Consider the following 286,440-nt stretch of genomic DNA (forward strand, 5'->3'; position numbering starts at 1 on the left):
CGGACCGAAAGATTCGGACGAAAGCCAGCCGAAGGAAGGAAGGTCTGCTGAGATTGACAGCAGACCTGCCCTGAAGAATCTGGCTCCAAGGCAATGGAGTCAGACGAACAAACTGAATTAATCCAATTGACCGAGGGGGATAATGAAAAATATGTCAACATCGGACGAGGGTTGGATCCGAACCTCCGTGTTGAACTGGTCCAGCTCCTTCGGGACAACAAAGATGTGTTCGCATTCTCAGCAGCCGACATGCTGGAAATTGACCCGAACCTCATTTCGCACAAGCTTAATGTCGACCCCACATGTCGGCCAATTAAGCAAAAGAAGCGGAACTACTCCGCTCAGAAGAACCAGGACATCGCAGCCGAAGTCAAGAAGCTTCTAGACGCAGGGTTCATTGAGCCCTGCCAATACCCTGAATGGCTGGCGAATGTAGTAATGGTTCAGAAAGCTAATGGCTCCTGGAGAATGTGCGTTGACTTCACGGATCTGAATAGGGCTTGTCCGAAGGACTTCTATCCCTTGCCGAGAATTGACCAGTTGGTTGACTCGACAAGTGGCCATGCTCTGCTCAGCTTCATGGACGCATTTTCTGGGTACCATCAGATTTTCATGCACCCCGATGACAGAGCAAAAACGACATTTGTTACAAGCGCCGGGGTGTATAATTACAAAATGATGCCCTTCGGCCTGAAGAACGCCGGGGCTACATATCAGAGGTTGGTGGACCAGGTGTTTGCCGAACAAAAAGGCCGCAACATGGAAGTCTATGTTGACGATTCCATCGAAAGATCATGTTGCGGACCTAGCTGAAACGTTCGCCACCCTGAGAAAGCACCAGATGAAGCTGAATCCGAAGAAATGTGTCTTCGGCGTGAGGTCTGGGAAATTCCTAGGTTTCATGGTCAGCAAGAGGGGGATTGATGCCAATCCCACCAAAGTGCAAGCAGCTCTTGACCTTCCCGAGCCGAAGACAAAAAGGGATATTCAGCGCCTTACGGGGAGAATGGCCGCCTTGTCCAGGTTCATCTCAAAAGCCTCGGACAAAGGCTTGCCCTTCTTCAAGGCGCTTAAATTTCCGAAATCGAAGGAGCTCATATGGGAAGATGAGCAGAAAGAAGCCTTCCAGCAGCTCCGGGAGCACCTGGAAAATCTTCCGACGCTGGCAAGACCAGCCGAAGGGGAGATCTTGTACTTATACGTGGCGGTTAGCCCTGCTACGGTGAGTGCGGTGCTGCTGAAGGAAGAGGAAAAAGTCCAGCAACTGATCTACTTTGTCAGTCATACTTTGACTGATGCCGAAACACGCTACCCTTTGCTCGAAAAAGTCGCATATGCAGTGGTGGTAGCAGCTCGGAAGTTAAGGCCTTATTTTGATTCACATCAAATCGTGGTCCTAACGGATCAACCGCTGGAGAAAGTCCTCGGCAAGGTGGAAAAAAGTGGGCCTTCGAACTCACCGAGTTCAGCATAAGCTACCAGCCGAGGGCAGCAATAAAAGCCCAGGCCTTAGCAGACTTCCTAGCCGAATGTTCCTATCAGGAAATACTCGACGAAGGGAAGGGGACTTGGACAGTATTCACGGATGGCTCAACCACCGTAAATGGCTCGGGAGCTGGGGTGGTGATCACCTCTCCCGAGGGCAAAAACTTCGAGTATGCACTCAAGTTCTCATTTAAGGCTTCTAACAACGAAGCAAAATATGAAGCAGCAGTTGCTGGCTTGGAATTGTGCATAGCTCTCGAAGCCGAACATGTCTGTCTGAAGACAGACTCTCAGCTAGTCGCTAACTTGATTCGGGGCGAGTATGAGGCCAAAGAACCCTCCATGATCTCCTACCTTGCCAAGATCAAATCAGTTATAGCGAAGCTGAGAACTTTTGAGACCGAGCTGATCCCAAGGGGTCAGAATGCTCAAGCCGATGCACTCTCTAAACTCGCAAGTTCAACTCTTACAGAGCTGAATCGGTCCGTATATGTGGAGGTGCGCCGAACCAAAAGCATCGACCCAGAAATTGAGGTTCAGTGTGCTGAGGTGGAGCCTAGCTGGATGGACCCCATCTTGGCTTATAAGCTGCAAAGGACGTTGCCCGAGGATAAGAACTTAGCAGCAAAAATAAAAAGGGTAGCCTCAAGGTTCATCGTCTACAAGGGGGAGCTACTGAAAAAATCCTTCTCAGCCCCGCTACTGAAATGCGTGGGTCCAACGGATGCGGATTACGTCCTTCGGGAGATCCACTTTAGCATCTGTGGAAACCACATTGGGGGAAGAGCCCTAGCCCACAAGGCACTACGGGCAGGGTACTATTGGCCAACTATGATTCAAGACGCTAAGGAATTGGTGCGGAAATGTGAAAGATGTCAAAAATTTGCACTTGTCATTCACAGGCCTTCAAGAAACCTTTAGCCGATACTGAATTCACTACCCTTCGCTCAATGGGGGTTGGATATTTTAGGACCATTCCCCGAGGCTCCCTACCAGAAAAATGGCTGATAGTTGGAATAGACTACTTCAGCAAATGGATAGAGGCTGAAGCAGCTTCAAATATAACTGAGCAAACTGTCAGGAAGTTCATCTGGCAGAATATCATCACGCGCTTCGGCATCCCAAAAGTGCTCGTCTTCGATCACGGAAGACAATTTGACAATCTGCCGCTGAGGCGGTACACAAATCAGTTCGGCATAAAACTGGCGTACTCAGCAGTCTGTCATCCTCAGAGTAATGGCCAGGCCGAAGCTGCAAATAAACAGATACTCAACGCTCTCAAAAAGAGAGTTGAAGATCAAAAGTCCAAGTGGATAGAGGAACTTCCTGGAACTCTATGGTCACTTCGGACAATTGAAAAAGAGGCCACGGGGCATTCACCTTTTGAATTGGTGTATGGGTCTGAAGCCGTTTTGCCGGTGGAAATTGGCTCAGAAAGCCTCCGAGTCAACCAGTTCTCGGCTGAAGAAAATGAGCACCTCATGAAAGAGTCCCTCGATTTCTTAGATGAGATCCGAGACTCAGCGAGGGATAGAATGGCGGCATACAAGCAAAGAATTAGTAAATTTTACAATCGAAGGGTCCAATCAAGACCCCTTAAAGTGGGGGACTTGGTCCTTCGGAATGCCGCCGCTGTTCAGAAAAGCCGCATTCATGGGAAGCTCTCAGCTAACTGGGAAGGGCCTTATGAAATATACGATGAACTCCAACCAGGAACTTATCGCCTTCGACAGTTAGATGGAACTGAGTTGAAAAACCACTGGAACGCAGATGTACTTAGAAAATTTCATGTTTGAAAAATCTGTGTAAGTATATTTCCTTCAGATTAATGAAAGGCCTTTGAGCCACGATTATTCACAATTTTATTCTGTTTCCATTATTCCTGTCCCTGCCACAATTATTTCAAGGTTTACGCCCGGTGCTGTCTGAAGCATTGCATCGTGATGTACTGTGCTTCAGCAAGCCGGAGAACCTGCCAGTACGAGTGGTAAATAGAACCTCGAGGTATTGCATTATGATGCACTGTACCTCGGATGGATTTACTGCCCTCGGCAAAGAGGCCATAGACTCATCTAGGACATAGCCGAAAATAGGAATTGGCAGAAGGCCCGAAGCATTGCATAATAATGCCTTGTGCGTCGGCCAGTCAATTTCGGGTGGTGATTGCACCTCTGAAGTATTGCGTAAATTACGCCTTGTGCTTCAGATGATCACTGCCCTACCATTATGTTTTAAGTCGTCGTTCCCTCGGATGAGTTAGAATTAACGGGAGCGCAAGGAATAAACGTATATGTGCAAGCGGTAACAAAGCTTCAGTAGCACTCAGAACCCAGCAAACATCATCTTCAAGGTTCTGGGGGAGCAGAGGGCGCCTACGCGTGGGGTTCCTATCTGAGGCTCTATGAAAGCTCTTGTCTGAAGCCCTTGGCACTTGAGAAAATCTCATGAAAAATCAAGTGTTTTTAGCTGAAAAACTCTTAGCCGAAGCTTTGTACTTAGCCAAATTTAGAAAAAGTTCAGAAAGAGGACAGCCAAAGGCAAAGATAGAAAAGCAGGCGGAAGAAGAGAAAACAGCTAAAAATTCTATTTCATTCACCAGAAACTGAAAAATCACAAATATTGAGTATGAGTTACAGAAACCAAATTCAGAAATTTGAAAATTACAGAAATTCAAAGTCGGCAGCCGCCTACATAGCGGAAAACACAGCTGCCGAAAGTACACAAAAACAGATAAAAAGTTTGTACAAAGGCAAGCTGAAACAAAAAAACAGGCAAAAGCTGATGCGGCGTTTACAAATTAAGCACATGTTGATCCGCAGGACTCAGAAGACGGCTGCCCGAGTTCCTATGGTTCAGCATTCCCTGGAACTCCAGATGGACCAGCCCCATCTGAAGAGTAGGGGTGAAAGTAATTTGGATAAAAACCGAAAACCGATCCAAACCGAACCGAAATAGCAATTCGGATCGGTTTTTTTTCGGTTTTCGGTTTGGATCGGTTTCAAAAAATCAAAACCGAAATATTTCGGTTTGGATTCGGTTTTGGGCTTCCAAAAACCGAAAACCGAAAATCCAAACCGAAATTTATGAAGCCCAAATATCCCAGCCCATTTCTCCTACCCTACATATATATACTAAAGCCCTAAAATACTCCTCTCTTATCCCAGTCTTTTTTTCCCCTCTTCTGCGGCACATTCCTCACCAAACCCTAATCCTCCAAAATTTCCCCATTTTCTCCCTCACCACCTCAGTAGCTCCGACCACCACCTTCCTCAGTCCGCTCACCACATATCCGGTCAACGTCTATCACCATCAGTTCGCTTGTGTTCGTGGCTTCGTGCTCCCGCAGATCTCGTTTCTCACCGCCGCTTGTGTTCGTGGTTTTGTGCTCCCTAAAATTACCACCAGTTCACCGCCGCGGCGCCGCTCGTGTTCGCGTTCCCTCACTATCTCCTCTCACTCAGTCACTCAAGGGTAAGAATTCTCCTTTTTTGCTTCTCTTCTTCTTATTAATTTCACTTTCGTTCTGTTAATTTCACTTATCTTTTCCTGCTTTTCTTCTTCTTAGATGTGTACTCATTTCCCACTTCTCTTTTCAAGTTTTCATTCAATAGTTCTGTTCTGTTTGAATTCGTTAATTTGTTGTTCGATCTGTTCGAAATTGGCTAATATGATGACATTGATATGCTATAATGTTTAAATTGGCGACATTGATGTTTTGTTTGTTTGATTATATTGATTTCCTTTGATTTATTTATATATATTATGTAACATGTTTATTTTTTTTTATTGTTAGATATATGAAGGGGTCGTGGATGGGGGACTGTAAGACGGCGATGGTGAATATGTAGGGGTTAATGGTGGTGTGTTTGATGGCGATGGTGAATACGATGGACTATTGTATCCTACTGGAGGGGGTGTTGAGTATGCAGGGGAAGGAGTGTACCCTGAGGCGGGTGGTGGTGGTGGGGGTAATGATGAAGGTGGATAATTGGGAGTGTTGTAAGACGGTGTTGACGGTGGTGGAGGTGAGGAGTAGTAGTAATCTGGTGAAGGAGTGTAGGTTGGTGGTGTTGGTGGTTGGTATGATGGGGAAGGAGTATTATAGCTTGGAGTTGACGGTGTGTTGTACCCTGGTGATGGTGTGTACGACGGAGACGGTGAGTATGACCCTGACGATGCTCCACCGAAAGAAGTTGGAGGTGGTGTGTATGACGGCGATGGTGAGTAAGTTGGAGTGTAAGACGGCGATGGTGAGTAAGTTGGAGTGTAAGGTGGTGGTGAATAGGTAGGAGTATATGATGGCGAAGGCGTATACACAGGCTTCTTAATACAACCAAATGAGTAACAATCAACGGGTGTAGCCAATGGTGAGGCACACTCCTCAGCGGACCTTTGATTCGCCTCACCAATGATACAATTTTGAGATCCATCGATAACCTTACCGGCCCCGGCCGAGACGGAACACGAGGGTGCATCGCCAGTGAAGTAATTGTGGGAGTATGTGAAGTTTTGGAGGTTTGGAAGCAAGCAAATAGCTTCTGGGATAACACCAGTAAATTGATTGTAACCCACATCTAATTGTTCCACACTAGCCATTCCATTAATGGTTAGTGGCAGTGACCCAGATAAATTGTTGTAGCTCACATCGAATACCGTTACGTGTTTGAGGTTACCGATTTCTTCGGGTAAACATCCTGAGAGATTATCGTTGGACATTATAATCTCATTTAAGGTGTACCCCATGTCACCAATGCTAGAGGGAATGCACCCTCCTAGCTCATTGTTAGCCATGACCAAAACCGAAACCGGGGAATTACCCATGTTGAAGAAATGAAGAAGTTGCTGCCTGCCATGTTGATTCTAGCTGCTGTCAATCTACCATATTGATTTTAGTTGATGTTATTATGGTTTTAGCTGCATGTAGACTCATTGTAGACTGTTATTCCATTTTAAGACTTTTATCGTGTTTGTAATTTTATTCTAGTGGCTGGACAAATTTTTTTATTATGATTTTCCCTTAATTTGGCAAATTTTTGGCTTAAAGACCAACCATTGTAATTCACCAATTTAGGCCTACAAAAGGGCCAAAACAAACTTCCGATTAAAAGCCCAATTTTAAGGCCCAAATCAACAGCCCAAAAAAAATTCGGTTTGGATTGGATCCATTTTTCAAAACCGAATTATTTCGGTTTGGATTGTATTGGATTGAATCCAAATTCGGTTTGGATTCGGTTCCAAGAATCAGAAACCGAAATAATTCGGTTTGGATTCGGTTTGGGGTATAATCCAAACCGAATACCGAACTTTCACCCCTACTGAAGAGGAGGCAGGACCAGTAGCTTCAGCCTCTTTGGCAGCCTCCTCAGCCTCCCTAGCTTCAGCTTCAGCCTGGCGGACTAGGAAGTCAATCTCAGCTTGGCTAGCCTCGTGGATCCGAGGGTTGTCAGCATCCATTGACCAAGCCTCGACCTGGTCCCAGTTCATGTCAGGAGCAGCGTGCAGAGCCAAGCGCCGAGCAGTCTTCCAACCGTTCTCAAAACCTTCACCATATTCAGCTTCGGTGTAGATCCTGGTTTTGAGTAGCTCCTTGGCATCCAGCAGCTCGGTCTTTTGAGCTTCCAAGTCATCCTTCAGCTTCTGGTTCGCGGCTAGCAGATCATCTCTTTCTTTCTTAGCCTCTTCCCGAACCTGGGCCAGCTGCTGCTCATGGGCAGAGATGAGAAGTTGTTGAGCATTAGCGTCTTCCTTGGTTTTGGCCTCAAGCCGAGCCCGGAACTCAGCGAGGGTGTTAGCTCCGAACTCTTTCATGAGGGACTGGCCCTCCTCGAGCCAAGGAAAGACTATCTGCTCCAGGCCTCGGCTGAAGGTGCGGAAGTTCTCTTCCATCTTCTGCATCTCTTGCTTAGCAGCTGAGACATCGTCCTCAGCCTTTGCCTGCTTCAGCTCAGCTAGCCGAACCAGAGTCTCAGCTTCTTCAACCTTGGCTGCTTTGCTTTGAAGCTCGTCAAACATTTCCACAGCAAGGAAATGATTGTGAACAGCCTATAAAACCCAACAGTAGCAGACTATGCAGTCAGCCAAAGCCCAACACTTGCAAAAAAAAAAAAAAAAAAGAAAAAAGAAGAAGAAGAAAAATGCAAGTGTAAGTAGGGTACCTGCATCAGAACCCTTTGGTTCTCCAGAAGAGGATGGGGCACGCTTTCCAAAGACTCAGCAGCTCTCGCAGCAGCGCCCTGCATCCAGGCCTTGGCCCTTTCAACGACCGAAAGATTGCCCAGATTGCCGAAATAGGAAAGGGCATAATCACGCCTATCCTCAATGATTGCGCGGGCATGGCTAGGAACAGGGACCAAAGGCGCTGAGCCGAACCCCATCTCAGCTGACTGAAAAGTGCGGAAGGAGGTCGCAGCTGAACTGGAAGGGATGTTCGTATGTGCGGACATTGCAGCGTCGTTCAGCCGCGGCTCGCCCTCTCCCTCCGCAAGCTTCGGATCCTCATCCTGGATCCACAACACTTCAACCTCGTGCTGAACCTCTGTAGAAAACGGTTCAGGCATGTGACGAGGAGACGAGGGGTCAGGCACATCGACCACCTCCATGATAACTTCCCGAGAGGGGGAAGTAACCTCAACCACCTCTTCCTGGACCTCTGCTAGCTGAGGCCTTTTCACAGGAAGCTCTGGTGCTCTGAATTGGCCAGGCCGAACCAGGGGCCTTCTCCTTCCGCCAGCCATATCCTCGGCAACAGGTTCAGAGGGGGCAGGCTCTTCTTTCTCTACCTCTTCTTCCTCCTCGGACTGCAGAAGCAAAGAAAGAGGGGGCAAGAGTATGAGTAGAAGATAAAAAAAAGAGGCAAAGCAAGTAGAAGCACACAGATGTTTTGGCCGAAGCCACATAATGAGCAGTTTTAGCAAAATAAAACTATCAGACAGAGATGCATCCGAAGAACTACACTTAGCAGAATCTATGTGCAAATTCAAAGAAAGCTACGTGTAACATGCATGCTCAGAAGCTGAAGCTACGCATCGACATATTCAGATTAATGCTTTGCAAGTCAAACAATCAAGATGCCGAATATATAAAACTGAGCAAGTCAATAAGTAAAGGACTAACCGAGGGACCAAACAACTCCTTGGTATCTTCGGACTCCGAATCTTCCTCTCTGATAGGCTTGGATGGAGGAGGCGGTGTCTGTATGTCACCTCTTTCAGCAGCAGCAGCAGCAGCAGCTTCCTCTTCAGCTGAGAGTAAGAAGAAAGGGTCGATCTTCTTGTACCAAGGCTTCTGCGCCGGATACTCAAAGGCGCTAACCACCTTGAGCTTCCTCGGCTGCAACGTCAGTGGCCGATCCTTCACAGCTGTGATGGGAGGAGTGTTGGTGATTGGCTCTCTGGTCTGGCTGATCCCCAGCAAATCGTAGTTGATGCCAGAAGTCTCTTCGCATATAGGTGAAAAAATATCAGAGCAAAGCGTTAGGTTCAAGCAAAAAGCTTCGGATCGAGAAAACATAAAAAGCAGGAAATTAATGCCTCGGCCCCAGCCGAATCACTTACCACCTTGGTATCTTCGGCTGAGGCCTGCAACGGCTAACATCTTCTCTTGGAAGATGTAATGGTAGCAGGGCAACCAGACGGTAGGCACAATTGTCATTCGGCCTGTTGCACCAGGGTTAGTGGATCTGCCGAATAGCTCCATCTGCATACGATCAGCCTCAGTGAAATCGTCGTCGCCGATGCTCGACATGGATGGGTCTGGCTTCCTGACATAGCGAGGCCCCCCGAAATAATTAGGGTGGCCCTCATCTGAAGGAGCTCGGACCCAGATCCACTGCTCCCGCCAGTGTTTATCCGAGGTATCGTTCGGATAGCAGGTCAGGTAGCCCCTCTTATCTTCTATGTGCCACCAACCACGACCATGTACTCTGCTGGACTGGGTGTTCGGCGATAGCTTATGAATGCATCTAAAGCAATGAACGCTTGGCTGCAGCCCGTAGAAGATGCACACCCAAAGGTAGGTCATGATCCTCCTGATGCTGACAGGGGTCAATTGGGCCAATGAAATATTGTACCCATTCAGAACTTCGGTGACGAAGGGGTGCACTGGGAATCGCAACCCGAACTGCAGCTGCCGAACATAAACCCTAATGTAACCAGGAGGGGGCCGATAGATTCTCTCCAGTACCGTGGGCATTCGGCACCAATACCCATCGGCTTCCATTATGCCATAATAAACCTCCAGCTGCTCGGCAAAATGGTACCGAGCATCATTTGCTAGCCACCATTCGGCTGGCTCGGTCTTCAGCAGACCATCGTTCTCATATTCATCGGTCCATTCCCTCTCTTCAGGGGTTAGGGGCCGAGATCTAGTAGGACCCTTTCGGTCAGAAGTACTTGCTTCAGCTGGATCTCTAGGAGGGGCACTGTTTAGCGGAATAACCCTTAATCCCTCCCCACTCGAGGATGAACCAACCTCGATTCGGGCGTTAGGGTTTCGGCCGCTCAAAAACGGCATAACGGGCAGAGGATGATTCCTCTTCCGAATTAGTTGCGGCACCTCCTCCTCAATGTCCTCGTCTTCAGGCTCCATTGGTCTTTTACCAGGGTTGCCGACCATTGCTAGGTCGACGGCAACGCGAAAAAAGTAGGAAAAAGGGGAAAAGCTTAAAAGAAGGGAAAATCCGAATGAAATTCGGAGAAAATTACCTTTATCTGACTCGGAATTCGCCGATTTAGCAGTTCGGAGCAACGAATTCTGCTGAAAAGCTTCTGAAAAGTCGAAAATTGATAAAAGAGAGGAAGAGCTTGCGCGAGTTCGCTGGAAAAATGAGAGTGAAATGCAAAGTGTGTCTGATTTGGGAATGCCGGAAATAATTATGCTAAATGCGAATTATATACTCGGCGCAAAAACCCACTCACTTAATGTCAGTTGCAAACTCTTCAAATTCTCCTCAAACCAATTACAAAACTGCCTGGATTTAATTTCCCACTAAATCCACTCCACTTCCCCACTATCCTTAATTAACCGTCATTAAGGTTAATTAATCATTATTAACGGTTACATTAACCGTATAGAATTGTCAAAAATATTTAAACTATTTTCATTTATTTTCCCTCCAAATCCTTCAGCTGCTGAAACCCGACCCGTTATCCTCATGAATCGGGTCTGGGGGGCAAGTTGTTTGGGGTCCAAAATGCTAACAATCTGGCCCAGTCCACAAATGAAAATAGTTAAAGCCCAAGCAATAAGGTCCAACCCTCCAATGTATTTGCCAAGTCAATAGTAACAAGGCCCAATCATGTGGCAGCCCATTTGATTGATCAAGCCCAATTTAGCTTATGGAACAAAGGTATAAAAGCTTTCATTTTAACACAATTACATTCATTCACATTAAATGCCTCAAGCAACAAATACTCTTGCATAGCTTTTCTCTAATACTTGTGCATCTGTACTGACTTCGGCATCGGAGGGGCCTTCCTCGGCACACCCCCGAGGCTAGTTTACATTTGCATTGCTGTGCAGGAAATCCCCAATTCGGTTATCACTCGAATTGGGCTTCATCCCCACTCATCCGAAGGGCCAGTTGAAGGCCCATTGTTTTCTGACTGAAACAGTAAGTATACTAGTCAAACCCCAGTAGATCATATTAAGTCAAGCATCTGAGAATCAGTTACAGATAAGAAGTATCTGCTTGTCTTAGATGACATATGGGATGAGAGTCGGGATCATTGGTTAGATCTTCTAAGGTTGCTCGATTGTGGTTCAAGTGAGAGTGGAGTTATTGTAACAACACGCTCTGCTAACGTTGCAAAAGCTGTCGGGACAACATAACCCCACAATCTAGGACTTCTTACAGAAGTGGAGTCTTGGAATCTTTTTAAAAAAATTGCATTTGTATCAGAGAAAGAGGAGAGTAATCCTAATTTGGTTCAGATTGGGAAGGAGATCGTAATTAGTTGTGGAAATGTTCCTCTTGCTATTAGGGTTGTTGGAAGTCTTCTCTACTCTGAAAGAAGTGAGAAACACTGGCAACGAATCAGAGAGGCTCAACTCTCAAAGGCAAAGGGGAAGGGAGGTGATAACATCATGGAAGTGTTGAAGTTAAGCTATGATTACTTGCCACCAGAATTAAAGCAATGCTTTGCTTATTGTTAATTGTTCCCAAAGGACCATGAATATAGTATTGAATCATTTGGTTAAATTGTGGATGGCGCAAGGATATATTGATCCATCAAGCATAGACACCGGAGAAGAATACTTTACGGAATTGATTGGGAGGAATTTATTTCAAGATCACTGAGAAGATGAGGGTGACGAATACTGCAAAATGCACGATTTAGTGCATGACTTGGCTCAATATATTGCTGATGAAGAGATGAAACAATTGGTTGAGCCTGTAGACCAAATATCTTCTGCTGATGGACTTGTGCTTGTGAGTATTAAAATGACAAAGACAGAAGATGGTGGATTATGGGAATACCCCGCCATTGCTTGCTGCTACAAAGTTGCGGTCACTGGTAGTATCTACAGATTTTGTCAGTGCTAATCTTTCATCTCTTGAAATGGTACTGATTTTGAAATTTCACTCTTTGCGTGTCTTAGACTTAGAGTACATAGAATTTTCCATTGTTCCAAATTCTATAGGCCGGGAAGTTGAAACATCTAAGATACCTTAATCTTGCAAAATATGGAAAAATTAAATGTCTTCCTAATGACATGACAAGATTACAGAACCTGCAAACACTTAACCTTGTGTTGTGCGAGAATCTTAGAGAGTTGCCAGGAGATTATTGTAAATTGGAGAGCTTGAGGCACTTGGGAATTACTGGGAGCGGTTTGAGTGATTTGTCGACAGGATTAGGAAAAATGACATCTCTGAAAGAATAGATTTATTTATAGTTGGGAAAAACTATGGTATAATATATTGCCACCCATAAATTTTACTAGATATCTGGATATTATATTTAGCAAGTGGCGAAGTGATGCTGTTGTGGAAGCACAAAGGGCAAATATGAAGGAAAATCAACAATTAACAAGTCTTGAGTTAAAACTTGAACCCTTTATTCACCAAAGACTCAAAACGTTCATTAGTCGAGTTTGTCATTTTGTCCATCAAAACCAAAAGGGTCAACAAATTCCCCCTTTTTGATGATGACAAACATTGACAAACTTAGGTAAATAAAATAATCCAGGCATGCAACATAAATTTAAAGCAAAACATGAAAACAAAAAAACAAACAGAGTAATTAAAGAACTTAGAAAAATACTAAAATATATTTATTTTAAAAAGACTGAGCAAAAGAAAAATTAACAAAGACTTTAAAAACTAAGATTACTAGGACTTTATTGAGTTAACTGAACTTAGAAAAAGTTTGTACCTTTGATGTGTGAGTTCCTTGGTAAACACCTTAGCCGCCATGAAGTTTGTCTTTTCCCCCTTTTGGCATTATCAAAAGATTGAAAAAAAAAAACATTTTGCTATACTCCCACTAGACTACGTAGGGAATAGTGAGCTCAAATAATGCAAGGCAAAAATAAGTTAGGTACTAAATTATCAGCAAACGCACACAATCATATGAAAAATACGAGCCAAGTTCCCATAGACGAAAATCAAAAGCAGGAAAGAGTAGCAAGAGTTAAGAATTACAAACTGAAATCCAAATGAAACAAGCAAAAGCAAAAGAAATTAAAAGTGACAAGTTCGAAATTGCAATTATGGGGAATAGGTAGGTTCATCAGCTGGGTTTATTGGGTCATTAGAAGCTTCCTCCACTTCTTCAAAAGCCACCCTGTTAATCATCTCCAATATCTCCTGAATGTTGTGCAGTATGTTCTTCTCAGAAGCATCAACCTTGTTCTCCATCCCAGTAAAACTAGTTGCCTGAGTGTCTGCCACAGCCTGCACTTGGCGTTGAAGAGAAGTCAGTTGCTTTGCCATTTCCTCCAGCTTTGTGCTCACTATCTTTGTCAGCTGCTCCATTTCTGCTTTCACCTGTTGAATATCAAAAATAGAAGCATTTGTTGCAGAGAAAGTAGCAAAGCCTGTAGGCTATGATGTAGGAAAAGCTGGGGAGGGAGAGGGAGAAGTCTGTTTTGGAGGTGAAACAGGAGTGAAAGAGGGTTTAGCTTGTTTTGGGGGGGGAGTCATGAACAGAAGATGGCTCAGAAGCAAAAGGAACTTGTGTAGGGGTAAAATCAGGGTCAGAGTGATCTGAAGAACTAATGTCTTCAATAATCACAGGCTTTAGAGTAGAAGCAGTAGGTTTGACAATTTTCCTCTTGCTCCTCCTGAGTTCCCCTTTAAACACAGGAACAAAAGGGAGGTCAAGACTCTCACTTTCTGAACTTGGTTCCCCCTCACTCTGAGTCTCCTCTTCTTTCTCAGGTTCTGCCTCCTGTGTTTCCCCCTCAGAAATTTCTTCCTCCTCTTTGTCTTCCTCTCCTTTTTCTTTACTTTCTTCTTTTTCAGATTCACTTTCCTCCTCTTCTGACTCACTTGTATCTCCCTCTACAACCTGTGTTTTCCCTTTTCCACTATTTTTCTCCTCTCCTCCTCTAGTCAAGAAAGTAATTATCCCACTCTCAAGTTTAAGGCTCAGGCGAAGCAAAGATTGTTTCGAAAGAATGTTCTCAGGTTTAATATAAGTGGGTGACTCACTTTCAACATCAATCCCAAAAGACTTAAACAACACAGTAAGGAGAGATCCATATGGAATAGTAGTTTTAGCAGCATAGAAAACCAAATGTTCAATCATCAGTTTTGGAAAGTTCATTTTTATTTTCCGAGAAAGACAAAAGATGATGGTTGCATCTAGTAAGGATACTGTGCTTCATTTTTGTAAACGGGGAACAATGCCTCTCCATGTGAAGTTGAACAGTAATTTGTGAAGAGGAGTGAGTATGTTATGATGTGAAGTCTTGCTTTTCGGGTTTCCACCTATAAATTTGATTATTCTATTCTCATCATAATGCCCAATTTGCACAATTTGTTTGTGTTTTAGGTACGAACTATAGCCAGAGGTGGGGACTTGAAACAAGTTCCCTAAATATGCAACATCAAAATGAATGTGAGTATCTTTGACTGTAGCCGTGCATACACCATTGTTGTGTTTGAAAGTATTTTTAAATTCAAACAGAAGCTTAGGGTAAATTGGATAGTGAGAACAATTTTGGAACAAATGCACCCATTCTTGATAATCAATTAAGGAGGTGAATTCGGAGAACTTACTTGCCGTACACCAGTCATAAATGATGTGATAGCCGTGAGTGTAGTTCCAAGATGGAAACTTTTGAGAGCTTCGCCTCTTCCTGTCGCCTCCTTTCACGGTTGTAGCCTTTCTTTTTGGTGGAGCTTGTGGGTGAACGACGGCAATTGGGACTGGTTCAGGGGAGCCGTCAGCAGAGGAAGGTTTGGGAGGAGGTATTCGGGTTTTTGGTGGTTTCGGTGTTGAGTTTAGGTTGGTTTTCATGGTTATGAAGGTGAGTTGAAAGGAAGGAGAAGATGAATAGTGTGAATAGGAAGGAGAGAGAGTGAGGCCGGTTTTTTTTTTTTATTTTTTTTTTATGAGGGTGTATGGAGAAGTTAATTTGATGTGATTGGTGAGGGTGGAGTGTTAAAGAAAAAGAGTTTAATTGGGAAGGGTGAGAAAAAGTGACGGTTTATATGGTGAGGTAGTAGAGTAGTTTTAGAGGTAGTAGGATTTTAATAGGGTGGATTAATTGCAATTTTCAAACTTAACACAATAAAAGATAAAATTTTAAAAGATAAGAAATATACGGAAAGTAAGGAGTAGTGAATATTCTAGCTCCTTATCTTACGAAAAAAATCTTTTTGTATTTTTGAATTATATGAGGAATAGAAAAAGAATTGAACATAGAAAAAAATAAGGAAGGAAAAAGATAAGAATAAAAAGATAAAAAAAATAAGGAAGGAAAAAAAATAATAACAAGAAGGAAAACAGAAAAAAAAATTAAAAAAGATAGATAAGTGCAAATTGATTGTAAATTATGATGATAATTTACGTGATCATAATACAGAGAATAAAGAATGATGAAAAGGGAACTTGAAACAACATGGCTCAATATTTTTAACATATTAAAAGTATGTATAAGTGACTTTTCAATACTTCACAAATCTTTCCCCTGGGTAATTTCAGCTGTGTTATGCACACAAGATTGAGCATAGCATTGTTAGTTACATCCGATTTTACCTTAGGGGTTCCAAACAAAAATCACTTGAGCAGTAGCATCCCCAATTCCACACGCATCTTTTCAAACTTGTCTCTGCTTAAAGGCTTAGTTAATATATCAGCAATTTGACATTCAGTTTAAATAAAATCTAGCTTAATTAAGCCCTTTTCAACATTATCTTTCAAAAAGTGATGCCTTACATGTATATGCTTAACTTTAGAGTGTTGTACTGGATCTTTAGAGATGCAAATGGCACTTGTGTTATCACAATGAATAAGAACGCACTCTAAAATAATGCCATAGTCATGCAACTGTTGTTTTATCCATAGCAATTGAGAGCAACATGCAGCAGCAGCCACATATTCTGCTTCGGCAGTGGATAGAGCAACAGTGTTTTGTTTCTTGGAACTCCAAGAAACCATGCAAGAGCCTAAGAATTGGACCATACCTGACGTGCTTTTACGATTTACTAAATCTCCTGCATAGTCAGCATCAGCATATCCTCTTAGGTCAAACGAGTCACTTTTTGGATAGAACAGACACAAGTCTTCCGTCCCTTTTAAGTATCGTAGAATCCTTTTGACGGCTGTTAGATGCGATTCCTTTGGATCCGATTGAAATCTTGCACAAAGACCTACACTAAAGGAAATGTCAGGTCTGCTAGCAGTTAAATATAACAAGGAACCAATCATACCTCTGTATTTTGTTTGGTCCACACGAGTTCCCTTGGGGTCTTGGTCCAACCTTGTGGTTGTTCCCATGGGAGTGTGGTTTATCTTTGTGCTTTCCATACTGTATTTTTTCAATAACTCCTTCACATATTTCTGCTGATGGATCATTATTCCTTCGTTAGTTTGCTTAATTTGGAGCCTAAGGAAGAAGTTGAGTTCCCCCATCATGCTCATCTCAAACTTTTCATTAAGGATCCGTTTGGTAGGAAAATACAAGTTTATCTTAGTGAAATAAACAAAAATTGTTTATTACATGATATTTTAAATCGATAACTTTTCATTAAGGATCCGTTTGGTAGGGTGTAAAACATTTTCAATGTAAAATGGTTTTCCATGAAAATCATTTTAAAATGGAAAACTCATTTTCAAAAAAGTTTTCCGTTGTTTGGTTGAATGAAAAATGATTTTTCATTTTAAGCATTTTCCATTGTTTGATTGAATTGAAAATTCAATTGTGAGTCCCTCCACTTGTGATGGAAAATGTTTTCCTTCTAAATTGGGGGGGGGGGGGTGAAAGTCTAACCGGCTAATACAAGAGGGGGGGTGAATTGTATTTGAGGTGAAATCTAAAAACTTTTGCGGAATTTAACTAAATGAAATAATGACGAGAGAAGATATAAGCTTTTCTAAATTTCCACTATGTAATCAAACTCTTTACAAGTGAAGATTCAAACCCGTTAACAAGTTCCACAAATTAGGAACTTGTTCCCAACTCTCACAGAAGCCTTCAGCAGCGAAGCTTCCTTGACCTCACCTTACACAAACTCACAATCCCAAACCCCAAAGTGCTTGAATACAATCTGTAATTACAAATACCTGTTACACTCAAGAATATATGAAGGAAAATAACTCTCTTTATGTTATTAGGTTGCTACTTGAATTTTTATGCTCAAGAGTTGTGTTTTTCTGAGATAGTTTGCATGAGTATTTATAGAGAAGGCTTAGTCATTAACCTCCACTATAATCACGTCCACATGCCAACACCCCACTAACAACTTGTGGAGTTAACTTGACAGATGGCGATCATGAAGGAGGTTTCCTAGCCTTATCTCACTAATCCACTATCTCAACAACTTGATAAACATTAGCTTTGATAAAACCTTATAATCAGAGATTTTCACAACAAAGAAACTGCTTGTTAACTTTATCAAAAGTTTGTTTAAAAAGATTTTATTTTAAAAAGGATTTTATTTGAAAAGATAAATTAATTATTTATATTAAAACAACTAAATAATTATCTTAGATAATTATCTTTATTCGAAAATAGATGACTAGATAAAACTTTTATAAATTATCTTTTTCCTTAAGAAATTATCTTTTAAAACTAACTTTTATTCCAGTAGTCTTTTTAATAACATAAGTCATTGAGTTCCTTTCCGACTTTATATTATTGTGTGCTCACAATTAAAACTAGAACGTGAGATTTGCATGAGACTTTTTAGAGAATGCTACTCCGCATCCAAGTTCCTACTCCAGAACGAACTTTGCTTGAACCCTTTATTCACCAAAGACTCAAAACGTTCATTAGTCGAGTTTGTCATTTTGTCCATCAAAACCAAAAGGGTCAACAAATTCCCCCTTTTTGATGATGACAAACATTGACAAACTTAGGTAAATAAAATAATCCAGGCATGCAACATAAATTTAAAGCAAAACATGAAAACAAAAAAACAAACAGAGTAATTAAAGAACTTAGAAAAATACTAAAATATATTTATTTTAAAAAGACTGAGCAAAAGAAAAATTAACAAAGACTTTAAAAACTAAGATTACTAGGACTTTATTGAGTTAACTGAACTTAGAAAAAGTTTGTACCTTTGATGTGTGAGTTCCTTGGTAAACACCTTAGCCGCCATGAAGTTTGTCTTTTCCCCCTTTTGGCATTATCAAAAGATTGAAAAAAAAAACATTTTGCTATACTCCCACTAGACTACGTAGGGAATAGTGAGCTCAAATAATGCAAGGCAAAAATAAGTTAGGTACTAAATTATCAGCAAACGCACACAATCATATGAAAAATACGAGCCAAGTTCCCATAGACGAAAATCAAAAGCAGGAAAGAGTAGCAAGAGTTAAGAATTACAAACTGAAATCCAAATGAAACAAGCAAAAGCAAAAGAAATTAAAAGTGACAAGTTCGAAATTGCAATTATGGGGAATAGGTAGGTTCATCAGCTGGGTTTATTGGGTCATTAGAAGCTTCCTCCACTTCTTCAAAAGCCACCCTGTTAATCATCTCCAATATCTCCTGAATGTTGTGCAGTATGTTCTTCTCAGAAGCATCAACCTTGTTCTCCATCCCAGTAAAACTAGTTGCCTGAGTGTCTGCCACAGCCTGCACTTGGCGTTGAAGAGAAGTCAGTTGCTTTGCCATTTCCTCCAGCTTTGTGCTCACTATCTTTGTCAGCTGCTCCATTTCTGCTTTCACCTGTTGAATATCAAAAATAGAAGCATTTGTTGCAGAGAAAGTAGCAAAGCCTGTAGGCTATGATGTAGGAAAAGCTGGGGAGGGAGAGGGAGAAGTCTGTTTTGGAGGTGAAACAGGAGTGAAAGAGGGTTTAGCTTGTTTTGGGGGGGGAGTCATGAACAGAAGATGGCTCAGAAGCAAAAGGAACTTGTGTAGGGGTAAAATCAGGGTCAGAGTGATCTGAAGAACTAATGTCTTCAATAATCACAGGCTTTAGAGTAGAAGCAGTAGGTTTGACAATTTTCCTCTTGCTCCTCCTGAGTTCCCCTTTAAACACAGGAACAAAAGGGAGGTCAAGACTCTCACTTTCTGAACTTGGTTCCCCCTCACTCTGAGTCTCCTCTTCTTTCTCAGGTTCTGCCTCCTGTGTTTCCCCCTCAGAAATTTCTTCCTCCTCTTTGTCTTCCTCTCCTTTTTCTTTACTTTCTTCTTTTTCAGATTCACTTTCCTCCTCTTCTGACTCACTTGTATCTCCCTCTACAACCTGTGTTTTCCCTTTTCCACTATTTTTCTCCTCTCCTCCTCTAGTCAAGAAAGTAATTATCCCACTCTCAAGTTTAAGGCTCAGGCGAAGCAAAGATTGTTCCGAAAGAATGTTCTCAGGTTTAATATAAGTGGGTGACTCACTTTCAACATCAATCCCAAAAGACTTAAACAACACAGTAAGGAGAGATCCATATGGAATAGTAGTTTTAGCAGCATAGAAAACCAAATGTTCAATCATCAGTTTTGGAAAGTTCATTTTTATTTTCCGAGAAAGACAAAAGATGATGGTTGCATCTAGTAAGGATACTGTGCTTCATTTTTGTAAACGGGGAACAATGCCTCTCCATGTGAAGTTGAACAGTAATTTGTGAAGAGGAGTGAGTATGTTATGATGTGAAGTCTTGCTTTTCGGGTTTCCACCTATAAATTTGATTATTCTATTCTCATCATAATGCCCAATTTGCACAATTTGTTTGTGTTTTAGGTACGAACTATAGCCAGAGGTGGGGACTTGAAACAAGTTCCCTAAATATGCAACATCAAAATGAATGTGAGTATCTTTGACTGTAGCCGTGCATACACCATTGTTGTGTTTGAAAGTATTTTTAAATTCAAACAGAAGCTTAGGGTAAATTGGATAGTGAGAACAATTTTGGAACAAATGCACCCATTCTTGATAATCAATTAAGGAGGTGAATTCGGAGAACTTACTTGCCGTACACCAGTCATAAATGATGTGATAGCCGTGAGTGTAGTTCCAAGATGGAAACTTTTGAGAGCTTCGCCTCTTCCTGTCGCCTCCTTTCACGGTTGTAGCCTTTCTTTTTGGTGGAGCTTGTGGGTGAACGACGGCAATTGGGACTGGTTCAGGGGAGCCGTCAGCAGAGGAAGGTTTGGGAGGAGGTATTCGGGTTTTTGGTGGTTTCGGTGTTGAGTTTAGGTTGGTTTTCATGGTTATGAAGGTGAGTTGAAAGGAAGGAGAAGATGAATAGTGTGAATAGGAAGGAGAGAGAGTGAGGCCGGTTTTTTTTTTTTATTTTTTTTTATGAGGGTGTATGGAGAAGTTAATTTGATGTGATTGGTGAGGGTGGAGTGTTAAAGAAAAAGAGTTTAATTGGGAAGGGTGAGAAAAAGTGACGGTTTATATGGTGAGGTAGTAGAGTAGTTTTAGAGGTAGTAGGATTTTAATAGGGTGGATTAATTGCAATTTTCAAACTTAACACAATAAAAGATAAAATTTTAAAAGATAAGAAATATACGGAAAGTAAGGAGTAGTGAATATTCTAGCTCCTTATCTTACGAAAAAAATCTTTTTGTATTTTTGAATTATATGAGGAATAGAAAAAGAATTGAACATAGAAAAAAATAAGGAAGGAAAAAGATAAGAATAAAAAGATAAAAAAAATAAGGAAGGAAAAAAAATAATAACAAGAAGGAAAACAGAAAAAAAAAATTAAAAAAGATAGATAAGTGCAAATTGATCGTAAATTATGATGATAATTTACGTGATCATAATACAGAGAATAAAGAATGATGAAAAGGGAACTTGAAACAACATGGCTCAATATTTTTAACATATTAAAAGTATGTATAAGTGACTTTTCAATACTTCACAAATCTTTCCCCTGGGTAATTTCAGCTGTGTTATGCACACAAGATTGAGCATAGCATTGTTAGTTACATCCGATTTTACCTTAGGGGTTCCAAACAAAAATCACTTGAGCAGTAGCATCCCCAATTCCACACGCATCTTTTCAAACTTGTCTCTGCTTAAAGGCTTAGTTAATATATCAGCAATTTGACATTCAGTTTAAATAAAATCTAGCTTAATTAAGCCCTTTTCAACATTATCTTTCAAAAAGTGATGCCTTACATGTATATGCTTAACTTTAGAGTGTTGTACTGGATCTTTAGAGATGCAAATGGCACTTGTGTTATCACAATGAATAAGAACGCACTCTAAAATAATGCCATAGTCATGCAACTGTTGTTTTATCCATAGCAATTGAGAGCAACATGCAGCAGCAGCCACATATTCTGCTTCGGCAGTGGATAGAGCAACAGTGTTTTGTTTCTTGGAACTCCAAGAAACCATGCAAGAGCCTAAGAATTGGACCATACCTGACGTGCTTTTACGATTTACTAAATCTCCTGCATAGTCAGCATCAGCATATCCTCTTAGGTCAAACGAGTCACTTTTTGGATAGAACAGACACAAGTCTTCCGTCCCTTTTAAGTATCGTAGAATCCTTTTGACGGCTGTTAGATGCGATTCCTTTGGATCCGATTGAAATCTTGCACAAAGACCTACACTAAAGGAAATGTCAGGTCTGCTAGCAGTTAAATATAACAAGGAACCAATCATACCTCTGTATTTTGTTTGGTCCACACGAGTTCCCTTGGGGTCTTGGTCCAACCTTGTGGTTGTTCCCATGGGAGTGTGGTTTATCTTTGTGCTTTCCATACTGTATTTTTTCAATAACTCCTTCACATATTTCTGCTGATGGATCATTATTCCTTCGTTAGTTTGCTTAATTTGGAGCCTAAGGAAGAAGTTGAGTTCCCCCATCATGCTCATCTCAAACTCACTGCTCATTAAATCAGCAAAGTACTTGCACAAAGATTCATTAGTTGCACCGAAAATAATATCATCAACATAAATTTGTACAACTAATAAATGAGTTCCTTTTGATTTTAAAAACAAAGTTTTATCAACTTTTCCTCTTTTGAAATCATTTTGTAAAAGGAACTTAGAAAGTCTTTCATACCATGCTCTTGGAGCTTGTTTTAATCCATACAGTGCTTTATCAAGCTTAAAAACATGGTTAGGAAAGTTTGGATCCTCAAATCCAGGTGGTTGTTCAACATAGACGTCTTCTTTTAAAAAGCCATTTAAAAAAGCACATTTGACGTCCATTTGATAAAGTTTGAAACCCATAAATGCAGCAAATGCAATAAAAATACGAATTGCTTCTAATCTAGCTACAGGAGCAAAGGTCTCCTCAAAATCGATACCTTCCTGTTGATTGTATCCTTTAACAACCAATCTTGCCTTGTTCCTTACAATTGTGCCATGTTCATCTAGCTTATTCCTGTATACCCATTTGAGACCAATAACCTTTTGATTTTTTGGTTTAGGTTCAAGGTGCCACACTTTGTTTCTTTCGAATTCATTTAATTCCTCTTGCATGGCAACAATCCAATCAGCATCTTCCAAGGCTTCTTTGTGATTTCGAGGTTCCAGTGTTGATAAGAAGGCGTTGAATGCACAAAGGTTTCTCAGTTGGGATCTCGTCTGAGTTCCCTTGCTTAGGTCACTTATAATTTTATCCAGGGGGTGTGACCTTTGATGTTTCCATGGCTTTGGTTGAAATGATTGAGCTGGTATAAAAGTGTTATTTTGGATTGCTCTTTCTTCCATTTCTTCATGGTGTTCTGCTTCTGCATTTGCTTCGCCTTCTGTGTTTTCTGTTTCTTCTGTATTTTGAACAGAAGCTTCAGCATTATTTGGAACTTTAGTAGGTTCCTTTTCAGCATTTTCAGTAATTCGAACAGGCTGCTTTTTGGGAATTAATTCTTCATCTTGGTCTGTTGAACGAGTGAGACCAATTTCAAAGTCTCCATCTTCATATTCCTGTACACAATCATAATTATTAGTTTCATCAAAAATCACATGTATACTTTCTTCTACACACATAGTCCTCTTATTGTAAACTCTATAAGCTTTACTATTAGATGAATATCCTAAAAAGACTGCTTCATCACTCCTTTCATCAAATTTTCCAAGATTTCTTTTATCATTATTGTGAACAAAGCATTTGCATCCAAAGGCTCTTAAATGAGCAATGTTAGGTTTTCTCCCTTTTAACAGTTCATAAGGTGTCTTGTCCAACATTGGTCTAAGCATGGCTCGGTTGATGATATAGCATGCTGTGTTGACGGCTTCTGCCCAAAAGTTCCATGGTAGTCCACTTGCTATTAGCATCGTTCTTGCCATGTCTTCCAATGTTCGGTTCTTCCTCTCAACCACGCCATTTTGTTGTGGTGTTCTTGGTGCTGAGAAATTGTGACTTATTCCCTGTTCCCTGCAAAATTCATCAAACTTGGAATTTTCGAATTCCGTACTATGGTCAGTTCTCATATGAATAAGTTGATTACCTACTGAGTTTTGTGTCTTTTTCAAGAAAGTCATAAACATATCAAAAGTTTCATCTTTACTATGTAAGAATATGACCCATGTAAATCTGGAATAATCATCCACAAGAACTAAGACATATCTTTTTCCACTTCTACTTTGAATTCTAACGGGGCCACACAAATCCATATGAATGAGTTCCAATGGTTTTGTGGTGCTTACCATTTTCTTTGATTTAAACGATGATCGAACATGCTTTCCTTTGATGCATGCTTCACAAATTTTGTCATTTAGGAACTTGATAGAAGGTAGTCCGATTACCAAGTCCTTTGACCTTAATTTGTCAAGTAATGAAAGACTAGCATGTCCAAAACGTTTATGCCATAAAAGTGGATCATCCTCAATAACACTTAAACAAGATAGATTGTATTTTGGAACTTTGTTAAGGTCCACGGTATACGTGTTCCCTTTACGAGTTCCTTCCAAAACGATTTTTCCAATGTTATTGTTGATGATTTTGCATTTTTCAGAAGAAAAGCTTACAGAGTTTCCTTTATCACAAAACTGAGAAATACTGAGTAGATTATGCTTCAAACCCTCGACTAAAAATACATTGTCAATTGCATGGGAACTTGACCTTCCTACTTTGCCAACAACAACAATGTTGCCTTTCTTATTGTCTCCAAAGGTCACTGTTCCCCCTGTACAGGCCGTCAGTGAGAGAAATCTGGATTCATCTCCTGTCATATGCTTGGAACAACCACTATCAAGGTACCATTGGTTGTTCCCCCTCACTGCGACCTGCAAAAGAAATTAAGGGTTAGTAGCAGGAACCCTTTCATTCATGGGTTCCTGTGTTGACACATTTGAATCTGATTTCTTCTGCCAAACATAGTTCACATTCTTATTGTACTGTTTTGCTTTCTTAGTACATTCTTCACTGCGATGTTCCTTTTTACCACAAAATGAACAAACAGTCTCACTAGGCAAATCCACATACTTCTTTTTCTTTCCCGTGGACTTCTTCTTATGAACATAGCCTAGACCTTCTGTTATTTTTGTCTGAGCTTCCTGTACCCACTTAGGAACACCTGTGCTTGCTGTACTTTTACTTTTTCTTGCAATTTCTAGGTCCTTTTCTAGTTTCTCATTTTTATCATTAGTATCCTTTAACTCTTTCTTAACATGCTCTAGCTCATTATTAAACATGATTAAAGGAACTTCAGTAGACCTGCAAGAATCAATGTTAGTACACAACATTTTATATTGAGTCAATTCAACATTCAGCATGATATTCTCACTCTTGACTCTTTCAAGGGATTCTTTTAGCATGATACTTTTATCTAACAATTCAAAGAATCTGCCTTGAACATCATTTCTTGAGCTATTCAGATACTTAACGTGATCTCTACAAATTCCAGTTGCCTTTTCGGCTTGCCTTAGTTTAGCACATAATTCTTTATATTCATCTAAGGTTTCTAACAATAAAGAGATTAATTTATCCTTTGAGAGAGATTTCAAATAACTAGGTTGAATGACTACCTCATCATCATGCTTTGCCATTAGACAGAGATTGGCTACTTCATCGTCTGTGTGTTCCTGTTCCTCTTCTTCGGAACTTGATTCTCCCCACGTGGAAATCATTGCTTTCCTAAAATTTGTTTTAGAAAAATTAGGCTTGGAGTTTCTGTTTTGATCAGCTTCTTTTCCCTTACCTTTCTCAGATTCCCATAATGGACACTCTTTGATGAAGTGGTTGGTGCTTCCACATTTGTGACAAGAAGACTTGGCTTTGGATTCCTGGTTTCTTTTACTGTATCCTTTCTTCTTGTCTAAAAACTTGTTGTTACGGTAGAATTTTTTCAGCCTTCTCACTAACATTGCAGCTTCTTCTTCATCAATGTCAGACTTCTCTTCGGATTCTTCATTAGCTCTTATTGCTAGCTCTTGACTTTTGACAGTCTCCTGAGTCCGGTTGTTCAACTGGATCTCGTGGGTAATGAGGGAACCCGCAAGCTGTTCCAGATTGAACTTGGTGAAGTCTTTTGATTCCTGCACAGCTGCAACCTTTGCTCTCCATCTGTCATTGTCTGGAAGACTTCTTAAGACCTTTCTGACCTGCTCATCTATAGGAATTATCTTACCAAGACACGTTAGTTCGTTAGTAATACTTTTAAATCGAGTAAACATGTCTTTAATGGATTCTTTGTTTCCCATTTCAAAGCGCTCATACTGAGACAAAAGAATGTCTATTTTGGAACGTTTAACATCTGACGTTCCTTCATGTGTAACTTCCAGAAGATCCCAAATTTCCTTTGCGGATTTGCACCCTTTGACACGAGTATGTTCATCGGGTCCAAGTCCCCAAATTAAAAACTTTTTAGCAGTAGCATTCATTTCTAGTTTTTCGAAATCAGTTTTTTCATATTCATCCATAGGTTTAGGGATTACCTCATTGTTAGCATTCGTTTTCGTAATTTCGTAATCTCCTACTTGTATAATCTGCCATACCTGATAGTTCTCTGCTTGGATAAAGATTTCCATCTTATCCTTCCAATAAGGATAATATTTGTCGTTGAAGTATGGAGGCCTTCGAATGGATGTACTCCCGAATTCCTTTTCCTCTGTGTAAGCCATTTTCCCAGGAACTTACTCAACAGGGTTGCCTGCGTGCTCTGAGTTCTCGCTCTGATACCAACTGAAAGTCTAACCGGCTAATACAAGAGGGGGGGTGAATTTTATTTGAGGTGAAATCTAAAAACTTTTGCGGAATTTAACTAAATGAAATAATGACGAGAGAAAAGATATAGGCTTTTCTAAATTTCCACTATGTAATCAAACTCTTTACAAGTGAAGATTCAAACCCGTTAACAAGTTCCACAAATTAGGAACTTGTTCCCAACTCTCACAGAAGCCTTCAGCAGCGAAGCTTACTTGACCTCACCTTACACAAACTCACAATCCCAAACCCCAAAGTGCTTGAATACAATCTGTAATTACAAATACCTATTACACTCAAGAATATATGAAGGAAAATAACTCTCTTTATGTTATTAGGTTGCTACTGGAATTTTTATGCTCAAGAGTTGTGTTTTTCTGAGATAGTTTGCATGAGTATTTATAGAGAAGGCTTAGTCATTAACCTCCACTATAATCACGTCCACATGCCAACACCCCACTAACAACTTGTGGAGTTAACTTGACAGATGGCGATCATGAAGGAGGTTTCCTAGCCTTATCTCACTAATCCACTATCTCAACAACTTGATAAACATTAGCTTTGATAAAACCGTATAATCAGAGATTTTCACAACAAAGAAACTGCTTGTTAACTTTATCAAAAGTTTGTTTAAAAAGATTTTATTTTAAAAAGGATTTTATTTGAAAAGATAAATTAATTATTTATATTAAAACAACTAAATAATTATCTTAGATAATTATCTTTATTCGAAAATAGATGACTAGATAAAACTTTTATAAATTATCTTTTTCCTTAAGAAATTATCTTTTAAAACTAACTTTTATTTCAGTAGTCTTTTTAATAACATAAGTCATTGAGTTCCCTTCCGACTTTATATTATTGAGTGCTCACAATTAAAACTAGAACGTGAGATTTGCATGAGGCTTTTTAGAGAATGCTACTCCGCATCCAAGTTCCTACTCCGGAACGAACTTTGCTTGAACCCTTTATTCACCAAAGACTCAAAACGTTCATTAGTCGAGTTTGTCATTTTGTCCATCAAAACCAAAAGGGTCAACAGGGGGAAATGTTTTCAATACGGTGGAAAATGATTTTTCATCCCAAGTTTTACATTTTAATGTTTTACACCAAACCAAACAATGTAAAATGGGAAAACACTTTTCAGTGAAAATGTTTTACGTCCTACCAAACGGAGCCCAAATGTGAGCTCCAGAGTTGAAAGTGATTAGATAAACTTGTTGATTTATTTATGAAAATATCATGTGATAAACAAATTTAGTTTATCTTAGACACACATTGAGCCTAAGGCCTAACTCCTAATCTAATACTTTCCCCATGTTCCCTTTGACTTATGTACTATTTACATACTCTATTTTGGCTAGCTTTCATGATTTATGATTAATGAACACTAGATACAGTCACGTGATATCTTATTAGATTTGCCTCATTTTACAATTTACACTTTCATTATATCGATATTTTAGAATTTTACTTTCGATTAATTAAATATATTAGTGATTAAAAAATACCAATAATTATAAATCCAAAATCCATGCATCACACAAACGTGATCTGGGAAGTGTTGATGTTATTTCAGTCACTAATATCATGATATAAGCACATTACAGGACAATCACTTTTGTGCTTACCAGATAATAAGGAGCAAAATTGTTGACCCTTTTGGTTTTGATGGATAAACTGACAAATATGACTAATGTACGTTTTAACTCTTTGGTGAATGAAAAGTTCAAGCAACAAAGTTCGTTCCGGGGTAGGAACAGAAATTAAAGAATGCAGAGTAGCATTCATGAAAGCACCTCGTACAATTTCACACTCTAGACTAATTGTAAGCTCTTGAAAAATAAGTTGGTCTGAATTATGATAAACCTGTTTTTAATAAGATGGTTTAATTGTGAAAAATATATTTTATAAATAATTTACTCAATCTATTTTATTATCTTTAGTCTACCGTTTTTAATAAGTAAAATTGTCTAATTTAATTATTATCTTTTTAGTATAATTATCTTCTTTATCTTAGTTATTAAATAAAGTATTTTATAAAATATCTTTTTTGTTATGAAGTTAAAGAGAAAGAGGAAAAGTAGGGGAGAGAATAGATCGATATTCTTATTACTCAATGATGTAGGAGTACATATATATATATACATGTAATACAATTAGGGTTTCCTTATAAAATAATAAACATAGTATATCTAGAATATCCTAGAATTATCATAAGGGAATGGGCATCCACTAAATACATATATTATATAACACTTCCCCTTGGATGACCATTATCGAATAGTGTGTCTCGTTAAAACCTTACTAGGGAAAACCCAAAGTGATAAAAACCTAGCGAAGGAAAAAGAGTACAACACTATCGTAATATGCCTTGACATGTTGCCTCGTTAAAAACCTTACCAGGAAAACCCAATGTGGGACAAAACCATGGTTAAGGGAAAAAGAGTGCATCGCGTATTTTCCCCCCTGATGAATGCATAACTTGAGATCTTCCAATGTAATGAATTCAATGCCTTAGTAACTTCACACTTGTAGCTGAATAACATTCCTTGATAGTTGATCCTCCCTGATTAAACTTGAATTTTCACTGTAAAGCATCTTCATTTATCCATACTTGTGAGTACAATACCTATGTTGCGTTTACCACTATCTTATATGACTTTTTTGTTTCAAGTTGCCTTACCATTAAAATTATGCCTACTTCTGGAGGTCATAAAAGTAGCTAGCTATTGATATTCAAATATTGGTAATAATTTATGGCAACCCGTGATATCTTGATATCATTATCTAAGCTTATATGAATTAGTAATAATATAACATAAGTATTATTATATACTTTGCTTATGATTCTTCTGGACAATAAGAAGATTATCCTTATTGCAATATAGCTCATTACTATTATTCTTTAGACATTTTGCATTTTATACTGGAGTTTTCCAACGAATATAAAAATCGATTAACTCTCACTTGGTTAAAATTCAGGTTGATATTTCAATATTTTAGTCACCAATACTCTTCATGAGCTTGATAACAATATCAACATTGTCATTTTTCAGAATGTAGAATTTGAAGGGCTAGATATTTGAATACGTTGTATATAAGTTCCGCGGGAACTTTTCATGCATGATTCATAACATGCTATTGGATCGTCATCATATAAACTTTCATCACATTTATAAGCCTATCGAAGTATAAATTACTTCTTGTAAGCCTTCATCATAATTATAAACTTGTTAAACCATAAACACTCACATATAACACAATTGTTGTATAGAATTAATGCATGCAATATGAGATGTAGAATTCATGATAAAACATTAAACAAAATATATATGTAATGAGTAATGCATCTCTACATCCTATACATACAATGAGTAATTCATATAAAAGACTAAAAAATGCAAACACTGTACAGTGTGGGTTTCATAAATCCATTTTCTAATTGGACTACTAGTCCATGGTAAAATTTTGATTTATTATTTTAGTTTCATGTCGACATAACAAATAGACATATATTTCCGATTCCTTATTCACTAGTCCATTCTATCATGCATATGCATTATTTATCGGTTCCATCATATACCGGTATCACATATAATTCCTCAAGGTACAATTTTAATTTGCATGCTACTTTGACAATGATATTTGAATAGATTTTTCATTGGTACCATCATAACTTTTCTTGTCATAGGCCATCTATTGTAATAATTCAGATATCTATACCACTTTTGGGGTATTTCATACACTATGGTATTTATATACTATTACAATATTAAAAGTGTTAAGTGCACTATCTTGCCACATATCATATCTTTATTTTGGAACCGATCATATAACCCACGCTTCACGTGTAGTGATTCAAGTATAATTTGCAAGATTTTATCTCAATGTATACACATAATATGACCAAAATGTATCTTCAACGCTATGCAACATGAGTCATAACCGAATACAAATCAAATCATAAATGTGCAACATATCTTATTAATAGACAAAAGTTGGCATGTAACTTTTCAAACTACCATTATAGGGATCATCAATTTATTTATTTATTTTTATCTTTTCAACTTTTGTTAATTCATCTCTCCCTAAGTTGGTAAAATATGTCTTTTTTATAGGGGCGTCTAATTCTATACCAACTTAGTATATAAATTTTCATTAAAATTCATTTTATTTGGAGGATCATGACAAGCGCACTTTAGGGCGCGCTTTAGAGAATATTTTAGGATGATTTTGGATGTATTTGGGGCCGCTTTGGCCGATTATTACCTTGTTATGCTTACGTTCCCCATATTACGTGCTTCACGGGTTTTCGGTTTGTTTTTGATGTGTTTTCAGGTAATATCAACCGAGTTTAATCGGATCCCGAGCCCTTGATGCGTAACTGAGCTAGCCTTGACCGGAGTCCGAGGAGTTAAGGAAGTTCAAGTGCCGTGCATTGATTACATAGCACAGGCAGCACGGCCGTGTTACCATAGGCACACCTGTGCTGGCCTATAAGCAAGCAACCCCAGTCAAGGCAGCACGGCCGTGCAAGTCAATAGCACGGTCGTGTCAGTATCCACGCACCCGCACGGCCGTGCAGGCCATTAGCACGGCCGTGCCGAATGTTGCCCGTGCCCGTGTCAGCTTCAGTATGAGCCCCGTGCTAGAGCATATTCAGCACGGCCGTGCCAAGAAGCTGCACGGCCGTGCCATATATAGCACGGCCGTGCCAATTTGAAGAAGAAATCCGGTTTACTTACTGACAAGCTAGCACGGCCGTGCCAAATACAGCACGGCCGTGCTGATCCAGGGTTAACTGCGCGCTTGACTTCTCCGCATTAGAAGACGTATATAAGGCCCAACTTTAAGAGGATTCCTCAAAGAGTTTTTTAGAGATAGTTTTGAGAGCCTTTGTAGAGAGTTATTGGAGAACGTTCTTAGTATTAGAGATTCATTAGTTTTCTTAGAGATTATTCTAGCGATTTTAGTTTTCTTGGATTGATTTGAAGCAAGATTTGTGAAGATTCTTTGTATTATCCATTGACGACGGATATCTAAGTTCTAAACTTTTCCATTGATTCGCATCAATACAATTGGTATTATTCATTCTTGTTTATTAATCAAGCTTTATTATTCCTTAATTAGAATCCATGTTTATATCTATTATGCTTTTGGAATTCATTATTGCTTTGATTATGAATATGTTTGAGTAGTCTCCTAGCTAGGGTTTCGGGATGAAACCCGGCCTAGGTAATCTATGTAATTGAGGACTGATTTTGATAAACGGATTGTGATTAAATTGATTATATGTGATTGCATGTTAATTCATTATAATAGGAGTAGCTAACCTAGAATCTTGAATTTGATTGCATGATATTCTTGATTTGAACAAGAGATTGTGAATTGAGTATTTCATTGTTGAATGTGGTTTGATTATGTATCGAGTAATGTTAAGTGCATGAGAAATCCAAGCTTAATATTGCCCGTTGTCTTCCTACCTCATGATATTGATCAGACATATAGTCTTTTCATATCCCGTTTGTCTCTGTGATTCCTTGTTGCGTAGTTACCAATGGTTTGGTGAATTCCCGTTCTCCCTAGTGTCTTAGTTTATTGATTTATTCCATCTTATTAGTAGTATTTTAGAACACCATTTTCCATTGATTTCGAACTAGCTTAGGTTTAAGATTGATTTGCAATTACTCTCGTTCCTCGTGGACCGAACCTTTATTTGCCATTGTACTTGGTTATAGGGTGTTCGTATAAGTATTGTTTGATTGAGAGTTAGATTGTAGCGACCGATTTAACCCTCGTCAAAATGGCGCCGTTGCCGGGGACCGGTGTTTGTTAATTGCTTTTTGATTTCTTGAGTCTAGTTCATCATAAAAAAAAAGCACAAAAAGATTTTTCCCTTTTGGCTACACTTGTAGAATTGCTATTTAATTGGTTTGGTTAGTGTGTATGCGCAGGTCTAAACAGAGAGAATTAATACCCTTCGATCCAGAAATCGAAAGAACTTTGAAGAGCAATCGTAAATCTCGATTGACGTCATCAAACTCTCAAGGAAAGGAACACAACACACAACAGGTTCCAATGGAAGACATACCGCGCCAACCTAATCGACCAGCACCACGACCCCTTAAGGAGTTGGGAACTCCTGGGGCGTATAGAGCTTCAAGTGGGATTGCTCCACCCACTAATGAGGCCAATGATTTCGAGATCCGGCCAGCTATGATCACCCTCATCGAGAGAAGGCAGTTTAGTGGTGCCAAGCATGAGAGCCCTTTGGCTCATTTGAACGAATTTGAGAAGTACTGCAATACCATCAAGGTTAATGGGGTGAATCAAGAGTTCGTGAGATTGAAGCTTTTCCCCTTTTCACTTATTGGGAGAGCTCTCGAATGGTTAGAGAAGGAGGTGAAGCCGAACTCTCTACACACTTGGGATGATGTCACGACAGCATTTTTGGGAAGATTCTATTCTCAAAAGAAGACGGCCGATGCTAGAGCCTTGATTCAAGGGTTTCGGCAAAGGAGTGGGGAGTCGATCTATGAAGCATGGGAAAGGTACAAGGAGTACCAAAGAGAGTGCCCACACCACGGAATCCCAACATATCAAGTTTTACAGATTTTCTATGGAGGATTGAGTCCTCAAGGGAAGACCAGTTTGGATGCGGGAGCAGGTGGCCCAATAATGAACAAAACTGAAGAGCAAGTCATAGATATTATCGAAGATGTGGTACGACACCACATGTATTGGCAAGACGGCGAGCGAGATGCTGTGAACAAGAGTGGAGGAGCGGTCTATTCAGTGGACCACCTCAATGCCATTAGCAACCTGACATCACAAATTACGAACCTCGGGAAGGAGATGTCAGTGATTAAAGCCAAGCTCGATTCCGTGCCATTGCAAGATCTTCCCTCCCAATCTAAGGGGAGAGGTATGAATCCTAATCCTTCCGTTTCTAATATGCCTGTAGGATGTATTTTCTGTGAAAACTGTGGGTCTTATGATCATTATACTAATGCTTGTAATTTTGATCCCTCATATGATCCTAATAATAATGATGGTAATAGATATAATAATGAACAGGTCAATGCTATGTCTTATGATAACGGACCTAGGAATGACAATAATAGATATCTGCCACCTAATCAAAGAGGGAACAATTATAATCAGGGAGGTAATGATTTTGATTATCAAAACCAGTGGGGAAATAGGGGCCAAAGGGACCAAAATTCCCAAGGACCCTATAATCAACATGGTGGTTTTGGAAATCAAAACCAATACCAAAAGAATAATCAAATGAATCATAATTCCCAAGGGCAATTCAATCAAGGGGGAAACGACATTAATAATAGGGGAAACTGGAATAATAATAAGGGGTACTCTAATCAAAATCCCCAACAATCTAATGTGCGTGGTTCCCGAGCTACAAATGATAATTATTATGCTCATGGACCACCACAGAGATCTAGCTTGGAGGAAATGATGGAGTCCCAGGCCAAAATGTTCAACACTTTTATGTCCACCACTGATAAAAAGTTTAGTGAAGTGATGACACATAATAAGATGCTTGAAACCCAGATTTCTCAGTTGGCTAGTGCTATAAAAGATGGGGTTGGAGTTTCAAAACTACCGCCTCAAGGTATTGACCCTAAAAACTCTGTAAATGCTATCACCACTAGGAGTGGAAAGACATTGAGGGGGAGCGATGAAGTAGTACCCCCTAGGAGTCAACCTGTGACTCCACCTATCACTGATAATGTTGTAGGAAGTGAGGATGAGAGGACCAGAGAAAAAGATAAAATTAATGAGGTCCCAAAGGAACAGGTGGGAGCACAAACCAATGAACCCGACCTATTACATAGACTCCCCTACCCCCAAAAATATGTGAGACATAAGCTAGATGCCCAATTCGGGAAGTTTTTAGAGACCTTGAGAGAAGTCCACCTTTCTATACCATTCACTGATGCTATCAAGCAAATGCCTAACTATGCTAGGTTTTTAAAAGATATATTGAGTGGTAGAAGAAACTGTGAAGGGGTAGAAACTGTTAACCTCACTGAACACTGTAGTGCTATAATAATGAACAAAATGCCTCCTAAGTTAGGAGATCCGGGTAGCTTTTCAATCCCTTGTGCTATAAACAAAATGAATATTGATAATGCTTTGTGTGATCTTGGAGCTAGTGTTAGTCTCATGCCATATTCTGTTTATCAACGATTAAATATAGGAGAACTTCTTCCCACTAACATATCCCTTCAATTAGCCGATCGATCGATCAAATTTCCAAAGGGTAAAGTGGAAGATGTTCCCCTAAGGGTGGGGAAGTTTGTCATACCTGCTGACTTTGTGGTCCTAGATATGGATGAGGATGTTCATATACCTATAATTCTAGGACGTCCTTTCCTAGCTACTTCGGGGGCCCTTATTGATGTAAAGGGTGCCAAGATTTCATTGAAAGTAGGAAAGGAGGTTTTAGATTTTGATTTAAATAAAACTATGAAATATCCTTGTTCTAATTCTGATAATTGCATGATGGTTGACACTGTTGATTCCATTGTCTCTGATATGCGTAACGAATTATTCTATACTAATCATGATTTTGAGTTGAATGAGAACAAGGAAAACAGGGACATGGAGGAGCAATTTCTAGATGCATTAGATGTGGCCACTGCAAAGGAGGCTAATGAAGCACCAAAGGTAATAAACCCCTTCCAACACATCAAGGAAGGGTTTCCCCTGTGTTTGTAGTACCTAAGAAAGGGGCGGTGACTATTGTCAAGAATAAGAATGGTGAGCTTATCTCCACTGCAATGGCAAGTATTGATTATGGGTAACCTGTAATCCATGTGTTGCATCAAGCACGGCCGTGCCAAAATCTGCACGGCCGTGCCAAAATCTGCACGGCCGTGCCAAACCTCAAAAGCCCACTGACATTCTAGCACGGCCGTGCCATTTTCAGCACGGCCGTGTCAAGTACTAGCACGGTCGTGCTAATTTTAGCACGACCGTGCCATCTGAAATTCAATTTCGCAAAAAGCCTGCCAAGCCAACACGGCCGTGCCAAACCTCAGCACGGCCGTGCCAGTTATAGCACGGCCGTGCAGCGCGGGTTCCGAATAGTTTTTCGTGTTTTTTTAAACACGATTTCACTCAAAATCTCTCATTATTCCCCAACTCTCTAACACTCTTTCCTACCCTTTTTCTCTCTAAACTAACCCAAACCCCCAACCTCCTCCCTCAATTCCTCAAATCAAACCCTAATTCCCCATATTCTTCTTTCAAGATCTCGGCACCCTCCTTGCATTGGAGCATTTTTCAAGTGATTGGACGCAAAATTCGGCCCTCTTTGACCTCGCCACAACTCCACTTCGTGGAGTCCTCGGTGAATTCGTTCTTAAACTCATTGATTTTCGCAATTTTTGTCCAATTTCATTAGTTTTATTGAATATTTGTTGTTGAATTGTGCTTTATTGTTGCAAGTTTGGGTGAACTAGTAGTGTTAGGGTAGTACATTGCATGCTAGGATAGTTTCTTGCTTGTTAATTGGTATATTGTGCTTAATTTCTTGAATCAAACATGCCTAGAACAAAGACATCGACTAGGAGACCGGGTCGGGACGATGCATCCTCATCCATGGTTCCACCCACGGTGGACACCATGGGTATTGTTTTTAATAACCCGTCCTTTTTGGACAAATTTGTAGGATTATCCCACCGACCGATCCGGCCTACCAAGTTCTACGACCCTTTAGCCGCTAGGGCTCTAGGGATCAAAAGCGACATGGTTCAACTATTTTCATTTACCAACTTTGATTCTTTCCTTACCATGCATGCTCTCACTTACAAGAGGCTTACCCTCGAATTTTTGTCTTCTTTGTACGTGCATCGGGATGAGAATAACTCACCCCGGTACTTGTCCTTTCAACTAATGAACTCGGGCACCATTCAAATGTCGGTGGCCCAAGTTAATGCCGCCTTTGGGTGGACATCCGACCTGAAATATGGTCCTAAGGATGGCCACTCAAAACACTACAACTCCAGGTTGTTTTGGCGGCAAATCACGGGGAAAATGGATAGAGATCCCCGTAGGGATAAGGCGACTTCCATCGTCAATCCCGCCTTTCGGTTGTCCCACAGGACCTTCTCCTCTACTATCTTTTCTAGAGGAGATAGTTCGGGTGTAGTCTCCATTAGGGAGTTACAGTTTATTTGGCACCTCACCCGTGGGGACGGGCGTCTAGACATGGGAGCGTGGTTACTAGACCACCTCGACGGTGTAGCCCGGGGTAGGGGTGATATTACTATCGGTGGCATGATCACCATTCTTGCGCAATATAATGGGATTGATTTTTCTGAATTGCAGGCTATCCCAGGCACTACGAGGCTTGATATGCGCACCTTGAGAGCCATGCAGTGGCTTGAAGGGACATCCCAGCCGGATTTCTATTTGTGGCTCGTAGCAGGCAAGCCATACGCCTACTTGCCCGATCCGGAGAGGACGGTGGTTTACAACAAAGACAACTGGATCTTCGACCCCGACTTCGCCTGGCACGAGGACGGAGGCACGGAGTATGTAGACCGTAGTCCCCAGCCTCACCAGGGGGATGAGCAGGCCCACGGGGGCCAAGGAGGTGACGATGCTGCTGATGATGATGATGACGAGGAGGGTGGCCCGGATGCGGCCCAGCAGATCCCGGCGCAAGACTTCGCCTGGCTCCGCCAAGGAATGGAATATTTGAAGCTCGAGGTAGCGGATTTGCGCCGGTCGAACGGGGATATGACCTCCGCCTTCAGAGACCTGAAGAGGAGTGTTGATGATATGGCCTCCCGTTTCCCTTATGGCCCGGGCGGGCCTAGCTCGTGATCCCTTTCCCTTTCCCTTTAGTTACCTCCCTCTCCTTACTATTGTAAGTCCTTGATGTATAAACATTGAGGACAATGTTTGATTCTAGCTTGGGGGGGGGGGGTCTTACTTGTATTCATTCTAAAAAAAAAAAAAAGATTTACTGCTTTCCTAGACTAACCTTAACTTGTTTGCTAGTATGTCTTTCCTTTTTGCAGATTGGGAACATTCGAGACGCGGCATGAGTTTGAAGAACGATGCTATGGCCGTTAATTGGAGCTCCCGGGAAGCAAATTTGGTGAGATCTTTTCCTTTTTTTTGTGTGCTTAGGATAGTTTAGTTTAGGAAGAAGTTGAATGGTTCGAGGATGTTTGATCGGTTCTAAGGAACCTGGGATCGTTGATGTTGATATCATTCGATCACTTGTTTGTCGATTGGGATTTTATGTGATTTTTATGCCTCGTTATGTGCCTTTCAACTTATTTAGTTGGCTTAGTTGTACATATGTTTGTGTTAGATAGGAAAAGCTTCTGCTATGAGGATGTGTGGTTTAGCTTATATGATATGCCTCGTAGTCTTTTCCTATGTTTTTGGATCATAATAAACTTGTCTAATTGCAAAATTTTGGAATATTGTTCATGTTGGATTCGAAATGTGAATGAATGTGTATGGAATGTCTATTTCCACTTAAGCCAGTGATGAATACACAGTTCGAGTCTATTGTTGATCAATGTGGACGAGTCTAGGCGAAGGGTAGAAATAGAACACCTTTGTCATGTGAAACTCTATGCCTTTGGGCTGTGGTAAGATGGAGTCGCTTCCCGGTTGTGGATTTGACCCCCTTGATTGGTAGTTGCTTTATTTGTTAGATCCCGTGAGGTTTATTTGTTCTAGCCTTCATCATTCTTGTTGAGTGGCATATTTGGATCCTTGATTACGCATTTTTCGATCTTTATGTTGACTAGTAGCTCCCGAGACCGACTTGACACTTTTAAGGGAGGAAGAGGGCACCTTTTTCATTTTTCTTATTTTGTTCCTTTTGTTTTGTTACAAATTGATTTTCTTTTTACATCATCTTACTTTCTAACCATGTTGAGCTTTAATTCCATTCTTGGTTAACCGTGTTACAAACCCGATGGCCAATGTTTTACCAACCCTTAGTTGTGAAGCGTTTACCTAGATAGGTTTGTTGAGCTTATTGTTTACTAATCAAGAAATAAAGTTTGATAGTTGGTTTGAGCAGGTGTGAAAGTGAGCCTAATTGTAAATATGTAATGTGAAAGTCATTTTGCCATCAATAAAAAAAAAGAAAAAAAAGGGGAAGAAAAAAAAAAGAATTTAAAAAGAAAAAAAAGAAGAAGAGAAAAGCCGTCCGAATTGTGAAAAAGGCAAGGACACATAAATAAAGTTTTGAAGTTTGAAAGAGGTCATTTGAGTGTGTATTATATGGATACTTTGGGATGTGTAAGAATGTGAATCAATGAGATTGTGGAAAGTGAATTACATCTTTTGAACTATTGTTTTTGAGAATTGTGATTCTTGCGCTTCATTTAGGAATTAACCCCACTTTTTTTAAATTGTTTTCACCTACCTTACCCATTTCCAATACATTACAACCCTTTAAGATCCTTAGACTTTAGAGGTGTTCGGTTCTCAAACGGTGGAGGGAGATACCTTTCAACCCTATGGAAAGATTATGCGTAATCGAGATGTCGGGATACCTTTGTTATTTCCTCAAAACATCACTTCTTCCGGTTCCTTCGAGGAATCACGAGGGGCCAATTAGGGTGGTGATTTGAAGCAAAAGGGGAGGATGTGGCCGGTTTGGTCGGGTTTAGAGGGAAGCATGATTTCTTTGTTCTCTATGCTTGGTTTAGGTCTTGTTCGCATTTGATCAACGATATCTTGGATTGTGTGTCTCGTTGCTTGTTTGATTGAGTTTTCCTTCCGTGCATGGTTGTTCTAAGTAGGATCCATTGATTTCATTCCGTGCTTAATTTGTTCGCAATGGCATAGTTTATTTGATCGTGTGTGTGTTTCCCTTGGTTTTTGCTCGAGGACTAGCAAAAGTGTAGCTTGGAGGATCATGACAAGCGCACTTTAGGGCGCGCTTTAGAGAATATTTTAGGATGATTTTGGATGTATTTAGGGCCGCTTTGGCCGATTATTACCTTGTTATGCTTACGTTCCCCATATTACGTGCTTCACGGGTTTTCGGTTTGTTTTTGATGTGTTTTCAGGTAATATCAACCGAGTTTAATCGGATCCCGAGCCCTTGATGCGTAACTGAGCTAGCCTTGACCGGAGTCCGAGGAGTTAAGGAAGTTCAAGTGACGTGCATTGATTACATAGCACAGGCAGCACGGCCGTGTTACCATAGGCACACCCGTGCTGGCCTATAAGCAAGCAACCCCAGTCAAGGCAGCACGGTCGTGCAAGCCAATAGCACGGCCGTGTCAGTATCCACGCACCCGCACGGCCGTGCAGGCCATTAGCACGGCCGTGCCAGATGTTGCCCGTGCCCGTGTCAGCTTCAGTATGAGCCCCGTGCTAGAGCATATTCAGCACGGTCGTGCCAAGAAGCTGCACGGCCGTGCCATATATAGCACGGCCGTGCCAATTTGAAGAAGAAATCCGGTTTACTTACTGACAAGCTAGCACGGCCGTGCTGATCCAGGGTTAACTGCGCGCTTGACTTCTCCGCATTAGAAGACGTATATAAGGCCCAACTTTAAGAGGATTCCTCAAAGAGTTTTTTAGAGATAGTTTTGAGAGCCTTTGTAGAGAGTTATTGGAGAACGTTCTTAGTATTAGAGATTCATTAGTTTTCTTAGAGATTATTCTAGCGATTTTAGTTTTCTTGGATTGATTTGAAGCAAGATTTGTGAAGATTCTTTGTATTATCCATTGACGACGGATATCAAAGTTCTAAACTTTTCCATTGATTCGCATCAATACAATTGGTATTATTCATTCTTGTTTATTAATCAAGCTTTATTATTCCTTAATCAGAATTCATGTTTATATCTATTATGCTTTTGGAATTCATTATTGCTTTGATTATGAATATGTTTGAGTAGTCTCCTAGCTAGGGTTTCGGGATGAAACCCGGCCTAGGTAATCTATGTAATTGAGGATTGATTTTGATAAACGGATTGTGATTAAATTGATTATATGCGATTGCATGTTAATTCATTATAATAGGAGTAGCTAACCTAGAATCTTGAATTTGATTGCATGATATTCTTGATTTGAACAAGAGATTGTGAATTGAGTATTTCATTGTTGAATGTGGTTTGATTATGTATCGAGTAATGTTAAGTGCATGAGAAATCCAAGCTTAATATTGCCCGTTGTCTTCCTACCTCATGATATTGATCAGACATATAGTCTTTTCATATCCCGTTTGTCTCTGTGATTCCTTGTTGCGTAGTTACCAATGGTTTGGTGAATTCCCGTTCTCCCTAGTGTCTTAGTTTATTGATTTATTCCATCTTATTAGTAGTATTTTAGAACACCATTTTCCATTGATTTCGAACTAGCTTAGGTTTAAGATTGATTTGCAATTACTCTTGTTCCTCGTGGACCGAACCTTTATTTGCCATTGTACTTGGTTATAGGGTGTTCGTATAAGTATTGTTTGATTGAGAGTTAGATTGTAGCGACCGATTTAACCCTCGTCAGATCACAATCAAAATTTATCTCTCAAAAAATTTGTATTAAACAACATTTATCTCTTTTGGAGAAAAATTTCAATGAAGATTCATTTATTCATTAACTTTACATATCATGTGTATTTATTATTACATTTTCCATATTATATTCTCTTCTGGAGATCAATGTCAATGAATGTCAATGGGGAGACATGTGTTGTGCAGTTGTACGTTTTTCTTTCTTCTCCTATTTCTTATGTGCTGACATATAATAGCCCCAATCAAAAGAATTGGTATACAAGCGTAAATCACTTGCTTGTAATTCTACTAGGTGGTGATCTTCTGGATCTTTGAAGACTTAAATAGTGTATTTGGTGCGCTTCTGGTCACCTAATACTTGACAATAATATATAAGTTATTCTGGTGAACTTCTAATCACCTATTGCTCGTTCGTATATATGAAAATCAAAACCTATTAACTCTTGAAATTTTCATCAACACAAATTATTATAGCTCAATTTCAATGTTATGTCTTGTCATTCAATTCATTTCATATATCTAACATTGAGAGAGTGTCTGCACATTATCAAATGAAACTTCAGGTTTCCATAACACGTATTTATTGAACACGGGTGACCTAATTTAATTATCACATCTAATCACATCTCTGAAATTGAACTCTAGTCAGTTTTCAACACTAGTGATCACTTTATTAAACTTACTTTATGCATGTCCATGAGTATGATGTGATATTAGAACATCAACATGTGTTTCTTTATACAATTGACAAGACAATAACTAATATTTTATCCAATAATTACTCATACTCTACTAGAGTTTTGACTATAACTTGATACATGTTAATTTTGTTGGACATTTCATACTCTTCTGGAGTCTTTCATATAATCATGGAACATATGAATTTTACTAAAAGTGATTTCTTCAAGAAATGTAATGGACTTTATCACTTCCTCAAATTTGTCATTGTCAATAATGGCTCCTTTCCTTTTCAAAGATACTTAATTATCTTTGGAACATGTTGATCTATCACGCTTTAGGCATGCTATAGGTTCATCAGCAATTGATGTTGTTCTTCTAGACATCAATTTTAATTGGAGCATTTACAACTAGTATATAATCAATGACATTTATTTATATCCATCTTCAGGATGGTATCATTTCAAAATAAATAATTAACCTGTGGCCACTTCTATTAGATAAATCGTTGATATTTAAGTTAATGTATGTATCAAACTGACCATCAATATATTTAATTATTTATGTGCAAGGATTACTTACAATCTCCCCCTAATCCTTGCATATGGGGGGTATGGAATCAATCCAACAACCTTTAAATCCCTAACCCTTTTAAGCCATAAATTCTATTGGCAATATCATGTATCAAGTAACGTGTTCCTTTTAGCAAAAACATGCTTAGATAAAATTATACTTATAGAACACTTAATCATGTTCCTCTTGCCCAATTACATTCATATTAAAAAAAAAACCGAAACCTCTTATATTTATGGGCATAATAAAACGTTGATCATGTAAAGTTTCTCTCAATGTTATGTTGCATTTTATAAACTCATAAACATTATTTCTTGGTCCAATAGTTGATATGTAATCATGTTTGTAATCACGAATACATCATGCAAACATGCTTTCTTTCAATCACATGAACTCTCATTCACTTATGGAGTGAGTAAATCTAGTAATTTATGTATCTTCAATACTCACTTAGAGTTATGACATCATGCAAATATTAACAATCTCACTTATAAGGGTAATTAGAAACAATATAATGCTCCATATCATCAAAAAAACCAAATCATACTCATAATTATTAGTTCTTGATTATGACGTAAATATTTTTAAACCTATTATTCATGAGGTCAATGAAATTATAGCGTCATTCAAGTGTAAGTAATATCACTCATAAAAGTACAAATAATATTACAATCATCGTTAAAGAGTTCAATGCATTACCATAAAAATATTCCACGATGTTTTCCATACTCATCATAATCACATAATTTGATCAAACAAGACTTCTTGAGCAGTTAGCTTAGGCATATAATTAAATATGTATACTTGTTAAGAAATTTTCCTCAATTTTTTTTTCTACCTTTTAATTTTATTCCACTTCTTTGTCTATATATTATCAAGTGATAACAAAATAAAGCGTAACCGTGTCCTTGATTCAAGCCAAGGATCACGTGTGCATGATCAATCTACTCCTAGTTTACATACATTCCACCTAATTATCTCCCAGAATTGCGTAAACAAATTTTATCAACATCTCCTAAATGGTGAAGTATATCCTCTAATTTTGAGATATAATTTAGGAAATTATATCATAACAATACTCCATAATAAATCAAAACTAAATTGACTTTCCTTAGCATTAAACCAATATAAAACACATGCTACCTACAATACGTAGTATAAGATATAAACATACCATGAGAAAAATATTATAAACAAAGACTTAGGGTCTAGTTTAGATAAATATATTTATAATAAATTATCATGATAATGAGTAATAGATAATATTATATTATTAATAGTAAACATATCACATAAACATAACAAAATCATGTGATAAAGCTAATTAAGTTTGATAACCCCAAAATCAGCAAATAAAATCATAAATTAGAAAAATTATAATGGCAAAATTCATTTACTATACTTTACATAAAACCAAGAAGTAACCAAATTGATTTATCCAAGAAAACTAGGTTATTCTTAAAGTCCACCACAACCAAGGAGATGACTGATCTAACTAGATGCAGTTCTAGTACTTCGTAACGTACTTCTCTGTATGCATGACACACTAAAATCGTACAAAATTCAAGATACCTTAACTGATTAATTGGAATAGTGCCGACATGCCACAATATTTAACATAACAATTACAAATTGTTAAATAATTCACTGATACTCTATAGAATATAAATATCGGCACAATATTGAAAATTAAAAATAATAACAATCATTAGCCAATTAATTCTTACTGCTAACTATATTTAATTACCATAACAATCACAAATCAATAATACGAGTATGATGGCAAATGCGTACCTTACTTTTGAAGTATACTTTAACAACACAAATAACAATTTCGAGTGGACTTTCTCTAATTTGGGGCCCGTAATTTCGATTAAGGTCATGGCAATTAGATACGTTCATATTGCTGACTTCAATTTTCAAATACACGTGGCAAGCACTATAAAAAATGCTTTTTAGGATAATTTGCATCAATTGTAGCAAATTAGATAATCATCAGAATAGAAGATGTTTTCATCAATGAGTTGAACAATCTACACGCATCATCTCTTCTCTTATTGGACAAATTGTGTTTTTCACAATTCTTTCAAATTTAATCTATGGTACTAGAAGAAGTAAAGAAACTGTAAATTAACAAGTCAATTATATACTAGCCACACACATATAGGCTACATAAAAGTATTCTACCGAACATACTCACCATGGTGAGTTACACTAACTTTTAATTATAATTAACATTAATTCAACCCCAACATAACAAAACAGTACATCATAATAATATAACATGTATAAAAGAGACACATAACAAATATAATTTGTAAAATCAAAGCTTAATAAATTAAAATTAATGAAATTGTGAGGAAACTTCCCTGATAATCGGCTCACGATGGTTTCATGGATCATCATCGCACGATGTCGCCTATCAAATTCTAAATATCACGTTAGGAATATTGTGTTGTATTATAGTTTTTAACTGCAAGGTTGATTCATAATCCATCAATTTGTAGGATGTTCCTTGCTAATAGTATACCAAGATCTCAATAGCAACCGTTTTCGATTATGATATAACTTTAATCTTAATCGATCACTTAGAGCTATGGTGCTGATAACGTATTATGAAATTAAAAAGAAAGAGGAAAAGTAGGGGAGAGAATAGATCGATATTCTTATTACTCAATAATATATATATATATATATATATATATATATATATATATATATATATATATATATATATACACATGTAATACAATTAGGGTTTCCTTATAAAATAATAAACATAGTATATCTAAAATATCCTAGAATTATCATGCGTATCCACTAAATACATATATTATATACCATTTTTAAACAAATTATCTTTTTAATAAATATCTTTTTGAAGAAGTCAACTAACCGGTCTTTATCATTCACTTCATACGGTTTTTCAATGGCAAAATTATAGGAGATTGTTGAGATGTTAGTGGATTGGTGAGCAAGTTTAGGAAACCTCCCTTAATCACCACTTGTCAATTAGACTCCATAATATGGAAACATGTATTAGTGGGTGTCATGGCATGTGTACATATTGATAGTGGGAAGTTAATGACTAAGCTTGCTCTCTATAAAAACCCACGCAATTGATCTCAACAGATAAATTTCTTGAGCTTGATATTCCGATGAGTATTTGAATAATAGTGTGAAGAGAGTTCCATAAAAGGAAGTTTCCGACACGTAGTATGTACTTTTATGCACAGAAGTGTTTTTACACCAGGAATTTAAAGGATTAAATAAATAAATAAATTATGAGTGTACTATATCACCTTGTTGTGGCTCCTACTTATAATTTGCCCTTAAGCTGCTTTCGGCGCATGGATTAATATATTCAAAAGCAGCTCATGGATTAATTCTTTTAAAAATGGTTAATCTCTATCAATTTTCTTTCTTCTTTGTAGTGCTATAAATGGTGAAGTATTGAAGAGAACAGAAATAAGTACTCCGTATAAAAGGTCGTGGAATTAATTACTTTTAATTAACGTAAGAAAAGCTCATCATTCACACAGTTAGGAAAGAGAGTACTTTTTGTTATCAATTAACATTGACTAATCCTTACCTGCCCACTAGAGGTCTAGAGTCATAAAGAAAATCATAGAACCAGCTCACAAAAGTCGCAATTGATAGTTTAAAAATAAAAATACAAAGAAATGGAGAGAGAATAAATCATTTCATTGGTTGGTTTTACACTGCTTTCACTAGTGAGTATAGTCTGATTGATTGACCTCGTACTATAAAGCTAAGTCTAGAATTCATCCTATCTTTTACAACCCACAAATCATAAGAGGAAGAGAGAAAAGAGAGTGAAACACAAGGTGTAAAAATAAAAAAAAAAAAAAGAGAAAATGGCAGACGTAGTTATTTCTGTCTTAGCTAAAAAAGTCCTGGGAAGTTTGGGCGATGCAGCCGTAAAAAAGGCTGCATCCTGTTGGGGTGCACGAGATGATCTGGCGAAGCTTGAGGATAGGATGGGTTATATCAAAGCTCGAGTTCAGGACGCTGAGAAGCGCCAAGAAGGGGAGAACAGTGACCTGATCAAACTCTGGCTGCAGAAACTGAAGAAGGTGCTGTACCGAGCTGATGACTTTTTTGATCTTGTCCTTACCGTCGACCGCAAGAATCGGAAGGTTGAGAGTAGCTTGATGGAAAAGGTAGGCGTCTTATTCTCAAAGCCTTTCATTTCTGTTAAAGATAGTATAAAATTTGCTCATAAGATCAAGTCTATTAAGAAAGAACTTGAAGAAATCAAGTCCAATATGGATGGCTTGAACTTGACCACTAATTTTGTATGAGAATTACCATCGCCAATGCAGCTTTTAAGCAACAGGGAAACAGACCCTATTATTGCGAATGTAGAAAATGTCGTTGGTAGGGTAACTGATAAAAACACTATTATTAGGATGCTTTTTGATCCCAAATATATTGAGGAACAGATTGCTGTGTTTTCAATTGTGGGGTTTGGGGGTCTTGGAAAAACTACTTTAGCTCAACTGGTTTATAATGATGAGGATGTTAAGAATCATTTTGATGTTGCTGCATGGGCCTGTGTACCTGAGACAGGTGATGAAAACATTGTAATGAGGCGAGTTTACGAATCATTAACTGACAGTGATAAATCTGATGATGATAGGAATTCCAGTAAACTTACAATGGGTCATGAAAACACTGTAATGAGGCTACAAAACGGATCATTAACCGGTGATAAATCTAATAATAAGAATTCCAGTCAACTCAAAATGGGTGAGATTAAATCAGGCATCATAAAATTGATTAGGAATAAGAAGTATCTTCTTATCTTAGATGACATATGGGATGAAAAACATAAAACTTGGACAGAACTCTTAGATTTGCTAAAATATTGTGCAAGAGGGAGTAAAGTAATTGTAACAACACGTAGTAAAAAGGTTGCAAATGCTCTTGGGACAAAAGAATCCCACACACTAGGACTTCTAACTAAAGATGAGTCTAGGATTCTTTTTAAAAAGATTGCATTTAAAACGAAGGAAGACGAGAGTAATTCTACATTAACTGAGTTGGGGGAAGAGATAGTTGAGAGCTGTGGAAATGTTCCCCTTGCTATCAAGGTTATTGGATGTCTTCTCTACGATGATAATAGTGAAGAACACTGGAAAGGAATTAGAGATGCTCGACTCTCCGCAAATGTGAAGGAAGACAAGGACATAACGCAAGTGTTGAAGCTGAGTTATGATTACTTGTCACCGGCATTAAAGCAATGCTTTGCTTACTGTGCATTGTTCCCAAAGGACCATCGATATAGTAAGGAGCGTTTGGTTAAAATGTGGATGGCACAAGGTTATATTAATCCATCACGCATAGATATTGGAGAGAAATACTTTATGGGATTGTTAGGGAGGAGTTTATTTCAAGACCCGGAAGAAGACGATGAAGGGAAGGTCGCATACTGCAAGATGCACGATTTAGTGCATGACTTGGCTCAAGATATAGCTGGTGAGGAGATCGTGCATGATATCCCTCAAGATATAGCTGGTGAAGAGATGGAACAATTGGGTGAGTCTAACCAAGTAGTTGGTGATAGACTTCTACATGCGGGTTTAAAAATGAAAAGTAAAGAACAAGATGATAGAGAGGTTGAATGGGAAGCTCCAGAGTCGTTGCTTGATGCTGGGTTGATGCGGTCATTGATACTACATTCAAACATTCCTGCTGCTTGGAAAATAAAAGCATCATCTCTTAAAATGATATTGAAATTTAAGTCTTTGCGCGTCTTGGAATTTAGTTGTATACGTAATTCAACAATCCCAAATTCTATAGGGAAGCTGAGGCATCTAAGATACCTTGATCTTACAAATAATGATATCGGGTGTCTTCCTGATGGCATAACAAGACTGCCAAAGGAGATGCCACCAAAATGGTTAGATGGGCTCTCTAAGCTTGTTGTCATTCGTCTTACAAATTGCAGAGAGTGCACAGATCTTCCGCACTTGAGTCAGCTGCCTCATCTCAAACATCTTTATCTTATATCTCTTTCGGCATTGGAGTATGTAGTAGAAGGTGGAAAGTGCTCTTCTGGATCCCACAATTTGTACTTTCCATCTTTAGAGGTCTTGGAGCTGCATCATTTAGACAATTTAAAGGGGTGGGCAAGACCAACAACGGATGAGCCAAGGCAGCTGTTGTTTCCTTGTCTTTTGCTGTTTCAATTTGATGTCAATGCCTCTAGCACCAAAGCTGGAGTCATTAGAGGCGATAGAATTCAATTGGAAGGCATTTGAATCGAATCTGACGGCAATGGAAGCATCATCATCATCATCATCATCGTTATCTCTTTTCACCTCATTAAAAACGCTGGATATTTGTAAAATCAGGTCTGGACCAGCTTCTTTGTCAATCAGTAGTAGATTCTCTAACCTACAGAAAATAAAAATAGTCAGTTGCAAGGAGCTGACAAGTTTGATGATGGAGGAATCTTCAAGTTCCATTACGCATCTCGAAATTAAACACTGCAAAAACTTGGAAGACATTTTACTGGGAAAGCTCTCCTTGCTTCGTACGCTGAAGATTGATGGTTGCCCGAAAATGGCGTCACTACCAGACCTTACCTCTTTACATACACTTTACATTAGTGATTGTCCAGATTTGATAACAAGATATGACACGTTTGATGGCCAAGACGGGCACCTACTCCAACATATTCCCGACGTCTACATGTAAGTTTCTCAACCCTGGCTACGTTCTGTCTCTTTATTATTTATTTGAGTGCTTACAGTGATATTTAAAATCGAGTATGGGATATTCAACTCATGCAGTCATGCCATTCTTTTCTTTTTTTTGTTGGTATAAGGATTGGGTTTTTGGTTAAGGATCAGCAATTTCTAATTATATCTTTGCAATTGAGCAGCGAATACCTCATTCAATTATAACCAAATCAAGTCCGCCTCCTTTATATGATGAATAACCACGATTGCTGAATACCGCGACAACAGTTCCATGACAGAAAATTCCGTGCTGCTGTAAGCTTCTCAGGTTCTTCCTAGCAGAAATTATCATATCATTACCCTAATTAATGATATTGCATCATAGGCCTACTCATTTCATTCTGTCTTTTCAGGTAGATTTGTTTCCTGATATTAACCATTAACAGCTACTTTTATTGCAGCTCTTCCCATTTATTTGTTGATTACAACTGGTTTCTAATTTTAAATTATAGTCTCAATTAAAAATTATAAAATAAAAATAAAAAAACTGGTTTCTACTTTTAAATTATAGTACTCAGGTGATTCTGCAAGCTTTAGGTATCTGAAATTTCAGGCTTGAATTCTGCAATAAAAATTCCCTTATCAGTAAAGCCAGTAATTTGAATCTGTTATTATCTTCGCTTCTTTTCTTTACATTTACACTTATGCCCCAATAAGTCAGATTCCGTGCATATAGGATTAGAAATCCTGTGCTTAGTCTCACGAAAATTTCACTATTTTACCTAAGATTTTTGAAACTGTTGACTATTTATGGAGACATGTATACAGCTTTGGAGCTCCTTAATATGTGCTATATATACACATTTGCCGCTCTTCCTTTGTGATATGTCATATTTTGTTATTGCTCAATGTTTCAGGGGATATAAACATTGTGATGCTTCAAGCACTGAAGGGAGCAAGCTTTTACCAGACTTTGCTAGGAACTAAGGAAGGAGGCTTGTTTTAGAAGTGTGGTATGGGAATAATGTACTCAAGTGAAGATGATCAAGATGGTGACTATTTCGATGCTCTTTAGAAATGCCAAGCTTTGTGCATCATTGATGCAACCGGAGATACATCTAGCACGAAAAGGTGAAATGAAATTGCAAAGGGGGTGTGTTTCCTCTTTTTTCACTTTGGTGGGGTAAGTCAAGGCCCTTGTTTGTACATCAATGATTTCAGGTGTTTAATGAATTAAAATTGGCCTGAGCAAATGATAGGTGGAGCTTTTCAACCCTTCCTAGAAGGTGGGGAAAGCTTACACAGTGATGCTAATCACAGGCTGGTGTTGGGAGGGTTGGCGTGATCGTGGATATATCAGCTCCAGCTTGTCAGGAAACAAAGCTGGACAGAACATCTGTTTTCTGGTGATAGTTGTAACCTTTGTCGTCTTCTTATTGTTGATATCTTATGGTTCTTATCTATGTAATTGGTGGTTTGTTAAACTTGTGAAACTTGTTAGATTTTGTTACCCTTAAATATTTATAATAATAAGAGAAGAAAAGGGTGGACTCCTTCAGGTCTCGTGGTTTTATTCTTCTCACAGAAGAAGTTTTCCACGTAAAAAGTTTCTTGTGTAATGTTCTTAAAACTTTCTTCTGGATTACTCTTTTCACTGATTGAAAACTGTGGATCGGTTCTCTTACCAAGAATTAGGTAATATGTGAGGTGGCTGATATACTAGCTACGCACATCATAAATGCAGTTGGAGAACGGAGATGCACCAAGCATGAAATTGGGTGAAACGAAATTGCAAAACTTATCATATTGTGGGAAGAGCGATAAAGGGAGCTTTTCAACCACAATTCTGACCCCAAGTCACTACAAGAAACACAACTCGAAGTCACAATTATGCAGAGTTGTTAAAGCTCCATGAATTACCTGAGTTTTATGCTGTGTTTTGTATCAGCATGCGTTATAATCCACCTCCTGTCCTCGACAGAAAGTAGAGGCAGTAACAAAACCAAGTGTTGTTTCTCTCCCCATATTTGGGAACCTGTTCTGCCTTACATACTGCACTGCCTCTCAATCTTCTCAGTCAAGTGCCAACAATGGTAACTTGTTTAGTGGTCTAGGCAAGGATCATTTCTTGGCCAAGCGCTACATGATAGATGTTTTCTGTGCACTCGACTATCATTAGAATTCAGTAGGCTTGGTTGCCAGCTGCATCATCTGAATAAGATTTGCTACAAGCTCTTTAATTCCCTGCTTTTCTACCTACAGACTCAACAAAAGTCAAAGCATCCAAAGCAATATATTTTAATGATCTTCCCTATGTTTAGTGAAAGGATCACAATGGTAATGGAATGAACAAAATAATACTCTAGAAGGGAGGGTTGAATAGAGTATGGGCGTTTTTCGCAAAACTGAAAATGTCAAGGCCTTGAAATTAGTTACAAGGCGGAACAAACTAATTTCAGACCTAAAGTCAAGGCTTTGAAAACAATTGATACAGCGAAGCTGATTGCTAAACAAAATGTTAGATGCGATTGTATGAATTTAGCAAATGACCAGTTTAAGCAACATAAAAATAAGTGCAAGAACAGAAAGTAAAGAACTCAGAATATTGTTACGAAGTTCAGCACAAAGGCCTACGTCTCCGCCTAGGGTTGTCCAACCCGTAGGATTTTAACCAACTTTTATTTCTTCCCTTAGAGTTCTAAAGCAACCTAGAAGATCTCACTATCTTCTCTCCATAGCACTTCCCGCTACACCTTAGACACTCAATTCCCAGAAATAAAAGCTAACTCACTTTTACTATACTTTGAGTATTATAAATTTACTCTAAGTATATCACTCTTTTGATATATACTTTTTCCACTCTTAGATACACTTTTTCTTTTCTCTCAATCTAATCACACAATAAGGTATTAAAGAACTTAGAGAGAAAACATTTAACACTTTGCTATATTATATGAAGCTTGATAATTCTTGAGTGTTGTTGTAGTTGTTCTTGTCGTTATTTCTTCAACATATCTTGACGCTATTTATAAGGCCTTTAGGCTGATTTCAAAACGTTGTAAAGCTGACTTCAAAGGTTTGAAAGTCTTCAACAGATTTCCTTAAATCTTGCTTCAACAGAATTTTCAGCCCTTTTGAAATTTTGAACGTTTGCTAGCTACTGCATTCTGTTTCAACGTTTATCTTTCAAGAAGATTAATCAGCCAGCTAAAATCTATTACAATAACAAACTAACAGATTCCTTGAAACAAGGTTAGCACAAGATAATTATTCAAAAATACATAAGATAAAATTCCAATATTATAAGATAAAATAATTAACAAGATTATAAGATAAAATTATTAACAAAATTATCTTGACAGAAATATAATCACAGAATAAAAATATAAAATACTTGTTAACAGAAATCTTCTAGAAAAATCTGTCAAACAAATATTCAACTTAAGGAAAAAATTGGTTAGCAACATAAATTCGAAATTCAAAAGCAATGTTAAACAAATATCTGAGTAAAACAGAATTAAACATTATCTCTATAAATAATCTGCAAGATAGAATTTGTTAGAGATAAAAACATACACGAGCAACAAAATATAAGTCCATCATTCATAATTGTATTGGACTCTCTTTTGACTTCCATCACACTATCATATATCAAAACTAAAGCATAGCAAATCAAGGTGGAGTCATCATTTAGATTAGAAGAGTGGCAGCAAAGGTGGTAAAACAGTGGATAAGAGCTAAGCAGCATTCACCACTTCCCTCAATTTGTTATTGAATGCTTTTTATAAATAGATCCATATAATGTATTAATGTCTGCAGTAGAATAGTCTACAGAGTTTGGATAGGCAACTTTTTCACAACTTCTCCATAACTCGTATCTGTTCTACTAACAATGTCTCAAATCCTAGATTGACAATCGATTAGGTATCCTATAATTCGGTTCAAATAAGGAGTTTAGAATTTTATATGAACTCGATTCACAATCTTGACTTAATTTTTCAAAGAAAGCTTTTATATTAATTGAAACTAAACACTATTGATCGTAAATTCGTAATGATATAATTTATTTTTTATGAACATTATTTAATTTATTGGAGAATGACTGTATGAGATAACTATTACCAATTTTAATAACTATTACCAATTTACTCGAGGAAAATTTGATTCTAATAATTCCACCTTTGGCCGGTTCGCTGCTAATAATCCCACCTTTTGATTATTATCTAATAATCCCACCTTTAGGGGGCATTCTCTTCTAATGGTCCATAACCTGTTGGTGACCGGTGTAATGGGTTAATATGCCACGTGTCACTTTGTGATTTGTCGAAATATTTTTTTATATTTCTTGTAAAAAAAAATTTAAAAAGTAATTTTTTTCCCTTTCCTTCTTCCTTATCGTTTTGAAAACAAAAATAAAAAAATTAATTTTGTTTTTCTTACCTCCTGGTGGCCAAGGATTTTTTTTTTTTTAAAAAAAATATTTTTTATATTTCTTTTAAAAAAAATATATTTTTTTTATTTTTCTTTTCAAAAAATAAAAATTTAAAAAGTATTTTTTTTTCCCTTACAAAAATAAAAAAATTAATTTTTTTCCTTACCACCTGGTGGCCAAGGATTTTTTTTTTTTAAAAAATATTTTTTATATTTCTTTTAAAAAAAAATTTTAAAAGCAAATTTTTTTCCCTTTCCTTCTTCCTTATCGTTTTGAAAACAAAAATAATAAAATAATATTTTTTCTTACCTCCTGGTGGCCAAGGATTTTTTTTTAAAAAAAAAAAGAAAAAAAAAAACTTACCCAAACAACAAGTTACCGGTCATAAGGGACCATTAGAAGAAAATACCCCCCAAAAGATGGGATTATTAGCAGCGAACCGGTTAAAGGTGGGATTATTAGAATCAAATTTTCCTTTACTCAATGCCATTCTTTTTAAATAAAATATTTTAAACAGGACAAATAAGAAGGAAAGGAGGGAGTATTTTGTATAAAAGGCTTATACCAACATCAGTAACATGCTTATTGCAATGCAAAAAAAAAAAAAAATAAATAAAAAATAAAAAATTGATTTGGCCATACATTCAAATCCACACTTAAGTGACTAAACTCACACATTTTAACCCAACTTGATAACCTGAGTTGAATTTATTGTACTAAAAAAATTCATAACCTAATTTGAACGGAACACAAATTCAACCCAATTGGATTATATATACGGCGTATATTAAGCTTTTGCACAACTATTAAGTTTTACAAAACTTCAAATAATTTTATTTAATTATTTTAAATAAGATTTTGACAACTAAATCATCTCAAATTTAAATTCAAACTCAAACTCAAACCTAAACTCGATCTGTTGGCCCGAATTGGCTTCAAAGGATCAACATTGGAATACAAATCTATAAACATAAACGCTGCGGGGTAATCACAACTCCTAAGTAAAACGCCGCGATCCAATTGGCTTCTTGCATAGCTGACTGAGGCGAAAGGAAAAAGGAGAGAGAAGAGTCCCACTAAACCCAACAACAGAAGCCGCAACATTTCACACACCTTCGAACCTCCAAATACAGAGAGATGCAGAGGTTTAAAGGGGTTTTACAATCCACAAATTCACTTCATAAATTTGGCTTTCTCTCTCCTTTTAGAACCTATTTGGCTCAACCTAGTTACTTACCTCAATATGATCGTGAGGAAGATCAGGTTTTTGATTATATTTTTCTTTCATTTTAGTGGGTTTGATTTGTTTTTGCTATTCTTTGATTATTTGGCTTGCTTTAGCATTTTCCAATTGCACATTTTGTTTCAAATTGCAATTTTTATTTGTTGTTCATTGAATTTTTATTTGAAATGTTAGGTTTTGTTTTTTTTATTTATTGGCAAGCTTTGTTCTTGTTGTTCTTTGATTATTTGGCAAGTTTAGGCATTTCCCAATTGTACATTTTGTTTGAAATTTTAATTATTTTGGTTTTTCTTTGAATTTTTGCGAGTTTAAGCGATACTCAATTCCCCATTTTGTTTGAAATTGTAATTTTATTTTATTTTATTTTTTTATTGGCAAGGTTAAGTATTCCCCAACTGCACATTTTGTTTGTAATCTCAATTTTTTTTTTGTTGTTCTTTGAATTTTTGCAAGTTTAGCAATACCCAATTCCGCTGTTTGTTTGCAATTTCAGTTTTTTTGTTCTTTGATTATTAGACGAAATTTAGCAACACCCAATTTCCCATTTTGTTGAAATTCTAGGTTTTGGTTGAAGGAAGAGCAAATTCAAGGGCAGCAATTCTCAACAGACCTTCTTCACTCAATGCCATTTCAACTTCTATGGTCTGCTACTTAAATTCTCGTTCTATTAAATTAATTGAACCTTTTAAATGTTTATGTTAATTGGTATAATTTTATTTTGATTATAGGCTAGTAGGCTTAAGAGATTGTATGAATCATGGGAAGAAAACTCTGATCTTGGGTTTATCATAATGAAGGTAACTAATTAAAATTTTTGTTAGAAGTTTTTGCCCTTTTATAAAAACTTTTGGCTTTGACATTTTAATTAAAAGGTGTATAGAATGCTGAATTTGTTTTTGATTTTTGAAAGGGAAATGGGAAGGCTTTTTGTTCTGGTGCCGATGTTGTTAGTCTCTATCAGCTGATTAATGAAGGTGGGTTAGATTTAATTGCCTTGGCTTAGCAACTGTAGCTTCGAGGATGCAGCCTAGACTGTTTTCTTAGATACTGTTGTTAATGTTTGTTACTTTTTCCTCTGTTTTATTTGATTGTGTGCAGGGAAAGTTGAAGAGTGTAAGAGCTTTTTCGTTACATTGTACAGATTTGTATACCTCATGGGTACTTATGTTAAGCCTCATGTAAGTGATATGCTGTATTAATTTGCATTGGACTTATGTGGTCTTGAAAGTTGAATGTTATGATCATTTGCTGATTACATTCTGATTATGAATATAAAACGGAAGTGAATACTTTCTAACGTTGTTACCTATTGTCATCCATATCAGTCTAACTGGGTTTCCTTGAATCTGTAGGTGGCTATCTTGGATGGGACCACTATGGGAGCTGGTGCTGGTATATCTTTATTAGGAATGTTCAGAGTGGCGACTGATAGAACAGTGTGTCCCGTACTCTAGGAAATATTGCTTTCTGATGTCCTATTACTTCTCTTTGTGTAATATATTTATCATCTTCTTGGGGTGTGATTGTGTGAATTCATGACCCCTCTTTGATCATGCGTGCATTTAATGATATGTAGTGCATGGAACCAAACCTACAACAAAACAATTTAAATTTGGTTCTCATTTCTTTCAAGAGGTGCATTTTATGTGACTATATATATGTACAAGTATAACTTAATTATTGTTTCAAAAAAAATAAAAAAAGTATAACTTAATTACCTTATGAATTTTTTCTACATATGGATGTTTCTTCTTCTTCTTTCTTTTTTTTTCTTTTTTTTTTTTTTTTAATTATTATTTTAACCTATTTTCTGCTCAACATTGTCCTATCACAAAAATTAAACCACTCTTTCTTTTCCTGAAAGGTGTCCAGAACTTTATTTAATCTGCCTCTATATCCCTTCAGAGTATTGAAATTCTGAAGTTTCTCTGAAGCATGATTCAAACTTTTCATATAAAAAATAAATGTCATTCCTAATTAAACTTCCCTTTAGTGAAATAGAATAGATACAAAGAAGTGTTGTTTCTCCACTACTGCCTAAGAACAACATTCCATGTTCAGTTATAAGTTATTGTAATCAGCAATTGTAGCATTACTTTGAAACATTTTGCAAGTGGCGTTTGGTTAAAAACTTGAGTGGCTCTGTGAGTTTTTAAACTCTGCTCAATTTATGTGATGCTCATTTTAATTCAGACAAAGTGATATTGAACGTGAAATCAACAATTTCAGGTATTTTCTCATCCAGAGACACAACTGGGTTTCCATCCTGATGCTGGGGCTTCTTTTTTCCTTTCTCGTCTACCTGGTTATCTAGGTAGGTTTTTGTGTCTAGTGTATCTAATTTACAATAATATATTACTGTAGGAGTTAATAACTTAAAATCTTTAGCACATTTGTATTAATTCTATGGATTACTTTCTTTGATGCAGGGGAATACCTGGCTCTGACTGGAGATAAACTGAATGGTGTTGATATGATTGCTTGTGGTCTTGCTACTCATTACTGCCTAAATGCGGTTGGTTATTTCTGATATGCTAATTAATACGAATGCGGATAGTAAGTTTTGCACTTGCTTACTCCAATTTATTCTTCTGTTATAAATGAATCTGGCAGAGACTTCCGTTGATAGAAGAGCGCCTTGCTAAATTGTTCACAGACGATCCATCTGTGGTAGAAAGTTCGCTTGCTCAATATGGTGACCTTGTCTACCCTGATAAGAGTAGCATTATCTACAAGTAATGTCAATCTTCTATTTTGCTTTCTCAATATGACCCCTCTTAATTAGCCATTTGCAGCTCCATATTACTTTAGAACCAAGCTTGTGAACTTTGGTGCCAACGTTATTTCTATTCTGCTCTTCAATTCACAGCTTACTTAACCTTTGCTGGTTGATTTAAATAATGACATACTTCTGATACAAAGATTATGAAATTAAGCAGATTCTTTGACTAATACTTAGCTAGTGCTGGAAAATGTAAGCAAAGATTCTATAAATTGTTAACTATCTAACCTTATGAGCCAAAGAACTACGGGAAACTGAAGGGAAGGGCACAGGGACATTTTGCTGAGTTGCTTTTACTGATGAATGAATTTGATACCTTGATTCTGAAGAGGGATAAGCTATTGTAAGGCAGCAGTTATAAATGTCCCAGATTAAATTGTGTTAGATAGGAAATGAGATGCCCTTAACATGCTAGACAGTGCTTGTTTTTGGTCGCATTGGAATTAAATTCCCATGGCCATTTACAGTTTATAGGAAGTAACATCCTTCATGTATTTCCTAGGAATTTGCCAAACTTGTTTGGTTGACATGAGGGAATTTGCATTTTATTTGAATTGTGAATGACCAAGGGGAGGTTAGGTAATTAACATCCGATATGTAGGAACTCAGAATTCCTAGGAAGTTCCAATTCCCCCATTTTGCAAATTTCATGTTAACCAAACAACAAGGAATCTAAGAATTTCCTAGGAATTCTATTGCCTATGTCAAACAAGTGCAACCAAACAAGCTCTCGTCTTTCCCTACCATGTCCATCTCCATTAGGAAACTATACAAACAGTACATCATATGCTAATTTGTTATTTGGTTGTAGTTAATTCTGTGTTTTGGCGCATAATTATGCTTGGTGGGATATACATCTAAACATCATAATTTTAAAAAAAATTCTATGCAAAGAGGATTTTATTTCTGCTGTTTGGATAATGATTACGAGAATATTTTGCTATCTCTTGTGATTTCTTTCATTTACTAATGACAATTGAATCATGCAGAATCGAAACAATTGATAGATGTTTCAGCCATGATACAGTTGAGGAGATTGTTGATGCTCTGGTAAGAATAATTTCTACTTTCTTTTCTTGATATCATTTGGCTTCTCTGCAGAGCTCTTTTCTTTTCCAAGGGTGGGGTGGTAGTCACTCTTTTCTTTTTTTTTTCTTTTTTTTTTTTCTCTTTTTTCTTTTTCCTTTTTTTCCTGATGAAGGAGAATTTTGGCAGACTTCCTGACTGTTGTAACTAAAGTGCTCTCATTTGCTGACTACTGTAAAGCAGTGAACTTAGTGTATATAAACTGCACCTTGCGAACCACTCATACTTGTCAGGCAATGCGTCAATGTGTTAGTATAATCAGGCAACGAGTCAATATTTTGTCGTAGATTGCATGCTTTTCAAACCTGGTAGAAAATAGAATGTAGGGTTAGTCATAATAAACAAATCCTTAGCAAATTTGTCAAGATGATAGACTATTTTGTGGTGAAATCTGGAATTTTTGTGGGTGGCTCTGTACTTGGTGGTCGTTTAGTTATTTGTAGGAAGTATGACTTCCTAGGAAAGTTCCAATGGCCATGAAAGTTTAAATTGTAAGAAATGTCAGGGTTCGTTTGGTTGGATATCGGAATTTCCAATTCTCATGAGAATCTCCACCTACCTAGGGGACTAGGCAAGTTAACACTTCCATTTTGTGGGAAATAGGAATTCCCAAGAAGTCTCAGTGTCTTACTCAGTCACTCCTATGTAATTGCCTACCAAACAAGTTCACATACACCTAATTTATTGAAAAATCAAATCCCCATGTATATAAATTTAACCAAGCAACCACATATTATGGTTTACCTCACTACAATGACCTTCCTTGCATAAACTTGAGAGAAGCTATGATTTTTGGTCATTAGGATCTTCTATATATGTGTATCTAGGAACAACCACTGTTTTGTGCCTTTGTGATTGTACAGGCTTTGAACCATTGTTGATATTATGGGGTTTTGATATGTGATTAATAAGATTTTTTAAAAAAAAACTTTTGACATTAAGGTTTCTTATTAATTTCTTAGTGATCACCTACCTCATCAAACAAATTCACACCGACCAGGTTAACTTGAGCTTCTGCTTTTGCGATTTCCCTGTTTTTTCTTGTGCAGTTTCTTTGTCCTTGGTATTGAGTTCATAAAACCTTTAAAGTGTTTTTATATGGACAAAAGTAACTGAGAATTTAGATATATTAGTATGTCTCTTTAGAGAATTATTTCTTTTCCATTATGCAACCAGAACTTGAGTATATCAAATACCTACTGTTCTACTGATATACTTGCCCCCAAAAGAAACACCGATTTCATAAGGTTATTTTTCAGTAGCCGCCCATGGCTGTTAATTTTTTAGCAAATTTCATGCTATTCTCTGTAGGCCTGTAGGGTAGAAGGATTATGTGCCTAATCTGGCAGATCTAGCTGTAGTTTCTGAAATTCTGAATGGCAAAGTGTGACTAAGGTTGACTTCACTTGCTTCAGTATATAGACTCCGGGCTTTATGTTAGATTCATCCTGCTGCTTGTCTGACCTCGTTGACTATACTTTCAGATTTTCTTTGTGTAATTAGCAAATATTAGCTGCTCAGAATGAATGCAAAAAATATAGTCCGTTAATTCTTCTTGAATTATGGTTCAATTTCCATAGGAAAAGGAGGCAGCTAATTCTTCTGATGAATGGTGCAAGGCTACCCTGAAGAAACTAAAAGAAGCCTCTCCATTGACCTTGAAAGTCACTCTACGATCTGTAAGCTCTTTGTAACATCTCTAGCTGGTCTCCCCTCAATAATCCTTACTTCTTTTGGTTCTTATTTTGCCTTTTTTTTTTTTAATTTTTTTATTATTATAATCAAATTCAGATCCGTGATGGGAGATTTCAACCTATCGACAAATGTCTAGCTCGGGAATACAGAACAACTGTTAATTGCATATCCAAAAGAGTTTCGAATGACTTCTGTGAGGTATATGCTGTTAAATTACCTCTAATGTCATAAGCAGGATTTGAAATACCAAAATTTCTGAAAGTTCTCTGATTTTGTTTCTTTCAAACAGGGTGTTAGGGCACGCTTGGTTGACAAAGACTTTGCTCCTAAAGTAAGCCTTCCTAAATCATTGCTTCTGAATGTTTCTTCTTTTAGTAGTGTTTGTACTTAATGTGAACATTATGTCCCCTTTTCTTATAACCGATACATTAAATTCTGCAGTGGGATCCTCCTACTCTTGAAGATGTAAGCAAGGATATGGTGGATTGCTTTTTCTCACCACTCGGAGAATACGAGCCTGAGCTTGACCTGCCTACATCACTGCGAGAACCAGATATGTGATAGCCGATGTCTTCTGTAGCCCAGTCCAGAGTTTTGTAGCATTGATGTTTACTTGTAGAATATCGAGTCCCTAGATTTTTTATTTTTTTTTTCTTATACAAGAAATTACTTTAGCTGCTCAAAGAAGAGATGATTGACTGTTTTGAAACAGTTGGATTTGTCTAGGGTGAGGCTGAGAATATCACAAGTTGTTCAAATTGATGTCTTGTTTACCAAAATCCTTATCAAGATCAATAATTACTACTTTCTGGTTATTTATTTCCCAACTCCTTTCTTTTTCGCCTGATTTTCGTGTGTGCGTGTATGATTCAGGAAATTAAAAAGATAAGATTATAAAATACAAGTTTCCATCTTAATACGAATAATAAATTTCCAAATATGTTCAAAGAAGACAAATAGAAATTAGTAATTTGCGAGAAAAGACAGCTAAACTGAAGTTGTACAGTTTATACTACAAGATTAACAGAAGAAATCAAGTTCTCGAGCACACTTGCAGTTGAAGCAATGTCGCAACTTACGGGATAATAGGTATCAATCTGAAATTTTTCCGTAAGTTTTTAATATAACTAGCATCGGATTTCTACTTTACAACATATTGTTGTAAAAAAGAGGATTTAACTTAGCTTTTTTGCTTTTAGGAACAAATTTTATACTATAATAATAATAAATATAAATTCTATTTTCATTACAATAACACCTACGTAACTTTAGTAGATTAATTACAATATTCTTGAGGCCTAACTAAAATTCAATAATCAAACTAAATAAACAACATTCATTAATTTATAAAAGAAATCAACTTCCCGAGCACATTTACAAGTTTCACAAACCACATTATCTTCACCATCCTCATGATAATAATCATCCTTATCCCAATTACTCATGTTCTTCTCGTGTTGATGTCGCATGGCACATGAAAGCTTTGGCTTGTTTTCGACAATAAGCTTATTATTCATCCAACTCGAATACATCATATCGCGTAAATTCTTCCTACACTTGACGAGTCCTTTCCCTCCGATCACTTTACCGGTGTTCATCAACAATTCAACTCCCTTTTTCATGTCTTCGTCTTCTCCACTACATAGATATATAAGCCCTAACACCTAAGCCGCTTCCTTGTATTTTAGTTCGGCTGCTTTTGCCATATTTTTTAGCCCTTCTTCTTGCACCATATGGGTGAAGTATTGTGCCTACAATAACATACCAAAAATTTACAATAATTCAATATTAAAAATAAAAAATAAAAAAAAAATTGCACAAGATAAAGTTATAAATGGTAAAGAATTATTACAAATCCGAGATGTAGAAGGGCTTCAGGGTTGTTGCTCTCTAGGCACCTCGTGAAGAAGGTGCTCGCCTTTTCACTAAGCCATACACGTCTCCAAATTGTTCCTAAGGAAACTTGTTGTAGGACTTCCTTCTCACCCGATATCTTTTGAAGGCTCTTGCAACTTTCATCATTTAAATAACACAATGTTAATTAGTATGCTAATTGACATAATTAGTTAAGACATTGCATGAAGGGAAAATATAATATGATACAAACCTTAGTTTGCAACGAATTAAATCAACCGGAGAGGAGGCGGCGACACGAGCAAGTACTTCGGAGATCATCTCGGGAGGGAGGCAGTCCATGGAAGTTGATGGTTGAGTTTTAGCTCCATGCATGTTTTTCTTTCTTCTATATTTTGATGATTTTCTTGTTGTTTTCTTTGTTATTCTTTCTTTAGCCTTTAGAATATCCATGGTTGATAAATTATTAACCATCATACTTTTTGTTTTTTTTAGATTCTTCTATTTTTCTCTCATTAATTTGTTGTGAGTTGGATTCTTCAATTTTTGGCATGCAATTTGAAGGCATATAGAGTACTACTATATAAAAAGCTTAAATGTATATGACTAATATGAATTTCAGATAAAAATATAAGCTAATAAGAAGTACTTGTTGATTAGGAATTCTAAAGCTTGTTAGATGGTTCTAGTTGTTTTACTTGGAATAGGTTTTATTCACCGATCCTCGTACTTAAGAGTACAAGTACAATAAGGAAACTTTATCAAAATTAAAGATTAAAAAAAATAACGGTATAATAATAAGAAACTTGCCTAAAAATGAAACTTGCCTAAAAAAATCAACAACTGCATATTGCGAGATAGTTAAACGCCCATATTTTAGACATGACAAGTTTTGTTTTGTCTAATAGTTAACCTAATCAGAAAAAAAAAACATAGAATGAATAAACTTTTTTTTTTCTTAATTAAGCTAGATTTTCTATTAATGTTGAACACATAAGATATCCTAATTAATATTTAACCATTTTTTTTTTATTTTTTCTTACGGGAACCATTAATATTGTAAGTACTGATACTTCTATAAATCCGAAAAGCATATCAAAAAAAAATTTTTAATTCTTTTTTTAAATATACGATCAAAATAATGCATGTAAATAGTACAAAATTTAAAAATAAAACTTGTATTTGAATATGGAGGGTGTTCTATTTTTTATTGTAAAAAAATATCCAAGTTTGATAAAAACTCAAAATATGCCCCATAAATAAACTAACACTAGATGGAAGCCCGTGCTTTGCACGGTTTTTTCATCTAACATTATTAATTATTTGATTTATTGTATTTAATAATTTCAGACAAAATTACAAAAGTTTAATATTTTTTTTTACTATAATTTATAATGAATTTATTAAATATTAATAAATTGGAAATATGATATTTTTCCGTTATATAAAATCTTTAATGTGAAATGATAAATTTTTAATAATTAAATCCTAAATTATTATTCATTGTTTTACCATATCTTTTATTTCGATAGAATCACCAACCTCGTCCACAACCAACCTACTATATCAATGGATAATTTATGTTAGCCAAACTGAAATTGATATAAATTAAATCTTTACATTTATATAAAATAAATCAATATATTTACCAATAAATGAAAAATTGTTACGATTAAAATCAAATCTATGCATTGGAATTTTTTCATCATCTCCGAAAATAACCAAAGCCATCAATTACATAAACAAATAATCGTTAAGTATCCTAAATAAATACAATGTAACTAATAATTACAAATATAACTTTAAACATAAGATTTTAAAAATTACCCGGACATTGATGACCTAAACTAACACAAAATTACAAACACAAAATTCTCTTGATGGGGTTTTGTATTGATACGAAATTTTATTTGTGTCGTATGATGTGTTAGATCTGTAAAAAAACATTTAGTAAACAAAACATAAACATATAATCGTTGAGTATCCTAAATTAATGTAATGTAAGTAATAACTAGAAATACTAATTTAAACATAGGATTTTAAAAATTAAGCTAAAAATTACCCGGCCATTGATGACCAAAAATTAACACAAAATTACTAACACAAAATTCGCTTGATGGGGTTTTTTATTGATACGAAATTTTGTTTGTGTCGTATGACGTGTCAATTTATAATGGTAGGTGTCACAAATTTTAATTTAATTATAATTAACGAACAATTTGTATTTCTTATCATAAATACTATCAAAATTTATCTTATAATAATAGGCATCAAACTTCATTATAAGCGTTTATCATTTAAATATTTCTTAGTATATTTTTTTTGGATTTCTTATACGAATTAATAAATATATCTTTTCCTATATTTTTACTTTATTTTATTTCATTAAAATAATTTAATTCGTGAATTATAATCTACGTGACATTAAAATTTTAGATATATCAAATCTAATTCGTTACTTTTATCTAGGTGGCGACATAATTTTTTAATTCAAAAATAAAATACAAATCTTTCTTCTAATAATACCTTTTCTTACGTGACGCTCCGAATGCTTTCCAAAAAGGCCTACTTTATTTATATAAATTAGATTAGATTTAATAAATATATAAACTTAAGACTTTCCAAACCCTAATTCAACAGGTTAATATATAAGTAGAAAAAAGGATCAAAAACTTAGTACCTCTCTATTAAGAAATTAACAAGTAAACAAAAACAGAGTTTCCTTTTCGGAATTCCCCCTATCCTAGTAGGTAGAATGAGTTTAAACATTGTAACAATACTATCGAATTCGTAACTCAATACCAGATGTATAGATAGCCCAATACAGAAGTTACAACTAGTAAATGAACCAAACTACGTACAACGATGTTAACAATGTCAGAATTTTCGCAGCAGCCAATTTTTGCAGTTTGGACTAACAATTCTCAGCATGATTTAAGTTCAATTCCAATGCTCAGCAGCATTCGAGCAGACTCTAATACTTTATCTGCACCAGCTTCCGAACCCTTCTCTTCTCCAAGGTCACTATCCAAATCTTTGGGCCGCTCTTCAACAGCTCCATGGGGTTGAGATTTAATGTCTGTTTTGTCCAACTGCTCTTCAGAGGATCCTTGGGATTGAGATTTAATTTCTGTTTTGTCTAATCGCTCTTCAGAAGATCCACGGGATTGAGGTTTGATTTCTGTTTTGTCTAACAGCATGTTTGCACCAGAAGCCATAGCATTAGGTGAGGCAACATAATATTGCTTCTTGGGAATAGGAACATCATGGTCATGTTTGCCTTCATAAGTAACTATGATTGCTGTTGAATTGTCGGTAGCCCTCTCAACATGCTTGCGGACAGGACAGCCGGCAGACGAGCACCTATAATAGCTCCTGAAATGCGTTCCAATGTGGTTACATCAGAGAGAGAAGTAAACATAAGTAATACTTCGTCAAAATCTTCCTTAATTAATAACTGAGCTTCAAGGCCTACAACCACTTTGGTATAATAATATCAACAGAAAGCTAATAAGTTTCAGACTTTAGTGTTCATATTGATGATACACGAATAACAAAGGGAATAAGCAAAATGTCAAAACAAACTTCTGTGGAAAAGTTCTTCAGATATTACTACTCAGTATAAAGGCCATAAGTCACCTTAAAAAAAACACTTTTTGATTATAAATATTGAGTCAAGGTCTATGAGAACTAGAAGTAAAATCCAGTATCCTATAGGAAAATATTCTATCAAAGTTTTAGGGAGTTTCCAGAAATGTCTAAGAAATTAGGAAATGTAACCATGAAATTAGCCAATAGCAGGCAACAAATGTAACAGATAAATCTAATGTTTAATCTTGAAATCTTACAGCACTGTTCTCTCAAGATTTCATTTCTTTTACAAAATAGAAGAATTGTAAATAAGTTTGTCACTTCTAAATGAACTTAGTCTTGTTGACAAGGAAGAAAATACATCAAAGCTTTGAGGATAATGTTTCAACGCATGGTATATTAGCTTGGATGTAAGATAACGTAACAGAATAGCATACCTGGGATTTGGATTTCCTTTAACCATCTTTTGCCCATACTTGCGCCACCGGTACCCATCATTAAGCATTCCACCACCCTCAGCCTCATGCGTTACAATTTTAGGATCCTTGAAAGTTCTGTATACTGGTTCTGAGCATGCCTTACCCCTTTCTTTGATCCTGCACATTACATACAAGGGAGAATATACTTCTATTAAAAGAATTCTTCAAGAAATTATAAGACAGCTTAAATTACTAGAAATACCTTCGTTTCTTCAATGGGGCAACATCAAGCTCTTTCATGGGATCAATCATAGCACGTTCACTAGGAGTTTCAGATCTCAATCCACTATGCTCTTCTACTGCTGGCACTATTGCAAGCTCACTCTCAGGTCTGATCAGGTCAAGCAAATAAACATAATATAGAACTCATCAGTAACAGGAAAAAACATCAATGTATATAAGTATCACATGAATTTTGATCACATAGACACGTGGCGTGCAGACATACACACATATACGCCAATTTACACAAAAGCACCATACTTAAACTAGATATTCATAATTAAACCACCTACATGTAAGTTTCCTCTCAACATTATACCAACTACGACTACTTTCTCATTTAGAAGATGAAGATAGCCCATATTTGTAAGGCTTAATCATCTATAAGGGCATTTTTTCCCTTTTAAAAGAGGAATTTTTCTTAAGAGGGGAGGGGGGGGGGGGGGGGTTGGTTCAGTGGTTGAAGACAGAAGTCATATAACAAACGGATGGTTATTAAATAAAGATTAAGAAAAAGAAGCAAGTTTGTGAAAGGCATAAGGAAAGGGGGTTCCTAGACAAATTTCTCAAAACAATAGCAATTTCATAATAAAATAAAACTTGCCTTAGGGTAGTATCAACTGTCTCAATATGCTGCTCTTCAGCATCTCTTGATGGTGTTTCAGCTGCACATTTCAGGTTGCTATCCTGACATTCATGACTCGAAGGTACTAATTGTTTAAGTTCTTGCTCACATGCAAGCGAATTAGGAGAATCGAGACTTCGTATACTAGATTTGTTCAAAGCAAGAGGTGCGTAATCCTTCTTACGGCTGGAACCCTTAAAAATTTGAGGAGGTTTATGATTATGTTCACCTTTATAAACAACATCAATTATTTTTCCAGATACGTCCAAACGCTGAACCTTCTTTTTGGCACAGCAAGATAGATCAGTGCATCGGTAATAGCTTCTAGAACTTCCAGAACTTTTCACCTGCTTCTGGCCATACTTCCTCCAGCTGTAACCATCTGATATAGGTGTTTTTGGAGTATCATCCGGAGAATTATCTGCATTGCAGGAGGAGTTCATTATCTTTATCTCAGGCTCTTCAACTTTATCCTTTGAGAAAGATTTGATCAAAGGCTTTGTATCAGCAGCTTGAAGTTGCATCTGAGGATGAGCTTGAGCTGCTTTAGCGGTAACATTTGCCAAGGCTTCTTGATGAGACATCCTATATTGTCCCTATAACCCACAAAAGGAAGAATTCTGCTAATAATTACGAACCAATATATAAAAGTAGGATTATATTCAGGCCATTCCAATATAAGGTAAAAACTAAGTCACTCAGCAATCATCACTATATAATGACTATCGATAAATAACAAGTCTGATGAGTTGCAGGGAGAAAACTAACAACAGAAGTAAAAGCTCATGAAATCAAATTGTAAGCTGAAAATTTTAATATTACTAAATGCACAGCAAGGCATGCTACTGAAAAGTATATATTTTGAGCAAGTCACTATAGCAGACCCTATGCAACCACCAAAAGTACCACTATCATTTGTATTAGAGTATTAACATATCCAAATTCAGGTAGAAATTAGCAAGACACCAAGACCTGGCACTAGGGGTGCTAATCGAGTTGAGCAGCTCGGACTTGACTCGGTCAAAGCTCGGCTCGAGTTAGCTCGACTCGACTCGACTCGAGATGTTAACGAGCACGAGTTGAGCAAGGTCTAACTCGACTCGATAAGCTCGTGAGCAACTCGATAATATATTTTATTAATATAGAATTTACAAACTAAGTTATTACCATGAACAAATTTGACACTTAATAAGAATTCATTTATATTATCAAAAAAGAAAGAGTAAATCTTTAATAATAAATAAAATAATTAAAAGAAAACTATATAAAGTGAAAAAAACAAATAAAGGCCTATAATTTTAGAAGGGCCAAAACTTAAACGAGCAGATCATGAGCTACTCGACTCGAGTCGAAACTTTAACGAGCACGAGTCGAGCAGGTTTTATTGGTTCGAAACTTTAACGAGCACGAGTTGAGCACATGAAAAAAGTTTTCAAGTCGAGTTGAACACCCCTTACCTCGTAATCAACTCGCTCAATTAGCACCCCTACAAGTCTAGATGCAAGTATGTTATCAATCCTTACCAGCCTATATCTATAGTTTAGCTTTATTTAGAAATATTATTGTGACATGAGAACTCTTAGCCCCAAAAAAACACTGATGATTAGAGCATCCTTCTGAGTAACTTTTACTGCTACATATTTTGCATTGACTATATTCAAACTTCAGGTGCATCACTCACCTTTCGAACATCAAATAGAAGTAACCCAGAAAATTTGTTAATTTTTCTTTTCTGTTTCTTCTCTTTTGTTTAGATTTCAAAATTCAATGAGATAAAATTGACATTGACATGCTTCTAAAGGGAACAATCTATACTCCATGGCCAGTATACAAATGCAATTGAATACCTTAAAGCCACAATCCACCAGAAGTCCAAATGCATAAGAATCGGCCATTTACAATACTTTTTTTTTCATATCCGTGGCCAAAATCGAAGATCCTAAGTGTCCATACCAGCATAACAGTACCAAACACAAGTACAATTCGAATCAATGGATGCATATAACATTGTTCATGGCCCAAAACTCTCACACAATCGATAACAGGATCCCAAAACTCTCACATAATTGATAACAGGATAGAATTAAATAAGTCAAAGGTTCATGCTAAAAGATACTAGTCTTACTACTAAAGCATAGTCACTTGTACAAAAACAACAAATTAAGCAATACCAATCTAATTTAGATATCATTATATGTCTATTACTCTAAGTCACAAACTGTGTTAAATACTCAAACACTCCGACATGGGTATGACACTAGGAAACTTCATCTTGTACCAAAACCATGCAACGATTTTCATATTTCGTTGTAAAAACACTTGGACACATACCCGTATCAGACAATTCCAGCCAAGTCCAAGTAGAATAGCCTAAAATAGTAGTAAATATATATCTAACATATACATGTTCAAAAAGCAAATCTAAATAAATCTAGCTAGACCCAATTTCTATAAATATATAATCTTTATATGCAATAGGAAATTGTCATTAATAAAGTGGCAAATATCAACAATAACACAAACAATCAATAAAAACATTGAAATAACAAGTATAAATCAAAAGCATGAACACACAAAATTCATAAAGGTACATATTATAATTATAACAATCAATGACCAATAAAACCAAAATTAAGGATAAAATTACCAAACAAATAAAATTTAAAAAAAAAAAATTAAAGGGGAGTTAGAGAATTTACCTGAAAGTCAGTCGTTTTGACTGGAGGGTCAGAAGAAATGGCAGAATTTGCCGCCATAACAACCCCTTCTAAAAGCTTAGAAAAACTAGGATAATTGGATTTATCTTTTGAAGAAGATGAAGCTAAAGTTACAGAATTTGAATCAGATAATTTATTTTTGGTTTCAGAATTTAATTCTGGGTTAGTTTTTATCTGGGGTTTTGTTTCTGCCTCCATTGAAAAACCAAAAAAAAAAAAAAAAAAAAAAAAAAGAGCAGGGGAGAAATGCAGGGGAAAGTAAGGAAATAAAGGGCAAAAAATACAGAGAAAAATTAAGAAAAAACAGAAAATATGAAATTATGGAGAATAGTTTCGTGTTTGAAAAGAGAAATTAGTTGTGGGATTTTTTCTCTTTAAAAAAAACAAATATTGTTAGGAAATTGAGAGAGAGGGAACTGGAAAAAGAGAGTGGTTTTTGTACTTTTGACTAGAGTTGACCAGGCGGTTGCTTTTGTGGGATGACATTGATTGAGGGAATACGTACACTACACAAATGTTGTGTGTCTACTCACTTGATAATTTTTCTTTTGTACCCTATTTATCAATATTCTTTGACTATATGTTATAATTTACAATTTTACAAATATACTTTGACTATATGTTATAATTTACGATTTTACGAATATACGTTAACAAGATTATAGTCATACTAGATCTTAATAAATTTTTCTGGTAATATAATTTTATAATACAAGAGTTAATTTTTTATAATTTTTAATCTTATATATTTATAGATATTTAACATAATTACATATAAAATGTGTTTTTAGATGTGTAATCTCACCCTCCTTACAATATTATGAAATTTTTGGGATGACGGTTATGCAAATGTTGATATCTTTATGGTAAGGGAAATAATCTCGGTCAAACCTTAATTATTATGAATTTTTTGGTCAATATTTTATTTTAGCAAATGCTTTTAATTGCATTCGGGTGTACTTAGATCTATTAGTGACAAAGGGTATGTTTTGATCATTTTTTAATTTTATTGATCTTATAATCTTTATATTAGCAAATATTATCAATTGAGCATAATTATATCTTTCATTGTGTATAGCTCTACTTGCATCTTTATTGATGAATTTCATCCGGATACACATAATAGACATTCTGATATATCTATTACTACTTACATTGCATGTAAGTTTTTATCTGTAAATTTTGTAGAGAATACTCTTGCTTTTTGAATATTTTGTTTTGGGTTTATTTTCAAAGATTAATACTGTAAAGCCTGATCATACTTCAAGTTAGATATTCCATTAATCCCATTGTTCTAACAATTATCATAAGTACTCTCTCGGTCGTTCCGTAACACAAACACAATACACATATCATATTTAACACAATACACATCATATTTCAAGATTTTCAAGATGTGCAATTTGCCATCAATATCTTTAATTATGTATTATCAAAATTATAAAAATGTTGATATTATAAAACTACAGATTACTACGTAAAATGAATCAAATGATAATCACACATCACAATACCTATACTTTTTTGTATATATTGCTCCCTCATTTCTAATTGATTGTCACATACTCACATTTATAATCTTTGAATATTCCAACGTTCATGGAAGCTAAGGGTCGTGACTCGTGGCGGATCTTATAAAATCCGTCTTATTTTCTTAGACATACTTGTATATAATTTGTGTTTTAAATTTTAGACATAAAAGTAGTAATATGACAAATCAAAGACTTGGAATAATTTATGTCAATTTTTCCAATGATCTAAGACTATCAAATTAGGAACTTTACCTTTTTTTTTTTAATAGTAAGTAGGAACTTTACCTCTTATAGTCTTATTGATACCACAAAATTCAAAAGAGTAAATCACAACTTTGACCGGTCATTCTAACTTAATTTGAGTAATTTCTAACCAATCCCTATCGTTTGGGGTATATTTTCTCAAACAAAATCAAAGTTTACTACTTCGTATTAAATCTTGATCCATATGAAATTAAGTGCAATATTTGACTTTTATGGTCAAATTTTTTGATTTTGACCTTTAATCAATATATGAACAACCAACCATAAATACCTTCAAATGAGATATTCTTAAATTTGTTTAAATATAATTCAACATTATATATAATCAAAGATATTAAATGTTAAAGATAAAGTTTTGATATTGTTTAAATATTGCATATCTAAACAATATATAAAGTCAAATGTTACACTTAATTTGGAACGTAAGAGCTAAGGGTTATGTCTTCCATGTCTTTTGAATTTTTTATTTTGCTCATCACTTTAGCTAGCTGTTGTTGCACCACAAAACTGTTTGAGAAGCCAGATGTTTCCTCAGTATTAAGGAATGTGCTAGAACATTGCCACCTTTACTCATCATTATTAACAAATTGATTCACTTTCCTTTTCATTTGTGATTACTAATAGGAGACTAAGATTATTTTGAATTAATATATTCCTATTTGCCCTTTTTCCTAAACTCCAATTGTTCCTCATTATAATAGTTCAAATTCATAAAAGAAACAGTCATTTTAATCTATTGGTTTATCATGTAATCAGAAACTGGTGCTCCATTTGACTGTCATTTTAAATACTATAAACTGTATAAAGTGAGAATCATATAAAGTTTATAGCATTAACATTATACTAATCACAATTCGAGATTATGTTGAGGGTTAATAATCATAATCTCATGGTTACTAAGAAGATTAACAAGAATCTAGCCGTAAAGTTACTTAGAATACGGCAAACAAATTGTACGATCAACCTGAAAGTGCCTGCTATCCATGCAGGCTATGCTGGTTGGGGCGGGCAGGACTGATGGTCCGAGATCTGTCCAAGCCAGGTAGCCTCAGGCTAACCCAACTTCAACTCATGATGCACTGAAATCACACCTAGGACCATGCATTATATTATAAAATCATATTCAACCCAACTAAGGGTTGAATATGCAGCAGAATGAAGTCTAATCTCATCGGACGCTTTATAAGAAAAGAATATGTTAAACACTGTTTACTGAATTACAAGATCCAAAGTCTGCAAAATTTTATAAATTTTTCTATAATTTCCAGTGAGAACTATCTTCAAGATTGTTCATATTTACAGTCCTCAATATCAATAGCAATAGTCCTATATTTTGCCAGCTAAAGCTACTGTAACTAGAAATCTAGACTAGAGGGATTATCAACCTGGGAAGTTACTGTATCTCTGCTGTAGCTACCTGCCGCTGCCCTCCGATGATGGTTCCGACTATCTCTCCTTGGATTGCTTTTGAAATGTCACCTTCTTTGTTTAGATTGAATACAACAACTGCGTCACATAATAGAAGTCTGTAAGATCTATGAAACTCAAGTTTTCACACTAATGATTTTTTGAAGTTTATAATCAGATGATACCTGGAATATTGTTCTCTTGGCACAATGTAATAGCAGTCAAGTCCATCACAGAGAGTTCCTTTGATATTACATCTTGATAGCTTAAGGTATCAAGCAGCCGGGCATCTGAGTTTTTCCGAGGATCTTTATCATAAACTCCATCCACATTTGTTGCTTTCAGCACAACTTCGGCATTAACTGTAACAATTACAAGCAGAAGCAATAAAGTGAGGAGACAACTTGATTCTCAAGCAACAACATTATTGATAAGATTCTGAATATTATAGAGTTGGAGCACAGGGAGGATAAAGATTTAAGCTTCAACGGATGACATTACAAAGAAAATGGAAGTAATAAATACACCCTAGTAGCTGAAGGAGCATTAGCATTAAGGTCCAATTTTAATAGATATATACTTGTGTATACTATATACCAACATCACAACTATTTCTGGGGCTACAGCTCGGATTAGCTTTTCCATATAGGATGCAATAAGTATGGCCATATGGGTCAAGCTCTACACAGCCCTGTTTCATCCAAAGGATGCAACCATGGGTCAATTTACAAAGCATGATTGCAGCAAATCTTTATTAAAAAAATTGCAAATCACAACAGAAATAAAAGTCACATCGATTATAGGAATGAAAGATGTGAAACAGCAAATTATGCGCTAGATTCTAGAGCTCAGGCACACTAATACTGTATTAATATAAGATTTAAAAAATCTTAACAATATATAGGATGCTTAAGCTTTTGGTAATCAAGAGAATTTGTTCACTGATGAAGAAGTATTAAGCACAGCAAACTCATATTAAGAATGACTTACTTTCAGCACATCGAAGAGCAGCAGCAGTATCTGTGGTGAAAAATGGATTTCCAGTTCCCGCCGCAAATATTACAACCCTCCCTTTCTCCAAATGTCTGACTGCTCTTCTACGTATGTAGGGCTCGGCAACCTCAGACATGCGAAATGCAGTCTGGACACGCGTTGGAATACCAATACTCTCCATTGTTGCTTGTAAAAATATAGCATTCATCACAGTGGCCATCATTCTGTAAAGACAGTCCAAAGAAAGCTGTCAACTGAAAGGCCAACAGCATGGTAAAACAGGAAAAAACCAATTTATTCATACGGAGTAAATTCTATGTTGTATATTTTCCAGCTCTATTGAATTTGTTCTTATTAGATTAATGTCATCAGAAGATATACAATCTATGAGAGGGGGGAGAGGAAAGGGAATACATAATTATATCAAGAAGACATCATGGTCGCACAACTGAATATATTTCATAAGACAGGCAGGAAAACATACTGTGCCGCATTAAGAAAGAACAAACAATAGAAGTGAAAATTTCCAATTTGGAAAAACATTCCAGAAGCTAAAATGTATATTTCTTTTCATCTCTAGCCTTACCACATAAAGCCTTAGGCAGTTTCAAGAGAATAAAATTATGACATAGAAAGAAAAAGGCATACCCAATATAATCAGCGGATGAACGGTCAAGGCCACTACAACCTGCCCAAGTAGATCCTCGAAAAATGTTTCCACCACCAACAACAATCGCTACCTGAGTAAGGCACAACATATATCAGAAGATAATAGTTGAAGGCCTAGAAGAAATTGGTCATTGAGCACAAAGGTTAGCCTATGTGACTAGAGCCTCACAGATCACAACTAAGGAGATGATTTATCTTTCCTCTATCCGATTAATTCTGCGATAAAAGATAGATGAATGCAATAGCTTCTATATGAGCACTAACGACTCTAAGTGAAGCTTCCATTCACTAATTTCCTTCCCTCTAAATATACATTTTCTCCTTTCCCAGCAGCAACAGTTAATAATGAGTGAATAACCTAATCCAGAGATGAACATAAACAGGGTATCCAGCTTGATCTGTTTCTACCATACTGTGTACTCCTTAATGTCATATAATATAGAAATGTATAATATATACTAATTTCACATTCATAAATTTTGTTGTAAATTTTGAAATAATTCCAGAGATTTTCAAGGCTTCAACACCAGGCTACAACATTAAAACCAAAGCTTTATTCCCAAAAGAATGTAATTGGTTGCATGAACCAAAAATCTATCTCCTTCAATACCAAACTGCCATCTAAATAAATTATAGGATTATACTAACGAATGGAAGAATTATATGTTTGGATATTAGTCAAAGAAATTACCTCAATGCCAAGTCTTGTAACTGAAGCAACCTCCCTTGCTATGGCCATTGTTACCTACATTTGAACAACAGTCATCTGATATATAAATATGTCCAAAAAAAAAAATGAATGTCACGACCAAGATATTTGGCAGTTTCTCTACCTTGGGATCTATGTTCTGAGCATTATCTCCTGCAAGAGCTTCTCCACTAACTTTAAGCAGCACTCTTTGCCATTTATATGATTGTTTGCATGCATTTTCATTTGATGACAATCCAAAAGATGGCATATGAACTTGCCTGTCAAAATCCATATGGTAAAGAGGTTTTAAATACTTCAAATCCACAAAAAGGAGACTATCCTTAATATTTGTGATTTTATTAACAATTACAGATTGATTAACCATTAACATCTTGGAACTACCATAGCACATAAACCCACATTTTTAATTAGGCTATTGGGGGAGTACGAAGCACGGTTCTCTAAAGAGATTCATAGACCATGAATATCCCTGAATAAGGTCACATCACTAATACTTGCTCAATCAGACTAGTATCACTTTTCATGGCTAAGGTTCTATGAACATAAGTTATACTTTTATTTCTGAAGGATCAACCTTTAAGGGCATAATGACCCACCACATTATTTCCAAAGGCCTACCCTTCATATATACAAGTTATAGCATAAACCACCCACCAGTCACCTGAAAAGCTCTTTAGTTCCAATTCCAAATTTGGTATATAACAGAACCACTCCGAATAGGCTGCAATTGAATCTTTTTTTTTTTTTTTCAGTCACACCATACATGTTCAAACTGTTTGATTGTAAGACTTGTAACCCAGCCAATCAATTGGATACCCTTCAAAGTTCAAACTTACTTAATAATGCCAGACAGTAAATAGCCAAGACATCAATTGGCTGTTGTCAATATGAACAAAACATTGTTTCAAAAAAAAAAAAAAAAAAAAAAAAAAAAAAAACACGAACAAAACATTAAGGAAACTACATTCACATAAACTAAGTTGGAAAATTTAACAAAAGAAATCAGCTGATCAAATCCACAAACACTATACTGCTCATCATGCTTAAAGAGAGTAAGCCACTAGAAGCCTAGAAGTGTACAACTAGCTAAATTTCAATATAGAATGCCTATAGGATACACCTAATAGTTATATTCTCCATAGAAATTCACCCTTACAATCCAGCTTGGGCCAATTACACTATACTAATATTCTGAATTGGACGACTGCGCAATATCTACATTCTTCATCTTTTAAAGCATTAAGGATAACATATTGTCATTGTAACAACCTATGTTATTCTAACTCTTCATTTCACCTCAAGTGCCCATGTTAGATACTTGACACTCAGACATGGATATGGCAATTCGATGCAAGGACTTAGGATTAATTAGATTGTAATAAGCAGATTTGCAAAAGGATAGAGCAGCAATTGGTTGTAATATTTAATCAGAGTAATCAAATATTACAGATAGGCCTTCTTTCGAGAGAAAGGTGCTCTCCAAATGCTACTCAATTTTCTGGATGCCCTTTACATCATCATAGCATCCAATATATACTGCTTACAGAAAGCTTCTACAAGGATCCACAACATCCCCCCTTGCTAACAGAATATTATTCTCTAAACAAAGAGACTAACAAACCCTTATAACCCCCTAACCAAATTACAAAAGCTCAAACAGATTTATTGAAAGCAAATAAAATATCTTGGGCTGAAAAAACGCATCTTCCTTCACTTGATTTGCTGGCGCTTCTTCCTAGCATAAGTCACCAGAATTGGAGGCTTGGGCTGATTGGGCTGATTCCTTGCATTCGACACTTCATTTTAGACCAAAACCATTCAATGTTTTCATAAAGCTGTGCCTAATACCCGGACACATACCAGCATTTGACACTTCGATCCAAATCATGAGTCTAACATAGGTCACAAGTTCACAACACAAAAACAACTTGCCAAACTCAAAACTTCATCACATTGAACAAGTAAATAATTAGTCAAAATATCTTCAAAATCGACCAACAATCTTGAACTTCACTCACATGAAACTCAAAATAGAAAGAAAAATTGTCATAATTGAAGACCTTATAATATAGTGGCTAAACTAATAAATAATTCCAAAATTCATAAACCCCATTAAAACCCCATCACAGAAACTCAATCATTTAAGTTACAAAAAAATTATCATTTCAATCAATAAATTAGCAACAATATCACGAAGCAACGACAAAAACAAGAGCAAAACCAAATTTGGGGGATAATATACCTGAAATTTGAATAATCGGAAGAAGAGGAGGAACCCGCATCAGAAGAATTACAATTTACCACAAATTTGAGATGGAAATTTCGGGAATTCACCATTAAACTTTTCCAGGGTTTATAGAAGAGATTTGAAGGCAAACATTGTGACGGTGAGGATAGAGAAAGCATAGTGTTAACTGAAGAACAGGGTGAATAACAAGAAATTGCCATTATCTTCTATTGTGTTTACAAAGTTTTAATCTTTTCTGATAGAATAAAAATGGGAAACTATACACTTCTTAGCTGAGGCCTTCAGGGTCATTTACTCACTGCAATTGGGAGTATAATGTAAATTCACCACTTTGCTCAAATTCGGCCTAGGTTTTTTTTTTCTTTTTTTTTCCTTTTTTTCATTTTCTAATGATAAGAAAATACAGAATACGTATAATATTGTTACTGTAGCGGTTTTAATATAAAGTCATTGATGACATTAGCATTTTTAATATAAAGTCGTTGATGACATTAGCGGTTTTAAGCTGAACTAAAATCTATATGACGTGGACGGCATTTTGAAAATTTGTTTTTAAAGCTATGCATAAGGGCATATTTCAACAATATTGAGAGGATTCCTTCAAATTTTATTTTTGTTTCAACTATTGTAGGAAATAGCTTAGAAATCGGATTCCTACATTGGTAAGTTGGAAACAAGAATGATGATAACTTTGCACAACAACGAAGAGGAATTGGGGTCCTTGCCTCCTTGCTATCATCAAAATCAATTGGGGTGAATTTTTAAATGTATAGATATAAATCGTATAAGGAAGAGGTTGTGTGTGAAAATTGTACATGTTAGATTTACAAGAATCACTACTAATCTTGATTTTGCCCATTTCATTCGAACTATTCCACAAGCTCAATTTAGTTTCTTAAGGATTAAAATAACCCTTAAAACCGTAATGGAATATTTATCGACACGCAAATCGATGAAAAAATGATTTGGGTTGCAATTTACAATTTATTAGTACTTTTGGGCTACAATTTGCAAAAAAATTTTAAAAATAACAGCAATTTACAAAATACAAACTTTAATTTGCTGCAATTGACAAATTTTCCTAATAATTACATAAACAAGCTTTTAGAAGAGTTATGGTTTTCACAATCATCACAAATTACCCTTAACACATATCTAACTATCTAATCATATTAAAATTTCCAACAACAAATGATTTATAGGGTACAAGTGTACAATCGATTATACTACATTAACGCTAACAACTTGCATGAGCATAAAGACATAATTTTAGAGTCAATCATTAAAATTTCTACACAGTATACCTCAGTTGTTCCCTTTTTCACGCTGTGTCCCCCCTTTTAAAAATTCTACGCTGTGTCCCCCACGCTGTAACCTCAAGGTCTATTTATTGGCTACGCTATAACCTTAACGTTAACCCTCTGTTACATATTGCCGTTAGTGGGGCCCACTTTACACCTATTTAACTTTTTTTCTCGATTTTCGTACTAAAAAAATGTTCCATTAAAAGGTTTTAGAGTTAATTTTTGCCTTAAGGTGCAAATTAAGCTCGGATTTTGCAAAAAAAGAACATAGAACCCCATTTTGTGAATTCGGATTTCCGTAGTTAAATTTAGAATTCACAAAACGGGGCTTTTACGTTTTTTTTTTTTGGTCAAATCCGAGCTCAATTTGGACTCTATTAGCCAAAATGACCCCTAAAACCTTTTAACGCAATATTTTTTAGCACACAAATCGAGAAAAAAATATATTAAAAAGTACAAAGTGGGTCCCACAAACGGTGACCGTTACGGTAAAATAACGACAAGGTCACTGTTGAGACATAATTGAAAGTTGAAGGTTACAGTGTGTAATTTTCAAAAGTTGAAAAAGTCAATACTTGAGGGTTATGGTGTAGAAATGTAGAATTTCCCTGAAATTACTAAGGAGTACTCATTATACACTGCAAGTGAAGAGAATAGGCAGAAAAGGTTTATAGAAAGTTGGAATTATAAGTAAATAAACAAAGATTAACAGAGATAAACCCTGCATTAGCAGCACCTGATCAATGTCAGAGAAGAGGGAACAAAGCCATGAATGGCATAAGTAACAATAATAGAGAATTAGAATTACACCAAACTAGATGTCAGATTAAAACAATGGCTTCTCTCATTCTCCATGATTAGAAACATGTTTGCTGGGAAATTAGTCTAGACTATCCAACTTTTTTCTGATGGATCCAACAGGAACAAAAGCATATTACCAAATTTTACATAACAAAAAACACAAAAGTATAAGTCAGGACGGCGATGACCAAAAGAAATCAGACCTGTCTTCCATTCATTGAATTGTTAGATGTCTCACTAAATGCACTCGTGTTGTGATGCAGGATTCTGATTTTTGAAGGTTACAATCAATCCATTTTGAGATATATCACTCGATACATGGATGAATTTACCAACAAACTCAATCTCAGTGGGTAGGGAACTCTTTGGAACAGCTAACAATGTTTGATATATCTTGTATTCCCGCCATAGTTGGTCTCTTTTTCGATCTTCATCAACATCACCATCATCATCATCAGAAAATTAAGGACTAAAACATTTGACTTACTAAGAACATATGTTAGCAACTTCTGATCATTGGCATTCCCCGTCATTTTAAATATTTCAAGCCTCTTGAGCTTACTAAACAAACAAAATGGAAAATAATTTCCAATATTATCAATATCATCAACACTATTGACGGGTTACATTACAGAATATTGATCCAACATCAACATCCAAGTAACTAAGGGCCTCGAAGAAACTTAGAGCATACTTTAGGCTAATAGACTCAACACCAGAAATCCTTTGAACAAGCGGTAGTAATTGGCTAAATATATTCGTACTTTGGCCGAATATATGCATAAAATCCCAAATGCAAACTTCTGCCTTAATCAATTTAGTTGGATACTTGACAAAGTTATAGTACCCAAGATAACCATCTAGCGAAAGGTGTTCCAGCATAGGTGTATCAATCACAAACTCGACGCCTCGTGACATCATTCGATCAATAACCAAGGACTTCAACATGGGTAATGATATATGCACCACTCCATCCTTGTACTCGTACATAAGTAATCCTAAAGACAGAACTTCCAAAATGGACAAGAATTGATAAGGAGAGGTGGGTGAGTTGAGTCCAGTGGTGGCGCCACCGATTAGAAAAGGCATGGAAAACGTAAATTCCTTGGAAAATTAGAATTTCGACAAAACTTAGGAATTAATTATTTCATTGTATCTTGGTCATTCAAACTTCCCATCTAGTTTTTGAATGATATTACCAAATTGAATAGATCCATTAGTTTACATCACATACCCCAGCAATGAACATGTTTCGGCCCTAGTCATATTAACTTGCTACTTAATTAACCAAATGTATTTTGACCAAACTTGATTACGGAGTATAATCCAAACCACTGCAAAAAGTTAAGGTTGTACCAATGACAACTTGCAAAAGCATAAAGTTAAGTTATCATTATCACACACATTCTAGAGAAATTCAAATTACTTGTACATTTTAGAGTAGTTCGTACTCAGTATTAAATTACTACCAGCATACTCTACGAGTGGAGAGAAAATGGCAGAGCAAGCTTAGTTTAGTTACTAGGCTAAGATTATTAGAGACAAACTAGAGAACAGGCTTATTTACAGAAGGAACAGGACATGAATGCATAATCAAGTTAATAACAGATAAATGAACTAAGATTAAAAGTGATAAACCATACATTATTCTTGTCGGAGAAGATTGAACAAGGACATGAGTGGCATAATTAAGTTAATAACAGATCGAGAATTGGAATTACACCAAACTAGATGTCAGATTAAAACAATGGCTTCTCTCATTCTTCATGATTCCAAGCATGTTCGATCTGCTGGAAAATTAGGCTAAACTATCCACCTTTTTCTGCCGGGTCAAACAGGAACAAAAGCATAATGCCATATCTTACATAAATATTAACAGAACTGTTAGTCAAGATAGCTACTGATTTACTGAATGAAAGATTGGTTAATATCAACAGAGCTGGGTCTCAAAACGAAGCGAAATACCCATGCTGAACAGCTCTTGACACAACAGCTTGGCCCCATATGGCACATTCACCTTCACGATTTCATCAACAGATTCGCAGAACCTGCAGTAAGGCCCTCGAATCTTTTTGCCACCTGGGACTGTCCTTTGGATCACATTTGCAATGTTCTTGCACTTCCTGCAAACATGCATCTGGGACGAGTCACTTAGAGTGAAGAGTCGCTCATGCAGGTTGGCTGAAGCACCATGGGCGATCAGACAATCCCGTTCCATTTCCCCAAACTTGATACCCCCGAATCGTTTCCTGTCTGCCACCGGCTGCCGGGTCAGTGGATGGACGGGACCTGTATTTCGAAACTTGACTTTGTCTTCAGACATATGGATCAGACGCTGATAGAAAGTGGGCCCCATGAATATGAGGGTACGGATCATCTCTCCTGTTCTTCCATTATAGACCCTTTCATTCCCCCACCTTGAGAATCCAGCCCTGCAATATATAACATCACAATAACACTAACTAAATTATCATCTTCACATAATTTAAGTCTTAACTGTTGAGGGAGGGGAGTTGATTTTCTAGCAAAAATACAGTAATAACTGGAGGAAATCAAATATGAAAGTATATTCTCCGCATGAAAAACTGACCTGTGAAGCTGCTCTGTTATGGATTCGACAGAGAGAGTAGAGAATGGGGTGGCATATTTCAATGAGCCACCACATGCAATGCCCTTCCCAAGGGCAGCCTCCAGTAGTTGGCCAGGAGTTTGTCTAGAGGGAAATGCATGAGGATTGATTACTATATCGGGCACTATCCCCTGTTTTGTGAAAGGAAAATTCTCCTGTGACTCAAGATATCCAAGAACACCCTTTTGACCGTGCATGGACGAAAACTTATCACCAAGACAAGGTGAACGGACCTGCATGAATTGACAACATGAAAGTGACTTATTAGTCACTAACAGAAGTGGATTTGAAGATGAAATTTAACCCAGAGCATACATGATACATTAGAACCCATCACATAATAGGTTTTACACACTATTTATAATGGAATGTCAACCAGAGCATACATTTTGTCACATCACAAAATGCTTTTTTATGATTAATTATCAGCCAGATCATACATATCACACATCACAAAATATGTTCACACATTTTTTATTTAACCCACATAATTGATCCAAAGCACATTATTTCATACCCAAAAAGAAAAAAAAAAGAAAAAAAAAAAAGCACACCATTACCTGTCTAAGTGATACAACTGCAAAATTCTTCCCATCATCATTTGCTGACAGGACAACTTTCTGCACCATGCCTCTTTCTGTATGCTTTAGCTTGACACTATGATCAGCCCCAGATTCCGCACATCTGCCGATGATAATATCTCCACTCTGCAAGTTTGCTCCAATGTATGGAAATCCATCGTCATCAAGGTTGTCAACCCGTCCTATTTTGCTCTGTATCTTCCCAAAACTAACAGTATCGTCAAACTTCCTCCTCTTTTCTGATGATTCCTGGTTGTCAACTTCAGCCTTGTAACTCCTGGTGTGCTCAGTCCTAAACATGCCTCGTTCCAGGGAAGCTCGATTCATGACCAAAGAATCTTCTTGGTTATAACCAAGATGGACATTTACGGCAACAATACCATTTTGACCATTAAAAAATTCTGCCTTTGGAAGTATCTGGTTGCGGCCTAATGGATATCCTGGCTTTCCAAGACAATCAGAAATCACCGAACGGAAGAGAGGTCTTTGAGGGTAGTACATTTGGTGGGACAAGGTATCTACTCTAATATTGGGGTTAGTGCTGGAATATCCTATGGCTTGTCCAGAATGCTTCTCAGATTGGTAAAGAACCCTCCTAGCATGATCATGATTTGCAAAGGGGATAATACCACAACTGACTCCCAACAAAAATGACATGTCAAGCTCACAATGAGTGTATTTGACAGGGTCTTTTCCCTTGTCTTCAAAAAGGAACTTAATTCCCCATGCAGTGCGACAATCTTCTTCCTCTTCAGTCCCAATCAATTCTATTATTCCTTTTTCTAGAAGGGTCTCAAAAGAAAACTCATCCCCTTTCAATAACTTTGTCTTTTTTAAATTATCAACTACTAAAAGAGGTCGAAGTATTCTTCCAGCATCACAGAATATTCGCACTTCAGAATTTTGAACATCACGTTTGATTTCAACCTAAAAGTGCCAACAAGGCAACAATATGTTATTTTTCATGAGCCAGAAGCATCGTGTACACAGTAACTTATACTAAACAAACACACAAATGTGGATAAGATAGTGAAAGCCCACTGTCTGACGAGGGGCTCAGACTACAGATATAATGAGAACAACACAATGAATCCAAAAAATAAAAGGATATCATAGCATAAACAAATTTGAGGGACAGACTAAGGGTCTAAAAGGAGATCCATAGTTTTTAGCAGCATACAAAAAAAGATGTTACAAACCAAGCACCGCAAATGTGGGATCATGAATCAATGTAATGAAAAGATTACTGGAAAAAAGAACACATGCGCACGATAGTAACTAGCAGCTATCAGGAACCAAGAACAATAATTCTAAAACGTGATAGATTCAGCTTTACAATCCAGAACAAATGTAGAAAAATGAAATAGTACCTGGCTTGAAATGCGATTCTTCCGACGCTTTCTTCTCAACTCCTGAACAAAGGAGAGGGAATCAGCACATACTCCTTCCCACTCGCCATCCACAAAAACCTTGTCTTTTCCACTCAGCGAAGTACAAGTGTCGCTCACTAATTTTTCCATCCCACACCTCACCAAATTATCAGACAGGTCATTCTTACTAATACTGCAACTGACAAGTCCAGTAGCAGCTATGTTCTTCACAAGACCACAGTTCTCCCCATCCGGTGTAGACAAGAAGCATATTTTTCCCCAGTGAGAAGGGTGTCTGAAATCATAGATGCAAATTTAATTAGAGTACCCAATGTAACTTAGGCTATATTATCTTCACCTAATTTAATTTGTTCTGATTCGAATTTTCTAAGGTCACCTGAATCTTTCTGGTCTGGCCTGAATTGTTATCTTTATAATATTTTGTATAGTCTAGTGTCAATTTTCAGGTCTGGTCTTAATTTTTCAGATCTGGTCAAGTCTAGTATGTTGTGATTTTAACAAGGATAAATAATTAGAATAAGGTGAAGAGAACAAAGCCTTGATGGTTGTGACAATAAAAGACAATGATTGATCCATCATATCATCTGAAGGATGTGGCATGTGGGGGATAATGGGTCATGTGTATGATCTTCAAACACCTACTATTTAAGCATTATCCACTTTTGTTTCTTCTATCTATCTCAATGTGTACAACTGGTTGCATTTCTAAAAATCTTTTATTGAGCCTGATTTTCTACTTATGACACTAGTTAGGGATTTTTCGCAAGGCTGTAAATCACTAAGGAGAATTCCTTAGCATTATTCTCCACTTCTTTTTAATACTATTTTCCTAATTTATTTGAGTTCGTCCATTTTTTTACTTTCATTCGTTGATTTGAAGTCATTTCAGTCTTAGAATACATTTACAATTAGAAAAATGTTCAAACATACCTTAATAAGGTTATATAAAATAACTTTATATACTTATATACATGTCAATTGAAAACCCTTTGTGTCCCAACGAAGATGTTGTGACCTTGTTATTGTTCTGTGTTATTAAGTTTTAACTTATGCATTGCATGGGTTTGAAAGACAGTCATTCGTTTTGATTGTGCATGACTGCATGCCCTACATAAAATTCATCTAAACGCCACTAAATGAGTGAAAAAATTCAGGTGCATATTTAAAATAAAGTAAAAAGTTGCCAAAGAAAGGGAGAGCATAAAGCATCAAATATTACTAAATCTATCATTATCTACATTTAAGGGAATGAGGAGAGAGCTTAAGCTTAAGTGAAGCTAAGAAAAGAGACTGATTCAGAACATAAGTCAAACTAAACAACAAATTGACCTCCTATCCCCAATAACGAAAAAAAAAAGAGAGAAATCACTCATTTCAAAATTTGAACATTTTAAACCACAAAAGAGATATATGGGTATAAGACAAAACTTTGAAATACTTACGGGTATCTGGCATCTCCAACCTTCCCTGTGTATGAAACCTGCTGACGAGTTTTCCTCATATCACAAGTACTCTGCAACGGATTAGTTCGCCTGAGGTTTGCAACCACACCAGAAACCCTGTCTGTTTTCTTGAAAGGATGCGCCCATGCACCAGTGGAAAATGATCTGGTAAGACCATTGGTGACGATTGATGCATCCAAGTAGTGCTCGATAGCCTGCAGATCACGATCCCCATAAAGGTCCCGCTGCATTGCCTTCACCATTCGCTTCTCAGCATGCCTCATATGGACCCTAAGTTCCCTCTCTAGAAGCTCAGAAGCACACTCAAGTCGCTTATTTCTAAAGTCATCTCTATTATCACACTTTCTCCTGCCTGAAAATGCTTGCAAAAGACACTTAACCATATATCCAAGAAAGCGGGCTTTTTGCTTGTTCCCAGAAAGGCTAGGGAAAAGGTTTGTTTCGATAAATTCTGCAGTGGACTCAGAGGGAGGGAATTTAGATTCTCTTATTATATGGTCAATATGCTCCAAAGCTTTGCCACCACGACGAAATCCATCACATTTCTCATCAGCATCGTGAATGGATGCAAAGAGGATGTTACTGATGCGGCCATCATCCGTGCTGAAATCAATTAATTCCACCACCTCCTTGTCAGATGATACACCAAGGGCAAAAAAAAGTATCCAAATAGGGACTTCTGCAATAGAAAAGTACACACTGATAACTTTTTCTCCTCCTTGGATGTTTTCAGCTTTTGGATTCTCTACTAATTTGACATGTACCCTTCTCCTCTTGAACTCAGATCGATAAGCAACCTTCCAAAAGGGTTCATTAGAAATCCAAAGCCTCTTCAAGCAGATCTGTTCTTGAGCAATAAATGTCTGCAGTTACCATATCCAAGATAACCCAGGTCAAAGCAAAATAAAGAGTGACCATGATTATTTTTGTAAGAACTAAGACATGAGTTCAACTGATTGCAGAGCAGTTTGAAAAATAAAAATTTGAAATACAACCAATGGTAATACAAGTGCAGTTGTGCAGATAGCCACCAATATAAATTGCAGTTTAGTATCTAGCAAGTTCAAAACATTAACTTAGTCAGATATTATTATTTAGCTTCACCGCAGTGGACAGAACAAGATGCGGTAAAAACTGACAACAATAGGCAGCAATTATAGAGATACAACCTATGAACTAGAACAAGCTGCAATAAAGGCACAAGATAACTTTTCAGATTATAGGAGAAATGGGATTTTAAAAAAATAAAAGGTCACTCATCTCCACAAAATAATGAATAAAACCCATGGATAAGATACGGGGAAATGTTGACCTACCTTCTCAGCACCCTTGACTATAAAATAGCCTCCATGATCAAATTCACAATCACCTTTCTCAGCTTGACTCATCCAGCATATATCAGACTTCACCATCACAGGGATCCTTCCAACGATGACATCCGTTGTTTCATCTTTCACGATAGTTCTGTCTATATACTCTGACTTACCAGTTTTAAACTTGTCACTTTTGACCTTCTCTTGGGTATATATCTGAGAATCAAAATCAGCCATGAACAAACAAATGAAAACAATAAAATAAAGACAATAATCAATATAGTAAAATGGCATAAACCGCAATGCAAAACCTATTTTAAAAAATGCAAACTCAAATGTTACTCTCGTTAAAGTCGCATAGGATATCTCAATCACATCAACATTTGAATAGTTGCATAACTTAAGTATGTAAAGCAGGAATAGGCTAGCCTGGGAGATGGGAATGAGTTATACTCTGTATGTCTTACTATTCAAAATTGTAATTCTACCAACACAGCTCTTATAGGAACGTAAAGCAAAGAGGGGATATAATGGATTGAAGACAGTGCAGACGACTAGACAATAGCTTGTGATGGGACTTGTCATACTAATGGAAATTATTATCCAAAAGATGGAAATTATTATCATACATAAGAAGCTACTAACATTCAGGCTCCAGATAAAAGTGGAAAGAAGAAAGAACACAAATATTTATAATCTCATTTTATGGGCTTTGAGAGCTCAGCTAAACAAATTAAAATTTTCAGTAAAAAAATAATAGCTGAATTCATAAAATAACAAGTACAAATGAACTCTCATGTAGTCTCCAAGTGATCACATATTCAAAAAAACAGAAACCATACCTATTATTACATAACTATAAAGAGAGGGCTTTTGAAGGAAACATTACACAACGAGGATATTTTACCATCATCTAATAAGGGGCAATTTTACTGTTACAGTAGACACTGGACAGTACAGTAGCCAAGACAAAATAAAGCAGACAGTGAGGGGGAACAGACAGTCTCACTAACTAACAGCATTCTGTGGCAAATTTTAAATTATTTTAGTCACATTAAACAAACCTGAAGGTGAGTCTCAACTTTCAATCTTGCAGAGTAAGTCATGTTCTGAAGCCGGGCATGTCGGGGAAGCAACTTAATGAAGTCTTTCCCACCATCTGCATGAAACTTCTCTCCAGTCCAAAACATAGGACGCTCAAGCTCCACATTCCCAAATCTTACCGAAGCATATCTCCATCCACCCTCACCCTTCTTCGAGGGATCATAGCCTGGATTCACAGTTATCTCACCAATGTTATCAAAAACTCTCTTTATACCTTCACGGACAAAACTGTTGTAGGAGTTAATCTGATGACTGATGAGACCGTGCTGCTTGAAGAAAGATGACGATGCTTTCTTGCAGAAGTTCATCAATGAAGCCTCACCAAGGTCATGCAAGCTCATGTCCATAACATCAGCATCGTCATCCGAATACATATCCTCATCATCCCAGGTCTCCAGATCAATATCATCAAAAACATCTTTACCGTTACTACTGGTGCCCAGGCCATCTTTTCCCTCAAGCCCCATCTATTAGGAATCAACATGTATGATGGGATTATATTAAAACATATCATGATGATGCAGCTTTTAAACGATAAAGGCTAAAAACCACAACTGCAAGGCTGTAGCCACTAGCCAGTCATCTTTAATATTAATACTCGTACATCATAATTCAAATAACTAGAATATGGAACAACAAGATTTTAACATTTTAATTGCTACACTTTGCATGTTGTTTGAAGTGAACTCATGTATTAAACTAACAGATGGCTAAGCATTGGATAAAAGGTAAGTAAGCATCAAATACAAGAATGGTATTTCATCTATAAGATTATGATTTATAACCACTGTATCCGAATCGCTATCATAATACACTGCATCTTTTACACTTACATGTATCCTTTAAGCCTTTTTTTTATGAAAGAACTCTGAATAAGTATCTGAATCTTTGATAGCAATAAATAAATTACTTCATACCCAAAAAAAAAAAAAAAAAAAAAAAAAAAAAAACCTTCAATATTCATGCTATTTCTTTACTTTACAAACAAAATCCTAAAGCACTCAAAAGCTAATATCAAATATTCAAATAGAGTAGAAGAAATTGCCAGAAAATAAGAAATAAACATCATCGACCGATAGCAACAATACCTATTTTCAGGCCACTATTTTTCAAAAAAAATTACTCATATATTTAACACAAAACTTTAATCGATGAATTAAGAAAAACTACATGCGACTATTTTATAGCTGCAAAATCTACATGTACGACAGCACATCTAATATCTATTGAAATTATGGAGGCCACATAATTAAGCACCAGCTTTTCCAGGACATTTGGAAAGTCCATATATTGTAGATAACAAATTTTTTTGCTCCGTAAGACAGCAAATTAGAATATCAAACTACACTAAACCTAATTTTTGTTCAGCCAATTATACAACTATAATTCTTTATGAACAAAACTCTATCATACCAATGACAAGGACAGTACTTGGATTTGCTGGGATTTATTCAATGAACAAATGACATGCAACACCAAATAAATTATACCCATTTAACAAATTTCAACATACTATTAAACCAAAATCTTCCCATTTGAAAAAATTACAATTCAGAAATTTCATCATCTATAAAAACGACTAAAAAAATCATCATTTTTCCTACCATATGAAGATCAAAAATGAAACCCAGATTCCCAGTCATAAAAGGACATAAACCCTAAAAAACAAAACTTTATTAAACCAAAAGATTCCCATTTGAAAAAATTACATTTCAGAAATTTCATCATCTAAAAAAAACATCATTTTTCCTACCACATGAAGATCAAAAATGAAAAGAAATTTTAAAATAAAAAAAAATTTAAAAAAAAAACAGATTCCCAGTCATAAGACAACATAAACCCTAAAAAATAAAACTTTATATTTCTCTTCACATCAACACCCAACAAAATTCCGAAATTACATATAAATCACATGCATTCTTAAAAAAAACACCCAATTTCACACATTTCAACATTCAAACAAATACCCAGAAGTCAAAATTCCAAAATTTCTGAAATTCAACAAAACCCAAGTCTATAAAATCGATGAACTAAAGAGAGTGAGACAGAATTACCTTCAAAGCTTAAACCCAGAAATGAGGAGAGAGAAAATAAAAAAGGGTTCTTTGTTATCAATTTCTGAGTCTCACAGTGGAGAGTGAAAAATGCAGAATCTGGGTGGAGGAGAGAGAAAAGGGTAGTTGGGAAATTGTTAAAAGAAAGCATAAAACCCCATTGATGCGCAATGAAGCTCCGTAGTGTGGGGTTTTGGGTATCAGTAGAAACTGGGAATTGCTATCCTGTGCCCAAGTGTACACTTCAATTCTCTGAATCTATTGTTGTATTGATGTACTCGTATGAAGTACTTCGTATGAGTGTATGACTAATGTTTGTCTATGATTGATGAAAATCAAGGGCGTAAAATGATTGAATGAGTTTCTTATGGTGAGGTTGACTGTAGTGTTTCTTTTTCTGGTGCCGGATTCCCTCCCAAACAAAGAAGAAAAAAAAGAAACTTTAGATTTTTTATTACGAAGTACGTAGTATTTATTTATTGGTACAAACAATTTGGATATGTGAACGACTTAATATTGATATTTTTTTTTTAGGTGCAAACTTAATGTTGATACTAGAGTGTATCTCGGGCGATGCTTCGGATTGCTCGTTTGAGTAATTCATTAATTTGATAATTATGTTCAATTAATCAATTGTGTGTATAGTTGGTGTGTAGTTTGGGCGTTGCCTCAGGTTGCACTTTTTTTTACCTCATATATATTTATACTAGATGGAAGCTCGTGAGATACATGATTTTTTCATCTAAGATTTTTAATTATTTGATTTATTGTATTTAATAATTTCAGACAAAATTACAAAAGTTTAATATTTATTTTTATTACTATAATTTATAATGAATTTATTAAATATAAATAAATTTTAAATATGATATTTTTTCCGTTATATAAAATCTTTAATGTGAAATGATAAATTTTTAATAATTTAAATCCTAAATCATTATTCATTGTTTTACCATATCTTTTATTTCGATAGAATCACCAACCTCGTCCACAACTAACCTACTACAAACAAATTTAACCGTGAAATGTTAGCCAAACTGATATTGATATAAATTAAATATTTACATTTATATAAAATAAATCAATATATTTACAAAAATTGTTGCGATATAAAATCAAATCTATGCATTGAAATTTTTTCATCATCTCCAAAAATAACCAAAATCATCCATATATTAAGTATACAACATCAAATCGTATGTCATTACATAAACAAATAATCGTTAAGTATCCTAAATAAATACAATGTAACTCTAATTACAAATATAAAGTTAAACATAAGATTCTAAAAATTACCCGGACATTGATAACCTAAATCTAACACAAAATTATTAACACAAAATTCGCTTGATGGGGTTTTGTATTGATACGAAATTTAATTTGTGTCGTATGATGTGTTAGATCTGCATTACAAATATAAATTTAAACATAAGATTCTAAAAATTACTCGGACATTGATGACCTAAAACTAATACAAAATTACTAACACAAAATTCGCTTGATGGGGTTTTGTATTGATATGAAATTTTATTTGTATCGTATGATGTGTTAGATCTGCATGTAAAAAAACATTTAGTAAATAAAACATAAACATATAATCGTTGAGTATCCCAAATAAATGCAATGTAAGTAATAATTAGAAATACTAATTTAAACATAGGATTTTAAAAATTAAGCTAAAAATTACCCCGCCATTGATGACCAAAAATTAACACAAAATTACTAACACAAAATTCGCTTGATGGGGTTTTTAATTGATAGGGGTTTTTTATTGATACGAAATTTTGTTTGTGTCGTATGATGTATCAATTTATAATGGTAGGTATCACAAATTTTAATTTAATTATAATTAACGAACAATTTGTATTTCTTATCATATATACTATCAAAATTTATCTTATAATAATAGGTATCAAACTTTATTATAAGCGTTTACCATTTAAATATTTCTTAGTATATTTTTTTTTGGATTTCTTATACTCGTAGTATTGAATTAATAAACTTATCTTTTCCTATATTTTTACTTTATTTTTTTCATTAAAATAATTTAATTCGAGGATTATAATTTACGTGGAATTAAAATTTTAGATATATCAAATCTAATTTGTTACTTTTATCTATGTGGTGACATAATTTTTTAATTCAAAAATAAAATACAAATCTTTCTTCTTATTGGGTCGAAATAAGTACATTTCTTATGTAGCGCTCCGAATGCTCTCCAAAAATGCCTACTTTATTTATATATATTAGATTTATCTTGTGAAAAATAAATAAATTATATTACTTCTAATTTACTTAATAAATGAAAGGAATATATAATATTATTATGTGAAATTTAAAACATTAATAAAAGTTGGTTGAGATGGTAAACATATTACCTATATGTATCAGAGGTTACTTTGAAGAGTGTCACGTAGCACCGTTCCTTTGAAAGGAACGCCTTTTAATATATAGCATAGATTAGTGTGTGGTTAACTAGTATTTTGTGTATAATTTAACTTTTTGTAAAAAGTTTTGAACATTATTATTAGATTATTAATATGGACAAAGTTAATGTTTACGGAGGATGAAACAGCTCATGAGATATTTGAACTCAACTTGATTAGAATTGATACAACTCGTGAGATATTTGAGCTCAACTTGGTTAGAAATTGATCGAGGAATAAGAATATTTAGTTGAGCTGAAGAATCAAAAAGAAAAGGAAATAAAGTTTATTCAAGCACATGTCATGTTTTGATTTAGGTTCTCTTTTAAGAACCTATTTCAACATAATTGGATTTCAATTTTGAGGAACCTATTGCAACATGTTCCATTTTCGCTTCTAGGTACTCTGATTTTCAGCTCCCCCTTATAGTGATGAGGAATTGAGGATTGTTTGTATTTGTTCTAAGTAGAGGCAGAGCCAACGTGGGACAAGAGGGAACAGCTGTCCCCCCACTTTAAAAAAAAAAATAGTTTAAATACATTATTTTGTGCATAATGATTTATACCAGATGCAATGGTGCAGCAATCGAAGTAGTAATTGAGGAGCTTGTGATCGCGGGATCAAACCCCTCGGATACCATCTGAAACACTTATTTTTGAATAATTACATAATGACTATATATAAAATTAAACCCGCAGCATTGATAAACAATTAATTGTTGTCTTCTTGGTTAGCGAGAGTTTATTTTCAAGAGGAATAGGGTGAGGTTCGATCTGGCTTGAAATTTCTGCCTCCACCAGTGGTTCTAAGTTACCTTTGGTGTTCATCTATACCTGGCAATATGTAGGGTATTATGATCAGTGGCGGAGCCAAGATTTTCAACTTGGGGGGACAAAATCGTACACCGAATCTTCCTCTAAGTATTGGACTCATTTTCGTTGGACCCATTTTTATTGAGTTTCGTTCTTTTAAACAAGAATTGTCGAAGATCGGGTTGTTTAGTTGCCTTGGATTTGTTTGAATTTGGTGAATCTTTTGACATTTCCTAATTAAATTGAAAATTATATATCAATTTCCACAATCCACATCATTACATAATAACAAAACCTAAGATTCTAATTTCTAAATTTCTAATTCAACTATACATTTCAATAATTTAAATTCTCAAAAACAGGGGAAAAAAATTAAATACCAATAATTCAGAGATTAAACAATTCAATTTTCAATAAGTTCAATACTTCAAAGTTCAAAACTTCAATACCCACAAATCAACAAATGACAAATCCACAATCATTCTCAATCGAAATTAAACAAGTTGATATATACAACAATTTCATCAATTAAACAAGTAATAAGTTGAAATTCGTCTTCAATACCCACAAATGACAAAATCGTCAAATCCACAATAATTCTCAATCGAAATTAAAAAAGACTAACAAGTAATAAGTTGATATATACAACAATTTCATCAATTAAACAAGTAATAAGTTGAAATTCAGATTTACATACCTCCATTGATTTGGGTGAATTGGGTCTAGCGAAGACCGGAAGACCGAAGACAGCAAGACACCCGCCACCAACACCGACACCGCACACCGGCGACACGAACTGTCGTCTGTCGAACTCCAAGTCGCGAACTGGTGATTTGGGTGAACAGAACCGGCGACGGGAGCAGGGGTGGAGCCAATAAAGGGCGGAAGACCGAAGACAGCAAGACACCCGACACCGCCACTGGACGGGAGAAGACGCGAACGAACCAACGAAGTGCCGCCGACGAGCCTGACTGCCTGAGAACTCTAAGTCTCCAACTTTCGAACTTCGAAGAGAGAGAAATTGAGAATTGTGAAAGTTAGGGTTTAGTTTTGCAATTTCTTTTCTTCTTCTTTCTGTCTCACTTCAGTTTTTTTTTTAATTTTTTTTCTTTATTTTTTTTTTTTTTAAAATTTTTTTTTTTGAAAATGGGGGGACAAGTGTCCCCACATGTCCCCTTCTAGCTCCGCCCATGATTATGATGTTTTAGTACTTGGTACTTTGTGATATTATCAGATAGTGAACATGCCTTGAGAAGAAGAGCTTCCTTAGCCTTTTTAGCTAAGCTATCTTTCTTCTTTACCAGAGTCTTTTTAAAGGGATAGGGATACGCAGGAGTCCAAATGTTTGAATATACAATGCATGTTGTTGTTAAAAGGCAAGAATCATAATCATATAATGGATGAACAAATGGTCTTTGTTCTCCACAAGCAAATCTATGAATATGAATCACTTTTCGAGGTGATTGTGTGTTTTTTTTTTACTTGGTCGTAGATATAATCAAATACTGAACCATGCATGTTAAAGGTACCCAAGGAAATTGGGGTACGGGTTTTCATACCGAGAATAATAAGGTTAAATTGACAAAAGGAGTGAAGATTTGAAACAGCAAGAGGAGCATATCTAGCATTATTCTTCTTCAAAGACACAATAGTTATATACGAGTACTTATATACTTAGTAATTCAATGGAGTACATCAATAATGAATTTAGTAATTTAGCAAATGAAAGATTGCTTTTGAGAATGTTCACTTCATTAGTTCAAGTTATCGATCTCATCATTCTCAGTTGAACGAAGCTAAATACAAGTTCAAATGTCAATCTAGACGCCGAAGAAGGTATTCAACTTCAACATCTTTAGTGAGAGGAATCACCCATTCATCATAAAGACGAGAGACCAATGAAGGATCAACCTTGTAGTCATTGGAATTACTTGTGTCATTGAGGGTTACTTCCTGCCCGAAAACCTTGGTTTTCTTCTCAATTCTTTGCTTCACCATTGCTTCCACTTTACTATCTGTCAATAGGTTCATAAGAGTATCTTTGTCCTGAATCAAGAATTTAAGAGAACAGGTCAGAGAAAAAGATTTGATTCTACTTGATATAGGAGAGAATGCTGTTTATCTATGATTCAGCATAGTAAGATTACTTACTTTTGCGCGAATGGCAGCGCTATATGCTTCAGTCTCGCTTCTGAACTTTACTTCAGCTACATATTTTCCAAAATGTATTCTCCTAGATAACACCTGAATGATAAACGGTATTCAATCAATGCCATGTGAAACATACTGATTCAGGATTTTGGCCACATTATTGTGCCTAATGATATGTATTTTTGCCTTGAAACAAACTAGTTTCAGAAAATACAGTTCTAGGGTAAGCAAATAGATTCAGAAAAGGAAGAATAGATCAAATTTAGATAAGGGGCTGAGGACTACGGGTTACCCAAGTTCAATTCATAACAAAAATAAGTTAAGTTCAGATGCGCGTTTTCAGGTGAAAAGACTTTACTAACCTGCAAACACGCTAGATCAGAAGCCACACCTAAAGCATAATTTCCATCATCACCCTTAGCAGCCAATAGCGGTAGAAATTGGTTAACATAAAAGTCCCAAATTTTCTTGCTAACATTGACAGATGCTGCAGCAGGAGGCAAATCCTACGATTGAAACGATACAGCAAATCATAAAACGATGAGTTTTCAAAACTTAAGACCATGATCCATGAACTGGACAGATATGGAAGTATCCAAGGCAAAAGGCAAATTACCTGCGAACAATTTAAAGGGCGGTGTACTAATGGAGGTGGTAAGTGATCAGGAAAGAATGGAACTTCTTCTGGACTTCGGTATCTGCCACCCTGAAATACTAACAAGGTATCACCTTAAGATGACAGAAAGAAATTGTTGAATATAACATGACAGGAAGCAAAATATTTCGTCGAAAGGCCACATGTTTTTAACTCTAGGCAAAATTGGGTAGTTGATGTTAGAAAATTACTCTTGACAATCCTTGTATGTGCATGCGACTACTTTTCCGTTACATCAACAAGAAACATGTGAACTATCAACTATTTTCCTTATTGTTTGTTGGAAGTTGCTTCTTTTCCAACTACCACTACCGAGCAACTAATCTAGAATCTACTGTGAAACCTGGTCAAATTATCAAGTCTATCTTTAAAATTGTGGTCAATGTCTATGCTAAATTGTGACATTATGAGTCAATGTATGTGTCCATCAATTGATTTCAAGAAATGTCTTCAAACGTAAAATAATCAATGAAAACTAATATGCAAACAATCCAAACTTTGTCCAATCTTCTAATCATAATTTTGTATAACTTCAAAAATGATCTCAACTTTTGAGTATTGTCCCAATTCTCAAAATCGTCTAAAGCTAAAGGAGATAGTTTTGCCACGATTATATAATCTTACAAACATGTTTCAACCACGGGTCTAACAAACCAAATTACAATTTGCCAATTTCCAATCTTAATTTCTTATATAATGAAAAATGCTAATAAATTTCATCATCATAACAAAGAATGTGACGCCCACTACTTTTCATGAAGTTAATAACCCATTAAAAAAGAAACAGAATTATTTGATACATTTTCTAAAAGCTTAAGACCCAATTAAGAAAATAAGGTACGAGTATTAGACCGTTGCTTGTGGACAAGTTTTTCGAAGAATCAAGCAATCTTTAAACAAGTAGGACCACCAAAATCACTTTCCTCTCCCTCAATTAAGCAAAACCCAGGAAATTTTCCAACCTTCATACAGAAAAACATAAATAACTGTAGTCGTATTTTGGTTCAAATTACACTATTAACGTGACTATTAATTCGAGACATGCTATAACCCAAAAATAAAGAGAGAAAACAGACCTGGGCTTGAACAGATTCCGTACCCTTAACAAGGAGTTCCGTCAAAGAGCCATGAAAACCAGGAAAATGAGAAGAATCATAAGCAGGAGAATTCAAAGGTCTATTAGCCCTTTCAATCAAGCTGTAAATAATGGTATCTTCAAGCCCAATTAACGTCTTCCTAATCGAGTCCAATGATAGATTATCAATTCCGTCGCTGCACATTTTTGTAATAACAAGATTAAATCTTTTATTTTTTTTTTATTAATAAGATGAAAAAATTAGGAAATTTTTTGAAGAAAAAACAGAGGAATAATACAGGGAAAAAGGAGGAGAGAATATATATAGATGATGAAATGAAGGTGTGGGTGATTTGTTTGGTTGTGGATTACAAACGAATCATTTTCTTAAGCGTAGTGGACACGGATTGGCTTTACTTGGCTTGTTATGTGCTTAATTATTTGGGGTTACATCTTTGTTTTATTCTTCTAATCTTGCCTGGTACCCTATTTGAAATTTACTCTTTTCGAATCATCAATAATCAATAATTATATTAATTATATTAATTATTAATTATCAATAACTATATACTAAAAGACACACCAGCAATGACACGTGTCATTTTCTGGTGTGTCCCTTAGTTGTTTTTTTTTTTTATTTTTTTTTAAATATCTATATAGGAAAGAAATATTATACATAAATAAAATATTATAAAAGATTTTCCTTCAAAAAAAAAAAAGATTAGAAAAGATTTAATGTATCCTTCCAAATATATATTGATACCATAAACTTCTGTATGAAAAGCTTGCCAAGAAAGATATGAAAAAATATTTTAAATCAGTTGATTATTGAGAAAAAAATGCAACATACATAAGAGAGAATGAATAATAGTTTGCAAAAAAGAAATCTATTTATAAGTTAAATACATATTGTTAAGATTTTCATCTGATTAACAAAAACAAAACGATATAAATTTGTTGGTGATATATATATATATATATATATATATATATATATACACGCATTTTAAAGTATCTATTTTGCTAATAATAGACTTTCATAATAAATTCATTTTACGAATTAATAACTTAGCCAGATTTAATTTTTTATAACTAAATATAATGTTAATTAAAGAATAGTTATTAAAAATTACTGTGCATGACACGGGACCTAACCTAATTATATACTAAAAGACACACCAGCAATGACACGTGTCATCTCCTGGTGTGTCCTTAGTATTTTTTTTTTTTGAAAAAAAAAATCAATTATAGTATAAAATAATAAAATAATCGTATACAAAAATAATTTTTTATATATGTTAATAACAAAGATAATTACTTGAAATAAATAAGGTTTGATATACCTTTCAACACAAACATTTATGACTATAATAAAAAAAATATTAACATGATTTGCGACATATTTTGATTTACTTCAAGAAAGTATTCATATTTATTCCCTAATAAAAAATAGTTGTTTATTTATTGATTAGAATTCACATCAAAGTAGTGTGCATATTTTTTAATATTTTAAAGTTTTTTTTTAACTTTTTAACATGAAAAGTTGATAGTAACTTTTAAAAATTACCGTGTATGGCACGGGACCTAAACTAGTATTATTATATAATTATACAAACATAATTCATTGCACACGACATTGGGTTAGGAGTCTTAAGATCGTCCGATGTTGAGGCGGAAAGAACAAATCTATACTGTTTAATGGAAAAAGTGACATGACATGAAGTTCATGATAATATATGACTAAATAACTTAATTTAGGTGAGTTGGGTGCATATTAAGGACATCTTATGTAAATGATAATCAAAATATACTTAGATAAATTAATTTTCATTTTAGAGTAAAATTTGATTGTTTAGGGACAAAAGGTTGTGGATTAGCTTACTCGACAGAGATATGAATGGTGGGTTTTAAAATTAGGTAATGATATACAAAGCATACAACCTCTTTGGATGCAAATAAATACAATTTTTATAAATTATTACATTAATTTATCAATGTATGACAAAATCACACATCAGATCATTCAGACGATGTAATTAATGTTATACAAATTTTCACTTATAATTTTTACTTTTAACTCCTACTAAGTAAGACACGTCTTTTGTCATCTTTCTTTTAAATTTGAATTTAAATTCATTACATTATTATACTCAAGAAGTCTAGATAGAGTATATTATTTATGATTTTCTATTGACCAAAAATAAAATACTCTTCAATTCATAATTACTTTGGCATTTTCTCTCAATCATAGAGATGTAGAGATCATACGCATACTATTGCTTAACGGTTTCATATACCTAATTATGATTATGAAGTCTACTAATTTAGACTCTTAGCCCTTGAGAAAGTTCTGATAATACAAAGACTTACAAGCTAAGGGTCACTAACAATCTTCCTCAGGTGGGCCAAACGCGGCTTTTAAACGTTGGCTATACATCGACTTCATGGACTGGACCTTCCGATCTCATCCAAAACCCAAGAAATTTCGGCTAATTTATTTGTTCCAATTTGTCAATCCTTCAACGTCCAATGTCCATGAATAAGTCACATCTTATAAACAAGCACACGTGGGATCGCCGGGTAGGACTAGGTCCACTATTTGAGGCTCCAAAATTAGCCAACGAGTTGTTCTACTACGGAGTATCAAAATTTAATCACCATTTATATGTCTGCAATGAGAATCTATCTATCTATTTATTTAAAAGACGTTTCTAAAACGGTCAAAAAATGGTTATTTAACCATCTAAGTCACCTATCAACTATGTTATTACTATATAAAAAAAATTATATAAGTGCAAACTATAAGGTTTAATTAAAAAAAATACTCAAAGAATAACTCAATTTTGGTTTGACAATGACAATTTCAGTTTTAAAAAGGTTTTAAAAAAAATTACTGATTACATGTCTACAACAATGGGACAACGCTTGAGCTACTCACTAGTTAATCCCTTAAACCTAGAAGGTATGAGTTGATTTTAGTTTCTTGCTTTTATTTAACACATGTTAAATGCGTGACAACATAAGGAAAGAATAAAAAAGAAAATCATTAATTGGTTAAAATGTTTATGGTACTATGTCTCCTTAAACAACCGTTTATGTTATCATTGAAGGAGGAAATGTCAAGTCATCACTATAATCTATAGTTATATAGACCGTGTAAAGAGGAACACAAACAATTTTATGCTAGAAGTAAATCAATGTAGTAGTTAGGTAAGATCCTCCTAAGTCATTATATTTCTATTTTTATGTGGCATGAAATTTACTTGAATCGAAAAAGGATCACAAAATTTCCACCACTTCTTCCACTTGGGTCAATTAATTTAGGACAATGTGACCATAAAAAGTGTCATAGATATTAACATCCACATGCAAGCTAAGCACTACGTAGTACGTATGGTTCAAAATGATCAAATGTATGGTCATGTAATTGATAGACCACTAAAATTAGCATGCGAAATTCAAGAGAAGGCCAGGTCCAATATTATCTTGTTTACCACAAAACAAAGTGTAAGTTGTGATACAAATTAGTGCTTGAAGTTTCATAAATTAGCATTGGCATTGCATTGTACTCACTTGGTCAATTGGATAGTACATATATAAACATCATATATGCAAGTATGCTACTAACAAGTAATGTACGATTAATCTCGAATGAACACTTGTTAAACAAATTACATACTACGTATTATTTCTCTCACAATTGAATGAGTCTATGCTCATGTGCTATGTTATTAGGTAACTTGATAAGACAAAAGGTTAATCACATGTACAAACTCGATCAAATGCACAAAAAGTTGGTTTTTTTTTAATGTTTTTTGCCCTTATTTATAGGATCTCCTAATTGTCCTTTATTATTCCTTTTTTTTTTTTTTACAAGTTTTATTATAACTATTTTAAAACTTAAGATAATGGTAAAGAGGTTATATGACATAAGGCAAACCATGTCTTGAAACGACAGATATTTTCAAAATTTCGAGTTATACTCCTCCATAGGTGCTTTGTGTTACACGTTTTTTTTGGCCTATTAACTTGAATATAACCCATATAATTAAGGTGGTCTTATATGTTTGACTATCATGTTGTCATTTAGCTTATCACCCCCATGGCTTAAAATTTATTTAACCTCGAAAATTGCGAATTGCAAGAGATAATGCTAAATTAATCAATGGTTATAAACTGAAGACTGTAAATAATTAATTATGGAGAAAAAATGAGCATAATTAAATAACAAAATGCGGGAAAAAAAAAATAGAAGTAATATAACATACTCAGCACAATGAAAGAAGGCGCCATTATTATTGAAGGAAGCATTCATTCTTGGAGCTTCATGGGATGAAGGTTGACGGGCATCTCCTGATCTTAATAACACAAATAACACCATCAATAATGAGAAGATTGCTCCTTTTTCGACACCGCGACTCCATGTCATCGTCATCGAAGAAGAAGAGGAAGAAGAAGAATTAAGATTGATTTTATATTTTGTACTCTTTGGCTGTTCGTTGGAGCTACTTATATAATGTGGTCATCCTTGTTATAAGAAAGGTCAACTTTTTCTCACAAATAAAATGGTCAAATTATAAAAATGTCAATGTTCAAACATATGCACGGCTAATTAATCACTTTTTGATAGTACTTATAAATTTGTCAAAACGTGGGGTTTAGATTTTAGACACATGAGATCCGATTTCATAGCCAAATATTATTTGATTTGACATAAAATAATACTATTTTAAAAGCAATATATACCAATAGAAAAATAAAAATACATGGTAGACCTTCAATTAATGTGATTCAATGAAGATGAAATGTATATAAAGAAATGATGAGGATGTGACTACTTTCAAAAAATTTATACTATTCAGTGTTATCTACTTGTTTATATATTGATTACGAAGTTATACTATCATAATAATATATTTATGGCCATACCAAGCTACGCTTGGTCTATTGGTGAGGATAATATTTTAGGGGGTTTAATCCCCATTAGAAACATCACTTTGAGATTGGCCGGGGATGGATCCCTTATCTTTAATTTCCCCCTCATTCACAAAATATCTGACCTGTAAATACCGAATTACAAAATCGTGAGGATCAAGGTACAATCAAGATCTTTCTTTTTACCTTTAAAAAAAATTAAAAATAATATAATGATAGCCATGGGCTGGTGCTTATATTACTTGAAGTTGTATACTTGTGTAGTTGTGGGGATGAGCATTGGCGGACTTAGCCTTATGCCTGGTGGGTCAAATGACTCACCAGGGCCCAAAATATTTTTTAAGTTTAAAAAAAAAAAAAAAATAAATAAATTATTTTCTAAGTTTTTTTTTTTTAAAAAAAAATACTAACTTTGAACCTTTTGTTAATGTTGTTGGGTTTTTGATGAAATGTGAACCTAATGCTTGTACAAATTTTAATCTTGTCAATTATTAGTTTGTTAATAATTAGAGAGCTAAGCTTGTCATGTTGTCAATTATTAGCTTGTTAATTATTAGTTTGTTAATTTTAGTCTTGTCAATTTTAAGCTTGTTAATTATTAGTTAGTACTGTAATCTTGTCAATTTTCTATTTGGATGATCTTTGTAAATAATTTTTCTTGGGAATTTTGGTAAATTTTTTCTTTTTACATATTTGGTTATCAATTGTGACTCACCAGTCGGAAATTCCTGGGTCCGCCACTGGGGATGAGCTAGGCATTAAAGCACTTTTGCAAGTTAATTGCATTTTTCTTTAAAACTTATTTTAATTGGTCCGTTTTGATTTTTTTTTTTCTTGTTCCACTTATGGCTTAATAGTTAATAGTTTAATATCGTGACAGTTGTCTTCATAAAAAAATAAAAATAAAATTTCGTGGCAGTTCTCACTAATTTAAATTTTTAAAGATAACCTAACTATATTAACTCATACAGGTTTTATATTTCAAACACACATAGCCTTTTTTTTTACAGACCTACATACATTAATAATACTAAGAAGGAATATTCAAAGTTAGTATTGTACTAGATGAAGCCCGTGCGATGCACGGTTTGTTTTTTTACAACTTATATTTTTTTTCCTATTTTTGTGATAAAATTTGTTACTTTATTTATTCGTTATAGGTAGTATATCATATTATCGTTTAATATTTTTATTTTATTTATTTTAAAATATAAATTGAATATTCTCTTATTCGTTATATATTTAGATGAAATTCCTAATATCAAAAGATAATATTTTATATTTATTAATTTAAACTTTGAAATTTCATTCGCCATTTTTATTTTGTTAACGTAGAACTTATTTTTAAGACGAATAAATGATAAATGATGAACATTTTTTTTGCTAGAAAAAGAGAAAGGATATATTTTTAATTTCAATGGATTTTTCTTATTTTTTGTATTTAATTTAAAACTATTTTTTTTTTGAGAGAAAACTGATTTTTTTTAATTTAACGTGATTTCATTTTTTTTATTAGTATATTTTTATAAAATATTTTATTATAATCACTTGTCATATTTTCATTATTTTTTTTTATCTAATCCATTTTTTTTTAAATTTCAATTGAAAGTGAATTTCATTTTTTTAAGTTTGATAGTATTTTTTTTATATATACAAAATAAAATAAATTGTTTCATTTCTCTTAGATAAAATTTCCAATTTAAAAAGATAGTATTTTATTTTTATAATAAATTTAAATTTTTAATTTAAATCTTACATGGCATAATCCTATAAGTAACGTTCTAAAAATACTAATAAAAATCATAGGTAGCTCTCTAAAATCTTTGGAAAAAAACTCCCCTTTATAAGTTTTGTGCCTGAGCGATGCCCATATGATTGATAAAATTTTAAGATAACATTTTTACTTGAATGTTAATAAATACAGTCATATAATCCGTTATGATAATGTAGGATATTTAGACATACGATATCATATGGCTTATATTTATATAATAGTGTACTTTTTGTAGTTTTGTTTGTAAATAAATATCTATGTTATTATTGACTTGAAATTACTTATATTGAGCTTAAATTATTTTCACTAAACTTAAAGTATTTTTACCAAACTAAGATTATTTTTACAGATTAAAACTTATCTTTACTGATTCTCTAGTATTTTTACCAAGCATTTTGTATGTGGCTAGCCACACCATCCGGACAAAGTAACCCCTATAAAACTGACCGAGTAACCCTTGTAATACTAACTGAGTAACCTCTAACAATGACTAAGTAACCCCTATCTATAACACTAATTGAGTAACCACTATAACACTAACCAAATAACCCCTATAGCACTCACGAAGTAACTCTTATAATAGTTGGTGACACCGTTTGACCAGCTACATATAAAATTTTGTGATTAAATATATTATAAATGGATCTTATTTTAAAGAACTTTTTAAAACGAATTGAATTTGAGGATGTAAATAGAATTGAGTTATAAGATATTTATAAAAAGTTATAATTAATTTTGTATATATGAAATATTAGAATTCTATCGATAATAAAACTTTATACAACAATTTTATCCTAAAAAATATATCCAAAAATTGCTTACTTAGCACACCATACGTGTCACAATAATACCTATTTATGTCGCTATCTCGTGGCCTGACTTTGAAACCGGCTTTATTTATTAGTGATATGATATTAGATTGACTCAACTCCAAGGGACATTCACACCTTCAATATGTTGTTATTGGTCTTCTATGTAAATTATAATCTACTCAAAGTTATTACTCTTTATTATCGACCTTTTTAAGATTTTGATATTTTCATGTAATATAACTTGACTTACCCAAAATGTGTGCTTTTCTCATAAGACCCATATAAAACAGACAAGATTTTCGCCATTCACGCTTTCGAAAAGAACATAGAATAGTAGAAGATCCAGCATGCAGAACATGGCGAATCTTTGTTTAATAGTTATTTGAATGGCTTACTAGCTAATTGCAATTTACAATCCAATAAAAAAAAAAAAAAAAAAAAAAAAAAAAAAAAAAAAAAAAAAAAAAAAAGGCAAAATGGTGCGAGTAGTATAATACAACTATACAAGTAGTTCATAAAATGGGCTTTAAAACTTGTTAAATTGGGCCATCTAAAATGGGCTAAAGAGGGACTTGCTAGCAAAAAAGTTATTACAGAGAGCTTCAATTCCCACAACGGCTACAAATTACAATCCCACATACCCACAATTAGATCGAGGAGAGAGAAAAACTCATAAACCCTTACTGATTACCGTCGACGGTTGCGCGTAGAGGGAAAAACCCAATTGATTGTCTTGTCTCAATTTATTTATTTATTTATTTAATTTTTTTTTTTTTTTAAGGAATCCGAATTGAAATTCCAACTTCAAGCATGCAAATAATTGTTTAATTTCAGTTTTTTATACGAAATTCGAAAATGAACAGGTTTTTTAAAAACGGCAATCGCAGATGGTTGAGGAGCATTTGGGTTTATTGTAATTTGGGTTTATTGTTTTTCAGGAGTGGTCTGGCTACTATGGGGAAGTATCGTTGCCGTCCCCGAAACGTACCCCTAGCCTGAAGATTGGTGTCCCCAAAGGCGATACGGGAAACGGCCTTGGTTTGACGAATCCATCCGTATATTCCAGGGTGGAATTTTACGGTGGTACCCGGTATGACTGCGCTTGATTGGGTGGTTTAGGGGGTCGTGGCGACGAGGGGGAGGGGAGTTCAGCGCGGCGCCGGCGCTTGGGAGAGGATCTGGGTGGGTGCGGCCGCCGTCGGCCAGGAGGCAGGGGATCGTGGCTGGTCGGGCAGGGAGTGGCGGGGGGATGAAGTGGGTGGTGGGTATTTTTCAATAGGAGTATTTTAGGTATTTTTCAATAGGAGAATTTTACAATAACAAAATCTTGATGACAATTCCAAATAAAAGATCGATTTTCAGTTTTAAAGTTTCAAATATAACCAGACTTTTATTATTCAATTTTTTGATGATCATTATTTCTCAGATAAGCAATTTAATTTTTGCTTATGTTTTTTCCAAATCTGTACAAGGGCAAATCAGTTATTCCACCTAAGGGCAAATCAGTTATTTCATCAATTTTCCGAGGGCAAATTAGTCATTTCCCGAACCCAAACCCTAAACCCTAAACCCTAAACCCTCAACCCTAAACCCTAAACCCTCAACCCAAACCCTAAACCCTACACCCTTAACCCTAAACCCTAAACCCTAAACCCTTAACCCTAAACCCTAACCCTAAACCCTTAAACCCTAAACACCCTATAAACCCTAAACCCTACCCTAAACCCTCAACCTTAACCCTAAACCACCCTAAACCCTAAACCCTTAACCCTAACCCTAAACCCTAAACCCTTAAACCTAAACCCTAAACCCTAAACCCCCAAATCCTAACCCCTAACCCTAAACCTTAACCCCTAAACCCTACACTCTAACCCTAAACCCTAACCTTAACAATATACCCTTAATAATCCATAACCACAAACCTTAACCTTAGTGGCAGATGTTGAAAAAACATTTTAGGGGGTACGGTCAAAATACATTTCATAAATTATAATAGGATCAAGTGGGTAATTTTATGGAAGAAAAAAATTCAATTTTATAACAAAAAAAATTATTTTATAGGAAAAAAAATGGGGTCCCTGGACTGCACTTGATTAAACATGCATCTGCCACTACTTAACCCTATATATCCTATACCTTAACCCTACAAAATGCAAACCCTAAACCTAAATCCTAACTAAATCCCAATATTATTGAGTTGTAATATTGGGATTTTGTAAGCCTTACACTTGATATGTTGTCAAGTGTGACAGTGATACCTCCAATCTAGGTGTATGATTTCGCAATTTTATTTAAAGGCTATTTATTTTCCTTTAATTCTTGTTTATTATTAGTTAGTAAATCGGGGGTGTTACACATTTTTAAAATACTTTTTGTATATAATTTCTAAATAACAATGATATTCTATGTCAATAAAAATATCCTACATCAAAAAGTTCGTGTTAAGATTTGATATTTGGACCATATATTATTACATATACAAAATTCATTAATGAGAAGTGTCAAGTAACTATAAAACAACAAATACTGATTTTTGTAAATAAAAAAAACTTATAAAATGAGAATTGTCAAACTCAGAGTATTATAAGCTATGCATCCCATAGTATTTTTCCCATTTTTAGCTCTATGGTAAACTTTGAAATTTTTTATCAATAATATTTTAATGATAAATACAAAAATATATGGTCATGTGAGATATTGTTAAATTAAATTCATCTCCATGTGTAGTTTTATTATATTTGTTCTAAAAATGAGAAAAACAAAATGGGGTGGAGGGAGTTAAGGGTGTTCAAAAACTAGTCCAAACCAGAAAAATGGATTGAACTGGAACGAATTAATCGATAAGGTCTTCGTCTCTTCGAGTCGAGAAATTGTTTTTTTCTGGTCTTTACTCCGGCCCATTCCAAGAACGGTCCAAGCGGGTTCAGTCTGAGTTTTGGTCCGATTTTTCCAATCTAATCCGGGTCCAGCCCTAACTTGAACCGGTATAGCCTCCGGTTCTTGAGTATAACACAAAGTAAAATAAACAATACACCATACAAGATTAAGATTTTTATTTTTTATTTTTTATGACAAAAGAGCTATCAAATAAAAGGAAAAACAATCAAATACAGCAATTGACGACGCCAAGCACAACCAGCCAAGCAGTGAGAAGGAGTAACCCACAAACGAGGAACACAAAAGGCACAAACTGGATCAACTGGGAGGCCTGTAAACTAATACAAAGTATTGCAAGATATGCAACACTAGCCAACATAATTAGGTCATGTATGTTGATTGTTGAAAGGTATAAGCCCAGCCCATTAAACAAAGTAATTGGAAACCCTAGGGTTTTATACTTCAATAGCAGCATCTCAATCTCAAGAGTTGGTCGACATTGCAGAAGCAGACTGTAAAGAGGAGAGAGAAAGAAGAAGCTAAGGCATTTGCGATGGCGGCGAAGCAGAGGAAACCACGAGTGACCCGAAACCCAGAATTGGTTAAGGGAGTCGGAAAATTCTCCCGATCGAAAATGTACCACAAGCGTGGCCTTTGGGCTATCAAAGCTAAAAACGGCGGCGTTTTTCCTCGCCATGATCCTAAACCTGCTGAAGCAGAGCCAGTTGAGAAGACCTCAAAGTTCTACCCTGCTGATGATTTGAAGAAGCCATTGATTAACAAACGCAAGCCTAAGCCTGCTAAACTCAGGTTGGTTATCTTTCGATTTCGTCTTCTTTTGGAATTTGGTTATGATGTTGAATTGGGTTTTTTGTTAAATTTTTTTTCCCTGTTTTTTCAGAGCTAGTATTACCCCTGGTACGGTTTTGATCATACTTGCTGGGAGGTTTAAGGGAAAGAGAGTCGTCTTCTTGAAGCAGCTTCCTTCTGGATTGCTACTTGTCACTGGTTCGTTTCTCCGTTTAATTCTGAATTGATCATGTATAATGGTGTGTATTTAATGGTGGGATAGACATGTTGTGTTTAATGGTATATTTTTTATGTTGCTAATTGTCTGATTATAATTGTTTTCGAAGAGTTTTGGAAATTATATGATTTTGATTGTTTGGTAGTGATCGTATTATATTATACATCTTGCATGTTTAGCTTAGTACTTAGATTGTTAACCACCCCTCTTGATCATTTGAAAGTTAGGGTCATTTATATATTTGATAAAGACGGAAATTTATGCCAAGTACAAGTGGATCCTCGTATGTCCTGTAATGCGCTTCATTTAAAAACCTTGCTTTCTTTTTAGGCTCTGCTAATTATGATTTAGGGGTCAAAAATTATGGTGTATTGCTAGAGCATGCTGATAGTCAATTATCTTTCAAATCAAACCTTATGTAGTTGGTGTTTTATGATATATTCCTTCAAGAGATGCCATATTCCTATGTTATCTTTCATCTGTTGTATTAAAACTTCCAAATATACAATTTTAACCAACAAAACCTTTAATTATTTCAGAAAATTTATCAAAACGGACCTTTCGGAGTGGTCTTATGGTGACAAAGGACCTATAAAACAAGTGAAAAATTAGGACTCTATATGATTAAGCTTGTGACATGATTTTTGCCTCTGTTTTTATCCCTTCTTTTCCCTAATCACCATGCCCACCAACCCATTTTCCTTTAACCGCCATTCCACTACCATCCTGCCACTTTCCCAGAACCATAGCCATTTCTTTCCTCTCTCAACATTCTCTCTTCTAACTTCTTTCCTTCTACCATTGAAAGTCACCCTAAATCTAATAAAATCATTTAAATTAGATGAAAACCCTCTTTTCGATATTGAGCTACAAGAATAATGGAATATTGTATGAATAAGATTACAATCAAAACCCAATAACAGTAACAAAGAGGAGTGGAAATGTGAAATTTGCATGGTTGGGCAGTGTCAGGTTATTCATTTTGTTAGATTCCCTCTCAATGTTGTTTTCCAAATGTCATCTATGTATTATTTATTAATTTGCAATGGAAGATATTAAGTATTAAAGCAATGAAAATCAAACGGTCTTGTGTAATTTTGGTCTCAGAATTTAAATTGAATCATTAATAACGTTGGAATTAAGTCAAAGAGAACAAGCTATGTGTTCTACTGTATGTATAGATCATAATAGATGGTAAAAAAAAAGAGGGTGTCAATAATAAAAAGTCCAAATGTTGAAATATTTGATCTCTGGATTTAATTGAATAATTAATAACTTTGGAATCAAGTCAAAGAGAACAAGTTATGTGTTCTACTGTATGTATAGATCATAATGGTGTCAAAAGTATAAAAAGTCCAAATGTTGAAATATTTATGGATGGAGGATGTAAGAGCTTTACTAAAAAGCTTGTATATTTTTGTGTGCTACTAATTTTCTGTAGTGTTACAGGACCTTTCAAAATTAACGGTGTCCCCCTAAGGCGTGTGAACCAGGCTTATGTGATTGCCACCTCGACCAAGGTTGACATCTCTGAAGTTCATTTGGAGAAGTTTGATGACAAGTACTTTGCTAATAAGACTGAGAAGAAGAAGAAGAAGGGAGAGGGAGAGTTTTTTGAAGCAGATAAGAAGGTTTGGCATTCTGCCTCCTGCATCCAATTGCTCTTGTTTGTTGTTGGAAGTTAGCAATCTTGGCATAATGGCCATTGTTTCTAAGCTGATTATGTATTTTCTGACTCATCATTGTTTTCTGTCCTAAAATGCAGGAGGATAATGTTCTTCCGCAAGAGAAGAAGGATGATCAAAAAACTGTTGATGCCTTGATTGTGAAGTCAGTTGAGGGAGTGCCTGACTTGAAAGCTTATTTAGCTGCAAGATTTTCACTGAAGGCAGGCATGAAGCCACATGAGTTGGTTTTCTAAGGGGGCAATTTTGAATTATTGATTTTGTTCTGTTAATCTGTGTTTTTGTATGCTTGCATATTGGCAGTACTTCCTGTATTCCTTAGTCCTAGTTTGCAGTAGACATGGCTTACATATATTTAGATTATGAAATATATCAAGGGATATTCTTTGGTCTACCCTTTTCATCTAGATGTCTTTTTCCTTGCAGTCAATGAGATCACAATGAAATGATCAAGAGTAAGGTAACATGAAATGCCTCTGTTTTTGCTACTCTGTTCTTTTATTTTGAGGTGGGAGGTGAATTATCTCTTTGGTGGTTTTCTGCAAGCATTTGATAAACAGGAAATTAAGAAAATTTTATTTGCTGGGCATTTTGGTGTGTGGTTGAGGGAATGTGGATGATATATCTGGTTGGGTCTTGAATAATAGATTTTGTAATTTCTCTGTATCTGTCAAGAATTTTTTTTAAAATGAAGTTTTCCTCTTTAAGTAGCCCCTTCCAAAGCTGCAGTAGCATTACAGTGAAGATGGTATTTATGATTTTTCATTTGGTTGAATTTATCTGATTAGAAATTCTATATTCGATTATTTGAACAAACAACCTTAGTAGAAACCCAATCTAGTTTTGCTGCACCAGGTAATGCCTGTTAAATTCTCTGTTTACCTTGGAATATACTTATAATTTTAGTGACTCTCAACACTTGCTCCTTCACTAGATGAGAAAAAGAAATGACTGATTATGGGTAACAAGTGATTGTATTTTTATATTTGCTGAGAAGATAAATTTCTTTTCCTTGGATGAATATGTAACAAACAAGTACAAGAGGAGAAATGAATACGTAGTATTAAGTTTTCACAGAAGGAAATATAGGAGAGGGTTGTGCATAGAAGCATAGTTATTAAAATAATTTTTATGTTGTATTGTTGTAAATTTGTAAGGCTGTAAACCTGTACAGAGTAAAAATAATAATTCTATCAGAAACTGCTTACTCGATTGTCTGATCGGAATTGACTTGAACTAAAATGATGTGGTAATCCATGTTTCTATTTTCTAATAATAATTATATTATTAATTATAATATATTGGCATTTGAAATGAGAATTACTAGAACTGTACTAGTCCAAACACAAATGTAAACTCAAATTAGTCTATTCTGATAAAGATCTAATTCGATTTGACTAGATCTAATTTTAATCCAAATGATGGATTGAAGTTACTCTTTAGTTAGATCTGATTTTGGTCCCTATATTTTTTGCTTTCAATCTTGAGAGAATACTTTCCTTTTTTTTTTACAAAAAATATTTGCTTTTGCCTCCATATTTTGATGCAATAACACCAAAATAAATGTGATGCATTTTTGTTGAAAACATAGATATGTGGATGTATAAAATCATTAAAAATAAAATTACAACTGAATGATAAAACTAAATTAAATTTTAACCGTATAAAAAAATACCTGTTCACATATTCCAATTAATATTTGTTCACACCAAATAATTATTTGACAATATTAATTTTTCAGAGTAATTGTATTATTTGACACTATTAGATGATTTGATTATATTTTTAATTGTAATACAGAGTATAAGTCTATAAAAGTAAACCTTATGTTGTCAGTTATCAGCATAAACCGGATATAAAATACTTAAGGTTGAAATTAAATTAGAAATAAAGGATTATTATTCAAGTATGAAATAATAGGCATGTTGTTGTTTTCTGCCATACTCGTTGTTAGTTCAACACTTGATAATTGTTAATATAGCATCTGGCACAACCAAGTGAGATATTAATACAATTAATAACTCTATAAAAGTAAACCTTATGTTGTCAGTTATCAGCTCAGCAAATGTCAACTACATAAAATGAATATATGATGCACCTCTACAAGTACAATCATAAAAAGTTGGATGAATAGCATGTCAAAGCAGCCAAATTTATCAAGGAAACACCAACCTATGCTACACTACATCAAAAACCGCCATAAACATAGCAGCAACTATTATTTAAAGAATATAAAACAATAATAAGATTGTTGTCCTAAAGCTTTGTACGATACAAAGCAATGATGCGGCTAATTAACCACAAGGAAAAAAAAAATCTAGGAAAATCGAAGCCTGAGCAGAGTGACAGACATCTCCATATGTCAGCAAGGCAGGAGGTTCTACACTGTCAGACTGGAACAACTCACGTTATGATCAACTTGAACCTTTTGGTTTGTTCTTCTGCTTTTTAGCATCCAATGACCCTAAGCCTTTACCTAGACCGACCGGGGCCTGATTTGGTCGCTCACCTTGAACAATCTTCTCTGTAGGATCTTCAGGCCCAACAGCAGGAGGAGTTCCTTTTCTTTGTTTGTTCACTTCGCCACCTTCCTTCGACTCAGGAATCATCCCTGAACTTCTAATATTCAGGAGTTGACTACCAGGTTGAACTGGGGTAGCATGAGTACGAGGCAGCTGTCTTCTAGCATCAGCTTTCTTCCTGATTGAAGCTGCAGCACGAGCTGCTCTTTCATCAACTCCCCTTCCCCGAGTTACAGTTTCCCCAATCATAGCTGCATTTAAGGATTTGTTCACGGAAACAGATGAGCTACGAGATCCTCCAGCTGCAGCAGCTGCTTGTAGACCCTGTACCAAATTAGAAAAAGGCATAAAGTCACATGAATAACAGTAAGTAGATTCACAACGTACAACATCAATCAGGGCTAGCAAAGAGTTGAAAGAAATTTTGAACTTCAAAACAGATACTAAAGCCCCGTGAAAAAAAAAAATTAATAAATAAATAAATAAATAAATAAATAAATGTCCTGGCATTTTTGAATAACAATTATCTTCATAGTGACGAGAAAAACTAACACCCGTCTACAATAGGAGGGTAGCAGATTTTTATCTTGGATATTGCTCCTCAACCATGCTTGACAAGAAAAACAAGCCACAAATAAATGGCAAAGCAAAAGTTTCACCAAGTTTTTTCAAAGAAAAAAAAAAAGAGAAAGAAGTATTACATAGTTCTTATTACTGAAAGATACAGTACGAAAGATGAATGATGTAGAATGTTGCAAAAAACACCGATAACAGAAAATATTCCAAATCACTCAATATACCTTCAAAATATCAACCGCTCTTCGAGCAGCAGTTGCATCAAGAGCTTGTCCCTTTTGTTTCTGCGAATTCATCTGTTGGAAAATAACAAGGAATGGTAACAAACAAAATAAAAAACTAAACTAGTACATGCTAAAGTACTAGAGATTAAAAAAAAAAACCTAATACACAATAAATGCGTGTACCTGATCCTCACGCTTCTTAAATGTATTCATCCAGTTTTGTGAGTCACGCGTCCTTGAATCGTCTTCCCCAAGTTGCTTGACAAGTATTTCATACGTCTTCTTTTCATGCTGCCACGCCAAAACCCCTTTTGTGAACTCAGAGAATCTAATCTATGGAAACTTTCCAGTGCATAATAAATCTCAAACTTTATTCAGTTGTTCTTTTGAACAAAATGCATACCTGGTGAGAAAGTTTATAGGCACCCATACAATTAAACGCAATAGCAAGAGCATGATAACACACAGCAGTTTGGATATGCTCCTCCCCTAGAAGCCTCTCATTCTTTTTCAGAGCTTCTTGCAGGTATCGAAGAGCTGTGTCCATCTTTCCAATATCTTGATACATCATTGCAACATTTATGAAAGTTGCAGCAACATCAGGATGATCAGGTCCAGAGGACAAGCTCAGTAGTAGTAATGCCCTCGACATATGACGTAAAGCAAGCTCAGTTTGGTTAAGTCCATGATAGAAAAGAGCCATGTTGCCATAACTGCAAATACCAAGCAAGATAAGCGTGAAAAAAATAAGAAATTTACAAGCCTCTAGAACAGATGAAACATTTTAGAAAATAGAACTGGCTCCAAATATGAGCACCATAAGGCAGAACAAATACCTGTGAGCAGTATCAGGATGATCCAAACCAAGGCAACGTTCATTTATAATTAGTTCTTTATGTTGCTGCATTATAGCTCCAGCCATGTCCCCAGCATGATATAGAACCATTGCAAGGTACCTAGCAGGTAAAAATTATAAATGTAAATAAATGAGCTGAGATCAAATTGGGTTGATGTGAAAATAACATTAATTTGAAATATTAGTGTGAAGTTAATCTCCTATCTTTCTCTCTGTTCACTCAATTTGTTTCAAGAACCATCCTTGATTTTAGTATCAAACCTATGGAGAGGGGATATCTTTTATATCTACAACTTCAAATGCATCAAGGACAAAACATATCAGTAAAATAATTATATACCTGCAACAGTTTGCAACCTCCCTATGCATTGGACCAGTCACCTACAAGCACAAGGTAAATAACTTAGCTAAAATTTCATTTGACCCAGAAAGCTACAGAGTATTTAAATATTTAAACATGCTCAGTCACATAATACGTTCATATCACAGGGAAGTTTAAACCTGCTGCAGTATAGAAAATGCCTCCGAGAATGCTGTATATGCCTCACCAAGCATACCCTGCAGAGAGGGATGAAGAGTGTCAAAAAAACATACTAAAGATGGGCCTCCACATATGAATATACCAAGAATTGTTGACTTCAAAGCCAGAGAGAGAAAATCAACAAAGTGTAAAAAGCTGGAAAGGAAGTGAAAAAAAAAATAATAAAAAAAAAAAAAAAAAAAAAGCACAAATGGTGCTCAAGTGCTCAACAAAAGTTCTTATCTCTGTAAATCATGATCAGCAAAACAAAGGAAGAGATAAGAGACAAAATAGTGTAGCAACTGAGCATCTAAACTCAGCCTAGCCCTAAACACAATTACCCGCCACAAAAATATTCTCGGACACTATCCTCCCAAACTCCACACCTCCACATTATAACAACTAATCCTCTCGCACCACCTCTCAATTAAATCATATTGCCTCTATACTCTTTACGAGTTTACTGCCCTCAATATTGCAATTATTCACTGTGACTTTTAAATTGATTTGTTTCTCACCCATGCTTGCTCATAGCACACTCTAAAATACACCATAATCGCTTGCAGTCTACAAATTTATCTGTCCAACTCTTCACTGCTTATAAAAACTTTTGCCATTCAACACATAATGAAAAACAAAACATAACCATCTAATGCGCAAACAAATTAAGAAAATAGTACAAATAGTTCAGTCAAATAAACATTCAACGCAATTTCAATATTTAGCCTATGAGAGTGCTAAATATGGGGAGGAGATTGGACATACCTCGGCCAGCTGGACCTTTCCAGTCTCAACAAGATCCTTGGCTTCTGAGCATACAGGAATTGAATGCTTCACAACTGGCTGGAGATTCAAGATGTCTGATATTTGAAAAGGTCTTGCATCAGTAAGATCATATTTACGAGCTGCAAGACTTATTCCAACCTGTCAACAAAACCAAATTTTGAGATGAATGAAAGGAAATAGTAAAGTTTCACATTCATGCAAACAAGCATACACCAAGTAATAGGCACCAAGGACAAAGGGAATAAGAAAACAGCAAGAACGTAAAGAAACATGAATATTTTACAGAAACTACGCAAGGAGAAGAACATGTCATATACATTTTACAAAGACAAACCCACAAAACATAATAGCATGTGTCTAGTGGTATAAAAGATACATTACAATAACGAGACATATCTAGTGAGAAATCCTAATTAAAACTTCTTGTCCATCACTAAAATCTCATCTCCCTATACCTCTTAAAAATTAACGGATATTGACACTAGAAAAGGCACCAAAATGGAAGACAGAGCAAGTACAGCAAGCCTGACAACCCAAAAAAAAGAGAGAGGAAAAAAAGGACAAGATTATTACTAATCCATAAAGCCACTCTGTACACCCTTCCATCTCTTTATGGGGGGCATTACTATTGGGCACCTTAAATTGTAGTTTTACATCTTTTAAGCATATCTGAAGGTTGACCAGCCACTAGAATCTAAAACCTTTTCAAAACCATAGAATTTTAGATTATATTATGGATTAACATATAAGAGGGCAATAGTGCACTAATACATGTAGATAAAATTAGACGAGAAATGCTATGCATCAGCCTAATCACCTCAAGCCACCAATTCTCTAGACATATGCCATAGTATAAATAGATAGGGAGATGATAGATAAATTTCCTTGAGATATTAGTTGTCTTTGGATGCACTGGACATTTAACCGCACCCTAAATACGAAGTATAATTTTCCCCATCAAGTTCTTATTCTAACTATTTCCATTATAACTAATACTTAATCCGAATTACATAACAAAGAGCAATACTCTACTATAACTATTGCTAAATTTATTTCCTTTTAGGATTGAACACAAGTTCCAGAATACTTACTTAGTTCCTGTACAATACAAAATAACGACGTCTCAAGGTAAGGACCATATATTATTTTGGCTGAGATCTCACATTAAGATAGATCTCATAAAAACCTCTCCAAATATATACGGTAAATCCCTGTGAAGACCATCTTAATACGAGAACCCATGACAACCAAAGGGTACATAATCTAGGTTTCTCCATTTCTCACACTGAATAGTTCTATTAAGCAACAGAACTTTACTTAGCACCATCAATCATGTCAGGTTCATGCTAACATTTTCAGAATTATGACTTACGGATGAAATTATATAAGATTAAGAAAAAAAAATGATAATTACCTTATGACAGAGATTGCGAATAACAGAAACTAACTTCACACGATTTCTTGCATCCTCCGGTAGATCAAACTACAAAATACAGCCTTATATTAGTTGAGGAAAATGCACAAAACTCCCCTTCCCCCCAGTTTGGCAACAGCAATACAATTAAGTATATGAAAGTTTTTTAAAAAATTCTTCCACCTGAATACCTGATATTTGATTTTCGAGAATTCCAAGATATCAGACCATAATCCGTCAGAACTTAATCCCATGTATAAAGGTGAACCCTTTTTTACAAATGACTCAGTTCTTGATCTGTACTTTCCCTTCGCAGGCTTCTGATGTCCTCCCTGCTCCTTTAAAAACCAAAATTCAAATTCACATAAACATATTAAAAAAAAAAAAGAAAAAAAAGATATATATATGGGAAAAATGGATGCTCAAAACACCTGCAGTGGTGAGAAGCACAAGGTACCAAAAACCAATCATCAATGTAAGAAAGGGTAAAATTATTAGTCATTGGAATTTAAAAAAAAAAAATACTTATATTATAATCATGGAGAGTTACGTAGAACAGAAGCAGAGGAAATGTTGGTGTGGAAAGAGGAAGGGGGTGCGGGGAAGAGAAGTGTGAAAGATAAAGAGATGCAACAACTGGTTACTTTGTAGTGAGCACTTTAAAAGTTGATTAAATTTACAAGGGAATAGTAACATATAGTATTATAAAAGTTTTTAAATTTTTTTTATTGTCATATCACAATTCCCCTCTAATTTTTTATTTCTTTAAGAAATTGTTGTGTACTACCGTACCATATATCATTTCCACAGCCATTTATTCCACAGGCGAGCATTTTCTGCATGCATAATCTAGTGAAAAACATTAGAAGTCTCCCCCCCCCCTCTCTCTCTCTCTCGTTCAATACCTTTTTCTGCGATCGACGCAGCGAATTGCTGTTGCTGTTTTTTTCAGACACGACTTGAGAATTGCCGAAGAAACAGTTAAAAAAATGAGCGACTGAAGGCGCAAGTTCATGATCATCTGTATCTCTCATAATATCCTGTGATGCAAAACAATAAGCTTTACTTAGTAAACAGACTACAAAAACTGCAGGTTAAGCTATTTTGTATTTTTGTGGCTAAAGATCAAACAAATCTAAATATGGGTAGATTAATAAGGGCAAACAGATCTTACATGCAGATCAATAATTTAATTTGTATCAGGCCATTCAATGAGTAAACATGCAGATCAATAATCTTATTGGTTTCAGTTGTAAATGAGTAGGTTAAAAAGGCAAACAAATCTCTCATCACATTTAAGCTAAGAAACTCTATGGAGAGAGAGAGAGAGAGAGAGAGAAAGTGAAATGAACATTCAAACTCTACTTCATTTCTTTGAATAGTATGTTCCAATTTTATTTTGACAGCAGATAAATTGGGGTTAGAATCTGAGCAAGGAAACATATGTTGCAGCAGCATGAAAAGTAGGAAGAAATCTATTAAATAGAAAACTAGCATTTGGACCACCCAGGGTCATTACATGGTTATTCATAAAATTAATCATCAGGCAACCTTTTTTTATTACTAAATTTTATTTATTACAGTGTGATTTATTACAGTAAGGCATATATGGTTAGAACTTGAACTTCCATGTTCAAATCTTATTTAAACTATAATTCTAATTTTTTTAATCCAAACAGATGACATGCAATAAATAACATTGAATGATGATGAAGAGCGCCACGTGGCATGTGGGCTTCCATTAGAACGTTCTTTAACATATAGGATGAGCAAAAAATGAGTCCGATGGAAATGCACAATTGGTGAATTCAAATGTAGTGTTGCAATGGTGTTCTGGTAAGGTGGGTATTGATAGTGGTAGTTGGTGATCCCAGTCTAAAATATAAAGCTGAGAAGAGAGGAATGTTTCCCACTATATCAATCATTGTGATGTTTCCCAATTTCTTTCCCACTTTGGATCCCCCTACAAGAAACAGCCCACTCATTTATTGTGATATTTCCACAGTTTTCATCTCAAAATAATTGCAGGACTTTTAGTTTTGCACTATGTATACACTAAATATTGCCATTCATTTTTACTAATTTATAGAAAATAAATGTAAAAGTAAAGTCTTGTTGAACCACTGTCATTGCATACTTTCACAATATCAATTTTTTATAATTCTTTTACTTTGTAGCATACTAAATGCTTCAGTTCAATATCAATAAATTGCCAATTTGTTTTAGGACATTAAAAATAAGTATACTCCCTCTGTTTTTTTTGTTTTTTTTTTTTTTGAATTGTTACGCTTTGACCGGCACATAGTTTTAGGCAATTTAATTGACTTTAATATAAAAAGAATTAAGTGGGGTAGTTGGGGTATTAAAAATTATAGAATATAGTGGAGTTAATATTGTGAGAAGGAAAGAAATAATAACAAAAAAGTAGTGGTGGGTTTCAGTTGAGAACATGAGAGTAGAAAGATATATTATTAAAGTTATTTGCCAAAAATGGAAGTGAACACTAAAAAAAATGGCCGCATTTGGTAGTTGTACCGATAACAAAACAAGTATCGCGTGACAGTGACAATAACTTATAGGAGAAATCGGATATATTAAATGAACCAGCACTAAGAAGAGATAAAATGATTTCAATGATTGTAAAGAGCTGCTTGACTATTTATAACAGCAATAATCTCTACTATTGTCACACCAGTTTCATATACTCGGAACAAATTATAAATTTCCCAATTGGACTACCAAAGTCTGCCCTTGATTCAAAACAAGTAGTACAAATTTAACAGAATTTACCTTGAGCAAGTGTTTTGCAGCCCTTACTGCAATCTCATTAGTGCAAAGATCCCAAAGATGTGGCATATGTCTGGTCCCTTCAGCCACCTGATAAATCGATCAGATATGAGTAACTTAACATCTCCATTATTCTACATCTAACACCCACCCTTCTATGCATAAGAGTAGCTTGAGAGAAGCAGGCATATGTATCACCAGGTCAAGAAAAGCAACATACCTCTTACCTTTATAACAAATCAATATGACCCCAACTCATAGTTGTTACCAAATAAAATAAAAAATTCACTACATACAAAAACAGCATACCTTTCCAATATATCGAACATTGATTCCATGAGCATGAAGTGCTTCAGTCAACGTTTGACCATCCATAGGTGAAACTTCAAGTGTGCAAAGATCTTGTATGAACTTTGGTAGCACAATATCAGTGAGATAACTGCTAGCTTGCCTCACATTATTTTCATCTGATGCTATCTCCTGAATCAAAACTCATCGTTTTTATATATTAATTTAGGCATACAAATGAAAAACACAAAGGTCCAAAACAAGGAGCTAAAACACGCACTTGAGGAGATCCATCCAGCTTAAACTCCGTAAATACATTTGGATTGAAACATATTTGTTCACTTGCTTCAAATTCAGTAGCAGCAGACACAACTTCTTCAGCATCATTACTTGTTTCTTTATTAATATCCTGCAAAAAACAATGCAAAGGTAGTTTGGTTTATAATATGCAATGGAATTTCTTTAGAGTGAAAAGCTAACAAGAATACAACAATAGCTCTTCTTCAAGTAGCTACACTCATATTAATGAAATACTACCTCCATTCTTTTATGTTTTACTCACTTACAATAAATACGCAATTTTAAAAATTGTTGAAGAATGTGAGTGGGTGTTAAGTAAAGTAAGACAGAGAATGTAAAAAGGTGGGTTTGTGTAAGGAAAAGGTGAATAAAGTAAGAGAGAGGGTATGAAAAGGTGTAATTATTGTGGGGTGGAAGGGGTAAGATGGAAAAGGGGTATTCCATGAATAGAATAAAGTAAAGTGAGTAGAACAATACGAAAGTGGGTAGAACAAAAAAGAACTGAGTACAAAACCATAAGTATCTTAAATTATCTAAATGAAGAATATATGGCTGAAGTGTAGCTGGTAGTTAACAAAGGCATAGACCAAGAAATAAGTCCCAGTAAACAATGAGATAGACAGATAATAGTTCCTACCCCTCTGGATTTCAAGAAACAAAAGAAAAAAATAACAGCCACCACAAAAAAAAAAAAAAAAAAAAAAAAAAATAATAATAATAATCTGAAGGTAGAAAAAGGCAAAAAAAAGGGAAATCCAGCTCAACTAATCAAGTCAGAATAGACCTGATTCTAGAAAAAAAACCACTTGGTAGTTCGATGGATAATCAAACATTTTCATTAAAATCAATATATAAAATATTCTTATAAATATCCAAGTTAGAATAACCAGTGGTCAAATACCTACAGCATTAAGACATCTAATGCCAGTAAGGCCTTATAATTCCATTTCCTATCCAGTAGACATTCCTGCCACTCTTCCGTGTCCTGTTTAAGTCCTACATAAAAAAACTCACCACTATTCTTCTTTTTTCCCTCCATTGTTGTGGTTAACTGGTCAATAATATGATACCATAGTGTCCAAAACTATTCTATTGACTTTCTTTTGGAAAAAACATGCATATAGTACATGTCTACAGCTGTCACCAATGAATAAAAAAAGTCAATAAATACCCACTATCTACAACTGCCACTGGCAAAAAGAATTTGTGCAAGTAGGTAGACTGAAGCAGTGAAGCTCCCCTGAGATAAAGGGAGACTGAAGCAAAGAAATGTGTGAGATACAGAAAGACATCAACATATAGAAATATGGAAAGCTTCTCTCCAGCTTATTATATATTTCTACTGTTTCATAATCAATTTTTGGACCAATCTCTCTCTCTCTCTCTCTTTCTCCCCCTGCCCCCCCCCCCCCAAGATAACATGGATAAACAATGATTTACATTTACCTAATGACGGGCCCAATAATTCACATATTTGGGTATGTCAAAAACAATTAGAGCTACATGTTAAGAATATTAAGACAGTTGAAGAAGCAGACAACCAAATCATTGCATATTAATAACTTAGAAGGTGCACATACTTCGCTGCTCAGATCTACAGCAGAAACGTCACCGGATTGCAAATCCAACTTAGAACCATCTGACAATTCAGAAGCCAAGCAATCATTTTCCTCGGTTTTTGATTTACAAGTTGGTCTCTTTGCAGCTTCCGCCTATTAACAAGATGAAGATAAACATTAGGAAAACTGAAAAATACACCAACACTGCAATCTTGTTATGACAATAAATGCTAAGACTCACTTGACAAAATGCTCTTATAAGTTCAGGCCTCAATATGCAGAAGCGAGAGCCTGCTCCAGTATAATTAGCATCACGAGGAGTGACCCTCATCAGATCCAGAAGGTAATGCCTAAAGTTAATAAGCAAAAAGTGATAATAAATTATTAAATGAAGCATACAATCATGGAGTTCCCCACATAAATATAAATAATAAAAATATTAATTAAAAAGAAGAAGAAGAAGGAGCAAAAGCAGGACAGCCTTCTCCAGCCTGTTAGATTTAGTTCTTTCTATGTCAAATGTGAATGAGCTTATGAGGTAACCAATGTACTGTAGTTTGCATCAGAATTTCTCATTGCTTAAATGTTTTTTCTTCACATAACAGAAAGCCACATAAGACAAAAATAATTTCCATACAAATTAGAACAAACCAATACATAAACCTTAAATTTATCCAGGAAGGATGTAATTACAGAGAGAAATTCTAACAAAATAAAAATAAAAAATTCAACAAACAAGGTCAGGAAGAAAGCAAATATTATAGCCCATGGATAGTGAGGCAAGAAACAAGTTCCAACTTCCTTATTGTTGCAGAGCTTTGATATGTTCAATGAAGTGCAAACTGAGGATCATTGTATGGAATATCTGGATGATAAGGCTATGATCTAGGTCAAACTTAAGCACCATGTCTTATACAAGAAGGGCTGAAGTTGAACAAACAGAACACGTTAATGACTAGACAAATGTACACATTATAGTGGAGGCTACAGAATAAGTTGTACACGTTAATTACAGCATAAAGAATAATTTGGACTTCTTAACGATCAAAAATTGCTCGACAGACAAGTAGAATACCAAATCAATTCCTTCATAGAAACAATCTGTAGAGAGGCAAGTGTACAATAGTTCGTACAGCAACTGCATTGTACTGGCCTCAGAATAAAGATTAAGTTGGGCTTCTAAAGGAACATATAGCAGCTGTACTGGCCTCAGAATAAAGAATAAGTAGGGCTTCTAAAGAAACAGATATGCAGGTGTACCGTGTACGCATTGCTTGATCAACAATATTAACAATTAATGCACAAGAAGCTCCTCTAGGAAAAAAAAAAATAGATATGCAGGAAGTATTTCCCTTCATAAGCAGAAAACCTAAGAAACAAACAATGATCCATGATTTCTCACCAATGCCCATTTTATCCTCTTAATAAAAGACAGCAACCCCAGAAAACTGCTTTACTATTGACATATTGCAATACGCACATGTACAATTGAATTGTTTTCCAACCCGCTCATGTCAAAAAAAAAATGAACTACCACCTCCATCAAATAATGAATCTAGTTACAAATACTCAAAATGGCTCTAGTGCCTATTTTATGTTGGCTGGGTCTTACTGCATAATTATAAATTTTTATCAATTTTTTGAAAATGATGGTCGTGGTGGTACAGCCATACCATTTAAATTTCTAGATTTGCTGGCAGGAACAGTCTTTGTGAGCAAGTGGGCAAAATCAGTCTGATTTCCTCTGCCGCTCTTTATGCCACATTTGAGTTTATCTTTTTTTTCATTGTTCAATAGAGTGAGTTGGTTTAAGATTTATTTGCAAGAAAGGAAAACTTGTAATTACATCTTTTCAAGTTTTCTATAAAAATTTAAATAATGAAAACAAATCAACTTAGCAGCTATTTCTTTCAGGAACACACAGAGTCGACAATACAACAGACAGCACTGCCCACACGCAAATTTGCCTCTGAGGAATGCTGGGCAGGGCCACCTTGAAAGGTGTGAGCCACATGCGGGGAGCCTTGAACATACCGGTTTTTGGAAATCTGAACGAAAGACCAGCCAGATAGCCAGCGTCCACCAAACTCAAGGGACTGAGAAATTAACAGATTACACAACTAATCTTCAAAACCACACCAAGTTATCGCTTTTGCCAGTAAAGGATCCCATCAAAAGGAAAATACAGCAGGTATTTTGTAGAGTATTATATGTCATCATTTCATCTAAACATTCATCAGTTAGGCATACAGCCCTTGACAGATCAAATAACTGGATCTCAAATAACAATACATTGCATTTTTAACAGTCCATTCAAAGAATAGACAGAAATCCTTGAACAGAGTTGAAAATGTAGGTCAAAAATATTAAAAAGCAGCAAGATTAAAAACCAAGGATATAACAAATAAGCATATATAAGATTTTGTAGAAATAAGGAAACATCACCTGTCATCACTACCAACAATACCCTTGCATTCCACGGGTCCAGCTAGTTTAAATGAATTTCCAGACTCGTCAAGGACTGTATGCTCCTTTAAATGAAGGCATTTTGCAGCTTCAAGCACCTACAAATGTAAACAATGGCTTATTATATTAGCAAAGACAGTAAGACACAGAAAAAGACCTCAAAATATTGCTGGTCAAATTGTAAGAGAAGGAAGAGGAGAGGTTTTAAAAAAAAAAAAAATCACTACATCAGAATTTCATAAAATTGCTTGTCTTGCGCATAGACCAAATGAATGAGTTCAAAAATAAGATCTCTGGAAAGATATAAAGCATGAAAGTCAACTTCATATGCTTCCTCAATCCTCACCTTAAGATGAAAATCCTCATTCCAGCATATCTTTTTGCCGTTGTCTACAGAACCATATAAAAGAGAGTCTGACTTATCTCCTTGAAGGATGCCAGGCAAAACACTCTGCAAAATCAACAGTTGAACCATGAATATGGACAAAGAAAAAAAATAATGCAACGCATTCAAGACAAGAAAAGGTCACACATCCTGTTTCTAATAAAAAATAAAAATGAAATAAAATAAAATAAACCAGCTATAACCAACCACGAGATATGCACTAACCAAAATGAAATAATAGCAAATTCATATGAAATCTCAGGGAAAATGGTTTAAAGAATGCAGCCCAGGAGTTGCAAATTAGAACCGATCGAAAGATATAACAGCAGGATAATATTACTACGTATTGGCTAGCACAGATCTTAGAACCAGAATGATAAAATTAATATGGAAATATTTCACAACACCTGTGCAACCACTCTATGACCTCTATAGTCGATAATAGCCATAGCAAGATTATACAGCCCCGGTACATCAGCTTCCTGGTACGCCTTGGTGCCTTTCAAATCATTATTAGCAGAAGCATATGTAGCTTGCTCACTATCAGCCAATTGAATTTCAGCAGATACATCAGTAGCAACAATTCCAGCACCATTCTTGTCATCTCTCTTCGACGCATTGGCTTCAACCCCATTGCAAATATCAGCTGCACCATCAGATGATTTATTCAAAGTTTTCCCATTATGATCATGTCGAATACCAGTAACATTGGACTTCAAATCAGTATTTTGTATGTGGGTCCGCGGCAGCTGCTCAAGGTCCGCATCAACAGCAAAACTGAAGAAGATATTGTTGTGCACATACCTAGTAGAAGAGTAAACATGAGATGATGACATTAAAACCAGTTTGGAAAGCAAACATGCAAAGTGTAAAAAACATCCAACCAACATAGTTTGTCATGTCGGTAGCATCAGGGAAACCCCCCTCCCCCCCCCCCCTTCCAACATAAATAGTCAAATTCAGTGCAGCTGGCAATGACTAATGAGAGGGGGGGGGGGAGAGGAATTAGTACATGTTAACAGTTCAAAAGGCTTGGCAAATGGCCAAACAATTGAATTTAGAGCCTTAAATCATCAAAATCCTGTAGGAACCACAATTTTACATATTTGAATTTCACATAAGCCAATATGGAATCTAGCATATTGGCCATTGACAAACATAAATAATGACAGAAAACACTTGAATTAATTCATAGATTAAGTCAAGTCTTGAGCAACAAGATATGGTTGGAACGATGGATACCAAAGAAATGCACAATATAAAAATTTTATCAATGCAACAATTGTTAAGTTACTAGGAGGCAGGACCACACAATTAATCCAAATAAATCAGAATTTTCTGAGTAAAGCACTGACATCACTGCCAATACTCCCTTGCAGCAATATATCAAGATATGTGCGAAAGAAAATGCACAATTTTTAAAACTTTATCAGTGCAACATCTGTTACATTATTACAGGCACACATAAACAATCCAAGCATTCAGACAAAGCACTGACCTCACTGTCAAAACTCGTACCCCTCGTCTTTAATTAGTTGGTCATCACAAACAGAACAAAGAATATATGCATGAAGATAAAGAGCCAGTATGTATTCTGTGAAAGATGAGCAAAAGAGGAAGAAGCCTGCAATATCTATTGTTAATAACACTCACATGTGAAAGCATTCAGGATCTGTCGGATTGATTGGAGGTATACATTTGTTGATGACTCCGATGGCACCATCTGTAGCCGCGTCAACAAAGTCAGAAGTAACTTTATATAGAGCTCTGTCACGTAGAATCCTGAAATGAAATTGCACAGTGAATAGTAGTTGCAAAATGGAACGATATCTATACAGACTAACATGAAAAATTAAATTAAAGTAAACATACAATTTAGTGCATTATAGCAAGTTAGCAACAGTAAAAAGGTGACGCACCTTTCCTGGGGAGTCAAATGCGGGAATTCTCGACATGATTGCAACTCTTCGTTCCAATCCCTTTGCATGCCAATTAGCTCACTTCCATACATCAGTGTTAGTGCATTTTCAGCCCTGGCTGCATCACGTTTGTGCTCTGTAGAAAGCAATTTGGAAAAAGTTATTTGAATAGCACAAGAGTAACAGAGAGATTTCAGTACAGAAGCGAAAGATGCAATTCTCACAGATGTCAAAAATATAGATGAGGGTATCTGCATATATTGGGAAACCATACAGACAGAGAGCAACATAAACTTCACATGTCCACCATAAATCAAAAATACAAAATTAAACAGGTTAGACCATTAGAAAATAACACATCCATGTATCCATCTAATCAAGCTTTTAATTCTTCTATACGGGTTCGTACAAACACTGAGAGCTATCTAAAATGACCCGATCAAAGAAAAACTCAATCAATCCCGAAGTGACCTAAACAACAATTCGATCCACAGCGACAGTGATTTAAAATAGCTCAACCTTAGAGTGACCCAAACCAACTTTATCAACTCCAAACCCACATATTAGATTAGACATCTCTAGATACACACGGCCTACTAGCCCATGCAACTATGCAAGTGGCATACTAGTCGTTAGCACCCCTTTAGACATCTAGTCAAGGCTCCCAATCACAATGCAATGCTAAGTGCGCTACGAAGAGGCTAAATAAGAGACGAAGTACACAAAAGGTTTTCAAAGAATGCTTAGATTACTTTGGAAGAGAGTACAAAGGTTTTAGTTGTGTTGGCTAGCTGTACAAATGAACCATGGTGCCTATTAATAGGCATCCATCCTACCTGCATAGCCTGTGAAGAAAGTTCCAAGCCTGCTAGGAAGATTTCACAAACTCGCCTCGTAGAGCCTTCTAAGGCACAAGACTGCTTATGTACACACATAGAATCCCCAGATACATTTAACTATGTACAAGAAGACCCTTGAGTAATTTAAAATCATCTATGCTAGAACACTCCACACAAGAACCCTTTAGTGCCTTACAAAGCATGGAAGCATTAAGCTTCACGTTGTCTCCAAACTCGTATTTCAGGACCTCATCTCGGAAATCCGACACCATCACACCACCATGATGTTCTTTGTTTATAAAATGTTCAAATTTATATTTTTCAGTAAATTAATCTTTGTTAACTTTATAAAATGCAGTTATTCATTAAATTTTGAAGTTCTCATTAACCTTTATATTTCAAGTTACCTAATAAATCTTTGTTTACACATAAAATGCAGTTCTCCATTAACTCTTGATGTTTTTCCATGTAAAATGAGTTTTTGTCGCTTCCCCTTAATCAAATACTACCTCCGTTTCAATTTATTTGAATATTTACCATAAATGAATACTACAAATTATTTGCAACAAATGTTTTCTTTCCTTTTTTACTAGTCATTTCTTTCTATCTCTCTCCTCATCACAAGCAACTTTATTTTTCTATCTTCATTTACCACTTACAAATAAAGTACCTAGATATTGGTGAATATCACACCGTTGCAAACAAAATGAAACGGAGGTAGTAAATAATAAATTTATTCATGCTGATAGCAATAAACATAGAGATCATATACAGTTTATGGCATATATACCACAAAATAACTGAAGAGGTAATAATCATCGACTGGTATAAAAATATTAAAATTACAGCAAGAAGACCAACATTAACATAAACCACCACAAAGCATAGAGTGAAGAAAATAAAGGCGCATTTCCTATCACATAAACTCGAGAATGATTTCTTCAATAATAAAAATAAAAAATAAAAATAAAAAACCTCGAGAATGACATTCCAGGCACAAGGTCATATTAGCATAATGATAATATGTAACAGAGTTGGGGGAAACAATATCAAATAATACAAGGAATTAATTACCAGGTAAAGGATATGAACCAAGCCATGAATTTGGAGGCAACAAGGATTGGACATTTTCAAACGGATGTGCAGCGGCTTTCTGCTCCAAAACTTCCCGAAAGGCTTCACGATACCCAAAAGAACACATTAAGAACGACGGGAAAAGCCATCTTGGAGTTACACTAATTATAATCAACATATAACTAAACAGATGATAGCAAATTCTACCTTTCTTAAACTTTGAGCTAATTCTTTGCAAGAGGCCAATAAGAGTAGTTGCTTCAAGAGAAGCTTTGGATGGTCTGGGATCTAAACTGTTCCCGGCACTTGAATTGACATAAAACGTTCTTGTTGTTCCCGTGATGCAAAACTTGCCGCCTTCCAATGTAGTCACGTCCAAATAAAGTAAATCTCCAACGAGCCTAAAATCATCAAATATAACATGGAAACAAAATGACAACGCCAATTAGGTCAAAGAGGTAGACCACTACAGAGATTCTATTTAAAACTGTTCATAGAGCAACAATAACCCATAGTGCAAGAAAATAGAGCTTCACCTTCTGTGACTTGGAGGAGGGTTAAAAGATGAGAACACTATACTTTCAATACATTTGATCTCTTTGGAACAAGTGGAGAACAATTTATTCAAAGAGCCAGTAACATCCTCCATAAATCCAAAATTATCCAGTTCTCGAACTTCTGCTTTAGCTGAATCTGCAAGCATACACAAAAATTAGCTCAAATTGTTGGAACTAGTTAGTAATACATTACAATGTACTATATATTTTCTGCTAAAGGACCCAAACAAGTAAGACCAAAAAAAAAAATCAATAGGTTTAAAAATCAAACCTTGTGCACCCTCAGAAGCACTAAGTGATTTCTCATGCTGTAGAGCAAGGGAGGTTGAAAGTGATGCATGAAGGGTTGAAAGAGAAAGCAATTCCCTTGTGCGGTGAATATGGGCCCTCACAGATCTGTCATCATAGAAAGCTGCAAAAATATTGCATGTAAGGATCTGGAAACAAAAATATCTTCAATGCTACAATGGAGCACAAGCATAGGAAGCTACTCCAAATTTCTGAACATTTATAGCATAAACAGCCTTATTTTACAGCCCCAATCAACTATATCAAACAGATAAAGAATACAGGAGATCGGAGGAAAGGCTATACTCGAGCAAAAGTAGCCATTACACATTGATCATTTCCTGTCAATCTTCCAAAAAAATAGCAGCTAAGCCCTTGATAGGTAGAAACTATAGAGAGAGATGAGAGATAAATATTTCATTGATTGCATTAAACAAAGCAGCATACAAAGTCTTTTAAATAGTACTCCAAATAACAAACCACCACCTATTAAATAGGAACGTGAGCTAAATTAGTGTGAGTAGTGAACCCACTAACTTCTAATACTTCTCAACAAATGAAACATGCAGTTGACTAACAAATTAAAACAAACTAACCCACTAACTAACAATATGTTCCTATCCTAAACTGTAGGAACTAGTTTGAATCAATCCAGCAACATTCCCCCTTGATTCAAAGTCTCATACACTCAACTAAACTTTGCTAGTAACTTCAATATTCCATATTGCCATGAACTTCAACTTGAGCTAGCTGACTTTTATCTCAACACGAACTCTTCGCTGCACACTTGACTTTAGAAGAGTTTGCTCTCTTCCACTTCGAATTTCTTAACATCTTGCTAAACGTTGTAATTTGTAATGCACATCTCATCACCTACACAATATTGTTGATGCACATCATCACCAACACCACTTTTCATTGATTGATGCACATTATCACCAACCTTTGTTTTATAAAGCACATCTCTTCATAAACTCTCTTAGACATAGTCCTCCAATTGACCATGTCAACTTGTAACAATAAAACATTAGTACTATCTTGGAAACCGTGTCTGCGTTGAATACGACTTCCACTCTAATCAGATTGCAATTTATCTGACATCCACACAATCTTTACCTTAAACAAATTTTTGCCCTCTTTTTTTTTCTGGATTAAAATCCAATTACATGGGCTAAAAGGGAACCCATCAACCAAACCAACCATTACTTCCATGGCTAAACACAAAAACACTCACAACAAATTTCACTCGAAAAACAAAGATATTTCTCGTAAACAATGAAATCAAGCAGCATTGCTTGTTTCTCTTACTCAATTTTTTTTATAATACTCTCTCTTTTTTTCTTTTGGGCTTCATCTTTTTCCCTTCTCTTTTCGGCTTTTCCCAATATCTAACCTGAATCTCTTGATACCATGTTGAAACTAATACTAAAGGATAAAAATAATAATATTAGAGAAACATGAAGCAAGTAAGATAAGGAACTCAATAATATTACGGCATAGTACTTCACGAAATACAAGAGGCATATATATAGGCTAACAAACAACAAATTAAAGCTAATAAAGTGGAAGCATACAACCATGATAAAACCCACTAACAAACCCATTAACTACTAAATTCATTTGACTTTCTAACTTAACGGAATGACCAACCTAATACTCCTAAAAATACTCCACCCAATTATTGACCCAACTTCCTAAATAATAGCTAACTTCTCATGCACATCCCACTACTTTGAAGCACTACAACCAACATACCCCCTTGCTTCAAAGAGCATGCATCACTACAATGTAAACTACTCCAATAATTCTCTTTGCTATGGACTACGGACTACCAAGGTACAAGCAACCACGAGAACATAAACTAAGTTACTATATCAGTATATCCCAAAGCAAAACTAAGAATATCCATACAGTGTGGAAAGGTTATTCCACATATATTGCACCAGCTCAAAATGGGAAAAGACATCACATCAAGATCTAAAATGGGCTCACAAAATCAAACGCCCCACGAAGTAGTCAACCCAGACTCATATTTTGTAGCATATCATCATTCATCAGTATTAATTTTGCATGATGTAAATGCCGCCAAATGCCATCATCTTAAGAAGCAGCTTCACCTTAACGAAATTCCAAATCAAAAGTGAAAATACCCAATGATTGAACCAACCATATGATGGAAATTCAGTAGTTTAGAAAAAAGGGGTGATAGCTACTAACGGTACCCTAGTGAGCAGCTACAACGTGTCAGAACCAATTGATGCTTTAAACTTTGTTGGGCTGATAAGTTGAATAAAATATTGCTTAATTTGGATTTTGAGTTCACCTAGAAATTACGTTAATCCTAAGTAAATGTGAAATGGGAGATGAAGGTGATAAGTTACAAGACAACAACGAAGATAGTAGGTAAAAATTTAGAGTCCATGGTCTTATACTCATATATAGAGTTCTAAGAAAAAAATATTTAAGAATTGAGCAAAATAACAGCAAAAGTATATTTTTAAGAAAAAAAAATGGATAAGATACATGCACCACTTTCCCCTGGAATTATTACAATTCACACATGCAAATATAACTGACGATAAATAAATAAAACAGCATGTAGAAATAGCATTACTTCCTTAAATAGGGAATAAGATAGCACATTTATAAGCAATAAAAGCATAATTTTACTAAGATTGTGAGATTTTTAGAAGATTGTGAGATTTTTAGGGCCCAATAAAATTAATTGCTTGTCAAGTTTCCTTATATTCCTATTTTTAAGAAACGGAGAAAACTACCTGCAACCATTTCTAAAGAACAATCACCAGTGGTGATGTCAGCAACTTCAGAAATTTCATTGTAGTCTTCTAGTTGATGAACTACACCATCGTTAGCATGCAATAACAAATCATAACATGTAAAATAACATGTTTCAGGTGCATCGAGAAGAAATTGCCTCACGTCCATCACAGAATCACCAGGGTTGAGCTGCAAATCCATCAATAAAAAAAAAAAAATCAAACACTCTTACTAACTATACATTTCAACAAACAGGAATGAATATGTGATTATGTTTACGAGGATAACAAAAATTAGAAAATGGATAAGCATACAGGTACATGATACATATAGCCACATGTGAATACACAAGCATTTCTGTGTTTTTTCACCAAAATTTGAGAGCATAACAAACCTGCAACTCCAGCTTCTCACCACCAAGGGTCTTGACAGAAACGGGATAAAGATGAAGTTCACCTGCACCACATAAATGATCGATAAAAAGTAGTTGAAGGTAGCAAGAATATTCCCTCAAAAACCCAAATCCATCACAGCAAAACAGGGCACATAATTGTATAACGCACACATATATGAGTATTTCTGTTGTGTGTACAACTCTGACCATAGTGTTGAGGCAAGAAGGGACCAGCTGATTATTTAACATAATCCATCTCATATTCTTAACAGTCAAGATCAACATATAGGCTATTCAATTACAGACAGGATGATTCTTTTTTTTTTTGCATTACTTAGAACTTTAGAAGCATCATTGTGAGGAAAGAAATTCATGGAGCCAAAGAAATTCCAGTCCCAGATGCAATTCAAAATTGTAAAGATTTCCATGTATATCACTCAATAAATGAGTTTAGAACTTACTGCCAAGGTGGATCAAAGAACTTTAGATATTGACAATGGTTGCAACTAATTCAGTTTTTCCCCAAAAATGGTGTCAACTGAACACAAGTACATAGGCCAAAAAAAATTGAAGCTTCAGCTACAAACATTCAGCATAGAAACCATGCTTTTAACAAAGATCAATCACCATCTTGCGCCTTGCATTCACAATCTTACAACAAACAAAAAAATTGTGAACGAATCAACGTCTTGCAACTGTTATCATCACCTAGTAACTAGGAGTACACCTATTTACAGATTTTTATTTTTAACTGGAGATGACAGGAGTATTTCCCTTGTGCAGTTATTTGTTGTAAGTCATGAACAATATAGATAGGGGTTTGATTAGAGTTTTTTCCAAAAAAAAAAAAATGAAGCAACCCTTACACCAGGCCCGGCTATGGGGTGATACATTTGAACCTATAGAATGGGGCCCCAAAATTTTATTAAAAAAAATCCGCTTTTCTTCCCCAAAATCCCCAATTCCCCAAGAAAGTAATCAATATCTTTCCTCGTCAAAACATAATAACCTCTGTACATTACCACTCTCCTAATATATCTTGTTGTCTCACTCTCCTAATATATCTTTAATTACTAAAATTTTGTCTATTTTTTCAGCAATAGTGATGTTAAGGCTTGCAACGGCGAAATATATTAGCATAAAGATTTGTTACCCGCAATATTCCACAATCTATGATTTCTTTTTAATTCATTGCAAAAGTGGAAAAAATCTTTACTAAAAGCACTCATGTTTATTCCATTTTGTTGTTCGATTGTTCAATTATAATCCAGGTAATGTCTACCTAACAAAATGATACAATAACAATACTATAATTGCCCGTAAAAAATTTATAGGGCCCAATTTTGCATTTAACACATGGCCTCCAAATAGGCGGAGCAACCCTGCTTAGACAACCTTTGATAAGTTCTTTTACAATTTGCAAACACCATCTAAATTATTAAAACAAAGTGGGGGTTAATGAGAGGAGATTAAACCCTAAATGCTCTTCTCTCGACATGTCACATCAGCAATCACGTCATACCACATTAAAGACAACCAAGTTCATTACACTTTTGGTAACATACTAATCAAGCAACAAAAAAGGGGATTTATCTTCAATCAATGTCTATCAAACAACTAGACATTTTGAGAAGATTCAATAGAAAAGATAAAGAAAATCTGATTATTTTTTTCCTTCGCAGATTGATATGTTCCGTGCATTTGGGTGCATTCTAGTAACAATTTAAAGTTAAATTTCCACTCCAAAATACAATGTGGATCATGCTAATGCATCATTACCTTGCTTAGGTGGGTTTGACTCGTTTGAGGATTCTGTCTCCATAACCGCAGGTGGAGTGCTAGCTGACTCCTCACCTGTAACAATTCCATTAGCTTCACAAACAGCGATGTCAATGACATTTGGGCTGTCATTCGCAGAAGCATCCAATGACACAGGAGGCTCCAATGACACAGGAGGCTGGGAAGAATTAGCAGGGGCATGTGATGCCTTCCGGTTCCTTGCTTTATTCGACTTGCCAGCCATAAGTTACCAGTTCACTGGGCAGTGTTTCTGATAAGCAAACACGATCAAAGCATCAATATCACAAGAATTAAAAGCGTTATGTAAACAAAAAGCCTGCAACACCATTAACAACTTAATTTGACTCAATTATCAAATTAAATTCTTCTCGCTTATAAAAATGAATTGCAAAATTCTATCATCATTTTAATCATTCAGTAATCAAATTGAATTGAATCGAATCAAATTGAATCAACGATAAATACTAGATAGTGAAATTGATATTCGATGATTAAAAAAAAAACATCTTACCTCAGAAGCCGCTTCAATGGAGAATTCAGACAATACGATTAAAGAACAAAATGTAGACGCTGCAAAATGTATACATAAAAGATTAAATTTTTCAATTTGAATTCGAGAGAGTTAAACCATGAAAGACAAGACAACGATTATATATACCTAATAAAAATGATTTGGGTATAATTCTGGAATACGCTCAAACCTTTTCCTTTAATTTGATCCTCAATTCCACAATTTCAGGTGCAGAAATGAGGATGGAAGAAGACGGCTTGTGTACTCAGAGAGTCAGAATACCTAGGGGTAAGGCTTCCAAATCAACATATAGGGTTTAGGGTTTTGGTAAAACTACGGTTTTTTTTTTTAAGATTAAGATTGGATTTTGTTTTTTTAAATATGGAGTGCGGAATATTTCTTTCATTATTCATTAATAGCTGAAACAGCCAAATTTGACATTTTTTTTTTTTTGTTTTTTTTTTTTTAATTTTATTTAATTATATTCTTAAGGGAAAACACTTTGTAGTTAGTGGGGCTCGAAAGGTGAGTTCCCCACCAACTCCACCAAGCTTTACTTGGTTGTCAAAACACATACGTATAGCAAAAAATTCAACGTATGTCAAGCATTCTAGAATAGAGGGAGTATACGAGTATTCCATGGAATTTTTTAACAACTATTAAGGGATTTGTTAAAGCATCCACATTCATTAGATGGGAAGCTACCATTTGACAAAATATGCAAATGGAGACCTCCCCACCAATGCTGCTCCTTTCCCATCCCACAATTATATTTGGTGAGGTTAATTAGATGGGAAGCTCCTAATTCTAATTTGTGGGCCACCTTTGGTACTTCCCTTCCACCAATACATATGCATGCACCTTTTTTTGTTTTATTTTTAAATAATACAAAAATAGGAGAGAGAAAGTAAATAGGAAAGTTAATGAATGTAGGTATGGAAATATAAAATGGGATGGGTATGTGATAAATTTAGTGGGAAGTGAGGTGGGGAGAGAAAAATTATGGGGAGCCTAATGGATGTGGATGCTCTTAGTAGCACATGTGTACGAGGGTTGGCTAACTTGTGAAAGATGTTGGTTCAATAAATAAGAAATCCTAAATTTCTATAAGAGTCAAAGTTCAAAACTTTGGAATTATTATTGTTATTTTTTCTATAGTTTTCCTTATAAATTTAGAATAATATAAACACACCATCCTCTCAATGCCTTGCGCATAGAAAAATAAGGAATACCTCAACACCCCCAATCCCCAACTACAAATCGATCCAAAAAGTGAGCTTTACTTTTGCGCTGCTTGAATAACAAGGACGACTAGATGCCTCGGTGGTGAAAGAGGAACAAGATGAGCATCAGTGACAACTCCCATTATTAATAAAATTAAAAAAAAAAAAAAAAAAATGCTTAATTTTTTTTTAATAAATAAAAAAAAAAAAGGTTCTAAAATAATAGTGAGTAATCATGCCTCGACCTAATAGGGAGAAAACCAAGAAAAAGGAAATTTTTATCAAGATCACCATGATTTTAAACTACAATAAAATAAAAACAAAAGTAAGAATAACAATTAGGAAACACAATCGAAAATTGAAAATAAATAGTACTCCTAAGAGATTTCTATCTATAAGTGCATTAGTTGTATGACAAATGTTAAGGATGATTAGAATCAATAACATTAACTAAGGTATTGCTCGAGGCGACACTGCTATGGGTTTTACCATTTTTATTTTACATTTTAATTTTGGAAGCAAACCAGTCATGCAAATTCGTTGAAACAAACAAAACGGTTTTACTAATTTGAAAATGGAAACATTGAAACCACTTTAATTGGTTCTATTCTCTTTGTTTCAGCTTTCGAAGAATACATCCATGTTGGCGAGCTCTTCTTGCAAACCGACTAACCATTCTTGTGTATTTCTGTCATCTATCTCTTGTCTATAGTTTCCACACCATTATAATGGAGATACAGATCTAAGCACCATACTTTATAATAGACTTTGACCTTTTCCTTTTGTTTTCACTTTATTTTTTATTTTTTTTAATATGATCACTCTTTCTTATGCAATGAAAAATCTTTTATTTCCTAATAGTTCTCTTTATCTTTTGAAATGATGTTTATTTGGATTTTAATCACTCCATTTTTTTCACGAATCTACCTCTTAGAGGGAAGGTGCCAATTGGGTACAATTACACGATCGCAGGGTGATCTTGATATTGATGCATCATATGTAATGTGGCAGAAGATGAATTTTCCACTAGTGCTGTATAGAATTTTGTGTGGGATGGTGTGATGCTGTAGTGGCTCCACACTGCAATGGAATATGTATTTCCTTGTTTTCATGTTGGGACCTTAACTGGATCCTTATTAGTTGATGCCATTAATGGTGAAGTTCATTAATGTTTGGGTACCATATTGCAACTATAGGTTTTTCCCTAATTAGCTTGATCCCATTTTCTTGAGAAATCTTAGCTAAGTGATGCGGGAGCAATAGTCCAATAAGGGTTTTCTTGAAAATTCATGGAGTTTTTAGAACGCCTACACTATCTTTTAGTTATTATTAATTATTAGGATTTTTGCCTGTGGGTTTTTACCTTTCACTCGAAAGGATTTTTCCTATTTTTAAGCTTTAAGAGTTTTAGTTATTAGGATATTTATTTGTTTATTTTATTTATGTTAAGATAGATTTAGTGGTTGGTTACAAATATGATAAGGAGATATTATTAGGATTAGGATTCTTAAATTCTATCTTATTAGGACATGTTTATTAGTTTCCTATCTTATCTTTGTACGATTTTTCACCCTATAAATATGGGTGCATATCAATAATGATTTAATGAATGAATGATGAAAGATTTGTTTTGGGAATTAACCCTTTTAGCGTTGCTCGTTTGATTGTTAATAAAAAAATCACTTGTTGCGACTTTTGATCATTTTCTAGTTGCGACTAGGAAGAGACCCTCTATTCTTGCGAGAATTAGAGTAATATCCTTTTAATTTTCGTGTAATTCTTTAGTTCTTGTTAAAATCCGAAGATCTAATATTATTATAGCTTGCGAGCCTTGTGAGAGTCGTGAGAGATCCACATTATAATATGATGCGGGAGAAATAGTCCAATGTGGGTTTTCTTGAAATTTCATGGAGTTTCTAGGAATCTACACTATCTTTTAGTTATTATTAATTATTAAGATTTTTGCCTATGGGTTTTTACCTTTCACTTGAAAGGATTTTTCCTAATTTTAGGCCTTAAGAGTTTTAGTTGAAAGGATTTTTCCTATATTTAGGCTTTAAGAGTTTTAGTTATTAGGATATTTATATGTTTGATTTATTTATGTTAGGATAGATTTAGTAGTTGGTTACAAATATGATTAGGAGATTTATTAGGATTAGGATTCTTAATATTATATCTTATTTTAGGATATGATTATTAGTTTCCTATCTTATCTTTGTACAATTTTTCACCCTATAAATATGAGTGCATATCTGATTTTTAATAAATAATGATGAGAGATTTGTTTTGGGAATTAACCCTTTGAGCATTGCTCGTTTGATTATTAATAAAAAAACATCACTTATTGTGACTCGTGATCATCTTCTACTTGTGACTCGGAAGAGATCCTTTATTCTTGCGAGAATTAGAGTACTATCCTATTAATTTTCATGTAATTCTTTAGTTTTTGGTAAAATTCAAAGACCCAATATTATTATAGCTTGCGAGCCTTGTGAGGTCTTGAGAGATCCACATCATAATGGTATAGAGCCAGGTTTTGTGAGTCCTTTTGGCATTTACACGATCTTGGCGTATTGGGTTCGTTGTCATGTTTCAAGATTTGGCAAAATTCGAGGCGAATTTTTTTGAAGAAGGGGAGTATGATGCAAGAGCAATAGTCCAATATGGGTTTTCTTGAAATTTCATGGAGTTTCTAGGAATCTACATTATGATGTGAATCTCTCAAAACTCTAGCAAGGCTCGCAAGCTATAATAACATTGGATCTTCGGATTTTAACTAGAACTCAAGAAACTACACAAAAATTAAAAGGACATTACTCTAATTCTCGCGAGAATAGTGGGTCTCTTCCTAGTGGTAACTAGAAGATGATCACGAGTCGCAACAAGTGATGTTTTTTATTAACAATTAAACGAGCAACGCTCAAAGGGTTAATTCCCATAACAAATCTTTCATCATTCATTCATTAAATCATTATTGATATGCACCCATATTTATAGGGTGAAAAATCGTACAAAGATAAGATAGAAAATTAATAAACATGTCCTAATAAGATAGAATTTAAGAATCCTAATCCTAATATATCTCCTAATCATATTTGTAACCAACCACTAAATCTATCCTAACATAAATAAATTAAACAAATAAATAACCTAATAACTAAAACTCTTAAAGCCTAAAAATAGGAAAAATCTTTTCAAGTAAAAGGTAAAAACCCATAGGCAAAAATTCTAATAATTAATAATAACTAAAAGTGTAGGCTATCTAAAAACTCCATGAATTTTCAAGAAAAGATTTATTGGACTATTGCTCCCGCATCACTAAGTCTCGAGTTGAGTCTTGAAAAAAAAAATTAGTCCCCTTTACCCCTACCAAAAAAAAAAAAAATCTCCCAAACCTCAATATAATTTTTTTTTTTGACAACAGCAGAATGCATTTAATTAAACCCCAGTTATACAGAAAGAAAAAATCAACATTCAAACTCAAGTACTTCTTTCTCTCATCGAAGAGACATATCAACGGTGGTCGTGACTACTCTATCTTGAGTCCTTGTCATTTCGTCTTATACTCTTGGGCGTTTAATCCGTTCTTCGATTCAGGTTTAGTTTTTTTAAAAAAAGCCCCCTTCTCTCGCATATTTCCAGTCCCCAGTCTCAAGTTTCGGTGTCGGCAAATTACTGAGTTCAGGTAATTCAATTTTTTCATATTCAATTTTAAAGTTTCAATTTTTTATTCTTTATGTGTTGCTGGGTTGATTTTGTGCTTATATTAGTTTTGTTATTTAATTTATCAAATTAATGTAGGTGTTGTTTCAAATCGATAATTTGTTATATATATATATATATATGCTACACAAATAAGGTTTGAAATTCATGGGAAGTTGTATAATGTATAATAGGGCATTTCTGATTTTTTTTTTATATTATTGTTATCAATTCACGTGACCAAGCAAAAAAAAAAATGAAGTTTGTTATTAAAAAAAAAATCTAACTTTTTTCCTCAGTTTTTAGTGTTTTCACGTGAGATGAGAGAACCCAACAAGCTCACTCAGTAACTCTCTTTATCTCTCTTGGAAAAGTACGTAATCGGCCGCTACGCTCCCTCTAATATTCTGCAGTTTCTAGCACCATCCACCTTCTCCCGTGTGTCTGTGACGTCTGTTTGGTTTGTAAGTGCCGTTTGACAATATTTTATTAATGAAATCCTTTTTCTTCCCGTTAAAAAAAATATAAAAATTGAACAGTTATGGTCAAAAGTCAGGGAAAAAACACTACATTTATAATATGGATGACTGACGATGGTCTTAGGGGTTTACAAAGACAAAACAATTATTTTTACGAGAACTCGTTTCCCAAAAAGAAAAGTCCTTGAACTGGTGATGTGGGCAGTAGCCAGTAGATTAAGAGTTTACTTCCTCCGTTTTTTTATTTTATTTTACCTCTAACCATCAATAACTTTAATTCCATAACTAAAAATTATAAAAGTAAAAGTTATACGTAGTATTATGATAGTATTTACGGAGATGATTCTATGAAGGTTCCTCGTGAATATGTTTTTCGTTAAATATAATAATTTACAAAAGACATTAAAGGGGTTAAATGAGGGTATAAAATAATACTCATAGGGGGTGTTTGGTACATGGGAATTGAGGGTGGGATTGGGAATTTTAATCCCAACTCAAAAAAATTTCCTTTGTTAGATGGGATTGGTAATAAATAAGGGAATGAGATTGAGTATAAATGGGGGTGAATTCTCACCATTTTATTACCAAGGGATGGTAGGTAATAACGGGGCGTTTGGTTGGAGGAATAAAGATAAGAGGTATAAGAAGGGAGGATAAAGATGGGGAATTGATAGGTGGGACAAGGATAAATACTTCTTATCCCATGTTTGGTAAGTATGAGAAATAAATTAGAGATAAGTAATAAAATTATAAAAATACCCTTACTAACTTCTACCCTTTCTCTTTACCCTTTCGATTTTATTAAAGGTAATTTGGTACTTTTCAACCTATTTCTTATAGAAATGGAAGGATAAGTGGTGTTTTTATCCCTATTCTTTACCCTCTTCTAATCCCTATCCCTTCAAACAAACACTACATTTCTTCTATCTCATCCTTTATCATTATCCCACCATTTTTATCTCCCTAAACAAACACCCTCTAAATGGAGGGGAATGAGAATTGGTATAAAATGACATTTTTGCCATTAATGAAAAGATTGGAAGAAAAAAATTAGTAAGGATAATTTTATAATTTTTGTTATTTATTCCCTACCTATTCGGCTATTTCCATTCACTACCCAAACAAATTATTATCATATTTTTACATAACCATCAATTGCTAATCCCATCCTTATATTTTATTCTCCAAACTCCCATTGTCACATTCTAAACGCCTCAGCTGTAAAGGACGGAATTGCAACTTTGTCATTAATCTTCCTCTAATCCTCCCTTTGCTTTCATTTTCTTTTCAAGCCTTCAACTTTTATTATAGTTGAGTGTAGTAGTGGTTCAACTGAGATTGAGAGGGAAATGGAGAAATTCCCAGTTATAGATCTGAACCCATACTTGGAGTGGGAACAAAGCGGGAATGGCAACGAGGCAGAAATGAAAAAGCTGTGTTTGGAGGTTAGCCGGACTCTGCAGGAGACAGGAGCTTTACTGGTAAAAGATCCCAGATGTTCTGCTCAAGACAATGATCGTTTTCTTGACATGATGGAGAAGTATTTCGAGCAAACCCCGGAATTCAAGCGCCTTCAAGAACGCCCTCTTTTGCATTACCAGGTTCATTCATTGATTCCATTATTGTCCCGTCTTTCATTCAATTGATCTTTTAGTTGTCTTTCATTGGATTGATTTGTTTGTTTGATTGATTGATTGATCATCTTTCATCTTTCTAGGTTGGAGTTACGCCGGAAGGAGTTGAAGTCCCCCGAAGTTTGGTGGATGCAGAAATGCAACAGAATCTTAAAGCTATGTCGCCCCAAAATCAGCCATCCACCCCAACTGGGCCTGATCCTAAGTGGAGATATATGTGGAGGATTGGTCCTCGTCCGTCGAATACTCGCTTCAAGGTCTGCCTCTGCCTCTTTCTCTTGATTTTATTTCACCCATTTCAATTTCAATTTCGGTTTCGATTTTAATTCTGCTTGTATGATATTACAGGAATTAAATGCTGAGCCCGTAATTCCTGAAGGATTCCCAGAATGGAAAGAGACCATGGATTCTTGGGGTCTTAAAATGATATCAGCTATAGAGGTTGTCACTCTTGTCTCTTGGTAATCATGTTTCTATCATTCTGTGGTGCTTACCTTTTTCCTTACTCTTTCACCTTATTCACTTGCCATTGTACCTAGGTTGTTGCAGAAATGGCCGCTATCGGATTTGGCTTGCCTAAGGATGCTTTCACTTCTTTGATGAAGCAGGTATACCTATTTTTTACACTTTGTAAACTAACTGATGTTTTTTATGGGAGGTGAGGATTTTGCTCGTGTTTTCCTTCCAATGAGGAGAAGGTTAATGTCTTAATGGGTTCACCTTACTCTTCCACTTCTTTTTCCCCAATTTCATATTCAAACAAGGGTAATGAATTCATCACTTGCTCTTCTCTACCTTTCCTTCCAATGTTCGTTATCCAAACAAATTGTTAATTGATTTTTAACAGAAATTATCTTTCAGGTTGGTAGTATGATATTCCTTGTTCACATTACTGTCGAACAATCATTTTGTACACCTCTGTTTAGTACTCCGTAGTATCTACAATAGTGCATTCATAATGTATGATTTTCTTATTGGACTGTTTACTGATTCCTGCCTTCCTGGTACATAGGGGCCTCACCTTCTTGCTCCAACGGGTAGTGACCTTCATCATCATGGACAGGAGGGGACTGTATTTGCAGGATATCACTACGACCTTAACTTCTTAACTATCCATGGGAGGAGTAGGTTTCCAGGTCTGAACATTTGGCTTAGAAATGGAGAAAAGGTGGAAGTCAAAGTTCCTGTTGGATGCCTTCTTATTCAGACTGGAAAACAGGTAAGGCAGATACAACATACACATTGACAATATTCTATTTTGTAGAGTGCATAGTTTTGGCTTAACAGAAATTACCAAGATAAGAAAATTGTAACCTATCCCAATCTTCTAAGGCTCTAACTTTGGATAGATATGAAAACTTCTAGGCTTCACTGGCAAGCTACCTATCATTTTCTGTCAGGGCTGACAACTGCTCTATCTAGGATTTGCAGTGTGTCCAGCAGTAACCGATCACTAATTCTCCTTTCGCCTGGAAAATTTTCACTTTGCAATTTAACAGCAAGGCCATACTTTGTATTAATCGGAGTTTTAATTGATTTGAATTGCTATATGATTAATTAAAAGTCTGTTCAAAGGATATCCTACTGCTTTACGCCTTTACCAACATGGCGAATCTAAATGTTTTCTGGTTTTCTGAGCCAAGGTGCAAGGGTTTCATGGTTTCTTTTCCATTAATCTGTTAGACATTTAAATTAGTTTAGTTTGGCTGTTGCTCTTTCATTTACTATGTATCTTATATTCCACATGCAACTAATTGATCAAATGTACAAGTTAGATTATCTTTTACTGGTAAAGTGAGAGTGGGTAATTGGGTATATTTACTTGACGACAAGTGAATTGTAACTACTAACAAATCAGTGTCTTTATACAAAAAATAAACGAAGTGTAAGCATTCCATTCATGTAAAAATAAAGAATTCCCTTCATGTTACTACCGTTTCTACAGAAACAATATAAACTTCATTAACGCTTTGGTAATCTAACAGCAATGCAATTTGGATTTATATTATTAGCCAGTTTTCTGAGTAAACTTCTATTTTGCTATGGGTCAATTTTGTCTTTTTTGATGTATTTTGTTCAGATGTTGTGAATCTTGTTACTCATTTGCACCACTTAGCTGTACCAATTTTTTTGATGCTTGCAGTTTCATATCACATGAATGTATTTGCAGATTGAATGGCTGACTGGCGGCGAATGCATTGCCGGAATGCATGAGGTTGTTGTGACCAAAAGGACTCTTGAAGCAATTAGATTAGCATCTGAACAAAGGTGCAGTCTGTGGAGGGTATCTTCAACTGTGAGTAGACAGCCTTATTATTCATACAATAGTATAATGTAAACTTTCTGTAGTGAAGAGGTTAACATTTTTCTAATTAGAAATTTCTTGTGCTCATGTGTCTCAGTTGTTTGCACATGTTGCATCAGATGCTGTTCTAAAGCCACTAGGCCATTTTGCTAACTCTGCACTTGCAAGTATGTATCCTCCCATGTGTGCTGGGGAATTTGTTGAAAAGGAGCTTGCTGTGATTAATCTAAAAGGAAACAAAAGAGATTCTTCAACGTAGTCAGAGCATAACATGATACTATCCAGCTTACAAACATGAAACATTATCTGAAGATTTTTTAGCAGATGTCCAGGTGAGGGGTTAATTTTATTTGAGGGCATCTTGCATGGACGAGGTGTTTTTAAGTGGTTATCTTACTATTTAGTTGTTCCTTGAGGCTTGTATCACTAAGAACCATGAATTTACCAAAATTGTTAAATATTTGATCATCAGTGGATGAAATTTGTTCAAAAGCTGACTTCAGAATGCAGTGACATCACTGACATCCATTTAATTTCTGCGGACTTATGTTTTTCTGTCTTAGTTTCTTTTTACTATGGTTTTCAGTTATAACTTGTTGTATGAAAATTAATGGATGGCTCTTCCCCAAATTTTCTCCTGTCTAACTTTATGAGGTGGGTGGTGGGTTGATCCCCTAGATGTGTGAGTGCATTGCTTATGAAGTACGCAGTCACATAATTTGGGTTTTCAAACTGTTCTAGGATAGGCATGATTTATGTGATAACTTAGGAGTACAGTTGGCAGAACTCAGCATCAAAATGCTGATGTGTGGTAGGATGAAGATGCACATTGGCATGAGTGAATGTCAACTCTCCTTTATATATAATTTGATTTCCATTGATTCAAACCCTCATATGCATCCTACTGCTGAAGGGAATTTTCACTCTAGTTGAATCATGAAGCTACCCCATTGCCATGACAAGGCTTTTGTTTCTTTTGTGGTCATGATGTTAATCATGTCAGTGATGGTAAGGCAGGGCCAAGGGCTCACCTGTGGCAATACGTTCTTCTCAGCACTGGTGCAGCTAATACCATGCAGGACTGCCGTTTCCCCATTCAGCCCTATCCCACCAAGCGAGACATGCTGCAATGCCATCAAAACTTTGGGACAGCCTTGTTTATGTGTGCTTGTCAATGGCCCCCCTATATCTGGTGTTGATCGAAGCATGGCCTTGCAGCTCCCTGACAAGTGTGCCACCAATTTTGATCCATGTAACAGTCTCCTACCTCGCTTGGTCTTGTGTTGTCTTCACCTATCTTTGTTTCTCGTGTTTTGAATGTTTCAACTGATCAAACAAATTCAATGATGTTGCATATGTACTTGCTCTAAGTTAATTGTGTTAATTATTGAAAAAGCAGTCTTTATGTGTAGGAAATTCAATGATACTGCTGCATATATACTTGTTCTAAGTTATTTGTGCTCTACATGGAAAATGTGGTCTTTATGCGTGTCTGGGGTTTAATCTGTGCTATACATTCTCTGGTGCAGGTGAGTTAGCAAGGAGGTAATATTGGGCAGGGAGAGCTCTGAAGATAATGTAATAAATAATAGAATTCTTAGAAATGCCACTGATAATATTTCCATATAATGCATGAATGCATGATGTAATAAGGGGGAGAATACATATTAGCTTGTTTTAAAATTTCATCCCCTTTGCATGTCTACTTTTTCAGGCAGGTTCTCATATTTTAGCTTGTGTTTGAGATCCTGGAAAATATTAGGGTGTTGCAACTGAGTACTGAGTACACAATATTTATGCTCAAATATATCAACAGATATATGGCTATTTGGCCAACTATTAGCTACTTCGTATGTGATACAGATCTTCTTGACAACTTTCATCTGTCTTTCTCATGCAAAGCGCTAACCTGTTTTTATGAGGCACCTTGGTGGGGGGCTGTCTTTTGGGATACATGGCATGGCAGAAGGGCAGCCTGCTGGTCGAGTGGCCAGCACTGTATCCAAAAAATTATACAAAGTAAAAAATAGTGGTCCTGACATGCTTGGCCTGTGGCTGTGCTGTGTTGTGGGCAGAGCTTATGGGATGGACGGCAGGGTACAGCCACGGTGGACTGGCCTGCTCAAAAGCCACCGCACTCTGTTCCAGCCACACTATCATAATCTAGGTGAACTTGCATTATCATAATTATCTTTTTCGCATCAAAGACCTATACATTTAATTTTGGATGTAATAAATCTCGTCTGAAGGTTTAATTCAATTAATTTTGGAGTTGGCTTGCACAAAATGTACATTACACCAACAATCAGTTAATTTTGGAGTTGGTTTGCACAAAATGTACATTTATGACAGGAACACTTGCAAGAGTCGTACCATTAAAACAGAATAAAACCAATTTTTCTGGTTTGACAAGATTCACCATGAGCACGCGGCAGAGCCAATTTCAGCCATGTCACACTGTTAATTCTATACCCTTGGCTCCTTCTTACTCTGGAGGTAGCAATGCATCAAGATTTAAGCTTCAAAACAATTGCAACAGGCCCCATCACCGCGTTTTCCAGGTTTTTAAGTGTATATCCTCATGCATATTGTCCTCATACATATAGCTACGCCTTTGATGATGCCACTAGTACTTTTACTTGTAAGGTGCCGACTGTTTGAATAGATTTTGTTAGTTTTCCATGTGATTAACGAGAATTATCTTGCTTAATTCTGTTTCCCTCCCCAAAACACTTAACAAGTAGGCACTGATAGCTAAAATAATTATGATATAGGATAAATTTTTCATAGAACTTTGGAATTTGGCTTATATTGCATGATAAAGCTAATGGCTCAACAAGGTTCAAGTTCTCTTCTCATAGATAGAAATACACTAAACATATCACTTTCATAATTCTAAACAAAACAAGTTCATATTGATTTTAATTAAAAATAAGAAGATTGCTGGTTCTTAGTCATAGACTCATCATGCGACCCAATTAGTTTTTTTTTACTACAATTATCATAACCTATTTGTAGTATATAGACACAAAAAGAATGTGTATATTTTAAAAGGAAAGGTACCCAACAGTTAGAATAACAAAAAGATTGTGAATGCTCCTTTCGCATTTTTTAAGTGTCTCGTTTTGACTTTTGTACTATTCACGTATATCACTTTAATTAATGATTATGCATATACATAAGATCAAACAGTCATATAGGTACTTATTAGAATCGTCTCAATATATAGTTTTTGATCATTAATTTTTTGTAATTTATATTATTAATTGCTAATTAAAATCAATTATTAGTCAAATTCCCCAGTTAGCAAATGTGACAATCAAATTGGGGCACTTAAGAAGACTCAAAGGGAGTATATGAGTAAAAGTAGAACCATTAACTAATGACGTGTTCTCTTCACCTTATATAGTCTTTCTATTGCACCTTATAGTCTTTCTACTGAACTGAAATTAAATTATTAAATTGAAATTATCTTTATCAAACTTAAATTATTTTTACTAAAACTTTATTAAATTTGTCTTTAAAGTTATTGAATTTTGTTAATTAAAAGTATAAAAACTTATTTTTTACTAAACTAAACTTATTTTTACTAAACTGAACTTATTTTCATTGAACTTAAATTATTTTACTAAATATTATTTGAACAATGGGAAGAAAATAGAATTAACACTTAGGCCTCGTTTGGTTGTAAATGGGAATTAAATGCCAATAGGAAGTTACAATACATGAGAAATTTTATTGCCTAGGAAATACTAAAATTGTGTTTGGTTGACATATAGGAAATCGTATTTCCCATAAATTAGTTTCCTATGTTTTGTTTGGTTAACTTATGTAATACCCAATTACCCATGTATAATTATAACAATATAACTTGAACTACTTTCCTAAAATTTTGAAGACAATAATGTAATTTCACCCAAAATACACGTGGGAAGTTTGAGTGACCAAGGTAGGGTGTGGGAAATTGATTCCCATGTTTTGTAGGAATTCCAAATTCCTTAGAAATTTCAACTTCCTACATTTCTGCTAACCAAACAACTACTTTTAAACACATTTTCCATGAATTTGTATTTCCCCCATTATTGAAGTGCAACCAAACAAGGCCTTAAACTCTTCAATCAAGGAAAAAAAAGACATGACCGTCAAGTTTAATTAAAGTTGGCTTTTACTCAACTAATAGGCTGTTAGTAACCAACTAAACAAGTTTCACTTTGATATTTTTAAGGACAAGATTAGGGCCTACAAAGGAGTGACACAAGAAGCAAGCCAAAAAAGATGCCCATTAAAAGTTGATAACATTCTCAAAGTCATCTAAAACTAAAAGACAATAGTCAATAAACAATCCTGGGAAGCTTTAAATCTAGGGACTTGTTATTCATCGCCCGCAAATCTCTACATAAAGCCCACATTTTATAATTTTTTGACAAATTTGCCCTTTTTATAATTTTAACGGAAGATAAATTTTTCGCACTAAAAAAATGTGGAGCAGCACCGGATCGCCGAGGATCACCGGAGAATCGCCGTCGTCATCGGAAAACGAGGTTCGTAACGCATCGTAAGGACGAAATGGTGGCTGGCGCCTAGCCAAAAGGCCATGCCGTGGTTGTGGCGCCTAGCCAGGACGCCGCCACCGTGGTCACGGCGCCTGGTGGAGAAGCCTCGACCATAGTAGTGGCGCGTGGCCAGGACGCCGCAGCCACGGCCAAGGCGCCTGGCCACCACGCCGCCACCATGGCGGCGGCGTCCTGACCAGGCGCCCCGGCCGTGGCTCCGGCGTCCTGGCCAGGCGCCAGTAGGGATTTTTTTTTTTTTTTTTTTTTTTTTTTTTTTTTTTTTATTTTTTAATTTAATCCCCTTTTTTTTTTTTTGTTTGTTTTTGTTAATTTAATCTTAATGTAATTATATTTATACGTTATATGTTATTGTTACAGGATTATGGTGGAGACGGAAATGATTACAGTGGGATTTTTGTACATGATGGCCTGTTCGAAGATGCTCAACAAGCGATTGATTGGGCAAAACAGGCTGCAATTAGATCAGGCTTTTGTTTAGTAGTAGCAACTCATAAATCTCAACGGGATGGTAGAATGGATCGCATTTTGAGATGCGACCGTTATCGCAAAAGAGAAGAACGAGATTTCAGTAAAGCGATTCGGTTTGACTCAAAGCGGAAAGGTTGTGGGTGTCAGTTCCGAGTTAAGGTTCGACAACATCAAAGGCGTGACGGTTGGGAAGTGAAGGGTTACGACAAATGGGGATATCACAACCATGAGCTGATAGCATACAAAGTGGGGCATCGGCAGTTAAGCGGCCTAAGTCCAGCTGCGAAACTAGTTGTAAAAGAAATGAGTGATGCTCAAGTGAAGCCCGCTAAAATATTAGCGTCTGTGTTAGAGAAATTCCCCGAAGACCAGCCAAACCGAAGACACATCTACAACGTCAGACAGAAATTGAGGTTTGAACGGTCAGAGGGAAGGAACCCTATACAGCAGCTTCTGCACCAGGCACAAGCACGTGGTTACCTTTACTGGTTTGAATCTGACGAAGACACATCGGAGGTAACTCATTTGTTCCTTGTCCATCCTGATTGTGCTGATATGATTTCGTCTTGGCCATCTGTGATTTTGATCGATTCAACGTACAAGACAAACAAGTACAAGTTCCCACTGGTTGAGATGGTTGGGATGGCTCCAACGAACCAGAACTTTCTGATTGGTTATGCAGTCATGAAGGATGAGACGGCTGCGAGTTACCGTTGGGTGTTGGAAAAGTTGAGAAACTACATCGGCCCAAATGTACAGCCATCGGCCATCGTAAGTGATTGTGAGGGAGGTCTTTTTGCCCCTATAGCGGAGCTGTTTCCGGAGTCGAGCCATTTACTGTGCACATGGCACATCAACAACTGCGTGAAAGTCAAAGCCTACAACCTTTTCAACAAGAACTTAGATTCAGCAGAGAGATTGGTAAATGGTAAGTGGCGGAAGATCCTGCAAGCTACCACGGAGGCAGAGTACGATCGAGCCTTGGAAAACTTAAAGGATGCGTACAAGTGGTGCCCGCCAATCGTAGACTATGTGATGCATCAGTGGGTACCTCAGAGGGAAAAGTTTGTCAAATATTGGACGAACCAAGTTCTTCATTTTGGGAACACTACGACATGCAGAGTCGAGAGCGCTCATAGAGCTTTGAAGGACTGGATTGATTCTTCCACGGCTGCTCTGGATACACTGTTCGAGAGAATAAACAAGGCTATTGATACTCAGAGGAACGGCATCAAGAACTATCTCGAGGACTCCAGACGACGACATGGCATGTTGTATGGCCATTTCATATTTAAGATTCTCCACGGTCGTGTGTCACACCACTGTTTGGGGTTGATTCTGAGCGAGTATACCAGGATGAGGGAGTTGGGCGATGAAGTGGCTATTCGGTGCGGATGTGCTATATCAATGACTCATGGATTACCTTGTGCATGCACCATTCACCGCGTAATTACGCAAGACAGGGCGTCGTTACATGTCGATCAGGTTCATCCATTCTGGCGGACGCTCGTTATCGGAGAGCATGCTGTTCCGCATACGGTTCACCGTGAACAGGAGGAGTTGGAGCAGTTTCAGATGATGTTTGACCAAGTGTCCTCCAGTCACCCTTCGATCATTCGTAGTGCTACACACATACTTCATGACATGTTCAATACATCGTGTTTGGATACCGAGGAACCGGAAGGGGTCGAGCGACCTAGGGGTCGACAACCACGGCGGAACAAGAGTGCGTTTGAGTACATTCGCGGTCGTGGCCGTGGCCGTGGCCGTGGTCGTACATCCTCATCAAGTGGCAGCCAATCATCGTCGTCGGTGAATATGCCCGGCACCGGTAAGACATTCGACTTCAATTTCTTTTGTTGACTGTTTGATTAGTTTACTGTTGACTTGTTTATTGTGTTTATTGATGTGTGTAACAGGGAGAATGGACATTGAACATTTTCCATATAAGGACAGGATCCCTAATATCATGATGCCATTCTTGGACGGGTGGAATGATGTCATTGCAGATGGTAACTGCGGATTTCGGGTTGTGGCGGATGTGTTTCAAATGGGTGAAGACAACTACGGTTTAGTGCGGCAGTTGATGTACAGTGAAATCGCATCAAACCGAGATGTGTATGGCCATGTGTACGGCGAGGACTTGGATAGGTCTCTGCAGCGTATCCGGTGGGGAGGGGGACCTTGCGGTCAAAATCATTGGTTCGATGCGCCACTTGATCTCTTTGCCGTTGCAAACATCTACAAGTGTGCAGTCATGCATTTCGGCCTTGGTTTACATAGTCGAGCCTATTATCCATGTACAACGGTTCTGCCCTGGTGTTTGCGCGAGACCGTCACCAGACCGGTAAGGGACGTTGTTATTGGATTTCTTGGGCCGTCATACAGACATTTTATCCGATTAGACATGTCACCCGATTTTCCGGTCCCAAATATCATACCGAAGTGGTATGAAATTCGTAGAGCAAGCGTGGAGGGTTGGGATGCTTTGTACCATGCTCGCGTGCAACAGTGGAACAATTTAATTGCCATGTAGTTTTTGTTGATGTACACCTACCTTTTACTATGAGGCCTTGTATTGTCAATACTATGTCATTTCTATGTGTTCATTTTTAAAAGATAATGTTTCATTTTAAAAACTAACAACAATAATTTCAAATATTACAAAATAAAATGATAATATTGAATTTTAAAAACTAAGAACAATAATGTCAAATATTACAAACTAAAAAGATAATGTCTAATTTCAAATATCAGTAATCCCTCTGTGACGCCCACTGCCACTGCTCAAGGGTCCGTTCCAGATCGTCAATAACAGCTCTGCCTGATGCACTCGTCATGCAGTCCCTTTCCTCAAAAAGTCGGTGTCCCAACTGCATAATCTTGCCCATCCACTACACAAAACAAAAAACATGAAACGACGTATTATACATATATATATTAAAATAAGAGAACAACAAATAAAAGATGAGACGTACCGCATAAGAGGCAGTGGCAGGTGGCACATCGTCATCATCTGCGTCGTCGATGTCTTTGATCAACCTCGGGTGCGAGTGCCGGATGTACCATTCCATGTAGTGCTGGTCACACATGGCAGTCACCCCACTTGGCGGCCGCTGCAGCTCCGCCGTCCATAGGCGGGCAACCATCGGAAACTGCTCCCACATGGATATCATGTTTGACGGCCATTGGACGACGTACTCCTTCGACGACGCAGATCGTACCGCCTTACTGGGCCATGCCGGTGGAGGTGGGACAACTTGGACAAATCCAAGCTGGCGAAGACAGCGCTGCGGCATGTACGCCTCTACGATCTCGCGATACTGAATCAGTCCAGTGTAGAGGGTCCTGGGTACCCTATTACTAGGGTTCTGGCCGAAAGGCATCCAGTTCACCTGCACATTATTTAAAATCAGTAACAGTCATAAAATAAAGCATCAGATTGTAAAAGTAGAAATAATTTAATCACTGTACCTCTAAGGGGGACATCCTGTCAAGCGATAACCGTATGGAGCGCAGGCGGTCAACGGACTTCTTCTCGACACGCGGACTCCACGCACAGGCACGTGGCTGGCCATCACCAATGGGAACCGGGTCGCGGTGTGGTCGAAACGCAGGAAAATACTCGTATATCCAGGTCTGTAACAACGTCAGACATCCAGTGATACCTGCTGCATCAGCCCGGCTCGAGAATCCTAACTGGCGATACAGATACGCCAGCGTAGCCGACCCCCAAGAAAACTGGCCTACTCTGTCGGGCTCACACGCGTCAACTATGTCGCGTGGCCTGAGCTTGTTCCCGCTCTTATCCGGAAACAAGGTACACCCGAGAAGAAGAAAAACATATGCAGCCAGCTGTGTGTCCTGCGTCCTACGTGCCGTAGGGTGCAAACATCGCTGCAAGACGGCTGCGATCTTAACGCCGCCGTGATCCCACACACCAAGTGCCGATGTGTACAGCGCAGCCCTATCCACCGCCAACAGCTCCGCTAGTAAATCTGCCTGATCCGCATCAGTGACGACAGATGCTCGGTTTCCCTCCACGGGAATCCCAAGGATGGCCTCGACGTCATGCAACATGATCGTCATCTCACCGAACGGAAGGTGGAACGAGTTCGTATCCGGCTGCCATCGCTCAACGAAAGCCGTGATCAGCGTCCAGTCAATCCTATCGTGCATGGTGGCAGGAAGGTGACTCACTCTAGTGGCCCTCAATCGCCCGACCATCTCGCTCTCCTCCGGCCAAGCATCAGCGCAGCTACACAAAAACCTACAAGTCTTTTCCCGGGTTTGGCATTTCAAAATGCCTGTATCCAAAGCCCTCTCCTGGTCCTCCCAAATACGGGTAGCGATGTGTCCTAAAAAGCTAGGAATCACACTCCCGTCTATAGGTCCCCCGGCCACCTCACCCCTCACCATCCAAGAATCATTAACGGCCCTCGACCGTTTTCTGCTACCCGCAGACACATTGGACGCAGATGATGTGCCAGATCTACTAACAAACCTACCATCTCGACCCTTACGCACATCTACCCTATGCGTCTCATACGTATCATCAAGTCTCTGACTGAATGGACCGTAATCATCATATGGTCCACTCTGATCGTCGACATCCTCATCTGCATCATCCTCGTCCTCGACCTCCTCCTCCTCGACCTCCTCCTCCTCCTCCTCATCATCATCATCATCATCTTCATCGTCCGCAGAACAGTGCACCCGTTCTCTGCGGGCCGAGGCCGAAATACCACGGGATCTAACGTGTCTGGGCCCCGAGCTCTCCATTGAGTAGATCGTACTCCTCACGACGTCAATACTCTTCCCCGCACCAGGTCTAAATTGCGATGCCTAACTCCAAGTAAATAACGAAACATAATAACGAAAACAAATTAAAAAAAGTCGAAAATAAACACAAAAGCAAATAAACAAGTCACGGAAATAAAATTATAAACATAAAAAATATAAAATTAAAACAAATAAAAAAACAAAATTTAAAAAAAAAAATAAAAAAAAAAAGGGAACATACAATTTAAAAAAAAGAAAAACAAATTTTTTAAAAAAAAAAAAAAAAAAATTAAAAAAAAAAAAAAAAGAACGAGGCGCCTAGGCAAGGCGCCTGTACGGTGGTGTCGGCGCCAAGCCCAGACGCCACTACCACGGCGGCGGCGCAGAGGCTAGGCGCCACAGCCGTGGTAGTGGCGTCTGGGCTTGGCGCCGCCACCACCGTATGGGCGCCTTGCCTAGGCGCCTCCGGCGTGGTGGTGGCGTCTCGCCTTGGCGCCCCACCGTCGCCGGAGGTTTTTTTTTTAAAAAAAAAATTACAAAAATTAAAAAATTTACCTTCTGGCCGGCAAACCGCCTTCCGCCCACCGCCGGTGCCGCCACTTCCTTGCCGGGCCGCCTCGACATAGCTCTGGAAATAATTTAGAGAGAGAAAGTGGAAGTAGAGAGTAGAGAGAGAAATTGTGTGTTTTTTAGTATGAGGGCAAAAGTGTCATTTCACTCTTATTTTGTGGGCTTTATGTAGGAATTTGCGGGCGATGTTTTACAGTTCACTAAATCTAATACTTGTATTCCGTACGAGTCGTAAAAGGAAACACGAATGCTTATCCTTCTGTCTTGAATTGTAAAACAGCAATCGTCAGGAAAGCGTGTTGTAGATAGATTATAAAGAAGCCTTTAAATGGAGCAACAAAAAAGATGCAGAGAATAGAGAATTAGAGAATTAGAGAATAAGAGATGATGAGAATAATTTTCACCACAACTCTGTATATACTGGGTTGGATGTGGTGCTGCTTTGCAGCCTTGGAATTGCCGAAGTCCCATTCTCATTCACATGTTGAATCACTGAATGTGTGGCCAAAGCCAGTCAAGTTACGGTGGGCGCAACCGAAAGCGACCCTCCTTTCGGCTGATTTTACTATCAAAGGTCCTCGAAACCACCCTCATCTTGTAGCTGCCACGGACCGATACCAAGTTCTAATCAAATCAGAACATCATGCGCCACTGGTAAATCCAGACGTAGTGGTGTCAACCTCCTGCTCTTTAAAAGTGCTGCTGATAAAAGTAGCTGATCTTACAGCTACCTTGCAGCATGGGGTAGATGAGTCCTACAACCTCACCATCCCTGCTTCTGGCGCAGGCCCTGCTGTTCTGGCTGCTAAAACGCCATGGGGCGCCATGAGGGGTCTCGAGACGTTCTCGCAGCTAGTTTGGGTGGGAGGAATACAGTTTCAGAGACTCCTAATACCTTTGGGTTTGGACATTTGGGATTCCCCCATTTTTGCCCACCGTGGCTTATTGTTGGATACTTCGCGAAATTACTATGGAGTAAAGGACATTCTCAGAACTATTTCAGCAATGAGTTGGAATAAGCTTAATGTTTTCCATTGGCATATCACTGACTCCCATTCCTTCCCTCTGCTTTTACCTTCTGACCCTGATCTTGCTATCAAAGGCTCTTACGGGCCCTTTATGCAGTATACTCCTGCTGATGTTGCTGAAATCATCCAATTTGGCTTTGATCATGGCGTCCGGGTTATTCCAGAGATAGATTCTCCAGGTATCTCTACAAATTGAATAAAATTATATAGTGCATAACTGCATATACACTTATACAGTTCGTTTATACCATACCAATAATAAAAATGTACTGGAATGTTGAATCAACCGTTTGTGTGTTTGTGGTGGGTGAATTCGTGATGATGCAGCTCATACAGGGTCATGGGCAGGAGCGCACCCTGAGATAGTAACATGCTCAGGGATGTTCTGGTGGCCAGCAGGATCAGAGTGGGCAGACAGGCTTGCTTCTGAACCTGGAAGTGGTCAACTCAACCCGCTCCACCCCAAGACGTACCAAGTCATGAAAAAGGTGATCAAGGACATAGTCTCCCTTTTCCCTGACCCTTTCTACCACAGCGGCGGAGATGAGGTCATCCCCGGATGTTGGACTACAGATCCCACCATCCAAGCCTTCCTATCCAACTACAGCAGCGCTCACAATGGGCTCTCCCACCTGCTTCAAATATTTATCAACTCCACCCTCCCCTATGTCGCCTCCCACAATAAAACCTCTATATACTGGGAGGATGTTCTTCTGGATTCTGCCATCAAGGTGGAAGACTTGTCAACTCTACCCCCGGAGCACACCATATTACAAACTTGGAATGGTGGTCCACAAAACACAAAACGCATTGTTTCCTCTGGATACAGGACAATCGTTTCCTCTGCTGATTACTACTACCTGGATTGCGGTCATGGCAGCTTTGTGGGGAATGACAGCCAGTACAATCAGCCACCAGGTACTGACCAGGGGAATGGCGGTTCGTGGTGTGGCCCTTTCAAGACGTGGCAACTAATCTACAACTATGACATTACTTATGGACTCACTCAAGAGGAGAAGAAATTGGTTTTGGGAGGGGAGGTGGCACTTTGGTCTGAACAAGCTGACCCAACTGTCCTTGACTCCAGGTTGTGGCCTCGAGCTTCTGCATTAGCTGAGGCTCTTTGGTCTGGGAATCGAGATGACACTGGTAAGAAGAGGTATGCAGAAGCCACAGATAGGTTGAATGAGTGGAGGTATAGGATGGTGAGAAGAGGGGTCAGGGCTGAGCCCATTCAACCCCTTTGGTGTGCAAGGAATCCTGGCATGTGCAACACTGTTCACGCCAGTGGTTAACGCTACTGCTAATTTTTAGAGATCTCAGTTTGTACACCCTGAGTTGAGTACTTGACTGTGATGATTATTTCAATAATAAGGTGTTCATTATCATTTGTTATTTTACAAATCGTTCCTGACAGCAGACAGTTCCTGCAATGGGATGATCCCAAAGAATTATTGCAATGGGATGACTTTAATTCTTGTCACAACAGTTATGGCTATGCACTGGGATTTACAGTGGATCACCACATTGGTTGCGCTCTCCTTTCATGACACACCTTTCAATTCACTCTGCATTACACATGTTTCATGAAAATCCTTTAAACTTTATAATCTATCTCGTATAATGAAATGTGCGAGTATCCTTCTCTCCCAAGTCCCAAAGGATAAAGGTCAGTAAAAATAGTAATTCAAAACAGCATGATGGAAAATTGTTGCTGATGAACTTTGAGGTTTATAGTTTCTACTTTCAACTAGGACCCCCTAACCTTTTAGTAATCAAAAGCCTGACTTTAACAGACACTAGGGAAGGCAAAGTTACTGAAAATCATTGCTAATAAACTTTGATGTAAATAGTTTCAAGACCTTTCAAGTCTCAACAAGGACCCCCTGACTATTCAGTAATGATAGCCCGATTTCAACAGAGACACTAGTGGAGACATAGTAAATCTGTATGTGATTGTGATATAAATGTATATCCTTCTCTCCCAAGTCCCGGACAAAGGCCAATAAAAAAGAATAATTTAAACAGCATATATGTTCCTTTCTTGCTGCTGCAATAACATATGGGCACAGGACATGGATACATATACTTCATCACATATTAATTTTCTCACTAAAATTTTCAATAATTCATTGTCTACAAATTAATCAAATGCAAAAAAGTGACTGAAAGAGAAAGGAAATCAAAAGAAGGAAAACTTCAAAATGCAGTACCTGCAGAGTGCAGAACTGGGTTTGTAGTCTTGTACCATTATAGGAAACAAACGTAAAAATGAGTCAGCCTGTCAGCTATGGAAAATTGAAGATGATCAATCATGAAGTCATGAAACAGCTGAATATAGCAGTAGTGTTTACTTGGCCCTGGCCAGGAAAAAGAATTAGCTTTCCAGTAAGAAGGTAGAAATACTAAACATCAGCTTCATAATTAGCAACAAGAGTTTTCTTGCTGACAACATGATAATTATCAGTAAGAATTGTGAGCAATGAGATTTCAACATTTTGAGCCTCAAGAGCGGAGGTTTCTAGGAAGAAAAGGCCTTCCCTCTTAGCAAACTCTAGCATCCTCATTGGAAACAGCTCTGAGGGAACCCAGGTCAGATTTGTTTCCTAATAACCATGATGACAATGTTGTTATAAGCATGGCCATGCAAATCTTCCAACCAGCGAGAGGTATAATAAGATCTTTGGCGTTTGGTAATTTCATAGATCAGCATTGCTCGGTTGCTCCTATAGCACCTCTATAGTATGTGTCTGCATAAATTCAAGGGAATTTATGATATCATCCACAAAAAGGCTTTGAACGAGTAGTCCATCTTCTGATTTAGCCCCCCCCCCCCATACAGATTCCAACTACTATAACTTGACATCCCTCCCTTCCCTTTACCTGATCACTTACCCCTTTCTTGTCATATGTCCCCCTTTTGACACAGCTCTTTGCTGGTATCTCCCTCTGACCAAGTTATATTCCTAGGCTGCTTTTCTTAAGCAGCAACCACTCCCTCCAATATAAAGGAAAAAATGAGGAAAATTACTACTCCTTGACGATTGCCTCAAAGGAAAGGAGTATCCAATTCACAAAAGACCATTTGAAAAACTATAGTAGGAAGATATTGCATCCAATCAAACTGACCAAGAAATATAAGTGGTGATGTGGAGAACTAGGAATTAGATTTCCCAACCAGTAGTAAGAGGATTGTTATAGAGATGAATATCTCTGAAATGGAAATATTATGGAACCGGATTAGTACTCATAACATATTTGGAGGGAAGAAATATAAGCAGTCAAATACAAGTTGATACCTGCAAGCTGCCACCTTAATAAAACAAATAAAAAAGTGTGATTATGTAAATGCAAGTAGAGGTGTAGAACAGCAAGCATTTAAGGAAAACATAATAGCTAGAATAGAATACAGAGGGGAGATGACCACCCTGTGTTATAAGACTGCTTCAGAAAGGACTCAGTCCACACGACACCCTGCCTCTTTCTCATTCTGGATTAGTGGTCTACAATTCTAAATATATGGTGACAATGTATAATAAGCAAGTAGAATAGCATGAGTAATTTTTTTTTTTTTTTAAAAAAAAGCTGCTAGAATAGAATACAGATGAAAGATGGCCTCTGCGAATCTGCGTTAAAGACTATGGGCGGAAGGAACTCAGTCTAGACAGCACACTAATGACATACTGTTCGGCTGTTGTGCCTCTACCTTATTCTAGATGAGAGATCTACCAAACTAAACTCATTTCAGGGCACAAATTTTGAGCTAGAGTTAAGTTTTTTGTGCTCAGTTTCAGGGCATATCAGAGTGACCAAGACTACAGGATTGATAAGGAGGAGAAAAAATAACAGTAGGGTCAGATACTTGAAGATTTGTAAACATGTTGATTTAGTGTCTGCAAGAGTAATTACCACCTATTTCTTCCAGTGTGCCTGCATGTCTTACATAGTCCTAAACATGTCTCATCTGACATCCAGAAGATCCCTTAATTTAATGGATGTCTTACATTGTCAAAAGGTAAAAGATATTACCTTGCTTTTCTTCTTAGTGGCTAATCCTGCTGTAATATGATGAATCTATTTCTCGCCAAGTTGACTGTAAATTGTTTGTTTGGGTAGGGTTAAATTTGTTTCTGTTTCAATGCTACAATGCATTTGTTTCTGTAACCCAACATCATGTGTTCAAAGAATAGTTCAGCTAGAGACTATGGTCTCTCAAATTACCTGTATTCACAACAGCAAGTTTCTCGCTTTGATATGTATGACTTGAATCTATCTACTAAATCCAAAACCAAAATAAACTTCCAAAGACTGCTCATTAAAATGTTATATTCATATATATATGATACCAATTAGCAATTACCAACTACTAAAAAGTCAACAAGTAATCCAGAAAAATTGGAATTAACACATTTTGATGCAAGATTAACACAGTAAGACAGACAATGTCAATACATTCTAATACATCAGACCCATAATTTCAATACATTCTTCATCAAAGCTAGTTGAATCAGACATCAGATATCAATATCACATATCAAATAAAGATTTTTACATCCCTCTTAAACAGCTTTCTTAGAATCTACAACCTCCTCCTTAACTAAAACACCAACTTTGGGATATTTCTCAATAAACTTACTTTCCCAATCTTGAAGAACATCAATTTCAGATTCACTAAGACCATCAATATCACCAGTAAGATCCTGGGGATCAAAAGACATGAGGGCCAAAGCCCGGGTCGCATCTCTCCCAGCAAACATAGCATAAGACCCGCCCGGCCCGTAAAAAATTCTACCCTTTGATACATCATATATGTTTCCTTTAATTGCCATTAACAATGGCCTCTTTGGGTCTGAACCATCGTATTCTTTGAGCTGCTCCTCTGTCACCTCACCCAGGTGAACTGGCTCCCTTTTCATGTCTTCTTCGAATATTTCCTTCATTTTTTCAACGGATTTGTAATCATCCACTGCTACAAACATGGTGCAAACAATCTTGTATGTTATTATTGTTACCGCCATTAGTATGATGAATGATGTTGGTGATAGCCCTGTGTAATTCTCAATTGACTCCACTATTGTCCCGTAAATTCCCCCCATTTCTTTCTTTGTTGTTTTCCTATCTCACCTAACTAAACCCTCTCTTCTTCTTTTCTCTCCTTTTGTTTTGCCCCTTTCTACTTGCGAATGCGAAGCCAATATTTGCACCGTTTCTCACGTGGGCATTTGGGCAACGAACACGGGTCCAGAAGGGTATTAAGGTCTTTTTAGGTAAATACCACAATCTCTCCTTTAGATTATGTGAAGTACTTTGTATAATATAGTTAAATAAATTGTTTTAATACAATATCAATTTAATAATTTAGAATACGTCTCAATTTATCTATTTGATAATAAAGTGACAATTTCATAATTAAATCAACAAGTTTTCACAAACACGTATAAGAATTGTTCTTGAAAGAATAGTGAATACATCATGTATGTACTTATCCTAATTGTCATAAGATTATGCTAGAGGTAAGTGATTGAATCTATTTAGGATTCCCACCATCAATGTAAATCCATTGTTAGCTTGGATGAAATATTAAAGTAATTGTTCTACATTAATTGTTAAGAAAAAAGTATCAAACATTGGGGGAAAAAGCCTAAATTTGAAGAAAATAAATGCAATTCATAATGACAATTTACTTCAGAAATAAAACATACAAAGGGAATAGCGTGGTAATGAAGTGTTGGCCTAGTGGTAAAGAAAAAATCTTCTAATTCTAGGGTTGAGGATTTAATCTCTAATAGAGATACGTTTTGGGTGAGAGTTCATTCCTCATTTATTTAAAAAAACGAATGTCGGGATATATATTTCCATTTCCACCCCTTAATTGGAAGTGCCAAAACCTAATTTGATTCGACTCGCATAGACACAATATTTAATATAACTTTATGTTGAAATTAGACGTTACCTAATCTCATCAAGTCCAATCCAAACCCCCAAATTAACACCTTTACCCTTAATTCCGCATACCAAACATGTCATTAAGGTAAGAAAAATAAACATTATCGAGTACCACTTACAAGTAAGAAAATTCCTACGATTACACGGGATTATGGATTGGGTAGAGCCGTAGCTAGAGGTTGCTGCGCGGGATTATGGAGTGAGGATTAAGATAGAGAGAGAAGAGGAAGAAGAAAAAGAATGGACGGCAGCGGAGTAGTAAAGCTGAATTTGAAAGCCCTAAACCATATCCATATCCTCTGCAAATCCAGCTTATCGTCGTCTTCGTCTACCTTCAACCACTCATCCATCCATTTCCGATTTCAACCTCCGTCATACTCCTTATCTCGTTCTCGCTTCAACAACAACCTTCTCCTCTCTCCTTCGCCTCTCTCGTTTTCTGCGCCTGCTTCCAGATTCTCTCCACTCTCTACTCTTGGTAATGTACTAATATTTCTCTTTCTATATATTTTATTGTAATGTCAAATTTATGATGAATTGTGTTTTATATATTACAGCTGAAAAGGTTCCTGGAAGTGGTCTGCCTTATGGAGCTGCTCCGGCAACAGAATCAATTCCTTCCAACAATATGCTTCAGGTTGTTTTGGTGTCTCCTCAGGTATCTTACTCCCTAACTCATTGATGATGACTTCTTTTTACGAAGTATTTGTTTTCGCTTTAGTAATTGCTGGTCATAATCGCATTATCAATGTGACAATTGTTTTCGGAGAAAGATGTCGGATTGATTATTGATTTCTTTTTATTAGTGTTCGCGTTAGTAATTGCTTGTCTGAATTGCACCATCAAAGTTTGAAAAGTGACAATTGCTTCCAGAATGGAGAGATGCCGGATTGTTAATATCTTCTTAATAGTTTTCGCTTTAGTAATTGCTTGTCCAAACCGCACTGCATTATCAATTTGACAATTGATTCAGTAGTGAGGTTATTCATTTCATTCATCAATCAATAAACCTGAATTGGAGGCCTCAAACAATGCTAGGGAAATTGTATTTTCATTTTAGGGCTTTGTTTGGTTTCATGTAAAACATTTTCAAGGAAAAATACAATTGCAAATTAGTTTTCCTTTGTTTGGTACTTTGGTTCCTTACAAGAAAAGTTATAGAGAAATTAAAAATAGGAGTGGAAAAGTGAAGATAGATGAGAAGAAACTAATAAGGAGGTAGGGAGGAGGGAGGAAAATCAGGCTTCCTTTGTTTTGTAAAGGAAAATGTTATCTAGCATTGAGAGTGTTATATTCCATCATTGGGAAAATTGTTTTTCACCCCTTCACGAACCAAACAAAGGAAAATGGGGAAAATAAGGAAACCATTTTTCTTGAAAACATTTTACATCAAACCAAACACACCCTTAGTCTAAGCCTCAAATGTGTGTCTACTCCAAGGACGGCTAAATCTAATTTGTATTCTGTACTTGTTATCTTTAGCTCTTGTAATTAACTTCCAAATACAGTTTTTCTCAGTGAGCTGGCTATGCATGTGATTCATGCATTTTAATCCAAACAATTTCATAATTAATCGGATTTAGTATTTTATTTTGTGGAGTAGTATGCTAAATGTCTTAAATTGGTTATCAGCCTGAGCAATGATGTGTGGAGTTCAAAACTCTGATCTTTACTTCTTGTATTTCAGTTTATAGTCTGATACGGAACCTCAAAGCTTGCATCAAATTATGACCATCTCTTTCTTTATTATCTTCAATCAACCTAAACTGAGTAGGGTATTTGTCTCTAAAACTCTGTGTCTGGCTTGTAGATTCCTGGTAATACCGGGTGCATCGCCAGAACTTGTGCTGCATCAGGTGTTAAACTACACCTTGTCGAGGTGAAGTATAGCTTTTTGGTTAATTACTGGTGGTTGTGCTAATTTGTTTTTAATATTATAATCAATTTCATTTTTGTGCTACAGCCATTGGGATTTAAAATAGATGATGCCAAACTCAAGCGTGCTGGACTGGATTATTGGCCGTATCCACGCTAGTTCACAATACTCATCTTTTGTATACTTGCATATCACAAATTACAAATTTCTAGTCCTGATTTTTTGAGTGGAGCTAGATGTTTTAATACCATAATTCATAATCTTCATCTAAGATTTCCACAATATATGATACTTGATGGAGCTATGCTTTCATAATAATAGGTGTATACACTTGGTAACATACCCTTAACTGTAGCATAAGTTATGTAGTTGTCAAAGTGCATCCTTCCTGGGCTGATTTTCGAACCTATTTCTCACTTCAAGTAAGATGCTTTCCATTTATATCCTTATCTATTTCCCCTTTTTTCTTGTTCCTTGATCATGGCTGTTACCTATCAATGCAGGATGGAGAGAAACGGTTACTGGCTTTCATTAAGAGGGGGACTGCAATACATTCAGTAAGTATTATAATAAACTGGTATAGTTTATTAGTTTCTTCTCTTGATCATGCTAGATTTATCTGAATAAATGATCTCTTGTGAAAGCAGTACTTACGTGTAAACTTTTAGCAATGCATCCTTATAACCTTTTACTATCATATTTGGAGCTCTATATATTCTATTTTTTGGTTGAACTTGGTATACTCCCGTATAGTTTCTTGGTGGGTAAGGTTTGATTGCTTGGGTCTGCATATGCCACAGTGCCACAGCACTGCAAATGTTTCTTAAACCCATCCGCTTCACCCATTCGATGGCTATCTGTGATGAGGTAGAAAATAGATCTTGGGGTGTGGCCTTTGGAATGGGAAAGTCACTACCAAGATTTCCCTCGATCTCCGCTTGATGTTTGATCCTTAATGTGAATAAAAAGCCAATAATGAAACATACTGTCATGTGGTTTATTGATTATACAGGCTGAAACCAAGACCAAACAAAATCATTTGGTTTCTATAGCTTTTACATGTTCTAGTTGTTGATACTTTGCCCTCAGAAATCTTTCTTGATTAAACTTTGCACTTAAATGCTTTGACCTCTTGTAAAAAAAGCTTATAATTTTGGATAAGGAATATAACCTACTTCATTTTAAGCTTTATGACTACTACTTTTTTCCCAAATCACTTTGGGACTAAGGCTTTTGTTGGTGGTGGTGGTGGTGGTGTTGTTTGTTTACTCCTCATGTTCTTAATAGAGCAATAATAACTTTACAAGGACAAAGTAGCAGATCTATTATCTACCTTATCTACTGTCAATACATACACAATGTAATTGGATCTTATTTCTTGTAAGTAACTTAATAAAATGAATAAATAAACTTGTGTCTGGAAGTAGTTCAAGAAGGCATATGGGTTCAATATGTGGAGATACTATCCCTCAAATGTCGACATTCTTTCAATTTCTGGGCTTTGTACTAAAATTTTATGGCATCATTAAAGCTTTGGTCTCTGTTTATGCAGGACTTTACATATAGACCTGGTGATTGGCTTGTGTTTGGATCAGAAACTAGTGGGCTACCCCCTGATGCGCTCGATGACTGCAGAAGTGAAGCATATGGAGGTGCAACCATTAAAATTCCTATGCTGGAAACCTATGTCAGATGTTTAAATCTTTCTGTCAGTGTAGGCATTGCTGTTTATGAAGCTGCGAGACAGCTAAATTATGAGCAGTTCCAATGTTCATCTGATGCCTGTATCAACAGTGAAAATCCATTTATCACAGAAGATATTTTTGGTTAGCCACTGTCATACTCGAATCAGTTTGAATTCTATTATATCCAGCACCTTAACAAATTTTTATAGTACTTAATCTAGTTAAAGGCCCTGGGCTGTGCTTTGGTTAGCTAGACCCGGTCCACATACTCCACAGCATATCCCACAATCTGTTAGTTTCGAATCAGGTTAATTTTAGAAGAGGATGGGGTTTGGTCAATCTCTATATTCTGATTTTGTAGCGCATTTTTTATTTTATTTTATTTTATTGTACGAAGTATTATTTCATATGTTATCAAGATTATAGCCTAGTTTTTTTTTGAGTTGATTCATTTTGGACAAGTTTCAGAGTATAATGGAAAATAAGATATCAAGGTTAAAATGAATCAATACCAATGATTTGTTAATTTGTAATTTTAGCTCAATGGTGTCCGTGCTTCAATGGTGTTTATTGATATCTACTCGCTGTGTTCTAATAGTGTTCTCACTTAGGCTCATTTCAGTTGACCTAATTTTATTGAAGTGAAATTGTTTTTGTTGATTAAGATAGATTTGTAATGAATAAAGATATGAATAAAACTTATTCTTACTAATTAAAATTGAATTTTTTTTATTACTATTGCCTTTTAGTGTAAGAGTTCAATGATTATTAGTGATTGAAGTTGATTGCAAATTAGATGTTGCACTTGCTTAAAATGAAGGTAGCTTAAACATAGTGTTAGTCGTTTTGGGTCTAGTTTGATCTCGGATTGGATACTTTATGTGGGATAATTGGATATGAGCTAGTTTTGCTAGGTCTAGGTGCAATTACATGTAATCGCTGATGTGCATAAATACGACAACTAAGCACTCAACTACTGACTCAAAAGCAGTAGCTATAGTTGGTGATCGAAAACTTGTCAAAGGTTAAAGGCCTGGTAGCTTAGCTTCAGAGTCACTTATGTATTAAAAATTAGAGGATGATTAGTTTTAATTTCTACAAATATTTAACACACCTTAGACCGACATAATTAACCCAACTCCATATTTCACAAACACAGAGGCCTTTCATTCGGCCTGTTTGTATTTTGGTAATAAAAATTAAATAATTTTGTGAAGGCTATTGCATCAAACACCTCATTTAGCAATATCTTGGAAGAGGGAGGGTAGCTTTGACCACTTGAGCTATCCCTCGCTCTCATTTAACAATAACTTTGTGAAGGTTGTTGTGTCAAACAACTTAGGGGCCGTTTGGTTGGGGGTATTCAACAAAGGGAAAGAGAATCAACTGTCATGAATACCTTTGTTGATGTTTGATAGGCAAATTCAATCATTCCCTTTACCCCTCCCATTACCCCATTTTCCTCTATTTTCATTCCCCACCCCCAAGGGAATCACCCTAACCCCCTAACTCCTCTTCACCCAACTACCTTGACCAACCTTGTAACTACCTTGACCACCCTCGAAATACCAATTGCCCACCGACACCACCGCCCAACCACCACTAGAACCATCGCCCAATCATCACTAAAACCATCGCCTAGCCACCAACAAATCGTCTACATAATGATGCCACCACCGAAACTACCCAAAACCACCCAGCCACCACCGCACCACACTCCCCACCACCGAAACAGCTAGCCACCCCACCGAAACCCCTCGCCTCACCCTCGCCCCACCACCGAAACCCCTCGCCTCACCCTCGCCCACCACCGAAACCCCTCACCTCACCCTCGCCCAACATCGAAACCCCTCGCCTCACCCTCACCCACCACCGAAAACCCTCGCCTCACCTTACCTCGCCTTACCCTCCCTGGAAACCACCCCACCGAAAACACCCTAAACCCACCCTCCCCGAAAACATTCGCACCAAAATCGACCCAAACCCACCTGAAAACCCACCTTTTGTGTAAACCACCTAACCCAATTCGACACAACCACCACCCATATCTCCAAAACCTCTAGATCCACCACAAAACCACCCCAAAAAAATAAAAATTGAGAGAGAAGAGAGCATCAACGGCAGTAGAGGGGAGGGAATCAACGTGGCCAGGGCAGGCGACGGGGGAGACGGTGGCAGGTCGTGAGGAGGGTGGTGGCTAAATTGGTGGTGGTGGTAGGTGAATGGTAGATTTAAGGGGTAGTGGTGGTTGACTGGTTGTAGAAGGAGGAGAGTAGTGGTGGTTGCAAATGTGATTCCCTATGTTTATGTAAAACAAACAACAATACAAAAATGAGGGATTAGCTTTCCTTTCTCTCATTTCCCTTTGTTGATTCCATTTCGTTTACATTGTGCGAACAAACGACCCCTTAATGCCTACCCGTTCAATTGCCATTATAGCCATTACTTATAAGTTAATTGACACATACACCCCTTGGTGAACATTGTTGTTTTTAGAGGAGCAACGTCGCCCGCTAATTTACCTAAATCCAGCATTCTTCTCACAAGTTACACCACCACAACCTCAACCACAACAAGGAGGCAAAAGCTTCCTCGCTCTTCCAGACTTTCTGGAGGTATCCCATCCCATGTTGATGGGTTCGTTCTTCTTCAACCGTTGAATTCCTTGCTCGAAACTTTGGCTCTTCTCACAATTCAACATACGAAGTACCTATCTTAGCGGAAACTCTAATTATTATTCAAAAATTGATTGATTCTTGGAGATTTGTTTTTGGACGAATTATTGGGAATTTCTCTGTTGATTGTTATCTGGAATTTCTAGGGTTTTTGCTTCTGCTCATAGATATCTGCAAAGAATAATCGGTTAGGGTTTTATCATGGAAGATGTTAATCGAGATGGGGAACGCACATTTAGGGTTGCTTTTAGCGAAGAAGGAGCCGTAAAATTGGCAGACCGATTGGCGGATACTTTGAAGGACTACATGGGTGATGATGTTGATGATACTCTCGTGGTATGGATTGTATTTGATTGAATTATATAACTTTTTCGGATCTTTGATTATTTTTAATTGCTTTATCTCTGCAATTTGTGTACTAGTGTTAGGTTATATCGTCAACTCAAAAGATTATTACCATTGCTTAGTGTGATCTCGGGGTTGTTAGAATGAATGGTACTGAACCCCTTTGCAATTGACCATTGTTACATTGAATGGTACTGAACCCGTTTGCAAACGACCATTGTTAGAATGAATGGTACTGAACTCCTTTGCAATTGACCATTGCTAGAATGAATGGTATTGAACCTCTTTGCAGACAATTGTTAGAATGAATGGTACTGAACCCATTTGCAAAAAACCATTGTTAGAATGGATGATAATGAACCCCTTTGCAAGAGAAAACATAGGTGTCTATTCTTTTCCGGATTGAATTATGATTTTATGATTACATCCAATCGAAATTTTCTGAAATTTTCTAGGTAGTGTAGGTATTGGATGTTGCATCACCAGACCTTTTTTTTTTTTTTTTTTTCTCTTTGTACTCTAGACCCTTTACATGGCTAAGTCAAAGGAATTGCTTTAGCATATGTCTCAGTTTAGTTAGCTTTTCACTTGACAAGTAGTCTCTGAATCATGTAAGCTGTGACTTGCAAACCATATATGGCTTACTTTAATCTATAGTCCAGTAAATGGGACATCCCCTAATTTATTTTTTCACTGTTATATGTGGTTGCTTGGACTTACAGAAATATGTCATTGTTCTACTGGGCAATGGCCGGCGCAAGGAGGAAGTCAAGGAGGACTTGGATGTTTTTCTGGGCGATAAGAGTGATTCTTTTGTTACATGGTAATGTTTCTGTACTTTTATAAACGTATGTAGAATATACCAGCAGAATAAATTCAACCTATGTAATGATTGAGTTTCCCTACTTATGCAGGCTTTGGGACCATCTTGCCACTTACTTGGACCAGTATGTAGGATCTCATCAATCTTGTTCAGATGAGGTGGCAAAAGCTAAACCTGAGCAGCCTAGTAAAGATGATTCCAGTCACCCAGTCTCAGAATCTGATAGAGGAAAGTCTAGCAAGACCTCTAGAAGCCGGCACAATAGGGATTGGAAATCACTTGTGACAGATAACCTTCAACCTTCTCTTATCCGAAGCTCTGTTACCAATAATATGCAGCATGAAGAGAAAACCTATCCCAATGCTTTGCATACCAGGCAATCTGTTTCACCGCAACGTACTGTGCATAGGAAAAGAAATCGTCCTGATGACCATCCTCGGCCAAAGGTTGGTGATTAATGTTGTTTGTATTAATGTTTTTCCCCCTTTTTTCTCTTAGTCATAATCTGTTTCTACTTGCTGTATAGGCATTTTAATTTTGGTGCTGGGTGTTTTATTGAGTTTAGAGAACTAGAGAATTTCATAATACCCTTGTAGTTGAAACTTGTAAGCTGAACTGAAATTCTAATGAGCTATTTTTGTTAAAAAAAGAATTGTTTGGAGGTTGTCTGCTTGTATCATGTATTTGTTGTGCTTATATGGATTTTGCTTGAGCAATGTCTCTGGCCTGCGCTATGGTTGGGTTTCGTTATAGCACTAACTGGTAGAGAAGGCCTGCACTATGCTTTATGTTTTTCTACTTCTCCTGATGCAGTTATTCATTTTGGTCAGAGAGAATTACCTCGAGCAACTATTGCTGCACCCAGAAGGCTACTTCAATTTGCTGTTAGAGAAGCAGTTGCAACTACAAGATCCTCCAACTCTGTATCAGAGCCAGCACGAAAGCGACTACGCTCTGTGGTCTCTACGCCCACTGGAAATTTGACAGAGGAAGTTAATCATAAGAGACTACAGTCAGTGACAAGGTTGCAAAGCTCTATGGCAACTGCAATTAAAGCTGTTGAAGATGCATCCAATGATGTCAAAAGGGTAAGAACTGGAAATGTCTTTGACAGACTGAGTCGTGGTGATGGAAGCTCTGATCAAGTATCGTTTTTCGAAGAACCTGCTGTCCAAGATGATGAATATGACGATTTTGATATTCACAACAATTCACGTCAAAGGTATCTTCAAACTAGAGATAACATTCAACAACACAATGTGAATGCATCCTTGATGGACAGCAGCACCGGCCTGGCATCTGATTCTGCATCTGATAATGAAGGATATGATGATGTCAGAGGAGTTGATGTCTCTGAAACCGGCACTTCTGCTAAACGCGATGATTCATTGAGGGTGCATTATAGTGTTGCCCAAAATACTGAGGGAATGACACGTCAATCACAAAGAAAAGATCAAGAATTACCAGCTTCTGCGGCTAATACCAAGCATAAAATTGTGAATATCTCAGTGAATGTAAATACTTGGAAACCACACCATTACCAAGCAGCACGAGAGAAACCAGGAGTAGAGACTCTAAAGTCCACACAGGAGATTGACACTGGAGCTAGCAATTCAAACGTTCGATTAATGAAGGAAAATAGCAACTCAGTCACTGTTTATGGAAATGTAATTTTTTTTTTTTTTTTTTTTTTTTTTTTTTTTTTTGTGTGTGTGTGTGTGTGTGTGTGTGTGTGTGTCCCAGTTATTTTCTGTGCTCATTTGCTTTAATCTTGACTAGTTGGAATTTATAAGCTGCAATTTCATTGATATCAGGGTTCACCTGCTGCAGACACCCAAAAAGAAAACCAGAATACTGTGGGGTCAACTGCTCCTGGTTAGTTTTCTACTTTTCTTGACTGAGATATGACTCCTTTCTGCCTTCTTTGTTGAATATATGTAGTTACATTTTGCCTGACAATTTTCCACTACCAGGGCCGTATTCGACTGGTCTTCCGTTGGAAGATGCTGATTCACGTACAATTTATGTCAATAATGTAAGTTTTGTGCAACTAGTGGTGGTACAGTATCACTTTTTTGGATCGGGAAATTCGTACATGTTTGATTTCTTAACTGATGCTTCATTAGGTTCATTTTGCTGCCACCAAGGACACACTGTCTCGGCATTTCAACAAGTTTGGAGAAGTTTTGAAGGTGATAATTTTAACTGATGCCGCAACAGGACATCCAAAAGGGTGAGGATGCGTGCTTGTTAAGTTGTTTTTTAAATAATTGAACACTTTTTTTTTCTTCCTTATCACGAGTAGTTTAATCCACGTTGCTGAAGCAGGTCAGCTTATATGGAGTTCATGCGAAAAGAAGCGGCAGATAATGCTTTGGCATTGGATGGGACATCCTTTATGTCGCGTATCATCAAGGCAAGTTGTTTTGTTATACATCTGTCTGTAAAGGTTTTCTACTCTTCTGTGTAGAGCTGAATATATTTCGAATTATATGGAATGGCAGAAGATATTACTCAACACTTTTCAAATGGTCAATTTAGAGATTAAAATCTGTGGATTCTTTTGGCAGTAGCGGTATTTCACCCCCTTATAACGATCAGAAATGAACTTTATGAATAATTTCTACTTATGCATACGACATACCATATTTACTTAAAATCATGACCTTAAATGTCTTAGTAAGGGTACATGGACACTTCACCCAACTGCCGTGTCCGTGTCGGACACCGTGTCAGACATTGACACTCGTTGGACACACGACGATACGTCTCGGACCGTGTCCTGCTGTGATACGATCTGTTGTGCTTTTTGACACGTCGCCTTATCTTTTCAACTTATTTTTTAAAACGAGAAAATTTAAGTTAAGTAAGATAGATAAGGTAATAGTTAAATAATAGTGGTGCCTTCATAAATAGCTCATTGTTATATGTGAACTGTAAGAGTATTTTGATATTGTTAATATGATATATTGTGATCTAATGAAAGGACCAAATGACAATATAGAACTAGAGTGGAAAACGAAATCAATTAGGCAAGCACTTTACGCTGATTAATTTGATAATTTTGTAATATTTGCATTTATGATTCTAAGTGTAGGTCATGTATATGAATTTTAATATCTCGTACCCGTGTCCCCTAGTTTTAGATTGACGTTTTCCCGTATCCGTGTCACCCGTTCTCGTGCAACCTGTCTTAGCTACTTAGTTGTCACCTTTAATATATCTCGGGTGTTTTGAACCTTCCTATTGCAGTTATAGGATAACATACTTTGGTTTCAAGGAAGATATAACCTAACCCATCTCTTGCATAATTTAGTAGGTTTAAAACCTTTTTCTAAGTTTGTTCCTTTATTCTATTTTGTTTGTAAATAGTTAAGTTCACTAGCTTTGCTTATTGGGTCTCATATTTACAATTTTGACTTGGAAGTTCTCAAATCTTGTATATTAGAAGCTGATATGTCTAGTTGTCAAACACAAATGCATCTCTGGATTCCCCCAAAACTCCTACATATTGCTGATAATACCTATGCTTTGTATCCATGTGGGATACCCAAGACTGTTTCTTTCCAAGCATAGCTTGGAGCTTGCTTTGTGGATTTCTTGTCTCTCTCTGCCTAAAATGCCGAGTGCTTATAATTCAATGTTTGTGACATTATCAAATATAGTGGTAGACGTTATTATCTTTAAGTACGGTTTTCCTTTTGTGTCATTGAGCAATAGGTTTAGAACCTAACCTTTTGCTATACTACAAAGGTTATAGAATTAGGATTTTTTCCTACTTCCCATCCGTGTGATTTATATATCCTTTAACGTGTTAGGTATGATAACATTGAGGTTATATTTTTACTTAAAGCTTATTTGTGACAAAATTTCTTAGGTTGCACTCCTCAAAATCACATGGACTTAAATCAACATTTGGCCTGTTTGACTCCATGATGTCTTGAATTATTTGAAAGAAAACTTAAGTTGATAGGTCTTGATATGGTCATGATTGATAAGGGATATTAGTGTTATCTAGATTAGTGTATAAAAAGGCTAAGGCGTAATGAGGCGATGAAAGCTATGCCTAGGAGCGCTTCGACGCGCCTCACTTTAAAAATTTTTGCTCGTGTGCGCCTTAGATGTGCCTCAATTGCGCCTCAAGTGTAGCTCATTCGCCTAAGGTGCACCTCGCTGAGAGTATAAAAGCCGCTCTACCCTAATCACCTAGCGCCTAAGCGTAAGGCATACATTGATCTAGATGTTGTTTGATTTGTTGCTATCAAGTCTTACTTATATTACTCTATATTATTTTAGTAATCCCTTTTTTTTAAAATAAACTCCCTGATTTGACATTTTGCATTAGTCACATAATCCAATTTGACCAATGTTAATGATTAATGTATAAGAAAAAAAAATTTATCATGTGGACACTTGTTGTTGGAATCGTTTCAATGTATAGTTTGTGAATATCAAATTTTATAATTTTTACTTATTGATAATTAAAGATACTATCGGTCAAAATTTTGCATTGAATACTCTGAGGCATTTATTTTGAAATAGAGGGAGTATTATCGCTCTCTCTTTTTTTTTTTCTCACTTACCATGATTTAGTGGAAGTTGGTAATGGTATTATTGGACGTTTTCTCTGATTTGTATTATGGCAATTAGCAAGATTATGGAGGTAAAATGTTAGAAATAAATAATGACAAGTAACCTGCACTTTAAAACCAGTAATAATAGTATTACATAAGAGTGAGGAGTGGGGGTGATTTGAGTTGGCTGTTTACACCATTACTAGGTGATGTCATCAAATCATTACTAGGTGATTACATCATTGACTAGTGTTAAGATGAGTGAATGAGTGTAGAGGCTTAGGAGGTAGGGGTGCTTCTTCCCTTCCCCAGCCAGAGAGAGAGAGAGAGAGAGAGGTGGGTTTATTTTCCCACAAATCCAGTGCTGTTTGGTGACTAATTACTATGATTTGAGAGTGAGTGTAGTATTAAGGGGTTGGTGTGATATTGTGGTTATATCATTATTTCTATAACTTGACTATTGATGGGAGCAGTTCATGACTTCAGATGGCATACATTCCAGGCTATAGTCCTCTTTTCCACTTGCAAAATTTATCATCTTTTTGCTGAGTATGATGAGTCCTTACCTACAAAGAGTTCTCCTCACCTTTTTTTTTCCTCACTTATTATAGTCCTGGCTAACAAATTTAGATAAGGAATGGCTGTAGGCTGATAAGTCTAGATAGGATAACATAAGTTCAGAGCTAATAGGATAGTGCCAATTATAAGTCCTAATGAGGTCTGATAAGGTTCAATAAGGTAGGTGAAGTTTAAAGGTTCACAAGTCAGATATGATACAATAACGACTAGTATGTTCATGTAAGATAAGTTTAGGGCTAGTAAGATACAATAAGATGAGTAAAATTCAGGTGAAGAAAACACTACCTAATTAAAATAAGTTTAAGGCTAATAAGGTAAGATTAGATGAGTGAAATTCAGGTGAGGGGATTTCTAATTTTGCAGGTTGATTCAGAGTAGAAGTTTTCAGGAAGACCAATTGCTTTAAACTCAAAAAAAATATATCGAGCTTAGATATTGGTTCATAATTAAATATGAGTGACAGTGATTAGATGAATGTGTTTTGTCTTGGTTTGCTCGTGGAGTGTCAGATCTACGCGTAGTAAGTTGTGCTGATGAGGTGTGAAAATTAGGCACTTGGTTTAGAATCCAGGTTCAAATTTATTTCGTGAGGTCTTGAAGATGCATCTGCTGGTTTCTTCTTATAATAAAAAAGAAAAGAGTCTTAATTTTCATTGGGTAGGATAGGGGAAATGTGTTGGCACTGTATAAATATAAATGCTGAGGTTCAGTAGCAATTTGGTGGTGCTTGTTGATGGATGGGGGTCGCCCTTTTCCTCTAATTTTTAATGTATTATTAATTTAAGTATAGGTAGAAAGTACTGTTTCATGTAGTCATTTTCTGTTACTTTTTTTAAAAAGTGTTTTTTTTTTTTTTTTTAATTGATATTTGTTTTTTGTGATGTTACCCAGCCACACACTTGTTGTCATTGTGTTTCCCTGCTCTCTTAATTCAGGGGCCTTGATTAGATGTTTCGAGCAGCCTTGTGTATTTCTAATTTTTTCCTTGTCTGTGAGTTTGATGGAATCATCAAAACCTAGAATCTTGTCACGAAATAAGTGGTGTGGATATGATTATAAATCTTTTTTTTTGAGGGAAAAATATGATTTACTATGATTTGCTGACAATTTTCTATTGTTTGCCAATTGTTATGCATATGTGTAACTGGAAGCAAAACCTAGCATTAGATTTTACTCTATTACTATTGTACATGCTCTTAAAGTAAAATATGTCTATTCAGGTTATGAAGAAAAGCTCTGTGCAGCAAGAAGCCAACCCTGTGATGATGTGGCCTCGTATTACTCGTGGTTCTCCATTTGCCGTTCCTAGATTTGCACAAGCTCCCTTTCCAAGGGTTTTTCCTGGTGCATATAGAGCACGGCCGCCTGTTAAACCAGGTATGAGGAGTATGCAGTGGAAGCGGGATACCCAGCAAACGTCAGTGGAGAGTGTGGCTTCAGTTCCTGGAAACATAACTGCAGGGCGTGGCCTCACCTATATCCGTACTGAAGCCAAGTCAGACGGAAATCCTGGCGGGCTGTAATTAATTACTACATATAGGCTTTTTTGTGGAACTTAGATCCTGGTTTACATATTCAACCTGTTTAGCTGTGGTGACTGCTTGGGTTAAAGGAGAGACTTCAATTCCATTAGTATTAATAACCGGAAAAAAAAAAAAGGAGAAAAAGAGATTTTTGTCGCATAAGAGAAAGGAAGACGTTGAAAAGCCAGGTAAATGATTGTGCACAACTTTGTAGGTTGTTGAGGTGGAAACAGATGAGTGAGTAAATTGGTTTGTTTTTTGTTGATTGTACTGATTAGTACAAGTAATTTCACAAGCGAAAAGGGGAGAGGGGAAATCATGGATGAAATGAGAAGTTTTTGGATCCCTTTTATCATTACTTCATGGAAGTTTGGCTCCTTGTTTGAGAGAATTGGGACTAACATGATGTGGGAAATAGTAGATGGAAGAATGGCTTCATAGCCAGCCATTTTATCTATTTAAGAAACTTTTTGTTTGTAAGGTACGAAACTATTTTTGGGACAAGAACTTTCTGAAGACTATTTGATTAGAAAAGTATCGCAATGTACAGTTTTTTTTTAGTATCTTTGATCATTTATTGGTATCTTGTCAAAAAAAAAAAAAAAGGATCATTTCTTGGTTATTATGGTCTTTTATAATCCTAATTATACATATTGGATATTGGCTTCACCGGCTGTGGCTAGTAAGCTCATGAGTCGCTCAAAGATAAAGTCGATTTGGTGACTAAATATTTAAGTCAATCCTAGCAAATTGGTAATACATACGAAGTTTATGCTGGTCAAGTAGAGGTGTCAAAACCTGACCCGATTGACCCAAAAAATGACTGATTTAAATTTCAATTCTTATGATCACAATAATTTATAGTAAAATATTTCAATCTTAAAGTAGACCAGATCCAACATGTTCTTACTAAGTCCAACCCAAAAATCCAAAATGACACCTTTAGTCAAGTCATTTAGTCATTGTAAGAGGGATCCCATTACGGTCAACCAGTGAGTGGTAAAAAAAAAAAGTAGAATAGATAAGTGAAATATAACCACTATTTTTTTTTTCGTTTAGATTTTTTCAGAATTATTAATGTGTCTATAAATTTATACTTTAATTATTTATTATTTTAATGGACTTTCATATCACATTTTTCATGAGATTTCTATATTTAATTTTAATTACCATCAACAAAAAGCGAGCATGACTCGATTATTATCTAGTGTCTTTAGTAAATTCAACCCAAAAATCCGAAATGACACCCTTAGTCAAGCATGTAGCCATGGTAAGAGGGATCCCATTATGGTGAACCCGTGAGCGGTAAAAAAATGTAGAATAGATATGTGAAATTCAACCCCTCCTGAACATTTGAATCTGATTTCCGATTAGGAATTTAAAGGCATTACTTAATCAATCACCAGTGAGTGGCACCTCAGCTTGACGGTGGTTGTTGGTGAAGTGGTGGTGCAAAAAGGGCTAACTTCACCATTGACGCACTCAATTCATTCGATCCTCTCATCTATAGATTAAGATTATTGGTATTTCTATCTCTCTTCATTTTCATCACCAAAAATGAGCAGAAGAAGCTTGATAGCTCGGGCTCGCAATCTCAGTTCCCTCTTCCTCAACAACCATTCATTTCTCCGGCACTGTCGTCATTCTACGTCACCACTCCACTCCACCGCCGCAACCTCAGTCGCTAATCACTTTCAAAATCTATGCCTTCCAATCGGTACTACAATGGCGCAGTTGCAGCAGCAGAAGCTGCTTCTTCATCATCATCATCATCATCATCATCTCAATCTTGATTTCAGTTTTGACAAAACGCCGAAAACTGCAATTCTCAATCAACGATTTCACTACTCATCCGAATCGACTCCGAACCCTAACCCTAACCCTAGCCCGAATACGAAGCATCAGGAGATTGAAGGTCCAACAGTGGAAAAGGACGAATCGCCTCTCGCAAACGAAAGCAGGGAGGTGACACAATCTCTACTCAAAACCATGTACAATGTCAGCGGAATTGTTGCTTTGTTAGGTCTGGCTCATTTAGGCATTGGTACTTACTATTGTTACTGTTATACCAATGCTGCTGCTGCTACTGCTACTACGGCTAATTCCTCCGCTCAGTTGTTTGTGATGAGTGCTCTGGCTTTCGGGTTCCCGTTTTCGATGGCGTTTATGCTAAGGCAATCATTGAAATCCATGCATTTCTTTCAGAAGATGGAGCAAATTGGGCGTCTTCAGATATTGACTAGTACTATGCAAATTTCCAAGCAACTCCGTCTCTTCTTTGTTCGTCTTCGTGCTATTTCTTATTTATGTCTTGCTGGTTTGTGCTTCTCTTTTATCTATTCGCTTTCCTATAATCTTTGATTACTTCAACAATACTAATCTTTGTTTCAAACTATCTGGCTTTTCGTTGCTACATTAATTAAACGTCCTTTTTTGCGGATCAATTACCATTTCTTAATATCTCATTTTAGTCAATGCTTTGATGCTTTCCTTTTTATGCTACTTTCTATATTGTATTGCACTATTGCTACTTCCAGTTGATATATAGGCATTGAAAAGATAGCATGTATGTTTATTTAATTTTACTCCATATCTTATCGTGTACCCAACTTGGGTAAAGGTAGCATTGGTAGGATTCACTACTACAAAGTTAGTAATATTTGATGTAGCCTGGGTATCTAGAATTTGATTAAAGATTTGGCCAAATTTTGTCGGCTGAGCTGAGCAAGATGGGCTTCTAGCAGAGTAACAGGAATATTATTATACACTCATGTCCTATTCGTGTATTTGGCATTTAGTGGAAGCCATGATATAAATTAGTTACGAGGATGTCATGTAAAGGACTCAATTAGATTGCTCCACTAAAAGTAGTTGATTCAATATCAATAATATTATCATGATTTATAAGTTTACATTATTATTACTTCGTAGTAGGGTATAAATAATATTCCAATCACATCCTTTGCTCTATTTTATTTAAATGGGCAGGTACCCTTTAATTTCGTTTTCAATGATCAAATTCAAACTTTCCCTAGCTGCTTCTAGAGAGTATAATGCAAAAGTCACGTTTTTCGCGATTGTTAGAGTTGAATACCCCACTAAATTAGTGTAGGCCTATGTAATACAAATTGTTGCTGCTATAATTGGTTCTTGTTTGATGCTTGCCTCCCTCCCATTCTGAGATGGAGATTTAAGATCAGTTGCTCTTGTTAAACTGCTCTGATTGTTGGCTGGATGATTGTTTCCATCTAGCGTCTGTCGTATAAAGAGGGACCGGAGGTTGTACACTAACAGCAGCACAATATTGTATATGGTAATGGCTCCTTCGTCTTTAATTAATGGTGTTGGCGGTAGTAGTGCAGTCCAAATAATTGAGTCATTCTACATTTCCCTCCCACCTGCCACCACCACTCCACATTCATATTCTCTCCCTCTGACTTTCTTTGACATTCCTTGGCTTCAATATCATCCACTCCAACCTCTCTTTTTCTTTCAACTTGCACCTGTATCTGTTTCTTTTTTGGAATTCAGTTCTAACATCCTCCCTAGACTCAAACACTCCCTCTCGTCTGCCATGCAATATTTCTTTCCCTTTGCCGGTAAACTCACGACTACACATACTCTCCCGGATAATCTAGTTTTCTTGACAGAGAATGGGAAATCAGATTCAGTTGGTTTGACTGTTGCGCTGTGTAATGCTGATTTTAATGATTTAAGCAGCTATGCCTACAAGTCTGCTTATATCTTTCAACAATTGGTTCCCTCATTGCCAACAATTGCATCCTCCACTATCATTGCTTCCCCAGTTCCTTTATTAGCCGTTCAGATCACATTCTTTCCTTCACCTTCTCCTGGTTTCTCCATTGGCTTTGCTTCTCATCCTGTACTTTGTGATCAGAGGACCTTTAGTAACTTCCTTCACACTTGGGCTTCTTTCTCCAAGTTTGGTCATCTAAACTTTTCAATTGTCCCAACCTACCCTGCCTCCTTTGACAGGTCTGTGATTCTCGATTCTAATGGACTTCAGTCTATAATGTTGGAGCAGTGGTTGGGCTTGGAGTCCAACCCAACCACGTCCATGAAGATGCTACCCCCTCCTGCTGCTGCTGCTGCTCATGTCTCACTCCGGTCCACATTTGTCATGGGCTCAGCTGATATTGCTAATGCTAAACGATGGTTACAAGCTCAGTGTGACAAGCTCAACAGATCCTACCCTGTTCTCTTGTCACCCTACGTTGTCACTTGTGCCTTTGTGTGGACCTGTTTCTTAAGAGCCCAGGTCCAAAACAGTGTTGTTACTAAAGCCAAAACAATGGGTCCGATGTACTTTGGATTCATTGCAGGTGGTATTACCCGTTTACCCTATCAGGTATCTGCTAAGTATTTTGGTAACTGTGTCGGGTTTGGACGGGCAGTAGCAATGAGGGAGGAGTTACTGAAGGAAGGTGAGGGCATGTTGGCAGCTGCTGATGCAATTGGGCAAACCGTGAAGATGTTGGACAGTGATGTTTTAGGAGGAGCCGAGAGGTGGATATCTGAATGGCAGACATTAATTGAGTCTGAAGATCATATTCATGTGGTTGGGTCGCCCAAGGTGAACCTGTATGAGACGGATTTTGGGTGGGGGAAGCCAAAGAAGATTGAAGAAATTTCAATTGATGGAACCAGAGCCATCTCTCTTACACAGAGCAGAGACATGAAAAGTGGAATTGAAATAGGGCTCACTTTGTCCAACTTCATTATGGATGACTTCTATTCTATCTTCACTCAAGGCCTTCGTGTTTTTGCCCAGTGAGGCTGGCCATCCATTACATGCTTGTCAAGACCGTTGAGAGTTCAAGTTATGGCGTTGTACAGTATGTATTCCGTTGTCCAGCATCGTTTATTTGTAATAAGTAAGCCTTATTGTTAGACTATAGACTGTCAAAAACTCTCCCCTGATCAAAGCTTTAGGCTATATTGTTCCGTTCTTTGAGTGTTAATTTCCTTTTTTTATTAATCAATGTCTTTATTTACTTTGTTAGACCCTATTCTCTCTGCCTTAAAATAAATAATATTAAAAAAAAATCACTCCAAACCCTAAAATTTTCTATATTCTCTCTTTTCAAACCTAGCCACTATAATAAAACGTAGGGGTTGCCATCGATTTTTAACGATGGTAAGCCCCAAATTCTTCTTTAATTTAATGTTTTTAGCCAATAAAGATCACCAACAGTTTGGTGATTATAGTCAGTCATTTGAAAGATTCGTCTTGCAAATTTGTGGAATTGCGGGTCTGTTGGTATAGGGGTGTAGATTTAGAAGATTCGTCTTGTAAATTTGCAGATCTTGATGACCAATCAAGTTTTTTCACTTTTGCAACTATACATTAATGGAGCTACGTCAAGAACAATGCAAAGACATCTAAAATTATCCAGAGCAGTTCAGAAGCGATATCATTAGTTTAGGGGTGTTTAATTCTTGTATTGAGAATTTAGATCTCTTAAGGGATGATTATAAGTGCCGAATGACTATTATTATTTTATGAAATTACCCCTTCCTATTTCATTCAAAAAAAAAAAAAATACAGTAATACTCATTTCAGTTCAGTAAATAATTTCAATTCAATATGGATTCAGTAAAATTAATTACAGTTCAATAAAAATAATTTTAGTTCATTAAAAATTTACGGCTATTTCACCAAATGCCACTGAGCAATTGCGAAATTCACCAAATGTCATAAGCCTTTTCTAAATACACCAAGTGCCACTGACAAATAGCACATTGACACCCTGTGCCATTAATGAGGTCTGGACGTTAGTTGGCCGTTAGTTGACCCCACCATTTGCCACGTGTCACCTTCTGATTGGTCCGTTTTTTAAAAAAATTTTTGTAAAAAAATTTATAAAAAAACCAAAAAAAAATTAAAAATTAAAAAAACAGAAACCCCCAAACCCCACCTACCATCCCAGCCATGCCGCAGGTCCCAGAACCTCTACCGCCGGCACCTGCACCGGCATGCGTGCCGGCAGCCGCCGGCCCCCTCCCTTTCCCCGGTCCTCCTCTTCCCCCGTCGCGCCTGCCAACAACAACCCGCAACAACAACATCAACAAACAACCACCAGTTCAGCCATAGCAATTCACCACCCGCCACCAATCGCACCTCTGCAGCCCGCAATCACCAGTTCGCCTACCGCAAACAACAATTTGGCAACCAATTACTACAATTCTGGGATTTAATTATTGCAGCAATTTGGCAAAGAACATTTTCAATCTTGAACCCCAATTGAAACCCGGATGGTGCGCTCATGCCGTGCTCTCGAGATTCGTGGTGACGAACCCACTAATACACCATTTAGGCACTGCATACTTCAGTGACGATGATGAATTTTGGTGCGTGCGCATGGATTGATGGTTTTGGGCCGTTGATCTTGATCGACTTTGTGATGAACAGTGATATTGGCGCATGGTTGGTGTGGGTGTGAAACATGGGATTATTCCCATTGAAGTTCAGGCAAAATAGCGAAAGAGGAGGGGAAGGGGGAGGGTTGGTTCAGCGGCCGCCAGCGCACCTGTCGGTGAGGGTGCAGGTCGCCGGTGGCAGGGAGCGAGTGGTTGAAGGGGTGGTGGCTGGGTTGGTTTCAAGGGTTTTATGTTTTTTTTTTATTTTTTTTTGTATAAAAATATTTTTTTTAGAAAACGGACCAATCAGAAGGTGACACGTGACAAGTGGTGGGGTCAATTAACGGTCAACTAACGTCCATACCTCATTAATGGCACGGGGTGTCAATGTGCTATTTGTCAGTGGTATTTCGTGAATTTGGAAAAGGCTTATGGCATTTGGTGAATTTTTCAATTGCTCAGTGACATTTGGAGAAGTAGCCGAAAAATTTATTTCATTAAAAAAAATTTCACTTCAGAAAAATAAGGTGAAGAGAACAAAGCCTTTATAATTGCGACAACTTTTGCAATACTCTTCTCTTTCTTAGTTTCTAAACCTTTTTTTTTTTTATTAACTTATTCACATTCTCCACTTCAACCAATATTTGCTGATTTATTTACAAAGAAAAATGTAATCATATGGGGCATTGTTTAATCATCTCAATGTATAACTTCTAAAAATCTACATTTGATCAATTTAAATCAATGATCTAAAATTAATGGTAATTTACCCGCTTTTTCAAGACATTTACTACGCATATCCTTTGTTCCTTTGTGTTTGCCCCATTATTTGCATCACTTTTGGTAGGATAAAATTGATGAGAAAATTTTGATTGAACCAAAGGTATTGGACTTTTGGAAGCGGGAACTAAATATCCTTATGCTTATACTCCACCTTCTAGTATTAATAGCAAGACTTTACAAAAATGTAAGAAAAACTTTAATTTTAGAATTAAGAAATAATGTGAATAAATATAATGATAAATTGGACAACAACACATTAAATTATCACCCTTAAAGTATTGTTTATAATGAGAGTGAGGGATAGCTCAAGTGGTTAGAGTTTCCCTCCCCATCTCTGTAGATCTAAGATTGATTCTTACCCCACCCTTGTGGCTCTCTAAACACCAAAAAAAAAAAAAGTATTGTTTACAATTTTCTTTTTCTCTTATAAAGTTTGCTAACCCCAAGTGCCATTCAACCATCTTGTCAAAAAACCAATGTACAGCTGAATATATCCCAGCATTCTACGTAAATCTTCAGATATTGGCATGACAACAAAAAGCCACAATAATAATGTACTATAACATTTATTAGTATGTTTTCACACAAAAAAAGATCATATAATTCTCAAGTTATGCCAATTAAAAGAATGGCTTCTAATTGTTCACCTGAAGGTAAATTGTTACGGCAAAACTGCTACAAGATTAAGACATTTCCGGTCCCAGGCATAATAAATATCGAACAATCATACTTTCATTTCACAACTGAAACCAAAACAGCTTGCAGCAAATGGGACCATGATTGGCAAAAATCATGTACAAAATATTGTTTACTGAAACTTGTATTACAACAACCTTACATTCACATTATCCTTTGCAGATGGAAACTTTATGAGAGGCCACCCATTGGGACATGTAGAAGTATTATCCTTATGTAATTTGTGTAAATTTTCAATACAGTTTATCATGCCTGAAGTCGATCCTGCCACAAGTTTTCGCCCAATATACAAGAATCAGCAATGTGACAATGTATGCGAGAGAATGATAGGGCTTTAGGAAGGAATAAGGCAAGAAGAAATAAAGAGCCCAAGGCAAATCTTTTAAGTATCGTATATAATGCATTACATATTAAAATACATCAGAAATCTGTATCCATTCGAGGTTCAAATGCCATTACTAAGAAACATCAAGAAACTAGAACTTGTGGTACTTTTCTGCAAGGTTGGTCAAGGTGATAATCACATTAAATGAGAATGCAAGTACAGAAACTAGCTAGGCCCACACCGGAAATGTCATCAAGAGAAAATGACGTGCAAAATAATAACTCCCTCCGTTATATTCAAGTAACACAACTCTCTTTTTGAAAACATTATACACCGTTTTATTTACAATTCTCTCTCATTTGGTCCCCACTTATCTCTCTCTCCCCATGGTCCCTTCTACACTCTTTATTATTTCTCTCATTTTACATCCTACGAACGAAGTACTCTTTAATTCTCCAATAAACCACCCTGCATGTCCCTACCAATACACTTTATATAATTCTCCTAAAACTTTGTGCAAAAGCTAGTGAATGAGGGAATACCTTTGTTCTTGAAAGTTCGACTCGCTTAGTCGCTTGTTATTCATGTGGTCAATATAAAATAACCTTGACTGTTTTCAACTTTTTATAGTTTTCACTCATAAGCCATAAATAGCCAAAGATATTTATATCAGGGCACAAAAGAAATCTTTTGTTGAGGATAAGGAGGCGCTAAAAAATTGTTTAGCCAGTCAATTCATGGAAGTAGGAAGTATTCCAGGCATGAGGCAGCAATTTGGATATCAATATTTTGTGTCGAATGAGTAGGTATTGCTCAGATTAAAATATAGAGAAAGCTAAAATGTATATTATGTTATGAGAAATACATTTACCTTCAGATGCACTGGAATCTGATATTATGATTCAGATACTCCAGAATTTACATGTTTCTTTAAGATTCATACAAACCTGAAAGCAGAAAGAAAGATTTGTTAAGCACCAAATCAACTCACAGCATTAAGACAAATTCCCAAAATATATTCAAATAAAAATCTGGCAAGTAAAACCCCCAATGTAAGGAGGTTGAAATAAACACAAGCTAAAATCATCTTTCTAAACAAATAACCTTATAAGTAGTCATACTTATAAGCACCAAACCATTCCTTCAATATTCATCTTTTACTCCAGCTAGAGCATCATCTTCCAGACCATGGCGATGCCTCAATACCTTTAATGGCTAACCTATATTCCTCAATTGAAGTTGAAATAACCACAAGCTAAAATAATTTCTTAGCTTCTCCACACCCAGAAAACAAAAATTGACACGCACGCTTTCCAACTACAAATTTATGATGCCTCCCACCCTTCAGAACACAGCTGCAAGGATCAAGAAATACCAGTAGAATGTGTTTGATGTTAACAAGAGAACACTTAGGTGTTAGCTGATATTGACAAGAAAGAAAGACAGTTTGTGTTGGCTGACAACTTCAAGTTCCCATCCTATCCACTCAAAACACATTGACAGCAAATAGTGGCATAGTGCACATTGTTAACAAACAATGATCATGTCAGTAATTGTTTGCAAGTATGACGTGAGGCCAGTGTGGATTTTTTTAAGCCAAAAACATCAAACTCCTTCCCCTAAATGCCACAACCCTCCATGGGATGGCTGCCATCTCAAATTTGGAGGTCAAATCCTACTGCAGTAATGATACTGTCAGGAAGATTCTTTCAAAAAATTGATTGTCTGTGCGTGATGAACACACTTTAAGAAAGTGATTAGATGGTAAAAGGAATATAATGGCAAATTACAAGTCACCATGGACTATAATCCTTAATTCTTCCAGACAGCACACCTAAGTACTGCATATCCAGAGTTGCCCGCAGTTTTTCCCTCTACAAGAAGAGTTCTATATGTTAATGGCAACTTAGTTTCTCAAAGGTTATGGTGGGGCATGTAAAGATTCAAAGGGTGCCAGTCTACTGGATTGCCCATACATCATAGTCCAGTAAATCTTGCATTAACAATTAGGTAATTATATCATTATATGTAGTCCAAAAATAGCACTCACACTGGAAACTTTCCCAAACTTGGTTCAGCTTATATGCAAATTTCTGAGGAAGTCCGCAAGGCTGAAATCATTTAAATCAAAGTTATTCAAGGAGGGAAAATTTCAAATTGATATTCAAGGAGGGAAAGCTCCTCACCTAATATTTTTAGCTATTAAAGTTTCACCATCGGCGGCCCCTAGATGACGTAGCACAACTTCCTCAAGACTGCCATCGCGATATGAATGCTGAAAGGAGAGATAAACAAAAAACCGGGTAATCTAGAGTCCAAACAACGCAGCACATTACAATAACTGGATTAGAGGTTAGCTAGTTCAGAGACTTATCTTTAACTTTCAAAAAAAAAAAAAAAATTCCAACACTCACCATAACATCATTCATAAAATTAAGTTGGCAAATGATATATAATATACTAAAATACCTAGTGTCATATTCGGATAAAAAGGTGTTCTCTATGCTCACATACACACAAAAAGACAACAAAACAGACTTGGATTTTATAGTAAGAGAGCCAGAAAGGAGAAAGAAGGATGTCAAACTCAAATTTGCAAAGCCAACTGAGACAAATAAGAGATTTCAAAACCTTGTCGCTCAAAAAATTGATGTATTGGTTAGGCCTAATCAGCAGACAAAAGCTTAATCAGGACTACTCAAAGTACCAAAAAGGAGGACTCAAGATTGTTGACCAAGCTGGCTGTCATGGTTCTGAGTGCTGACGATTCTCAGATCTGAAGAGACAATTGTTTTCAGACTTATCAAATTTTCAATGCTCTCCCAGTCAAGCTCTTATCATCAATTAGCCAAGAAGCATTATGAAGAAATCATAACATACTCTCATACATGGCTAATAAAGCAAGCAGAAAAAAATATATGGATCAAATACTCTGCACTGCGAAAGAGCTTAAATCCACTTAAAAAAGAGAGAGAGAGGAATAAGAACTTGGCCACTTAAGTATTAGAGCATCAAAGGAGGAGATAGAATAATAAGCACGGTCATATTGATAGCACTGAGTTATTCAGGTTTAAGTAAATAGCAAAATATTGTCCTGAGTCACCTGACAATAATTGTTTCTCCAAGATGGAAACAATAGCCGTATACTAATAGTAAAGAAAGCAATAAACCTAAAACTTCTTTCAGCCATGGACCTCAACAAATAGACTATGAAGACAGCTGCTGAATTTTCAGGACACTTAGCTTGAACAAATCCAAGTAAACTATTTATGCTGCTGCTTCAAGTGGATTTTGGATCTGGTGAATGTGTAACATTTTGATGTCATCAGCAATCAATATGGCATCATAACCAACTGTGATGACATAAAAGGGTCTACCAGGTATTAAAAAGTCTTTATAATAGTCTTTTCTTTAGTTAAGGAAAACCTTTATCAGTATAATCACAGAATAATTTTCTACAGCTCTTGAAGCTTTGGTCAAATGGTTATTCACTCTACAATTGTAAGAGGCAAATTTTGTAAATGTCATAGTTTACATTCTTCCCTTTCGCATGCACCACAAAATAAATGTTTATAAAGTGGATTTAATGAATATAATAATGTAGAAAGTGAATGAGACATCCAAAACTTGGGTGTGGTTGTACCTAATTCCAGCATTTCTAGGTACACTTAGATATATACATTGGCAATGACACATTATTTCTACTACTCACCAATGTTGTCTAATTTAGCTTCTTCTTATGATCCTATCACTGGATTGATACAAGAGTTCACAATAAGCATATTAAATATATACACTGGAAATGACACATTATTGGATCCGCCTTATGGTCATTATCATCTTACAAGTTTTCATACCACATTTACTAATACATATTTAAATTTCTTTTCCAAAAATAAAGCCTCCCAGACCATGTGTTGGTACACAACAAGGCGCCTTACTCACAAGTTGAGAGAAACTAATGGAAAGCATAAAATGGAAAGGCTACTAACGTTGAAGAGAAGGGACTTTGTTTAGATGCAAAAGCTACTAACATACCTGAGCTAAACTTTGTTTAAATGGTTACGTAAAAGATGGAAAAGATTTACTTCATCATCGAGAATTCCTCTGACCAAAATAACATCATAAACAGCAGGAAGGAAGCAGACAAGCAAGAAATTATAACTCAACTACTTTACCCTCCAATTCAAAGAAGCAATGGTGAGAAACCCACCATCCCCACTGAACAAAACTTGTTCTCCTCCCAAAATGACGCAGAAAAGGCAGGGTGTTACTAAGAGAGCGACAAAATAATGCGTTGACCATCATGCGAGATGAGGTCTTAAAGTCAAAAAATGACATCCAAATTCCAAAGTAACCGCAGTATTACAAGGTTCCAAAGCCTAAATGAATAAACTTGCAAGGACAATTGATGGTTGTTCATACCTTGTAAAAACAACTAGTTCCGAAAGGGCATGAACCACTGCCGAAGTCAAAGTACTTGCAATCAATGGACCTGAAATTCGAATAGAAAAAACATAAGGTAAAATTGTAAGACTAAAAACCAGAAAATGATACCAGAGGACAAAGCTGCTAGGGAAGACAAAAAAAAGATAAAAGTAAAAAATAAAAACAGCAAGGCTGTAGGAATCAACAAATATACACAATGTCAAGAAAGAACACAAAAAGGGAACATGTGCATATACTTGCATCCAGGATGCAATAATATCAGCTAAATTCAGATGCAATACTGTGCCTAGCCCAGATACCTTAGATATATATTTTTGAGCAGCAAAAATAATCCATGTGACCACCATTCTTATCTCCTTTTACCTTTTTTGTTTGTTTACTGAATAAAGATAATTTCATAAACAGAGAACTAGACTATTAGAGTATCCTGATTAACTTGGATGTTCAAGATTAATAAACTACGATGCTTGCTGAGTGGAAGAGCAACTCTTTTGTTCCTTTACTTTAAGGGGGATCTTGCAATACACGAAGGCGTCTTACTACTTAATTTTTGAATCACAGAGTAATATGATTGAGACAATCAAGAAAAGAATGCAGAAGCAGAAGCGCATCTCAAAGTCAGGTTTTCAGTAGACGAGATAAGAAAAGAAGTTTACAAAGTTGGAGGCATTCTGGAAGGGTAAGAGTACCTGGGATATGCTAGCATAACGATGACATGAATAATAGTTTGCTACTAAATTACTGAATACTAGGTATTAACCTTGAACTCAGGCAATGGAACCAAGGAAGGAGTGCCTCCATGTATAAAGAACCTAGTCTTATGTTGGGAATCCATTTTAAGATTTTCTATACCTTAAAGATTCGCCTCAAAGGGTTTCAAGTTTTCAACATTGACTCCATTATATTATTCTGTGGGGGTAGACATGAAATTTATCAGGTGAGATACAGAGTGATGTTTATTGACAACACTACACTAGAGAAATTAATAGAAAATGTGGACAACATACTTTTAGTTTAATAGATGAAATACAGAAAGAGATATTGTCAGTCAGAAATTGAAGGGTATTTTTTTTGGTTTTTTGGAAAGTAAATTGAAGGGTGTGCTACTGCTATAGATTGAAGATGAAAAAAGAGAGGAAAAACAGAAAACTAGAAGATATGAGATCAGTTATGTACTCTTTTTTAAGTTTTTTACTAGACAGTTAAGTATATAGGTATGAGATCGACAAGGCCTAGTTCTATATAATTTGTGGGATGCACTTATAGTTTTCATCTTTATTACGCTCTTCGTCTCTTTTTGAAATTGTTTGGGATTTTCAAGCAGATTAAGAAATTGGAATATATTATTTTGGATGTTGAAAATGAAAAAGAGTAATAATTGAGTATTGGTGAAAATTGGGTATTGATTACCTACGGGTGGTAATTGATAAATGGAACAAAAAAAAAAGAAGGGATATTGAATATATGTAGTTTTCTCAAATTGCAAGGGTAATTTAGGGATAATAAAGTAAAGGTTCTAAACAGGAACGACATTTTAATGCACCCAAAAAGGAAAACAAGAACAATCAAAAGAGACGGAGGTAGTAAAAATTGCTACTGCCCATTTCTGTTCCCTTTCTCTCCATCGGGTTGCTAGAACTAGATCTCTTCTAACACAGTATGAGTTTAATTCCCATTACATGTGTAGTTGACACAGCTATACCAATCTAGTTATAACTCATTATGTTTTGATCATTCAGAAAATGACCTTTAAAAAAAATGGACCAAGACAAGAACCCCCCAAAACTCAAACCTCAGAAAAAGAAATAAGAATTGCAACAACCAGACACAGCATGAAGTATATCCTGTTTGGATGCAAAGGCCAAAATTTACCAGAGAAACTCACCTCTACTGGCTCCAACTCTAGATGCCATCATATTTTGAACAAACACAAACAAGAATTAACGAGAAATGAGAAGAAAATACTCACTTAAGCTTGGCCATGTAACTGTCAACAATTTCATCTTTCTCCTCTTTCGAAAAATACCAAAGCACACTTGGAATGACAAAATACGAAAGCTTGCGACATATAGGACAAGCCCTCAATGTTGAATTAACATCCATTCCAGAGGTTGGTGAGCTGTTACGCCAAAATCTGATGCAAGTTATACAAAATGGGTGGTCACATTCTGATAGCAAACCAAACTTCCGTTCAGAGGCTGCTGTCTTGGCGAGCACACGTTCTAAGCACACACTGCACTCTATCTCTTGACTGCGTTTCAGTGCTTCAAGGTGTTTCTGCATTTTCTCACAGGTTTGAAAATGTTCCTCCCTCTCTTTAGGCCTATATGGATGCAGGCAGTGTTTTCCACAAGTAGGGCACAATTCCCCGTGAATATGAGGACACTTCTCCCCCTTGGGGCAATTTCCAGCAGCAGCAAATGAGCAAATAACTTGATCAGCCAGTCTATCACTCCTAGGTTGAGGAATCAAATCATCTTCCACAGTATCAGAGATATCAGACTGTTGACTCCATGCTGCTTTGTTGGGAGGAAAGAATTGTCTGCTTGAAGGTGGCAGTTCTGGTTGAATAATGGAGACTGGACTGACTGGAGCCATCCCACTCGTTATTTCAGGGATTTCTGTTCCAGAGTAGGCAGTTGATGACGATGAAGCAGACGACTGAAGTTGAGAAACTTTAACATGGTCGTATCTACAACGGCTTCCATAAGCACAAGCTCCTCTCTGATAAAAAGTGCAAATCTACAAGCAAGCACAACAAAAGTGAGCAAGAAAAAAAAAGGAATGAAAGAAAATGGACAAGAATTTAACATACATAGAAAATGAAGTGTGGTAAGAATCAATTACATTGTTTGCAGGAGCGTTCCAATCATGCGCATATTCACAATGCTCCCCTTTTAGACATGCTCCATGCTTAAAGAACTTGCAGATAAGCCTATAATAAGTGATATTTAAGTTGACATAAATTATACAAGAGCTGGAATTAGCCTAACGTTGATCAATAACACCATAATGTAATCACGATGAAAAGAAAACAACAAACAAACAATGCAGCATAAGAGCAATAACGAAAACAACAAGCGAGCGTAATATCTTAAGTTTTTAATGAGTTTGCATAAGAGCGGTACAGGGAGAGAGGAAGTAAATTCGGGTAAAAAACCATTAAAAAGTCGTAGAACAACAGTAAACAACAAATTTAGAGAGAAAGGCACCGCAGCTGTTGAGCAAAGGAAAAATCCAAAATTCGAAAAATATCTAATCTTAATGAAATTGCAGAAATAAGCGTAGAGGATAGGATTGGAGTGGATTAATAAAAGTGAAATCAAAATCAAACAAGTATATAAAATCATATTACCAATAAACAATACATGTTAAAGAAAAAGATTGATGTATAACGAAAACAACATCAAATTAATTGATTAAGCAATATGAATTCCAATTTCAATTCGAATCATAGAAACAAAATTTAGAATAAGATTGATCATAAATCTATGAAGCTCAATATCAAGATTCAAGAGGCAGCTCAATCAATCAATTGAAAGATTATAAATAAACATGATAAAAATCATTATAATTCAGGAATACAAATCAACAATAAACAGAAATTATACCTATTGGACATGTCAAAAATCAAGGAAGAACAGATTGAAAGAGGAATGAATTGAGGAAGAAGATAATGTTATTCAGCTTTCACCATTCAGGTTAGGTTTCCGTTTCTTCTCTTCTCTTCTTCCTGAATTTTTCTATTTTTTCAAACCCAATATTTCTTTTTGTTTTTTAATTTTCATTTCATTTTTTTTTTTTTTTTTTGTGATATTTGGAAATGCGGGGAATTGTTTTGGCGGTCGATAGGAGAAATGGAAAGAGTCCAATGCTCTTCTGTTGAAGGCCCAATAACGACACTACCCGGGCCCGATTACGAATGTGGACAGTTAATTTAGTTGATTAATAAAAAGGAAAATTTGATTCTAATAATCCCACCTTTGGCCGGGTCGCTGCTAATACCCATCTTTTGATTATTATCTAATAATCCCATCTTTAGGGAACATTCTCTTCTAATGGTCCCTAACTTGTTGGTGACCGGTGTAATCGGTCAATATGCCACGTGTCACTTTGTGATTCGTCGAAATATTTTTTTATATTTCTTTTAAAAAAAAATTTAAAAGTAATTTTTTTTCTCTTTCCTTTTTCATTATCGTTTTGAAAACAAAAATAAAAAAAAAATAATTTTTTCCTTACCACCTAGTGGCCAGGGATTTTTTTTTTTTTTAAAAAAAATATTTTTTATATTTCTTTTAAAAAAAAATTTAAAAAGCAGTTTTTTTTTCCCTTTCCTTCTTCCTTATCGTTTTGAAAACAAAAATAAAAAAATTAATATTTTTTCTTACCTCCTGGTGGCCAAGGATTTTTTTTTTTTTTTTAAAAAAAAAAAAAAAAAAACTTACCCAAACAACAAGTTACCGGTCATAAGGGACCATTAGAAGAGAATACCCCCCAAAGGTGGGATTATTAGATAATAATTAAAAGGTGGGATTATTAGAAGCGAACCGGTTAAAGGTGGGATTATTAGAATCAAATTTTCCTAATAAAAAAAATTATTAATTAAAATTCGATCACATTTTATCATCATCATACTTTGTGTAATTAACCAAACAAGTTTGGTGAAATTGGTGGGAACTCACTTTTGTGACTTTGGTTACCTCCCCATTCTTTACTACTCCATATTATTTAGATAGGATAACTATAATTAATCTAAGTCTATCTCAATTAAGATTAGTTGATTTTAATATTAAAGTAAAAAAATAGTGTTTTTAAAAATAAAAAAAAAAAAAAAAAATTGTTAGGGAGACACATTATTAATAAGATTAGTTGATAGGATTTTTTATAACATCTCACGCGTATGTAGTAATTAATCTAAATCTATCTCAATTAAGATTAGTTGATTTAATTTTAAGTAAAAAGATAGTGTTTATATATATATATATATATATATATAAAAAAAAATTGTTACGGAGACACATTGTTAATAATTAAAAAAAAGCTAATTGTTAAATATATGAGTTGTCAGACATGATAATGATAAAGAAAATGTGTCAACTAAAAAAGAATGAAAAAGTATAAACAAGTGGTTGTCGAAATTTGATAAAGCTTCTGGATCTCCTAAAGGGCAAGAGAGACACATTATTGGATAAGAACATAATCTAGAGAAGAAGGGAAAAAAAATGCAGATAGGATAAGGAAGAAACATTGGAAGGAAAAAACATTAGCCACAAGTCCACAACGTCATGGCCACCATATTCTCAGGCTCAGCACTAGTATCCACTTCCACATCCACCTTAACAAAACCACCCCAAACACCAACCAAAGCCACACCAATTACCTGCTTAACCAAGGCAGCACCTCAAACTAATAACAAGCTAACAACCACATTAACTGCCATCGCCACGGCCGCAGTTGTCCTATCCAGCTCCCCTCCAACGCTGGCTGATTCAACAACTGCATACAGTATCTACTACGGTACAGCAGCAAGCGCCGCGAATTATGGAGGTTATGGCGGGAATTCAAGCAAGAAAGATTCAGCAGAGTACACATATGAGGTCCCTCAAGGTTGGAAAGAGAGGCTTGTTTCTAAAGTAGAGAAAGGTACTAATGGCACTGACAGTGAGTTCTATAATCCTAAAAAGAAGACTGAAAGAGAGTATTTAACCTTCTTATCTGGGTTTAGGCAACTTGATCCTATTCCTAAAGATGTGGTGCTTAATAACTTAGCCTTATCTGACGTTCTTTTGCTGGATCAGATTTCTAATGCTGAGTCTCTTACCTCTCAAGATAGGAGGGATGAGAATGGTCAGCTGTATTACGATTACGAAATTGATGGTGCTGCTACTCACAGTTTGATCTCTGTTACATGTGCCAACAATAAGCTGTATGCTCATTTTGTTAATGCACCTAGTCCTGAATGGAACCGTGATCAGGAAATGCTCCGCCACCTCCACCAATCCTTCAAAACTCTACTCTAGCCTCCTCCTCCTCTTCTTAGCTATGTTCGTGTACGTTTTCCTCCAACTTTGATTGATTGCTTGTCATCTACTATATGTATGCTCTTATTTGATAGAGATGATAATTGTAGAGCTAGAGGCACATATTCATAAATATACTCACTACTCATGTTTTTTCTGTATGTATTGAGTATCTCGATCTATTCAAACAATAATTCCCGTCTCATCTTGGATTATATATGGTGTTTGCTGCTAAATTATACAAGTAACTAGTACTATCTGATCTCTTCCCAATTAAGTGATGATTTATATAGAATTAGGGATGGAAAATGGTTGCCAAATTCTTCTAGCAACTACATTAAAGCCCAAGGAAGCAATACCCTAAACAAAAGATATGAAAACACAGCAACAAGAACATCGGCACAGCTCAATATGTCAACCTGTAATACTTTCATGAAATTGGACTCAGAAACAAGGCAATTTTACAGAGCAGATAAACATAATTCATAAACAAAATTTCTGGTTCTAGTGCATACCATTGACCACAGCTTCATGTGATTTCTGATCCCTGAACTATGCATGAATTCAGATGGATTATTATAGCAATTGCACATACACTTGATCAGTCAAATAATAAGCAATGTAAAGAAGTAAGTAACGAAAGCTTAAGCATTTCAAGAATTGATTGAAATGGAGCACATATATTCCATTTTAAAATCGGATGAAGTGTGTACAAGGTTCACTATTGTGAGATGTCAACACAAGTCTGCGTCTTATAAGTGAAATAGACATAGATATAGCTAATACATAGTGAAACCATCATCATATGAGACATGATATCCGTGTCGACAAGGTGGTGCATTTTCATCATACTCGGAACAACAGCTCCATCTTTTTTTCCAGTTTGCACTACCAGTGTTAGGCCGGTTGTTTACCTCATTCCACTTGTAGACAATAACGCCGGAGCCGTCAGTCCATTCTCCATCTATACCCTGGTGAGGTGGAGCAAGGGGAAATAATCCTTTCTCCCCTGTCAAGTGAGCATGAATTCAGTAATCTTTTCTCCGCGGTCTTACATATGCATGTTAAAACTTGTGAATTAAACCCAAAATAGTGGTGCAAATGTCAAATAATCAAGTTAACACCTGCAAATTCTATATTTGACAATGCTATTAAGTTCAAATAATTGCGTAATCTTGGACGCTTTGTCCTTTGATTAATATATTTGCTCTGCGTTTCCTAAAAAAAAAATAAAAAATAACTGTGGCAGGTTATGTATTCAGATTTTCACTATGTACAATAAAGAAATTAATGTATACAAGACAATATATTTTTTAAGTGGATTCTACATACTTCTACATATTAATTTAGAAATGCATAATAAAATCACTTGTGAATAATGTTACGTATTTGATTGAATTTAATTCTTCCCCCTCCTCTTATTTTGCATTAAAAAAATATTAAAATCAGTCCAAAGAGAAACATAGATAAGGAAAGCAAAATAATTAAAATCTCAATAAATCACAAAATGATTGAACTAAACGGTGTAATGGAAGAAACAAATAATTGAATTGGAATTGGATGGGAAAAAAGAAATAGAAACAAACCGGTGATGTGACCGCGAAACGAACAAACAGTAGAGGAATTAAGAAGAAGGATCAAACATAGTATTGCATCTTCAAATTTTTTTTGTGCCTGCCCTTATATAGGTCTATAGGCCATTAGGACACAATTTGTTCCGTATTTTCTTATCCTTAACTTATTTCGACTTTATTAACTCAAAACTAAATATTTTATAGAAAACAAGTTTTTAAAAGTTTTGAAAAAAATTAACTTAGCAATAAACAAATTAAGTTTGATTATATTGTAAATTAAAATAGCAACCAATAGATTTAGAAAGGAGATTTTCTAATTTTTAGCACCTTGATTTTTTGCTGACCTCTATTTGACATGCAGCATTGCAGCCAAACATCAATTGAAAAAATATTTTTTTGGCTCATCAACGGCAATCCAAAGTAATAGTAGTTACCATGCCTTTAACGTCAACTTTGATGTCATGGCATGGCATAAACCTATACCACTTGTATATGGATAGATCCCTCTCATTGAATACTATTAACATTGCCAAGTGTTGTAACCCTGTCAAACTATGTATTTGTACCTCATTATGCTTTAGCTATTGGCCAGAAATCTATTGTTAGGACATCACAACTTCACAAGTACTAAATTTCCTTTTTTTTCAAGAAAATAAATCAAGGGCAATCTGCAGCAATTAGAGAGTAAACAAAGCCAGAAATAACAACGCAAATTTTACAGCATATACTACACAAAATCAATAATGATTGAAGAAGAAAACAGGAAGAAAAAAAAAAAAAAAAACTCAAGTAAATATGTATCAATAACGTCAATCATAAGCTAGAATCAGCATCGGAAGCATGAGGTTCGTCCAAGCATTCTTCCAATCCATTAACTCCAAAGGCAAAATGACCATGACCAAAGGCCTTAATATGGTCTTTTAAAGACCTCTTGTGCTTAAAATCGGAGCCACAAACGCAATACCATACCCTTCCACAGTTCTTTTCGTGGGTTCTCCAGTCCCCTTTCACGGCGAATGCCTTGCTGCATTTCCTGCACGTGAATGGTTTCACGCCATGCTTCCTTTTGTAGTGTGTTTGCAAGGTTCTGAAATCCTTGAGAGGCCGCGATCTTGGGTGCTCTATGTTATGCTTGCATCCAGGTGCACAACAATAGCATGGGAGTCTTAGCATGGGTGTTGGTTGGGCACCCTTCAGTGATTCTGGCCCTCTTCTGTATTGAGAACCATGCCCCCACATGTGCATCTACAAAATCAAATCAATATTATACATTCAACTTTTTAATAAAATTATTAACCAAATCATCTAAGGAGTGATAATTGAGAAAGCTTAGGAAACAATTTTTTTTGTTTCTTTGTCAATCTATCATGTGGTAGAACTTAACATCATGTTAATAATCAAATCTATTCAACCTATATTCTATAAAATTCTAGTGCACAAGGCTCCTACACAAAGTCCGTCTAAGACATATATAATCCGTATCATGAAAGTAACGCAACCTTCCCTTATGCGCGTAGTTAAGCTAATCTTTGTTGTGGGTGCAATTCTATTTTCCTGTATGTGTAACTTTCTGTTGTTCAATGAATTAAATGAAAATCTTATTTCTAAAACTGGTATACATATAACACTAGATTAAAGGTGAGTACTGAGTAGAGCTATATATAGTAGTTTAATAAAATTGGAGGCATTGATCTAATTAGGAACAATATGTATGTGATTGTTTGTACTAAACCTAGACAGACATGTATTTATGGATTTCCGTGAAAACAATAGACAACTCATTCAAAGTGGTCTACATTTTACCCTGAGAAAAAGGATCGTTATGTGTTAGAAATAAACATGCATCTTGGTGTCGAAACAACACTTAGTACTATTACTTCCTGCAAATTCTCAGTATGAGTATACCAAAGTCTTGGTGTGACAAATTGCTTCCAATGTGTGGTTCAGTCTATAAAAAATATGCAAAAATACATTGTAAAAAAATATCAAAAGAGCATTATGCTTCAGAAATCCATAAAAGAACATTACTTATTATGAGGAGACGAAGAAACCTTACAAGCATAAGACTTGTTTTTTAGATGCTAAAAGTTACATTATCCTACGGAATTTCATATCCTTAAAGGTCCGTTCTGTTCACCTTATTTTCACTTATTTCAGGTCTAATGAGTTCAGATAAGTTAAGATAAGTTCAGATAAGTTTAATTCAAGGAAATATAAGTTCTGATAAGGGTTATCCAAATTTAAATTACAACTAAAACAAGTTTTAATGAGTTCAAAAAAGTTCATTTAAGTTCAAATAATTTCAAATAAGTTCAGTTAAGTGAAAATCAGGTGAATAAAACACACCCTAAAACTTGAAATTTTAATTTGAAAGACTAACACTTAATACCGACAATTCAACTTGATTAAAGGCTGTGAAGTGTGAAGAAATTCAATTTCAAAGAAAAGATGAAAGCTGTTTGAGTGGATTAGAGGAATAAAGGATTAATTAAGTTACTTATGATTAACCAAGGGAATGCAGTTAAGCAATCGCTCTGACATTATCAATAAGTCGTACACTTGTACTCCGCATTTTTATTGTTTGTTCAATAATTAACCAACTTTCAAGTATTCTAATATCTCAAGAAGTTAATTAAGTACAACATTTATATCAATACTTCACGAACACAGGCACTTGACTGGACAATCAGTCAGAATTAGGTTGATTATCCATCTGATATACAACCATCACATTCTACTTTGCAAGGCACGCAGAAATTTGATTATAGATAAAGTTGGAGCATAATTCAAGAGATGATTCAAAAATAGTGTATTCGATTTCATTTATGTTGAATTATTATTAGAAAGACACGGTCAATATTTACAACACTCAGCTGCATCTAGAACCCTAAAATAAAAATCAATTAAGATTAAAACAATCTGAATTGAATAATGAAAAATGCAGTGTATTAATCAAAATATGAGTCAATTAGATAAATTGATAAGATTATCAATTAGGTTTAGGGTAGAGAACTACCCTAAAGCAATAAAAGTAATTACTACTTCTGTTTCTTATGAGTTGCAACAGAGGAATTTTTATGTCTCACAAATAATAACGGAGGTATTATAACAAGAAAAGAAGTTTACAGGTGATAAGTTGCTAGTAGAACTGTAAAGTAAAGATGCAAATTACACAAAAAAAAAAAAAAAAAAAGGGAAGGAACAAATGATATCTATCTAATTATCTATCATACCTGGAGATTGTTAAACCTGTTGAAGGATTTGGAACAAAGAGGACAAGAAAATTGGGTAGGACCAATAAGTATCTGAGAAGGGGTAGGTATCCAATACTGTATGCCTTGACCTTGGACTTGTTGGAATTGCTGGGTTGTTTTAGGTACTGAACCATCATCTGCATCTGAACCCATTTCTGCATCTTCATCTTTCTGATCTACACAAGAGGGCTGTGTAGGAAGCCCTATGTGAAGTGCCACTGTGACGCTCTCATCGTCGTCTGTTGTACTAGTGGTTGAGAATTTAGGGCTCTCGGTGTCCTTACTGCCGGACCCGGATAACACCATCTCATTATTTCCATGATGATAATGGGTGCTAAGTGTTGAAGGCCCAATTAGGGTGTTGAGGAGTGGAAGAGCCTCTTTTGAAGGGAAAGGAATTTGATGATGAGAATCATACATATTGTTGTTCAAGGTAATTTCATTATCAGTTGTAGTTGTACTAGTAGTTGTATTCAAGTCGAAACCACCATTATTATTATTGCAATAATTAGAAGATGGAAGAGGGTAATTAGTAGTAGTGGTAGCATTGTTAAGGAAATAAGAATTGGGAAGTGAAATAGGTTTAGTAGAAGTAGTAGTAGAATGAGTAGCAGCAGTAGTAGTGTGATTATGAAGAGGGATGAAGTTGAAACATTTGGTGAACATATTGGAATTGCAATAAGCTGGATCACTCATTTGTGTAGAAGATGATGAGATTTATCTTTCGAAATCGAAATCGAGTATTATTGTTGTTATTATTAAGGTAGGAGCTAGTAATATGTACCACTTTTGAAAATACTACCACCAGTATAGTAGTAGTAGAAGATTATTAATATTTATAAGTAGTGTTACATCTGCCACTCTCACTACTACTGCTTCAATTCACCATTATTTATCAGAGGCAACTCATTTATAAATACTCCGATCCTTGTCGTATGATTAAAGTTTTTCTTTTTATTTTTTCAAAAAAAGAAGAAAAAAAAAAAAAGCAAATTGACAGACGAAAAAGAGTGAGTGAGAGAAAGAGAGAGAGAGACAGTTTCTGGGCATGAGAAGGACAGATAGAGAAAAAGAAGAGTAAATATAAATGTAAAATAAAGGATAAGTACAGTAACATAGTGTTGATAAGTATATTAGGTGACTCGTACTTCGTAGCTTTGTCCGCCCGATCGGGCGGACATTGCCCGGTCTGACCGGGCGGAAGAAGAAGAGGTGCCTGGCAAATTCGTTGAAGAAGCTGCTCTCGCGCCCGACCGGGCGAGCCTTCGCCCGACCGGGCGAGCCTTCGCCCGATCGGGCAGACCTTGCCCGGTCTGACCGGGCGGTGGGGGTTGGATACGTTGAAGCATTCGTATGGAGTCTTCTTCTCGCGCCCGATCGGGCAGACCTTGCCCGGTCTGACCGGGCGGAGAAGGAAAAATACGGAACGCGGATTTTGCGGTTTTAGGTTATCTTATTTTATTATCTTTTTGCCCAAGTATCTTTTAATTAGGGATTAATATAAAACCTCCCTAATATCAGTATTAGGGTGAAGAGAGACAGAGTGAAAGCCGTTCTTGAGAAATACAAGAATCATCTTTGTAATCTTTGCAGTTTATAGTGAAATCATTCGATCTCGGTGCCCGTGGACGTAGCTATCACATCGATAGTGAACCACGTAAATTCTTGGTGTTGTTCTTATTGTTTGCATTGAATTTCTTTATTGTTTTCTTGTTTGTTTACGACCTTTGCTTCCGCTGTCGCACAACAATTGGTATCAAGAGCTCAGGTTCAATCCTTGGAGAGTTTCTTGAAGATAACAATGGCAGGAGATTCAACAATAAGAATTGAGAAGTTTACCGGGAAAAATAGTTTCGGGCTATGGCAAATTAAGATGAAGGCTCTGTTAAAACAACAGCAGATATGGCGTCCGTTGGCTCCAAAGAGTACTACTTCGGAGTCAGGAGACGGACCGACTGACTCGCAGTTAGAAGTTATGGAAGAGAAGGCACACTCTACCATATTACTTAGTCTTGATGATCAAATCATCACGGAGGTTGCTGATCAGGAAACGGCGGCTGGATTGTGGCTGAAGCTGGAGTCATTGTATATGACTAAGTCGTTGACCAACAAATTATTACTGAAACAGCGGTTGTTTAGCCTCCGGATGCAGTCAGGTACTTCCTTACGGGAACATCTAGAAAAACTTAACTCTATTTTGCTTGATTTACGTAATTTAGATGTTAAAATTGATGATGAGGATGCTGCGTTGATTTTACTTGTATCTCTACCGTCTAGCTTTGAGAATTTTGTAGAGTCTTTTGTTGTTGGTAAGGATTCTATAACCTTAGAAGAAGTGAAGGCAGCACTTCATACTAGGGAACTCAGAATGAAAGCTACGAGTGATAATGGGGATAATGGTAGTGGGTTATTTGTTAAGTCCGGAAAGTCTAAAAAGAATAAGGGGTTTAACAAGGGGAACAATGCTGGGTCGGGTGCTGGAAACGGCAAGGATGGATCTAGTAAAACTACTACTAAAACATGTTATTACTGTAAAGAACCGGGTCACTTTAGGAATAATTGTCCGGTGAGGAAAAACAAGTCCCAGGCTGCTGTAGTTGAAGAGAAACCGAATGAGAGCTATAATTCAGAGGAAGATTTAGCATTAGTCAGTTCTGCTAGGTCTGATGATTTATCTGATAACTGGGTTCTAGATTCGGGGTGTTCGTTCCATATGTGTCCACGTCGAGATTGGTTTGATACATATGAACCTCGCAATGGGGGTATGGTTATAGTCGGTAACAATGCTCCATGTAAGGTCACAGGTATTGGTTCCATGAGGTTGAGGACTGTTGATGGGCGGAGGTTAACTTTGACTAATGTACGGCATGTTCCTGCTTTAGGAAAGAATCTGATTTCATTGGGTACCCTGGATGAATTGGGGTACAATGGTGTGTTTTCAGATGGGGAGTTGTGTATTTTCAGAGGTTCTGAGTTGGTACTTAAGGGTATCAAAAGGAACACCCTCTATGTTTTTGAGGGTGTTACACTGCCTAGTTCTGCGGTTTGCGCATCTGTATCTCACCAGGAGATGACTAAGATTTGGCACATGAGGCTTGGTCATATGGGGGAGAAGGGGATGCAGCTATTGTCCAAGAGGGGTCTTCTATCCGGGGTCAAGGTTGCCAACCTTGAATTTTGTGAGCATTGTGTGTTTGGTAAGAAACACAGGTCAAAGTTCAGCAAGGGTGCTCACATTACTGATGCAGTGCTCGATTACATCCATTCAGATTGCTGGGGTCCATCTAGAGTTGAAGGTATGGGAGGTTACCACTATTTTGTGTCATTTGTTGATGACAAGTCCCGATACACATGGCTTAGGTTGCTTAAGTCAAAGGATGAGGCCTTCAAAGTTTTCAAGCAATGGAAAGCTTTGGTGGAAAATCGACAAGGAAGGAAGATCAAGAAGCTACGAACGGACAATGGGCTAGAGTTTTGCAAAGACGAGTTTAATCAGTTCTGTGCAGATGAGGGTATAGGTCGGCATCATACTGTCAGGAAGACACCACAGCAGAACGGTGTAGCAGAACGGGTTAATCAGACACTGCTAGAGAGAGTCCGATGCATGCTCTCTAATGCAGGGCTTGGGAGGAGGTACTGGAGTGAAGCTGTGTTAACAGCTTGTTATGTCATTAATAGGGGTCCTCATTCTGGAATTGATTCCAAAATTCCGTTTGAGATCTGGAGTGGTAAGTTGCCTAATTTTTCGAATTTGAAGATTTTTGGTTGTGTTGCTTATTATCATGTTATTGAGGGTAAGCTGGATCCACGAGCCAAGAAGGGGTGTTTTGTTGGGTACGGGGATGGTGTGAAGGGGTTTAGAATTTTTTCACCTTCGGAGGGTCGGGTCATTCTTAGTAGGGATGTTACTTTCGATGAAAACACCATGTATTCAATTAAAAATGCAGAGATTTCAGATTTGAGAAGGGAAGGAGACAATTTATTACAGACAGATGGGGTACTTGAGGTACATCAGTCTACCATTGCTGATTTACCTCGGGTACAATATATTGATGATGATGCTGATGTTCCAGTGCCGGGTACTCCTGAACCTGAGATTACTCCTACTCATTCTAACTCTGGGGATGAGGTGGAGCAATCTAATCAGGGGTCATCTAGTCAACCTGACACCATTCTTGAGATGCCTAAACGAGTTATCAAGAAGCCTGTTAGATTGATTGAAGAGATGGAGGGAAGAAATTACTGTGTTGATGCGATGACAGGTTATGCATTGAGTGTAGCTGATGATGTAGAGTCATTTGAACCTGCCACATATAAACAAGCAATTAGTTGTAGTGAGTCTGCGCAATGGCTTGCCGCAATGGGTGAAGAGATGCAGTCCCTTTACAAGAACAGAGTGTGGGAACTGGTAAAGGTACCGGAAGGGAGGAAGCTTGTGGGTTGTAAATGGATTTACAAGAAGAAAGAAGGGTTGTCGGAAACTGAGCAAATACGTTTTAAGGCTAGGCTAGTTGCTAAGGGGTTCAGTCAGGTAGAAGGGGTTGACTTTGTTGAGATATTCTCACCTGTGGTTCGACATACTTCTATCCGTGTGTTATTGTCAATTGTAGCACATTTTGATCTTGAGCTGGAGCAGTTGGATGTTAAAACGGCCTTCCTTCATGGCGATTTGGAGGAGGAGATTCTGATGAAGCAGCCCGAAGGATTCGAAGCTCCTGGAAAGGAACACTATGCCTGCAGATTGCTAAAGTCATTGTATGGACTTAAGCAATCCCCCCGACAGTGGTACAAAAGGTTTGATTCTTTTATGGTTTCACAAGGTTTTGACAGGAATTCATATGATTGCTGTGTGTATCATAGTAAGCTGGATAATGGTTCCATGATTTATCTTTTGTTATATGTTGATGACATGTTGGTTGCCACAAAGAATAAATCTGATATTGCTAGATTAAAGGAGATGCTTAACTCGGAGTTTGACATGAAAGACTTGGGTGCAGCTAGGAAGATTTTGGGTATGGAGATCTACAGGGATCGGGCTAGAGGTAAGCTTTTCTTGACTCAGAAAAGCTACATTGAAAAGATTTTGTCTCGTTTTGGGATGGAAAAATCGAAGCCTATAAGTACGCCAACTACTGTTAGTTGTAAGTTGTCTTTGTCTATGTCACCTCAATCAGAGGAGGAGTTGTCTTATATGTCTAGAGTTCCATATGCAAACGCGGTTGGTTGTTTGATGTATGCTATGGTCTGTACTAGGCCGGATATTGCGCATGCTGTTAGTGTTGTAAGCAGGTTTATGGCTCGACCTGGGAGGGAACACTGGCAAGGGGTGAAAAGGATTTTTCGCTACCTGAGAGGGACAGCTGATATTGGTCTTGTGTACGGGAATGGTAAGGAATGCTTGGTCACTGGGTACAGTGATTCTGATTATGCAGCTGATGTGGATACCAGGAGGTCTGTGACTGGTTATGTGTTCACTTTGGGTGGTTCTGTGGTTAGTTGGAAGTCTACATTGCAGTCATCAGTTACGTTGTCAACTACTGAAGCTGAGTATATGGCTCTAACTTCTGCAGCTAAGGAGTCTATTCGGCTCAAAGGCCTAGTAGGTGAACTGGGTATTGCACAGGATTTTGCTACAGTGTATTGTGATAGTCTAAGTGCGATTTGCTTAGCTAAAGATCAAGTACACCATGATCGGACGAAGCACATTGATGTCAGGTATCATTTCTTACGTACTGACAAGAGGATTAAGGTGAAGAAGATTGGGACTGCTGACAACCCGGCTGATTTCTTCACTAAGCCTGTTCCGTTTAGCAAGTTTAAACATTGCTTAGACTTGCTAAATATTGATTACTACGTGATGTAGTAGGCCCTGAGGGGCGAAGTTGGGGAGCTCCTGGTGTAGGTGTGTTGGCCTTAAGGTGGAGCTTGCCCGGGGCTTGTGATGCAGGTGGAGCATTATGAGTTGTTATACTTGGAGACGAGTATGTGATGGGTCTTGGTTGAAGACTTATCGGGATGTATGGCTTATGCATGAGTCCTGCATCGGGTTTGGCTTGAGATGTTTTTTCACTATGTCTTGATGGGGTTGTTTGCTGACTACGAGTTCTCGTCAAGGTGGAGATTGTTGATAAGTATATTAGGTGACTCGTACTTCGTAGCTTTGTCCGCCCGATCGGGCGGACATTGCCCGGTCTGACCGGGCGGAAGAAGAAGAGGTGCCTGGCAAATTCGTTGAAGAAGCTGCTCTCGCGCCCGACCGGGCGAGCCTTCGCCCGACCGGGCGAGCCTTCGCCCGATCGGGCAGACCTTGCCCGGTCTGACCGGGCGGTGGGGGTTGGATACGTTGAAGCATTCGTATGGAGTCTTCTTCTCGCGCCCGATCGGGCAGACCTTGCCCGGTCTGACCGGGCGGAGAAGGAAAAATACGGAACGCGGATTTTGCGGTTTTAGGTTATCTTATTTTATTATCTTTTTGCCCAAGTATCTTTTAATTAGGGATTAATATAAAACCTCCCTAATATCAGTATTAGGGTGAAGAGAGACAGAGTGAAAGCCGTTCTTGAGAAATACAAGAATCATCTTTGTAATCTTTGCAGTTTATAGTGAAATCATTCGATCTCGGTGCCCGTGGACGTAGCTATCACATCGATAGTGAACCACGTAAATTCTTGGTGTTGTTCTTATTGTTTGCATTGAATTTCTTTATTGTTTTCTTGTTTGTTTACGACCTTTGCTTCCGCTGTCGCACAACACATAGAATGTAAAAGAAAATAGAAAGTTTTACCCTCCTCGGAATCTCAGATATATAGAACAGTCTTCTTCACTCGATCATCATGATTCTCTCCCTATTAATATTAGAGCGAGTAAAACACAAACGCCGCGCCGTTTGTACATACTCAGCTTTCAAGTTAACACATTGAACAAATAGATATTCTATAATTGAATATGATGGTGAAGATCTAACGCATTCATTCACTCATAGATTTTTGCACAGTCATTATATTGTACGTCTTAGACTCATTTCATGCAGCTATATTAGCTTAAGCTAGTACATTGTACATTCAGCCATTCAGTCAACTCCCCAAAACCTATTGATTTGGGTTTTGTGCAACTACACTATTCTTTCATCCCCCCAACTATTATGCAACTATTTTTATACTGTATATGTACTAACTCAACCAAAAACTAAAACTGAGTGTTGAGCTTTGATCAAGAATGGTTTTTATTCTGTTGGTGTTTTTTAAGTGCCTCGTTTTGATGTTTACACTATTCACGTATACTACTTTGACCAATGTTTATACTTTGTATACAAGATCAAATATAGTCCTATGAGTATTTGTTATACTACATTTGTTACATATTATTTGTAATGATTAGACATTTTTTACTCACACTTTATATCAAATCGTTACAAATAATATGAAATGGTGGTGGTATATAATCATCTCAATATACAATTTTCGAATGAATATAACTTTTTATACTATAAAGATCTTGCGGCCAAAGTTTCATGTTGAAAAATATACTGGTCAAATTAGGACACTCAAAAAACACATCGAAGGAGTATATTTTATCACACCCTCCCAAGCTCTCACATGAGAGTTTTCAAACTTGAAGTGTATATACAACATAGGTCTCCGTATACCCAATTGAAGATCTAGATTGGTTATTATATTCTATCATTCTAGATTTATGATATTAATACTTCCTCGATTCATTTGACACTTTAATTTGATTTCTTAATTTGTGAGTAAGTAAAACACATAAACAATTGTCTCTCACATTCTTATTTTCACTTTGTTTGGATTGAAGGAATTGGTGGGAAAGAAAGAGAAGGAAAATAGAAGGAAAGATTATCTTTCATTTGAATAACAAATGAGGAAGGAAGGGAATTGGAGGGGAGAGATTTGGAAGGATTAAACAATAAAAAAATTGATCTCTCCATTGTTGGAGAGATTTGGAAGGAAAACTCATCCTTCGAAAGAAAGGGTTCATCTCCTCCAAAACACAAGGTTTTTTCGACCTCCTTCGAAATGCAAGGTTTTTCGAACTCTTTCGAAAGACAAGGTTTTATTTGTGCTTAATATGGTCTCTAGTTGTGCGGGGCTACGATTGGTTATTGCTTGGATTCGGGTTACGAAATCAGTACAAGAATTTTCTTTCTCACAAAATTATAAAGCGGCGAAGGATCCACTTAAAAAGTTGTATGAAACAACAAATCGAGAATGTGACGAAGTGTTATATTTATGTATTGGATTCTTAGCCCTTCCCCGGTTAATTCTTATTTGATTTTGTTAAATTTATTTTCATTATCTTGAATTGTCAATTGTAGATGTCATATAACTTTAATTAATGAAATATAATGTCCTTTAAAACTTCTCTCAAAAAAGAAAAGGAAAAAAAAAAGTTTAACTTTAATGTGGAGTAAGTTGAACTGAACAAAGCCTATAATCATATAGCCCGCACAAAAATCAATACAAACTATTAGTAAAAATATATTTCCTCCGTTACATAATAATTGAGACATTTAAGCTTTTTTCAATATTTTTATACGAAGTACTACGTATTAACTTTGACTATATTTTTTACTAATTTATTAAAAACGATAGTGCGGGATTTAAACTAGTGATCTATTATATACAGATTATACATGAGTACTTAACTACTGATATATGATAATTGATAAGGGAAATGGGTCGATTCGGATTGCCAATTTGCCATAAGTTGTAAAATATGATCTCATTTATCCTTACTAAGAAAGTAAGAGTAAGGCAAATAAGCTAGGGAGTTTTACTCATAGTAGTGAGAATTGGGAAACCAAGCTTTCTCATGAGTCATAATCAAAAAGGAGACGCTAAAATTCAGGAAGATGTCGCCTGCAGTTGGCCCATAATCACTCAAGCCCTTCTATACCACCCAAAAGAATGGATATGGTGTTGTACAATATACCATCTGTTTAAGATATTAGAATTTTCTAGCACTCCCATTTAATATTTGACACTTTGAGAACTTATACAAAAATTATAAAAAATAAAGATTTGGGACAAGTTTTTTTCTTGTCGGTACCAACTCTATTTTGACACTTGGAAAGTTATTCTCAAGTAGTGTAAAGTAATTTTTTAAAGTTAAGTTGTATATGACATGAGTATCGGTATAAAAGAAATTAACATCTAATTTTACCATCAATATTCTACCCAAAATCACTTGACCTTATCCTAGCCGATTAAGGCGACTATATTGACACCAACAAAACCAACCCAACACTCAATGTTCGTTTGTAAATTGATAATTATTGTTTATTAAAATAAGCATATTAACAATAATATAACCGAAATCAGTGACCCAACCTCATCACTCGAACTCGAAATCAATATGAACAAATCTAACTTAAAAAAGACATGACTTGAATTAACTCAAATTCGAACGACTCGATTACTATTTTTAATTTCCGTCCTACACTAAAATTATTACTTATCACTACATACTTCTAAAGACGGATCTACATTTACCACTAGAAAATTTGTCATTATTACATAGATTATTGTTGTATTTGACCCACTCTTACTTTCTACTATCATTTTATCTAACGAATTAAATAATTCATCCCTTGAGAAGAGTGTCACCTAATTTACTACTATTTTATTCTTATTACCTTATGAAGAACAAAATGTACTTCTTGTAATTAAAATTGAAATCTTAATAGTTTGACCGTACCACATCCTATGCTATGAAACATAAAAATGGCACACATTATGTTGTTAATTTAATAGGAAGAGGAAATCTAGGAAGGTTGAAAAGAAGTCGTACGTAGTAGAGATTGGTTTGACCAAAATGCATGCTTCTATAAGATAGATAGATGTGTTACCAAGACAGCACGAGTGCGTACTCGGATGTAGTGTAATGGAGTTCCCAATTAAGTCCCAAACGTTTTCAACTTTTGAGTACTTACTAGGTCTTGTTATTTTCGATTAGCTTTGTCTCTTGCTAGTTGCTCCCTTCAACTTTCACTTGAACTCGATCTACTAACTAAACAAATTCATGAATCCCTATAAAGCTTTAATCGGAACACTAGAAAGTGGAAACACTTGCCTTTTAGAATCTTGGATAAACATTTTTTTTACTAGCTAACACTACTCGTATAGCCGTATTGTAATAGTTATTATACGTACGTAACAGGATCCAATACCCTAATAGTGCTTAATAATATATACAAAACCTAAACACCACAAAGAACCCTAATTCAGCTAATTGACTTCCTGACTCAGCTCGATCATCTAAATTCTACTTATATATACTAAGCAACTAAGCTAGCTAGAATCGGAACAGGTAGATGAAAAATGATTTTAACACTCCCATAATATTTTTAGTTACTATTCTTTTTTAGTAGTACTACTAAAATTGTTGTTTTTCTCACGTTCAGAATGTCAAAATCATTTTGCGAAGTAGCCGCACCACTAGAGGAGTACTCCGTAGTCCGTAGTGAACATTGAAGAGCAGTACTGTTTATAGTGTTGAACAGCTTGTCATATCACATGATTGCACTGATACAAGGAATGTCAATTGAGTAAACCTGGTCAAACACTTGTACTCTAATTATTACTTCTTGCATGTATTTCTCCTCAACCTTTTGTGTTCTTTTGCTTAATTATTGTGGTTGATTTTGATCTTGATAAAATATTAAATTTTTTTGCTTATAAATGCAACAATTACGAAGTATATCCTCCCAAAAGATGAAAAGATAAATACGCACGTATGACGTATTAAATTATCAATACGTTTTTTCTAAAACTATAACCTTATACTTGGTATAATTTATATAATTGATATGTATAAACTTTGACTAATATGTGAGGGGAAAAAAAAGTATTCTTAACATGTTATTGAATTATACACAATATATATTATTAAAATATTAACTTTATTAATAAATATTAATGATTGAAATTATATGTTCTCATACATGAAACTCATACAATTTTAAGGAAACATAAAATATATTCTTTAAATTGGAAAAAAAAATAAATTAAAGAACAGAATAGAAAATGAAGAGAGGGGGCCAAAATAGATAAAAGTGATTCAGTAGAAGCAGAGAAGACAGGAAACATATAGTGAGGAAGAGACAAAGAGGTAGAGATGGGGATGGATTAATTCTGGAGAAAATTAAAAGTGGGAATATGACAACAAATACTAGTAATAATAATACGAAGTATTGTTTATAAAGGATATTACCAAATAATATCATTGACTAATTGATATTATTTCACCATGATTTATTCTGATTGACTATCTTTGATATGCATATATTGACTTCATATCTTGATGATTTTATTTAATTAGTTTATTTTATGAAAATATTCTCTTCTATCTTCATACAGTATCCTTCTAACTAGGATAATATTGAGAATCGATCCCACGATCTTCTAAAATCGAGAAGCTCCAATCGTTTGAGTTATCCATCACTCTTTCATTTCTTTGTATTATATAAACGTTGTAATCTCTTTTGTGAATAATACAATTACATTTCATCCTTTCATTATTTTCGTATTAATAAGATGTTAGTAACTAGTCAAAAAAAAAATGTTAGGAAAATGGTGCATGGGCGTGTCAAATGTCAAAAATGAAAAATGGAAATGATAACAAGTAACTGTTCACATAAACACCTGACGTCAGATGATAACGATCTTCACCTTCTCTCCTTTCCTGCTGGGTGCAACACGAAAGAGACTGCCCCTGCCCATCTTTTTTTAACTTATTATTGCTTTCCTCATTAAATTATATTGTCTTCATCTTATAATATAGTTTATGTTTGTGTTTTTCACAATATTTAATAAATAGAAGGAGAAAATAGATAAAGTACATTAATAAAAGTGAAAAATAAAAACTAGAGAAAGAAAGTGGAAAAAAGTACAAGACATGTGCAAAATTTAAGGGTAATATAGGAAGTACAATGAATAAAGTTAAAAAAGTGAGGGTATAATGATCTTTACATATTATCCAAAAATAGAAACAGGAATAACATTTCGACTCTCCAAAATAGAAAAACAAGAAATATATTATGAGACGGGGGAAGTATACTTTTACGGTTCTATTATACCCTCTTCTACATATGTTAACATTATCATAAAATTTAGGTTATTTAATTTATTTATTAACATACTCAAATTTATTCTTTATAAAGTACGTTATACAACGAAGTACAAATTATTTGACATGTGCTTAATCAACAATAATATTAGGGGGGGAAAGGATTTTAATTAGTTGGCTTACCTGCATCTTGAAACAGTACTTGTATATTTATGGGATGTTACCGGCTACCAGTATAACCTAGGTAATGGGCAAGATTTGTGAACATAGGCCCTGTCCACTATTGGCATCATCCTTAACGGCAAAATATTTAGGTCTACTACTTGGACACTTTTCGTCTACTTCACAAGATGTGGCACATGCTTCAGGTATTCTAAAAAAAAAAACATATTTCAATTCTAAGTTACAATACGATTTTTAATTACTCTCAAATACTCGAATTACCTTTTATACTCTTATCATTGGAGTGGTTTTCCTTGGACAAACCCCGAGGATAGTTGATTAGTGCTAATTATGCAGGTTTCAAATTAGACAAGAGATATTTAATTTATAGGCATCAAGACACAAGCAAGTTCCCTATCTATATTGAAACAGTATTTAAAAATGATACTATAATAATAATAACGACGCGACGGGAGCAAGAAGCATGAATCACAAAGAAGCTAAAAATTGAGTAACTGATTGTGAGGTGACAATATAAACATGTATCCTTAGCATGTATCATGTATATATGTGTAACATTGATGAATAGTTAAGTGGTGGAATGAATTGGCATTATTAAGCAAGAATAAAAGCACGCAAGTAGTAGCACACTACATACAAGATTACAACTACAAATAGAGGGAGAGCAAGAGGGGCCGGGGACAAAAGGGAAGAGGTGCTGCACCCTCTGAAACTGATAGCTAGCTTGCATGCATTTGGTCATCACTCTCACTACTCACCCTTATCATTATTTTTATTTTTATTATTATTATTATTATTATTATTATTATTATTGAATTGATATTATTACTACTACTTCATAAAATACACCCAACAACAACACTTGAATTGAAAGGTGTGGCGTAAATTCCATGTTATTTACTGCCCCTTCATTTTAGACAATCAAGATATGGCTGGGACACTTTCCATGTGCTTCCACTTCCATCACCTCTATACCGCCCTAATACTACCTTAACTTATACCCCAATTTATCAACACTATTGTTCCCCTTTTTAGAATTACTAAACTTTTTTCACCTTAACTAATAAGGCCTATTTTGTACGAATTGAAGTATGTTAGCGCATTATGGATTCCAATTACCTTAGCAGTAGTCCTATGTCACATCATGATTCATTCCCTCCCAAAAATCAATTCTATGTTAATTACTTAGTAGTTATATGCGAATTATGCATGGAAAATGGTTAATTAGTCATAATACATGTAACAAGTTCTCTTTTGACACCGACTGGCACATGATAAGATGATAAGATGTATTCAGTATGTTGCTTGGTAGTTTTCACTTTTCAAAGATGCACCTCATTGATCATTAATTTATTTAGCTATGCAAGGTAAAAATTGTTGTCAGTTTACGAATTTAAAAAATGTACATTATAATGAATTTAACAAGATATCACATATCACTTAAAATCAAAGTAATTTTATAAACAAAGATGTATACTTGTTGAATGGGAACGTACCTAAGTGGTACATGTAACAACTAGAGTTAAAAGGGAAAAATAGTAGAGGTAAAAATAATATATTTTTATGACTGCAAACTACTGACGAGCAAAAATGATAGCTTAATTGTCATTTAACAGGAGCGCGGATGATCCTGTAGAATTACTCGTGCACTGCTAATTTACACCTGCAGCAGATGGATGCATAACACTTAGATATTTGTTCATCATCAACACACAACAACAATATCGAGTAATGCCACAATTGGCACCCCTCCAAAGTCCAGGCACGCATGTCAATTTACTTGGACACACACACACATACATATTATATCCAACAAAAATATTAAAAAATAGAGAGAGGTGGTATACTGGTATATGCCACTCAAAACGATTAAGGAGCTCCATGCTTAGCAATAGCAATTTACTACTTATCTCTAGAGGTCATGTGGAGTGTTGCACCAACCCAAAACTAGAACTCAAGAACACGAGATCATGAGTGTGCAATCGAGAAAGGGAATTCAAAAGTCTAAAAAAAACCCTTGTGAAAGAGAATTTTTTGTAAATTTCTTATGTATAAATGTACCTTAACTTTTCCGTTCCACTAAGATTGTCCCATAACCTTTGGTTTGCCTTTTTTAAAAGTTAATTCATTATCATTTAGGGGTTACCTTTTTGTGGTTGTATATTGCTTATGGAGTGAGGCGGGAAGTCATACAAAAAAAAATGGGGCAAAGCCATTGGAAGTTGGAACACCTAATTTTAATACTTCCTCTGTTCTAGTAATATTGCAACAATTGGACTTTTGCACTATCTATCATGCTTGTTTGACCACAAATTATGATTTATACGTGAAGTAAAATATAGTTATGTGGGGTCTTGTTAGATTCGTCTCGTAAAATACTTTCACAATATAAACTTTTTATAATTTTTACTCTTATATAATTATAGATATTTAATATATAAAATGTGATTTGGGATGCGTAATTTCATCCTTGTTACAATATTTGTGGAATAGAGAAAGTACAAAGGAAGGGAGTGTGAATAAATTTGTTCTACGTAGTATAAAGATGGGTAGAAAGTAGTATAAAAGGTTAGTGGGTAATTCCTCATATTTCTAGTTAATAATGTTTGGATGGTATCTTACTTTTAACTTATGTGCGGGTTGTCTCCCCTATTTTCGTCGATCTTGACTCAGGCCCAATCAGGTTTGTGTTATTGGGCTCAAATGGTTGGGGGTATCAATGAATATGCATTTGGGCTTTGTGTTTAAGTGACTTAACTGCTAGGTGTCTTTCTGTGGTTGGTTGCTTGGCAGCAAATTGATGGCCGCGTGGATCCATTGTTTTAACTAAGACAAGTAAGGCCTAGTGTATTGGGCCAAACGACGTTACTATGTACTCCATAGTCCATAGTATTTTTTTTTCCTAATAAAAATCATATGACATTCTTTTTTAAAAAATAAAAAATAAAAAATCATACGACATTTACAAAGAGATTTTAATCTAATAAATAATGGTATCAAATAAAACATCCTTTCTGTTTCGGGGTTTTCTGATGTCCTGCGGGAGAGTTACAATTCCGGGACTGGTATCCTTGCGCCTGTACCTGCAAAACAACGGAGACTCCTTGTGGTGGGAGCTCCGCCTCCAACGGTCAAGTTAGTACTTGTTTGAGGAGTGATAAATGCGGAAAGTAAAGGTGGGAGATCTGGTTCCTCTAGGGGAGGAGTGATCAATGTGTTTTGGTTTTCTCTAGGTGAGAGTCATTCTGCTGAATCCCCTTTAATGAGGATTAATTAAGTATTTATAGTCTTGAGAAGCGTGCCAATGTTAGGTTTAGGTTAACCAGGGCAAATTGGGCTTCTCTCGGACTTTGGGCCTTGGTGGTCATTTTGCCTATTTGGCATATGGGAGGCCACGTGGCGTGGCCTGATTAGTCCATGTTGGACCTCTTAGGGTGACAAATGGCGGACGCTGATTGGCCCACGTGGTGGACACGTGGCAGGTCCGGATTGGTCCATTTGTCATGGGTAATTTTTACCCTAAACATTTGCCCCTCGGAAGGAGTAATTTCTCTTTTCAGGAGGGATTGCTCCTTTCGAAAGTTAGACCCTCGAAGCTTTGCTAGGTCGGCATCTTGTCTAGTTCTAATGGGAGATGGACTTGATTAACTTAGAAAATTTTGATACCTTGGGCGGTATGACATTTTCAAAGTTAATCAATCATAATAATGATTGCCGCCGAACTAGACAGATGCCGATTCTTTGCCCCACTATGCAGATAGCCCCTGATCAGGTGGACTGTCAACTATTGCATAAGGGGTAAGCGTTTAGCATTATTCGTCCATTGGCCTCTTTTGATTCAATATACTAAGTTTGGTACTTAGTTTATTTCGTTGGGGGATGGCTGGTCGTCTGCTTTGGTGGCTGCATAGAAGCAGGCGTCAGACAGGACGTCCAACCAAAGTAGCTACGCCTGTTGGGTTACAGACGGCAGCTTTAAGTATAGCCAACCTAGTAAGAATAGTGGTCGAGTATCTCTGTTTACCAAAAAACAGGCGGACTCCTTATACCTTTAAGGTTCCGTACTAAGGAGGGCGACTGGTTAACCTTGCGGTTAGTCAATCACTGCCTATTTTGTTTGAGTGGTAGGGAAACCAGGCGGCGGGGGCCGGATAGTCCACTTGATTCGCCAAGTTTTTCTTGGTTATTAACTCAAAGGTTGTTAACCTAGCAGGAGTAGTGGTTGAGAACCCCTGTTTGCTAAAAACAGGCGGGCGACTCATACCTTTTAGGCTCCATATTAAGTTTGAGAGAGTGACTATGAGTTAACATGGGAGTTACTCAGTCTCCGTCACTCTCTAGCTTGAGTAGTAGAGGTACCAGGCGGGGGAGGCCGGCTGATCCCCTTGATTCGCCAATGTTTGTTGGTTATTAACCCAAGGAGTGGTTACCTAGTAGGAATAGGGGTTTGAGTGTCCCTGTTTGGAAAAAAACAGGCGGTTTACTCAAACCTTTTAGGTTCCATACTAAGTTTGAGGGAGTGCCTATGAGTTGACTTTGGTGTTACTCAGTCGCCGTCACTCCTGCTTGAGTAGTAAAGGTACCAGGCGGTGGAGGCCGGCTGAACCTTTTGATTCGCCAATGTTTGTTGGCTATTAACTCAAGAGGTACCCTCTGAATTTATCCCAAGTAATACAGGGGGTCATCCGACTCAGATGTCAACTGCTACCACTGGTTTGGTTAGTGATAGAGTTATCCTTGTCTCAAAAACGCTACGTGGTTGCCCTTGGGGACAGTCGTATAGGTGCCGTGTAATTAGTTTATAGAGCAATGTTCCACCCAAAAGGGAGCTGCTCTCTGCGACGAATTTCATCCGGAGGGATGCCGTCGGACGCCTGCTATGATGTTGGGACAGGTCGTATTAGTTTAAAAATTGGATCAGTTGGCTTGGCGCCTGGGCTGATCATCGGGCTTGTGGCCTTGGTTAGTTCTTGGCGAACGTAGGTGCTAAGTAAGAAGAGGGCAGCCGCTTTTTTAGGCACATGGTCGGCCTGGCCCTAATCTTTTTTAGCTAAGTATAAGGGGGGTGGTTGTGTGCTTTGGAACCAGTCGACCCTCTTCTATGGAGAGTAGCCGACTATATGTCCAGACGGCATGCCCCTCTAGTGATAGAGTAAAATAATCAAAGCAGAGAGTAGTCGACTATAGAGGTACCGCTGCTATACTCAATGGAGAGTAGCCGACTGTAAAGGTACAACGGCATGCCCCTCTGATGATATAGTGATATAATCAATGGAGAGTATCCGACTGTAAAGGTACAGGCGGCATGTCCCTCTGAATTAGTATCAAGTATTGAAATAATTTCAAGTGTTAGAGTAGATAGATCACTTAGCTCCCTTCCATGGAGGATTGATGACTCTACTTTCTTCGAATGGGGACAGGTGGTCGTGCTAAACTTGTTAATGTGGTTTGCAACCTCGTTGCTCGGTCTACACATTTGCCGTCGGTCTTTAGCCCCTTAGTGAAATTAATGAGGGTCGACTGCTTTCATAGCTACGAGACTTCGTCGTATAGGGGGCCGACTACTATTCATGCCGCCTCTCTTGCTTGATAGACTTAGGCAATATTTTTTGAGAGGATCTTATGTTTTTGTCTTATTCCCATGCATGAGAATGACAATTAGCCATACTGTTAGGCAGCATTTTTTATTTTTTATTTTTTTTTATCATAATAATGATTGAGGTCGCCTAAATCAAGGCTACGAAACCATGATAATCATACCACCAGACATTCGGCATGCCGCTTGCTTTCATTTGGCAAGACATTCAATCTTCTCAGCTTCAAAATCACGATGCATGATCATGATGATGTTTGGCTTAGCATAATGATGCTAGTTGTACTCGTACCCATGATAATTTTCTTGATGATAATTTCTTTCGTGTAACAGCCGGCTGTTTAGAGTTGGCAGGCCGGGTGCTTAGTGGCTGGGTTGGGGACGGCTGCCGCCTGCTGGCTTTGAGGAACGATGCCTAGGAGTCGGTTGTTCAAGCATAGGTGTCATAAAGCTGGCTGTATTGAGGCAGTTGGGAGCCTTGTATTTTGACGCCTGCTTTCATTAGTTTAGCGAGGACACTAGGTGTAGTTAAACAGCCAAAGGCTTGACTAGCTAGGTGCATCTTTGTGCTCAACCACTAATGCCGGCTGTAGCTTAAGGCCGGCTTGGATTGTGCGGGCGCCTCAATGGTGGACTGGCAACGAGGGCCACTTATTCTGAAAATTTACAAACGAATTCTCAAATTCAGGCGTCCATACCCATCTTGTGTATCCAGCCATGCATAACATTCTCTTGTTCTCGCATATGCTGCTTTATTAGAGTTAGCTTGAAGTTCGACATTGAGATATCGTCTTGCACATTCTCAAACAAGGAACTTTTTGGTGTTAAACGGTTTCGGACACCATTAATAACCAAGGTGCGCAGCCGGCAACCGAGAGTTTGAGTTCAACATTTTACTTGCATTTTACTTGAGTTTGAGTTTGAGCTCATGCTTTTTCAACCAAGTGCCGACTGTTTTAGCCGCCATTTAGCCGGCTGCTTTCTTGGGCGAGACGCCAATGCCCAGCTTTCACAATAAGAGAATTAGCACATGAACAAGTTTAAACATTCACTCTCATGGCCGATTATATTACTACGAGCCAAGCGTTACTCCTCTCGGCAGGCCGTGAGGTTTGAGGTTTATATGTGCGAGTATGTTGGCTGTTTACTTTTGGAAGATCAAGCTGGAACCAAACTCATTTGTATCAAGTATACTTGGCATTATATTTTTGAGCAAAAACCATGCGGTTATACCATGATAAAACATCATATAGAGCAGGCTGGTCTTATCACAATAGCAAAGATCATAGATGCTCGCATGCCGGGGCCGTTTTTGAACCTCAAGTAAACCGAGCACAATGGTTTTTTTGGGTATGGCCGGCTTTAATCTTGAGGAGCACTTGTGATTGTGTAATTATTCACGGCATTCTTGCTTTAAATACATATAGCCGGTTTTTCAAGGCTACCCTCGACGAGCACCGGCTGTTTGGCTGACCGAATGCCGACTAACTCTATAATGTCGCCTGCTCTCAAATGCTGAGAGTGCCGGATGTTTTATCAAGAGCTAACTAATGTTGCGTAGAGATGGCCGGCTGCTATTCATGCACCTAACTCTTGTTTTTTACGGCTGGTTTTCGGTTTTGTTTCAGCCAGACCAAGACCCACTAGTTGACCCGCATATGATGCAAGCTGGAAAAAGTTTCATTTGAATTGAAATACATATGGCATTATAAATGTTGGGTGAGCATATATGGAGCTGGCCGGATGTATTGCTTGCAGCCTTTGATGCCGCCTATATCAAACAGATGCTTGGCATGAGGAGAAGTCCGCCTGGTTAGAAGCTCACAAACGACTTCTTCCAGAATTTACTCAGTAATTAAGATTCACCTTGGGTAAGAGCTTCCTCACGGTAATTGCAACGGAAACAATTGACAATCCTCATAGGGTGCCGCTTGTTTTTACATGACTAGCCGTTTAATCATTGCTTTGGTTGCAAAGGCCACCTGATTTATTCATTACTGCCGCCTAGTTGGCTGATACTAGGCCGGCTGTTTTTAGCGACTGGATGCATTTAACAAAACCATTGTGAAGGCCGGCTGTTTTAGTGCCTCTAGCTGGGACTGAGTTGGAGATGGTTGTTCCGTAACGTTCAGGTTTAATAGTGAAGGACCGAATGTTTAGCAGCTGCATAGATTGCCGTTTGTTTGCATTTCATCGTTAGCATGGCCGGATGCGTTGCACCAACCGACTGCTCATGGGGTGTTCTTGTTTCTTTATATGAGCACCTGTTGTTCTCCCACTTGCCGCCTGCTCATACCACACTTGCATCGAAACCATTCGTGTTAATAGCTAGCATCGTGTTCACCAAATTTGCATGTTTAGGCAAGCTTTCCACTACCAGTGCAAGTATGAAGAGCAGTAGTAGCATGCGCATATTCAACCATAGCAACAACATATATTGGCCGGCTGGTTAAAAATACCATCTTGATGCCGATTGCTTGTGCTATGTCAAGAAAGGTTTGGCAAAGGTGATGTTGGATGATTCTTTGATTAGTTTGAGAACTAAGAGAGGTGCCTTAAGTATCCATTTTCGGCTTCAAGGGTGTAATGCTCACAACGTTTTGAGAGTCGATTGTATGCTAGCGTCTATGGCCCTCATTAAAGAGTTCCGGCTATTTTAGAGCTAGTAGGCCGACTGCTTTGTGGATGAGTTGGAGCCGATTGCCGCCTACTAGCTTTGAAGAACGAAGCCTGGGTGTCGGTTTGTTCAAGAAGCATAAGGGCCATTACTCCACCTAGCATTTGCGAATCGTTTCAAAAGCTGAGTGTTTAGTGGGCGACGGTTATGATCATGTAAGTCTTGTTTGGTCTCCATGTTATACGACACATGCCTTGGTTTATATACCCTTGGTATTGTGCCTTGTCACTTGAAGAGCCGCCTCCTTGTTATGATCACATGGGACTTTGCCACCTAGTCGGTCTAAGTGACGTGTGGCTAGCAATGTGCTTCTCACGTAATGATATGAAGTAGTCAGCGCTTGATTCCATGTTTACCTACGTTGTATACATATACAAGGTGGTATTAGGCGGCCTAACTTTGCATACCTTCTTTTATTTTTTTTTATTTTTTTTTTTTGTAAAATCATAATAATGATTTAATAATTATACCAGCCTACAAGCTTGACCATCCGACTCCCAACATTTGTTCGTATGACGCATGCAGTACTTGGCTGCCTGGCCGGATGCTCGGAGGCTGGTCTTCTACCGGCTGTAACCATTGAGTGTCATGCTAGGCGCATGTAACTTTAATCGGGGTTGGTTAGACCTGGCCGACTGCTTATATTGCTGCCTGGTCTATTAATTTAGCATGGGCAAGAACTATGTCGGCTGTACCCTGTGAGTGTTAGCACACTTTTGTGAGGGTGAGTGTCGCCTGTCTGACTCTCATGGTTAGATTTTGAATACCTCATGGAGGTATGGTGGAGACTATCTTGAAAATCAGACGTAGAGGCCGACTCTGATAGTCGGTCATTCTTCTTCTGCTCCAGCAACATTCGAGCATCAGAGAATGTTCTCTTTGACTCGTCCGGTTGAACATAACGGATGGGCTTTCTCTTCCATTGTGAAGGGAAGTGATACTTCGTTTAGTCGATCACTGGCGACTGCCTTACCCCAGGTTTTGGCTAGGGGGTCGCCACACGATCCTTAACAAGTCTAGTTCTCCCGGGGTAGGAGGACGTTCTGGCCGACTGTTCCTTTGCGGGAACAGGCGTTCTCTTTTTTATTAGCTCCTGGATTTCTCCCTTGAAACCTCTCATGAAAGACATGAGTTCGTTCCTGGTAACAGGAGCAGACCCCTCGATCGCCTGTTGATGCTCAGGCGGTGGGACGGGTACGTCGAGCTCTAAGGGACCCGTCGGGGGTCGTGTGAGTCTCGACATCGATTTCATTGTCGGTGTCCTGGTCCGACTGAACCAGGGGGTCGTCCATGGGACGCTTGTCACTTAGAATCGGTACAGACTGTGATGCCATCTTGAAAGTACTCTCCCCACAGACGGCGCCAAAATGTTTCGGGGTTTTCTGATGTCCTACGGGAGAGTTACAATTCCGGGACTGGTATCCTTGCGCCTGTACCTGCAAAACAACGGAGACTCCTTGTGGTGGGAGCTCCGCCTCCAACGGTCAAGTTAGTACTTGTTTGAGGAGTGATAAATGCGGAAAGTAAAGGTGGGAGATCTGGTTCCTCTAGGGGAGGAGTGATCAATGTGTTTTTGTTTTCTCTAGGTGAGAGTCATTCTGTTGAATCCCCTTTAATGAGGATTAATTAAGTATTTATAGTCTTGAGAAGCGTGCCAATTTTAGGTTTAGGTTAACCAGGGCAAATTGGGCTTCTCTCGGACTTTGGGCCTTGGTGGCCATTTTGCCTATTTGGCATATGGGAGGTCACGTGGCGTGGCCTGATTAGTCCATGTTGGACCTCTTACGGTGACAAATGGCGGACGCTGATTGGCCCACGTGGTGGACACGTGGCAGGTCCGGATTGGTCCATTTGTCATGGGTAATTTTTACCCTAAACACTTTCAGCAAAGCTATGATCGTTATTGCAAATCATACATTCTTTATACCCTCTTTCATATCGTTGTGATTAACAGCCTTTTTCGATGAGGGGGTCTATCAATCTGTTGTAGTCGTGAAAAAAATTTCATCTTATTGTAATTGAAGGATTAACTTCTTTCTCGATCCCACACAACTCTTTACCCATGAAACTTGTACCATACTAAAAATAAAAAAAAAAAAAAAAAAAAAAAAAAAAAAAAAAAAAACTAGAATAAAGCTCATCATAGGGGCACTTACTACACTCAAACCCACTATAGGGGTACTTACTACCTTCAAAGAGTGTACTTACTACCCACCATAGTACTCGTGGAGTCTTAAATTTTTTATTATTATTTATTTTTTTTAACGAAAATATGAGTAGAAGAGATTATATCTTCGTTTGTTTGCCTCCATTTAGAATTATTAAAACTTTTGGTTAGGTAAATTTCATGAGAGACTATATTAATGGAATAGAATTTACTTGAGTTGACAATATAGTCAATTATAACATCTGAAAACTCAATAGAACAAACAAATTGAAGACAAGAATAGGCTGAAAGCGATAAATTACGCACTGAAATTTAGGTTTGCTCATTCTGCTGATTGTTCATTCATTCATCATAAACTGATTACACCACTAGTCCTTAAATAAATAGGCGGCTAAGACCACTGACAAAGTGACAGCACAGCCAAGGGAAACTTCCTAGGAAACTTACAAAATAACAGCTAGCAAAATAGAAACAGGAGAAAAAACATCCTACATCAGCAAAAATAAGAAATGAGCAAACATGGTCATATGTGACCATCATCCTTCAAGAGGAAGATTCCTGAACCCCCAGCTTGCTGAGTAACTGAGCATATTGTTCTGTGGACACCACCTTAGTGAATAGGTTTGCAAGCTGTTCTGAGCTCTTGACATAGGTAGGAAGACCAGTCTCATCAATTGCCTTCTCTCTGATGAAATGGAAATCCATCTCCACATGCTTTGTTCTCTCATGTTGAACTGGGTTTGCAGCAATTGCTAAGGCTACCTGATTATCACATAATAAGGGAGTGTGCTCAAGAGATTTCAGACCTAGGTCCTTTAAGAGTTGCTTAAGCCACATGACCTCACAAAAATAGTAAGAGCCATTGACCTGTATTCAGCTTCAGTATTAGATTGAGCTTCAACTGGATGTTTCTTTACTTTCCAGGATATAAGTGAATTTCCTAGAAGGATACAAAAACCAGAAGTAAATTTTCTTGTGATAGGGCAGCTTGCCCAATCACTATCACATTAAGCTCTCAGCTTGGCAGCGGAATCAACAGCAAGAAGAATACCTTGATTCTTAGACCCAGACAAGTACCTTAAAACTCTAATTGCAGCCTGATAATGAGCAGAGGTTGGAGAATGCATGAACTGGCTAAGAGAGTGCACTATAAAGGCAATGTCTGGTCTGGTTAAAGTGAGATATATCAGATTTCCAATCAACCTCTGATGTTTTTCAGGTTGAGACAAAGGACTACCAGAGGTATGTGTGAGCTTGTGATGAGCATCCATGGGTAATCTGAGTGGTTTACACCCATTCATGTTGTATTCCTGAAGTATGTCTAAAACATACTTCATTTGAGATAGAAATATCTCAACATCTGTCCTGTCAACTTCAATTCCCAGAAAGTATCTAAGCTCACCCATATATATCTTTCACCTTGAATTGACTTTTCAAGTTTCTTTGCTTCAGAAATCATGTTCATGCTACTTCCTGTGATGATTAAATCATCAACATAGACAAGAATGGCTATGAACCCTTTCTTATGCTTTTGAGTGAACAAAGTGTAATCAGCCTTGGACTGTTTATATCCTTTCTCTATCAAAGCAGAACTTAGCTTGGCATACCACTGTCTAGGGGCCTGCTTTAGACCATATAAAGACTTGATTAGCTTGCACACCTTTCCTGGTTCACTAGCAGCATTCTCACCAGTGAATTCTTGTCCAAACCTAAATCCTTTTCCAAGATAACCCTGTGGAAGCTTCATGTACACTGTTTCTTGAAGATCTCCATGAAGAAAAACATTCTTCACATTCAGTTGATGAACTTCCCATCCCTTCATTATAGCAACTACCAATAGAGATCTTACAGTTGACATCTTTGCTACAGGTGCAAATGTCTCTTTGTAATCTATCCTTTCCTTCTGTCTATTCCCTAGAACAACAAGTCTCGATTTATGTCTCTCAATCTTCCCTGTCTTAGGATTGTACTTTGTAGTGTAGAGTCATTTACACCCAATTGTATGCTTTTCATGTGGAAGATCAGTAATTTCCCAGGTGTTATTGCTCTCTAAAGCTTCCAATTCTTCATTCATTGCTTCCTGCCACATCTATCATGCTTCACAACATCTTTGAAGTGCATTAAATCAGGTTCGCCTTGATGTAAGATACCATCATACAAAAATATCTTGCACTAGCAGGTGTTTTAGCAACCTTTCTTACAGCATTAGCATAGCTCATAGTAGCAGCACCTACTTTATAGTCTCTATGCCATGCTGGAGCTCTAGCTTGCCTAGAGGATCTTCTCACTTCTTCTGTGTTTGGCTCTTCTCTTGCTGAAATACCTGTATCAATTTCTTCTTCATCTGTTTCTTCACTTTCAGAATTACTATGAGCATTATCATTAACATCATCAGTCCAGCTCTAATTCTTCTCACTGTTCTAATTCTCTCCTTTTTTTTGCAGAAGCAGTGTGAAAGATATGATATGGGAAGATGCTTCATAAATTTCACATCCCTTGATACAAAAGCTTGACCATTTACCAAACTGATTAGCTTGTAACCCTTCTGATTACTTGGATATCCCATGAATATACAGGGAATACCTTTTGCATCAAGCTTGTCATGAGAAATACTTGGATTACTTGCCATAGCAAGACACCCAAATGCTCTTAATTCTTCATATGTTGGTTTCTTGCCATTGAGAACCTCATATGGAGTTTTGTCACCTAGCACAACAGAAGGTAACCTGTTGGTAATGTACACAGCAACATGAATACAATCACCTCAGTATTTTAAAGGAAGCCCTACTTGAAATCTTAAAGCTCCACCTATCTCCAGTATGTTCTTATGTTTCCTCTCAGCTCTTCCATTTTGCTGAGGTCTTCATACACATGAGGTTTGATGAATTATCCTCATTTTCTCATAAAAAGGCTTGCACTTTTGGTCCTCGAATTCTGGAGCATTGTCAAACCTCAGAATCTTCTTCTATATTGAGTTTCCACCATTTTCACAAAGTTCTCAATAACTTTGAATGCATCAGATTTTTACACCATGAGATTCACCCAGGTTATTCTTGAGTGATCATCTACAATGGTTAGAAAAGTACTTATACTTTCTCTTTGTAAACACTATATGAGGACCCCATGTGTCGATGTGCATAAGTTCAAATGGCTCATTTGTTTTATTAGACTCACTCAAAGCATAGGGAAGTTTTGTGAACTTTGCAAGAGGACATGTCAAGCAAATCTCACCACTTCCTTATTTTAACCCTTTCAACCCATGGATTTTCTCAATTCTCTGGATTGGAGCATGCCCCAATCTATGATGCCACAAAGTTCTTGGACTCAACTTTGGGACATTAGTCACAACTGTAAGCACATTTCTATATGCACTGACATTCATAGCCTTTATTCCATCACTCTCTTATTTCCAGAAATTTGAGTCTTTATCTGACTGATAACAGCCTCAATAGGTCTATTTTCCAGGTAATACAGACCACTCCTCATCCTTCCTATCCCTTTTACATTATTTGACTCTAAGTCTTGTATGATGCAGTATTTGGGATAGAATAATATCTTACTATGTGAATCATGCATCAGTTTATTCACAAAGATGAGATTATGCTTGAAACTAGAAATATACAATACATTTTTCAAAGACAAGTTGTTTCCTAGATTCACATTGCCAAAGTGAGAGATATTAGCAGTTTGGCCAGTAGGAAGGTTGATTTGAGGGTTATTTTTGCTTTTCACAACATCATGCATTGCATTAAATAACCAGTCATATGATCAGAGGCACTGGAATCTATTATCCATTCATTTCCAATAGATTCAGCAAAATAACATGACACCATACCTGCATAGCTATATATGTTTTGTTTCATCGTCATTGTCAGCAAGAGATTGCTTTGGAAGCATTTTCAATAGAGCCTCAATCTGCTGAACAGTGAATTGGTTTCCATAACCAGTGCTCGATCCACCAAATTCACTCTAATTGCTGCTCACATTTGCTGCAACTTTGTTGCCCTTGTTCCTGTTTCCCCACTTGTTGTTCCTAGAGGCTATCTTCCCTTTTCCTTTCTGAAATGCTGAAACAAGTTTCTGCTGGTATTTTGGATCCCAACTAGGGTACCCAACAAGTGTCCAACACTGTTCTACCATGTGACTTGGTTTCCCACAAGTTGTGCAGCCATTTCCTGAGAATGGTGCAGATCCTCTACCAAAACCACCTCCTCCTGGTGGTCCTCCCCCTGAAGGAACTCCCCCTGAAGGTGATCCAGATCCCTTACTAAACATCACTAAAGATTCATATTCTTCTTTAGTGTTGTTAAAGAGAGATCTCTGAGATTCTTCTTGTTCAAGATAGCAACATGTTGTTTCTACAGATGGTAAGGTAGTCATCATGAGTACTTGACTCCTTTGAGGTCCATAATCATCATCGAGACCATTTAAGAATTGGAACAACTTGTGTTCCTCCATTTACTGGTTAAGAAAGCACTCACCTCAGAAGTGATGTCAGTGATTACAGAAAGAACATGGATAGATTCCAGTTCTTTCCATATTGCTTTCATTCTGGTATAGTATTCACTGATATTCTTTCCTTGTTGCTTGGTCTCATATAAATCTTTGTTAAGTTTGTATTTCCTAGACCCATTTGTGAGAGAGAATCTCCTTTCAAGCTTAGTCCAGATCTGAGATAAGTTGTTAACAAACATAACAGATTGTTTGATTGAGTCTGATACTGACCCTAGAATCCATGATATAATCATGCTACTGTAAGTTTCCCATGCCTCAGATTTGACCTTATCATTGTGGTCTTTCTTCAGTGACCCTGTTACAAACCCAAGCTTCCTTTTTCCAGCCAGAGCAATCTCCATGGATTTCTTCCATGACCTGAAGTTGGAAGAATCCATAAGTTTCTCAATCCCAACAACGCTTGACCATCTAAAGGGTGAAGATAAAGAGGGCTAATAGGTTCAATAGTTGTTGTTGGAATTATGATTAGAAGGTTTTAAGAAGAAAATATTTCAGCTTTATATAGAGAGCAATAATAGCAGAGAATATTTGTGATTTTGAGAAAGCGATACTATGAAGACAAAAATATGTTGAAAGCGATAAATTATACACTGAAACTTAGGTATGCTCATTCTGCTGATTGTTCATTCGTTCATCATAAATTGATTACACCACCAGTCCTTACATAAATAGGCGGCTAAGACTATTGACAAAGTGATAGCACACCCAAGGGAAACTGTTTGGGGTAAAATTACCCCAGCTACGTGGCCCAATGGCAGAGCGACACGTGGCACCTTGCTATTGGTCAGCAGGGCTCCAATCCCCTGCTGACACGTGTCCTAGGAACCCTAAATGGGGAACCAATGCTCCCCACTATAAATAGTGGGAGTATCCTCATTAATGGGGGGCGCAATTACATTCAGTACATTCATAAATACACTTACACCAAAACCGAGCAATATTAATTGCGGAATTCTCCCATTACGCGAGAAGTAATTACTCTTTTACGCACCTTCTTCCTCCCGTACATCACTGACTTGATCGTCGGAGGCGGAGCTCCACCCAACCGGAGTCTTCGTGGTTTTGCAGGTACAGGCGGTTGAAGGGCATTCTTGGAATTGTAACTCTCCCGCAAGACACCTCAGAAAACCCCGAAACATTTGGCGCCGTCTGTGGGGAGAGTACTTCTGAGATGGCTTCTAACCCTGTACCACTGGATCAGGTCAAGCGGCCATCGGCCGAGCCTGAGGTCCAGACGGACCATGAAAGCGGTGACGATTACGGACTCGACACCTATGTGGCCCCAGACGGGTCCTTCAGAACAAAGCACACCCGTTCCAGGGATAAGAAGGAACGGGATAACATCCAACTTACTCCAAGAAACCCCGCCGGAAACCCGGTTGGAGCCGCCCAGGCGGCAGAAGGCTCTGCTCCCGTCACAAGGAACGAACTCATGACCTTCATGAATAGTTTCAAAGGCGAAATCCAGAGCCTTATTCGGTCAACTACTCCTAAGAAGAGTCAGTCGGCCAAGAAGCCTTCTAACATGAAGGCAATCAAAGACCGGGTCCCTTCCCCTCATCCAAAGCCAAAGGAGGGGGAGGGCCTCCGGTTCGATCAAAATCGGCTCCGCTTCCCGCAAGCGGAACCCAGAAAACCCATCCGGCACTTGCAGCCGGATGGTTCGAAAAAGATATTCTCTGACGCCCGAACATTTCTCCAAGAAAAGAGAAGTCTGACGTCTTCCTCGGCTTCGATGTCGACCTTTTCAGTTTTCGTGACACCTCTAACAGGCGTACGAGAACAAGTCTAGGGAGTCAGACGGGCGAACCATCCGCCCGATCTGGACCCCAAGTGATCCAACCTGGTCTATTTGGTTCGCCGAATGGGCTGGGAGGATCCCCTTTTACCCAAACGGGTCCGTTTGGCAGAAATATGCATCAGCTCTTCCAGCTCCTGGATTGGCAGCAGCGCCTGCTGAATTTGGGAGAGCAGCCCTCAGCGTTCTCCCCTGAGATGACCCAGGCGGCACAGCTGGCTAAGATTAAAAACGTGTTGGTAGGGGCCTATGATGGTACCTCCAACCCAGAAGATCATTTAATGGCTTATTCCAACCTCATGTACCTACAGGGGTTGGATGATGCCATCTGGTGCCGATGCTTCCCGGCTACCTTGAAGGGGATTTCCCAACGGTGGTTTGGTAACTCACCAGCCGGCTGCATCAACAGCTTCAAGACCCTGGCGTACTTATTTACGTCGAACTTCTCAATGAACATCCCGGCCAAAAAGACCAGCCTCGATCTGGGGGCAATACAGCAGGGTGACAGAGAAGGGCTCCGGTCGTAGTCAGGCGGTTCAATCTGATGAGAATTCATATTCAAGGGCTGTCTGACGAAGTTGCTTACACAGACTTCTTTAAGGGTCTGAAGGATGGGTCAACCTTCAAGTTCTCGTCCGGAAAAGGGTAGCCACCCTCCAAGAGGCGTTAATGGAAGCTGAAGCCTACATACAGGCGACGGAGCTTTGTGCTGTAAAGCAGCCGTCGGATTTCAAAAAATCCGACAGAAGAGACAGCCGGCAACAACAACAACAGCCGGCTAAAAAGGAAGAAAAGAAGATAAATGAGGTCTGGGCGGCAGACTGATATGGTCAGCCGGCTCAGAAGCTCAGACGAAAATCTGAACCGTACGTTCCCAAATACGAGTTCACAAAGGACTGCTCCACCATCCTCATGCAGATCAAGGACCGGATGTCTCTCGACAAGCCGGCCGTGATGAAAAGCCCCGTAGCCAGCCGGGACAAAAGCAAATACTGCCAGTACCATGAGGATGTTGGCCATGACACTAATGGTTGCTATAGCCTCAGGTGGTTATTAGACCGTCTGGCTGATGAAGGGGCTCTGACGTCTTATTTGCCCAAAGCCAAGGGTAACACCCTGGCCAAGAAAGGGCAGGCGGCAAAATTTGTTCTTGCCAATTCAGAAACGGATGAAGAGACCATCTTCACAATAGCAGGCGGCTTTGCCGGAGGGGGTCCCACTATCAGGGGCACCAAAGATAACATCAGGAAGCTGGTCAACTCAGTTGAGAAGAGCCAGGCGTCAAAAGACACCTTTCCTGAGGTCCTTATTTCTGAAAAGGATCGAGGCAAGGTCAGGCGGCCCCACGATGACCCCATAGTCATCGAATGCAAGGTTGCTAATCAGAGGGTTGGCCGGATCCTAATAGATATCGGGAGTTCGTCTGACCTAATCAGTTATCAGTGCTTGACCAAGCTCAAGTACAAATCCAGTAGCATGCACCAGGCGCCCCACCCGCTTGTTGGTTTTGGGGGAGGTGTAGTGCATCCGGTAGGGAGCATAGATCTTCCCATCCGGCCGGGTGAAAAGGGGGAAGGACGCCACATGGTGATAAAATTCCTGGTTGTAGAAGAGTTGGCCGCCTACAACATGATTTTTTTGTCGTCCGACCCTCAACGAATCCAAGGCTGTCATCGTTCCCTCTCTCATGCTCGTCAAATTTGAAAAAGACGATGGTACAGTCGGTTCCCTTAAGGGGGACCAGAGGACGGCTAGGGAGTGTTATCTCTCTAACGTCAGACCTACTATAAGGGCAGCCGGAGACGGCAACCCCATAGATCTTGATAACTGCGATACCGCAGTCCCGGCTCCAAGAGTAATCGGTAAGAAAAGAAAGGCGGTCTAGACGGATCCCGTCAAGCAAGAAAAATAGCAATCACTAGCCGGGGAAAGGTCAGATGACCAACGACCTCAGCCGGCTGATGACTGTATTGATGTCGTCCTCGACGACAGCCGTCCTGACAGAGCTGTCAAGGTTGGGACGATTGCTTATGAACGATTGGGAGCAGACCTGCTCCAACTCCTAAAAGAATTCAAAGACATCTTTGCCTTTGAAGTGGAAGAGATGCCAGGCGTCAGCCCGGATCTAGCTGTCCACAAGCTTGCCGTGGACCCTAAAAAGAAGCCGGTCAGGCAGAAAAAGAGGGATCACGGTGAAGAGAGATCTCAGGCGGCAACGGCTGAGGTCAAAAAATTGTTGGATGCTGGGTTCATCCGGCAATGCTACTACCCGGATTGGTTAGCAAACGTTGTCCTCGTGAAAAAGCCGAATGGTACCTGGCGGATGTATGTAGATTACACCGATCTGAACAGAGCATGCCCAAAGGACAGTTACCCGCTTCCAAAGATCGACAATCTGGTCGACTCTACAGCCAGTCATGCTCTGATGAGTTTCATGGATGCCTACTCAGGTTTCCATCAAATACCCCTATGGAAAAAGATCAAGAGAAGACGACCTTCGTCACTGATCAGGAGTTATTTTGTTACAAGGTGATGCCGTTTGGGTTAATGAATGCACCGGCTACATTCCAGCGCATGATAAACACCGTTTACATCAATCAGATTGGCAGTAATATAGAGGCATACATTAATGACATGATAGTCAAATCCAAGCTACAGACGGATCACCTACTGGACCTCCGAGAAACATTCACCACACTCAGGCGGCACCGGGTCATGCTTAACCCAAAGACGTGTGTATTCGGTGTTGAGTCTGGGAAGTTTCTCGGATTCTTGATCGACCAAAGAGGTATAGAGGCTAATCCAGAAAAAGTACAGGCGGTCATTGACATGTGCTCTCCCCGCACTGTAAAAGAAGACCAGAAATTGACCGGTTGCCTGGCGGCGTTGGAAAGATTTCTCAGTCGGTCAGGTGACAAGTGCCTCTACTTCTTCCAAGCTATTTGGAAGAGGTCCAGATTCGAGTGGGGTGAAGAGGCGGAAATAGCATTCCAGAAGCTAAAGCAACATTTGCATTCGTTGCCAAGGCTAGTGTGCCCCCTGCCCCGGGAGGTCCTCTATATGTATCTAGACGTCTCTGATCATGCCCTTAGTGTCGTTCTCCTCGCTGAGAGAGACGGTAATCAGCTCCCGGTGTATTTCATCAGCCATGTTCTTAAGAATGCTGAACTCTGGTACCCCATGATCGAAAAATTTGGGTCGGCCCTGTTCGTCGCAGTCAAGCGGTTAAAGCCCTACTTTTTGGCTCACCCGGTGATTGTATATACAGACCAGCCGCTCAAGCGCCCAATGACCCCCATCGAGTCATCCGGCAGATTGATCAAGTGGGCTGTTGAAATACAGAGCCTCGAGATAACTTTTGAGCCCAGGCGGGCAGTGAAAGGTCAGGCGTTTGCCGACTTCATTGTCTAGATGACTAGGCTGGTGCAACCGGAAAATCCTGATCGGGTTTGGAAGTTATTTGTAGACGGTAGCTCTACAGTGAACGGCTGTGGTGCAGGCGTTATATGTCATTCTCCGGAAGGGGATAAGTTTGAATATGCACTACGGTTCCGGTTCCAAGCCTCTAATAATGAGGCGGAGTATGAAGCCCTGCTAGCCGGTATACGCATGTGTAAGGCAGCAGGGGCAACAAAAATCAGCGCCTGCTCAGACTCTCAATTGATTGTTAGCCAGTACAATGGTGAATACGAGGCCACCCATCCGGCTATGATCAAATATCTGCAGGCGGTCAGAGAAGAGGTCGTGTCACTTGATGAATTTCATCTAAGTCAGGTGCCCCGGTCCGAGAATAATCAGGCAGATGCCCTTTCCAAATTGGCATCATCCGCCTCCTGTGATGCACCTAGGACGGTTTTTTGGGAAGTCATTGAGAAAAGAAGCATTGATCATGACCCCATAGGTATCCTGGACCGAAGTGCCACCTGGATGGAACCCATCCGGGATTACTTGGCAGACAGTACCTTACCGGATGACCCTTCTGAAGCAATGACGCTCATAAAGCGTGCTCTGAGCTTCGTTATACATCATGGAGAACTTCTCCGGAAGGGTTATCTACAACCGTTTTTAAAGTGTGTAACCCCCGAAAGGGGAAGAAAGGTTCTAGAGGATCTACACGCGGGTTTTTGTGCCTCACACATAGGCGGCAGGTCCTTGGCAAGAAGAAACAGACGGCAGTGTTACTTCTGGCCCACTCTTGAGGCAGACGCCATGGAGTTGGTGAAACAGTGTGACAAATGCCAAAAGTTTGCCCGGCTGATACATCGACCGATAACTGACTTGATAGCCATCCATAGCCCGGTTCCGTTCGCAAAATGGGGCATGGACATTTTGGGTCCTTATACGCCTGCATCAGGCGGTCGCCGGTATATTTTGGTGGCAGTAGATTACTTCACCAAATGGGTTGAAGCAGAGGCGGTCAAAGGCATAAAAACAAAGGACGTGATCTCCTTCATTTGGAGAAATGTCATCACCCGGTTTAGGGTTCCAATGTCTATGGTCTTTGATAATGGACCTCAATCGAAACGCCTGTCCTCAAGAGCTGGTTGGGAGACCAAGGAATCTCCCATTGTTTTGCATCCGTTGGCCGTCCTCAGGCAAACGGGCAAGTTGAGGCCTTCAATAAGTTGATCTCAGACGGTATAAAAAAGAAGGTGGAGAGAGCCGGTGGACTTAGGGGTGAAAGTAGTTTGGATAAAAACCGAAAACCGATCCAAACCAAACCGAACTAGAAATTTGGTTCGGTTTTTTCAGTTTTCGGTTTGGATTCGGTTCCAAAATCCTGAAACCGAATTATTTCGGTTTGGATTCGGTTCTGGGTCCTAAAAAACCGAAAACCGAAATCCAAACCGAAATTTTTAAAGCCCATATAGATTCCAGCCCAATTCCCCTACATATATATAGCAAACCCTAATTTTCTCCTTCATTTTTCTGACTTTCGACCACCTTTACTCCTCAATTGGGAATTTGAATTATGTTCGAATTAGGAATTTTGAGTTATTTCTGGGAAATTAATTTATTATGTTCGAATTGTGAAATTGAGTTATTAATTTATTATGTTCAAATTGGGAATTTTGATTTATCTCTGGGTTATTATGTTCGAATTGATTCCATTCAAATTGGTGATGTTTTGTTCAATCTTTATAGTGATGTTTTGTTCTGTTATGTTCAAATTGGTGAGTACTTATGTTATTTTTGATAGATTCATTATTTTATGAGCCTTATTTTTGTAGTATAATGATTATATATCATATGTTTTTTTTTCATTATGTCATATATATTATGTAACTTGTTTATTTTTTGAATATTAGACTTGAAGAATATGAAAATTACTGATCCAATCAACCCAAACTTGGTTGAGCTTGATTGAATGCATGAAGAGTACACTGCAAAGAAGAAGAAGCTAATGCCAGATTTGAATGAAGCTGCTGCCAATCTGCCATACTGTCATTTTATGTTTAAGATTACTGTTGTGTTTGTCTGTTTGTAATTTTTATTTTGGCTGGACAAACTTAAGTGTTGTAATTCGTGACATTAATTGTGGTGGTGGAAGCTTTGTCTAAAAATTTATGTTTTGTTCAGGAACAGGTACAAAAATTAGGTCTTTAAAAGGCCCAAAACTATTTGTCCAATAACAGCCTAGAATTCAAGGCCCAAAAAAACAGCCCAAAGAAATTCGGTTCGGTTTGGATTCAATATCCAAAACCGAATTATTTCGGTTTGGATTGGATTGTATTGAATCCAAATTCGGTTTGGATTCGGTTTCAAAAATCCAAAACCGAAATAATTCGGTTTGGATTCGGTTTGGGGTATAATCCAAACCGAATACCGAACTTTCACCCCTAGGTGGACTATGGGCAGAGGAACTACCTCATGTCCTTTGGGCCATCAGGACCACTGAAAAATGGGCAACCGGTGAAACCCCATTTCTTATGGCATACGGCACTGAGGCGGTGCTCCCCATTGAACATTATGAGCCAACACTTCGCATCATACTATATGATGAGGCGGCCAACTAGGAAGCCATGCGGCTTGCACTAGATGCTCTCCCAGAGCGAAGGGGCAACGCAGCCTTGCGTCATGAGATTTATCGCCTGAGAATGACAAGAGCCTACAACAAACGGGTTCACAAACGGCCCCTGAAAGTAGGAGATTTTGTGCTTCGTAAAATGGAAGCAACCGGTAGGGCCAATGAACAAGGCAAACTGACCCCAAATTGGGAGGGTCCCTACCGGATCTTTGAAGAAGTACGAAACGGCACATACCGCCTAGAAACCCCAGACGGTAGAAAACTGCCTATAACCTGGAATGTAGATAATCTCAAAAAGTACTACTTCTAGAAATTGTATAGTTTTTGTAGATTTCTGTATAATTAATGAGAAAGATTTACTACATATCGTGGTTACATGCGCCATGTCTTGTGCTTAACACAAGCGGCCCCCTTTACCGATTTCCCATGCGCCTGTCTTGTACCCAACACAAGCGGGCCCGAAAAATTAATGAATCACCCGTTGACATCCATTCGGGTGAATTCATCAAAGATAACATCTCCCATTTGGGTGAAAAATTGTTCTAGTGATAAAAAATCAGGCGGTCTGAACCGCCTAAATGATCCATGGCACCAAAGAATTGTGGGTTAGCATTCCCAAACATGCAACCGGCCCCCTCTTTGGATCAAGTACCATTTAAGGCTGATCTCAAAACAGACAGCCGGTACTTAGCGTGCCGCCTAATCGACTAAGAGAAGGCAGGCCTCAAGCATCTGGCTTAAGCCAATAATCTAGGATGAGGTCCTCTTTCAAAAACCCAACCGGCAAATTGACACCGTAAATCCTATGAAGATCTCTCCCAAAAGCCCAGCCGGTATGTCTTTAAAAACCGGCTGCATTTCATCTTCACGGATGGCACTTAGCACTTAGCTAAAATCGTTAGCATTTGCGCTATAGCATATGGATAGCTGCCTGGCACCATTTTGTCTATGCCAGCCTCCTATCCAGGGGCAATTACCTATCCTAACCCCAACAAGTCATGCGGAAACACATTCATTCAAAAAGCATGCGAAAAAACATTCATTCAAAGCGAAAAGCAAAATCATCCAAAACCGGATCATTCAAAACCGGATCAACCGGTAGAAATGTAGTAAAATTAACCGGCACAGCCGGTGAAAATGTTAAAACTTGTTTACAGAATAAACCGGCACAACCGGTGAAAATATCAATACTCAAAATGAAATATAACAGCAGAGTAAGCCGACCCTTCCGGCGCTATTACAAGATAATGCACGGGGCGCAGGCCGGGAGGTCGTTGCTACTCTAGCTGCACTGTTACCCGGTCTCCCTGAGCCTGGCTTCCTTCCGGATGAGTTGAGTCGGTGTTGGGAACGGAGCCGGGAGCAACCTCATCCTCGACTGTCGCCTCCAAAGCAGCCGCTTCCGCCTGCATTCGCTGGAACTCGGCGTCCACCCATTTCTCATACGGTTCAGGCCCCGGCTTGCCCTCCTCTTCAGCCAGAATGGCCAGGTCTGCGTATTTGTAGGCGATCTCCCAGATGTTGTAGTCTGCACCCGGGTGGATGATGGAGAACGCCCTATTCATTCTGTTCTCGCAATCCTGCTCATTCTCCTCAATGAGCCGGCTCTGATCAACTTCTAGGGTGGCCTGGAAGTTTCGCTGAGCATCAGCAGCCTCCTTGACCAGACGGTCATTCTCTAGTTGCAGCCGTTTGTTGCTCTTCTCCGCCTAGTCGAGCCGCCTGAGGGGCTCTTCGTGCTTTTTCAGCTCATCTTCAGCATTATCCAAGGCCGCCTGGAGGTTGTCGATTTTGAGCTTGGACTCTGAGAGGGCCCGTTGGAGGGACTTGACCTGATCCGCCTGTTGCATGATTATAGCTTTAGTTTCTAAGTCATGCACTATCATGGAATAGTGAGCAACACTATGTGCGTCATATGCAGAACGTTTGGCTCTTCTTACCTCTTCCTGCTTGCGGATGTAGGCCTTCTTAAGCCCCTCCATGTGGAGCAGTGCCTGCAACAACAACACAACCGGTATTAGTTGAAAGACTAGATGGGTATATTACAAATTAAATGTCGGGTGGTACTCATTGACTTACATCGGCCAGGTCGACCATCACCCGGTCGGCATTGAAGGTATTGATTCCAGGAATCGCCTCCTTCTCGTCCTGGGGGACGACTTTCAGCATGGCCCGGGCGTATTGAGCAGCGTCCGGCTAGCGTGGTGAGCTATCTGCACCAGAAACAGACGGTGAGAATGTCGCGTATGCTCCACCTACGGACAGCCGGCTGATCGGAGAATCCCCCGGCTGCGACGAGGAGTATGACTTTACCCGCATGGGTAGGTCGAGCAACGTGAGGTTGAAGGGGTTTGTACCTTTTTGGGAAGCCGTTTGGCCTCCAGCAGAAGATGGACCGGGTGCGGTCCTTATTGGAACGACCCCTTTCAAGGCCGGTTCAGTGTTTGACCCGTCTGGGGTCTTTATTGATTTACCGCCGTTTGTAGCCCGGGCAGTAGAGGCGGTTTTCTGCACCTTGAGTGCAGGCTCTTCAACAGACGGCCTTTGTCGGATCTGTTTTTTCAAAAAGCGGGGAATAACACCCCCATGCTGAAATAAGACCACAAACGGTTAGTTGAATAAATAGCTAAAGTTGCATCAAAGCCCGCATAGAGAAGGTCAGGCGGGCTAACCTTTTTAGCCGCCTGAGCGGCAAGTTTCTTCTCCAGATTCTCCTTGCGGATATCTGAAGCCTTCTTTGCGGGTGTCTTGGCGGTGGGCAGCATCTTCTTAGCTTCTTCTACAAAACGAAAACACATCCGGTCAGAAATATGAATTTAACATTAAAATCAAGAGAAGAAGGTCAGCCGGCATCAAATTAACCGGCTAGGGTTCGTAACCTTTGCTCTTAAACATTCTGCTAAGCCCACAGGCGGACAAGAAGCACTCGTCCTTGAAAAATTCATGTTTGGGTACCCAGTTCTTGGGTACCCTTATTATCTCTCCGGTTGAGAGAGAGGTAGAGGTCAGCTCAAAAAATTCGGAGTCCAGAACGGCCTCCCTATCACTATCAGGAATTGGGGGCAGCCGGCACTTCTGCCCCAGAATCTCTGGTTTCCGGTTGTAGGTCCGGAACTCCTTGTTCTCCTCCTCAGACGGAGCTTTGACCAGGTAGAACCGGTTCTTCCAGTCCGACCATTTGGACGGCTTGTCCAAGGTCATCATATATTGGGGCTGGGTTGTCAAGGTGTACCAGGCCCTCCAGCCGCCTGGGCTCCGGCTCAAATAGTGCATATGGGCAAACGCCTCCCAGCCGGGGTTGAGACCCTGCATCTCGCAGGCGGCGATATACCCTCAAATGTTCACCTAAGAATTTGGGTTGAGTTGCCAAACACCTAGGCCATACCCCCTAAGTATGGCCTTGATCGTGTTGTGAAGGGGGAAGCGGACGCCGGCTAGGAAAGCCGCCTCATAGCATCCAAACCAACCGTTAGCGTTGGGCTGGTCATCTTCCCATACAACCGTCCCAAACTCCCCCGGCACGGTCATCTTATATCCCTCCCCAAGCGGTCGCTTGGTAATAAAGTCTTTTAAAGAGGACCGCATGAGGGCACGGTCCTTGAGAGAGACGACGATCATGAGAGGGTTGTTTCTGCTTTGCCACGAAGGCTTCTCCGCCTCCTCGCTATCTTCTGACATGGTCAAGTAGCTGGAGCTACTGCTTTCAACCCGACCGTCATCAGAGCCGGATGGGGAGTCGGGACCCTCATTGGCGGCTTCTGGCTGCTCCGCCTCCTGAGACGGAGAGGTCTCCTCGTAGGAGCCTAGAAGGCTATCGCTTGGGGTGGCGGGGGTGCCGCCGGATAATTCTCTAACCGCCTCGTCTGGGCCTTGATTTTCAGGCGATAGCTCATATGAGTCTCCGCCTCTGTAGTTGGGGTCCATAGTTGTTCCCCTAATTCTGGCCATTGTGTCCTGCACAGACACGGAGTCGGTCGATACAGGCGTTGAAAAGGGGAAATCCCAAAGATCAGAGGCAGCAGATCCAGTTCTAGACTCAGCCGTACTAATTGACCGGCTGAGTTCACAACTATGGTCCGGGTATGGGTATAAAGGGTCCATCTACCTATGGGACTTGTAAACAAAAATGCAAGCAAAAGACTCAAACGGAAATACATGGAAAAGCGAGAAAGAATAGAGACGGTACCTAGAGTAGAGTGTTGAAAACCTCAAGAAATTTCTTGGGGATGCTTGCGAAGACACAGACGGTTTGAAGACCGGCTGGGTTCTCTGGGGTACTCTCTCAAAAATCTTTTGCTTGCTTACTACTTCACAGTCGGTCTGAAAACCGGCTGCTCTTAAAGCTATCAAATCTCCGTGTGCTCTGAATTTCAAGTACCGGATGCTCTCAAATGCCGGATGCTCTCAAAATTCAAGAAAATTCACGAAGTTTGTAAATGAGCTCTCGTGTGCGTCCTCCCCTATTTATAGGGTTTGTCCTGGAAGGCGAAGGGGCGCGACCCTTCCCCTTCTGCTTTTCCCTCTTCCTTCAGTTAGTATTTGAAGGGGTTTCCAAAAAAATAAATAAATAAATAAATAATAAAAAAAAAATTAAATTATTATTATTATTATCTTTCATCAGTTCTCTTCTCAGGTGCCACGTGGCACCTTACCACGTCAGCACCTGAGAGGGGCAAATATTTGGGATAAAATTACCCCAACCACGTGGCCCAATGGCAGAGCGACACGTGGCACCTTGCTATTGGTCAGCAGGGCTCCAATCCCCTGCTGACACGTGTCCTAGGAACCCTAAATGGGGAACCAATGCTCCCCACTATAAATAGTGGGAGTATCCTCATTAATGGGGGGCGCAATTACATTCTGTACATTCATAAATACACTTACACCAAAACCGAGCAATATTAATAGCGGAATTCTCCCATTACGCGAGAAGTAATTACAATTTTATGCACCTTCTTCCTCCCGTACATCACTGACTTGATCGTCGGAGGCGGAGCTCCACCCAACCGGAGTCTTCGTGGTTTTGCAGGTACAGGCGGTTGAAGGGCATTCTTGGAATTGTAACTCTCCCGCAGGACACCTCAGAAAACACCGAAACGGAAACTTCTTAGTAAACTTACAAAATAATAGCTATGAAAAAGACAGCTAGCAAAATAGAAATAGGACAAAAACATCCTGCATCAGCAGAAATAAGAAATGAGCAAACATGGCCATATGTGACCATCATCCTTCAACACAAATACTTCGGATATTAGAGCAAACAAAAGGAGATGAAAGGTTGAAAGCCAAAAGGGTTTATGAAGTATTGTGTATTTTAATCAAGTTGAGAGCCTACTTGTTGTTGGAAATGCTTTCCTTGGCAAATAGTCAATGTTAGCTTACATATATGGGTGTAGGTTGTGTGTAACACTCTAGAAATTCCTTTTCTTTAAAAATCCTGTTTTGCCCTTTTTTAAATACGAAATAGGAAAATCTAGGACATTATCGCCACCATGAAAACGGTTAAGGCAAATATCAAAGACACACAACGGAAGACTATGTTTAAAACTATCCAAAACAAGTCAATTTAAAAGTCAAACCAAAAGAAAGTAAAGTCAAACCAAAGTCAACCTACAATTTGGAACCATTGTAGGCCCTGTGCTGGCGACGGCGGCCGGCTGTGGTGGTGGTGTGTGAAAAAAAAATTAAAATTAAAATAAAGGAGAAGGGGAAAAATTAAGGGGAAAGAAAACAAGAGGAGAGAGAGAGTTTACCTTTGGTTATTCTCCACCTTGGCAAAATTTAATTTTGCTCATATGATGGGTATTTATACCCTCTCTCAATAACCCTCCTCCTTAAAATTCCTTAACTACCCTTAATGATCCCTTTCCTATTCAAACTAGTATTTGGACTTTTCTTAAATACCATTGACATTAAAATTTACTTTTTATAAAATAATATGCTCCAAAGTTTTCAAATTATGAAATAAAATATTTTTAAGATTGTTAAATAATTAAAAATAAACTTTTAATTAAAATAATTCTTTTTAAATTAATGAAACACCATAAATAATTCATTTCGAATTATTTAAATAATTTAAGAACTATTTATTTAATTTAAAAATTATTTATTTAATTTAAAATACGTATAAAAATACGGGATATTACATTATGGCTTTATGGGATCGCAAGAGAAAACACATCGATATGTGTGGGATGACTCAAAAATTAGACATCATACGTGGAGAAGAATGAGAACAAGCAAAACTAATTTAGATTTAATTAACAGTTGATAAGAAGTTAGTTAACGTTTGATATAAATTCTGTCATTATAAATAAAAAAATAACTCTGTCATAAAAGTTGAGAGAAAGTAATATCATTCTATATGTAACTATTGGGTGGTCAGGTGACCACATATGTTGAGGCTACGGCGACCTATGAATCTAAAATACCCATTGCTGCTATTGTTTATAGGTGTTTTGTAATTCATATATTAATGTTCAACATTATAGATATGTAAGAAACATAATAATCAACCGGATATTCAGAATGGTTGTTTTGCTGCTAGTGTTATAGTGTTAATAGAGCATCATAAACGATAAATTCATTAAATTGATAATGCATAAAAAGAAAGTACGGTAATCTTAAAATGTACTCACAATTCAACTATGTTCATATAATGATAATTATTGCTCGTAAAATAATTGTGGTTGTAATTGTGATTTTTTTTTTATTGAATCAACAAGAAGTAGGCCCTGTTTTTTTTTTTTTTTTTTTTGAGCTTTTGAGCAAAATAGAGTAGGTGTCAGTAGATTAAATTTCAGCAGAACAAAATAGATTTCAGCATAACATAGCAGATTAACGCATATCACAACAGCTCAAAAATAAAGGGTCGTAAAAATATATGCTCACAATTCAACTCTGTTCCTATAATGATAATTATTACTCGTAGAATAACTCTGGTTGTAATTGTGATTTTATTAATGAGTCAACAAGAAGTAATATAGAAAAAGAAGAAATAGTGAGGTAAGTGAGAACAGAAATGAATGTGGTCCACAAGAAAAGAGAGAAGAGGTAGAATAAAAAGGGGAAGCCCAATAAAGGGGAAGGGGATAATTGTCATTATAATAAATGAGCGTGAAGAAACAAACAGTTGAAGACAGAAAAAAGCTTCTGCTGCTGCTCCTACTTATGCGGCCGCCAGCAATTTTATCGGCTGCGGAACCGGCTTTACTCTCGCCTCAAACCCCCCCACACCCTCACCGCCTACACGCTACTTACTTACATCCCTCCTTTTTTTTAATTTTTATTTATTTATTTATTTTTATTCACCACTTCTAGCTACTATTCATCAATGGATAATCACCACTCTATCTCTCCTCTTTTACTTCGACTATTTTGTTATCTTTGCTTCCATTTTGTCTCTACTTATAAAGCATTTTCTTGGACTGCTTTCCCACCTTGCTTTTTTATTGGCCATCATAAATCACAAACTACAAACACTTATGGTCTTATGTAGTATTAAATTTATTATTTGTTACGAGTGCGTCTAATACTTTTTACTTTATATTTGCTGAACTAAAATTATTTTTATAAAATTAAAATTAGTTTACTTAATCTACATAATCTTTAATATATGTGCTCTTTAAAAATATTAATTAAAACTTATATCTATTAAATTGTAATTGCTTTTTACCAAATGTTATTGACTTACTCCTATGATTTATATATACATTTAAAAAAAATAAAAATTGTGTGGCTAGGTTTGATTCGTCTTAAAGTAGATCAGGTGCATTATATAAAAAGTTTCAATCAAGCACTTAAATATAAACAAAGTGATTAATGCTTACTTTACTTTGTAGAGATTTCACCTTATATTTCCGAGGTAAATGATTCAATTCAAAGTGCGGTTTTGGATTTGGAAGTTCCCTACTACTTCTCGAATGAACTAGAACCTTGCACATGTTAATCAGGTCAACCGACCAAGTTTGAGAAACCTATGCAAAATATTTTTTACATTACTGAAGATAAAAACAGAGTAGATTTGTACGAATACATGCAATGTGTTAGGGTTATACTCACAGAGAAGGTGCATTATGCTGGAAAACTATAAAAAGGAAAAAAAAAAAGACAGAGAGGAGATCTCGTCAAAGAAAAAAGGAAAACAAAAGGAGTAGATCCATTTTGGGAATCCTGGGTTTGGCTTGGTGTGGCATGTCTCTCACGTCTTGCAAACAATGAAACAACCAAAGCGACACAAGTGAGAAACTTTTTGTGTATTACAGTAATCAGTACGTAGACTTGGTCCTTTTTTTTTTTTTTTTTTTCCTCCAAAAAATAAATACTTTGTGTAATACGTTTTTTTCCTCCAAAAAATAAATACTTTGTGTAATACGGAGTATTAAAATGGTGATCTACTTGAAAGTGAGTTAAGGTGAAATACGTCCCTGACTCACTTTTTAGGTACAAATTACTAAATTTAAACATACCGTAGCACACATGGTAATAAATATAAGGATAAGAAGGTTTGAACCCTCAACCTTTTATAACAAAGATGACTATTTAATCATCTAAGCCTATTATCAACTATGTTGTTATTATGAAAAAATAAAATTATATAAGCACAAACCACAAGGTTCGATTAAAAAAATAATAATAAGATACTAAATGAATAACTCAATTTTGGTTTGACAATGACAATTGCAGTTTTGAAAAGCCTTTAAAAAAAATTATCGACTACACGTCTACATCAGTAGCAATTCGGGGCAACGCCCGGACTACTCACTAGTTAAATATAAAATGAAAGTTTAGGGACTTGTAGAGACACATGACGCTCCCATACAAGAGCGATTATAAGTTTTAACCCATAAGTATAATTTAGTTCAATTAAAATAATTTAATTTCAACAAAACCAATTAAATTTTAGTAAAAATTATTTAGTTTATAAAAATATATAGGAAATGTTGTATTTTGCCACCCATAAATTAAATATCTACTTTTTGACATTACCACTAAAAAATATGTATTTTAAAATACCATAAAAAAAATTAAAAAAAATAAAATATATATATTTTACATGAATCTTTATCATTTTTCCACTCCATTTAACACTCAAACGGATTTTGTTTAAGAGCCCGTTGCAAATACTCCCTCCATGTTTTTTAAATGCGTGCAACACTTTGACTGTTGCACTATTCACATACCTTGTTTGATTTTTTTTAACTATTATATTATATTAATAGATTAGTCACCATGTTATTATGTTATATCAATAGATTAGTCACGATGCCTAATTTCATATTTTTTTTCTACAATTTTTACTAATAGACAATCAAAGATATAAATGTACTGATCAAATTACTGAAGCATTTTTTAAAAAGAGCAAAGAGAGTAATAAGAAATAAAGGTAGTGTTTGAGACAAATCCACAAAAAGATGAAATGATTTCAAACGAAACAAGTTAATTTCAGAAAAAAAAAGTTAAGACAAAATAAGATAAATAAGCAAAGCCTTAACAATAAAGTATATGCTCTTGTGAGCTGTGACTTTGAGGTCACAAGTTCGATCTCCATCAACTACATTTGAGGTTCTATTGGATCCTTTATCTTACCTTTATACTCCTTTTGTCTCTAAATATAGTTCACATTTGACTTTTCACGGTTTCCAAGACATGTCTTAAAACGTCTATATCTCTATTTTTATTCGCATAAAAATTATAAAAACTTGATATTAAAAAATATATAATGTAACGAATCCAACAAGATTCCATGAACATATAATCTCTTATAAATTAACGGAAATTTATAATTAAAGTTTGACCCAAATAAGTCAAATGAGAAATGTATTTAGGGACGGAGGGTGTATATATTATATCCCTACCTTTTAAAAAGTATGAGAAAATACTTATGAATAGTGTGAGGACAATTATATCCTTAAATGTTTGTTTACATATATGTCCCTATTGACATGATGTAATTGCCTCTATGCTTTTCCTTGTATAATTTAATGATTTATTCCTATGAATAGTATTTGGATAATGATATCCTCTAAAATATTTATATACTTATTTGCCCTCACTAACATTAATTGTTTTTTTTTAGAACTCTTAAAAAGAGTGTGTAGACATTTATAACTCTAAAAATTAGGGCTAGCAAACCCTGACCCGACACGAAAACCCGACCCAAACCTGACCCGAAGTTACTGAGAGAGACCCGAACCCGACCTGAACCAAACCCGAACAACCCGAATTCGACCCGATTTGACCCAAATTTCATATTTCGTAATAATATTAAGTTTTACACTATTTTTAATAGTTTCTAAGCATAACCCGAAATCGACCCAAAATCTGACCCGAACCCGACCTGCTGACCCAAATTGCCACCCCTACTAAAAATATTTATTTACATATTTTCTCTTTTATGTTGCCAACAACCGAAAAAAATCTCCAAAAATGACAAACTATGACGCGCGTTAACCACCTATTAGAAAAAAAAAAAAAAAAAAAAAAGTGAATGGTCCGTAAGTGGTAACGGCCTAGATGTATGCGACAATGCTCGGGTGAGGGTAGGCTGTTAGAGAGACAGAGGAGTCGTATTCCTAGTTCGTAGTTTTATACTGCTCTCCTCAGTAATCAATCTACTTGTATTTCATATTTTCTCACACAAACCGGGACCCCCCTCTTTCCCTCTCTCTCCGCCTTCTTCACTGTCTTCTGTCTACGCCCATTTTTTTTATTTTAAAACTAAAAAGTAGCACGGCAGAACACCACCACCTTCCTTTAAACTGAAACAACCCAATTCAGCCCCCAACATCAACTGCTGAACAAGACGACGTCGGAGAAGAAGAAGCAGCGCATCACTTCAACAACGCCGCCGCTACCTCCGCCGCCAATCCTCCGGCATTACACCTTGTCTGTTACTTCTTCTCTCTGTCTTTGTCTTTCATTTTAGATCCTGCATTTTACTTTTCCTCTTCATAATCCTTTATCACACTACCCATTGCCATCATTGTTTCTATTTTTACTTTTTTTTTTTTTTTTTAAAACCTAACTTTTTTTTTTCTTCTGAATGTTAATTACCCCTTTTTATTTTATATTATTTTTATAGTTTTAATTATAATTACCTCCTCTGTCTTGTTCGTCTTTTTTACAACTGAAGAAACCCCAGTTAATTTAATTATTCATGTTTTTTTGTACTGTTTACATTCTAGACGGACTTGTGGATTCTTATGTTTTTTCCCTGTTACATTTGTACGGTTTCAATTATTTTTTATTTTAACTACTTTCTTTGGCTTCTGTGTGCTCATTCAGACAATCTTTGTCTTTCCTTCCTCTTTTACTTATCACTTAATTATACTACTCGTATTTAAAAGGAAAAAAAAAAAAAACAACTTATGGAGAAGAGAAAGAATAGTAATTATTAGGTTTTTCTTTTTTTCTTTTTTGTTTTTATTTTTATAAAAAAAGGAAAAAAAAGGGATAATGGGGTTGTTTAGAAATTGGAATGTTTGTTGTGTTGTGCAAATAACATTAATAGTTTATCAACAGTTTGTTTGTTAGTTGTAAATGAGCTTCAACAGCAATTAAGAAGCTGCTATATTTGGTGATTATAACAGGAATACCTAATTGTGGGTACGCAACACAATGAATCAGAATCCTGCAATGGAGCTTTATTATGCCAACAACACTGCCTCTGCTTATCCTAACCCTTATCAACAGCAACATTCTGATCATTTCATGGGCTTTTTCGACGGCCTCGCTCACCCCAATGTCAATCCCGTTCCCAACCCGAATCCGCCTATTCCTTATGTTTACCCTCATGTCCCTATGCCTAATCACCAGGTATGTTTTATTACCTTGTTTTTTTTATCATACATTTTGTTGATAAGTATTAGGTGACTCGTACTTCGTTGCTTTGTCCGCCCGATCGGGCGGACATTGCCCGGTCTGACCGGGCGGAAGAAGAAGAGGTGCCTGGCAAATTCGTTGAAGAAGCTGCTCTCGCGCGCCCGATCGGGCGAGCTTCGGCGGGCGAGCCTTCGCCCGACCGGGCGGACATTGCCCGGTCTGACCGGGCGGTGGGGGTTGGATACGTTGAAGCATTCGTATGGAGTTTTCTTCTCGCGCCCGATCGGGCAGACCTTGCCCGGTCTGACCGGGCGGAGAAGGAAAAATGCGGAGACGCGGATTTTACGATTTAAAGTTATCTTTTATGTTATCTTTTTGCCCAAGTATCTTTTATTTTAGGGATTAATATAAAACCTCCCTAATATTAGTATAAGGGTTAAGAGAGATAGAGTGAGAGCCGTTCTTGAGAAATACAAGAATCATCTTTGTAATCTTTGCAGTTTATAGTGAAATCATTCGATCTCGGTGCCCGTGGACGTAGCTATCACATCGATAGTGAACCACGTAAATTCTTGGTGTTGTTCTTATTGTTTGCATTGAATTTCTTTATTGTTTTCTTGTTTGTTTTCGACCTTTGCTTCCACGTAAATAGTTTATTGTTTTCTTCTTTATTGTCTTTCTTTATTGTTGTGCGACAGCGGAAGCAAAGGTCGTAAACAAACAAGAAAACAATAAAGAAATTCAATGCAAACAATAAGAACAACACCAAGAATTTACGTGGTTCACTATCGATGTGATAGCTACGTCCACGGGCACCGAGATCGAATGATTTCACTATAAACTGCAAAGATTACAAAGATGATTCTTGTATTTCTCAAGAACGGCTCTCACTCTGTCTCTCTTCACCCTAATACTGATATTAGGGAGGTTTTATATTAATCCCTAATTAAAAGATACTTGGGCAAAAAGATAATAAAATAAGATAACCTAAAACCGCAAAATCCGCGTTCCGTATTTTTCCTTCTCCGCCCGGTCAGACCGGGCAAGGTCTGCCCGATCGGGCGCGAGAAGAAAACTCCATACGAATGCTTCAACGTATCCAACCCCCACCGCCCGGTCAGACCGGGCAAGGTCTGCCCGATCGGGCGAAGGCTCGCCCGGTCGGGCGAAGGCTCGCCCGGTCGGGCGCGAGAGCAGCTTCTTCAACGAATTTGCCAGGCACCTCTTCTTCTTCCGCCCGGTCAGACCGGGCAATGTCCGCCCGATCGGGCGGACAAAGCTACGAAGTACGAGTCACCTAATATACTTATCAACAATCTCCACCTTGACGAGAACTCGTAGTCAGCAAACGACCCCATCAAGACATAGTGAAAAAACATCTCAAGCCAAACCCGATGCAGGACTCATGCATAAGCCATACATCCCGATAAGTCTTCAACCAAGACCCATCACATACTCGTCTCCAAGTATAACAACTCATAATGCTCCACCTGCATCACAAGCCCCGGGCAAGCTCCACCTTAATGCCAACACACCTACACCAGGAGCTCCCCAACTTCGCCCCTCAGGGCCTACTACATCACGTAGTAATCAATATTTAGCAAATCTAAGCAATGTTTAAACTTGCTAAACGGAACAGGCTTAGTGAAGAAATCAGCCGGGTTGTCAGCAGTCCCAATCTTCTTCACCTTAATCCTCTTGTCAGTACGCAAGAAATGATACCTGACATCAATGTGCTTCGTCCGATCATGGTGTACTTGATCTTTAGCTAAGCAAATCGCACTTAGACTATCACAATACACTGTAGCAAAATCCTGTGCAATACCCAGTTCACCTACTAGGCCTTTGAGCCAAATAGACTCCTTAGCTGCAGAAGTTAAAGCCATATACTCAGCTTCAGTAGTTGACAACGTAACTGATGACTGCAATGTAGACTTCCAACTAACCACAGAACCACCCAAAGTGAACACATAACCAGTCACAGACCTCCTGGTATCCACATCAGCTGCATAATCAGAATCACTGTACCCAGTGACCAAGCATTCCCTACCATTCCCGTACACAAGACCAATATCAGTTGTCCCTCTCAGGTAGCGAAAAATCCTTTTCACCCCTTGCCAGTGTTCCCTCCCAGGTCGAGCCATAAACCTGCTTACAACACTAACAGCATGCGCAATATCCGGCCTAGTACAGACCATAGCATACATCAAACAACCAACCGCGTTTGCATATGGAACTCTAGACATATAAGACAACTCCTCCTCTGATTGAGGTGACATAGACAAAGACAACTTACAACTAACAGTAGTTGGCGTACTTATAGGCTTCGATTTTTCCATCCCAAAACGAGACAAAATCTTTTCAATGTAGCTTTTCTGAGTCAAGAAAAGCTTACCTCTAGCCCGATCCCTGTAGATCTCCATACCCAAAATCTTCCTAGCTGCACCCAAGTCTTTCATGTCAAACTCCGAGTTAAGCATCTCCTTTAATCTAGCAATATCAGATTTATTCTTTGTGGCAACCAACATGTCATCAACATATAACAAAAGATAAATCATGGAACCATTATCCAGCTTACTATGATACACACAGCAATCATATGAATTCCTGTCAAAACCTTGTGAAACCATAAAAGAATCAAACCTTTTGTACCACTGTCGGGGGGATTGCTTAAGTCCATACAATGACTTTAGCAATCTGCAGGCATAGTGTTCCTTTCCAGGAACTTCGAATCCTTCGGGCTGCTTCATCAGAATCTCCTCCTCCAAATCGCCATGAAGGAAAGCCGTTTTAACATCCAACTGCTCCAGCTCAAGATCAAAATGTGCTACAATTGACAATAACACACGGATAGAAGTATGTCGAACCACAGGTGAGAATATCTCAACAAAATCAACCCCTTCTACCTGACTGAACCCCTTAGCAACTAGCCTAGCCTTAAAACGTATTTGCTCAGTTTCCGACAACCCTTCTTTCTTCTTGTAAATCCATTTACAACCCACAAGCTTCCTCCCTTCCGGTACCTTTACCAGTTCCCACACTCTGTTCTTGTAAAGAGACTGCATCTCTTCACCCATTGCGGCAAGCCATTGCGCAGACTCACTACAACTAATTGCTTGTTTATATGTGGCAGGTTCAAATGACTCTACATCATCAGCTACACTCAATGCATAACCTGTCATCGCATCAACACAGCAATTTCTTCCCTCCATCTCTTCAATCAATCTAACAGGCTTCTTGATAACTCGTTTAGGCATCTCAAGAATGGTGTCAGGTTGACTAGATGACCCCTGATTAGATTGCTCCACCTCATCCCCAGAGTTAGAATGAGTAGGAGTAATCTCAGGTTCAGGAGTACCCGGCACTGGAACATCAGCATCATCATCAATATATTGTACCCGAGGTAAATCAGCAATGGTAGACTGATGTACCTCAAGTACCCCATCTGTCTGTAATAAATTGTCTCCTTCCCTTCTCAAATCTGAAATCTCTGCATTTTTAATTGAATACATGGTGTTTTCATCGAAAGTAACATCCCTACTAAGAATGACCCGACCCTCCGAAGGTGAAAAAATTCTAAACCCCTTCACACCATCCCCGTACCCAACAAAACACCCCTTCTTGGCTCGTGGATCCAGCTTACCCTCAATAACATGATAATAAGCAACACAACCAAAAATCTTCAAATTCGAAAAATTAGGCAACTTACCACTCCAGATCTCAAACGGAATTTTGGAATCAATTCCAGAATGAGGACCCCTATTAATGACATAACAAGCTGTTAACACAGCTTCACTCCAGTACCTCCTCCCAAGCCCTGCATTAGAGAGCATGCATCGGACTCTCTCTAGCAGTGTCTGATTAACCCGTTCTGCTACACCGTTCTGCTGTGGTGTCTTCCTGACAGTATGATGCCGACCTATACCCTCATCTGCACAGAACTGATTAAACTCGTCTTTGCAAAACTCTAGCCCATTGTCCGTTCGTAGCTTCTTGATCTTCCTTCCTTGTCGATTTTCCACCAAAGCTTTCCATTGCTTGAAAACTTTGAAGGCCTCATCCTTTGACTTAAGCAACCTAAGCCATGTGTATCGGGACTTGTCATCAACAAATGACACAAAATAGTGGTAACCTCCCATACCTTCAACTCTAGATGGACCCCAGCAATCTGAATGGATGTAATCGAGCACTGCATCAGTAATGTGAGCACCCTTGCTGAACTTTGACCTGTGTTTCTTACCAAACACACAATGCTCACAAAATTCAAGGTTGGCAACCTTGACCCCGGATAGAAGACCCCTCTTGGACAATAGCTGCATCCCCTTCTCCCCCATATGACCAAGCCTCATGTGCCAAATCTTAGTCATCTCCTGGTGAGATACAGATGCGCAAACCGCAGAACTAGGCAGTGTAACACCCTCAAAAACATAGAGGGTGTTCCTTTTGATACCCTTAAGTACCAACTCAGAACCTCTGAAAATACACAACTCCCCATCTGAAAACACACCATTGTACCCCAATTCATCCAGGGTACCCAATGAAATCAGATTCTTTCCTAAAGCAGGAACATGCCGTACATTAGTCAAAGTTAACCTCCGCCCATCAACAGTCCTCAACCTCATGGAACCAATACCTGTGACCTTACATGGAGCATTGTTACCGACTATAACCATACCCCCATTGCGAGGTTCATATGTATCAAACCAATCTCGACGTGGACACATATGGAACGAACACCCCGAATCTAGAACCCAGTTATCAGATAAATCATCAGACCTAGCAGAACTGACTAATGCTAAATCTTCCTCTGAATTATAGCTCTCATTCGGTTTCTCTTCAACTACAGCAGCCTGGGACTTGTTTTTCCTCACCGGACAATTATTCCTAAAGTGACCCGGTTCTTTACAGTAATAACATGTTTTAGTAGTAGTTTTACTAGATCCATCCTTGCCGTTTCCAGCACCCGACCCAGCATTGTTCCCCTTGTTAAACCCCTTATTCTTTTTAGACTTTCCGGACTTAACAAATAACCCACTACCATTATCCCCATTATCACTCGTAGCTTTCATTCTGAGTTCCCTAGTATGAAGTGCTGCCTTCACTTCTTCTAAGGTTATAGAATCCTTACCAACAACAAAAGACTCTACAAAATTCTCAAAGCTAGACGGTAGAGATACAAGTAAAATCAACGCAGCATCCTCATCATCAATTTTAACATCTAAATTACGTAAATCAAGCAAAATAGAGTTAAGTTTTTCTAGATGTTCCCGTAAGGAAGTACCTGACTGCATCCGGAGGCTAAACAACCGCTGTTTCAGTAATAATTTGTTGGTCAACGACTTAGTCATATACAATGACTCCAGCTTCAGCCACAATCCAGCCGCCGTTTCCTGATCAGCAACCTCCGTGATGATTTGATCATCAAGACTAAGTAATATGGTAGAGTGTGCCTTCTCTTCCATAACTTCTAACTGCGAGTCAGTCGGTCCGTCTCCTGACTCCGAAGTAGTACTCTTTGGAGCCAACGGACGCCATATCTGCTGTTGTTTTAACAGAGCCTTCATCTTAATTTGCCATAGCCCGAAACTATTTTTCCCGGTAAACTTCTCAATTCTTATTGTTGAATCTCCTGCCATTGTTATCTTCAAGAAACTCTCCAAGGATTGAACCTGAGCTCTTGATACCAATTGTTGTGCGACAGCGGAAGCAAAGGTCGTAAACAAACAAGAAAACAATAAAGAAATTCAATGCAAACAATAAGAACAACACCAAGAATTTACGTGGTTCACTATCGATGTGATAGCTACGTCCACGGGCACCGAGATCGAATGATTTCACTATAAACTGCAAAGATTACAAAGATGATTCTTGTATTTCTCAAGAACGGCTCTCACTCTGTCTCTCTTCACCCTAATACTGATATTAGGGAGGTTTTATATTAATCCCTAATTAAAAGATACTTGGGCAAAAAGATAATAAAATAAGATAACCTAAAACCGCAAAATCCGCGTTCCGTATTTTTCCTTCTCCGCCCGGTCAGACCGGGCAAGGTCTGCCCGATCGGGCGCGAGAAGAAAACTCCATACGAATGCTTCAACGTATCCAACCCCCACCGCCCGGTCAGACCGGGCAAGGTCTGCCCGATCGGGCGAAGGCTCGCCCGGTCGGGCGAAGGCTCGCCCGGTCGGGCGCGAGAGCAGCTTCTTCAACGAATTTGCCAGGCACCTCTTCTTCTTCCGCCCGGTCAGACCGGGCAATGTCCGCCCGATCGGGCGGACAAAGCTACGAAGTACGAGTCACCTAATATACTTATCAACACATTTTCATTTGTTGAGTCTTGTAGATGACTATGCTCGTACTCTCTCACTTTGCGTTGCTCGATTAAGGATTTTTGGGGCTTGTTGTTGACACATTGTAACAGTATTTGTTGAGGTGTTGTCAAATGTGAAGAGTGATCCTGCTGTATGTTGTTGGTCAATGATTGATGAAACTACTTTCTGAATGCTTGTACTCATTCACTTTAGCGATGCTCAATTATGCATATTTGGGGGTTGTTCTTGACACAATGTAACAGTACTTGTTGAGTTGTTGTCAAATGTGAAGGTGATTATGTTTTATGTTGTTGGTCAATGATTGATGAAACTATTTTCTGAATGCCATTTGTTGCTGCATCAATTATTTTATCAGAGCAAAGGTCAATTGTGTCATACATTTGACTCTTTCAACTAGGACATTTCAAGCAGGCCAACTTTTTAACGATTAGTCAACTAATTATGTAGCATATTCCTTCTTGCTTCTTCAGGAAACTGCATATTGGTCAATGAATATGAACTACAACAGATCTGATTTCTCTGATGTCAGAACTACTTCTTATTATGGCTACGATGTTAACAATCCTTTGCCAAGAACCGAAATTAATCGCAGGACTTGGGAGTATTCTCCTTCTATGCACATTGAAGAATCAACCATGGTCATGCAATCCCAAGAAAATGTAGTTACAACTTCAGATGCTGCTGAAGAATGTGAGTTTGCCAATGTTTTGCTTGTTTTTCTGATTACATTAAGTCATTAGTCAATTCGAGATTTTCTGCCTTTGTTTTCTTTTCAATTTGAATACTTTTTGGGGGATATTTATTCCCAAAACTTTCAGATGCTATTATGCCATATTGACCTACAATAACTGCCATATTTTTCAAATCAATTTGACCTATCCTTATTTTGTCAGGAATTGATTTGTCTGCTACTTTTGGTCTAATTTGACACAAATTTTCTCCATGCCTATAGGTCCTGATGACGATCAAGATGATGATAGTCCTGAGGTATGACCGTATGAGTCTGCATCATACCTATTTTAGTAATGCAAGCAAGATTTCATTGTCTGCTTGTTAGCTGAAATATGGTCAATTTATGTGTATAATTTATTGAAACATAATTAGTACTTAGGATTTGCAGATAATACTTGTGATTTGTACTTGCTTAATCGTCCTTTTGACTCTAGGACCATTATCCTGTGAGGTGGAATCTTTGTGTGGTTGATTGCTTTATTTCATTGTTGGTTAGGCGACAACGGAGCCTTACTACTATCTATTTTGTTACAGGTTGCTTGGCAAGATGTCGTTGATCCTGATAGCATGACTTACGAGGTTTGTTCCCATTTTACATGGTTTATTATGTTCTATAATTGAATTTCATGATTACTGCTTAATATCAATGTAAAGTAGTGGATTTTGCCAACTGCGATGGTGTCTCATGCAGCTTGGCTTGTGGTGTAGGGTATTTATGATGCCCATATAGTCGATACAGTTCTAAATTGGGAACATTGAAGCAGAGAGCTTCCCAATGGGTGCGTAGCTTGTGAAAGATGATATGTTTGATGTTGGATATTCTAATTTTATAGAACTGCTTCGTTTTTAAATTGGACAAATTCACTGGTTAACTAGAACTTGCTTTTCTATGTAGTATGTACAAAGCAAGTGGCTGATTTTGTGCTGTTTGCTGTTTTGCTCCATGAATGTAATTTCTTACTCCCTCCGTCCCCAAAAGTTTGACCCTTATGGCCAAAATTTAGTCCCAAAATGATCATCCCATTTGCATTAAAATACCCTCCAATTTGCAACAATATTTGTGTAAAATTAGCTTCCCCATGTAAATTTTGCTTTTTTCATGTACTTTTATTACTTTCTCCACTTTTTTGCAAATCTCATGTAAATTTACTTTTCCAATGTACTTTTACTACTTCTTACTTAACTTTCTTAACACCCGTGAAAATTGCCCATAAGGGTCGAACTTTCGGGGACGGAGGGAGTACTATTCATTGTCCAACTCTTTTTGTGGACAACTATTAAATTCTGCTCTACTTCATCTTTGAAAGTAATATACTGCTGAAGTCGTCCTTTAAAGCTGCCATTTGAAGAACCCAGGGAAAATATTATGCGCCATGGTTTAATACTTTAATATGCATCGCTGCACTACCTCTCCTTGCTCTTGTTAGTTATAGTTTTTAGCCACACCACTTTTTCTGAAAGAACAGATTCGATCTTTGCTTATCAAGAAAGATCATTGTGCGCAGAATAGCATTGATAAGCTGAAGGGACCCTGATCCCTCATGCTGCTTGCCTGCTTATCTTTTGTGTATGATTTAAGTTTATGCATAAAAGGTGCATCAGTGCATGTGAACTTGTGTGCTAAAAAAATGTTCTTTTATTACAATTGAATGGCATGCTGTTCTATATATTCGAGTTTAGTTGGTGAGTGAATGGATCTCTTGTTGCAGGAATTACTTGAATTAGGTGAGGCAGTAGGAAGTCAAAGTCGAGGTCTTTCTCAAGAACTTATCAAGTTGCTTCCAACCTCTAGATATAAGGCGGGTGGTTTTTTCTCAAGGAAAAAATCCAGAGAGAGGTAATATTTTCAGACAAGTGCTATTTACTGCCAAGAGTCGACAAGCTCCGTTTCATCTGTCATGTCTTGTGATGTTATTTTGCACTGCCTAATGTAATATAGTGGAAAAATAACACCTTAATTTTGTTCAATGTCTTCTGCTGAAAGTGAAGAAAGACTTATAAAGAAACATTTTGATGTCATGATTATGTATCACCATCAGTGTCTCTGAAATGGTGCTCCTTGAATAGTTGAATGTGCAGCTTCATTGCTTCTTTGAGTTGTAGTGTAGAACTGTAGACAGACACCAGCTTTTATATCCCGGTGTACATGAAATTCCTTTCTAAATTTGCCAGCTCTTCTTGGTGTTTACAGATTGATGAGATTAATTGATGTAGTTGGGCATGGTTAGTCATTAAATGGGGTCACTACGCATGCCATCTACAAGTTCGTAACGCGCAATTAAGACGTAGGGCCTTTGCTTCATAAGTCAAAGTTTTTTGGCATGCACTTTACCTATGTGCTTCTCAAGGGGAATTACCTTTGTGTTGCTGCTGCTTGATAAAAATTATTTAAGGACTGAGGCATTTACTTATTGAAGTTGCCCCAAAAAGAAAGTGTGATAATTAAATGAGCATTGAAGAAGTTGGAAGTGTAATTATATCATGCAGGCTTTCTGAGTTATCTCATTTGTGGCATATAAGAATTCATTTGCAAACTTCTTTGCTGTCTCATATATGCTTCAATGCAAGAATACTTTGTGGTTTTTATCATAATTTAACTAAAAATTTTGGGCAGATGCGTAATATGCCTGGTGACGTACAAAATCGGGGACCAACAAATGACATTGCCATGCAAGCATGTATACCACTCCAAATGTGGGAGGAAGTGGCTCAGCATAAATAAGGTAAACTGGGCTAAATAAAACTAAACAGGTGCATATTTTGTGTATATATTTCCTTTTGGCGCTTCTTTCTGATATCATGACCTGTTTTGTTGTTTTCAGACATGTCCGGTTTGCAATAGTGAAGTGTTCGGGGATGAAGTAAGGAATTGAAAACATTATTGGGCAAGCGTACAGATACAAGCTTAGTTTTTGTGTTGTCTTCATTTTTGTTCCTGGTTCCTGGTTTTTAGGTACAGAGAGCTGATTTTGAATTTACGGCTATATAGTCACCTCCTCCTCCTCTTCTTCTAACTGATATGACCAGTTATGTCTCGTGGTACTCAGAATCTAATATAGATAGAAAAAGGTTCTAAATGTTGCCTACTGCTCGTACTATTCCCTTCTTCCCTTTGCCAATGTTGTTTTTACCTCATTGCATCAGACATTAGTGCCAAGTGGGCTGGGCTCTGTGCACTATAGATAGGGTAAGGTACTCAAATGTAACGTATGTTCTAATTATATCTTTGACCGGATCCAATTATATAATTGACAATATTACTACTAAACAATTAAGGAGTATAGGGTAATTCAACTTTTAGACAATGTTGTAGTCATATATTCATTTTGCGGGAGTGACTATAGTATGGCAATCTAGCTACAGATTATCGATTAGCTTCTCATGATCCTTCGAGACTCTGGGGCTGTTACTGTGTTGTTTGTCATTTTGAGGGAGCAATTGTACACATTGAAATACTCCATGAAAGCTGGTAGAATCTTAAAATGCTGATTTATATTATTTTTTTTTGGTGCAAAGATGCTGATTTATATTGGTACGTTTGCTAGTAGTACACTAGTACTAGTAATGTCATTGTTCTCATGCTCGGTAAGTTAATATAACCAATTATAACAAAATTTAGTTATTTTTTTTATTTCCAAATAAGTTATGACAAAATTTTGTTATTTATGAGAAATAATAATTTAGTAAAAATATGATTTGTATCTCTTGTTGGTTATGGGTCAAACAGAGTTAGTGTAACCCAACATGACACAACCATTGCAAAATGAGTTATTTACAATTCGCTCCGTAGGTCAAACTTGAGAATAGAGGGGGGAGGTAAAGGAATTTCCTTACTTTTAAGCAAATTTAATTGGCGGGGCTTGAAAAAAGAACATAAATAAATGAAATCACCTCTTAGCAGCTCTGACAGCCAACCTTCCAACTCCCCACAAAATATAGTTGGTGGGGAGGTAAAGGAATTTACCACCAACTCCACCAAGCTTTGATTGGTCATATGTTATTATATTGATTATATATTTTGTGCATAGTACAATCAAAGCTTAAGTATTTTATGTATAATTAGCACAAGTTATTTGTAAAAAAAAGTCTTGTTGATACTCCGTACATTGTAAAATACAACCGGTTTTACGGTGAAAATAATCGTCCGAATGTGAATAATGTGGGCAACCCATCGTTTGTTAGCGCAATGGGATGTGGGCTACAAAATGTTAGGTATGGGTAGGCCCAAGTAGCATAGATTTGGAAAAATAAAAGAGAAAAGCCAGGTAGGAGTTACAACGGTCGAAAAGTAAATGAGAAACGCAGAAATCAGGATATTGTCTCCTTTCATCACATTCTCTTCTCTTTAACGTTGCTTCCCTCCCTTTTTTCTCCAACGTTACAACTATCACCAACCCCCCCTTTTTCTCTCTCTCCTCCATTTTCAGTTGTCCTGTCTTTCCTCTCTCTCACTCACATTCACTCCAGTAGCTTCCTAGCTACATACATTCATACTTACATTCGAGATAGAAAATGGAGGCTGCTAAGATCGACTGGAAGAACATTGAATCTGTGTTCGTCATTGATCAAGTTTTCGAGAACATCAATGCTCCTAAATGGGTTGATTTCTTGGCTTCTCCTTCTTCTTCTTCTTCCTCATCCAATGATGTTGCTTGGTTTTGCCGCCCTGGTATGTTAATCTCTTCTTTTCTTTTCTTCCCATCTTTAGAGTAACTAATTACTTAATCTTTAATTTATTTCCTTAATTGTGATTACCATTGTTAAATCCCCAGATTGTAAGCATCCTGCAACTGCTGAAGATTTCCTCAAATCAACCCCTTCTTCTTCTTCTTCTTCTTCTTCTTCTTCTTCTTCTTCTTCTTCTTCTTCTTCTTCTTCTTCTTCTTCTTCTTCTTCTTCTTCTTCTTCTTCTTCTTCTTCTTCTTCTTCTTCTTCTTCTTCTTCTTCTTCTAAGGTACCTTGTTCCCTTTCTAATCTTGATCATAAAATGGGGTTTTATTCCTCTTATTGGAATTGAGATTGTGATTTTATGTTTGCAGTTGTTGAGATCTGTTAGTGTATCGAAGCTCATTGGACTTGCCGATTGGACTCGAAAAGAACCCACTCTTTTCAAGAGGCGTACTCCACCTATTCAAGATTCTGAAAATCAAAACCCTAATTTCTCAACTCCTCAATCTTATCACCATTATTATACTGATGAAAAACCCAGATTAAAACCCACTAATTCTGCTAAAGACTTGTTTGGTGGGAGGGACCTTTTTGGTAAAATCAGCGATTTCTGTAATGAGTTAAAGAAGATTACCAGAGTTAGGGACAAAGAGGATGAGAGCCCTGAGAAAGAGGAGGATCAATTGTCACTGCACCAAGGACAAGGGCATCTCAAACTCAATCCCAACCACTCTTACAAACCATTAGGCTCGGTCCCCGTTGCCGCCCTCGCTCCCGGCCTCAAAGACAAGGAGAACAGGATGATTGACAGTGATAATAAGGAAAGGAAGCCTTTGCTTCAGGTTAAATCTGAAGGTGCACTCAAAACCAATGCCAAACCCAAGCTCAGGAGAAACATGTATGCTTGCTTCTTCCTTATGTTCTGTGATTTTGATGATGTTCATATAATTCGAGTAGTGTAGTGTTATACCCAAGAGGCTGATGCTTCAATTGTGAATGTTTCAGGAGAGATGATGAAGCAGAGAATATCCCTATTTCTCTGAATTTGAACAATGTTAAGCGTGAGGCTAAGGTATCGCCCATACGAACGAATCCTCCTACACCTCAGGGGTTCTCAGCCACTCGTGATCCTATCAAGGCCACACCTTCAAAGGGAACAAAGTCTAAGCTCATGGTATGGATCAAAGTTCTTTTAATGATGCCAATTCTTTGAATATGATCATTTGCTTCACCTTACAGATTGTATTCTCAATGCTGGTATATTCTTTCTTGTCAAGTTGTGGGATTAATTCCAATGTTGTTACTTGAATTTGCACATTACTAAATAAATCAAACTATACTAGGCCAATTTTCGGCAGTAAATTGATGAGAATCAGTGTATTGGACCTCAATCTCAACATATTATCATGCTAATTCTTAATCTATGCTACTGTTGCCTGTTCTTTTGGTGGTGCCAAACCAAGTTTTGTTTGGCTGAATCCTCACAATATTTTGAACCTCTTGATCAGTGTTTCTCTGTTCTTCTCCCTTGCCAAGCAGCATAAAATCTGCAAAGTGGGTTTATCGAAATCTACTTATTAACACTGATTGTTTTATTCTACTAGGAAAGAGAGATTTTACAAGAATTGGGACAGAAGAAGACGCTGAGGGATGAGCTTGACGAGAACATTGAGAAGAGTGAAAATGAGAATGCATCTCTTGTTGCTGCAAAAGAAGGAAGAACATTGGATGTTTTCTGGTTCTTAAAGCCTTGCACACTGTCTAGCTAATGAACACAGTTTTAAGCATAGTCATTCTTTTAATTTTTTCATATATATATCATTAGTTTATTTGGGGGGTGAAAGAAGAACAGAATCCCAATAATCCATTCAATTTGTCAAATAGCGTACATCTGTAGGTTTTGTGTTTATGTAGCTTTCTATTTTTACATTATTCATTTGTCTATGATTTTCTAATAAAGGTATACTATTCAAGCATTGTATGCGACATATTTGGTGAGTAACTGAGTAATATATTTGGTTTATTCATTTTTAACAGAACACATGTATGCGATATGATTGCTCGAGTTGTTAATTGTGTTATTTCCTCATTGCTTTGTTAGCCTTTTTGAAGATCATTGATACGGTGATCTTGGACTCACTGTCAGAAATTCTAAAGCTATGACTATAACAAACTCCGTTGGTATTAAATTATATATAGATGGTTTAACTTTCCATTCAACTTTTCCTGTGTATCTAAGCCTCTTTAACCTGACCTCCCCTCTAAACACCACTATATTACAACAAAAAGTCTTGGAAAATCTGGTAATTTGGAGCTTAAACTTCAGATGTCACTTCAGAAAAACAAGGCCGAGTCCACATGAAGCCACGTGAACTAAATGAACCCCAAAGTCCCAAACAGATAAGACTAGACTTTTCCTTAATCATCCAAAGTTGTAATACTACGTATTTGTAAAGTTCGTTTGGTGTGTACGAAGTAATAGTAAGGGATATCATTATATTCATGGACCATGGTATTATGGTAATGAAATAATTCATATAAAGAGAAATTCTCTACATATATTAATTTAAGTCACGAATGACTCTAATAACACGCGTTGATATTAAATTATATTTTAGATGGTATTATCGTGATACCAACATATTAATGTAATAATACCAACGAATGCAATTAGAGTTATTCAAGACTCAAATTATTAGAGGCGGAGAAATCCTCATTTTGTCCTAGTTACCAATTTGCCATAGACACAAATTCAAAATCATAGCTGAACATTTGCAAGGGAAAAAAAAAATAGATTGAATTATAAAGGAAAGGGAAAGCAGATAAAACGGAAACACAGATTCAGGGGGCATAAAGCAGGAAAGAAAACAAACAAAAGAGCAGAAAATTACAACAGCTAAAACAAGCATGAAGATTGATGATTTTCACAAATTTCAACCGATATACATGTTTTGAAATTGTGTGTGAACACAAACTAAATCAATAACAAATTACTTGTATTGATCTAAGCACTGCAAACAAACAGGATGCACAATTATTGTTTTATAATTACAAAGTAAACTATCTAACAAATCAGAAGCAGTAAGAATAATCAAACTGCAAATCACCCCACTAATCACAAATCCCACCTATACACTCTGCTTCCTACTACACAACTAACCCAGAAACATCTAGATTTTCATTATTAGCAAGGTCGGTTACAAAACCAACATCAAAAAAAAAAAAAAAAAAAAAAAATATTCGGGTATGTACAGAAAATACTCTGATTTCAGGATTGTGGTTCAACCATCCAATTAACGAATTGCAGCTTCATCCAATCATCCAGAAAATTCAAAACTTTACCACCCAATAAAAATTAAAAAAAAGGAAGAGGAGACGTTGTAAATTGGATCTAATTGGGGGAGGAGGAAGCAGCACGGAGCAAGAACCGAAAGGCGCGGCGGAATCGAGGTACGACTCTTCTTCGATATCCGCCAGTCTCTCTCATCAACTCTTCGATTGCCGACACAAACAGCGTAAAGTGTCTCATCGGCGGCACGTAAAGCGTCAGTGGTACCGCCGAGAACGCCACCGCAAAAAAGAATTGCACCACCATGATTAGTCTGCTTTGTTTCCCGCGGTAATGATAATTATGGCGTTTAATTTGGGTTTGGCGACGAAAATGGTGGATATTGAGTCATTTGTGTTTGTCTAGAAACTAGAAATAAACGGGATCACTTTCAACCTTCTTATCTTCTTTTTCTTGTCCTTTTTTATATACAGTACGTACTAATTTTACTTTTTTTAATATACACAAGTATATTCTAAAGGCATACAATGGGCTACGCTCTCTTAATGAACGCGTGGTATGTATGACAATAAATTTGATCCGTTAATTTTGTCCAAAGTTTATGAATCAACGGTGTGTCTATAAATGTTTGCCATGTGGCAAATAACTATGAGTCTACGAGTACTTTATGAGAATTTCTTTTTTTTTTTTTTTTTTTTGGTAATGATATATGTAGCCTTAATTAAATACACTCTTAAGAATTGTATAAAATTAGGAATTCATGACAAAAACACGCGTAAGTCAGTGTAATTAGAGTTTATAATTTTAGGATTTCCTAACTTTATACAATTTTCTAGTATATATTTAATTCTTATACGTAGGGGCGTAAATAAGCTAATACGTCGTGAACTACTCGCAAACAAGCTCGGTCAAAATTTGGTCAAAACTCGTTTGTTAAGCTAACAAACAAGCTTGAACAAAAATCTTAACCTCGTCAAATAGATGAACAAAGCTCGAACAACATTATGTTCGACTCGGTAATGCTCATGAACAACTCGTTTAAATCCATTTATAAGTTTTTCACACCCAATTAAAACTCAGACAATTTATATATCTTTTATTCATACATATTTGTAAGAAGTAATAATTAGGAGATTTTGACTTTTACCACCTACATGAAAAAAAGTTTTATTTTACCACCAACAAAATTTCCAAAAATTGGGTTTCACCACCAACTAACGAATTCCATCCATAAATCCGTTACTAGGGCTTATCTTTTTGACGTTTCCTCTTCATCTCCCCGATCTTCCATGTCAATCAGCCAGCAACGAAATCAACTCACCTCGGTTGGTCGGAATTTCGTGTAGGGCTAGGAGGGGTCAAAATTTGGTGTTGGCTTAGGAGAAGGTGGCTAGGGTTTTAGGAGTGCAAAATTTGGTGGTGGCTAAGGTTTTAGGAGTGGTCGAAATTAGGTAGGAGGGGGCTTTATGGGTGTTCAGAATACGATGGCTAGGGTTTTGAGGTCGGAAATTGGTGGAAAGGGGGTCAGAATCCGGTAGGAGGGGGTTGAAATCCGTGGCTGTGGCTGGTGCGTTTGGGGTTGAGGGTGAGTAGTGGTTGTGCGGTGGCTGCTGTGTGGCGAGTTGGTGGTGGTTGTTGGCTATGATTGGTGGCAGAGGATGCGTGGTGTGTGTGGGGGAGTGCGAGTAGGTGGCTGCTAGGTGAAGCAGGGAAGTTAAGAGGGATGTTGCAGTGGTTTATTTGGTGGTGCGGCTACTGTGGTGGCGATTTAGGCTTCCATGCGAGGGTTCCTACGGCTGCCGATGGTGGAGTGGCGTTGGTTTGATGCTTGGTTACTGCCACTGTTGTGCAATGGTGGTGGGCAGTGGCAGCGATGGGGATGTATGGGTGTGGGGTTGGGCTGGCCTAGGCCGCCGGTAACGACGATGGGCGGGGAGCCGATACCGGCGGTGGGGCTGGGAGCAGGTCTGGCGGTGGCTGGGAGCCAATTGGTGGGTGGGTTTTTATTTTAAATTTTTTTTTGTTATTTATTATTTTATTATTTTTTTTAAAATTAATAATATGGTGACACATGTACATGATATGCCCCACTAACAGATTTATGCACAAAATATGTTAGCTGGAGGTGATTGGTGGTAAAAGCCAACTTTCATTTTTCTTTTTTTATGTGGTGGTAAAATAATATTTATTTATTTATTTTATGTAGGTGGTTAAAGCCAATAAGTGGTTTTTTTTGGAGGTGGTAAAAGTCAAAATTTCTTAATTATTATTTCATCATGTAAAGGCATGAAAACTCAGTCATTATTTTTTTCTATAGAAAGAATAAAAACATCTCATATAAAAATAAAATGGATGTGTTAAAATTTGAAAGAAACCATTTTTTTTAATGATAAATAAGGGTACTTTTATAAAATCAAGCCCGATTTAAATCCGTTCAAGCTCGAACTTAAACCCGAAATGTAAATGAGTACGTTCGTGAACAAAGCTCAAACAAACCAAATTCTTAACGAGCCTAGCTCGAACAAGATTTTTGAAAGCTCGTTCAAGCTCAAGATAGTTTGAACACGAATAATTCTTATCAAGCTTAGCTCGAACATATCAAAACTCGACTCAGCCTAAATCGTTTGCAGCCCTACTTATATGTAGCTCTAAGGACTATTTATAACATTTTTTTTTTTTTGGTTTGTTTGTTTTGGATTGGGGGTTGTGACTTGTGAGGGACTGAGGGCCTGTGAGAGGTTGTGTCACTTTAAAAAAAAAAAAAAAAAAAAGTCACGCTCATGTTTCAACGTAATCGCCTAATCAGTCTTCAACTGCTTCATTTATTAATTACTAAGTACTAACCTCATTCTCTACGTGCCTATACCTTGCAACTCCTTTCTGTAATTTATCACAACTTCATCACTATCTAGTATCTCCTTATCAGTTGTGGCCTTTTGCCCTGCAATTAAAAACAAAAAAAATGGCCTCATATTGAATCATACTTCAACATCATTCATAGGATAGTCGGCCTGATTCAAACGGAAAAAAAAAATTACTGTAGTTTGAATAATTTATGAATCTAGGTTGTTTACTAGTTCAAAAGTACCTTTTTTCTAAAAAAAAAAAAAGTATGGTCTTTGTGATAGTTTAATCAACAAGTTACCTAATTTAAGGAAAAAAAAATATATATTTGTATGTTCATATAAAATAAAGGAAATAATCAGCGCATTTGTTACACTAGCTGAACACTACAGTAAATATGTTTGAAAGGAGGATATGTAGGATTTTATGACCTACTAATTGAAAGGGAGCCATATTGATTTTTTTGATAAACTATTTAAGTTTAGCTAAGAATACAATCGTAATACTATAGGTAAAAGTTGCACTACTCGAATTTGTTGTAACCATCATTTTAAGTAGCGATTTTAGTGCAAAACCGCTACTTCAAGTATTGGTTTTACTCATAAATAATAAAATTATGTGCACTTATTTACAGTATTACCACTGCCTAGGTTGCACAAGAACGGGTACTAACACGGATACGGGAAAATATCAATCTAAAAATAGGGGACACAGATATGGATGTTAAAATTCATATACATGACCTACACTTAGAATCATAAATGCAAATATTACAAAACTATCAAATTAATCAGCATAAAGTACCCGCCTAATTGATTTCGTTTCCCACTAGTTCTATATTGTCATTCGGTCCTTTCATTAAATCACACTATATCATATTAACAACATCTATCATACTCTTTTAGTTCACATATAACAATGAGTTCTATATAAATACACCCCTATTATTTAACTATTACCTAATCTATCTTACTTTACTTAAATTTTCTCATTTTAAAAAAAGTTGAATCGATGATAAGGTGACGTGTCAAAAAGTACAACGGATCGTATCATAGTAGGACACAGTCTGAGCCATATTGTCGTGTGTCCAACAAGTGTCGGTGTTCGACACGTACACAACAGTTGGATGAAGTGTCCATGCATCATAGACCACCACATAAACAATTATTATTTATTATGAAGATCAACTCGTATTTTTGCAATTGAAAGTTTAAAAGAAGTACTTTATAACGTTCATGAACATTACATTTTCAACTTTTTTACTAAATTTTTGTAAAAAAAATAAAAATAAATAAATAAAATTGCTTACTAATCATTACGGAGTACTCCGTAATTTGTATGTGATTTTTTTTTTTTTTTTTTTTTTTGACAGAAGTAATTTGTATGTGAATGAGAGCAAGGGAATTGTGAAATAAATGAAGTGAATGCACGCGCTGGGGGTGGAGGTTTGGGGCTGGAAAACAGAGAGAAGCAAAATGTGGAAATGTGTAGAGGGGCTTAGATGGAGTGGGCAAATTGGGGAATGCCTTAAAGCAGTCTCTAGAATCTAAATGTCCAGGAAATGTGTAGAGGGGCTTAGATGAATAGGCAGGCCCATAAAATTGGGCGTTATTTTTTAAAAAAATGGGCTGATTAAAGGCCCAATAGTACAGGGCCGAGTATGGAAGGCTAAAGCACATAGAGAGCATTGCAAAGAGATTCTCAGAATTGACTCCTAGTTTTCTCTTTTAACTTTAAAATTGTTGAGGCCAACTTTTTCTATTTTTCAGTTGACTCCTTGTTTTCTCTTTTAACTTTAAAACAATATGTGTAATTATTTTCATATCATAATACTCCCTCTATCCCTATTTTTTTGCCCCATTCAACTTTAAGACGCGTATTAAAACGTATATATCTTCATTTCTATACACGTAAAAATTATAAAAACGTGACATTAATAAAATATATAATAAAACGAATCTAATAAAATTTCACATGACTACATTATTAATTATAGATTAAAGATAATTAATGGTCAAAATTTACAAAGTTTGACCCAAAAAATGACAATGGGGTAAAAATAAAGAGACGGAGGGAGTATATGATCAACATTTAACGCGAATCTTTATAAAGTAGCAATTTTATGCAGTATGTACTGTTTTTCAAGGAAGCTGGAAAAGGAAAATTTTGGTAAGGGCATAGAACCATTAATTTTCAGTTTTGATATGTGGTTCTTAAAGTAGTATGAACTTAATACTACCTCCGTTTTTTAAAGTTCGACTCACTTATTGTTTATGATGTCAACATAAAATAAGTTTGACCGCATCTTATGATTTATTATAAAATAAATTAACATTAGTTGAAGATATTTATGGTAAAAAATACACATTAAAAACTGCGTAAATATAAATTGAGTCGAATTTTCAACAATAGAGGAATACTAATAATACTAATCATTTTAGTTTGACGTTGGACAATAAAAATGCGACAATATATAGCTGATATATTGTGTGTACTTTAGGGGAGAACTGGAGAAGTGACCACGGTTACGATGTTAGCAACTATTTCTGCTTTTTAATTATTTTTTTTAATACAAATATTAAAGTATATTTTACAAGATTTCCTATGCAAGTATAATATCACATGAAAGCCCTGTCACTAGAAATATTCGACATCAACAAATATGATACATCATACATGTATATAATATGAACGACAAGATGACAAATGGACAACATAGTTAATTTGATGGGGATCGGACTTTGAACCATCAATACATAAATAACTTCATATTACCACTGTCTTTTCTAAGTATTTGGTCTTATTAATAAAAACATCTTAATTGTTTAGTCTAAGTAAAAAGGATAGCGATTATTGCAAGACAAGTTGTGTTTTGTTTTAAAAAAACCTTATGGTTTCGAACATTAACTTTTATTAAACATCTTTGAATCATGATATACAAAACACTAAATATAATTCTTCATACGAGTATACAATCAATCACAACAACGAATTCATAATTAAATAATTTCAAGATTTAGAAACTAATATAAGAGAAACAAATTCTCTTATTCAACCTGAGTAAACATTATTATATGATATTTAAAATAACAATCCTATAAATTGCTCGAGTCATAAACTAGTTAAAGGAAATACTGGTATGCAAAGAAGGATGTTGGTTGGCAAGGTAATGAACTCCAAATTAAAGAAAAGGTATTGCTGTCAAAACAGCTGTTCCTTGAAACGTGAATTAGAGTAGCTTTGTAGTTTCTCCAAATGTCTAGTACAGTGTACTGTATTGTTATTTGCTTGCCCTATATACAACTGCTGCCTTGGTTGGATTCTATCCCCAAATCTATTGTTTCTTTAGTTCTTATCCTTTGCTTACTCACCATTATTTTGACTACGTAGATTAGGCATTAGCGAAGATGCTTAGAGCCTAATATTCAGTTACTCCAATACTCTATACTTTCTATTTTAATTCAATTTATAAATCTTTATAGAATATCAAAAGCTTTTTGCATGAGCAATAGACTTTTTTTTTTTTTTTTTTTTTTGGAATATTATATCATGTAACCTTGTGTTTTATGTAATTTTCTTATGTAACCCTATCGTTTATTTGCACTACTTTCTGAGGTAACCTTAAACTTGCAAAATATCATTAAATTGGATGAAAAAGCTAACACCGTTAATTAATTTCCTGAGTTACTTATCTTCCTTTCTTTTCATTTTACCCATTTAAGTTTAAAATAAATGAAATTGATTAATATATATTGTTATGTTTTTCATCCAATTTAATAAGTTTTTATAAGTTTAAGGTTAACTCAGGCAATAACAATGTAAAAGTCAGGGTTATATAAGAAAAACGCATAAAACACAAGGTTATAGGGTATAATATCCCTTTTTTTTTTTCTTTTCTTTTTTTTTTTCCCCAAAAGTTGTTATATACACTTGGGTGTACGATATATCAATGTATGTTTTTGCTTTTTTATTGATTGAATTAAAGGTTGATTATTGGTCATTTAATCATCAAATGAGAAAAAAAATAACATTGATACATCTTGTACCCGGGTGTGTAAAAAATTTCATTTTTTTTTTCCCAAACTTCTCTAAAGTTATTGTTTCGAAAATTTAATTCTTTAAAATGATTAAAAAAAAAACAAGGACCAAATGTCACTCGAAACTCTGGTATGTATATAATGTACTAGTGTAGAATTGTGAGTTACTTTGTATATTCAACACAAAATATACGGTACTTAAGTTGAATACATACTCCGTATACAATTATATATATGTGCATGTGTAGGCGGTAACGTTTCTTATACAGCACATAAATAAATAAAAAGATAATGGGGGCAAAATTAGCAAAAAATGAGTATAATAAGTGCATGGCCTGATTATAAGGTAGCAGATCGAGCCTAAAAATGTATCGTAGTTGTTAAAGGAGATGTAACAGTCAATCAAAAAATGTCATTGTTTGACAGCCAAATACGTTTGTCGCCATTCAAATCATAATATAATGGTTATTAAAAAATCATAGAAATTAAACGAAATGGACAATTACATATTGACACGTTAAATGCTTAAGAAAAGGGGGAAGTATTTTACAAGCAGTACTTTCAGTACTACTCTTTTCTCTATAAGAATGCAATTTGTATAGAGGGCATGAAATTAAAGTGAGTTTATACTTAGAATTCACGTGTGACCAAGTACAACTCTAAACACCTTTATTACTTATAATAATATAAAAATATAATGCTAGTACATGTATAGTTGTATGTAATTCTTTCATTAACTTTTAATTGCAATACGAAGGAGATGCACAATATTTAAAGAGATGAGAGAGATAAAGAAAGAGATACGAGGAAAAAAAAATTACCCCATATAATGAAAAGAGAGATAAAAATTAAAAAGCATTATTATTGTTGGTTAAATAAAGTAATGTTGCTACTAATATGTGGCTTCTTAAAAAAAAATGTTGCGATTAAAAAGAACAAAGGAAGGGTGTTAGAAGGAAGGAAAGGGGGTTGAACCCATCTCAACTCAACCGAACCCCATAAAGAATAGAGTAGGCCATATTATGTGAAATGGAAGCAAAATAAATAAAAAAAGAAAAAAACAAGGTAGAAAGAAGAAGAATGTAAGATCGTCATAAATCCATGATGATTACCTTGTGAGTGAAGTTTAAAAAACCTCCTCCATGGGGCTTTGATAGCGACATTATATGGAGTCAAAGACAAGAAGACCAACCATCGCCATCACTTTTTCTTTTTTTCTAAGACTTATTCTCTTAAAACTATTAGGCATTTTATATTTTCTCTGGCTACATACTTACTCCGTTTTAGTAATATTGTAATAATTGGACTGTTGCACTATTCATTATGCTTGTTTGACTATAAATTATAATTTATACGTAAAGTAAAATATAGTTATATGGGAGTCTTGTTAGATTCGTCTTGTAAAATACTTTCACAATATCAACTTTTTATAATTTTTACTCTTATATAATTATAGATATTTAATATATAAAATGTGGTTTGGGATGCGTAATTTCATCCTTGTTACAATATTTGTGGAACAGATAGAGGAAGTATATCATTGTTATGGTTTTATTAGATATTGAATAAAAGATATTGATATTTGATACACAAGAAGATTTCAAGTCATAAATTGCAAACTTTGGAAGGGCTTACACAGTACAAACCTAATACAATGCAATAGTATCATGGTAGATTAACTTAAAAATCTTTGATGTAGGTTTAATTTGATGAAATTGTTGTTTCCAATATTTGCACATGATTTTTAAATGTCAAATGCATTCATGAAACCTATTTTAAAACTTAAATCGGTTAGTTATATAAACTAGCTTGTAACACACACTACTAATATTTTGTGCCAGTCTTGTTACAGTTTTTGTGTAAAGTAATGTTAAATATATTGCCTCTATAGTTATATTCATGGTGGAAACATTAGTAAGGTTTTGATTGACAATTTTAATCATTTATTTACTTAATCTTTATTGAGTAATTGTTTTTCCATAACATGATACTCATTTATTAAGACATGTACATAGTTTTAATAGAGTAATTTCACAAGGGTTTAGTTCTTTAATTTGTTTTGAGGCATCATTGTCAATTTTGTTTTTTGGTTTAATTTGAGGTTTAAAAGTCATAAGATATACTTGTGCAAATGTGCAATGAATTTGATATCACTCTAACTTATATTTATTGTTATGTCAATTGTGAATGTTAATAATAAAAAAATAAAAGTACTACTCCTATATATCTTCTTTGACTTTATAAAAAAATTAAGATAAAAACGGCTCTTAGGAAGCCTTTCAAGCTTGTATGAGTAATTTTCATCCATCAATTAAATAAACAAGGAGCCAAACTAGAAATTAAAAAAAAAAAAAAATAAAAAAAAAAAATCACTAAGAGACAAAGAGATGAGATTAGAAAAATGAAAAGGGGAAGCAAAATAATTAGGAAGGGAGAGTTTCCCTCCAATCTGTTTAGAGTGAACATGTCAAGTTAAAGAAAGCCAACTAATTTAAAGACACTTTAATATATAAGATTATATTAAAATTAATAATAGTCGGCATGTTTAATTTCACATTCTAAGCAAGCTTACAACCGTCACTTTCATCATTATCATTACCTCCTTATGAAGCCTCCTCATCCAATCCCTCCTTCATCTCTCACTTTCCTTCCTTATTTACCTATTATTTCTTGCTTCCTAACTTGCATATACATATATATATATATATAATATATATATAGCTTTACTTAATAACTCTTTAATTAGCTACAACTAGTCATTTTTTTTATTCTCACTTACATTTTCTTTTGTTTTTTTTCTATTATTATTTTTATTTTATTTTTGAGGTGTTACATATAATATATATATGTACACTTTATGATAATAATCATATAGTAGTACAACTCCTGCCCACATATATAGTAGGCTTATAATTGAATAATTGATCATCATCATTTTTATCAAGAGTAGTAGAGATCAAAAGAGAAAGATTGCATAATAATAATAGTACTTGCTATTATTATTATTACTATCCATCTTAAATTAGGCTAGTTAGGGTTCATTTCAATTCGATTTTGATACATACATATAATGAGAGGACCCAATACCATTGTTAAGGATCACAAGGAGAAAAGTAGCAAGTGCAATAATAATAATACTACTATTAGTAGTAAGAACAATAATAATCATGTCAAATTGAGGAAAGGATTATGGTCACCCGACGAAGATGATAAACTTATGAATTACATGTTGAGGAATGGCCAAGGGTGTTGGAGTGACATTGCTAGGAATGCCGGCCTCCAAAGGTGCGGTAAGAGCTGCCGCCTTCGATGGATTAATTACCTCCGCCCTGACCTTAAGCGAGGCGCTTTCTCTCCTCAAGAGGAGCACCTTATTCTCCACCTTCATTCCGTCCTTGGTAACAGGTAGGTACCTAGCTACTCCGTATAATATTGTTATGTATTATCTGCATTTTAGATTGTTTTCTTTTCTTTGAATGCTTATCTTAGATATTATTACGTGTTAACATTATATAAAATAATCCAAGTCGAAGGTCTAAACCCAGAAAAATTACAAAAAATTCACCATTATATAAAGTTGTTATGATGCTGCGCGCTCCTACAATCTTATTTTTCTAGCCAATTTATAATATACGTAAACTTGAATGACTTAATTAATACGGAGTATATGATATGATTATATCATTTTTGGTTGAATGTATAAAAAATCATTTAGAGAAACTTGAAAAACTTGACCACTATATATGGTGGCAAGGTAATAAGCCTACGTGAGCTAGCTAATTAACCCTGGAGTTGAAAATCTGCAGACCAATTCAATGCCTAGGAAATAAAATTAGAGGATGAAGATGAAGACGACAACGAATGAATGTACTCTAGGTATATCGAGAGAGGGTTAACTAGAGATAGATAGCTAACTTCTGTCAAATGCAATAATGATATATATTTGTCCATGATCAGTTTGAGGCTTAAGTTTCTAAAAAAGAATTTAGGTAGTTGATTTCTCATTATCTACATTCATAGTGCTTTTTTCTTCCCTTGAATTGACATTCAGTCTCTTAATTAATTATAAGGGTTTAGCTTTAACTAAATATCAGAGGTAATTCTACACATTTTTTTCCCATCGGTTATGCAATAGCTATAATCTGATGCTACATTGTTTGATTAAAGAGATTAATTATAATATAAGCTTCATAAAATCCTTATTATTACCATTTTCCTAGTAAATGCTCGGCTAATATATATTTATATGTTTTCTGTCATAAAAGTATAGAAAAATGAGCGCCTTCATTACTTCATATTGATAAAATTCAATAATCAGTTGAGATTTTTTATTAAGCAATGTACAACAAATTTAAATGATTAACATCAAAAGAAAAAGAAATGTGGTGTTTCAAGTTTAATAAGTTACACTAACACTTACAAATACTTTAGCTAAGTTAAATTTTCTTGCACTGTTTTCACCTTTTCCTTTGACGAGATTGTTGTTTTGGACCACTCTGTATTCAGCATCAATTAGGTAAAGTCTAAGTAAAAAATTTAGGTAAGTTTTAATACAAAAAGTATATTAGTTTATTGGTGTTATTATATATTGTGTAATTATATATGCATGGCATAGTATGCATTATTTCCCTTGAAAAGCATATTTAAGATACTGGACGTAGGGTAGCTTAAATTAGGTCATCTATGTCATTCTCAAAGTAAGTCATTTCATTTCATGCATAAATATTAAATCAACATTATTATTAACTGATTATACTTATGCAAACAATTGTGCAGATGGTCTCAAATTGCAGCCCGTCTTCCAGGCCGAACCGACAACGAAATCAAGAATTTTTGGAACTCCACCATTAAGAAAAGATTGAAACAAAACAACAATAGCAATGCTTCATCAATGGACGATCCCAGCTTGCTAAGCAACACGACCGATTTAATGACGCCTATTCATCACCACAACAACTATGTAATAGGCCAAGAAGTGATGTTCCCATCATCTATGAATGATCATGCAACAAGTCATCATCATCAAAGTTTCATGACAGCTGCTGCTTATAACAACTTGTGCATGGATTCGTCTATAATGTCAACCTCTCCTTCATCTCCTTCGATGCACACGGCCGCGAGCTCCATAACTAGCGTGGCTACCAACCAATTTGACAACTCTCTGCCTCCACTTCTTGAGAGTAACGGTTATGGGATAACCGTTAGCATGACCAATTTTGCATGCCTAGCACAACAACAAGAATTGGTTGATCATCAAGGTCATTTTGGTAATTTTGTGGGGTGTGACGACCAAATCCAAGTATTCCATGATCAACACTTTGGTACACAAGCAGGAATAATGTATAGCAACAACAATAGTAATATTATCGCGACTACAACAACAACCAACACTACAAGTGAAATGTTCCCCATGATTCATAGGAATAAAAACAGCAACGAAATCGTTATAAGTGACAGTGAGAGCTGGGGTGATATGGTCAAAATCGATCAAGACGGAGGCAATGGTAATTATGGGAATAATGGTAATAGTAATGACAATGATAATAATAACGGAAAAGAAGGAAACTTAAAAATGGGAGAATGGGATAGTTTGGAGAGTTTGTTGGGAGATGTCTCCTTTCCTTTCCTTGAATTTCAAGCTTAATCTCCCCTTAGCTTGGACAGACCTTTTGTCTCTAGCGACCGATCCGAGCTATCTAGTACGTACGTACGTGTCTAGTTCGTTACTTCCATCTTTATACATACGGCCATAATTTTACACAAACAGAATTTTGCCGGATTACACCTACCTACGTACCCTTCAACTCAATCTTAATCATCCTCCTCCTCATCATCTCCATCTGATATTATCGGTCATTTGTTTGTTAAGTTCCCTTATTTTTGTCCTCTCCTTGAAGATTTTGCTTAGAATAAACGATTATGCAATAAGGAATTAGATAGGAAAGGAGTAAGTGTGAATAGTGAATTGTTGTTATGCACTTGTGGAGAAGAGAATAAGTTTAGCTAGGATATAGAATACAACTTCTTTGTATTATGTTAAATTGTTAATGTACAAAAACAAAAGGCCAGAATAATGTAAGTAATTAAGCCATTAAGGAATTGTATACACATTTCTTTTTCTTTATTCATAATGAAAAGTTAATTAGAAATATAAAATCTCTCCCAAATCAAGCTAGTATTTCTTTTTTAAACACTTCTGAAAAAAAAGTTGTATTTGTTACCTCTCCATAAATAGTTTTGTTTTATGTCCCTATAACTATAAGTACATGGTTTGATCGGCTTCAAAGTAATAACCCCTTTCAAATCTATATATGATACGGAGTATATAATAAATTCATACAAGAAATCAAATACAACTCTTCAAGTAATTCCTAAAATTCTAATTATCTCTTAATTAAAAAGTTTTGTAGATTAGCAAATCAATTTTGAAACTAAATGAAAATTTTTATATACACCAAGGTGCATGATGCACCTAACGTTCTAAAGGTATTTTCTGCTCATTTGATATTAGATTTAGCAAAAAATCACCCTTGGGTGTACATTAGTGCAAAATCTTTAGAGATTAGACTAGAAGGTTTTGCAGGATTAGACCTTAAATTAGCTTAGTATACATAATTACAGATTATCCAAATTTTAAAACATGTTCATATATATATATTGTCCCAAATAGTGAGCAGTAAATGGCTCAATTAGTTTCAATTTCAACCCAACTGTACTAAACATTCCTGTATACAGAGACAGCAGAGGAAAACCAAAAAAAAAAAAAAAAAAAAAACGTCGCCTGAGAGATTCGAACTCTCGCGGGGAAACCCCATGTACTTAGCAGGCACACGCCTTAACCACTCGGCCAAAGCGACAGTTGTTGATCAGGTTTATTTATTTACATGTCTAACTTGAAATATTGTTATCTTATCTACATTATAAAGACACTTGGTAAGTGGATATTGGGTGCAATAACACTATAAAAGTACTCATCTAGTCATCTGTTGTATTGGCTACATGCCACGTGGATAAGGCTAAATGTAAAAAGGCGTAGATTAATATATATATTAGCATTTGAAGTGCTTTTATAATCAACAAAATTCTATATATTAATCTACACCTTTTTACATTTAGCCTAAATGCTCATATAGTAGCATTTGAAGTTTCATGCGTATATAATCAACAAAATTATGGTAGCATTTGAAGTTTCATGCTTATATAATCAACAAAATTATATTATTGTAAAAGTTTATTTGTATATCCTTATATTACTTATATACTTTTTAAAAAGTATGAGAAAACACTTATTAATAATGTGAGGACAATTATATCCATAAAATGTTTGTTTATCTATATGCCCCTACTAATATGATGTTCATTGCTTCTAAGTTTATCCTTGTGTAATTTAATGTTATATATATATATATATATATATATATATATATTAACGTTATATTACAAACATTTGAAAGAGCTATAATGTGCGCATTGCGCGTATTAGCCACCCTAGTATTAAGATAAATTTAACACACTTTTATATAACTATTTTTACCACTTATGAAGTATTATAGAAATCACAAAAGAAGTCATATAGCAGGATATGCGAGTAATGCATGCGACTGTGGTAAATGTCCAAATTTACAATTAAAAAGAAAGAATTGTATAAGCTCATGCCAAAAAGAAGAGGGTTTACTTTATTGTATCCTTTATGTATCACGCGGATTCAACAGTTTTACCTTAGAATTGTTACAAAACAGTAGGGCATAATTTGGATTAAATTTAGGAGCCATGAAAATATCCCTTATGAAGATTATGATGATCAGGAGCTATTGTTGGGTGGTGGACCCATATATATACTTCTATATAGTACATAATTTAATTATATGGACTTGAGATTGGGTTATAGTGCAAAGCAAATTAAACTCACAATTATTATGTTTCCTTATAATTCGATTACAAGGATAAACATGCTTCAAATAATTTCAGCTTGTGATATAGTGACTTTTGAATAATAAAAGTATATAACTATGCATTAATATTTTGTACTATGCCATCTTTATCATTCTCTTAGCTCTATAATAATTTCGGCTATACAACCACAAGCCTGCTTTAATTTATCTAGCTTGCATTGCATGTCAATCCATCTAATCTTTTTTCATTCAAGAAGCTAGTTATATTATGTTGTATTCATCATCATTAATATAGCAGGTTAACTTAGGAGCTTATAAGGTGTATGCGTTCATGTAATAAAGGCAAAATTTGGTCAGCAAAAATTAGAAATTCTTGGCCTTAATAAAATGAATTTTGTTAGAGTTTATATGATATATAACCTAACTTTTACAGGGGGAAAAAAAAAAAAAAAAAAAAAAAAAAGTTTCAAAGCGCATGTCCTAGCTTGCCCAGTATAGGCAAACCTTCCATCGGATCAGTTGGTTGGGGGCTTTGAAAGATTTTTTTATTAATTAACCATCGAAAATTGGCGCAATGATTTTGTTCAATATGGTTATTTTTTTTTTCCTAAGATGTTTAATGTGGTTAATAAGGCACTGTCTTTATGTCATAACTTATTTTCAATATTTGTTGTTGTCTATACTAATCGTTATTGTTTTAATATATTTCATTCTTTAATTAATATCATATCCTTCTATAAATTTATCATAATTATGTAAATGAAACAATATTTAATTTGCATGTAAATGCATTGATAGATCGGGCCTTTGTGAACTTTGATCTAAAAAACTTAACAACATAATTAGATCGCGCCTTTTATTTAATTAAACAAAGGAAAGAATGATTACTACGCATAATGAGTCCGAATTAAAGGACAGAGTGTGATTAAGTTGACCATGATTCTTGAGGCAAAAAAGAGATTTCGGTGTAAAGCAATACATGCTGCTTTATTAAATTAGCTAGTTCGCTCCTATAATTTATTAGCCACTAGCTTAGGGCACAGAGAAAAGAGAGTGTCCAATTATGCTGTGGATAGATGTCCCATATATCCATAATTTCCGGGGATACGAGGAGCTGAGGAATTAACTTAACAAATTTGGAGATTATGGAGTAACTTAAACATATAATAGTACTTCATATATACAAGGAAAAATTAACTTAAACATATATATGTGAGTAATTCGTATCATATGAATAAAAATGCTTATTTATTAGTATAAATATGAGGGATATCTCATCACCTGCCCTTGTGGCTCTCTAAACACTAAAAAATAAAAAAAATAAAAAAGTTACACATTGATGCCCATATTTACTTCAATTTGTTTGTGTTCTCTCTCCTTTCCTAATTAACGTTCAGATCTTCAAATAACAACCGTACATTTACTTTTCCGTTGTTGATTGTAGAACTTAGCTTATCTGTATAATAACGGATTAATTATGTTCCCATTTCTTATGGTGTATATATAGTCTAATAAATAGAAATAAGGAGTATAAAATATATGCAATTTACATAATGATTAGAAGCTTAATAATCAAAATTCCATTTGAAGTAAAGCAAAGCTTCATTACCAAGCTACATCATCTTATAGTAACGTTAAGTAATAAATATTGATTTTGTAAATGATGTAATCTACATTATTAATTTGGTATTGTTGGTTGTACACACCTTCTCAATAATTCATTAGACCCCACCCTAATCCATGCACCTTAATAAAAAGTCATGAAATTTGGATGGTAGCAACGATCAATAGTTATAAAGGCAGCACGTTGGACCATCCAACATATATTTATATTTGTCACGGGCAAAACCATAATAGTAGTCCTAAAATTACTACACACAAGTATAACTTAGCTTATTATTAGCCTCTTACTCTCTTAGAGGGTGAACAAGTTTTGAACTCCGATTTCAATACAATAATAGTTAATAATGATGATGGAAATGGAAGAAGAAGAAGAAGAAGAATATGGTAGCAACTACTATGTTCAAAGTCCATCCTCAGTCTCTCATCATCGTCGTGCTAGCAGCACTACGACGACTTGTACTGAGTCTGGCCGTAATCCTCAACTCTTATTACTTCCTTCTTATAACGAAGAAGATGATCAAGATCAGTGTTATCCAACCAAACCACTTCTCAACCAAGACCATAATGCATCATCATCTGTAGTGGCTATAGCGGCTAGGACCAGCACTACCTTCAGTGGCAATCTGTCTCGTTGCTCGTCTTCACGAGCTTCAACCACTTCTTTCATCCACCAGAATGACATGATGAGGATGACTAATGTACTACCTTCTGATCATGTAAATGGAAAGACGACGAATATTATTATTAATAATAATGATATGCTTGTGCCTGTGATGAGTATTAAGAAAATAGGAAAACTTGATGATGAAGAGGAATTGTATAATTTTGGCAATGATGAAGGAAAGTGTTGGAAGTATTTCTCCTTCAACACATATCCTTCTTATGTTTGGATTGGGTTGCAACTTTTATGGAGGTTCTTGCTTAGTGCAATGCTTGCCTTGCTTGTTTTCTACCTCGTAACCAAGCCTCCTCCTCCCCACATTTCTGTCAAGGTAAGTAATTTCATTTTTCTATGTATGTTCAGCTAATTGTTTCTTCTTAGCTACATGAATTTTCTTATTAGGGTTTAGCCAATATCGTCACTTTTTTTTCATTAATAAAAAAAATAAAAAATAAGTGCAACTATTAGAAAGACATGGAGCAGGAGGTTAAACCACTTAAAATTGATAGTTATCCTTTCAAGCATACTCGTAGTAAGCAGTACCATCAACAATTAGCTTAGAAAGATATTTCATCCGTTTATTATTAGCTGATACCCTACACTTGATTTTGGCACACAGTATTAAAAAAAGTGGGATAAGGAATGAAAATAACAATAAACTCCTGCCCACTCAAAAATTGGGAAGGGTAATGCGGTTAACAACGGTAAAGTAGGAGACTTACCATAAAAAGAAACATGTCAACTACAAAGAAATTTTTCAAAAAGAAATATATTAGATATTGAATTTTTAGACATTTTGATATAGTAGCTTTTTGCAAATAAGTAAATTTTTAGATCTAAATGGCACACAATGGAAAATTCTACATGGTGGCCTTTAGCTTTCAATTTTTCTACGTGGAAGACAAATTTTTTTCAAACTCTCTCAAGTGGCACTCTGATTTTGCAAAATTAAGTGTAGTGCCCTTTTTTTGGTTCTAATGGCTAACTTTTATAATTAAAATGGTTAAGCTAAGGTTTTTTAGTTTAAAAGTTAATTAAATTATATTTAAAATAATAAAATTAAAAATAAAAAAGAGAACTTTTTTTTTAAAAAAAAAAAAAAAAAAAAAGTCCCCAAACCACGACCACCCTCCCCACCACCATCCACAACCCTAACCGGAACCCCCCCACACCGCCGGCGCCCAGAAACCCTTTTCCTGCACCGGCGACCCTGTCCCCTTACCCACTGAACCCACCACCTGAAAACCCCATATCCCCAACCCGAAACCCCCAAATCCCCAACCCGAAACCCCTTAAAAACCCTCCCCCACCATTTTAAACCCTGAATTAGGCCCATCCCTCACCCTCGAAACTCCGTCACCCAGGGTTTCGAGGGTGGGAGAGGGCCGGATTTGGGGTTTAACGTGGTGGTGGTGGTGGGGGGTTAGTGGGTAGGGGGAGGAGGGACGGGTCGCCGACGCGGGAAAAGGTCGTCTGGGCGCCGGCGGGGGTGGGTGGCAGGCTTGGCTATCGGAATGGTGAAGGTTGTCGCCTTCCGAGATGGTGGTGGTGGCCGGTGAAATTTCATTAATTTTTAAACTAAAAAACCTTAGATTAACCATTTTAATTATAAAAGTTAGCCATAAAACCAAAAGAAGGACACTACACTTAATTTTGCAAAAAAATTTGTAATTACCACCCAACAAATAGACCAATTTTGATATAACCACCCAAAAAATAATTTATTTTAAATTACAACCCATTAAAATAAAAAAAAGCTCAGATTACCACCCATTTAGTTTTTCCGGTGAAATTTCGGTTTGTGGACCTCACTCAACGGCTAGTAACGGCTATTTTTTGGTTTTTAACTCATTATTTCCCCGATTTTTTCCCATTAAACACTTCTCCATAGTCAAGAACCATCTTCTTCTTCAAATTTTCCCAAAATTTCACAAAAAACGGGGATTAGTTAATTAGGGTTCTTGTTGCCCTTGAATTGGGGACAATTGGGGGATAAGTTACTTAGGGTTCTTGTTCCAATTAGTTGTGTTATTTCAACAATTAGGGTACCTGGTATTATTGAATTGGGAAAGTGGTAGCAATTTGTTGCTCAATTGCGGGCTGAAGGTGAACGGTGGTGGCGATTTGGTGCGGTGGTGGCGATTTGGTGCGATTGGTGGCAATTTGGTGCGATTTGGTGTGTGTAGGTTAACATGGGCAGTTTTGCACGGAGTTGGTGGCGATTTTGTGGCGCTTGGTGGCGATTTTGTGGCGCTTGGTGGCTCAATTGCGGGCTGTAGGTGGAATGGTGGTGGCGATTTGGAGCGGTGGTGGCAATTTGGAACGAAGGAGGCAGTGGCAAAACCAAGGGGGGGCTGGCGAACGGAAGGGATGGTTTTTCAGGGGGTTGGGGGTAAGGGGAGGGGTGGTTTCCGGTGTTGTTGGAAAAGGGGATAGGCTATTGCTGGAAAAGGTGGAGCAATGGTGGTGGTGGTGGTTGGGAAGAAGAAAAAAGGTAGGAAGGAAGAAGAAGAGTGAAAAATCGGGGAAAAAGATGAGAAAGCCAGAAAATCGAAGAAAAAAAAGGAAAAAAAAAAAAAAAAAAAAGTGGGGCTCATTGACGGAAATTCCACCGGAAAATCTAAATGGGTGGTAATCTGCGCGTTTTTTTAATTTAATGGGTGGTAATTTAAAAATATTTTTTGGGTGGTTATATCAAAATTGGTCTATTTTATGGGTGGTAATTTACAAATTATCCAAATCAGAGTGTTATTTGAGAGAGGTGGAAAAAATTTGTCTTTTACGTAGAAAAATTGAAACCTAGAGGTCACCATGTAAAATTTCCCAAAAAAACTTTTAAGTGACCTCTTTGAGAAAAGTAAAAATGCTTATTCGCTTAATAGCACTCGTATAATTTAATTTCTTATTGACTTATTGTTATGAGTATATCACTTACATAGTTACATGTAATGGAATTGGGCCTCTTAAAACAAAACCAGAAACTTGACACATAGTATGGGCCTTAAACATCTGTATTTTGGACTAGAGAGTGGTACTTAATCTCAGCTTTGTTCACTTAAATTTCTCAGAAATTTCAAACTTGTACTTGTAGAAGTATACTATAGTTTCAAACGTACTCGTTTATTTAAGATTTATTAAGAATATGATATATTGGTAAGTAATGCAAAATGCAGGTGATAGGAGTGAACCAGTTTGAGCTAACGGAGGGAGTTGATGTAACTGGAGTAGCCACAAACTTTTTGAGTTGCAACCTTTCAATGGCGCTTATAATTGACAACAGATCTAAAGTTTTCGGACTCCATATCTTGCCTCCAATCGTCGATGTTTACTTTGGTCGTGTACCATTCGTCATGTCTCAAGTAAGTTCATCAAATTAATTCAAATTAGGAATATAATTTCAATCAACTAATTTTAATTTCATCAATTATCTGAACAAGTCCTAATGTAACAAGTTTCCCTGGTAGTGAATGAAGTGCATAATGATAATTGATAATGATTAAAAAGTCTTAACAAAATGATTCATTAGAAAATGGTTTCTTATGGGCCAATCAAAATGTAATGGGCTGATACACTCGGATTAAAAGACAGAAGAAATGATTGGCTATGTTTACTGAATTGCCCAAATAAGTGGGTTTCTTTCACTAAGGTCTCTTTTAGTAGTCATTTAGTCAATGTGAATGTATCTATATGTTCAATGTTTCCCCTTATTATGAAGTGTTAACTCCAACCCGGCCTTCAAATCTATCACTTCAACTTCAACTCAATAATAAGTGTTTAAATATCTGGACTGCAATACTACATTTTTTATTTTATTTTTATTTTCCGCAGTATTATACTCGTAGTGTTATTTATAACCATATTAGAGCTAGACTATGATGAGTTGAACTGAATTGAAATAAGTTCAAAAGAATAGGGTTTTACTCAACAAGTAATCGATTAAAGAATATTTTTGAGTTGGATTTTAATATGTTTTAAGTCCACTTCAAATGAAATTACGATATTAAATATCATACAGATTTGATGAATGATAAGTTAATTGCTACTCCCTCCGTCACTTTTTAATCTTTATATTTGAAATATTTTTGTGAGAGAAAAATGGTCAAAGCGTAAAGATTTAAAAGTGTTTGAGGTATTAATTATTTGCATTAATATGGAGTAATTAATACGTTAAAATTTGTGTTGGGTTTATGATTGATGATAATGAAATTATTGAAGGGGGCAAACATGTACGTTCGGAGCCAAGAATGGAGGGAAATGTCGGTATCGGCGGGGACAACGAAGAAGGCAATGTACGGAGGTGGAAGAAACATGGAAGACATGCTAAACTCACAAACAGGACTCCCTTTGTTTGTCACTCTCAAATTCAGTTCTTATATTAGAGTGGTTGAAAACTTGATTCAGTCCCACTTCCATCATCAAGCTCACTGTTTATTGCTTCTGCGTAATTCGAATGATCAAAAACATCGCACTTCTCTCACTCACTCTGTAAACACCACTTGCAACCTTCTCACTTCCTAATTTTATTTTTATGTTTATTTACGTAAAATTGCATGCAATTACAATAGATGTCGACATTATTAAGGTTATGAACTTTATGTGCCAAAAATGTAATCTCAACTCGCCAAAATATGATCAATGCATGGGAAGTAGTACATTATATATTCTCTATTATAATGTTGTGTTTTTGTGTACTACGGAGTAGTAATTTTAATAATTACTTTTATATAAAATAGATACTCCATATAGTGTGTAAGTAATGAGATATGAGGCTAAACTAGTTGGCTAGTTCTCCGACTTTCAAGAGATCAGGCGTCGAACCTCACCATACTCAGATCATTCTAGAAGGGATTTCGATCCCTTAAATTCTCCCTTTCTAAGATGAGCCTTTTCATGAATTGAAATCCAATCAAAAAAACTAAACAACTCGATTCTCATAACACCCTATTTCAAAAGAATATCCTTGTTTCCTCTAAAGATAGGTTTTCAATCACCTAACTTGACAAAATTTTGAGAAAACACACACATATCTGTAATTGTGTATGTATAGTTACTCATGTCAATTTTATCCTCCTTTCTTTCACAATTTGTGTATCATTACTCAAATCAACAATACACACATATGTACCTAATTGTGTAAAGTTAATTAGCAAATAAATTTAATTAAAGATAAGTGGACTACTTTAGCAATTGACTAAAAAAACGAACTTTGTCATGCTAATTGCTTGCGAATTAACCTTTTTTGTACATACTGTATTTGTTGGATGATAAATAACATATTTTATCATTTTATGAGATTATTGTAATATAATCAGGCCGTATCTTTCTTGAATAAACTTGTACATAAAATGGCGTAGTGTTTGGTGCACTAGCTAGGCAGTGTGCAGATGATACACGTCAATATGAATTGTTTAGGGTTTCCATGTGGAGGGCACACGCCAATTCCAATTTTCAACAAAAAGCTAATGACATGTTGTCTATGGGAATGCGAAACACACGCATACAATATTATAATTAAATTTATTAAATAAATAATTGTGTTACCTCATGATGTGAGTCTATAAGGTTGGAAATTTACCTAATGATAAAAATAAAAGGATTTTGAGGTGGAAGACAGCATTAACCCCACATAGATAGAGATAGTCCAAGAATTTGACACATCCACTAACTAATTAGTTAGGGCAGCCTTAAGGGTGAACAAAAAAATAGTTCACAATGAGTGAACAAGTGAATGGGTGGCTTAATGGTGATCTCTATAATTGTTCATAGTGAATGGTTGTGGGATCGATTGCTGCTGCAAGCATTTGGACGAATTTATGGATTGTGTGCCCCACCCATTTTTATTTTTTTTCAGGAAAAAAATAGAAAGCAGCGGCTGGGAGCGCGCCACTTGGCCCAGCCGCTGCTTGACACGTGTCACTGTTTTAAATAAATCCGTTGTAATTTTGCAACGGATATATTTTACAAAACACAAATCAAAAAAAAAATAAAAAAAATTACCAATGGCTCTATTTTTTTCCCCTCTATAAATAGACACCCATATTGCTATACTTTCTTCAACTTTGAAAATCCATTTCTTTCTACTATATTTTTCTCTTCAAAAATCCCCTCTATAATTACCAATATTATTATTATTATTATTATTATTATTATTATTATTATTATTATTATTATTATTATTATTATTATTATTATTATTATTATTATTATTATCATCATCATCATCGTTATTATTATCATTTTTATTATTATTATCGTTATTATTATTATTTCCTTTATTATTATTATCGTTATTATTATTATTTTTATTATTATTGTCGTTATTATTATTATTAAATTTTTATTTTTTTCAAATATAAATTATAATTATGGATGCTAATACCAACCCAAAACAAATAGAAAGAAGAAAAAAAATTTGGGTCAAAATATGATCCTTCAAGCTCGTTTTGCCATCATTAAAAAGCCGTCTTTGGCGTGGGATACCGACATACTCCACAATATCATGCTCGCCTGCATCATAATACATAATATGATCGTTGAAGATGAACGAGAGACGTATCAAAATAACGTTAATACCAATGAGTTTATGAATGCTGGAGGCAACGCTAATGAGGACACTACCGAGTACCGTACTGATCGTATTGTGTTTATCGGCTTATACTTGTCTCGTAGAACAGAGATTGAGGATCAACAGACTCATTTGCAGCTAAAAAACGACTTGGTCGAACATATATGGAATAAATTTGGTAACAACGAAAACTTAGGCAACTAGGTTTACAACAAATGGTTATCCCTAAGGACATCTTACAAAACGATGTGTAGTTGTTTTTTTTTTTTTAAATAAAATGTACTAGATTATAGTTGTAGAACTGTAATCACAATTTGTACCTCTTTTTTTTTTTGTTAATTAAAATTAGCTGCGTTGTTGTTTAAAAAATATTAATCACAAGAATTAGTTTTTTAAAAAGCTGATAAAAAAATGCGATAATTTCTTAATTAGTAATCACGATTAAAATATTAAATACATCAATTAATTACATTGACATCGGGTTAATAAATTATAATTATGAAACAAAAAAGATTATATTTATAAAAATAAAATAAGGTGGGGTAGGGAGTATTGATGATGAACCATTGTTTAGTGTTCATTGTTAAGAGTGAATATTGTAAATGGTTTGTTGGGTTGATGTGGATGAGAGAGAAATGGTGATAGTGACCCATGAACCATTTATTTGGGTTCACCAATAAAGATGCTCTTAATACTCCGCAGTAGGCTGTCTGTTATGTCAGAACTCTTTATGGGTCAAACTGATAGAATTATAGAAGACTGGTAGGCCCAAGTTTAATGGAATATAGCTTTTTTATGGTTGATTCTTGATTATTACAAGAGTACATGACTAATTATAATAAGTTCAATCGAAATTAGTAGAATCTCAATTTATGTATCATGTACTATCTTGTTATCCATAGTGAAAAAATAAAATTGATTGATTGCTCATTATGACAAGAAATAATATATGATAACCTAATTTCAATCTATGATCGTTATTATTAACTTATTATAGATCTTAATTAGGGGTTTAGGTTTTGTATGTACGTATCTAATAGGGTCGGGTAACCCGGGTTCATTCATTACCTTGAAGTTGTAAACACCCCCTCCCCTTCCGAACCCGTTTATTAGGAGTGAGCAAAGACCCAGGGTACCTGGTACCGGACCCGGAACCGATTAGGACCTGCCGGGTCCGAACCAAGAACTGGTCTCACCGGTTCCGGGACCGGGTCCAAAATTTCGGACCCGATCCTAAAATTTTGGACCCAGTACCCACTGGGTACCCGTTTGTATATTATATAGTATGTGGATTGTTTGTGTTTTTAAGAAACTAAAAGAGTTATCTACAGCCCATTTTAATTTCTAAGCCTAATTGCTTATAAAACTCTCAACCCACTATCAAACAAAACCCTAAAACTTCTAGATTTTCTCTCCGCTCTACTATACCGGTTACCCAACATGTATTGTACAAAATATATTTAAAAAACAAAAATATGCTGAACGTAACTAATTAGTAAAATTAAAAAAATATAATATTAATATTTAATATAATTAAAATAGCTTAATGTATATAAAAATATAAGTATTAAAAGCTAAAAGTAAAAATAAACCAAAAAAAATATTATGATTTGTATTATATTTCAACACTTATATATATAAGTGGGTACCTGGAATCGAAACCGGTACCCGGTGGAACCAATTCCAATTCC

At 36.6% G+C, this 286,440-nt stretch overlaps 28 protein-coding genes and 1 non-coding gene across 36 annotated transcripts; 16 read left to right on the forward strand and 13 right to left on the reverse strand.

The window, feature by feature from the left end:
• Positions 1-841: 841 nt before the first annotated feature.
• On the forward strand, positions 842-3,414 carry LOC110701771. Its single transcript, XM_021879401.1, has 4 exons — positions 842-1,432; positions 1,543-2,340; positions 2,388-3,257; positions 3,310-3,414. Exons 1-4 carry the CDS (start codon positions 842-844, stop codon positions 3,412-3,414), a joined length of 2,364 nt encoding a protein of 787 aa, XP_021735093.1.
• Positions 3,415-3,937: 523 nt separating this feature from the next.
• Positions 3,938-6,081, reverse strand: LOC110701778 (leucine-rich repeat extensin-like protein 1). The gene is made up of 3 exons (XM_021879409.1): positions 5,372-6,081; positions 4,177-4,192; positions 3,938-4,087 (listed from the first exon to the last, which is right to left on the reverse strand). Exons 1-3 carry the CDS (start codon positions 6,079-6,081, stop codon positions 3,938-3,940), a joined length of 876 nt encoding a protein of 291 aa, XP_021735101.1.
• A 7,509-nt stretch (positions 6,082-13,590) lies between these two features.
• LOC110701785 (histone chaperone RTT106-like) lies at positions 13,591-14,255 on the reverse strand. The gene has a single exon (XM_021879415.1). It carries the CDS (start codon positions 14,253-14,255, stop codon positions 13,605-13,607), a length of 651 nt encoding a protein of 216 aa, XP_021735107.1. The 3' UTR covers positions 13,591-13,604.
• A 32,053-nt stretch (positions 14,256-46,308) lies between these two features.
• LOC110702337 (putative disease resistance protein RGA3) lies at positions 46,309-50,347 on the forward strand. 3 transcript variants are annotated; one of them, XM_021880047.1, is made up of 3 exons: positions 46,309-48,714; positions 48,906-49,115; positions 49,620-50,347. In XM_021880047.1, exon 1 carries the CDS (start codon positions 46,333-46,335, stop codon positions 48,277-48,279), a length of 1,947 nt encoding a protein of 648 aa, XP_021735739.1. In that variant the 5' UTR covers positions 46,309-46,332; the 3' UTR covers positions 48,280-48,714; positions 48,906-49,115; positions 49,620-50,347. The 3 variants fall into 3 exon arrangements, with proteins under 3 accessions (XP_021735739.1, XP_021735742.1, XP_021735733.1); XM_021880050.1 differs by having other exon boundaries at positions 48,906-49,030; XM_021880041.1 differs by having other exon boundaries at positions 48,906-49,017.
• A 3,777-nt stretch (positions 50,348-54,124) lies between these two features.
• LOC110702349 (3-hydroxyisobutyryl-CoA hydrolase-like protein 2, mitochondrial) lies at positions 54,125-60,759 on the forward strand. The gene is made up of 14 exons (XM_021880056.1): positions 54,125-54,397; positions 54,939-55,019; positions 55,106-55,174; positions 55,288-55,351; positions 55,476-55,555; positions 55,730-55,813; positions 56,607-56,691; positions 56,807-56,892; positions 56,991-57,112; positions 58,149-58,209; positions 59,826-59,924; positions 60,037-60,138; positions 60,230-60,271; positions 60,382-60,759. The coding sequence occupies exons 1-14, from the start codon at positions 54,272-54,274 to the stop codon at positions 60,499-60,501; spliced, it is 1,221 nt and encodes a 406-aa protein (XP_021735748.1). The 5' UTR covers positions 54,125-54,271; the 3' UTR covers positions 60,502-60,759.
• Positions 60,760-64,456: 3,697 nt separating this feature from the next.
• On the reverse strand, positions 64,457-69,821 carry LOC110702356 (probable WRKY transcription factor 32). Its single transcript, XM_021880062.1, has 5 exons — positions 69,411-69,821; positions 66,691-67,307; positions 66,067-66,195; positions 65,823-65,981; positions 64,457-65,169 (listed from the first exon to the last, which is right to left on the reverse strand). Exons 1-5 carry the CDS (start codon positions 69,624-69,626, stop codon positions 64,719-64,721), a joined length of 1,572 nt encoding a protein of 523 aa, XP_021735754.1. The 5' UTR covers positions 69,627-69,821; the 3' UTR covers positions 64,457-64,718.
• Positions 69,822-72,380: 2,559 nt separating this feature from the next.
• Positions 72,381-77,722, reverse strand: LOC110702360 (uridylate kinase-like). The gene is made up of 7 exons (XM_021880067.1): positions 77,248-77,722; positions 75,127-75,262; positions 74,985-75,038; positions 74,273-74,364; positions 73,622-73,848; positions 72,817-72,993; positions 72,381-72,730 (listed from the first exon to the last, which is right to left on the reverse strand). The coding sequence occupies exons 1-7, from the start codon at positions 77,451-77,453 to the stop codon at positions 72,618-72,620; spliced, it is 1,005 nt and encodes a 334-aa protein (XP_021735759.1). The 5' UTR covers positions 77,454-77,722; the 3' UTR covers positions 72,381-72,617.
• Positions 77,723-80,951: 3,229 nt separating this feature from the next.
• Positions 80,952-90,437, reverse strand: LOC110702366 (DNA-directed RNA polymerases IV and V subunit 2-like). Its single transcript, XM_021880074.1, has 8 exons — positions 89,894-90,437; positions 87,800-88,306; positions 86,739-86,951; positions 85,402-86,285; positions 83,939-84,233; positions 82,548-83,495; positions 81,949-82,220; positions 80,952-81,790 (listed from the first exon to the last, which is right to left on the reverse strand). Exons 2-8 carry the CDS (start codon positions 88,304-88,306, stop codon positions 81,289-81,291), a joined length of 3,621 nt encoding a protein of 1,206 aa, XP_021735766.1. The 5' UTR covers positions 89,894-90,437; the 3' UTR covers positions 80,952-81,288.
• Positions 90,438-94,728: 4,291 nt separating this feature from the next.
• On the reverse strand, positions 94,729-97,392 carry LOC110702377 (chorismate mutase 2-like). Its single transcript, XM_021880082.1, has 5 exons — positions 97,014-97,392; positions 95,899-95,988; positions 95,645-95,788; positions 95,283-95,375; positions 94,729-95,177 (listed from the first exon to the last, which is right to left on the reverse strand). The coding sequence occupies exons 1-5, from the start codon at positions 97,215-97,217 to the stop codon at positions 94,947-94,949; spliced, it is 762 nt and encodes a 253-aa protein (XP_021735774.1). The 5' UTR covers positions 97,218-97,392; the 3' UTR covers positions 94,729-94,946.
• Positions 97,393-107,872: 10,480 nt separating this feature from the next.
• Positions 107,873-110,645, forward strand: LOC110702388 (60S ribosomal protein L6-like). The gene is made up of 4 exons (XM_021880092.1): positions 107,873-108,220; positions 108,312-108,418; positions 109,887-110,068; positions 110,203-110,645. The coding sequence occupies exons 1-4, from the start codon at positions 107,964-107,966 to the stop codon at positions 110,356-110,358; spliced, it is 702 nt and encodes a 233-aa protein (XP_021735784.1). The 5' UTR covers positions 107,873-107,963; the 3' UTR covers positions 110,359-110,645.
• Positions 110,646-112,107: 1,462 nt separating this feature from the next.
• On the reverse strand, positions 112,108-135,520 carry LOC110702400 (clustered mitochondria protein-like). 3 transcript variants are annotated; one of them, XM_021880115.1, is made up of 30 exons: positions 135,113-135,520; positions 134,966-135,024; positions 134,434-134,704; positions 132,655-132,716; positions 132,260-132,449; positions 129,466-129,606; positions 129,174-129,330; positions 128,845-129,038; positions 128,638-128,739; positions 126,725-126,860; positions 126,459-126,587; positions 125,213-125,609; positions 124,767-124,871; positions 124,400-124,518; positions 122,196-122,304; positions 121,976-122,107; positions 120,376-120,504; positions 120,117-120,287; positions 119,811-119,897; positions 117,926-118,060; positions 117,212-117,352; positions 117,021-117,089; positions 115,586-115,744; positions 114,802-114,858; positions 114,641-114,681; positions 114,281-114,400; positions 113,848-114,157; positions 113,628-113,735; positions 113,445-113,516; positions 112,108-112,968 (listed from the first exon to the last, which is right to left on the reverse strand). In XM_021880115.1, the coding sequence occupies exons 3-30, from the start codon at positions 134,675-134,677 to the stop codon at positions 112,537-112,539; spliced, it is 4,248 nt and encodes a 1,415-aa protein (XP_021735807.1). In that variant the 5' UTR covers positions 134,678-134,704; positions 134,966-135,024; positions 135,113-135,520; the 3' UTR covers positions 112,108-112,536. The 3 variants fall into 3 exon arrangements, with proteins under 3 accessions (XP_021735807.1, XP_021735799.1, XP_021735792.1); XM_021880107.1 differs by having other exon boundaries at positions 117,212-117,358; positions 135,156-135,519; XM_021880100.1 differs by having other exon boundaries at positions 117,212-117,358; positions 135,113-135,519.
• A 6,039-nt stretch (positions 135,521-141,559) lies between these two features.
• LOC110702420 lies at positions 141,560-146,154 on the forward strand. 3 transcript variants are annotated; one of them, XR_002507464.1, is made up of 8 exons: positions 141,560-141,970; positions 142,087-142,260; positions 142,352-142,444; positions 142,543-142,611; positions 143,016-143,222; positions 144,174-144,299; positions 144,406-144,640; positions 145,312-145,371. XR_002507464.1 is itself a non-coding variant. In XM_021880128.1 (7 exons), the coding sequence occupies exons 1-7, from the start codon at positions 141,719-141,721 to the stop codon at positions 144,565-144,567; spliced, it is 1,083 nt and encodes a 360-aa protein (XP_021735820.1). In that variant the 5' UTR covers positions 141,560-141,718; the 3' UTR covers positions 144,568-144,863. The 3 variants fall into 3 exon arrangements, 1 of the variants encoding a protein (XP_021735820.1); XR_002507463.1 differs by lacking the exon at positions 145,312-145,371 and adding an exon at positions 145,838-146,154 and having other exon boundaries at positions 141,561-141,970; XM_021880128.1 differs by lacking the exon at positions 145,312-145,371 and having other exon boundaries at positions 144,406-144,863.
• Positions 146,155-149,504: 3,350 nt separating this feature from the next.
• LOC110702436 (PKS-NRPS hybrid synthetase CHGG_01239-like) lies at positions 149,505-151,990 on the forward strand. The gene is made up of 2 exons (XM_021880144.1): positions 149,505-151,181; positions 151,270-151,990. The coding sequence occupies exons 1-2, from the start codon at positions 149,654-149,656 to the stop codon at positions 151,884-151,886; spliced, it is 2,145 nt and encodes a 714-aa protein (XP_021735836.1). The 5' UTR covers positions 149,505-149,653; the 3' UTR covers positions 151,887-151,990.
• A 69-nt stretch (positions 151,991-152,059) lies between these two features.
• LOC110702446 lies at positions 152,060-153,048 on the reverse strand. The gene is made up of 3 exons (XM_021880153.1): positions 152,825-153,048; positions 152,329-152,745; positions 152,060-152,244 (listed from the first exon to the last, which is right to left on the reverse strand). The coding sequence occupies exons 1-3, from the start codon at positions 152,837-152,839 to the stop codon at positions 152,104-152,106; spliced, it is 573 nt and encodes a 190-aa protein (XP_021735845.1). The 5' UTR covers positions 152,840-153,048; the 3' UTR covers positions 152,060-152,103.
• Positions 153,049-154,909: 1,861 nt separating this feature from the next.
• On the forward strand, positions 154,910-157,134 carry LOC110702454 (beta-hexosaminidase 2-like). Its single transcript, XM_021880164.1, has 2 exons — positions 154,910-155,909; positions 156,058-157,134. Exons 1-2 carry the CDS (start codon positions 155,087-155,089, stop codon positions 157,023-157,025), a joined length of 1,791 nt encoding a protein of 596 aa, XP_021735856.1. The 5' UTR covers positions 154,910-155,086; the 3' UTR covers positions 157,026-157,134.
• Positions 157,135-160,112: 2,978 nt separating this feature from the next.
• On the reverse strand, positions 160,113-160,924 carry LOC110702464 (probable steroid-binding protein 3). Its single transcript, XM_021880176.1, has one exon. The coding sequence runs from the start codon at positions 160,824-160,826 to the stop codon at positions 160,290-160,292; it is 537 nt and encodes a 178-aa protein (XP_021735868.1). The 5' UTR covers positions 160,827-160,924; the 3' UTR covers positions 160,113-160,289.
• An 853-nt stretch (positions 160,925-161,777) lies between these two features.
• Positions 161,778-165,682, forward strand: LOC110702473 (putative tRNA (cytidine(34)-2'-O)-methyltransferase). Its single transcript, XM_021880187.1, has 7 exons — positions 161,778-162,154; positions 162,234-162,334; positions 163,487-163,555; positions 163,640-163,698; positions 163,914-163,974; positions 164,056-164,109; positions 165,105-165,682. Exons 1-7 carry the CDS (start codon positions 161,917-161,919, stop codon positions 165,381-165,383), a joined length of 861 nt encoding a protein of 286 aa, XP_021735879.1. The 5' UTR covers positions 161,778-161,916; the 3' UTR covers positions 165,384-165,682.
• Positions 165,683-167,718: 2,036 nt separating this feature from the next.
• LOC110702483 (nucleolin 1-like) lies at positions 167,719-176,386 on the forward strand. The gene is made up of 9 exons (XM_021880200.1): positions 167,719-168,248; positions 168,980-169,080; positions 169,172-169,526; positions 169,911-170,747; positions 170,895-170,955; positions 171,054-171,115; positions 171,207-171,313; positions 171,409-171,496; positions 175,454-176,386. The coding sequence occupies exons 1-9, from the start codon at positions 168,114-168,116 to the stop codon at positions 175,754-175,756; spliced, it is 2,049 nt and encodes a 682-aa protein (XP_021735892.1). The 5' UTR covers positions 167,719-168,113; the 3' UTR covers positions 175,757-176,386.
• A 593-nt stretch (positions 176,387-176,979) lies between these two features.
• LOC110702499 lies at positions 176,980-178,200 on the forward strand. The gene has a single exon (XM_021880223.1). The coding sequence runs from the start codon at positions 177,314-177,316 to the stop codon at positions 178,115-178,117; it is 804 nt and encodes a 267-aa protein (XP_021735915.1). The 5' UTR covers positions 176,980-177,313; the 3' UTR covers positions 178,118-178,200.
• A 104-nt stretch (positions 178,201-178,304) lies between these two features.
• Positions 178,305-181,321, forward strand: LOC110702489 (coumaroyl-CoA:anthocyanidin 3-O-glucoside-6''-O-coumaroyltransferase 2-like). The gene has a single exon (XM_021880212.1). It carries the CDS (start codon positions 179,067-179,069, stop codon positions 180,549-180,551), a length of 1,485 nt encoding a protein of 494 aa, XP_021735904.1. The 5' UTR covers positions 178,305-179,066; the 3' UTR covers positions 180,552-181,321.
• A 2,139-nt stretch (positions 181,322-183,460) lies between these two features.
• On the reverse strand, positions 183,461-192,384 carry LOC110702510 (E3 ubiquitin-protein ligase makorin-like). Of its 2 annotated transcripts, XM_021880234.1 has the most exons (8): positions 192,002-192,381; positions 191,238-191,325; positions 190,360-191,132; positions 188,367-188,436; positions 186,128-186,216; positions 185,992-186,052; positions 184,813-184,888; positions 183,461-183,880 (listed from the first exon to the last, which is right to left on the reverse strand). In XM_021880234.1, exons 1-6 carry the CDS (start codon positions 192,010-192,012, stop codon positions 186,016-186,018), a joined length of 1,068 nt encoding a protein of 355 aa, XP_021735926.1. In that variant the 5' UTR covers positions 192,013-192,381; the 3' UTR covers positions 183,461-183,880; positions 184,813-184,888; positions 185,992-186,015. The 2 variants fall into 2 exon arrangements, with proteins under 2 accessions (XP_021735926.1, XP_021735930.1); XM_021880238.1 differs by lacking the exons at positions 185,992-186,052; positions 186,128-186,216 and having other exon boundaries at positions 192,002-192,384.
• Positions 192,385-193,469: 1,085 nt separating this feature from the next.
• LOC110702523 (thylakoid lumenal 19 kDa protein, chloroplastic-like) lies at positions 193,470-194,615 on the forward strand. The gene has a single exon (XM_021880245.1). The coding sequence runs from the start codon at positions 193,676-193,678 to the stop codon at positions 194,408-194,410; it is 735 nt and encodes a 244-aa protein (XP_021735937.1). The 5' UTR covers positions 193,470-193,675; the 3' UTR covers positions 194,411-194,615.
• A 1,658-nt stretch (positions 194,616-196,273) lies between these two features.
• On the reverse strand, positions 196,274-200,351 carry LOC110701508 (zinc finger protein WIP6-like). The gene is made up of 2 exons (XM_021879150.1): positions 199,218-200,351; positions 196,274-197,229 (listed from the first exon to the last, which is right to left on the reverse strand). The coding sequence occupies exons 1-2, from the start codon at positions 199,932-199,934 to the stop codon at positions 196,798-196,800; spliced, it is 1,149 nt and encodes a 382-aa protein (XP_021734842.1). The 5' UTR covers positions 199,935-200,351; the 3' UTR covers positions 196,274-196,797.
• A 25,560-nt stretch (positions 200,352-225,911) lies between these two features.
• Positions 225,912-226,834, reverse strand: LOC110701794. Its single transcript, XM_021879425.1, has 2 exons — positions 226,405-226,834; positions 225,912-226,300 (listed from the first exon to the last, which is right to left on the reverse strand). The coding sequence occupies exons 1-2, from the start codon at positions 226,832-226,834 to the stop codon at positions 225,912-225,914; spliced, it is 819 nt and encodes a 272-aa protein (XP_021735117.1).
• Positions 226,835-244,555: 17,721 nt separating this feature from the next.
• LOC110702532 (E3 ubiquitin ligase BIG BROTHER-like) lies at positions 244,556-256,247 on the forward strand. The gene is made up of 8 exons (XM_021880256.1): positions 244,556-245,170; positions 245,875-246,100; positions 252,909-253,128; positions 253,391-253,425; positions 253,705-253,749; positions 254,880-255,007; positions 255,785-255,893; positions 255,993-256,247. Exons 2-8 carry the CDS (start codon positions 245,903-245,905, stop codon positions 256,041-256,043), a joined length of 786 nt encoding a protein of 261 aa, XP_021735948.1. The 5' UTR covers positions 244,556-245,170; positions 245,875-245,902; the 3' UTR covers positions 256,044-256,247.
• Positions 256,248-257,357: 1,110 nt separating this feature from the next.
• Positions 257,358-259,861, forward strand: LOC110702542. The gene is made up of 4 exons (XM_021880266.1): positions 257,358-257,839; positions 258,210-258,736; positions 258,844-259,012; positions 259,443-259,861. The coding sequence occupies exons 1-4, from the start codon at positions 257,756-257,758 to the stop codon at positions 259,605-259,607; spliced, it is 945 nt and encodes a 314-aa protein (XP_021735958.1). The 5' UTR covers positions 257,358-257,755; the 3' UTR covers positions 259,608-259,861.
• Positions 259,862-270,794: 10,933 nt separating this feature from the next.
• LOC110702549 (transcription factor MYB83) lies at positions 270,795-274,163 on the forward strand. The gene is made up of 2 exons (XM_021880277.1): positions 270,795-271,413; positions 272,785-274,163. Exons 1-2 carry the CDS (start codon positions 271,079-271,081, stop codon positions 273,650-273,652), a joined length of 1,203 nt encoding a protein of 400 aa, XP_021735969.1. The 5' UTR covers positions 270,795-271,078; the 3' UTR covers positions 273,653-274,163.
• A 620-nt stretch (positions 274,164-274,783) lies between these two features.
• TRNAS-GCU lies at positions 274,784-274,865 on the reverse strand. The gene has a single exon. It is a non-coding gene; the product is annotated as a tRNA-Ser (tRNA).
• Positions 274,866-277,707: 2,842 nt separating this feature from the next.
• Positions 277,708-282,875, forward strand: LOC110702558. Its single transcript, XM_021880286.1, has 3 exons — positions 277,708-278,515; positions 281,358-281,543; positions 282,400-282,875. The coding sequence occupies exons 1-3, from the start codon at positions 277,868-277,870 to the stop codon at positions 282,700-282,702; spliced, it is 1,137 nt and encodes a 378-aa protein (XP_021735978.1). The 5' UTR covers positions 277,708-277,867; the 3' UTR covers positions 282,703-282,875.
• Positions 282,876-286,440: the final 3,565 nt, after the last annotated feature.

This window comes from Chenopodium quinoa, unplaced genomic scaffold, assembly GCF_001683475.1.
Source record: "Chenopodium quinoa cultivar QQ74 unplaced genomic scaffold, ASM168347v1, whole genome shotgun sequence".
Lineage (NCBI taxonomy): Eukaryota > Viridiplantae > Streptophyta > Magnoliopsida > Caryophyllales > Amaranthaceae > Chenopodium > Chenopodium quinoa.

Excerpts from the sequence above, each read along its gene's own strand:
- LOC110701771 (XM_021879401.1), top strand. The coding sequence starts at position 842 with ATGAAGCTGAATCCGAAGAAATGTGTCTTCGGCGTGAGGTCTGGGAAA. Across the intron at positions 2,341-2,387 it reads TTCAAGACGCTAAGGAATTG|GCCTTCAAGAAACCTTTAGC; the intron begins GTGCGGAAATGT and ends TGTCATTCACAG. Across the intron at positions 3,258-3,309 it reads AAAACCACTGGAACGCAGAT|ATTAATGAAAGGCCTTTGAG; the intron begins GTACTTAGAAAA and ends TATTTCCTTCAG.
- LOC110701778 (XM_021879409.1), bottom strand. The coding sequence starts at position 6,081 with ATGGCTAGTGTGGAACAATTAGATGTGGGTTACAATCAATTTACTGGT.
- LOC110701785 (XM_021879415.1), bottom strand. The coding sequence starts at position 14,255 with ATGAACTTTCCAAAACTGATGATTGAACATTTGGTTTTCTATGCTGCT.
- LOC110702337 (XM_021880047.1), top strand. The coding sequence starts at position 46,333 with ATGCAGCTTTTAAGCAACAGGGAAACAGACCCTATTATTGCGAATGTA.
- LOC110702349 (XM_021880056.1), top strand. The coding sequence starts at position 54,272 with ATGCAGAGGTTTAAAGGGGTTTTACAATCCACAAATTCACTTCATAAA. Across the intron at positions 55,020-55,105 it reads ATGCCATTTCAACTTCTATG|GCTAGTAGGCTTAAGAGATT; the intron begins GTCTGCTACTTA and ends TTTTGATTATAG. Across the intron at positions 57,113-58,148 it reads AAGAGTAGCATTATCTACAA|AATCGAAACAATTGATAGAT; the intron begins GTAATGTCAATC and ends TGAATCATGCAG.
- LOC110702356 (XM_021880062.1), bottom strand. The coding sequence starts at position 69,626 with ATGGAGGCAGAAACAAAACCCCAGATAAAAACTAACCCAGAATTAAAT. Across the intron at positions 66,196-66,690 it reads ACAGTTGATACTACCCTAAG|ACCTGAGAGTGAGCTTGCAA; the intron begins GCAAGTTTTATT and ends TGACCTGATCAG. Across the intron at positions 65,982-66,066 it reads GCCCCATTGAAGAAACGAAG|GATCAAAGAAAGGGGTAAGG; the intron begins GTATTTCTAGTA and ends TGTAATGTGCAG.
- LOC110702360 (XM_021880067.1), bottom strand. The coding sequence starts at position 77,453 with ATGGCAATTTCTTGTTATTCACCCTGTTCTTCAGTTAACACTATGCTT. Across the intron at positions 74,365-74,984 it reads TTACAAGACTTGGCATTGAG|GTAGCGATTGTTGTTGGTGG; the intron begins GTAATTTCTTTG and ends TGCCTTACTCAG. Across the intron at positions 73,849-74,272 it reads TCATCCGCTGATTATATTGG|AATGATGGCCACTGTGATGA; the intron begins GTATGCCTTTTT and ends CTGTCTTTACAG.
- LOC110702366 (XM_021880074.1), bottom strand. The coding sequence starts at position 88,306 with ATGGGGCTTGAGGGAAAAGATGGCCTGGGCACCAGTAGTAACGGTAAA. Across the intron at positions 86,286-86,738 it reads TAGTCAAGGGTGCTGAGAAG|ACATTTATTGCTCAAGAACA; the intron begins GTAGGTCAACAT and ends TGGTAACTGCAG. Across the intron at positions 83,496-83,938 it reads AGAATCGCATTTCAAGCCAG|GTTGAAATCAAACGTGATGT; the intron begins GTACTATTTCAT and ends TGGCACTTTTAG.
- LOC110702377 (XM_021880082.1), bottom strand. The coding sequence starts at position 97,217 with ATGTGCAGCGACGGAATTGATAATCTATCATTGGACTCGATTAGGAAG. Across the intron at positions 95,376-95,644 it reads CTGATCTAGCGTGTTTGCAG|GTGTTATCTAGGAGAATACA; the intron begins GTTAGTAAAGTC and ends TTTATCATTCAG. Across the intron at positions 95,178-95,282 it reads GCGCTGCCATTCGCGCAAAA|GACAAAGATACTCTTATGAA; the intron begins GTAAGTAATCTT and ends TTCTTGATTCAG.
- LOC110702388 (XM_021880092.1), top strand. The coding sequence starts at position 107,964 with ATGGCGGCGAAGCAGAGGAAACCACGAGTGACCCGAAACCCAGAATTG. Across the intron at positions 108,221-108,311 it reads CCTAAGCCTGCTAAACTCAG|AGCTAGTATTACCCCTGGTA; the intron begins GTTGGTTATCTT and ends CTGTTTTTTCAG. Across the intron at positions 110,069-110,202 it reads TTTTTGAAGCAGATAAGAAG|GAGGATAATGTTCTTCCGCA; the intron begins GTTTGGCATTCT and ends CCTAAAATGCAG.
- LOC110702400 (XM_021880107.1), bottom strand. The coding sequence starts at position 134,677 with ATGGCTGGCAAGTCGAATAAAGCAAGGAACCGGAAGGCATCACATGCC. Across the intron at positions 117,359-117,925 it reads TGCGTCGATCGCAGAAAAAG|GAGCAGGGAGGACATCAGAA; the intron begins GTATTGAACGAG and ends TGGTTTTTAAAG. Across the intron at positions 113,736-113,847 it reads CCTATAAACTTTCTCACCAG|CATGAAAAGAAGACGTATGA; the intron begins GTATGCATTTTG and ends TTGGCGTGGCAG.
- LOC110702420 (XM_021880128.1), top strand. The coding sequence starts at position 141,719 with ATGGAGAAATTCCCAGTTATAGATCTGAACCCATACTTGGAGTGGGAA. Across the intron at positions 143,223-144,173 it reads TTATTCAGACTGGAAAACAG|ATTGAATGGCTGACTGGCGG; the intron begins GTAAGGCAGATA and ends ATGTATTTGCAG. Across the intron at positions 144,300-144,405 it reads TGTGGAGGGTATCTTCAACT|TTGTTTGCACATGTTGCATC; the intron begins GTGAGTAGACAG and ends CATGTGTCTCAG.
- LOC110702436 (XM_021880144.1), top strand. The coding sequence starts at position 149,654 with ATGAGTGATGCTCAAGTGAAGCCCGCTAAAATATTAGCGTCTGTGTTA. Across the intron at positions 151,182-151,269 it reads GGTGAATATGCCCGGCACCG|GGAGAATGGACATTGAACAT; the intron begins GTAAGACATTCG and ends TGTGTGTAACAG.
- LOC110702446 (XM_021880153.1), bottom strand. Across the intron at positions 152,245-152,328 it reads CTGCCACTGCCTCTTATGCG|TGGATGGGCAAGATTATGCA; the intron begins GTACGTCTCATC and ends TGTTTTGTGTAG.
- LOC110702454 (XM_021880164.1), top strand. The coding sequence starts at position 155,087 with ATGATGAGAATAATTTTCACCACAACTCTGTATATACTGGGTTGGATG. Across the intron at positions 155,910-156,057 it reads TCCAGAGATAGATTCTCCAG|CTCATACAGGGTCATGGGCA; the intron begins GTATCTCTACAA and ends GTGATGATGCAG.
- LOC110702464 (XM_021880176.1), bottom strand. The coding sequence starts at position 160,826 with ATGGGGGGAATTTACGGGACAATAGTGGAGTCAATTGAGAATTACACA.
- LOC110702473 (XM_021880187.1), top strand. The coding sequence starts at position 161,917 with ATGGACGGCAGCGGAGTAGTAAAGCTGAATTTGAAAGCCCTAAACCAT. Across the intron at positions 163,556-163,639 it reads TTAAACTACACCTTGTCGAG|CCATTGGGATTTAAAATAGA; the intron begins GTGAAGTATAGC and ends TTTGTGCTACAG. Across the intron at positions 163,975-164,055 it reads GAACCTATTTCTCACTTCAA|GATGGAGAGAAACGGTTACT; the intron begins GTAAGATGCTTT and ends CTATCAATGCAG.
- LOC110702483 (XM_021880200.1), top strand. The coding sequence starts at position 168,114 with ATGGAAGATGTTAATCGAGATGGGGAACGCACATTTAGGGTTGCTTTT. Across the intron at positions 168,249-168,979 it reads ATGTTGATGATACTCTCGTG|AAATATGTCATTGTTCTACT; the intron begins GTATGGATTGTA and ends TTGGACTTACAG. Across the intron at positions 170,956-171,053 it reads TGTGGGGTCAACTGCTCCTG|GGCCGTATTCGACTGGTCTT; the intron begins GTTAGTTTTCTA and ends TTCCACTACCAG.
- LOC110702499 (XM_021880223.1), top strand. The coding sequence starts at position 177,314 with ATGAGCAGAAGAAGCTTGATAGCTCGGGCTCGCAATCTCAGTTCCCTC.
- LOC110702489 (XM_021880212.1), top strand. The coding sequence starts at position 179,067 with ATGGTAATGGCTCCTTCGTCTTTAATTAATGGTGTTGGCGGTAGTAGT.
- LOC110702510 (XM_021880234.1), bottom strand. Across the intron at positions 191,133-191,237 it reads GGAACGCTCCTGCAAACAAT|ATTTGCACTTTTTATCAGAG; the intron begins GTAATTGATTCT and ends GCTTGCTTGTAG. Across the intron at positions 186,053-186,127 it reads TTAATAGCTAAAAATATTAG|CCTTGCGGACTTCCTCAGAA; the intron begins GTGAGGAGCTTT and ends AAATGATTTCAG.
- LOC110702523 (XM_021880245.1), top strand. The coding sequence starts at position 193,676 with ATGGCCACCATATTCTCAGGCTCAGCACTAGTATCCACTTCCACATCC.
- LOC110701508 (XM_021879150.1), bottom strand. The coding sequence starts at position 199,934 with ATGAGTGATCCAGCTTATTGCAATTCCAATATGTTCACCAAATGTTTC. Across the intron at positions 197,230-199,217 it reads ACAGGTTTAACAATCTCCAG|ATGCACATGTGGGGGCATGG; the intron begins GTATGATAGATA and ends TTGATTTTGTAG.
- LOC110701794 (XM_021879425.1), bottom strand. The coding sequence starts at position 226,834 with ATGGATTCTTCCAACTTCAGGTCATGGAAGAAATCCATGGAGATTGCT. Across the intron at positions 226,301-226,404 it reads GGTGAGTGCTTTCTTAACCA|AAACAACATGTTGCTATCTT; the intron begins GTAAATGGAGGA and ends TACCATCTGTAG.
- LOC110702532 (XM_021880256.1), top strand. The coding sequence starts at position 245,903 with ATGAATCAGAATCCTGCAATGGAGCTTTATTATGCCAACAACACTGCC. Across the intron at positions 246,101-252,908 it reads TCCCTATGCCTAATCACCAG|GAAACTGCATATTGGTCAAT; the intron begins GTATGTTTTATT and ends TTGCTTCTTCAG. Across the intron at positions 255,894-255,992 it reads AGTGGCTCAGCATAAATAAG|ACATGTCCGGTTTGCAATAG; the intron begins GTAAACTGGGCT and ends TGTTGTTTTCAG.
- LOC110702542 (XM_021880266.1), top strand. The coding sequence starts at position 257,756 with ATGCTCCTAAATGGGTTGATTTCTTGGCTTCTCCTTCTTCTTCTTCTT. Across the intron at positions 257,840-258,209 it reads TGCTTGGTTTTGCCGCCCTG|TTGTTGAGATCTGTTAGTGT; the intron begins GTATGTTAATCT and ends TTATGTTTGCAG. Across the intron at positions 258,737-258,843 it reads CCCAAGCTCAGGAGAAACAT|GAGAGATGATGAAGCAGAGA; the intron begins GTATGCTTGCTT and ends TGAATGTTTCAG.
- LOC110702549 (XM_021880277.1), top strand. The coding sequence starts at position 271,079 with ATGAGAGGACCCAATACCATTGTTAAGGATCACAAGGAGAAAAGTAGC. Across the intron at positions 271,414-272,784 it reads CATTCCGTCCTTGGTAACAG|ATGGTCTCAAATTGCAGCCC; the intron begins GTAGGTACCTAG and ends ACAATTGTGCAG.
- LOC110702558 (XM_021880286.1), top strand. The coding sequence starts at position 277,868 with ATGATGATGGAAATGGAAGAAGAAGAAGAAGAAGAATATGGTAGCAAC. Across the intron at positions 278,516-281,357 it reads CTCCCCACATTTCTGTCAAG|GTGATAGGAGTGAACCAGTT; the intron begins GTAAGTAATTTC and ends TGCAAAATGCAG. Across the intron at positions 281,544-282,399 it reads TACCATTCGTCATGTCTCAA|GGGGCAAACATGTACGTTCG; the intron begins GTAAGTTCATCA and ends AAATTATTGAAG.